We start from the raw sequence: 288,358 nt of genomic DNA, 5'->3' as shown, positions 1-288,358 counted from the left end.
TCACTGGAGTATATAAAGTAAGCTGTTAGGTGCTTCAAAAAAAAAGTTGGCAGTTCTGAGGCCAAGCCTAAATCAGGACTCACTGGAAACAATCCAAGGACAATCAAGAAGATACAAACCAGGAGATGTCAGGAGTCATGGTTTGGGGATGCCAAAGACTGGTTAAACATCATGTTAGGAAATAAGATTGTGCCAGGAGTTCAGTCCAAGGATGATACAGGACAAGAATCAACCCCACTGGGGACTAGAGGAACATATCCAGACAGCAGCCAGGTAGTTGTATGGAAATCATAGTGGAACTCATCTTCAGGCACTAGTGCCCTAGAGAAGGATGGGGAAACCCATAAGATAATTGAAGAACAGTGTAGAGCTTAGGGTGAGAGATGGAAGGCAGGTAATTATGTAGCTCACCTGCATTCAAGCATAAGCCAACCATGTCTGGTCTACAGCGAAGTTTCTTGGCTTCAGGAGAGGGGTACAGACTGTAAATATTGTGTGTACATCCAGAACAGCTGGGACAGGCATTGGAGCATGGTGACGGGAAATAGTAAAACTGCCCAAGTGAAGAAGAGAGCCATCATAGCTACACATGCAAGCATAAAGATGTTGCTGTGCATAGAGAACATAGAATAGGCATTGGAGTTTGAAAATGTGTTGTCTGGCAGCTGTATACCTTTGATCACTAGAGCTGTAATAATGTGTTCTGGCATAGCTTATATGAAATACTCTATAGGACCACGCTGTATCCTTTAATTTGATTTTGAGCTGGCCAAGCAAACCTCAAGGATTCTCAGTGCCAAAAAACTCCTTCATTAAGCACCTATTTCATGCTATTCATTTATTCAACATTTGTTGAACACCTCCATCTGTCACTAACATTGCTAAGTTATGAGGATACAGATATAAATTAGACATGCTCCCTGGCTTCTAGATGTTCAGAGGCATATATGAGCATGCAAGTTCGAATTTCTATCTATGTTTAAGGGGAAGAACTAATTGCAAATAATTACAGTATAACATGAAAAGCATTATTATATGGGTCTGTTTAAATCTTTGGTAGAATGACGTAGAAGTAGCAATTCCATGTATGAGAACTCATAAGATATCATAGAAGAGGTTAGCATTTTAGCCAAATCTTGACATACGAATAGGAGTTTTCCAAGTGGAGAAAAAGTAAAGGGAACTGCAGGAAGATAAAACAGCATAAGAAAAGCACAGAGGGGGTATAAATGTCTAATCACTATGTTGTTTTGTACACCTGAAACTAATAATAAAATTAAGTTAAATTTTAAAAAAAGAAAAGCATAGAGGCCTAAAAGTGCCTGGTGTGTTTAAACAATAGCAAGATGTTATGTGTAACTACAGTGCACAAAAGCTGGGAAACAAATAAGAAGGGAAATGTGAGTTGAAAAGTAGATTAATGATAAATAATTTATGTAATTCTAAGGACTTTGGATTTTGTTATAAAGGCAATGGGGACTAACTTAAGAATTTTAAGTATACAAGTAACAGGAAAAATATCTGTGTTTTAGGACAATAAGAGTGTGGGGACAGAGCCCCAGAGAGCAGTTTCCAGGCTCTTGGCCTCACGTGGAAAGGTGCTGGTTCAGGTAGTAGATGGCCGTCAGCTGTGGCTAGTTGGCCGTCAGCTGTAACCATTGAGCCATTGGCCAATAATACAACTGCCGCAGCTACGTTGGGGAGTCGAGTCGAGTGGAGACCAGGAAGAGTCGAGTCCGTCGGTTGGCAGAAAAGCAGACGGCAGGTCGCACATCGTGTGAATCCAGCCTCCAGTGAGACTATAGTGGTATGACTCCCCTACCTATGGTTCCGTGGGTGTTCTTTTTTGGCCTCACCATATCCTGTGTTCTTGTGTGGGGAGCAGGAGCTGAGACCCCACAGGCCGCCCCACACACGACAAAAAGAAAGCAGGTGACACAATGTTTATGAACATGGACACTGGAGTCAGGCTGGTTTTGAGTCAAAAATATACCACCTATTAGTGATATTTTGGAAAATAACTTCTCTGAGCCTGTTTCTTAATCTGAAAAACGGGATAACAAAAGCATCCAACTCCTAAGATTTTTGTGAGGACTAAATAAGATAATAAATAAGATAATGCATAAAATGCTATTAGCTCAGTGCCGAGTTCATAGTAAGAACCCAATCAATGGTGGTTATTATTATGATTGTGGATTCATTGTGGAATGTTGGCCAGAGCGAGGGTACTAAACATAGCTAAGTGCAGAAGAGAAACAATGCAGAATTATACCCAGGCCTGAGCTATAATCAATGTTGATAATTGGGAGACGTCATCAAAATGGCGGCGTAAGGTGAGCCTCTGTAAAGCTCCCCTGGAATTTACAACTAATCGAACAACTACAACTCCACAAAGGACTCCCTGCACAGCAGACAGGCAAGACGAAGAGGCCCACTAATGAATTCACCGAAAAGTGGGCGAATCGCGCGAGGGGGAGAAAGAGGAGGGAAAGGAGAAGTGCGGAGACGGAGCCCTGCAGGTGCAGGACACACACCTAGCTCAGTGCTCCGACCTTGCTGCATCCCAGACTACTGCAGCTGCGGGAGAGGGAAGAACTCAGACTGCTAGGGCTCTGTTTATGGCCCATTGGGCTGAGGGGACAGCATATAATACAGCTGAACCCAATGCACACGGCAGAGATCTCAGAGCAAAGACTGAAGGAAGAAGGCTGAAAACGGTGGTTTAAGCCCTCACTGCCAAGCAGAGAACGGAAGCCTTAGGTACTGAGACTAGCCGCCCCCTCCTTACCCTCCCAGAGCTCGAACAGCCCGCACCTGCCTGGTGCTAGAAGCAGAACAGTAGCAGTGTCAGATCAAAAGAACAGAATATTTGCTGTTCTGAGAACTGTGGTCCGCAGACACAGATTTGCAGCCCAACTAGTTCCAGCAGGGAGGAGGGAGCTGTGGAAGCAGGATCGGCTGTGGTGGTGGTCACCGCCATTGCTCTGGGCCACCTCCCACAACTCACCCCGCCCCTGGCCCCACCTATCAGGGAGGATCCCTGCAGGAGTAAACAAACTACTGAAAGACACAGGCTCTGAATCTGGTGCAGGAAGAGCTTTGGAACTTCAAAAGCTCTCCGCATACCCACACAGACACTGCGCCCTGTGATCCAGGCGAACTATTAACAAAGAAGAAACCCATCTCCCGGGGAATGCCCCCAATGTGTGAGAAGCTGGAATAGAACAGAGAAAATATAGCACTACGGTGTGAGAGAGAAAAAATGGCTGCAATCGGAGAGAAAATAAAACATTCTACCAACAAGTACTGGAAAACAAAAGAAAGACCTGTTCCTATCAACCTGTTGCAGAAGCCACTCCTGTAGATATCTAGGAAGAGAAATAATAAATCAGTAATTGCCATGAATAACCAAGGCAACAAGACAGCTCAGAAAGAAAATGAAAAGTCTCCAGAAAAGGAACTTAAAGATATGGAAATATGTGACTTAAATGACAGAGAATTCAAGATGGCAGTTCTGAAAAAACTCAACGAGATGCAAGAAAACACAGAAAGGCAGTTTAATGAACTCAGAGATACAATCAAAGAACAACATGAGCATTTTACGAAAGAGATTGAAATTTTAAATAAGAACCAAATAGAATTTCTGGAGATTAAGAAATCAATAGAAGAAATTAAGAATGAAATAGCCAGCTTAGGTAGTAAAGTTGACCAGATGGAGGAAAGAATCAGTGACATTCAAGACAGAAACCTGGAAATGACACAGATGGAAGGAAAAAGAGACTTGAGACTTAAAAGAAATGAAAGAACTCTACAAGAACTTTCTGACTCCATCAGAAAGAGCAATATAAGAATAATGGGCATACCAGAAGGACAAGAAAGAGAGAAGGGAATAGAGAATATATTCAAACAAATTGTCGATGAGAACATCCCAAACTTGTGGACAGAACTGGATCCTCGATGCCAAGAAGCAAATAGAACACCTAATTACCTCAATCCCAACAGGCCTTCTTCAAGGCACATTGTATTGAAGCTGTCTAAAATCAACGACAAAGAAAGAATCCTCAAGGCAGCCAGTGAAAAGAAGACAGTATCCTACAAAGGTAAGCCCATTAGATTATCATGAGATTTCTCAGCAGAACCTCTACAAGCCAGGAGGGAGTGGAACCAAATATTCAAACTATTGAAAGAGACAAATTATGGGCCAAGAATAATATACTCAGCAAAGATATCCTTTAGATATGAAGGAGGAATAAAGACCTTTCCAGACATACAGAAGCTGAGGGAATTTTCTTATACACGACCTCTACTACAAGAAATACTAAAGAAGGCAATTCGACCACCATCAACAGGGAAAATTTGTGGCAACCAAAACATAAAATGGGGGAGAGTAAAGGCCTGAACCTGAATATGGGAATGGAGAAAGTAAGCGTGCTGAAGAAAATGGAATACTCTAAATATTAAACTTTCTTTTACATAAACTTAAGGGTAACCACTCAAAAAAATTCCAGAATGGAAATATATACTGTAATAAAAGAAGAAACAGAGGGAAACATCATAGAATACCACCACACAGAAATAATAGGCAATAACAAAAAGGCAAAGAAACAATGGAGACACAGGCTTACCAGAAAACTAAAGATAGAATAACAGGAAATCCTCACATATCAATAATCACCCTTAATGTAAATGCACTGAACTCACCAATAAAAAGGCACAGAGTAGCAGATTGGCTCAAATAACTAAACCCAACCACATGCTGCCTCCAAGAGACACATCTCAGCTACAAGGAGAAGCATAGACTCAAAGTGAAAAGGTGGAAATTGACACTCCAAGTAAATGGTATCCAGAGAAAATCACGTGTAGCCATACTGATATCAGATGAAACAGACTTCAGGGTGAAAAAGGTAACAAGAGACAAAGATGGACATTTCATAATGGTAAAGGGGACTATACAACAAGAAGACATAACAGTCATCAATATTTAAGCCCCCATCAGGGAGAACCAAAATATACCAAGCAACTAGTAACAGAACTAAAGGGAGAAATTGACCAAAACACAATTATACTAGGGGACTTAAACACATCATTGACAGCTATGGATAGATCATCCAAACAGAACATAAATAATGAAATAGCAGCCCTAAATGAAAAATTAGATGAAATGTACATAATTGACATATATAGAGCACTTCATCCTAAAACATCAGACTATACATTTTTTTCTAATGTACATGGAAGATTCTCAAGGATAGACCATATATGGGGACATAAAATCAGCCTCAGCAAATTTAAGAAGATTGAAAGCACCAACCATATTCTCTGATCACAAGGCTTTAAAATTGGATATCTACTGCAAAAAGAAAGCAGAAAAAAACACAAATACATGGAGATTAAACAACATACTTTTAAAGAATGACAGGGTCAAAGAAGAAATTAGATGAGTGATCAAAAGATACATAGACACAATGACAATGAAAATACATCAAACCAAAATTTTTGGGATGCAGTGAAATCTCTTCCAGTTTTAAGAAGGAAATTTATATCCTTACAGGCCTATCTCAAGAAACAAGAAAAATCCCAAATAAATAACCTCATGTTACACCTTAAAGAACTACAAAAGGAAGAACAAATGAAACCCAAGGTCAGCAGAAGAAAGGAAATAACAAAAATCAGAGCAGAGCTAAATGAAATAGAGAACAAAAAGACAATAGAAAATATTAATATTACAAAGAGCTAGTTCTTTGAACAGATTAACAAAATTGAGAACCCTTGGCTAGAGTCACTAGGATAAAAAGAGAGAAGACACTAATTAACAAAATCAGAAATGAAAAAGGGGAAGTTATCATGGATACCACAGAAATACAAAGGATCATCCAAGAATACTATGAAGGACTATATGCCACCAAATTCAATAACCTAGAGGAAATGGACAAGTTCTTAGAAACATATAGCCTTCTTAGGCTGAATGATGAAGAACTGGAAAATCTAAACAGACCGATCACCAGTAACAATATTGAATCAGTCATCCAAAACCTTCCCAAAAGGAAAAGTCCTGGACTAGATGGCTTCACTAGTGATTTCTACCAAACCTTCAAAGAGGATCTAATACCTCTCCTGCTCAAACTCTTCCAAAAAATTGGAGACAGTACTCCCTAACTCATTTTATGAGGCCAACATTACCCTGATACTAGAACCTGGTAAGGACCACACACAAAAAGAAAACTACAGACCAATATCTACGATGAATATAGATGCAAAAATCCTAAACAAAATTCTAGCAAATCGAACACAAGAATGCATTAAAAAGATTATTCATCACGACAAAGTGGGGTTCATCCCCGGGGTGCAAGGATGGTTCAACGTCCACAAATCCATCAATGTGATACATCACATAAACAAAATAAAGGACAAAAATCGTATGATTATATCAATTGATGCAGAAAGAGTATTTGACAAGATACAACATCCATTTATGATTAAAACACTTAACAAAATAGGTATAGAAGGAAAATACCTGAACATAATAAAGGCCGTATATGACAAGCCCTCAGCTAATCTCATAATCAATGGTAAAAAACTGAAGCCCTTTGTTCTACATTCAGGAACACGACAGGGCTGTCCCTTATCACCTCTGCTTTTCAACATAGTGTTGGAAGTCCTAGCCAGAGCAATTAGGCAAAAGAAAGAAATAAAAGGCATCCAAATTGGGAATGAAGAAGTTAAATTGTCACTCTTTGCAGATGACATGATGCTATCTATAGAAAACCCTAAAGACTCCACCAAAAAGCTATTAGAAACAATGAACGAAGACAGTAAATTTGCCGGCTACAAAATCAACGTACAAAAGTACATTGCATTCCTACATACTAACAATGAAATCTCAGAAAAATACAAAAAACAATTCCTTTTGCAATTGTAGCAAAAAGAATAAAATACCTAGGAATAAACTTAACCAAGGATGTGAAAGATCTATATGCTGAAAACTATAAGACATTGTTAAAAAGAAATTGAAGAAGACACAAAGAAATGGACACAAAGAAATGGAAAGACATTCCGTGCTCATGGATTGGAATAATCAACATCGTTAAATTGCCATATTACCCAAAGCAATGTACAGATTTAATGAAATCCCCATCAAAATCCCAATGACATTTTTTAAAAGAAATAGAACAAAAAATCATCAGATTTGTTTGGAACCACAAAAGTTCCCGAATAGCCAAAGCAATCTTAAGAAAAAAAAAGAACAATACAGGAGGTACCATGCTCCCTGACTTTAGCTTGTACTACAGGGCTACATTAATCAAAACAGCATGGTTTTGGCAGAAAAACAGACATATAGACCAATGGAATAGAATTGAGAACCCAGAAATAAAACCACATAAATATGGACAGATAATTTTTGACAAAGAAGCAAAAAACATACAATGGATAAAAGTCAGCCTCCTCAATAAATGGTGCTGGGAGAATTGGAAAGCCACGTGCAAAAGAATGAAACGGGACTGCTATCTGTCACTATGTACCAAAATTAATTCAAAATGGATCAAAGATTTAAGCATAAGACCTGACACAATAAACTGCATAGAAGTAAACATAGGTACTAAACTTATGGACCTTGGGTTCCAAGAGCAGTTTATAAATTTGACTCCAAAGGCAATGGAAGTAAAAGCTAAAATAAACAAATGTGACTATATGAAACTTAAAAGCTTCTGCACAGCAAAAGAAACGATTGACAAAATAAAGAGGCAACCAACTGAATGGGAAAGATTTTTGCAAACAGTGCCTCCGATGAGGTTCTAATATCCAAAATATACAAGGAACTCATGAAACTCAATAACAAAGAAACAAGCAACCCAATTGAAAAATGGGCAGAGGACCTAAAGGGACATTTCTCCAAAGAGGATATACAAATGGCAAAGAGACATATGAAAAAATGCTCAACATCACTAATCATCAGAGAAAATGCAAATAAAAACCACAATGAGATATCACCTCACCCCAGTCAGAATGGCTATCATCAACAAGACAAACAGCAACAAGTGTTGGAGAGGCTGTGGAGAAAAAGGAACCCTCATACACTGTTGGTGTGAAAGCAGACTGGTGAAGCTGTTTCGGAAGGCAGTGTGGAGCTTCCTCAAAAAATTATGAATAGAATTAAGCATATGACCAAGAAATCCCTCTCCTGGGTATCTACCCAAAAAATCTGAAAACATTTATACATAAAGACAGGTGTCCTTCAATGTTCATTGCAGCTTTGTGTACGGTGGCCAAGACATGGAAACAACCGAAATGTCCTTCGATAGACGAATGGATAAAGAAGTTGTGGTATATGTCCACAGTGGAATATTATTCGGCAGTAAGAAAAGATGATATATGAACATTTGTGACAACATGGATGGATCTTGAGAGTATAATGCTAAGCGAAATAAGTCAGATAGAAAAAGTAGAGAACCATATGATTTCACTGATATGTGGTATATAAACAAAAAACAACAAAAGAACAAGACAAACAAATGAGAATGAAAAAGTCATAGACATAGACAATAGTTTAGTGGTTACCAGATGGTAAGGGGGAAGGGGGTGGGAGATGAGGTTAAGGGGGATGAAATATATGGTGATGGAAGGAGAACTGACTCTGGGTGGTGAACACACAATGGGATTTATACATGATGTAATACAAAATTGTACACCTGAAAAAAAAAATTTTGATAACTGTCCCAAAGCAAATCACAGGTTAAGGACACATGGATAATGTTGGTCTAGGTCAGTGGTTCTCAAACTTGAACATGCGTTAAAATCAACAGGAAGGGGCAGACACTACACTTGATCTTAGCAAAGGCAGAATTTCTTATTGTTCTTCAATATGATCAAAGTTAAAGTCCCACCAGCAGTTTATAAGAGTTCCTGTTACTCCACAAATTTGCAAACACTGAGCACTAAAACAAATTAATATGTCAATATTTTAAATGTGAAGTGGTACTTCAGTGGGGCTTTAATTTGCATATCTCTGAAAACTACTTAAGTTTAACATTTTTTCTCTTTTTAAAATTAAAGTTTATTGGGGTGACAATTGTTAGTAAAGTTACATAGATTTCAGGTGTACAGTTCTGTAATACATCATCTATATATCACATTGTGTGTTCAGCACCCAGAGTCAGTTCTCTTTCCATCACCATATATTTGATCACTTTTACCCTCATCTACCATCCTCCTTCCCCTTAACCTCTGGTAAAAAATAAACTATTGTCTGTGTCTATGAGTTTTTGTTTCTTCATTTGTCTTGTTTTTTTGTTGTTGTTCTTGTTTTCAGTTTTATATACCACATATCAGTGAAATCATGTGGTTCTCTACTTTTTCTGTCTGACATATTTCGCTTAGCATTATACTCTCAAGATCCATCCATGTTGTCGCTAATGGTACTGTTTCATCTTTTCTTACGGCAGAATACTATCCCATTGTGTATATATACCACGGCTTCTTTATCCATTCATCTACCGAAGGACACTTTGGTTGTTTCCATGTCTTAGCCACCGTAAATAAACCTGCAATCAACATTGGAGCACATATGTCTTTATGGATAAATGTTTTCATATTTTTGGGGTAGATACCTACGAGAAGGATTGGTGGGTCATATGGTAATTCTATTCTTAATTTTTTCAGGAACCTCTATACTGCTTTCCATAGCAGTTGCACCAATCTACATTCCCACCAACAGTGTATGAGGGTTCCTTTTTCTCCACAGTCTCTCCAACACTTGTTATTATTTGTATTGATGACAGCCATTCTAACTGGCTTGCGGTGATATCTCATTGTGGTTTTTATTGGAAATTCTCGTGTGATTAGTGATGCTGAGCATTTTTTCATATGTGTATTTGCCATCTGTATGTCCTCTGGAGAAATGTCTCTTCAGGTCCTCTGCCCATTTTTTACTTGGATTGTTTGTTTTGTTGTTGTTGAGTTGTATGAGTTCCTGATACATTTTGGAAATTAGCCCCCTTATCGGAGGCGTTGCTTGCAAAATTCTTCTCCCATTTGGTTGGTTGCCTCTTTATTTTGTCGATGGTTTCTGTTGCTGTGCAGAAGCTTTTTAGTTTGATATAGTCCCATTCATTTATTTTAGCTTTTAATTCCCTTGCCTTTGGAGTCAAATTCATAAAATGCTCTTTGAACCCAAGATCCATAAGTTTGCTGCCTATGTTTTCTTCTATGCAGTTTATTGTTTCAAGTATTATGTACAGGTGTTTGATCCATTTTTAGTTAATTTTTGTACATGGTGACAGATAGCAGTCTAATTTCATTCCATTGCACGTGGCTTTCCATTCTCCCAGCACCATTTATTGAAGAGGCTGTCTTTTCTCCATTGTATGATTTGGCTTCTTTGTCTAAAACTGTCTTTCATATTTATGTGGGTTTATTTCTGGGTTCTCAATTCTATTCCCTTGGTCTTTGTGTCTGTTTTTCTGCCAATACCATACTGTTTTGAATATTGTTGCCCTGTAATACAAGCTGAAGTCAGAGAGTGTGATATATCCAGCATTGTTCTTTTTTTCTTAGATTACTTTGGCTATTTGGGGTCTTTTGTGGTTCCATACAAATCTGATGATTTTTTCTTCTATTTCTTTAAAAAGTGCCATTGGCATTTAGATGGGGATTGTATTCAATCTGTATATTGCTTTGGGTGACATGGCCATTTTAAATATGTTGATTCTTCCAATCCATAAACCTGGAATGTCTTTCCATTTCTTTTTGTCTTCTTCAATTTCTTTAAAAAATGTCTTATAATTTTCAGTATATATATCTTCCACATCTTTGGTTAAGTTTATTCCTAGGTATTGTATTCTTTTTGTTGCAATGGGAAAAGGAATTGTTTCTTTTTTTAATTTCTTTTTCTGAGATTTCATTGTTAGTATATAGAAATGCAAGAAAGATTTGTACGTTGATTTTATAGCTGGGAACTTTACTGTATTCACATATTGTTTGTTATAGCGTTTTGATGGAGTCTTTAGGGTTTTCTATATATAGCATCATGTCATCTGCAAAAAGTGACAATTTAACTTCTTCATTCCCAATTTGGATGTCTTATTTCTTTCTCTTGCCTGATTGCTCTGGCTAGGACTTCCAATAATATGTTGAAAAGCAGAGGTGATAGGGGACAGCCCTGTCGTGTTCCTGAACATAGAGCAAAGGACTTCAGTTTTTCACCATTAATTATGAGATTAGCTGAGGGTCTGTCATATATGGCCTTTATTATGTTCAGGTATTTTCCTTCTATACCTATTTTATTAAGTGTTTTAATCATAAATGGATGCTGTATCTTGTCAAATGCTTTTTCTATAAAGTCATATGATTTTTGTCCTTTATTTTGTTTATGTGATGTATCACATTGATGGATTGGTTTATGTTGAACCATCCTTGTGCCCCTGGGATGAACTCCACTTGGTCATGATGTATAATCTTTTTAATGTATTGTTGCATTAGATGCTAGAATTTTGTTTAGGATTTTTGCATCTGTATTCATCAGAGATGTTGGTATATAGTTTTCTTTTTTTGTGTTATCCTACCATGTTTTGGTATCAGAGTAATGTTGGCCTCATAAAATGAGTAAGGGAATATTATCTCTTCTTAAATTTTTTGGAAGAGTTTGAGTAGGACCAGTATTAGATATTCTTTGAATGTTTGATAGAATTCACTAGTGAAGCCATCTAGTCCCGGACTTTTGCTTTTAGGAAGGTTTCAGATGATTGATTCAATTTCCTTACTGTTGATCAGTCTATTTAGATTTTCCAGTTCTTCATCATTCAGCCTAAGAAGGCTATATGTTTCTAAGAACTTGTCCATTTCTTCTAGGCTATTGAATTTGGTGGCATATAGTTCTTCATAGTGTTCTTGGAGAATCCTTTGTATTTCTGTGGCAGCCGTGATAACTTCCCCTTTTTCATTTCTGATTGTGTTTATTAGTGTCTTCTCTCTTTTTATCTTAGTGAGTTTAGCCAAGGGTTTGTCAATTTTGTTAATCTTTTCAAAGAACCAGCTCTTTGTCACATTAATTTTTTCTATTGTCTTTTTGCTCTCTGTTTCATTTAGTTCTGCTCTGATTTTTATTATTTTCTTCCTTCTGCTGACTTTGGGTTTCATTTGTTCTTCTTTTTTCTAGTTCTTTAAGGTGTAATGTGAGGTTATTTATCTGGGATTTTTATTCTTTGTTGAGATAGGCCTTCAATGATATAAATTTCACTTTAAAACTGCTTTCACTTCGCCCCAAAAATTTTGGTTTGATGTATTTTCATTCTCATTTGTTTCTAGGTATCTTTTGATCTCTCCTCTTATTTCTCCTTTGACCCAGTCGTTCCTTAATAGTATGTTGTTTAATCTCCACATGTTTGTGTTTTTTCCTGCTTTCTTTTTGCAGTTGATATCCAATTTCAAAGCCTTGTGATCAGAGAATATGCTTAGTATGATTTCGATCTTCTTAAATTTGCAGAGGTTAGTTTTATGTCCCATTATATGATTTATCCTTGAGAATGTTCCATGTACACTAGAAAAAAATATATAGTCTGATGTTCTAGAGTCTGAAGACTCTGTAAATGTCAATTATGTCCATTTCATCTAATGTGTCATTTAGGGCTGATATTTCTTTATTTATTTTCTGGTTGGACGATCTATCCATAGCTGTCAATGTTGTATTTAGATCCCTTACTATAATTGTATGTTGGTCAATTTCTCCCTTTAGTTCTGTTAGTAATTGCTTTGTATTAGGTTATGCAAAAGTAATTGCCATTTAAAATGTTAAAAATAATTGCAAAAACCGCAATTACTTTTGCATCAACTTAATATGTTTTGATGCTCCCTGATTGGGGGTGTAAATATTGATGACTGTTATGTCTTCTTGTTGTATAGTCCCCTTTACCATTATGAAATGTCCATCTTTGTCTCTTGTTATCTTTTTCACCCTGAAGTCTGTTTCATCTGATATCATTATGGCTACACCTGATTTTTTCTGGGTACCATTTGCTTGGCGTGTCAATTTCCACCCTTTCACTTTGAGTTTATATTTGTCCTTGTAGTTGAGATTTGTCTCTTGGAGGCAGCATATGGTTGAGTTTAGTTTTTTATTTTTAATCTAATCTGCCACTTGTTCCTTTTTATTGGTGACTTCAGTTTTTTTACCTTTAGAATGATTATTGATATATGAGGATTTTCTATCATTCTACCTTTCGTTGTCTGGTAGATCATTGTCTCCATTGTTTCTTTGCATTTTTGTTGCTGTCTATTATTTCAGTGTAGTATTCTATTCTTTTTCTCTGTTTTTTTTTTCTTTTTTTATGTTATACATTTCAGTTCTGCATATTTTTTTGAGTGGTTATCATTACATTCATATAAAAGAAAGTTTCATATTTAGAGTATTCCATTTTCTTCAGCATGCTTTCTTTCGCCATTCACTTTTGCTGGTCCAGACCAGGGCCCATAAGCTCCAAGGCGTTGTCCTTCAATCTAGTTGTGGACAGCTTAGCTCAGCTCCAAGTCCCATTGCCGTTTTTCACTCTTTAGTTGCAGGGGATGCATTCCACCATCCCATGTAGGAATTGAACCAGCATCTTTGTTGTTGAGAGCTCGGGCTCTAACCAACTGAGCCATTTGGCTGCCCCCCTCTTGTTTTATGTTTTTGTTTTCACAAATTATCCCTGTTTATGCTGTGAGTTGATTTTTGTGCTGCAGTAGCAAGTTGTCATTTTCCTGCTTTAAGTTTTTTTTTTCTTCTTTACCTTGTATGTTATGTTTAAGTGTATAGTGTCCTATTTGGTGTAAGGTTGCCATTTCCTGCTTCTGTCTGTCTGTTCATACTACTACTCATGGTTTGGTATTCTTTTGCATTTTTATTTCAGTTCGAATAGCCTCCTTCAGTATTTCTTGTAGTGCAAGGCATGTGTTAGAAAATTCCCTCAGTTCTGTATGTCTGGAAAGGTCTCTATTCCTTCTTCATATCTAACGATATCTTTGCTGGATACATTATTCTTGGATCATAATTTCTCTCTTTCAGTAATTTGAATATTTGATTCCACTCTCTCCTGGCTTGTAGAGTTTCTGCTGAAAAATCTGATGATTATCTAATGGGCTTTCCTTTGTAGGTTACTGTCTTCTTTTACCCGGGTGCTTTCAGGATTCTTTCTTTGTTGTTAACTTTTTTTTTAACTTTTATTTATTTTAAGTGTGTTTTTCCAGGATCTACCAAGTCCAAGTCAAGTAGTTGTTTCCAGTCTCCTTGTGGAGGTCACAGACTCACACTGGTCCAGCAAGTATCGAACTGGCAACCCTGGTGTTACAAGCATCATGCTCTAACCAGCTGAGCTACCTGGCTACCCCTCTTTGTAATTGATTTTTGACAGCTTCAATACAAAGTGCCTTGGAGAAGGCCTGTTGGGATTGAGGTAATTAGGTGTTGTACTTGCTTCTTGGATTCGAGGATCCAGTTCTTTCCACAAGTTTGGGAAGTTCTTGTCAACTGTTTGTTTGAATATACTCTCTGTTCCCTTCTCCCTTTCTTCTCCTTCTGTTATGCCCATTATTCTTATATTGCTGTTTCTGATGGAGTCAGAAAATTCTTGTAGAGTTCTTTTATTTCTTTTAACTCTCAATTCTCTCTCTTCTTCCATCTGTGTCATTTCCAGATTTCTATCTTTTATGTCACTGATTCTTTCCTCCATCTGGTCAACTCTACTACCTAAGCTGGCTATTTCATTCTTCATTTCTTTTATTGAGTTCTTAATCTGTAGAAATTCTATTTGGTTCTGTTTTGATATTTCAATCTTTTTGCTAAAATGTTCATTTTGTTCTTTGACTGTTTTTCTGAGTTCATTAAACTGCCTGTCTGTGTTTTTCTTGCATCTCATTGAACTTCTTCAGAACTGCAATCTTGAATTCTCTGGCATTTAAGTCACATACTCCATGTCTTTAAGTTCATTTTCTGGAGACTTTTCATTTTCTGTCGAGCTGACTTGTTACCTTAGTTATTCATGGTAATTAATGAATCATTATTTCTCTTCCTAGGCATCTACGGGAGTGGGTTCTGCAACAGGTTGACAGGAAGAGGTCTTGCTTTTGTTTTCCAGTAGGTGTTGGTACAATGTTTTATTTTCTCTCTGACTGCAGCTGTTAACTCACTCTAGTGGTGTATTGTTATATTTTCTCTGCACTGTTCTGGCTTCTCACACAATGGGGGAGTTCCCTGGAAGGTGAGCTTCTCCTCTGTGAGCAGGTAGCCTGGATCTTAGGGCACTGCCTTCCTGGGGGGATGTGGAGAGTTTCTGAAGTTCCAAAGCTCTTCCTGCACCAGGTTCAGGACCTGTGTGTTTCAGCAGCTGCAGGGATCTGCCAAGATAAGTGGGAGCAGGGGTGGGTTGGTTGTGAGAGGTGGCACTAAACAATGGCAGCGACCACCAGCACAGCCAACCCTGCACCCAAGGGTCCCTCGCCTTCGCTGGAACTAGTTGGGTCACCAGTCCATGTCTGCGGGGCCACAGTTCTCAGAACTGCAAATATTCTGTTATTTTGATTGGACACTGCTAGCGTTCTGCTTCTAGCACTGGGAGAGTGGGGATGGGGCGAGCTCTGGGAGGGTGGGAGGGGTCAGCTAGACTCTGTGCCGAAGGCTTCCATCCTCTGCTTGGCAGTGAGGGCTTAAACCGTTGTTTTCACCCTTCTTCCCTCAGTCTTTGCTGTGAGGTCTCTGCCATGAGCATTGGGTTCAGCTGTGTTATATGCTGATCCCTCAGGGACTGTCAGCCATAGGCAGAGCACTAGACATCCAAATTCTTCCCTCTCCTGTGACTGCGGTAGCTCTGGAATGCAGGGAGCTTGGAGCTCTCAGCTCCAGTCTGTTCCTTCTCCTGTGTGACCTGCATCTCTGCACTTCCCAATTCCCTCCTCTCCCGCTTGCTCAATTTGTTCACCTTTAGATGATTTCAGTTGCGCACTTCTCAGTCTTGCCTGTCTGCTGTGCTGGGAGTCCTTTGTGGAATTACAGTTGTTCAATTTGTTTAAATTCCAGGGGAGATTTCAAGAGGCTCACCTCATGCCGCCATTTCTATGATGTCATTGTGACATTCTCTTTTTTTCTTGATGGGTCTTGTTAGATGTTTATCATTTTGATTATCTTGTCATAGAATCAGCTCTTTGTTTCATTGATTTTTGTGTTGTTTTATTAGACTCTATTTCATTTATTTCCAATCTGATTTTTATTATTTGTGTGCTTTTACTTACTTTGGGATTTGTTCCCTGCTCTTTTTGTAGTTCTGTTAGTTGTTAGTTTAGATTGTTTATTTGAGATTTTTCTTGTTTCTTAAGGTAGGCTCTGTTGTTCTGAATTTCCCTCTTCGGACTGCTTTCACGGTGTCCAATAGATTTTGCATTCTTGTATTTTCATTTTCATTTGTCTCAAAGTATCTTTCTTTTCTTCTCTCATCTCATTGTTAACCCGTTCATTACTTAGTAGCATGTTATTTGCCTCCATGTGTTTGTGTATTTTTTTTTGTAAACAATTTCTAGTTTCATACCATTGTGGACAGAGAAGATGCTTGATATAATTTCAATCTTCTTAAATTTATTGAGACTTGTTTTGTGGCCTAACATGTGGTCTATCCTGGAAAGTGTTCCATATGTGCTACAAAAGAATGTGTATTCTGCTGCTTTGGAGTGAAATGCTCTAAAAGTATTAATTAAATCCATCTGGTCTAATGTGTCATTTAAGGCCACTGTTTTCTTGCTGATTTTCTGTCTTGAAGATGTATCCATTGATATCAATGGGGCGTCAAAGTTGCCTACTATGACTATATTACTGTAGAGCTCTCCTTTTATGTCTGTCAATATTTGCTTTATATATTTAGGTGCTCCTACGTTGGGTGCGTAGAGGTTTACTAGGGTTATATCATTTTGTTGGATTGATCCCTTTACTATTATGAAATGGTCTTCTTTGTTTTTTATTATAGCCTTTTGAAAAAAAAGTTTATTTTATCTGATATAAGTATTGCTACTCTAGCTTTTTACTTTGTCTGTTTCCATTTGCATGAAATATGTTTTTCCATCCCTTTACTTTCAGTCTCTCTGTGTTTTTCAATCTGACATTGGACTCCTGTAGAAAGTATATGTATGGGTCTTGTTTTCTAATGCATTCAGCTATCTTATATCTCCTGATTGGACCATTTAATACCTTTGTGTCTGCCAATCTTTGTAAAATATTGGTTTTCCATGGTGGTATGCTCTGTTTCCACCTTTTGATGTTTCATGCATCTACTCTAGATTTTCACTTTGTGGTGTCCATACCTGAATTAAATCCTACATTGCTGGAATCAATGTTTTATGTCTAACTTCACAAGAGATATCAGTTTGCAATTTTATTTCTTTATAATATCTTTGGTTTTGGTATCACAGTTAAGAATGGCCTCATAAAATAAGTTGGGAAATATTCCCTCTTCTTCTATTTTCTGGAAGAGTTTGGGTGAAATTGTTCATTCTTCTTTAATCAGCTGGTAAACTTTGCCAGTGAAATAATCTGGGACTGGAGATTTCTAAATTTTTTTTGGAAAAATTTAAATTTCATATTCAATTCATGTACTGATTATGAGACTATATGTTATGAAATTCATCTTGGTTGAGTTTGGATAGTGGTTTCAGAGGAACTGTTCATTGTTTTCCTAAGTTGTCAAATATATGAGCATAAAGTTGTTTATGGTATTGGCCTACCATCCATTTAATGGCAGAAAGTTTGGTCAAGATGGTGCAGTAGATAAATGCTGTGCTTGTCTCCTTTCATGACTGCATTAAATTTACAACTAAATTATAGAACAATCAATAGGGAAAACCATCTGAAGACTAGCTGAAGAGAAGTCCCATAACTAAAGATATAAAGCCACAGCAAGACTGGTAGGAGGGTCAGAGATGCAAACCAGGCTGGACCCACACCCATGCGTGGTAGTAGAAAATAGGGAGAGATATCTCAGTGGTAGAGGTCCCCCCGAAGAGTGATGGTTCCCAGCCCCACACCAGGATACCCATCCCAGAGCACCAGTGAAGGGAAGAGGAGTCCTCAAAACATCTGGTTATGAAAATCAGCAAGGAATCCATCCATCTGGGTGAGACAGAGGGCCATTGGAAAGCCAGGTGTCCTCTTTTATTAGTATTATTATCATTATAATCATTACCATTATTGTTATTAGTTTCAGGTGTACAAAACAATGTAATAGTTAGACATTTACACCCCTCAAAAAATGGTAACCCCCTTCCCCAATCCACTACCCTTCTGACATCATATATAGCTGTTACAGTTCCACTAACTCTATTCCTTATGTTGTACTCCATATCCTGTATGTGTGTGTGTGTATATATATATATATATATATATATATATATATATATATATATATATATATATATATATTTGACATTCATTATTATTCCGTTTCAGCTTCAGGTGAAAACTGCAGTGGTCAGGCACCTACACTGTCCATGAAGTGGTCTCTCTAATAAGACAAGTGTCCATCAAATACCCTACAAAATCTTTACAACACTATTGATTATATTCCCCAAAATGTCTTTTGTATCCCCATGGCAATTTTGTAGTTACAGATTGTGCATTCCACTCCCTTCACCTTCTCCCTCAACCCCACCCCCTCCCATCTAGCAACACTGTTTTTTTCTCTATATCTCTGAGACTGTTTCTGATTAGTTTGTTCATTTATTCTATTCTATAGATTTTACATATAAGTAAGATCATATGGTATTTGTCTTTCTCTGACTTATTTCACTTAGCATAATGTTCTCTAGGTCCATCTATATCGTTGCAAATGGTAAAATTTCATTTTTCTTTGTATAAATGTACCACAGTTTCTTAATTCAGTCATCTACCAATGGGCATTTCAGTTGTTTCCATGTCTTGGTTGTTGTGAATAGCGCTACAATAAACATAAGGGTGCATACATTTTTTCAAATTACTGTTTTGGATTTCTCTGGATAGATACCTAAGAGTGGAATTGCTGGGTTATAATGTAGTTCCATTTCCAGTTTTTTGAGATACCTCCATACTGATTTCCATAGTGGCTGCACCAGTCTGCAATCCCACCAGCAGTGCATGAGGGATCCCTTTTCTCTACATCCTCACCAGAACTTGTTGTTTCTTGATTTATTGATGATAGCCATTCTGACTGGGGTGAAGTGGTATCTCACTGTGGTTTTTATTTGCATTTCTCTAATGATTAGTGAAGTTGAGCATTTTTTCATATGTCTGCCATCTGTATGTCCTCTTTAGAAATATGTCTCTTCATGTCCTCTGCCCATTTTTTAATTGGGTTTGGTTTTTTGGTGTTGAGTTGAATGAATTATTTTTAAAATTTTGGATATTAAACCCTTATCAGATGTATCATTGACAAATATCTTCTCCCATTCAATGGGATGGTTTCCTTTGCTGTGGAAAAAACTTTTTAGTATGATGTAATCTCATATGTTTATTTTTTTCTCTTACTTCCCTTGCTTGAGGGGATATATTAGTAAAATATTACTAAGAGTAATGTCTGCAAATTTTCTTCCTATGTGTTCTTGTAGGAGTTTTATTGTTTCAGATCTTACATTTAAGTCTTTAATCCATTTTGAATTAATCTTGTATATGGTGTAAGGAGGTGGTCCAACTTCACTTTATTACATGTGTTCTGTCCAGGTTTCCCAGCACCATTTATTGAATAGATTGTCTTTACCCCAATGTAAATTCTTGCTTCTATTGTCATAGATTAAATGACCATATAGGCATGGATTTATTTCTGGGCTCTCTGTTCTGTTCCACTGATCTATGTGTCTGTTTTTATGCCAGTACCATGCTGTTTTGATGACTATAGCCTTGTAGTATGATTTGATGTCAGGTATCGTGATACTTCCCACTTTGTTCTTATTTCTCAAGATTGCTGTGGCTATACAGGGTCTTTTATGGTTCCATAAAAACTATAGGATTATATGTTCTATTTCTGTGAAACATGTGCTTGGTACTTTGATAGGAATTGTGTTGAATCTGTATATTGCCTTAGGCAGTATGGACATTTTAACTATATTGATTCTTCCTATCCATGAGCATGGTATGTGTTTCCATTTATTTGTATCTTCTTTCATTTCTTTCTTCAGTGTCTTATAATTTTCTGAGTACAGGTCTTTTACTTCTTTGGTTAAATTTATTCCTAAGTATTTTATAGTCTTTGAAGTAACTGTACATGGGACTGTTTTCTTAATTTCTCCTTCTGATAGTTTATTATTTGTGTATAGAAATGCAACTGATTTCTGAATATTAATTTTGTATCTTGCTACTTTACTGAATTCATTTATCAGTTCTAATAGTTTTTTGGTGGAGTCTTTGGGTTTCTCTACATATAGTATCATTTCATCTGCATATAATGAAAATTTTGCTTCCTCCTTACCAATTTGGATGCTTTTTATTTCTTTTCCTTGTCTGATTGCTGTGGCTAGAACTTCCAGAGCTATGTGGAATAACAGTGCAGAAAGTGGGCAGCCTTGCCTTGTTCCTGATCTTAAGGGGAATGGTTTTAGCTTTTCCCCATTGAATATGATGTTAGCTGTGGGTTTATCATATATGGCCTTTATTATATTGAGACATGATCCCTCTATTCCACCTTCTTGAGAGTTGTTATCATAAACGGCTACTGGATTTTGTCAAATGCTTTTTCTGCATCTACTGATATGACCCTGTATTTTTTATTTTTCATTTTGTTAATATGGTGTATCACATTAATTGATTTGTGGATATTGAACCAACCGTGCATACCAGAAATGAATCCTACTTTACCGTGGTGTATGATCTTTTTAATGCATTGCTGAATTCTGCTTGCTAATATTTTGTTGATGATTTTTGCACTTATGTTCATTAGGGATATCAGCCTGTAGTTTTCTTTTTTTCTTTTAATGTCTTGTTTGATTTTGTGATCAGGGTGGTAGTGGCCTCATAAAAAGAGTTTGGGTGCCTTCCCTCCTACTGGGTTTTTGGAATAGTTTGAGAGTAGGTGATAATTCTTTCTTGAATGTTTTGTAAAATTCACCTGTAAAGCCATCTGGTCCATTGCTTTTGTTTGTTGGGATCCTGATGATTACTGATCCAATTTCATTGGTAGTAATCAGTCTATTCAGATTTTCTGTTTCTTCTTGAGTTAGCCTTGGAAGGTTATGTGCTTCTAGAAAATTATCCATTTCTTCCAAATTGTCTAATTTGTTGGTGTATAGTTGCTCATAGTATTTTCTTAGTTTTTTTTTTTTTTTTTTTTTTTTTTTGCATTTCTGTGGTGTCTGTTGTCACTTCTCCTCTTTCATTTCTGATTTTATTAATTTGGGTCCTCTCTCTCTCCCTTTTTTTTTTAAATGACTCTCACTAAAGAGTTGTCGATTTTGTTTATCTTCTCAAAAAACCAGCTCTTGGTTTCATTGATCTTTTGTATTGTTTTTTGGTATCTATTTCGTTTTTTTTTTTCTGCTCTGATCTTTCTTATTTCCTTCCTTGTACTCCCTTTGTGCTTATTTCGTGGTTCTTTTTCCAGTTTCCTTAGGTGTAAGCATAAACTGTTGATTTGAGATTTTTCTTCGTTCTTTAGGTAGGCCTGTATTGCTATAAATTTCCCTCTTAGGACTACTTTCACTTCATCCCAGAGATTTTGAGTCATTGTGTTTTCATTTTCATTTGTCTCAAGGTATCTTTTGATTTCTTCCTTAATCTCATTGTTGACCCATTTATTATTTAGTAATTCAGCCTCCATGTATTTGTCTGTCTTCCAGTTTTTTTCTTGTAATTGATTTCTAATTTCATAGCACTGTGGTCAGAGAAGATGCTTGATATGATTTCAATTTTCTTAAATTTATTGAGACTTCTTTTGTGGCCTAACATGTCATCTATCTTAGAAAATGTTCCATGTGTGCTCGAGAAGAAGGTACATTCTGCAACTTTGGGGTGAAATGCTCTAAAAATATTGATTAAATCCAACTGGTCCAATGCGTCATTTAAGGCCACTGTTTCCATAATGATTATCAGTCTCAATGATCTGTCCCCTTGTTTTCAGTGGAGTGTTGAAGTCCCCTAGTATGATAGTGTTACTCTTGATCTCTGTCTTTATGTCAGTCAATATCTGTTTTATATATTTAGGTACTCCTACGTTGGGTGTATATATATCTACTTTGGTTATGTCCTCTTGTTGGTTCAATCCCTTTATTATTATGTAGTGCCCTCGTTTGTCTTTTAATATATTCTTCATATTAAAGACTATTTTGTCAGATATAAATATTGCTACCCCAGATTTTTTCTCATTTCCGTTTGCATGAAATGTCTTATTCTGTCTCTTCACTTTCAGCCTGTGTGTGTTTTTGATCTGAGGTAAGTCTCTTGTATACAGCATATGCGAGGGTCTTGTTTTCTTATCCACTCAGCCACCCTATGTCTTTTGATTGGAGCATTTAATCCATTTATACTTAAAGTGATTATTGATAGGTACATAGTTATTGCCATTTTGTTATTTGTATTTCTGGTCTTCATTAGTTAGACTGTTTTCATCTTTCTTATGCTTAAAGAAGCCTTTTTAACATTTCCTGCAATGCTGGCTTGGTGGTAATGAATTCGTTTAGCTTATTCTTTTCTGGCAAGCTCTTTATCTCCCCTTCAATTTTAAATGATAGCCCTGCTGGATAAACAACCTAGGTTGTAGGTCTTTGTTTTTCATCACTTTGAATACCTCCTGCCACTCGCTCTGGCCTGCAAAGTTTTTGTACAAAAGTCAGCTGATAGTCTTATGGGAGCACCCTTGTAAGTAACTCGGTGTCTGTCTCTTGCTGCTTTTAAGATTCTCTCTTTGTCTTTAACCTTAGCCATCTTAACTATAATGTGTCATTTTTTAAATTAATTAATTAATTTTAATAACATTTTTTATTAGTTTCAGGTGCACAAAACAATGTAATAGTTAGACACTTATCATTTATATCCCTCACACAGTGACAACCCCCCTACCCCCATCCACTATCCCTCTGACATCACACACAGCCATTACATTTCCACTGTCTCTATTCCTAATGTTGTACTCCGCTTCTTGTAACCATATATATATATATATATATATATATATATATATATATATATATATATATATATATATAATTGTAGTTGACATTCACTATTGTTCAGCTTCTGCTTCAGGTATACAGTGCAGTGATCAGACATCTACATCATCCCTGAGGTGGTCTCCCTAATGAGAGAAGTGTCCATCGGATACCATACAAAATCTTTACAACATTACTGATTACATTCCCAAATTGACTTTCATAACCCTGTGGCAATCTTGTGGTTACTGACTGTGTTTTTTAATCCCCTTACCTTCCCCCTTATCCCTACCCTCCTCCCATCTAACAACCCTCAGGTTTTCCTCTATGTCTTTGAGACTGTTTCTGATTAGTTCATTCATTTATTCTTTTTTTTAGATTTTACATACAAGTGAGATCATACGGTATTTGTCTTTCTCTGTCTGACTTATTTCACTTAACATAAAGTTTTCTAGGTACATCCATGTTGTTGCAAATGGTAAGATTTCTTTCTTTATGGCTGCATAATACTCCACTGTATAAATGTACCAGTTTCTTAATCCAGTTGTCTACCAATGGGCATTTCGGTTGTTTCCACCTCTTGGCTGTTGCGTATAGTGCTGCAATAAACATAGGGGTGCATACATTTTTTGAATTAGAGTTTTGGATTTCTCCGGGTAGATACCTAGGAGTGGAATTGCTGGATCATAAGGTAGTTCCACTTTCAGATTTTTGAGATACTTCCATACTGTTTTCCATAGTGGCTGCACCAATTTGCAACCCACCAACAGCACACAAGGGTTCCCTTTTCTCCACATCCTCGCCAGCACTTGTTGTTTCTTGATTTATTGATGATAGCCATTTTGACTGGGGTGAGGTGGTATCTCACTGTGGTTTTTCTTTGCATTTCTCTGATGGTTAGTGAGGTTGAGCACTTTTTTCATATGTCTGTTTGCCATCTGTATGTCCTCTTTAGAAATATGTCTCTTCATGTCCTCTGTCCATTTTTTAATTGGGCTGTTTGTTGTTTTGGAGTTGAGTTGAGTGAGTGTTTCATAAATTTGTGATATTAATCCCTTATCGGATATATCATTGGCAAATATCTTCTCCCATTCAGTAGGATCCCTTTTTGTTTTATTGATGGTTTCTTTGCTGTGAAAAAGCTTTTTAGTTTGATGTAATCCCACTTGTTTATTTTTTCTCTTTCCTTGTGCAAGGGGATATAGCAGTAAAAATCTTACTCCAGGTAATGTCTGTAAAATTTCTTCCTATATTTTCTTCTAGGAATTTTATGGTTTCAGATCTTACATTTAAGTCTTTAATACATTTTGAATTTATTTTTGTATATGGTGTAAGGAGGTGGTCCAGCTTCATTTTTTTGCATGTGTCTGTCCAGGTTTCTCAGCACCATTTATGGAATAAACTGTCTTCACCCCACCATAAATTCTTGCTTCCATTGTCGTGGATTAAATGACCCTATAGGCATGGATTTATTTCTGGGCTCTCTGTTGGGTTCCATTGATCTATATGTCAGTTTTTATGACAGTACCATGCTGTTTTGATTACTGCAGCCTTGTAGTATAATTTGATATCAGGTATCCTTATACCTCCCACTTTGTTCTTATTTCTCAAGATTGCCAAGGCTATCCAGGGTCTTTTATGGTACCATATAAATTTTAGGATTATATGTTCTATTTCTGTGAAAAACGTCGTTGGTAGTTTGATAGGAATTGCGTTGAATATGTTTATTGCCTTAGGCAATATGGATATTTTAACTATGTTAATTCTTCCTATCCATGAGCATGGTACGTGTTTCCATCTATTTGTATCTTCTATAATTTCTCTCTTCAGTGTCTTATAATTTTCTGAGTACAGACCTTTTACTGCTTTGGTTAAATTTATTCCCAGGTATTTTATAATCTTTGGAGCAATTGAAAATGGGATTGTTTTTTTTAATTTCTCCTTCTGATGTTTTATTATTGGTATATACAAATGCAACTGATTTCTGAATATTAATTTTGTATCCTGCTACTTTACTAAATTCATTTATTAACTTTAATAGTTTCTTAGTGGAGTCTTTAGGGTTCTCTCCCTCTATATAGTATTATTTCATTTGCATACAATGAAAATTTTACTTTCTCCTTACCAATTTCGATGCATTTTTTCTTTTTCTTTTCTGATTGCTGTGGCTAGAACTTCCAGCACAATGTTGAACAGAAGTGGAGATAGTGGACAACCTTGCCTTGTTTCTGATCTTAAGGGAAATGGTTTTAGCTTTTCCCCACTGAGTATGATGTTAGCTGTGTGTTTGTCATACATGGCCTTTATTATGTTGAGATATGATCCCTCTATTCCCAGTTTCTTAAGGGTTTTTATCATAAATGGCTACTGGATTTTGTCAAATGCTTTTTCTGCATCTATTGATATGATCATATGATTTTTATTTTTCATTTTGTTAATGTGGTGTATCACATTAATTGATTTGCAGATGTTGAACCACCCTTGCATAGCAGGGATGAATCCCACTTGATCATGGTGTATGATCATTTAATATATTGCTGAATTCTGTTCGCTAATACTTTGGTGAGGTTTTTTGCATCTACGTTCATTAGAGAGATCGTCCTGTAGTTTTCTTTTTTTTGATTTGCGGATGTTGAACCACCCTTGCATACCAGGGATGAATCCCACTTGATCATGGTGTATGCTGAATTCTGTTCGCTAATACTTTGGTGAGGTTTTTTGCATCTACGTTCATTAGAGAGATCGGCCTGTAGTTTTCTTTTTTTTGATTTGCGGATGTTGAACCACCCTTGCATACCAGGGATGAATCCCACTTGATCATGGTGTATGATCAGTTAATGTATTGCTGAATTCTGTTCACTAATACTTTGGTGAGGTTTTTTGCATCTACGTTCATTAGAGAGATCGGCCTGTAGTTTTCTTTTTTTTGTAGTGTCTTTGTCTGATTTTGGGATTAGAGTGATAGTGCCTCATAAAAAGTGTTCGGGAGCATTCCATTCTTCTGGATTTTTTGGAAAGAATTTTTTTGAGAAGAATATGTGATAAGTCTTTTTTGAATGTTTTGTAAAATTCACCTGTAAAACCATCTGGTCCAGGGCTTTTGTTTTTTGGTAGCTTGTTGATTACTGATTCAATATTCCTGGGGTAATCAGTCTATTCAGGTTTTCCCTTTCTTGTTGAGTTAGCTTTGGAAGGTTGTATCCTTCTAGAAAATTGTCCATTTCTTCCAGATTGTCTAATTTGTTGGCATATAGTTGCTCATAGTAATTTCTTAAATTTTTTTTATTTCTGTGTTGTCTGCTGTCACTTCTCTTTAATTTCTGATTTTATTAATTTAGGTCCTCTCTGTTTTTTTTAAAATTTTTTTGATGAGTCTGGCTAAAGCTTTGTCGATTTTGTTTATCTTCTCTGAAAAGCAACTCTTGGATTCATTGATCTTTTGTATTGTTTTTCTGGTTTCTATTTCATTTATTTCCACTCTGGTCTTTATTATCTCCTTCCTTGTATACCCTTTGTGCTTATTTTGCTGTTCTTTTTCCAGATCCCTTAAGTGTGAAGATGAACTGTTGATTAGTGATTTTTCTTGTTTCTTTAGGTAGGCCTGCAATGCTATGAATTTCCCTCTTAGGACTGCTTTCGTGGCATCCCATAGATTTTGGGTCGTCGTGTTTTCGTTTTCATTTCTTTTGAGATATCTTTTGATTTCTTCCTTGAACTCACGGATGACCCATTCATTACTTAGTAACATGTTACTCAGCCTCCATGAATTTGTGTATCTTCCTGTAGTTCCTGTAGTTATTCCTGTAGTTATTTTCCTGTAGTTCATTTCTAATTTCATAGCACTGTGGTCAGAGAAGACAATTGGTGTGACTTCAATTTTAAAAAAATTTATTAAGACTTATTTTATGACCCAACATATGGTATATCTTGGAAAATGTTCCATGTGCGCTTGAGAAGAACGTGTATTGTGCAGCTTTGGGGTGAAATGCTCTAAAAATATTGATTAAATCGAAGAAGTCCAATGTGTCTTTTAAGTCCATTGTTTCCATATTGATTTTCTGTCTGGAAGACCTGTCCCTTGTTGTCAGAGGTATGTTGAAGTCCCCTAGTATGCTAGTGTTACTCTTGATCTCTGTCTTTATGTCAGTCAATATCTGTTTTATATATTTAGGTGCTCTTATGTTGAATGCACAGATGTTTACCACGGTTATGTCCTCTTGTCAGATCCATCCCTTTATTATTATGTAGTGCTCTTGTTTGTCTTTTAATATATTCTTCATTTAAAATCTATTTTTTCAGATATAAGTATTGCAATTCCAGCTTTTTTCTCATTTGCATTTGGATGAAATATCTTACTCCAACACTTCACTTTCAGACTGTGTGTGTCTTTTGATCTGAGGTGAGTCTCTTGTATACAGCATACACAAGGATCTTGCTTTCTTATCCACTCAGCTACCCTATGTCTTTTGATTGGAGCATTTAATCCATTTATGTTTAAAGTGATTATTGATAGGTACACAGTTATTGCCATTTTTTAAATTTGTAGTTAGACTGTTTTCATCTTTCTTCTGTTTACAGCAGCCTCTTTTAACATTTCCTGCAATACTGGCTTGGTGGTAATAAATTCCTTTAGCTTATTCTTTTCTGGGAAGCTCTTTATCTTTCCTTTAGTTTTACATGATAGCCTTGCTGGATAAGCAATCTAGGTTTTAGGCCTTTGTTTTCTATTGCTTTGAGTACCTCCTGCCACTCCCTCCTGGCCTACAATGTTTCTGTAGAAAAGTCATTTGATAGTCTTATAGGAGTTACTTTTATGTAACCCACTGTCTTTCTCTTGCTGCTTTTAGGATTCTCTCTTTGTCTTTAACCTTTGCCATTTTAACTATAACACGTCTTGGTGTGAACCTGTTTGGGTTTATCCTGGTTGGAACTCTCTGCACTTCCTGGGCTTGTATGTCGGTTTCCTTCACCAGGTTAGGGAAGTTTTCGGACATTATTACTTCAAATATGTTCTCGATCCCTTGCTCCCTCTCTTCACCTCCTGGTATTCGTGTGATGTGCATGTTGTTGCGCTTGATGTTATCCCTGAGGTCTCCTAAACCATCTTCATTGTTTTTTATTCTTTTTTCGTTTTGTTGTTCTGTTTGGGTGATCTCTGCTAACTTGTCTTCTAAATCACTGATTCAATCCTCTGCTTCACCTAACCTGCTGGTAATTCCTTCAAGTGAGTTCTTTATTTCAGTCATTGTATTCTTTAGTTCGAACTGGTTGTTCATTATGATTTCTCTATCCTTCTTTATGTCGTCACTAAGCTCCTTAAACAATCTGACCATCATCTTCTGAACTCTGTCTTTGATAGATTGGTTACCTCTATTTCATTTGGTTCCAATCCTGGAAGTTTCTTCTGTTCTTTTATTTGGGACATGTTTCTTTGTTTCCCCATTCTGGCTGACTCTCTGTGTTTGCTTGGATGTATTAGGTAGATCCCCTAGGGTTCTTGGTTTTTGCTGGGTTATCTTATGTAGTATGTGTCCTTTAAATTTGACTTGCATCACTTCCTTCTTTTCCTGTGCATGTGCTCCAAAGGTGACTCTTGTGTTGTGTATATTGCCTTTTAAAGTTGATCTTCAATTGCTTTTGGCTTGTCAGTAGATGGGATTGATTCCTAGGCTCTCCAGTTGTGAGACTTGGCTCTGCTCACAATGGATGTTCTGTTGCCTGAGGGTTGACCGCTTAAATGAGGCTTGGTCCCTATAGGCTCTTGTGCCTGTAGAGTATTCCCTCTGGGTGTGTCACTTGTAGGTCAAACCCGGTAATACTCTGGTTTGGTCTGGAGTTGGCCTCTGGGTGTGTTGAATCTTGTACCTCTTGGACTGGTCCCTGGTGTAGGGCAATTTCAGAACAAAGCAAATCACCAAGCCCAACAACAACATCAACAACAAAGAGAAAACCAAATACACTTACATGTAAAAACAACCGATAACCCACACTCAACACAGACAAAAATATCAAAAATACAGAAACAAAACAAAACAGAAAAAGCAGCAGCAGTCTTGGCTTAAGCCCACCAAATAATCTTCAGGTTGTCCTCTGCTGTACCAAAGAGTCCTCTGCATATTGTGCAGGCAGAGCTGGTCACCTGGTGCCCAGAGTGACCCTGGTACTGCAGTTCTAGATGAGTGGGGCTATGGAGTCTGGATGGTAGTTTTTACAAAGTCAGTGCAGTTTCTGCTCTTGCCTGCACATGTGCATACTGAGAGTAACACAACTAGCCCTGTTCCCAGGTCTCCTGAGTCTTAGGGCACCTCTGTGTGTGTGTGTGTGTGTGTCTGTGTGTGTGTATGTGGAGGGAGGGAGATTTCTGAACTGCTGAAAGCCCAGAGCTGTGTCTGCCACCTACTGCTGACCCCTGGGAGTGTCTCTGAAGTTGTAATTGCCCTGCCCTAGACAGGCCAGAAAAGGTGGGGGTTGGGGATGGAGGAGTCTTCTCTCTCCCAGCCCAGGAGTATCACACTCTTCCCAGCCTCTTCCTGGGGTCAGAGCTGCAAGCCGGGTCTTCCCGGATCCTGAGCACTACAGCTCCTCTGTAATCTGACATTACTCCTCAGTTCAGGGGCCAGCTTGAGTCTCTGGAAGGGCAGGGATAGAATTGGGAGAGTTGGGGGAGGGGCCCAGGTATGGAGTTTATGTCCTTTGTCTGACCTAGAGCCCAGCTGGAGGTCTCAGCTGAGGTTACTCCCTTAAATGCTGAATATGCTGCTCTCTCGGCACAAGAGATCAGCTGTGGGACTCAGGGAAAGAGCCCATCTCCTCGCTTTTGTGGTCTCTGTTCTGTCCTGGGACCCCCTGCGTCTCCGCAGCTGTGGATGCAGCCACGTCTCCACTTTGCTCCCTTCCCTCTTCCCCTGCTTGCCCAATTTGCTCACCTTCAAGTAATCCTCCTATGAGTCTCTTAGCTGTTCTGTGTGATGAGCAGAGAGTCCTTTGATGGGTTATAGATGTTCAAGTTGTTGCAAGTTCTGGAGGAGAACTCAAGAAGACCTCCTCGCTTCCGCCATTCCTATTATGTCCTATAATGTGTCTTCATGTGGGCCTGTTTGGGTTCATCTTGGTTGGAACTCTCTGCACTTCCTGGGCTTGTATGTCTATTTCCTTCACCAGGTTAGGGAAGTTTTTAGTTATTATTACTTCAAATATGTTCTTGATTCCTTGCTCTCTCTCTTCTCCTTCTGGTATTCCTATGATGTGCATGTTGTTGCACGTGATGTTATCTCACAGGTCTCTTACTGTTTTCATTGTTTTTTATTCTTTTTTCTTTTTGTTGTTCTGCCTGGGTGATCTCTGCTAGCTTGCTTCTAAATCGCTGATTCGATCCTCTGCTGCATCTAACCTGCTGGTAATTCTTTTGAGTACGTTCTTTATTTCAATTATTGTGTTCTTTAGTTCTAACTGGTTGTTTTTTATGATTTCTCTACCCTTCTTTTATGTTCTCACTAAGTTCACTAAACATTCTTATCATCAGTGTTCTCAACTCTCTCTCTGATAAGTTGGTTATCTCTATTTTATTTAGTTCCAATTTTGCAGGTTTCTTCTGTTCTTTAATTTGGGACATGTTTCTTTGTTTCCTCATTCTGGCTGACTCTATGTGTTTGCTTAAGTGTATTAGGTAGATCTCTTAGGTCTCTCAGTCTTTCCAGGGTGGACTTATGTAGTATGTGTCCTTTGTATTTGAATTGCACAGTCTCCCTATTCTCCTGTGTGTGTGTTCCAGAGGTATCCCTTGTGTTGTGTATATTCTCCTGTTGAAGTTGAGCTTTACTTGGTTTTGGCTTGTCAGTAGGTGGGATAGACTCCCAGGCTGACTAGCTGTGAGAATTGTCTGTGCCCATAGTGTGTGAGCTGCTGTGTGAGGGTTGACCTCTCAGATGAAGCTTGGTCCCTACGGGCTCTTGTGCCAGTAGGGAATTCCCTTTGGGTGTGTCACTTGTAGGTAAAACCCAGTAGTGATCTGGTTTTGTCTGGGGTTGCCCTCTGGGTGTGTTGATTCTTGTTACTCTTGGGCTAGGCCCTGGTGCAGGAGGGATTTCAGCACAAAACAAATCAACAAGCACACCACCACCAACAACAACATAAAAACCAAATACACTCACAGGTAAAAACAACTGACAACCAACACTCAAAACAAACAAGAATATCAAAAATACAAAACAAATGAGACAAAACGAAAAACAGTAACATCCCCCCAAAAAAATCAATACAGAAAAATGGAAAGAAGGAGGAAAAGTAGAGGAAGAAAAAGAAAAAAGAAAAGATGAGAGAAAGAAAAAAAAAAAAATATATATATATATATCATGATATAATAATAATAATGTTAAAATTTAAAAAGCCACAACAACCCCTCCCAAAAAACAACAACAACGAAAAAAAAAACAGCGCCAGTCTTGGCTTAAGTCCACCAAGCTATCTCCAGGTCGTCCTCTGCTGTAGAAAAACTCTTCCGTATCTTGTGGAGGCAGAGCCGGCCACCTGGTGCCCAGAGTGACCCTGGCAATGCAGTTCTAGATAATCAGGGCTATCGAGTGTGATTGGTAGTTTTTACAGAGTCAGTGTAGTTTCTGCTCTCGCCTGCACAAACATGGGCTGAGAGCACCACAGCCAGCCACCGAGAGGTGGGTTCTTCCCTGTGCACAGGTCTCTTTGGTCTTAGGGCACATCTTCTGTCAGGGGGTGTGGTGTGTGTGAGATTTCTGAGCTGCTGAAAGCCCAGAGCTGCCTCTACCACCTGCTGCTGTCCCTGTGTGGATCTCAGCAGCTGTAATTGCTCTGCTGGGAGGCACACAGAAAAGGTGGGGGCTGGGTAGGCAGGTGTCTTAGTCTCCCTGCCCAGCCTCTTCCTTAGGTCACAGCTGCAAACTGGCTTTTTCCAGTTCTTGAAGGGCTGCAGCTCCACTGTGATGTGACACAACTCTGTTCAAGGACCAGCTTAAGACTCTGGAAGGGCGGGGGTAGAATTGCTGTGGGAGAGTGGGAGGAAGGGCCCATGTATGGAGTTTGCTTTCTGTCTGACCGATAGAGCCCAGCCACAGTTCTCAGCTGAGGTTTCTGCCTCAAATGCTGGGCACCGCAGTCCTCTATGCTGATCTCTCGGCAGGACTGTGGAGTGCAGGGTAATAGCCCATAGCCTGGCTGTTGGGATATCCTGTCTGCACTCTGGGGCTCCCATGTCTTTGCATCCATGGATGTGGGCCAGTCTCCACAACACTCCCTTCCCTCTTCCCCTGCTTGACCACCTTCAGGTAATCCTCATGCGAGCCTCTTAGCTGTTCTCCATGATGAGCAGAGAATCTTTTGATGAGTTATAAATGTTCAATTTTTGGTAACTTCCAGGGGGAACTCCAAAAGCCCACCTCACTGCCGCCATTTCTATGACCCCGGGTCTCTTTTAATGGGCCCATGCAAAGACTCTCTCACTCCCAGGCACTCACCTTGGGATCTGGAGGAGGGACTGTGGCACAGGTGGCACCAGAGACATATAAGGAGAGACTGAGTTGTGTGGCTTCAAGGCGAGGGCTAGAGGGACAGCTGCTGTTGTTTATGTGTTGAGCCCTTCTCCTGTGCAGCTGGCAGGCTGATGCCATCTTTCTTGTGTTGAGCCTTCCCACCTCTCGGTCAAATCTGAATCTGCATTGCCCTGATGAACTCCACTTGCTCCACCCTACTGACTCCCTGAAAACCCCTGCCCCAAACTTGCTTATCAGGTAAGGCTCTTTTGGTGGTGGGCAGCCAGCATTGGCCCACACTGCAATCTTTCTTTAACAACTCTTGGTGGTCCATGGACCCTAAGTGGGCAGTAGATGGCCTCGGTGTACTCTGTACCTTTTGCTGAGTGGCCCCAGGCTCAGCATAGACGCCAAATCTGAATCTGCATTAACCTGATGAACAGTACTCTCCTCAACCTGGTGGCTCTCTGAGACTCCATTTAATGGCTAGAGGATCTGTAGTATTATCTCCCATTTCATTCTGGATATTGGTAATTTGTGTTTTCCCTCTTTTAACTTGTATCAGTCATTATAGAGGCTTATCGATTTTATTTTGTTTTCAATGAAATAGCTTTTAAAGATTTCATTGATTTTGTCTATTTTCCTATTGCAATTTCATGATTTCCGCCCTGGTTGTCGTTATTTCCTTATCTCTGCTTCCTTTGGGTCCATTTTGTTCTTTTTTTACTCATATCTGAGGTGGAAACATTGATTTTTTTTTAATTTGAGACACTTTCTCATTTCTAATGTAAACATTTAATGCTGTAAAATTCTCATTCTGCCTGGAATGACATATTTCAATATGCTATATTATCATTTACTTAGTTACCTAAATTTTTTCATTTACTTTGAAACCACCTCTTTGATTCTCTGATTATAAAGATGTTTTGTTTAAATTTCATGTATCTATAGACGTCCTTGTTATATTTCAATCACTGATTTCTAGTTTGATTTTATTTTGGTCAGATACAACATTTTGTATGATATTAATTCTTTTAAATTTGTTGAAGTTTGTTTTATGGCCCAGCATATGGTATCTCTTGGTGATGTTTCTGTGGATAACTGAAGAAAATATGTATTTTGCTGTTGTTTGGAACGTTCTATATATCAATTAAATATCATCATGTTGGTTAATTATTATGTTCAGTACTAAATCCTTGCTGATATTCCATGTTATAGTTCTATCGGTTTCTGGAAGGGATATTGAAGTTCCTGAATAAAATTGTGGATTTCTCTATTTCTTCCTTCAATTCTATTAGTTTTGTTTCACAGATATAGATTTTTGAATTGAAGTAACATTGGTTTATATCATTATATAAGTTTCAGGTGTGCAAAATATTAACTCAACATCTGCATACACGATGTCATGCTCACACCAAAAATCTAGTTTCCATCTGTCACTGTAACATTGACCCCCTTTAATTGTTTTGTCCTCCCTTCATCTACCTTCTCCTCTGATAAGCACAAATCTGTTGTCTGCCTCGGTGAGGTTTTTTTCTATTTTGTGGTTCGTTCATTTGTTTTTTTTTGGTGTTTAAATTCTACATGAGTCAAGAGACGTCAACAAAATGGCGACTTGAGGTGAGCCTCTGTAAAGCTCCCCTGGAATTTACAACTAATCGAACAACAATAACTCCACAAAGGACTCCCTGCACAGCAGACAGGCAAGACGAAGAGGTCCACTACTGAATTCACCAAAGGTGGGCGAATAGTGTGAGTGGGGGAGGAGGGAAGGGAGAAGTGCGGAGATGGATCCGCACGGGCGGGCGCAGGTCGCAGACATAGCTCAGTGCTCCAAGCTCGCTGCATCCCGGAACTACAGCAGCTGCGGGAGAGGGAAGAACTCGGACTGCCAGGGCTCCGCTTATGGCCCACAGGGCTGAGGGGGCAGCATATAAGACGGTTGAACCCAACACTCACAGCAGAGACCTTGGAGCAAAGACGGAGGGAAGAAGGCTGAAAACGGTGGTTTAAACCCTCACTGCCGAGCAGAGAATGGAAACCTTAGGCACTGAGACTAGCCACCCCCTTCCTACCCTCCCAGGGCTCACCCTGTACCCACCTGGCAGGTGATAGAAGCGGAACAGTAGCAATGTCAGATCAAAAGAACAGAATATTTGCTGTGCTGAGAACTGTGGAACGTAGACACAGATTCGCAGCCCAACTAGTTCGGGCAGAGGGGAGGGAGCTGTGGAAGCAGGACCGGCTGTGGTGGTGGTCGCTGCCATTGCTCTGGGCCACCTCTCACAACTCACCCTGCCCCTGGCCCCACCTATCTGGACGGATCCCTGCAGGAGTAAACAGAACTGCTGAAACATACGGGCTCTGAATCTGGTGCAGGAAGAGCTTTGGAACTTAAAAAACTCTCTGCATACCCACACGGAAACTGCACCCTGTCACTCAAGCAAACTATTAATAGAGGAGAAGCCTGTCTCCCAGGGAATCCCCTCATTGTGTGAGAAGCTGGAATATTGCAGAGAAAACATAGCACTACCGTGTGAGAGAGAGAAAAAAAGGCTGCAGTCGGAGAGAAAATAAAACATTCTACCAACAAGTACTGGAAAACAAAAGAAAGACCTCTTCCTATCAACCTGTTGCAGAAGCCACTCCTGTAGATGTCTAGGAAGAGAAACAATTAATCAGTAATTGCCATGAATAACTAAGGCAACAAGACAGCTCAGAAAGAAAGTGAAAAGTCTCCAGAAAAGGAACTTAAAGATATGGAAATATGTGACGTAAATGACAGAGAATTCAGGATTGCAGTTCTGAAAAAACTCAACGAGATGCAAGAAAACAAAGAGAGGCAGTTTAATGAACTCAGAAAAACAATCAAAGAACAACGTGAGCATTTTACAAAAGAGATTGAAATTTTAAAAAAGAACCAAATAGAATTTCTGGAGATTAAGAACTCAATAGAAGAAATGAAGAATGAAATAAACAGCTTAGGTAGTACAGTTGACCACATGGAGGAAAGAATCAGTGACATCGAAGATAGAAACCTGGAAATGACACAGATGGAAGAAGAAAGACACTTGAGACTTAAAGGAAATGAAAGAACTCTACAAGAACTTTCTGACTCCATCAGAAGGAGCAATATAACAATAATGGGCATACCAGAAGGACAAGAAAGAGAGAAGGGAACAGAGAATATATTCAAACACATTGTCGATGAGAACTTCCCAAACTTGTGGACAGAACTGGATCCTCGATGCCAAGAAGCAAATAGAATACCTAATTACCTCAATCCCAAGAGGTCTTCTCCAAGGCACATTGTATTGAAGCTATCTAAAATCAACAACAAACAAAGGATCCTCAAGGCAGCCAGGGAAAAGACGACGGTACCCTACAAAGGAAAGCCCATTAGATTATCATCAGATTTTTCAGCAGAAACTCTACAAGTCAGGAGGCAGTGGAACCAAATATTCAAACTATTGAGAGAGAGAAATTATAAGCCAAGAATAATGTATCCAGCAAAGATATCCTTTACATATGAAGGAGGAATAAAGACCTTTCCAGACATACAGAAGCTGAGGGAATTTTCTAATACACGACCTGCACTACAAGAAATACTAAAGGAGGCTATTCGACCACCATCAACAGGGACAATTCTTGGCAACCAAAACATAAAAAGGGGGAGAGTAAAGGCCTGAACCGGAATATGGGAATGGAGAAAGTAAGCGTGCTGAAGAAAATGGAATACTCTAAATATCAAAATTTCTTTTACTACACTTAAGGGTAACCACTCAAGAAAAATTCAGAACTGAAATATATACTGTAATAAAAGAAGAAACAGAGGGAAACATCATGGAATACCACCATAGAGAAATAATAGACAACAACAAAAGGCAAAGAAACAATGGAGACACAGCCTCATTGGAAAACTAAAGATAGGATGACAGGAAATACTCACATATCAATAATTACCTTAAATGTAAATGGACTGAACTCACCAATAAAAAGGCACATAGTAGCAGACTGGATCAAAAAACTAAACCCAACCATATGCTGTCTCCAAGAGACACATGTCAGCTACAAGAACAAGCATAGACTCAAAGTGAAAGGGTGGAAATTGACACTCCAAGCAAATGGTACCCAGAGAAAATCAGGTGTAGCCATAATGATATCAGATGAAACAGACTCCAGGGTGAAAAAGATAACAAGAGACAAAGATGGACATTTCATAATGGTAAAGGGGACTATACAACAAGAAGACATAACAGTCGTCAATATGTATGCCCCCAATCAGGGAGCACCGAAATATACCAAGCAACTACTAACAGAACTAAAGGGAGAAATTGACCAAAACACAATTATACTAGGGGACCTAAATACATCATTGACAGCTATGGATAGATCATCCAAACAGAAAATAAACAACGAAATAGCAGCCCTAAATGACACATTCGAAGAAATGGACATAATTGACATATATAGAGCACTTCATCCTAAAACATCAGACTATACATTCTTTTCTAGTGTACATGGAACATTCTCAAGGATAAACCATATATGGGGACATAAAATCAGCCTCAGCAAATTTAAGAAGATTGAAAGCATACCAAGCATATTCTTTGATCAGAAGGCTTTGAAATTGGATATCTATTGCAAAAAGAAAGCAGGAAAAAACAACAATACATGGAGATTAAACAACATACTTTTGAAGAACGACTGGGTCAAGGAAGAAATTAGAGGAGAGATCAAAAGACACATGGAAACAAATGACAATGAAAATACATCCTACCAAATTTTTTGGGATGCAGCGAAAGCAGTTTTAAGAAGGAAATTTATGTCATTACAGGCCTATCTCAAGAAACAAGAAAAATCCCAAATAAATAACCTGATGTTACATCTTAAAGAACTAGAAAAAGAAGAACAAGTGAAACCCAAGGTCAGCAGAATAAAGGAAATAACAAAAATCAGAGCAGAACTAAATGAAATAGAGAATAGAAAGACAATAGAAAAAAATTAATGTGACAAAGAGCTGGTTCTTTGAAAAGGTTAACAAAATTGACAAACCCTTGGCTAGACTCACTAAGATAAAAAGAGAGAAGACACTAATTAACAAAATCAGAAATCAAAAAGGGGAAGTTATCACCGACACCACAGAAATACTAAGGATCATCCAAGAATACTATGAAGGACTATATGCCACCAAATTCAATAACCTAAAAGAAATGGACAAGTTCTTAGAAACGTATAGCCTTCCAAGGCTGAACCATGAAGAACTGGAAAATCTAAACAAACCGATCACCAGTCATGAAATTGAATCAGTCATCCAAAACCTTCCCAAAAGCAAAAGTCCGGGACCAGATGGCATCACTAGTGAATTCTACCAAACCTTCAAAGAGGATTTAACACCAATCCTGCTCAAACTCTTCCAAAAAATTGAAAAAGAGACAGTACTCCCTAACTCATTTTATGAGGCCAACATTACCCTGATACCAAAACCTGGTAAGGACCACACAAAAAAAGAAAACTACAGACCAATATCTCTGATGAATACAGATGCAAAAATCCTAAACAAAATTCTAATAAATCGAATACAACAATGCATTAAAAAGATTATTCATCACGACCAAGTGGGGTTCATCCCCGGGACACAAGGATGGTTCAACATCGGCAAATCCATCAATGTGATACATCACATAAAACAAAGGACAAAAATCATGTGATTATATCAATTGCTGCAGATTAAGCATTTGACAAGATACAGCATCCATCTGTGATTAAAACACTTAATAAAAGAGGTATAGTAGGAAAATACCTGATAACCATGTGATTTCACTGATATGTGGTTTATAAACCAAAAAACAACAAAAGAACAAGACAAACAAATGAGAATCAAAAAGTCATAGACATAGACAATAGTTTAGTGGTTACCAGAGGGTAATGGGGGTGGGGGGTGGGAGATGAGGGTAAGAGGGATCAAATATATGGTGATGGAAGGAGAACTGACTCTGAATGGTGAACACACAATGGGATTTATAGATAATGTAATACAGAAGTCTACACCTGAAATCTATGTAATTTTACTAACAATTGTCACCCCAATATATTTTTTTAAAAAAGTAGAGAACCATATGATTTCACTGATATGTAGTATATAAACCAAAAACAACAAAAGAACAAGACAACCAACTGAAAGAATAAAAACTCATAGATACAGACATTAGTTCATGGGTTACCAGAGGGTATGGGGAGTGGAGGGATTTGGGCTTTAGAAGAGGTTAAACAGGGTCTAATATATGGTGATGGAAAGAGAACTTACTCTGGGTGGTGAATACACAATGTGAGGTATAGATAATGTATTAAAGAATTGTACACCTGAAATTTATGTAACTTTACTGACAATTGTCACCCCATTAAACTTTAAAGAAAAAAAAGCAAGAAAATATTAGCAACTGAATTAAGCAATACTTTAAATATTTCATATACCACAATCAAGTGGGATTCATCCTGGTATGAAGATTGGTTCAATATCTGCAATTCAATTAACATGATACACTACATTAACAAAATGAAAAATAAAAATCATGTTGTTATATGAATAGATGCAGCAAAAGCATTTGACAAAATCCAGCATCCATTCATGATAAAAACTCTCAGCAAAGTGGGAATAATGGGAACATATCTCAACATGATAAAGGCCATATATGACAAACCAACAGCTAACATCATACTCAATGGGGAAAAGCTAAAAACATTCCTCTTTAGATTAGGAACAAGAAAAGTTTGCCCACTTTCACCACTTTTATTTAACACAGTACTGGAACTTGTAGCCACAGCATTCAGACAAGAAAAAATTAAAGGCTTCCAAATTGGAAAGGAGGAAGTAAAATTGTCATTATTTGCAGATAACATGATAATATATATAGAGAGAGAACCACAAAGACCCCTAAAACACTTTTGGAACTGATAAATGAATTTTAGTGAAGTAGCGGTACACAAAAATAATATTCAGAAATCAGTTACATTTGTATACACCCATAATGAACTATCAGAAAGAGAAATTAAGAAAACAATCCCATTTCCAATTGCATCAAAAAATAAAATACTTAGGAATAAATTTAACCAAGGAAGTAAAAGACCTGTACTCAGAAAATTATAAGACATTGAATAGAGAAATTAAAGAAGATACAAATGAATGGAAACACATACCATGCTCATGGATAGGAAGAATTAATAATAGTTAAAATGTCCATACTACCTAAAGCAGTATACAAATTCAAAACAATCCCTTTCAAAATACCAATGACACTTTTCACAGAACTAGGACAAATATTCCTAAAATGTATATGGAACCAGAAAAGACCCCGAATAGCCATGGCAATCTTGCAAAATAAGAACAAAGTGGGAGGTATCACACTAGCTGACATCAAGTCATGCTACTAGGCTATAGTCATCAAAACAGCATGGTACTGGCATAAAAACAGACAGATAGAACAGAATGGAGAGCTGAGAAATAAATCCTTGCCTATATGGTTATTTAATCTATGACAAAGGAAGCAAGAATTTACATTGCGGTAAAGACAGTCTATTTAATAGATGGTGCTGGGAAAACTGAACAGATACATACAAAAAAAATGGAACTGGACCACCTTCTTATGCCATATCCAAGAATAAACTCAAAATGGATTAAAGACTTAAATGCAAGACCTAAATCCATAAAACTCCTAGAAGAAAATGTGGGAAGTAAACTTGCAGATGTTAACCTTAGTAATTTTTTTTACTGATATATCCCCTCTGGCAAAGGAAGCAAAAGAAAACATAAACATGGGACTACATGAAACTAAAAAGTTTTTTTCACAGGAAAGGAAACCATTGACAAAACAAAAAAACATCCTACTGAATGGGAGAAGATATTTGCCAATGATACATCTGATAAGAGGTTAATATCCAAAATCTTTTTAAAAAAGCTCATACAGCTCAACACCAAAAAAACAAACAACCCAATTGAAAAATGGGCAGAGTACATGTAGAGACAGTTTCTAAAGAGGACATACAGATGGGCAACAGACATATGAAAAGATGCTCAATGTCACTAATCATTAGAGAAATGCAAATAAAAACCACAGTGAGATACCACCTCACTCCTATCAGAATGGCTATCATCAATAAATCAGCAAACAATAAGCGTTGGCGAGGATGTGGAGAAAAGGGAACCCTCGTGCACTCTTGGTGGGATTGCAAATTGGAGCAGCCACTAAGGAAATCATATGGCGGTTCCTCAAAAAATTAAAAATAGGACTACCTTATGACCTAGCAATTCCACTTTTGGGTATTTATCTAATGAAATCCAAAACACTAATTCAAAAAAATATATGCACCCCTATATTTACTACAGCACTATTCACAATAGCCAAGATATGGAAACAACTGAAATGCCCATTAATAGACGATTGGATAAAGAAGTAGTGGTACATTTATACAACGGCGTGTTACTCTGTTATAAAAAAGAATGAAATCTTACCATTTGCAACAACATGGATGGACCTAGAGAATATTATGCTAAGTGAAATAAGTCAGGCTGAGAGAGACAAATACCATATGATCTCACTTATATGTGGAATCTAAAGAACAGAATAAATGAGCAAAAAGAAATAGACTCAGAGATACAGAGAAAAAAACTGATCGTTGCTAGATGGGGGGATTAGGGGATGGAGGAAAAGGTGAAGGGATTAGAAAGTACAAATTGGTAGTCAGAAAATAGTCATGGGGATGTGAAATACAGTATGGGGAATATAATCAATAATGTTGTATAGATTATGTAGCGTGTCAGATGGATGCAGGACTTATCAGGGAGATCGCTTTATAGATTGGGTAGATGCCTGACCACTGTGCTGTACACCTGAAGCTCAAATAGAATAATATTGAATGTCAACTATTATATATATACTTATATACATACATGTATGTATATAAGTATATATATATAGTCATGGGATGTAAAGTACAGCATAGGGTATATAGTCAATTGTATTGTAACAGATATATACAATGTCAGAGCGGTAGTAGACTTGAGGGTTTATTCACTTTGTGACGGTGTAAATGTCTAATCATTATGTTGCTTTGCACATCTGAAATTAATATAATTTAAAATTTTTTTTTAATTCACTGTCATTTGAATTGGTATTCCTCTTTAGGCATGCATTCTTTCTCTCTGGCTTCTATTAAGGTATTTTCTATTGTCTTTAGTTTTCAGAAAATTTTATCATAATAATGTCTTGGCATGGAGTTCTTTGGGCTTTTCCTGTTTTAGTTCCACTTACCTTTTGAATGTATAGATTTGTATCTTTTGTTAAATGTGGGAAGTGTTCAGCCATTATTTCTTCAAATATTCTTTCTGCCCCATTTTTTTAAATATATTTTTAATTAGTTTCAGGTGCACAAAACAATGTAATAGATATTTATCATTTATATCCCTCACACAATGATAACCTCCCTCCCTCCATCCACTACCCCTCTGACATCGCACACAGCCATTACATTTCCACTGCCTCTATTCCTAATGCTGTACTCCGCTTCTTGTAACTATACGTATATATAAAATTGTAGTTGACATTCATTATTGTCCGCCTTCAGCTTCAGGTGTACAGTGCAATGATCAGGCATCTACATCTCCCCTGAGGTCCTCTCCCTAACGAGACAAATGACCATCGGATACCCTACAAAATCTTTACAACATTATCGATTACATTCCCCAAATTGAAATTCGTAACCCCGAGTACCACAATTTCTTAATCCAGTCGTCTACCCATGGGCATTTTGGTTGGTTCCATGTCTTGGCTATTGTGTATAGTGCTGCAATAAACATAGGGGTGCATACATTTTTTTGAATTAGAGTTTTGCATTTCTCTAGATAGATACCTAGGAGTGGAATTGCTGGGTAGTTCCATTTTCAGATTTTTGAGATACCTCCATACTGTTTTCCATAGTGGCTGCACCAATATGCAATCCCATCAACAATGTACAAGGGGTCCCTTTTCTCCACATCCTCGCCAGCACTTGTTGTTTGTTGATTTATTGATGATAGCCATTTGACTGGGGTGAGGTACACAGACACATGCAAAAAAGTGAAGCTGGACCACCTCCTTACACCATATACAAGAATAAATTCAAAATGGCTTAAAGACTTAAATGTAAGAATTGAAACCATAAAATTCCTAGAAGAAAATATAGGAAGAAACTTCACAGACATTACCCGGAGTAAGATTTTTACTGATATATCTTCTCAGGCAAGGAAAGTAAGAGAAAAAATAAACATGTGGGATTACATCAAACGAAAAAGTTTTTTCACAGCAAAGGAAACCATCAATAAAACAAAAAGGGATCCTACTGAATGGGAGAAGATATTTGCCAATGATATATCTGATAAGGGGTTAGTATCCCAAATTTGTGAAAAACTCACTCAATTCAACTCCAAAAAAACACAAACAACCCAATTAAAAAATGGACAGAGGACATGAAGAGATATTTTTCTAAAAAGGACACACAGATGGTGTGGGGACAGAGCCAGGAGTGTAGTTTCCAGGCTCTCGGCCTCACGTGGAAAGTGCTGGCTCAGGTAGTAAATGGCCATCAACTGTGATTGGATGGCCATCAGCTGTAGCTAGTTGGCCGTCAGCTGTAACCAGTGAGCCATTGGGCACTAATATAACTGCCGTGGCTACGCTAGCAGAAAATTGGGGCTGGCAAGAAGATGGTGGCTGAGCTAGCAAGCGTGGATTGCAGTTAGCAAGTGGGGTTGGTTGGTTGGCAGAGAAGTGGACAGAAGGTTGCAGATCGTGTAGCTCCTGCTTCCTTTGTCTCCAACCCAACTGCCAGCGAGACTATAGTGGTATGACTCCCCTATCTATGGCTCCGTGCGCGTTCCTTTTTGGCCTCACCATATCCTGCATTCTTATGTGGAGAGCGGGACTAGAGGCCCCGCATGACATCCCATGTGACAGATAGCAAACCGACATATGAAAAAATGCTCAACCTCACTAATCATTAGAGAAATGCAAATAAAAACCACAATGAGATGCCCCATTTTTTCTTCACTCTTTCTGGCATGCTAATGATACTAATGTTAGATTTTTGTTATTGTACCTCAGGTCCCTGAGGCTCTGTTCATGTTTTCTTTCCTCTATTTTCTCTCTCTTGTTCATATTGGGTAAAATCTATTGATTTGTCCTCAAGTTCACTGATTCTATCCTTTGCCACCTCCATTCTACTACTGAGACCATATAGCTTAGTATTTTAAAATATTTTCTGTTATTGGATTTGCCAGTTCTATAATTTCCATTTTTAATAACTTCTGTTTCTTTCCTGAGATTTTCTATTTTTCCTTAGTCTCAAGAGAATTTAAAATTGATTATTGAAGCATGTTTTAGTGGCTCCTTTAAAATCCTTGCAATATAATTCCAACAATTCAAAGTCACAGTGTTGGTATAAGTTGATTACTTTTTCTCATACAAGTTGTGATTTTTTTGGCTTTTGGCATGACAAGTAATTTTCTGTTATATCCTGAAATTTTGTCCATTAGGTTAATAGACTCTGGGTACTACTTAAATCTTTTATTTTAGAAGGTAGTTAGTCTGTTTAGGTTTAGCATACAGGTCTTGGCCTACTTTGGTTGGCTGAGGTTTTAATAAGTTTAATTTCACAGCCATTCTGGTTTTATTTTGATTGAATTGGTGTCATTAAGTCTTCTACTGGCCCCTGCTGGTGCTACCTGAAGTGGTGGGAAGGGTTTCCACAGGCCAGGCCTCTGGGTGTCTCTAGGTTCCCTGGAATCTTCAGGTGGAAAAGCGGAGTCTCCTGGACACAAAGTCAAATATGCTTCCTTGACAGGTACTTGTGGCAGGAACCAATTCCCTGCAATGGGTGATGGCGTGCATTTCCTGAGCCAGACACTTGTTGTGGTGGGACTTCTCTATTTGTGCTCCTGGGCTTTCCTGTGTCTCTGGGCAGGTAAGGGGGATTCTCAGGCCTCTTGGATTACGGAGGAGTCTGCTTGTCGGGTCTAATCTCAGGGTGAAGGTAGTCTGAGGACCAATGAGGGAAAAGAAGTCTCTCAGGTCAGGCTGCTCATAGTGGCTGAGTCTCGCTTGCTAGTTTGGTATGTCCACCTGGATATCTCTTAGCAATCTCAGGACCTGCAGGGAAGGAGAGTACTTCCCCTGGCCTCTTATACTTGTTGGGGCTCCCAATGGATTCCCCCTTGCTGGTGGTGTCAGAGAAATTCCCTTTGATCCACGGGAGTTATGTGCCTACTTGGAGTTTCTTTTGTTCCTAGGTTGAGGGTCAGGAAATGCTGGGTCTGGATCATCTTCTTTTGTTGTGTGTGTCTTGGGCAGCTGGACATAATATGGCCTGATGACATATTGTTCCTTTAGTCCTGAGGTCACAAACTAGTTCACCTTTTTCTTACTACCTTATTACCACAGAGTTCTCCTTTGATTGTCTCTTGTATTGTCTCAAGGGTTTATAGTTGTTTTTAGTGGGTTGGAGCAGGGAGAAATGGACCTACATTATTTTGTACAGACTGGAATTTCCCTAGTAATTTACTTTTAGCAGAATATACTTAGAGACTTCATGCTTTAAAATGAAGGACTGGCTTTCTAATAGTGAGAATTGCAGGTACTGGTGGCGCACTCAAACGTAGGCAGTACTAGAAAACCTGTTTGCCCATAGATGCAAGCCTCATTCCATCATATGGCAAAGACAACAGCAGTACTATGTTCCCTGTGAGCTCATTGGCTCTCTAGATGAAGGAGTGCATAAAGGGCAAATTATTGATTTTCATTCCCACAAATCTTCTATTGATGAAATTATAATAATAATTAGCATCATATTATAATATAATACCATTAATTATTATAGTTGAATATAATTTTTTGTAATACAAGTTTATTATTGAGAATAACTATTTTTTAAAATAGTGACATATAATTTATTCATGTTTGATTTATTTTTTCCAGTTTTATTGAGATATAAGTGACATACATTACCATATAAATTTAAGGTGTACAGCGTAATGGTTTGACTTACATATATTGTGAAATGATTACCACAATAAGTTAGCATCCATCATCTCATGTAGATACAATAAAAAGCAAAAAAAAAATAATTTTTTCCTTGTGATGAGAACTCTTAGGATTTACTCACTTAACAACACACACAGACACACACACACACACATACATATAATAGAGCAGTGTTAACTATAGTCATCATATTGTACATTACACCCTTAGTACTTATTTATCTTATAACTGGAAATTTGTTGCTTTTGATCACCTGCCTCCAAGAATTAAAAATTTAAGGTAACATTTCACTTAGCCTAGGTTCAAAGTTATTGTTCCCTATTATAAAAATTGATTCAAATGTATCTCAATGATTTGTTTTGAGTTTTTATGTATTTCATCTTTGAAAATATATTTTCATACAGATAGGTTCTGCCAAATATTGATATTAACCCATGTGAATGATTTTTTTAGTAACCATTTTAAAGAATACAACTAAGTACATTCACAATGTTGTGCCATCATCACCAATATACATTTCCAAAATTTTTATGTTATCTGAAACAGAAATTCTCTGCCTATTAAACAATACCTCCCTTTTCCTCCCTCCCCTCAACCCCTGGTAACTTTATGTCTCTATGAAATTGCCTTTTCTAGGTACGTCATATAAATGCAATTGTATAATATTTGTCATTTTGTGTCTGTTAAAGATTCATCCATGTTGTAGCACGCATCAGAATTTTATTTCTCCTTGAGGCAGAAAAATATTCCATTATATGTATATGCCATATTTTCTTTATCAATTCATCCATTGATGAACATTTGGGTTGTTTCCACCTTTTGACGATTGTGAATAATACTGCTATGAACATTAGTGTACAAGTATCTATTTGAGTCCCTGTCTTTGGTTCTTTTGAGTATATACCTAACAGTGAAATTGCTGGATCATATGGTAATTTTATGTTTAACTTTATGAGGAACAATCATTCTGTTTTCTGCAATGTCTATACCATTTTACATTCCCACCAGCAATACACAAGGTTTCCAATTTTTCTGCATCCTTGCCAATACTTATTTTCTGTTTCTTTTATATATATTGTAACAACCATGCCAATGGATGTGAAGTTGTATCTCATTGTGGTTTTGATTTGTATTTCCCTAATTATTGTGATGTTGAGCATATTTTCATATGCCGACTGTCCATTTGTATATCTTCTTTGGAGAAATGTCTATCCAAGTCTTTTGTACATTTTTATATTGAGTTGTCTTGTTGTGTTTGAGTTGTAGGAGTTCTTTATATATTCTGGATACTAATCTCTTATCAGATATATGATTTGTAAATACTTTCTCCCATTCAGTGTGTCTTCTTTTTACTCTCTTGAAAGAGTCCTTTGATGCAGAAAAGTTTTTTTTAATTTTGATGATATCCAATTTATCTATTTTCTTTTGTAATCTAAGCCTTTGGTGTTATATCCCAGTAATCATCACGAAATCCAATTTTATGAAGCTTTTCCACTATGTTTTCTTTTAATATTTTGATAGTTTTACCTCTTACATTTATGTCTTTAATCCACTTTGAGTTAATTTTTGTATATGGTATAAAGTAAGGGTCCAACCTCATTATTTTAATGTGGATATCTAGTTTCCCCAGAACCAATTATTGAATTTACTGTCTTTTCCAAAGTATTGACTTTTAATATTTGCTTTAAGGGAGTGATGTCAGCAAGAAGGTGAAAGAGGAGTTTTCCACTGTCATTTCCCCCACAGAACAATGATTTTGACAATCACCCACAGAGGAGAGTACCTTCGTGGGAATGTAGGAGCCCAGTGAAGAATTCCAGAGCATGGTTAGAGAAAAAAAAAATTCCACGAATAGATGCATTGAAGAGGGTAAGAGGAACAATTTAACTTTGCCCATGTCACCCCTCTCCCAAAGTGTCATGGCTCAGTGCTGAGAGACCCTCTCAGCATACAATTTTTCCCACAAGGGAAAGTGAGAAACATAGGTGAGTACCTCCTGGTTTTCCCAGATGTACAGGATGCTGCCCAAAAGGCTCAATTCTTTCTCTCCTCTCCTAGATAACTATGGTGATCTGCAAAGCTGAGGGATTAGGAGAGGCTGGGAATATGGCAGCCAGGGCTCAGAACTCATCAAAGGAATACTAATAACTGCTTCATAGTTCTTCCTATTAATCGATTCATGGAGACCATCAGGAATCCTTCCCACAAACCACTGTAGGTGCTTCACCTGCAGAACACCAGAAATAGACTATAGGTACCCCAAATACTCTGCCCACCTCATCCACACTCCCTGCACTCCTTCTATGGCCAGGTCCTGACATGTACTCCTACAGACAGTGAGTGCTAGACTTTGCAGATGGCTAGTAAGCAAGCACAGAAAGTAGGCTCAACTATGAGAGATTGGGAAAAGGCTCACACATATAAGAATTTCAGGGCATTGCCCTGTGGAAAACAATGGGAGGTTCTCAGAACCTGGCCTGGATTTTCAGGATCAAGAAAAGGCATACATACATAAAGCAGCAGAATACACATTCTTAGGAACATTCTCTAGATATATAATATATATATATATATATATATATATATATATATATATAATTCTCTAAATATTATATATATATAATTATATATAATTCTCTAGATATATAATGTTAGGTCACAAAACAAAATTTAAGTACATTTAAATCACATCAAATATCTTCTCTAACCACAAACAGTAGAAGTGATAGAAAATTCACAAATATGTGGAAATTAAACAACACATTCCAACGGAACAGGATAGAATGCACAGAAATAAATCCATGCATGTAAGGTCAACTAATCCTTGACATGGGAGCAAAGAACACACAATGGGAAAAGAATAGTCTCTTCAATAAATGTTATTGGGAACTGGATATTTGTGTGCAGAAGAATGAAATGGGACCTCTGTCTTATACCATTCACAAAAATTAATTCAAAATGAATTAGTCTTAAGGGTAAGATCTGACACCATGAAATTCCTAGAAGAAAACATAGGAAAAAAGCTCCATGACATTGGTCTTGTCAATGATTTCATGGCTATGACACCCAAAGCTCAAGCAACAAAAACAAAAATAAGCAAGTGGGACTACAACAAGCTAAACAGCTTCTCCTCAACAAAAGAAACAGTCAGTAAAATGAAAAGGCAACCTATGGAATGGGAGAAAATATTACAAGCCACATTTTTGATATAGGGTTAATATCCAAAATATACAGAGGGTGCCAAAAAAATGTATACACATTTTAAAAAAGGAAAAACTGTATTAATTGTAATACTCAATATATACCAATAACAAAAGATGAATACAAGTCACGTTTGACTTCTGCAATTCCCACAGGTGCTCAAAGAGGTTACCAGCGTCCAGACACTTCCGATTACAGTGAACTACTTCTTGAGCATAGATAACGTCTCTTAAAATGTGTATACATTTTTTGGCACCCCCAGTAAAAAGAACTCACACAATTCAATAGTAATAATAATAATAATAGTAGTAGTAGTAGTAGTAGTAGTAGTAGTAGTAGTAGTAGTAGTAATAGATTAAAAATGTGCTAAGGACCGGAATTTTTCCAAAGAATGCATATAAATGACTTTCAGGTACATGAAAAGATGATCAATGTCACTAATGTGAATCAAAACCATAATGAGTTATTATCTACACCTGTTGGAATGGCTATTATCAAAAAGTCAAGAGTTAACAGAGGTTGGTGAGGATGTGAAGAAGGGAATCCTTGTACACTGTTGGTGGAATGTTAATTGGTATACATTATGGAAAACAGTATGGAAGTTCCTCAAAAAATAAATATAAAACTACCATGTGATCCAGCAATCCCACTTCTGGGTATTTATCTGAAGGAAATAAAAACAATAACTCAAAAAATATATGCACCCCCATGTTCATTGCAGCATTATTCACAATAGCCAAGATATTGAAAGAACCTAAGTGTCTGTTGATAGATGAATGCATAAAGAAAAGAAATGTTACACAGATATAGGTATAGATATATCCATAAAAAGAAAATCCTGTCATTTGCAACAACATGGATGAAACTTGGAGGGTATTACACTAAGACAGACAGGGAAAGACAAATATTGTATAGTGTTACCTATATGTGGAATATGAAAAAATATAAGTCAAACTCATTGAGAAAGAGAGTAGAAGGGTGGTTGCCAGGGGGATTAGGATTGGGGGGGAAATGGAGAAATGGTCAAAGTGTACAAACTTTCAGTTATAAGATGAATAAGTTCTGAGGCTCCAATGTATAACGTAGTGACCCTAGATAATAATACTGTATCTTATACTTGAAATTTGTCAAGAAAGATCTTAAGCATTCTCATTACTAGGAGGAAAAAGGTATTTATATGAGGTGATGTATGTGCTAATTAACTTGATTGTGGCAATCATTTCACAATGTATACATATCATCACGGGTACACTTTAAACATATGTAGTTTTGTCAGTTATACCTCAGTAAAACTAGAAAAATAAAATTTGCTTTAAGATGACTCACTTTCTCCATGTTGATGGCTATTTTTCTTAAAATTTATAAGAACACTTTATATATTAAGGACATTAACCTTTTGCTGCATGTGTTCCAAATACTTTCACCCAATATGTCCTTTGCCTTTTAATCTTTTACTTTCTGGGGTTTCCACGAGTGTCATGTTTTAAAATAGCTTTCCCATTCAATTAAAATTTTTTTTCTTCAATTATAGTTGACATACAATATTATATTACTTTCAGGTGTATAGCATAGTAATTAGACATTTATATATACCTTATGAAGTGAGCACCCTGATAAGTCTAGTACTCATCTGATACTATACATAGTAATTACAATGTTATTGACTATATTCCCTATGCTGTACTTTATATCCCCGTGACTGTTTTTATAACTGGCAATATGTTCTCCTTAGTCCCTTCCCCTTTTTCACCCATCCCCCAAACCCCCTCCCATCTGGCAACCACCAATATTTTCTCTGTATCTATGAGTTTATTTCTGTTTTGTTTGTTTGTTAATTTTGTTTTTCTAGATTCCACATGCAAGTGAAATCATATAGTACTTGTCCTTCTCTGTCTTATTTCACTTATTCTCCTCTGTTCTTTACAATTTTTAAAAACATTGTTAATGGGCTTCAGTTATGTAGAATTGGATTAATGATAATCCTTGGCTCTTGACACAATATCATTATTGGCTCTTTTATGTCATTTATTTAATGTTCTAACAAATATCTGTGAACCCACCTCTCAAAGCAAAAGCTAGTGCATTACCAATAACTCATATCTACCTATGGGTATCTTCTCTTCCATTCTCTTTCTCCCTCTCAGAAATACCCTGAATATTGTATCTATCCTTCCCTTGCCTTAAAAATAGTTTTACCTCATATATATGTATGAATAGATAATAAATTGCTTAGTTCTACTTATTTTTGAACTTTATAAATTGATATTAAGCCATGTGCTGTCTTCTGGGCCTTGCTTTGTTCATTCAACTTTATGTTATTAAGATTTGTCCATTGTGTTGCATGAGAGTACAGTTAATTTTCACTTGAATAATTAATAGAAGCAAGCCGGGTAAATGATAATTAGAAGAGTACTTCAGGTGGAAGAATAGCATGTGTTAAGGCCCTGAGATGTGAAAAAGAATGCCAGTCTTGAGGGACTATGTAGAAAGGAAGTCCAGTGACTCTGGAGTACTGAGGCCTAGGGGAAGAATAATTGAAGATGAATTAGGAGCAGCAGCCAAGGGCCAGATTACATAGTGCCTTTGGATCGTGGTAAGGATCTGGGCTTTTACCCTAAGTGCAATGGAAAACATTAGGCAGGGAAATGACATGGTCTGGTTGGCCATTTAAAAAGGTTAATCTGGCTACTCACAAAGAATAGATTGAGAAGAAGAGGTAGAGTGAGGTGGGTACTATTATTGTCCCCATTTTACAAATTAGAAAACTCAGGCTCAGAGAGAATCCATATGCGGATCTAGAATTCAGAGAGGTTTGGTTTTGAGACATAGATTTAGGTATTCATCAGCTTAAATACAGAGCCATAGAACTGAATAAGATCACTTAGGGAGAGAATATAGATAGAAAAGAACAAAGGGTTAAGCAGAAGCTTTGAGGCACTCTAATATTTAGACTTAGAGGAGTAGAAAGAGACTAACATGGAGTAGTCAGTGAGGTAAGAGTAAAACCATAGAATTATTTTTACATAGAAGCCAAGAGGAAAACAAGAACTGCTTCAAGAAAACAGCAGTCCCACATATCAGTGAAATAATAATATAAAAATGAAAGGAACAAAGGAACAAGACAAACAAATGAAGAAACAAAACTCATAGACACAGACAATAGTGGTTATCAGCGGGTAAGGGGGAAAGGGGCGGTAGATGAAGGGAAAGAATCAAATATATGGTGATGGAAAGAGAACTGACTCTGGGTGGTGAACACACAATGTGTTGTATAGATGATGCATTACATAATTGTACACCTGAAATCTATGTAACTTTACTAACAAAATGTCACCCCAATAAACTTTAATTAAAAAAGAAAGAAAGAAAGCAGCAGTGGTCAACTATGCCAAATGTTGCTGAAAAGTAAGGTGAATTAAGGACTGAAAAATGGCCATTTGATTTACCAACATGGAGATGGTCAACCTCTACTTCCTTAGCCATCCTATGGCATGCACAGAAGAGCTTGAGAGAAATATTATCTCCTGTGTTTTTGTGTGAAGAAGCTAATGCTCAGAAGGGTTAGGTAACTTGCCTCAAGTAAAACAGCTAGGGAATGGCAAACTTGGAACTGGAAGTCTTATTCAAAACCCAGTCTTTTTTCCACTACACCACAGCTCTTTTCATATCTGGAAGGTATTTTTAGTTTGCTACATGACTGACTGAGTGTGTACTGCAGACCTGAATTCATTTCAGCATGCCTGGAGTATATATTATGTGCAAAGTTCTGTGGTAGTCACTGCAAAAGATTCAAAGATGAAAAAGACACAGACCATACTCTGAAGGAGTGTGTACAGTCTTGTAAGATAACATCTGTTTAACTATGTTCTAAGACAATGTGGAAGTAATGGAAGTATAGAAAAATGAGGATTTGTGTTAGGTCTGGACCAATGACTTGATGGAGAGCTTGTTCATCTTCCTATTTATTGCTATACACTCACTACGTGCCTAGCAAAAAGTTGGATTTAGTAAATACTTGTTATAACACATATTAAATACCAACTTTTTGACAGGTACATGGTGATTATATAGCAGTAAATAGGAAGTAGACTCTGGCTAGAATAAGCAATAAAAGTAAAAAAAAAACAACACATTAGGTTAATAGGGAACATTGAAAAGATAGTGAAGTATCTCAGAGGTAAGGGAAGAATTGACTCAGAAAGGGCAGGAATAAAGTCAGCTCTAGGTATAAAAGCAATATGAATTTACAGATCTTCTCTCCAGCTTTAATGTGACTTCCCCACCAGTAACCCCAGATTCTGTTTCAATTCAAAAGGTCATGTGCCCGGGAGAGAGAAACTGATTGTCCCAGTTGAGTCAGGGATCTTCCCCTGGAATGTTATTATGCCCAAAGGTTCACATATCACTGACATCAGACATGTCCATTACAGAACAACCTATGATTTCAAACCACTTACAAAGAAGGTAAATCCTTGCTAATTGAACATCCACTACATTCTATGTTATATCTACTAAAATCTGACATCAATAGGAATGTGTTCACTTTTTCCAGAAGATTGATATTCTAAGCCTTTTCCTGTCATAAGAACTTCCTGACATCAGTAAGTTGACCAAAGGGAATTGACAGGGAATTTCTGAGATAGAAGGAGTCTATGGTAACCATTATTAATTCAATCTCATTGTATAATGAGAAATATGAGGCCCTTGCATGCAGTCTTACATGTAGCCACACAGCAAATAAGTGGTAGAATTGGGTTATAGGAAAGTTCTGACCTTCAGTTCTGTGGGCCCTTTCTTTGCCTATGCTCCACAGTGCTTAGCACTGTGCTGAGAATATAACCATGGTATCTTTCAAACCCACCCATGGTATCATGCTCAGGTATAGGCAGCGACATAGCAAGAGGTATCTGTCATCCATGGCCACAAGTTTAGAGAATTGGGCCACGCTGAGTAGCTTCTATGAGAAGGCGGATAGCTGAGTTAGGACACACGATGGATAAGCAATCAAGGACATGTCAATGACAGCTTAAGACAGGCCTAAAGAAAGAATTTTTATCCTTCTCAGTTTTCTCTTCTTGAAGCTAATCAGCCCTAGGTCCTCCCATTGGAAAAGGGGAGTGATTGCCTCTTATGACTTGTACCAGGTCATAGCTTACAGAATTGCTTAAATCATCCTTCTTGCTTTTGGTAACAAATGTCCATAATTACAGCTGCTCCCCTTCATCTTTAACCAATTAAGATCCAGCAGCTGGGGTGTCTGCTCTTCCCAATATCATGACTGACTATAAGGCTAGTTTAGGAAATACAGTGTAGTAGGAAAATATGTGTATCTGGAGCCATATTACCGGTTCAAATCCCAGCTTCACCATTTCCTAAGGTGTAATTTTGGGCAAGTCACTCTAGCTCCCTGGGCTTTTGTTTTCTCACCTGTAAAATGAAGATAATTATACCTGCTTCATAGGGAGGTTGTGAGAATCAAATGAGTTAGTACATCCTTGGGAACATGAGAGAACATACAGAGGTATTCTGACTACAAAGTAAGAAACACATCTTGAGACAAAGATTCTATTAATTCAGATGACCAGGCCCTCAAGAACTATGCTTCCTAGAGCTGATTTGACAAAACCAAAGACACTTAAGTCAACCACCAGAAAGCAACTGCAAACCTTAAGAGCCAACATAAAAGTACACTGCCACTAGGTCACTGTTCCAATTACCATTTCTAACTCAGCCCAGAGGCAAGGTATCCAGATGGAAGTTCTAAGGGAGAATAGATAGGGCAAGTGGTTCATAACAGGTGCATCTCTTTTTGCTGCCTTCTTTTTTTATTTTCATTTGATTTTTGTTTAAAAACAGATAGCACCCAGATAGATCTCAGAGGATATATCCTTCAATCATTCTTTCATCAACTATTTAGTCCCTACTATATGGCAGCCACTGTTCAGTATGCTGAGGATAGTGCAGAGAACAAACAGATGAAGTCCCTGCTTTTACTGAGATTATACTCTAGAGGGAGAGACACTTTACCACAGAAGCAAATACTGATATAAGATTCTTTTAGATTGTCATCAGTGCTATGATAAAAACAAAATGGGATATAATCACAGAGAGTGCCCGGGCCATGTGGGTTACTTTAATCTGGGTGGTCAGGGAAAACCTCCCTGAGATCTGAAGGATATTGGAGACCACTATGGGTAGAATCAGATAAAAATAAAATGAAGTGCAAAGTCCCTGAGGTCAGACAGATTTTCGTATATTTGAATAAAAAGGAGATCAGTGTGGCATATGGAGAATGAGCAAGGTTTTTATAAATCAAGTCAAAGGTAGGCAGGAACTGGATATAACAATGGTGGCTGGGACCAGAGTGGTAGTAACAGAAATGGCGGCAAGTTGTCAGATTCTGGACATATTTTTAAGACAGAAACAACAGGATTTCTTGAAGAGTTGGATGTGAAGTGTGAGAGAAAAAGGAGTTAAGGATGACTCAAGCTTGCTGCCGTGCAACCAGGTGATGCCATTAACTGGAATGGAGAATTGCATTAAATATGATTTCTGATGATTCATTCTGGAGTTCCACTAATAATTGTGTATAGGACCTCAGGGCCCTTTTCTGACTTTAAACTGCCTAGTTATGGAGTCCAGTGGTGGTGGTGTGGGACTGTTGTTTTGGGTGAGTTATAGGCATGAAGCACATTTCTGGGAATCCCTGCCCTCTCTCCCCCAATTCTAGTCTGAAATCTCTAGACTTACACAGATGAGAGACAAAGAAGACTGAGCATACTGGGCCAGACCAAACGGAAAGGCCCCAGAGACAAGGGATCTGCCGTAGCCACTTTAGTCCATCAACTATACGGAAGTGGGCGGCGCCAGAGAGGGCGCTGCAGAAACTTTCTTGGCGCTTTGGCAACCTAGGGAACCACTTTTACTAGAAACAAAGTAAAGAGATGGGGTTGGGTATGGCCTGGCCTGGCCCGCCCGGAAGGAGTCTGGGTGGAGCCAACTATGAAAGCTTCGGAGCAGAGGGGGAGGGGAAGCCGCCACTAGCAACTAACCTCAGCTTCCCAAACTCAGCAGAAAGGTCGGAAGCATTTTTGGGAAGGCCAGGAGCCCCGTGATTCTGTCTGCCCGCCAAAGACAGACGAAAATCCAAGTTGTGCGATGCAGCTTTAAAGGGGCTGGTGATTGACAGAATGTGTAGCAGTGGATGGGGTGGAGCCGCTGGGTGGGGTCTGGGACCGGCAGCTGGGAGAAACCAAAAGGAAGAAAAAAGAAAACCATTGCCCCTGATATCGCTAATGCCGGGCGGGGGAAGCTAGCTAGAAAGGGAGGAAAAGAAGGGCTTTAGAGCTCACCTCCACTCCTACCCACGGTCAACTCTCTCAAACCCTTCTGTCTCCTTTTGAGATAATTAAAATCGAGTAGACACCGGCCCTAGTCGGTGCCCATTCCCTCTAACTCTTCCACTGAACTAGGTTTGTAGTACGAGGGAGTGAGGACCCCGAGTCCATCAGCTCAACCCCAGCCCCGCCCCGTCCGTTGGCCCTGGCCCCAGGCTGGATGAAGAGGATGCCTTCGGAGGCGCAGAATCCGAAAGTAAGTCCCTTTCATTTTGCTTACCCACCCCTCCCCTTCCTTTTGCCCCCCCTCACTGGGTTATCACAGGACAGCGAAGAGCCACCTTATAGAAGGAGACTCTTTCATGGAGGATCCAGAGGGTGGAGCAGGGTGGGGTAAGAAAAGGAGGGAAGGGGAGGAGGGGTGGTGCTTCAGAACCTAGGGGAGCTGCTACCCACGGGATAGGCGAGCTCAGTTTGATGTTTGTATGGTCAGAGCCTGGGTTTCCCCTCAAGTTATTAGAACCTCGACTTACCCCCTCCAGGCGTTCTTTCTTTTTGTCACACTCCAGCATCCTTATCAGGTTGCTTAAAGCCTCTAGCTGTGAGTTGGGAGGGCTCCATCTTGCCTGACTTCTTAAAGGGACAGTGCACTACTAGTTCAACTGAGGGAAATCTGTATTGGAAATTCAATTTCGAGAAGGATGGCAGTGACTCGCCTTACTATGCAACTACGAGTGTTGGGGGTATTTGTATGGAGAGGACAGCTTTTTCTCCCTCATACTAGCCTCCAAACTTGGTTCCAATATCCAGTTGATTGTCAGGATGTGCACCCTGAGCAATGTTGCCAAGTTACACATTAGTTAACAGCAGTCAATTGGCAGTTTTAGCTGACAGCTAAAATTTCTATTTCCTGAGACATGCCATGGCAGTGCAGGTGATTTGAAAAAGTTAATTCATTCTACAAATATTTATTGAATGCCAGATCCGTTGCCTGTGTCTGATCCCACTAAGTGGTGTCTATAATACGTCCAGACCTCATAGAGTGGTGTCACTGACTCCTTTCTTAACAGATTGGTGGCCAGGGTTTCTTCCTAGGATATAGAGATGAATGTGGAAGTTGATTTCCAACATTTACCTAGCATCTGTCATATGAAAGTTCCAGTGGTTCATGTTTATTGTCTTTCCTTTAGTACCAGTCATCCACATGCCCAAGCTCAAGTGACTGGGAGATCCAGCAGGAAGAGATAGGAACTCAAGTCAAAATGGCATGCAAAAAGAGAGGGGCAGGATGTTTTAATAGGGAAGCCAAGCATAGCTTGGCTCATCTGCCATTCTCATGTCCATATCCAGTCAGGAATATTGTGTTGGGGAGGAGGGCTTCACTATCTCTGTTCTGATGTTAAATGAAAGAACTGATGTGGTGGAGACTTGTTAGAAGTCTTCAGATGAACCAGTGACATCTCTTCCATGTTTGTCTCTCATGTTTCTGCTTGGGAGTGGGGTGGGAGGACTGGATGGAGCCTAATGATATCGCACAGGTTAAAGAGATAAAAATGTGTTGTTAGAGATTTTAGGGCTAGTATTTCACTCTGAAAGTTTTTGTTTGGTCAGTGGAATGATCCCAGTGCTCTGCAGTTTACCAATTCAGCTGTCTCTGATATTAAATGCAAGTCACAGAACCCCTCCCTTCTTTAATGTGTTGGGTTTCATTGCATCCCTAGTGCCAATTCGCATCAAGGGCATGTGTTAGTTCTAGGTTCCTAGGCAATATTTAGCTGAAGTAACTTCCTTCATTTCCTCTCTCCTCAATTGGTCTTCCAAACCTCAAAAGGACCTTATTCTTTTTTTATTTTTATTTTTTTCCCGTCAGGTTCTCTCTCTCTTTTTTTTTTTTTTAAAGTACCCTGTTTCCCCGAAAATAAGACTTAACCGGACAATCAGCTTGAATGTGTCTTTTGGAGTAAAAATTAATATAAGACCTGGTATTATATTATATTATATTACATTATATTATAAAGACCCAGTCTTATATTATAGTAAACTAAGACCGAGTCTTATATTATTTTTTGCTCCAAAAGATGCATTAGAGCTGATTGTCCAGCTAGATCTTATTTTTGGGGAAACATGGTAGTTTCAGGTGTACAAAACAATGTAATAGGCATTTACACCTCTCACAAAGCGATAACCCCCCTCCCTCAATTTACTACCCCTCTGACATTGTATATAGCTGTTACAGTTCCACTGACTCTGTTCCTTATGCTGTACTCCACATCCTGTGACTATATATATATATAAAATTATAGTTGACATTCATTGTTATTCAGCTTCAGGTGTACAGCACAGTGGTCAGGCATCTACACTGTCCATGAGGTGGTCTCCTTAATAAGACAAGTAAAAGGATCTTATTCTTAATGGCCATATCATTGAGTCCACTGGATTCAGATAAAGAAGAAAGCCTCACCTGGATTCAGATAAAGAAGAAAGCCTCACTTAGGGTTCTTTCTCCCTAAAGTCACTGGCCTATGGGCTCCTAAAAAGAAAGGATACATTAATTCAACTGGAACTCTCCTTGTTATTTTCATCACTGGGAGTACAGTCTTGTCCCAGAGCCAAAAATCAATTGTACATGTCACACCCACTGAACTCTGCTATCCACACGCTTGCATGGAGGGTGGGGAAGGAACTATGTGCTGGTTCCATAGCCAGCCTTCCGCATTTGGTATGCATGGAGTATGTTAGAGACTGCTGTGCTTCCATTTTAACATTTGATTGTCCCTTTGTATTCATGTTGGTTTATTTTTCTTTGGGAGAGTTTCTAGTTGCAGGATGCGGGAAACAGGCAGTTCATAGCTGTCATAAAATACCATTGCTGAAATATAGTTATTTTCTTCCTAGGACAATGAAAGGTTTGTGAACCCACTAACAAGTACCACAGGCAAGCAATATAAATCCTTCTCCAAGGTGTTGGAGTGGCTTCCCCAGAGCAATTTAAATTGTTTGGTGTCATTCATTCTGCTTCCTGGGATTGCAGAGAATTTCTGTTTACGTGCAGGCAAACAAGGGTTCATGGGGGATAATTGCAAAAAGGACATTTTGTTCTCTCTCTCTCTCTCTCTCCTCACCCCCGTCTCCCTCTCCCTCCTTCTCTCCCCTCCTCTCTATTTTACTAGTAGTTTTGACCCCCATTTCCCCTTCTAAAATGCCTATATCTGGTGGGCTAGGCTGTTCTTGCCTAGACTAGTACAGCTTGCCCATGCATTTACTTTGGTCTGAGTTCCTTCCTAGTTGCTGCTCAGCCTTCAAGGGTAGGGAGCTGTGATATACAAAGGTATCTACACAAAAGTACATTGTGTTATAATATTCATTAATTAATCCATTCAACAAACACTGAGAATCCACTCTGTGCCATCACTGCACAAGACTGGGACATTTTAGCAATTAACAAAACAAAGCCCCTGCTCCTTTGAAGATTATATTCTAATGAGGATGGGTTGATGGAGGGAAAAGCCAATAACAATAAAGCTGTTTGTTGGGCCATGATAAGGTGTGAGAAAAAAATAAGGCACTTGGGATTGAGGAGATCTATTTGATATAGTTAAGGAAAACTTCCCTGACATGGTGATATTTAAGAATATATCTGAATGACGTGAGAGAGCCAGGCATGAGAATACATGAGGGAAGGATGTTCTATACAGAGGAGATAGAATGTACAAAGGCTTGGTGTGTTCAAGGAATAGCAAGAAGGCCAGTATCATTGGAGTGGAGAAGTTGAGAGTGGTAGGACAGTGCAGTTAGAGAGACAGAGAGGGTCTGATCATATACTACCTTGTAAAGATTTTGGCTTTTATTCTGAGTAAGATATAAAGCCATTTTTAAAGAAAATAAATAATCAACAATTATTTTACTTAAAATTCTACTCTAGTAAGGAGGATGAATCTTCAATTGTTCACCTTAACATAATCAACATGATTTATATTTTTATGCTTTGGGTACAATATTCCTTTGAAGAAAAACTTGGTTATCTTATTGCTGAATTCATGTCAACTAATATAATTTAATTTCTTATTAACCATTGTTTTATAGCATAATTATTTTAAAAACGTTTCAAACGCATTTGAAACTACTTAAATTAAAAAGTCTTTTCAACATACTTTAATAAAAAAATCACACTAAATTTATTAGCACTAGAAGAATGTTTAACCTTTTTAAGAAAACATCATGAGATTTTGTAGCACTGTTTTACTCTGTCATGAAATTGTGAAAATTATTCACTCGGAAATTTTATTAACTTTCAGTCTGGCTGGCACACATTATTTCTTCTAAGCTATTCACTATCCTTTTCCCCAAGTCCTTCCCAGTGGGGAAGTGTTTTCATGTATTGTTTCATTTAATCCTTATAATAACCTTGTAAGGTAGGTACTATTATCATCACCATTTTATAGACAAAAAAACTGAGGCACAAAAAAGTAAAGCAACTTACCCAAGGTCACATGCTAGTAAGTGGAAGAGGATCCATTCTCTCCCACACCTTCTAAGAAGTTGTTCCATCAGCTTCCTTCTCTCCTCTCTTCAATTTCTTTTTCTTCTTTGGTTCTCCCACCTGTCCATCTGTCCCTACCTAATATATCTAAAATTTATTGAAGACCTACTCTGTGCCAAGCCCTGTATTGAATACTTTACCAGTATAAATTCATATAATGCTCACAACAATCCTATGCAGTAAATCCTATTATTTTCTACATTAAATTGGGGCACAGAAAAGTCAAGCAAACTTGCCCAAGTTTGCACAGCTAGTAAGTGGAAGAGCTGAGATTTGAACCCGAGTCTGCAAATTCTATACTTTGAATGATATGCTATACTGCCTAATGTTCAGCATGCAAACACATTAGTTCCCTGATCTAAATCAATCTTTCTTTAACAATACTCACTCAAATCACCACCCCATTTTTTTTTTTTGCAGTTTCCATCTAAATCATTAATGAAACTGGTTTTGCAAAGTTACTTAAAGATCTCCTAAATATCATGTCCAGTACTCTCTCTTTAGGTTTTCAACATACTTAACGACTGCATTTGAGGTTGTTGTACATTCCTTCCTTCTTTAAAACCTTCCCTTCCTTGTCTTACATGACAGTACTCTATCTTGGATTACCACCAACCTCTCTGACTGCTCTTTTCATTCTCTTCTCTTGCCACTCTATAATCCTTATTTGGGCTATCTCATCCACTTAAGAGTTTCAACTTCCATTTAAATGCCTGTATGACAAATCTGCATCTCCAAGCTGAATGTTTTTCCTGAGCCTGGAGCCACCCATTCATTCATCTGTTAACTGAACATCTTAACTTGACACATGACATTTAATATGTCTAAAACTGAATTTATCATCAAACCCTCCACTGACATTTCTATCCCTGACCAACAATCAGATAACCAATCAAACAATAAAGCCTAGAGTCATCTATGACTCTTCCTTCTTCCATTCCAGATTTTACTTCTTGAATCTTTGTATCCTCTCCATCCCTACTTGTAGTCTTTGCTTAATTTTTCGTCATGTCTGACCTGCCCTATTAAAATAGCTCCTTTACTGTTTTGTCTGCCTCCAATCTCTATGACCTTTGTTATGGGTTGAATAATGCCCCTCATAATGTGTTGGAGTCATAATTCCTACTACCACAGAATATGACTGTATGTGGAGACACAGTATTTATGGAGGTAATCAAGTTTAAATGAAGTTGTTAGGACAGGATTAAGATCCAGTATGACTGGTATCCTTATAAAAAGGGGAAATTTGGACACAAAGACAGACTCACACAGAGGGAAAAATGATATGAAGAGACATAGGGAGAAGACAGCTGTCTGCAAACCAAGGAGAGAGGCCTAGAACAGATCCTTCCCTTATAGCCCTCAGAAGGAGCCAACCCTGCTGATCCCTTGATTTTAGACTTTGAACCTCCAGATCTGTGAGACAAATTTGTGAGATAACAAATTTCTGTTGTTTAGGCCACCCAGTTTTTAGTACTTTGTTATGGCAGCCTGAGCAGACTAATAGAGATTCCAAACTGGTCTACATATTAGGATATTTCTAAAATACATGTTTTTATCTTGCCAGTCCTATGATCAGAATCCTTCAAAGACTCTACATCACTTACAATTTAGGATTAAAATCCTGCATTTTAGTAAGACACTTCACAGTCTGTCCTCAACCTACCTTTCCTGTTTATTGCCTGTGACTTTTCCTCATCACAGGAGCTACATTAAACTAACTGCTACTACTTGAACATGCCGTGGTCTTTCATAAATACCATGTCTTTGTTCATGCTATCAGCACTTCCAGAAATGTTCTACTTCTTACAATATGTATTACCCCACCTCCACCTTTCCTTCTACCCCATCCTTCTCTGTTTGGTAAGCTCCTATGCATATCATGATAACCAATTCAAGTGTTATTTTCTCTGTGAAGCCTAGCTGCACCTTGAAGTATAGGTAGGATTTGGATAGCCAGAGTGGAGCGGAAAGGATATTCTAAGTAGGAAAAACCACATAAACAAAGGCAGTTAATGAGCATCAACATAATATGGGCTAAAGGAGAATGGAGTAGGGTTAGGGAGGGTAGGAGGTTAGAGAACTCTTTGCTTTTGGTGATAATATAGGTGGGGCCAAAGCAGCTGCTAGAGAGAGCAGCAAGGTCAGTATTCTCCCTCCATAGTGTCTCAGGGAAACAGCTAGTTCTCTAAGAATGTTATTATCTAGCTAATGTCACCTGATGTGAGATGGTTTGTATTTTGTTCCTTGGAAAGTTGTCTTTCTAATAGCTCCCTGAGCGGGGGGCACTTTTGCTGGTCATTGATGGCATTGTAGTAGAGCAGTGTATAAAAGGTGGAATATTTCATGAAAATATAGGTTTGCACCTTTCTTGAAAAACTTGAAATGTATTGCATCACTAGGCCTATACTATTGCATAATGGCAGTCACCAGACTGAGCAGCAGCTGCTCCGTTAGACATTTTATTTATTCATTTCTATTATTTGGTTGCAAAAGGCAGACATTAGCTGGAGCTAGTTGAAGTATAAGAGGAATGTGACTGAATCTTGGGAATGAACTGGGTTTTGAAAATGGGAAGTTATTGGGAATCCAAGTTGATTTTCTTTCTATGTTTCTTATCTGCTTAACCCTGCATATCTGCTTATTTTTTCTCTCTTAGCAGATTAGAGCACAGAGTGGGTAACAGATAGCTCCTTTATCTGCTGTATCATATGCTACAGTTCAGTCACACAGAAAGGTACTGGCTGGCTGTTTTAGTTCCAATTACCAAGTAATGGAATGGGCACTGATGGACCTGGCTTTAGTCAGTTGCCTACCCCTAGATAAGCGATCTCTGGCCAGGAGGCTAGGGTCATATAATATAAACTAGGGGCACACATTTGTAAATCAGAGAGGAGTTGTAAAGAGATCATTATGTGTGGATCAGACTTCGAAATGTGTCCCCTGTACCAAGCATTATTTTGGTCCACTTTGTAGCAGCTTATGTTCTCTTGGAGGTCTTTCAACCTACTGCAGACTTAGCCTATACGATCTGCTTGTGAGGTTAAGTCCTGTTATTTTGGGAAGTGTGTAGGGTTCAATGTACCCCCACTGGACTGGTCCTTTCTTGTGATGAATCTGTTCCTATTACTGTACAGAGCAATTTGTTTTGGCCAAAGTTGCCAGAAGACCTTTCCCTGGCTTTCTTTTAGCACTTTGAATCCCACAGGGCTTCCTTCTTCCAGTAGCTTAAAATCACCTTATCAATCATTATAATAACCTAAAGACCAGTGAATAGGTCCTGGTGAGTGCATTCTTAAGGAGTTAACAGCCCTGGATAACAAGGGGTGATAGTCTAAATGAGAGCAGCTAATGGTGATATGCCCAGGAATGAAGAAATAGCAAAAGTTTCATTCATAAGTGTAATGCCTGGGCTGTAGAATTATGCAGGATGACAGGGATTTACTGTGTTTTTCCTTCTTGGATACCCTTGACTCACAGGAGCTTTCCAAGTTTTGTGGTTTCCAGCTAAGGCTTTGAAACACTTCTTGTTTCAATGATATGTTTTCTTTCAATTTTTTTTATTACCAAGCATTATTTGGTAATAGTGTCAGGTATACAAAGCAACGTAATAGTTAGACATTTACACCCCTCAAAAAGTGATAACCCCCCTCCCCCAAGCTACTACCCCTCTGACATCTTATATAGCTGTTACAATGCCTATCTTGACTATCTTCCCAATGCTATACTCCACCTCATATATATATATATATATATGTAAAATTATAGTTGACATTTAACATTATTCTACTTCAGCTTCAGGTGTACAACACCACATTGGTCAGGCATCTACACAATCTATGAAGTGATCACCCTAATGCGTCCAGTGCCCATCTGATACCTTACATAACCTTTAAAACATTTTTGATTATATTCCCTGTACTTTATTTCATATGCCCATGACTATATTGTGTCTACTAATTTGCACTTTCTAATCCCTTCACATTCTCCCCCTCTCCGCACCCCTCCTATCTAACATCCAACAGGTTTTTTTCTCTGTCTGAGTCTATTTCTGTTTTGTTTGCTCATTTACATTGTTCTTTATATTCCACATATAAGTGAGATCATATGGTATTTGTCTTTCTCAGTCTGACTTATTTCACTTACCATAATATTCTCAAGGTCAATCCATGTTATTGCAAATAGTAATATTTCAGTATTTTTTTATCGCGGAGTAATACTCCATTGTATAAATGTACTACAGTCTCTTTATCCAGTCGTCTATTGATGGGCATTTCAGTTGTTTCCATATCTTGGCTATTGTGAATAGCGATGCAATAAACATAGGGGTGCATATATTTTTTTCGAATTAGTGTTTTAGATTTCTTTGGATAGATACCCAGGAGTGGAATTGCTGGGTCATAAGGTTTTCAATTCTCAATTTTTTAAGGTACTTCCATACTGTTTTCCATAGTGGGGGAATGAATCTGCAATCCAACCAAGAGTACATGAGGATTTTCTTTTCTCCACATCCTCGCCAACACTTGTTGTTTGTTGATTTGTTGATGATTGCCATTCTGATAGCAGTGAGGTGGTATATCATTGTGGTTTTTATTTGTATTTCTCTAATTAATGAGGATAAGCATTTTTTCATATGTCTGTGGGCCATCTGTATGTCCTCTTTAGAGAAATGTCTTTTCATGTCCTTGGCCCATTTTTTAAATTTTATTTTATTTTATTTACTTATTTTTAATTAAAGTTTATTGGGGGTAACAATTGTAAAGTTAGATAGATTTCAGGTGTACAATTATGTATTACATCATCTATAAATCACATTGTGTGTGTTCACCACCCAGAGTCAGTTCTCCTTCCATAACCATATATTTGATCCCCTTTACCCTCATCTATCACCCTTCTCCCCCCTTACCCTCTGGTAACCACTAAACTATTGCCTGTGTCTATGAGTTTTTGTTTCTCATTTGTTTGTCTTGTTCTTTTGTTGTTTTTGGTTTATATACCACATATCAGTGAAATCATATGGTTCTCTGCTTTTTCTGTCTGACTTATTTCACTTAGCATTATAATCTCAAGATCCATCCGTGTTGTCACAAATGGTCCTATTTCATCTTTTCTTACCGCTGAATAGTATTCCATTGAGTATATTACCACAACTTCTTTATCCATTCATCTATCGAAGGACATTTTGGTTGTTTCCATGTCTTGGCCACCGTAAATAAAGCTGCAGTGAACATTGGAGCACACATGTCTTTATGTATAAATGTTTTCAGATTTTTTTGGTAGATACCCAGGAGAGGGATTGCTGGGTCGTACGGTAATTCTATTCGTAATTTTTTGAGGAACCTCCACACTGCCTTCCATAGCGGCTGCACCAAGTCTTCATTCCCACCAAGAGTGTGTGAGGGTTCCTTTTTCTCCACAGCCTCTCCAACACTTGTTTCTATTTGTCTCGTTGATGATAGCCATTCTAACTGAGGTGAGGTGATAATCTCATTGTGGTTTTTATTTGCATTTCTCTGATGATTAGTGATGTCAAGCATTTTTTCATATGTCTATTTGCCATTTGTATGTCCTCTTTGGAGAAATGTCTCTTCAGGTCCTCTGCCCATTTTTCAATTGGGTTGTTTGTTTTTTTTGTTGTTGGGTTTCATGAGTTCCTTGTATATTTTGGATACTAGCCCCTTATTGGAGGCACCGTTTGCAAAAATCTTCTCCCATTCAGTTGGTTGCCTCTTTATTTTGTCAATGGTTTCTTTTGCTGTGCAGAAGCTTTTAAGTTTGTTATAGTCCCATTCATTTATTTTAGCTTTTACTTCCCTTGCCTTTGGAGTCAAATTCATAAAATGCTCTTTGAACCCAAGGTCCATAAGTTTAGTACCTATGTTCTCTTCTATGCAGTTTATTGTTTCAGGTCTTATGCTTAAGTCTTTGATCCATTTTGAATTAATTTTGGTACATGGTGACAGATAACAGTCCAGTTTCATTTCTTTGCAGGTGGCTTTCCAATTCTCGCAGTAACATTTATTGAAGAGGTTGTCTTTTATCCATTGTATGTTTTTTGCTTCTTTGTCAAAAATAATCTGTCCATATTTAGGTGGTTTTATTTCGGAGTTCTCAATTCTATTCCATTGATCTACGTGTCTGTTTTTCTGTCAATACTATGTTGTTTTGATTATTGTTGCCCTGTAGTACAAGCTAAAGTCAGGGAGTGTGATACTGCCTGCATTGTTCTTTTTTCTTAAGATTGCTTTGGCTATTCAGGGTCACTTGTGGTTCCAAATAAATCTGATGATTTTTGTTCTATTTCTGTAAAAAATGCCATTGGGATTTTGATGGGGATCGCATTAAATCTGTATATTGCTTTGGGTAATATGGCCATTTTAACTATGTTGATTCTTCCAATCCATGAGCACGGAATGTCTTTCCATTTCTTTGTGTCTTCTTCACTTTCTTTTAAAAATGTCTTGTAGTTTTCAGCATATAGGTCTTTTACATCCTTGGTTAAGTTTATTTCTAGGTATTTTATTGTTTTTACTGCAATTGCAAAAGGAATGTGTTTTTAAATTTCTTTTTCTGAGATTTCATTGCTACTATATAGTAATGCAATGGACTTTTGTACATTGATTTTGTAGTCGGCAACTTTACTGTATTTGTTGATTGTTTCTAATAGCTTTTTGGTGGAGTCTGTAGGGTTTTCTATATATAGCATCATGTCATCTGCAAAGAGTGACAATTTAACTTCTTCATTCCCAATTTGGATGCCTTTTATTTCTTTCTCTTGCCTGATTGCTCTGGCAAGGACTTCCAACACTATGTTGAAAAGCAGAGGTGATAGGGGACAGCCCTGTCGTGTTCCTGAACGTAGAGCAAAGGGCTCCAGTTTTTCACCATTAATTATGAGATTAGCTGAGGGCTTGTCATATATGGCCTTTATTATGTTAAGGTATTTTCCTTCTATACCTAAGTTATTAAGTGTTTTAATCATAAATGGATGTTGCGTCTTGTCAAATGCTTTTTCTGCATCAATTGAAATAATCATATGATTTTTGTCCTTTATTTTGTTTATGTGATGTATCACATTGATGGATTTGCGGATGTTGAACCATCCTTGTGCCCTGGGGATGATCCCCACTTGGTCGTGATGAATAATCTTTTTAATGCATTGTTGTATTCAATTTGCTAGAATTTTGTTTAGGATTTTTGCATCTGTATTCATCAGAGATATTGGTCTGTAGTTTTCTTTTTTTGTGTTGTCCTTACCAGGTTTTGGTATCAGGGTATGTTGGCCTCATAAAATGAGTTAGGGAGTACTGTCTCTTCTTCAATTTTTTGGAAGAGTTTGAGCAGGATTGGTATTAGATCCTCTTTGAAGGTTTGGTAGAATTCACTAGTGAAGTCATCTGGTCCCAGAGTTTTGCTTTTGGGAAGGTTTTGGATGACTGAATCAATTTCGTTACTGGTGATCGGTCTATTTAGATTTTCCAGTTCTTCATGGTTCAGCCTAGGAAGGCTGTATGTTCCTACGAACTTTTCCATTTCTTATACGTTATTGAATTTGGTGGCATATAGTCCTTCATAGTATTCTTGGATGATCCTTTGTATTTCTGTGGCGTCCGTGGTAACTTCCCCTTTTTCATTTCTGATTTTGTTAATTAGTGTCTTCTCTCTTTTTATCTTAGTGAGTCTAGCCAAGGGTTTGTCAATTTTGTGAATCATTTTAAAGAACCAGCTCTTTGTCACATTACTTTTTTCTATTGTCTTTTTGTTCTCTATTTCATTTAGTTCTGCTCTGATATTTGTTATTTCCTTTCTTTTGCTGACCTTGGGTTTCATTTATTCTTCTTTTTCTAGTTCTTTAAGGTGTAACATGAGGTTATTTATTTGGGATTTTTCTTGTTTCTTGAGATAGGCCTGTAATGATATAAATTTGCCTGTAAAAACTGCTTTCTCTGCATCCCAAAAATTTTGCTAGGATGTATTTTCATTGTCATTTGTTTCCATGTGTTTTTTGATCTCTCCTCTAATTTCTTCTTTGACCTGGTCATTCTTAAAACTATGTTGTTTAATCTCCATGTATTTGTGTTTTTCCCTGCTTTCGTTTTGCAGTTGATATCCAATATCAAAGCCTTGTGATCAGAGAATATGCTTCGTAGGATTTCAATCTTCTTAAATATGCTGACACTGATTTTATGTCTCAGTATATGGTCTATCCTTGAGATTGTTCCATGTACACTAGAAAAAAATGTATAGTCTTATATTTTAGGATGAAATGCTCTATATATGTGAATCATGTCCATTTCATCTAATGTGTCATTTAGGGGTGCTATTTCGTTGGTTATTTTCTGTTTGGATGATCTATCCATAGCTGTCAGTGATGTATTTAGGTCCCCTAGTATAATTGTGTTTTGGTCAATGTCTCCCTTTAGTTCTGTTAGTAGTTGCTTGGTATATTTCGGCGCTCTCTGATTGGAGGCATAATTATTGATGACTGTTATGTCTTCTTGTTGTATAGTCCCCTTTACCATTATGAAATGTCCCTCTTTGTCTCTTGTTATCTTTTTCACCCTGAAGTCTGTTTCATCTGATATCATTATGGCTACACTTGATTTTCTCTGTGTACCATTTGCTTGGAGTGCCAATTTCCACTCTTTCACTTTGAGTTTCTGCTTGTCCTTGTAGATGAGATGTGTCTCTTGGAGACAGCATATGGTTGGGTTTAGTTTTTTGATCCAGTCTGGTACTCTGTGCCTTTTTATTGGTGAGTTCAGTCCATTTACATCTAAGGTGATTATTGGTATGTGAGGATTTCCTGTCATTCTATCTTTAGTTTTCTGGTAAGGCTGTGTCTCCATTGTTTCTTTGCCTTTTTGTTGTTGTCTATTATTTCTCTATGGTGGTATTCTGTGATGTTTCCCTCTGTTTCTTCTTTTATTACAGTATATATTTCAGTTCTGAATTTTTTTTGCGTGGTTACCCTTAAGTTTATGTAAAAGAAAGTTTGATATTTAGAGTATTCCATTTTCTTCAGCATGCTTACTTTCTCCATTCCCATATTCCGGTTCAGGCCTTTACTCTCCCCCTTTTTATATTTTGATTGCCACAAATTGTCCCTGGTGATGGTTGTCGAATAGCCTCCTTTATTATTTCTTGTAGTGCAGGTCGTGTATTAGAAAATTCCCTCAGCTTCTGTGTGTCTGGAAATGTCTTTATTCCTCCTTCATATCTAAAGGATATCTTTGCTGGATACATTATTCTTGGCTCATAATTTCTCTCTCTTTCAATAGTTTGAATATTTGGTTCCACTCCCTCCTGGCTTGTAGAGTTTCTGCTGAAAAATCTGATGACATTCTAATGGGCTTTCCCTTGTGGGTTATCGACTTCTTTTCCCTGGCTGCCTTGAGGATCCTTTCTTTGTTGTTGATTTTAGACAGCTTCAGTACAATGTGCCTTGGAGAAGGCCTGTTGGGATTGAGGTAATTAGGTGTTCTATTTGCTTCTTGGATTCGAGGATCCAGTTCTTTCCACAAGTTTGGGAAGCTCTCATCGACTGTTTGTTTGAATATACTCTGTTCCCTTCTCTCTTTCTTCTTCTTGTGGGATGCCCATTATTCTTATATTGCTCTTTCTGATGGAGTCAGAAAGTTCTTGTAGAGTTCTTTCATTTCTTTTAAGTCTCAAGTCTCTTTCTTCTTCCATCCATGTCATTTCCAGGTTTCTATCTTCTATATCACTGATTCTTTCCTCCATCTGGTCAACTCTACTACCTAAGCTGGGTATCTCATTCTTCATTTCTCCTATTGAGTTCTTAATCTGCAGAAATTCTATTTGGTTCTTTTTTTAAATTTCAATCTCTTTCGTAAAATGTTCGTGTTGTTCTTTGATTGTGTTTCTGAATTCATTATACTGACTGTGTTTTTTGCATCTCGTTGAGTTTTTTCAGAACTGCAATCTTGAATTCTCTGTCCTTTAAGTCACATATTTCCATATCTTTAAGTTCATTTTATGGAGACTTTTCACTTTATTTCTGATCAGTCTTCTTGCCTTGGTTATTCGTGGCAATTAATGATTTATTATTTCTCTTCCTAGACATCTACAGGAGTGGCTTCTGCAACAGGTTGATAGGAAGATGTCTTTCTTTTGTTTTCCAGTATATGTTGGTAGAATGTTTTATTGTCTCTCTGACTGCAGCCATTTTTTTTCTCTCTCACACTATAGTGTTATGTTTTCTCTGCACTTTTCCAGTTTCTCACACAATGGGGAGATTCCCTGGAAGGCGGGCTTCTCCTCTGTTAACAATTCGCCTGGCTCATAGGGTGCCGCATTCGTGGTGTGGTGTGGAGAGCTTTTGAAATTCCAAAGCTCTTCCTGCACTGGATTCAGAGCCCGTGTGTTTCAGCAGTTCTGTTCACTCCTGCAGAGATCTGCCCAGATGGGTACGGGGTGGGCTAGGTTGTGAGAGGTGGTCCAGAGCAATGGTGGTGACCACCACCACAGCCAATCCGGCTCCCATAGCTCCCTTCCCATTGTCGGAACTAGTTGGGCTGTGAATCTGTGTCTGCGGACCACTTTCTCAGAACTGCAAATATTCTGCTCTTTTGATCTGACACTGCTACTGTTTGGCTTCTAGCACTGGGTCAGTGGGGGCAGAGCGAGGTTTCTGAGGGCAATGAGGGGGCGGCTAGTCTCAGTGCGTAAGGCTTCAGTTCTCTACTCAGTGGTGAGGGCTTAAACCACCCTTTTCAGCCTTCTTCCCTCAGTCTTTGCTCCAAGGTCTCTGCCATGATCATTGGGTTCATCCGTGTGATATGCTGTCCCTTCAGCCCTGTGGGCCATAAGTGGAGCTCTAGCAGTCCGAGTTCTTCCCTCTCCAGCAGGTGGAGTAGTTTCGGGGTGCAGCAATCTTTGAGCACTTAGCTTGGTGTACGTCCTTCATCTCCGCGGCTCCATCTCTACAGTTCTCCCTTCTTTCCTCCCCCACTTGCGCATTTTGCCCACCTTTAGGTTATTTCTGTAGTGTGTCTCTTAATCTTGCCTGTCTGTTGTGCAGGGAGTTCTTTGTGGAGTTATAGTTGTTCAATTTGTTGTAAATTCTAGGGAAGATTTACAGAGGCTCACCTCACGCCACCATATTTATGACGTCTGCAAAAGCATTTCTTCTGTCCATTGTTTCTTTCCCTTTTTGTTAGTGTCTATTATTTCAGTGTTGTGGTATTCTATGATTTTTTTCCCTCTGTTTCTTTTTTTATTATGCTATATATTTCAGTTCTGGATTTTTTTTGAGTAGTTACCATTAGGTTTATGTAAAATAAAGTTTTATATTTAGAGTATTCCATTTTCTTTAGCATGCTTACTTTTTGCAGTCCCTTATGCCAGTTCAGTCCGTTACTTTCCCCACCTTTTATATTTTTGTTGTCACAGTAGCCATATTTAGGCTATGAGTTGATTCCTGCACTGCAGTAGCAAGTTGTGTTTTCCCTCTTTTTCTTTTAGTACTCTTTTTTTTTTCTTCTTTACTGTGTATGTTATGTTTAAGTGTATAGTGTCTTATTTGGTGTAGTGGTTGTCATTTCCTGCTTCTGTCTGTCTGTTTGTAACACTACTCATGGTTTTGTGTTCTTTTGCTTTCTTGTTTCAGGTTGAATAGCCTCTTTCAGTATTTCTCATAGTGCAGGTCGTGTGTTAGAAAATTCCCTCAGCTTCCGTATGTCTGGAAAGGCCTTTATTCCTCCTTCATTTCTAAAGGATATCTTTGCTGCATATATTATTCCTGGCTCACAATTTATCTCTTTCAATAGTTTGAATATTTGAATCTTCCCTCCTGGCTTATGGAGTTTCTGGTGAAAAATCTGATGATAACTTAATGGGCTTTCCTTTGTAGGTTACTGTCTTCTTTTTCCTGGCTGCCTTGAGGATTCTTTCTTTGTCATTAATTTTTGGCAGCTTCAATACTATGTGCTTTGGAGAAGGCCTGTTGGGGTTGAGGTAATTAGGTGTTCTGTTTTTTCTTGGATTTGTAGATGTAGTTTTTTCCACAAGTTTGGGAAGTTCTCGTCAACTATTTGTTCGAATATACCGTCTGTTCCATTTTCTCTTTCTTCTCATGCTGGGATGCCCATTATTCTTATATTGCTCTTTCTGATAGAGTCAGAAATTTCTCGTAGAGTTCTTTCATTTCTTTAACTCTCAATTCTCTCTCTTCCATCTGTGTCATTTCCAGATTTCTATCTTCAATGTTACTGATTCTTTTTTTTTTGTTACCTATGTATTACTTTTTTTTTATTTATTTTTAATTTATTGGGGTGACAATTGTTAGTAAAATTACATAGATTTCAGGTGTGCAATTCTGTATCACATCATCCATAAATCACACTGTGTGTTCACCACCCAGAGTCAGCTCCCCTTCCATCACCATACATTTGATCCCCCTCACCCTTTATTTCTTTTATTGAGTCCTTAATCTCCAGAATTTTTTGTTTGTTTCTTTTAAAAATTTCAATCTCTTTGGTAAAATGTTCATTTAGTTTTTTTATTGTGTTTCTGAGTTCAAAAAACTGCCTGTCTGTGTTTTCTTGCATCTCGTTGAGTATTTTCAGAACTGCAATCTTGAATTCTCTGTCATTTAAGTCACATATTTCCATGTCTTTAAGTTTATTTTCCGGAGACTTTTCATTTTCTTTCTGAGCTGTCTTTTTACCTTGGTTATTCATGGCAATTAGTGAATTATTGTTTCTCTTCCTAGGCAATACATGAGTGGTTTCTGCAACTGGTTGGTAGGAAGAGGTCTTTCTTTTGCTTTCCAGTAGGTGTTGGTAGAATGCTTTAGTTTCTTTTCAACTACAGCCTTTAATTCTCTCTCATGCCATAGTGTTTTATTTTCTCTGTACTGTTCTGGCTTCTCACACAATGAGGGGTTCCCTTGTGGGCTTCTCCTCTTGAGCAGGTTGCCTGGGTCTCAGGGCACCTTCTCTATCGGGGTATGTGGAAAGCTTCTGAAGTTCTGAAGCTCTTCCTGCACCAAATTCAGGGTATGTGTTTCAGTGGCTCTGTTTACTCCTGCAGGGACCTGCCCAGATAAGTGGAGGTGGGGCAGAGTGGGTTGTGAGAGGTGGCTGTGTGCAATGGCGGCAACCACCAGCACAGGACCACCACCACAGGCTCCCTCCCCTTCACCGAAACTAGTTGAGTTGAGGGTCTCTGGCTGTCTCTCAAACTAGTTGAGTTGAGAACTCTGACAGTTCTCAGAACTGCAAATATTCTGTTATTTTGATTTGATACTTCTATCATTCTTTCCCGTTTTAGTACTGGTGTAGGGCAAGCTCTGGGAGGGTGGGAAGAGTTGGCTAGACTCTGTGCCTAAGCCTTCCCTCTGCTTGGCAGTGATGGATTAAACCGCTGTTTTCACCCTTTTTGCCTCAGTCTTTGCTCTAAGGTCTCTGCTGTGAGCATTGGGTTCAGCCGTATTATATGCTGATCCCTCAGGCGGGACTGTGGGCCATAAGCAGAGCACTAGCAGTCTGAATTCTTCCCTCTCCTGTGGCTATGGTACCTCCAGATTTCCGAGCTCCATCTGTGCTCTGTGGCCCACGCCTCCCTCGCTGGCCAGATTTGCTCATCTTTAACTGATTTCAGTTGCGTATCTCTTAGTCTTGCCTGTCTGATGTGCAGGGAGTCCTTTGTGGAATTATATTTGTTTAATTTGTTGTAAATTCCAGGGGAAATTTCAAGAGGATCACCTCACACCACCATTTCTAGGACGTGATTCGGTTAAAATTCTTAATTGATCCGTATGAGTTTTTTATAAATTTTGGATATTAACTCCTTATCAGATGTATCATCGGCAAATATCTTCTCCCTCTTGGTAGGATGCATTCTTGTTTCATTGTTGGTTTCCTTTGCTGCGAAAAAGCTTTTTAGTTTGATGTAGTTTCCCATGTTTATATTTTCTTTTGCTTCCCTTTCCTGAGGGGTTATATCAGCAAAAATATTACTAAGGGTAATGTCTGCGAATTTACTTCCTATATTTCTTCTAGGAGTTTTATGATTTTGGGTCTTGCATTTAAGTCTTTAATCCATTTTGAGTTTATTCTTGTATATGGTGTAAGGAGGTTGTCCAGCTTCACTTCATTACATGTGTGTCTGTCCAGGTTTCCCAGCACCATTTATTGAATAGATCGTCTTTACCCCAATGTAAATTCCTGCTTACATTGTCATAGATTAAATAACCATATAGGCATGGATTTATTTCTGAGCTCTCTATTCTGTTCCATTGATCCAAGTATCTGTTTTTATGCCAATACCATACTGTTTTGATGAGTATAGATTTGTAGTAAGATTTGATGTTATGTAGTGTGATACCTCCCACTTTATTCTTGTTTCTCAGGATTGCCGTGGCTATTCGGAGTCTTTATGATTCCATATAAATTTTAAGATTATTTGTTCTAGTTCTGTGAAAAATGTCATTGGTAATTTGATAGGGATTGCATTGAATTTATATATTACCTTAGGTAGTATGGACATTTTAACTATATTAGTTCTTTCTATCCATGAGCATGGTATATGTTTCCATTTATTTTTTCTTCTTTAATCTGTCTTTAGTGTCTTATAATTTTGTAAGTGCAGGTGTTTTACTTCGTTATTTAAATTTATTCTTAAGTATTTTATTGTTTTTGGTGCAATTGTAAATGGGATTGATTTTTGTTTTCTAATTTCTTCTTCTGATAATTTGTTTTTGGTGTATACAAATGTAATTGATTTCTGAATATTTATTTTGTATCCTGCTACTTTACTAAATTCATTTATCAGTTCTAGTAGGTTTTTTTGGTTGAATCTTTGGGGTTATCTCTCTCCATATATAGTATCATGTCATCTGCATATAATGACAATTTTACTTCCTCCTTTCCAATTTGTATGCCTTTTATTTCTTTTTGTTGCCCGATTGCTATGGCTAGAACTTCCAGTACTATGTTGAATAAATGTGGTGACTTTCAGTCTGTGTGTCTTTTGATCAGGGATAAGTCTTTTGTGAACGGGATATGCATGGTTCTTGTTTTCTTATCCATTCAACCACCCTATTTGTTTTGATTGGAACATTTAATCCATTTACATTTAAAGTGATTACTGATAAGTACGTAGTTATTACCATTTTATTACTTGTATTTCTGGTCTTCACTCGTTTGTTTTCTCTTCTGTTATGCTTAATGAAGTTCTTTTTAACATTTTCTGCAGTGTTGGCGTGGTGGTAATGAATTCCTTCAGCTTATTCCTTTCTGCGAAACTCTTTATCTCTCCTTCAATTTTAAATGTTAGCCTTGCTGGGCAGAGCAATCTTGATTGTAGGCCTTTGTTTTTCATCACTTTGAACATTTCCTACCACTCCCTTCTGGTCTGCTAAGTTTCTGTAGAAAAGTCGGCTGATAGTCTTATGGGAGCTCCCTGGTAAGTAACTAGCTGTCTTTCTCTTGCTGCTTTTAGGATTCTCTCTTTGTCTTTAACCTTTTTCATTTTAACTATGATATGTCTTGGTGTGGGCCTGTTTGGATTTGTGTTTAACTTTTTTCATTTTAACTATGATGTGTCTTTGTGTGGGCCTGTTTGGATTCATCTTGTTTGGGATTCTTTGTGCTTCCTGAGTTTGTATGTCATTTTCCTTCACCATGTTAGGGAGGTTTTCAGTCATTATTTCTTCAAATAGGTGCTCAATCCCCTCTCTTCTTCTGGTGCTCCCTCTCTTCTTCTGGTATTTCAATGATGTGAATGTTGTTGTGCTTGAAGTTATCCCAGAGTTCTCTTAAACAATTTTCTTTTTTTTTTCTTTCATCTTCTTGTTGTTCCAGTTGGGTGAATTCTGCTATCTTGTCTTCTAAATCACTGATTCGATCCTGTGCTTCATCTAATCTGCTAATGATTTCTTTTAGTGTGTTCTTCATTTCAGTTACTGTATTTTTCATTTCTCACTGGCTATTTTTTATGATTTCTGTATGCTTCTTTATGCTGGCTATCTCTTTGTTGAAATTCTCACTAAGTTCCTTAAACATTGTTATAATCAGTGTCCTAAACTCTATCTCTGATAACTTGGTTGCCTCTGTTTCATTTAGTTCCATTTCTGGAGGTTTCTTCTGTTCTTTTATTTTGCACATATTTCTTTGTTTCCTCATTCTGTCTATCACTCTGTGTTTGCTTCTATGTATTAGGTAGATCACCTACGTCTGTCAGTTTTTGCTTGGTGGCCTTATGTAGTATGTGTGATTTATATTCGAAGTGCACAGTCTCCTTATTCTTCTGTGCGTGTGTCCCCAAGGTGTCTCTTGTGTTGTGTGTATTCTCCAGTTGAAGTTGAACCTTAATTGCTTTTGGCTTGTCAGTAGGTGGGATTGACTCCCAGGCTGACTAGCTATGAGCATTTGGTATGCCCACAGTGTGTGAGCTGCTGTGTGAGGGTTGACCCCTCAGAGGGGCTTTTGCCCCTGCAGGCTCTTGTACCTGTTGAGAATTTCCTTTGGGTGTGCTCCTTGTAGGTCAAACCAGGTAGTGCTTTGTTTGGGTCTAAAGCTGGCCTCTAGGTGTATTGTTTCTGGTGTCCCTTGGGTAGGGCTCCCATGCAGGGCACTTTCAGCCCTGTCTGTTACCGGCCCATGGCTACCTGTTAGGTGCCTCACAGCTGTGTGTAGTTGGCTGCTGCCCGTGCCAACTACCTGGAGGCATGTGGAGGCCTCTCTGAACTTAGGCTGGCTGGCACCAATATTGGGTCTGAGGCAGCTTAGCAAAAGGCCCAGGGCCCCATGTCAGTTGCCTATAAATCCCAAATGTTGAAAGAGGCTCCTTGGGAGCATGTGTCTACCTGGTTGACCCGGTGTTGAGGGTGCCCTCGGCAATGTGGCACTAGCTGGGCAGTATAGAGTTCAAGTGAGTCACGAATTGAGACTAGTGGTTTTTGCAAGATTAATGCAGATTCAGATCTTAGACCAGTACCTGGCCTGTGACCCCCTTATACAGTGCCCTGAGGGCATAGCAGCCAGCTTCCACCTTAGATTCGCAAATTCCCGAGAGCTGCTCATGAGTGGCTTCGGTGCAGGTTTTGGGTCACTGTTCAGCACCAAAATCTTCCCAGGGTGTTACAGACCATCTGCTGCTGTAAAATACCTTCTTTGCTGTTTGTGGGGGTGGGGCCAGTCACCTGGGTGCCCAGAGTGCCCCCAGCAATGCAGTTGTAGGTGGGTGGGGTGGTGTTATAGGGGCCTAAAGGGTGTGGTCAGTGGTTTCGACAAATTCAGTAGAGTCTGGGCTCCTGGACCAGTGCTGGGCCCACAACCACCTTGCTAAACAAAACAACAACAACAAAACACACACACACACACACACACACACACACACAAACCAACAGACAACAAGCACACAAGACAAACAAAAATACAAAAAAATAAAATCAACAGAACAAAACAAAACAAAAAATAAACAAAACAATAGCAAAACAAACAAGAGAAACAACAACAAAAAGAAAACAGAAAAAAGAAGAAAGTAGAAAAAATATAAGAACAAGTAAAAGAAAGAGAAAAAGAAAGTAAAAAATGCTCTCTGCCCACTTTAGTCTGCAGGCAGCCTGTAGGGCAGAACCAGCTACCCAACAGTTAAGAGTCTTTGGGTGACTCAGCACCAGCTGTGCGGAGGGTAGGGACCCAGCATGTCACAAAAACTGCGCGCTGGTTCCACCATCCAATGAGGTCTCAGACCTGGCCCTTTGGGTGAGGGCTTAACCCTGAATAGATGGCGCCCTCCTGTAATCCACATGTGTACAGGCTCCTCACAGGGGTAACAATGGCCCCAGTCCCTCCAGGTCCCGCACCAAAGGCACTCAGTTCAGTCCTTTCTCGCAGGCTCCTAGGACCCCTGAGCTGGTACTCCCTCTGCCAGAGACTAAATGAGTGCTTGCCAGCGAGTCAGTCTGTGTGCTGGCTCCACAAGAGGGCATTTGGGCCTCCAGCTGCCCTCTGCTTCACAGTCACGGGCAGAGTCCTTGCTGGTTTCCACTACCAGTGATTGTGGAACTCCCCTTCCTGGCACAGGACCCCCTGAGCTGGGGAGCCAAGCTTGGGTCCATGGCCGCCCTCCCTCTTCAGGGAGTACCTCTGCCACTGAGGTGTCCCTCCTGTCATTCAGCCCCTCTCTGTGGGCCTGTAATCAGTCTGCCTCGAGTCTCTTCCCTTCCTGTTAGTCTCAACGTGGCCTCTTTTTTAAGTCCTTAGTTTTAGTGGTTCTGTTCAGCTAGTGTTCAGATGAATTCCAAGATTGATTGTTGTATGATTTATTTGTAATTTTGGTGTGATCCTGGGAGGCTGTAGGTACAGTGCCCACCCAATTCACCATCTTGGACTGCCTATTGTTTCAGTGATTTTTGTCCATAACTTAAAAGTTCCCTTCCTGATACTCCTTATCAAAGTAGCAGTTGATATTGAAGGATTACAGTCTCAGCCCAGGGCTTTTGGGTGCAGGGATTGCTAGACCTAGAGGGTGTTGAGGGAAGCTTCCCCCACTCCTCAACTTACTAAAGTAACCTACCCTGGCTGAAACTGTCTCCTCTGAAGATTCTGGGATGGATTCCTTCCAAAGGAATCCAATCTCTACCCAAGTCCTGCTGCCTTTTCTGTCATTTGCTTTGCCTTTTATAAATAAAATAGAATTGTCCTGACTTCCTCAATCTAAGAGTTGCTTATTGCCAGGGTAAGAGGCTACAGTCTTCAATGCAAAGTGGGAAAAACCCAGAGCCAAAGCCAGGAAATTTCCTAGAGAGAGAAATTTCACTTAGAGCATTTGAAATCTGAGCAAACATTGGTTTGCTTTTGCTTTTCTCTTTGTTGAAGTTAAAGTTGCAATAAAGTGAATATGGGTTTGTTACTTTGAATCTTCTTTCTCCTTCCTCTAGCTCCTTTAGTTGGCAGGTTAAGACAGTATTTATTGCAAATGAAAATAAAAGTTAACATTTATTGAGCAATTACTATATGCAACACACTGTTGGAAATTCTTGACAGGACCTATCTGGCAAAGTTGTTATGATGATTGTATAACACATAAAAGTAGCTATCATATAATTTGTTCAGTCAGTAAATGGTAATATTCATATATTCGCTATCTTTTTCTCTCATATTCCTTCTCCCCTAAAAAATACTTGGATGGTCTCACTGTAAGCATTTGCTTTCTAATCTTAGAGGGGAAATCCTTGCTACTCCAGCATCCTTTCATCCAACCTCACAGTAATAGTTTCAAGACTTTTCTGTATCTATCAAGCCCCCATTCATACCTATCCCCAACTTTGGCCTCCAATTTGCTCATGAGACTATACAAATTCTCTCATTTCTCCTTTACTTTGCTTAAGTCAGTACTGCTCAAACTTCAATGTATATAAATCACCTGCAGATCTGCTTACAATGCAGATTTTGAGTCAGAAGGTCTGGAGTGGGATCTGAGGAGAGTCTATATTTCTAACAAGTTTCTGGGTGATGCAGATACTGCTAGGTGGATAATGTTTTGTGTAACAAGGATCTAAAGCAAATCAAAGTTCATTAATCTGATTTTTTTTTTTTACAGATGAAGAGATTCAGACTTAAAAATGTTAAGTGATTTTCTCCAGCTTATACAGCTAGTAAGTTGTAGAGTGTAGACTTGAACCCAGCTTCTGAGTCTCATGTGGTACTTATACCCTACACTTCTGTAATTGTTTCTTGAAGCAATTCCTTGATGTTGACTTAATTTTTCTACCTCATCTCAGCCTATGGGCATCTCCTTGGAGGTTTATTTCTAATATGAATAGAGCTTTGCTTTGCTGAATTATTACTGTGTTTATTTTAATGTTTTCTTGCAAATAGTTTTAAGTTATTTTGACTGGAAATGTCTCATAACTAGTGCATGCAAGCTTTAAAGAAATCTGAGACAAGAGATTTCAACATTCATAGTTTTTATTAGTCCATAAGGGAGGACTAAGGGTGATGCAGATATTTGGGGTAATGTTCAGAGTTGGTGGGGAATGAGAGATAAAGAATGTCAAAATATGCTCCTACTTCTGGCCATGAAGCATACCAGCTATTTCTGAAGAGGGTTGAGGTCCTACATCTCCAATGTGGGGAGGGCAGAATGTCAACTTACTAGCTCGATGAAGTAGGGAATTCAAGGCTTTTCACAGAGAAATCATTCAAACGATGTCATGCCAGACCCTAGAAATTAGTGTGCCTGCAGGTTGATGAGGTTACTTGATATAATTTGATAGCCACAAACCCTATGACAGTTGAGAACTTGAAGGAAAAGACTCTTAAGAATTATTGGAATCTACCCAGTTGAGGTCTTTCTTCTCAGCTGTCCTGTGGATGTCATCGTAGCTGTAAACAGTTCAGAATTAGTAATGCCTAATGGCATCTTAAACTTTCTTCAAAGCTTCCTCTGGCTATATTGTGTTTAAAGGTATATTTGGAAATTTGTTCTCTTTTTTTTTTTAATTTATTGGGGTGACAATTGTTAGTAAAATTACATAGATTTCAGGTGTACAATTCTGTATCACATCATCTATAAATTACATTGTGTGTTCACCACCCAGACTCAGTTCTCCTTCCATCACCGTATATTTGATCCCCCTTACCCTCATCTCCCACCCCCCAACCCCCTTACCCTCTGGTAACCACTAAATTATGTTCTCTTTTGACTCAAAAATAAAGTCAGGAAATGTCATCCTCATGAACTGGATAGGCTTGAACAGACCTTGGTAATCTCAAATTTGTACTTCAAATTCTATGACTCAGGCACCCTTTTGCCAGTCAGAAACAATACACCCTTATTGTTTTACTCAAGTAAAACAGCCACTTCTTGCATATTCAAGGGACATAAGGGAGCTGGCTTCTGAGTGCCTGTCACTGTGTTAGTCTAGTATAAATATTATTTTGCTGAATCTTCTTAATAATGCTCTATGAAATATTTTTCCCCACCTTTTCTTACAAATGAAGAAATTTAGAATCAGAGAAGTTAACTAAATAACTTACAGTCACACAGACAGCATTTGCTATCTGGAATTTGAACTCAGATCTAACAAAAGAGTTCTTGCCCTTAAGTAACATATCATGCTGCTTTCATATACCTAAATTATGAAAGTGACAAATTCAAATGCCACAGCCCTCTTTTATAAATATTTTTCTGTTATGTACTTATCCACCTTCTCATTGTCTTAACTTGAATGTAATAAGATCATGAAAGTAACAAGAATCCTGGAATGGAAGTAAATAGATAATGGAGGTTGTTTCTACCTGTGGGCTTTCACAGCACTAGACTCATCAATCTAAGAGTGACATAATCATGTCTTCCCCTAGTGCCTAGCACACAGAAAAAGCCCAGAAAACATTTGTTGAATGAATGAGTGAATAAATGAGACTGCAGGGAATTATCTACCTATTTTGAGACTCCCTGAAAGATTACACATCCTTTCACATGTTCCTGGTCAACTATATGTCGATTATGTATATAGGTACCCATACACAGTTACACATACTCTTTTAGAAATTGCCAACAAGTAACAAGTGTTAGCAAGGGTATGGAAAAAAGGGAACTCTTGTGCACCATTGGTGGGTTGTAAATAGGTGCATCCACTATGGAAAACAGTGTGGAGATTCCTTAAAAACTTAAAACAGAACTACCATATATGACCCAGCAATTCCACTTCTGGGTATTATCCAAAGAAAATGATTCAAAAAGATATATGTACCCCTATGTTTATTGCAGCCTTATTTACAATAACTGTAGTATGGAAGCAACCAAGGTGTCCATCAATAGATAAATGTATAAAGAAAATGTGCTATCTATATGTGTGTGTATCTATCTATCTATCTATCTATCTATCTATCTATCTATCTATCTATCATCTATCTATCTAGATATAGATATACATGTGTATATAGATACACACACACACACACACACACACACACACACAAGGTTGGACAATTAAATTCGTGAACTTTCCACCATGTAAGTGCACGGTAGAAAGTTTGTGAACTTAATGTCTGACCTTCGTAGAGGATGTCAAAAAAATGTGTACACATTTTAAGAAAGGAAAACTGTATTAAAATTGTAATACTCAATATATACCAATAACAAAAGATGAATGTAGGTCATGTTTAACTTCTTTTCTTTTTTTAAATTAGTTTCAGGTGTACAAAGCAATGTAATAGTTAGATATTTACAACCCTTACAAAATGATAACTCCCTCCCCCAAGCTACTACCCCTTTGATATCTTATGTAGCTGTTACAATAACATTGACTGTTTTCCTTATGCTATACTCCACCTCCCATGATTATGTATAATATATATATATATTTTCTTATAGTTGACATACAATATTATTCTACTTCAGCTTCAGTTGTACAGAGCATTGGCCATACATATACACAGTCTATGAAGTGATCCCCTTGATAAGTCCAGTGCCCATCTGGCACCTTATATAATATTTACAACATTGTTGATTATATCCCCCATTCTGTATGTCATATCCCCATGACTATATTGTGCCTACTACGTTTGACTTCTGCAATTATAAGAGGTGCTCGAAGTGGTTACCATCAGCATCCAGACACTTCTGATTATGGCAAACTACTGCTTGAGCAACGATGACCAAAGTGTCCACTTGTACATATTTTTTGGCACCCCAGGTGTATATATACATACATATATATATATATATATATATATATATATATATATATATATATGAGGCCGGACAATTAAGTTCATGAACTCATCCTAGAAAAAGTGCTGCGTACCTCAGTGCTGAATATCACTACGGTCACCTTCAGAGTACTCCCCTTGGGAAGCTCCGCACCACCCTTCAAAGCTAGTGCCTAGTCCACCCTTCAAAGCAGTTTTGGAACTCTTTTTCTGGAATGCACATCAGAGCTGTTGTCGTATTACTCTTGATGTTCTGAATGTCATCAAAATATCTTCCTTTCAGTATTTCCTTTATCTTTGGGTAAAGAGAGAAGTCATTGGGGGCCAGATCAGGTGTGTAGGGAGGGTGTTCCAATACAGTTATTTGTTTACTGGCTAAAAACTCCCTCACAGACAGTGCTTTATGAGCTGGTGCACTATTGTGATGCAAGAGCCATGAATTGTTGGTGAAAAGTTCAGGTCATTTAACTTTCTCATGCAGCCTTTGCAGCACTTCCAAGTAGTAAACTTAGTTAACTGTTTGTCCAGTTGACACAAATACATAATGAATAAGCCCTCTCATATCAAAAAAGGTTAGCAAGATCGTTGAAACAAGTTTGTGAACTTAATTGTCAGACCTTGTGTGTTTGTATGTGTGTGTGTGTGTGTGTGTGTGTGTGTGTGTATACACACATATATATACAGAAGGTGCCAAAAAATGTATACACATTTTAAGGAAGAAAAAAACCGTAGTAAGTTTATGCTGATGGTAATCACTTTGAACACCTCTGTAATTACAGAAGTTAAATATGACTTGTATTCATCTTTTGTTATCGGTATATATTATTACAATTTTAATAAAGTTTTTTCTTTATACATATACCGTGTTTCCCCCAAAATGAGACCTAACTGGAAAATAAGCCCTACCATGATTTTTCAGGATGAAATATATATATAAAAGCTCTAATCTGCAATTTGATGGTGTTTGAGATGGGGCCTTTGTGAGGTAATTAGTACTCTTATGAGACACCAAAGAGCGCTCTCTCTCTCTTTCCCTCCCTTCCTCTCCCTCTCCCTCTCCTTCTGCCTTCTTCCCTCTCACCCTCTCTCATTCCCTCCCTCTCTCCCTTCCCCTCACCCCCACCATGTGTGAGTTCAGCACAGAGGCAGTTGGGTGCAAACCAGGAAGGGTAACTCGCATTGTGGAGATGAATTAGTTGGCATCTTAAGCTTCCTACCCTCCAGAACTGTGAGATATAAATTCCTGTTGTTTGAGCTTCCCAGTCTAGAGTATTTTGTTATGGTAGACCAAGCTGACTAATACAAACATAAACTTATTAGCAATAGGAGAAGACTGGGAAGAGGCAGAACAATATTGTACCCTGAAGAAGACATTCTTTTTTTTTCTTTCTCCGTTTAGTCAGGTGAAAAGCATGTGAACTCTGTTTGAGGGTAGCACAACTTTTGGATTTGTTGGAGGCTTTTGGACCTGGGCTGTATTTCTTGCTTTGTTATTTGATGGGACTGGGTAGTGGGAATGGAACAGGAAGCACCAGAATGGAATCCAGAGGACAGAAAGTAAGAGGTAACTCATTTGAAAATTAGGGAAATTAAAGAAAAAGGTAAAGAGACATGTTCTTCAATATAGGTCATTTAGCTTAGCTTACCAGGGAAGGAAAGGAGGCAGGGATTCAGGATAGACACTGTCCAGGAATAAAGACTGTTTATTTGTCTGGTGTTTCCCTCAATGTGATATATTAAAAGCAAAGTAAGTATAAAGCAGGGTACAAATACCTAACATTGGTGTTTTGTGATATATTTGTGAAGCACCAGTTTGTGGCAGTTCTGATTTCTCACTTCTACAACCAACATCTAATCAAGTCCTATTAAATCTACCTTCTTAATGTCACAGACCATGTAGCTTTCTATGGTCAGGTTGTATCATAGCTTCTCTTAAGATTATCTTAATAGTTCTCAGATCTTTCCCATCTTCTCTATCCCCATGTCCTTTGTCCTAGGTCAGCCTGCCTTTTTTTTTTCTTTTTAATTCCTGAGATATTGTGTCTTTCTAACTGACATTTCTGCCCCTGGCCTTATTCCTTCTAATCCACACTCTACGTTGCCCACCAGATTGATCTTTCTGAAATGGAGACAGTAAAACTATTAAAATGGTTAAAATCAGGGGCTCTGGGATCAGACTGCCAGCGTTTGTATACTAGCTAAACCATTTACCTTGAATAAGTTACCTGATCTACCTCTGTCCTTCAGCCACTACATCTGTACAATGAGAGTAGCAGTAGTGTCTCCCTCACAGGGTTAAGTGAAAATTAAAAAGTAATTAATTTCAAGTACTTAAAATAATGTCTTATACATTGTAAGTGTTCACTATATAAAAGCTGTTATTTTTTAATCTGACTTTGTCACTTTCCTTATTCCCTATCAGGGGTCACAAATTCCAATGCTCACTTATATTCATTTATATGACGAAAATGAGTAAAGTAGGCAAGCAAATACATTAATCTAAAAGGGACAACTTATTCTTGTCACATAGGGATGAAGTTGCCAGATGTTATTTTTCAAGTTAATCTGGAATTCTATATTGTTGTGTATAAATAACTCCAAATATGGATACTCATTATTATTTTTTTAATCTATCAGCAAAAAAGAAAAAAACAACCTAAAATTACAAAACTACTTTCTGGCTAAAGGGCCTGCAGCTTGCAACCTCTGACTAAATGAAATCTAAATTTCTTAAAGTTGAATTCATACCTTATTTTTCTTAATTTATTGGGGTGACAATTGTTAGTAAAATTACATAGATTTCAGGTGTACAATTCTGTATTACATCATCTATATATCACGTTGTGTGTTCATCACCCAGAGTCAGTTCTCCTTCCATCACCATATATTTGATTCCCCTTACCCTCATCTCCCACCCTCCACCCCCCTTACCCTCTGAGATACCTTATTTTTTTAGAAAACATTGTTTCCTTCTCTCATATTGGTATTCATCAGTCTTCTTGGTTGCAGGCCATTGAAACCAGCTCTGTCGGACTTTAGCAGGTGAAGAATTTCTAGAAGGGCTATTGAGTATCTGGTATAATTACCAGGAAGCCTGGGGAATCAGATTCAGAAAACAGGCTAAAACCAAGCATCAGGGAGATAATTGCACTGTAGGAGCTATCTGACATGGACGCTGCTGTTGCCACCACTGATACTGGAATGTCTCAGCTGGCACTGATGCTGTCTCTGTCAATGGCCCTTGCTGTTGGGATCATCACAACTGCTACCCCTAGAAACCATATGTTGTTGCTGCTGTTGCTTGTAAAATGTACACTTTTCTCTTTTTGTTTCTTTGTATCATTTACTCCAGAATCAAATACATGGACAGGAGAAAACATGTGATAAGCTGGGGTCAGGTTATGTGCCCACCCACCATGGTTCAGCAGCCTGAGGTTGGGTAAAAGTGAATATCTGCATCCGTATCCATCCTTTCTTCATTCCCTCTTGTTATGATGGAGGAAGAGGTTCTCCTTTATATGACCAATCATCTATTTGTCAATTAGATCCCACTTACTCCTGCCTTCTTGGAAACCTTACTATTTCTCTCTTTTATATCTTCCACCTTTCTGTCTCTATAGAAGCTTCTCTATCAAAAAATAAATAGGTCTGTTTCATCTTAACAAATAAATTAAAATTACCTCACTTTCCCACTAACAAGCAAGTAAATCCATACATTGTCCTCAGCCAGATTTCCTAAAAGAATTGTATACATTCATGGGGTATTGCCTCAGCTCTCATTCACTTAACCTACCAGTCTTGCTTCAGCTTCCAACACCAACAAGATTGTCATCAGTGACTTCTTTTTCACCCAGTGGACATGTTTGTGCTTACTGTCTATTTCTAGATGGAATTTGATGGGGTTCATCATTGCTTCCTTCTCAAAACATTAACTGGTGTCCTTACTATCTTCCTCAATTGCATTCTTGCAACCTATTCTCCTCACAGTACTCAATGTGATATTTTCAAATTAGATATCAGATCATCTCAACCCTGCACCAGAATCCTTCTTCAAGGGGGAGAGATGTGGTAGATGAGGGTAAACGGTATCAAATATATGGTGATGGAAGAACTGACTGGATGGTGAACACTCAATGTAGTATACAGATGGTTTATTACAGAATTGTACACCTGAAATCTATGTAACTTTACTAATAATTGCCACTCCAGTAAACTTTAATTAAAAAAAAAAATCCTTCTTCAAAAGCTTCCCATTACTCTTGGAATGAAATTCAGAATTCTTACGAAGACCTGTCTGAAAAAGCCGTGCCTGGGCTGGCCCGGTGGCTCCCGTGGTTAGAGCTCCATGCTCCTAACTCCGAAGGCTGCCGGTTCGATTCCCACATGGGCCAGTGGGCTCACAACCACAAGGTTGCTGGTTCGACTCCCACAAGGGATGGTGGGCTGCGCCCCCTGCAACTAACAACGGCAACTGGACCTGGAGCTGAGCTGCGCCCGCCACAACTAAGACTGAAAGAACAACTTGAAGCTGAATGGCACCCTCCACAACTAAGACTGAAAGGACAACTTGACTTGGGGGAAAAAAAAAGTCCTGGAAGTACACACTGTTCCCCAAAAAAGTCCTGTTCCCCTTCCCCAATTAAAAAAAAAAAATGTTTAAAAAGGCCGTGCCTGATCAGGGACATGAAGGAAGGAAGGAGAGAGGAAGTGATTTTGGAAACCTATAAACAAATAATGGTTTCTCTTTTAATTTTCCCTACCCCTCCAACATCATCTTGTATCACTCTTTCCTTTATTCACAGTATTTCAGCCACAATGCTCCTCTCATAATAGCTTGGAGTTCTATGTTCCTTTTCACGTCAAAGCCTTTGTACTTACTGTTCTCTTTGCCTGGTATGCTCTCTATCTACTTCTCTACTCCATTCTTTTTCTCAATTCCTACTCTTTTTTTTTTAAATTTATTGGGGTGACAATTGTTAGTAAAATTACATAGATTTCAGGTGTACAATTCTGTATTGCATTATCTATACATCCCATTGTGTGTTCACCACCCAGAGTCAGTTCTCCTTCCGTCACCATATATTTGATCCCCCATATCCTCATCTCCCACCCCCCACACCCCTTACCCCATAGTAACCACTAAACTACTGTCTGTGTCTATGAGTTTTTGTTTCTCATTTGTTTGTCTTGTTCTTTTGTTGTTTTTGGTTTATATATCACATATCAGTGGAATCATATGCTTCTCTGCTTTCTCTGTCTGACTTATTTCGCTTAGCATTATACACTCAAGATCCATCCATGTTGTCACAAATGGTCCTATTTCATCTTTTCTTACTGCCGAATAGTATTCCATTGTGTATATATACCACAACTTTATCCATTCATCTATCGAAGGACATTTTGGTTGTTTCCATGTCTTGGCCACCAGAAACAAAGCTGCAATGAACATTGGAGCACACGTGTCTTTATGTATAAATGTTTTCAGATTTTTTGGGTAGATACCCAGGAGAGGGATTGCTGGGTCATACGGTAATTGTATTCGTAATTTTTTGAGGAACCTCCACACTGCCTTCCATAAGGGCTGCACCAAGTCTTCATTCTCACCAACAGTGTATGAGGGTTCCTTTTTCTCCACAGCCTCTCCAACACTTGTTACTATTTGTCTTGTTGATGATAGCCATTCTGACTGGGGTGAGGTGATATCTCATTGTGGTTTTTATTTGCATTTCTCTGATGATTAGTGATGTTGAGCATTTTTTCATATGTCTGTTTGCCATGTGTATGTCCTCTTTGGAGAAATGTCTCTACAGGTCGTCTGCCCATATTTCACTTGGATTCTTTGTTTTTCTGTTGTTGGGTTTCATGAGTTCCTTGTATATTTTGGATATTAGCCCCTCATCGGAGGCACTGTTGGCAAAAATCTTCTCCCATTCAGTTGGTTGCCTCTTTATTTTGTCGATGGTTTCCTTTGCTGTGCAGAAGCTTTTAAGTTTCATATAGTGTCATTCGTTTATTTTAGCTTTTACTTCCCTTGCCTTTGGAGTCAAATTCATAAAATGCTCTTTGAACCCAAGGTCCATAAGTTTAGTACCTATGTTTTCTTCTATGCAGTTTATTGCGTCAGGTCTTATGCCTAAGTCTTTGATCCATTTTGAATTAATTTTGGTACATGGTGACAGATAGCAGTCCAGTTTCATTCTTTTCCACGTGGCTAACCAATTCTGCCAATACCATTTATTGAAGAGGCTTTCTTTTATCCATTGTATGTTTTTTGCTTCTTTGTCAAAAATTATCTGTCCATATTTATGTGGTTTTATTTCTGGGTTCTCAATTCTATTCCATTGGTCTATGTGTCTGTTTTTCTGCCAATACCATGCTGTTTTGATTATTGTAGCCCTGTAGTACAAGCTAAAGTCAGGGAGTGTGATACCTCCAGTATTGTTCTTTTTTCTTAAGATTGTTTTGGCTATTCGGGGTCTTTTGTGGTTCCAAACAAATCTGATGATTTTTTATTCTATTTCTTTTAAAAATGCCATTGGGATTTTGATGGGGATTGCATTAAATCTGTATACTGCTTTGGGTAATATGGCCATTTTAACCATGTTGATTCTTCCAATCCATGAGCACAGAATGCCTTTCTATTTCTTTGTGTCTTCTTCAGTTTCTTTTAAAAATGTCTTATAGGTTACAGCATATAGGTCTTTCACATCCTTGGTTAAGTTTATTCCTAAGTATTTTGTTCTTTTTGCTGCAATTGAAAAAGGAATTGTTTTTTTCTATTTCTTTTTCTGAGATTTCATTGTTAGTATATAGGAATGCAATGAAGTTTTGTACCTTGATTTTGTAGTGGGCAACTTTGCTGTATTCGTTGATTGTTTCTAATAGCTTTTTGGTGGAGTCTTTAGGGTTTTCTATAGATAGCATCATGTCATCTGCAAAGAGTGACAGTTTACCTTCTTCATCCCCAATTTGGATGCCTCTTATTTTTTCTCTTGCCTGATTCCTCTAGCAAGAACTTCCAACACTATGTTGAAAAGCAGAGGTGATAAGGGATAGCTTTGCTGTGTTCCTGAACGTAGAGCAAAGGGCTTCAGTTTTTCACCATTAATTGTGAGATTAGCTGAGGGTTTGTCATATATGGCCTTTATTATGTTAAGGTATTTTCCTTCTACACCTATTTTATTAAGTGTTTTAATGATAAATGGATGTTGTATCTGGTCAGATGCTTTTTCTGCATCAATTGATATAATCACATGATTTTTGTCCTTTATTTTGTTTATATGATGTATCACATTGATGGATTTGCAGATGTTGAACCATCCTTGTGCCTTGGGGATGAACCCCACTTGGTCGTGATGAATAATCTTTTTAATACATTGTTGTATTCGATTTGCTAGAATTTTTAAAGGATTTTTGCATGTGTGTGCATCAGAGATATTGGTCTGTAGTTTTCCTTTTTTGTGTTGTCCTTACTAAGTTTTGGTATCAGGGTAATGTTGGCCTCATAAAATGAATTAGGGAATACTGTCTCTTCTTTAATTTTTTTTGGGAGAGTTTGAGGGGGATTGGTATTAGATCCTCTCTGAAGGTTTGGTACAATTCGCTAGTGAAGCCATCTGGTCCCGGACTTTTGCTTTTGGGAAGGATTTGCATGACTGATTCAATTTCCTTACTGGTGATCAATCTGTTTAGATTTTCCAGTTCTTCGTCGTTCAGCCTAAGAAGGCTATATGTTTCTACGAACTTGTACATTTCTACTAGGTTATTGAATTTGGTGAAATATAGTCCTTAGTAGTATTCTTGGATGATCCTTTGTATTTCTGTGGTGTCCGTGATAACGTTCCCATTTTTGTTTCTGATTTTGTTAGTGTGTTCTCTCTTTTTAGCATAGTGAGTCTAGCCAAGGGTTTGTCAATTTTGTTAATCTTTTCAGAGACCCAGCTGTTTGTCAATTAATTTTTTCTATTGTCTTTTTGTTCTCTATTTCATTTAGTTCTGCTCTGATATTTGTTATTTCCTTTCTTCTGCTGACCTTGGGTTTCATTTGTTCTTCTTTTTCTAGTTCTTTTCGGTGTAACATGAGGTTATTTATTTGGGATTTTTCTTGTTTCTTGAGATACGCCTATAATGATATAGATTTCCCTCTTAAAACTGCTTTCGCGGCTTTTCCTGTCCTGGATGCAACGGCACCTCGCCCTGGCGGCGGCAGCTGATTATATCCTACGCCTGCTTCGGCACTTCCAGAAGCGGCCTCCTGGGACGCGCCCCCTTCCTCAAAAGCCAGAGCCTTAGCTCCGAAGGCCCCTTCTCTAAAGCCCTGGGCCAAGCAGCAGCGCTCCGTCCTCCACAGAGAGTGACGTCATAGGAATGGCGGCAGCAGGGCACACTTTCTGAGTTCTACTCCGGATCTTGTTGTAAACGGGTCCTATAACCCATCAAAGAACTTTTCGCTCATCAAACAGAATAGCGGGGAGATTCGTGGATTACTTGAAGCTAAGAAGTACTTGAAGGTGCGCTAATTGGGCGAGCAGGGGAAGGAAAAAGAGGAGCGGAGTGAAAACGCCCGGCCGGCAGCGGTGGGAGATCCCAGCCCACAACGGAGCCTCAGCTGGCGGGGGCGAAAACCGAAAACCGCTGTGCCGGGCACGCACGGGATCCCAGGGCGGAGCGGAGAGCGCGGGGACCAGGAGGTGGGCACTTTCCCTGCGTCCCACTGCTGATTTCTCACGCCGGGAGGGAGGCCAGAAGGCCCTAGTGCAAAGAACATAGCCTCCATACCTGGGTCCCTCCCCCGCCCCGCTCTTCCAATCCTACTCTGCCGGTCCAGAGACTTAAACCGGCCCCTGAACTAAGGAGTGTTGTCAGATTCCAGAGGAGCCGTAATGCTCAGGCTCTGGGAATCCTGACGGGCAGCCCTGACCCAGGGAGACTGGGAAGTGTGTGTGATTTTGGCTGCGCTAGGAGAGAAGAGACTCCTCCACCCCCAGCCACCACCTTTTCTGGCCTGCGGGAAGAGGGCGACGCGCGGCTGGGCTGGAAGATTGAAGACCCCTCCATCCCCAGCCCCCACCCTTCCTGGCTTGCCTAGGGCGGGGTGGGTGCAGCTGCAGAGACACACCCGGAGATCAGCAGTGAGGCAGGCGCAGCTCTGGGCTTTCAGCAGATCAGAAATCTCCCACTCGCACTCACACACACACACTGAAGAAGTGCCTTAAGTCTCAAGAGTACTGGACACGGATCTGGTGGTGCCACTCTCAGTGTGCATATGTGCAGGCAAGGGCAGAAACTGCTCTGACATTGTAAAAACTATCATCCAGACCCCTCAGGCCCACGCATTTAAGTCTGCAGTCCCAAAGTCTCTCTGGGCACCAGGTGACCGGCTCTGCCTGCGCAATAAGCAGGGTGCTCTTTGGTACAGCAGAGAACAACCTGGACATTGCTTGGTGGGCTTAGGCCGAGACTGTCGCTGCTTTTTGTATTGCTTTGTTTTGTTTTGTTTTGCTTTGTCTTTATATGTTTGATATATTTGCCTCTGTCGAGTGGGGGTTATCAGGTGGTTTTGCATGTGAACGTATTTGATATTTTTCTTTGTTGTTGTTGTTGCTGTTGTGCTTGGTGATTTGCTTTGTTCTGAAACTGCTCTGCCGGGGCCCAGCTTGTGAGGCACGGTCAGCAGATCAGAAATCTCCCACCCACACCCATACACACACACTGAAGAAGTGCCCTAGGACTCTGGAATTCTGGACAAGGGGCTGGTGGTGCTACTCTCAGTGTGCATACGTGCAGACAAGGGCAGAAACTGCACTGACTTTGTAAAAACTATCATCCAGACCCCTCAGGCCCACGAATTTAAGTCTGCAGTCCCAAAGTCTCTCTGGGCGCCAGGTGACCGGCTCTGCCTGCGCAATAAGCAGGGGGCTCTTTGGTACAGCAGAGGACAACCTGGTCATTGCTTGGTGGGCTCAGGCCGAGACGTTCGCTGCTTTTTGTTTTGCTTTGATTTGCTTTGCTTTGCTTTGTTTTGCTTTGTCTTTATATCTTTGATATCTTTGCCTGTGTCGAGCGGGGGTTATCGGCTGTTTTTTTTTTTTTTGCATGTGAATGTACTTGATTTTTTTCTTTGCTGTTGTCGTTGCTGTTGTGCTTGGTGATTTGCTTTGTTCTGAAACTGCCCTGCCGGGGCCCAGCTTGAGAGGCACGGGACTTAGCATATCCAGGGGCCAACTCCAGACCAAATCGGAGTGCAGCCGGTTTTGACCTGCAGGTCACACACCTAGAGGGGGTTCTCTGCAGGCACTGGAGCCCATAGAGGCCAAATCACATTAGGGTGGTCAACCCTCACGCAGCAGAGGGCCCTGTGGGGGGCGGAGCCAAGTCTCACAACGGGTCAGCCCAGGAGTTAACCCCACCTACTCACTAGCAAAAAGCAATTAAAGATCTTCTTAAACGGGACAGTGTACACAACACAAGACTAACCTTTGGAGCACACGCAGAGGAGGACGACGTCGTGCGAGTCAAATATAAACGACACATACTACATAAGATAACCTAGCAAGTACTAAGAATTCTAGGGGTTCTACCTAATAAATCAAAATAAACACAGTCAGCCAGAATGGGGAAACAAAGATACACGTCCCAAATAAAAGAACAGAAGAAGCCTCCACAACCGGAACCAAATGAAGCAGACGTAACCAACCTCTCAGAGACAGAGTTCAGAACACTGGTGATAAGAATGTTTAAGGAGCTTAGAGAAGACATAAAGAAGGATGTAGAAATCATAACGAATGAGCTTAGAGAAAACATAAAGAAGGATGTAGAAATCATAACGAAAAACCAGTTAGAACTAAAGAACACAATTACCGAAATTAAGAACTCACTTGAAGGAATTACCAGCAGGCTAGATGAAGCAGAGGATCGAATCAGCGACTTAGAAGACAAGGTAGCAGAGATCACCCAAACGGAACAACAAAAAGAAAAAAGAATAAAAAACAATGAAGATGGCCTAAGAGACCTCTGGGATAACATCAAGCGCAACAACATGCGCATCATAGGAATACCAGAAGGTGAAGAGAGCAAGCAAGGGATTGAGAACATATTTGAAGTAATAATGTCTGAAAACTTCCCCAACCTGATGAAGGAAACCAACATACAAGTCCAGGAAGTGCAGAGAGTTCCAACCAGGATTAACCCAAACAGGTCCACACCAAGACACATTATAGTTAAAATGGCAAAGCTTAAAGACAAAGAGAGAATCCTAAAAGCAGCAAGAGAAAGACGGAGGGTTACATACAAGGGAACTCCCATAAGACTATCAAATGATTTTTCTACAGAAACATTGAAGGCCAGGAGGGAGTGGCAGGAGATACTCAAAGTGATGGAAAACAAAGGCCTACAACCTAGATTGCTTTATCCAGCAAGGCTATCATTTAAAGTTGATGGAGAGATAAAGAGCTTTCCAGAAAACAATAAGCTAAAGGAATTTATTACCACCAAGCCAGCATTGCAAGAAATACTAAAAGGACTTCTGTAAATAGAAGAAAGATCAAAACAACCTAACTACAAATTTAAAAATGGCAATAACTATGTATCTATCAATAATCACTTTAAATGTAAATGGATTAAATGCTCCAATCAAGAGACATAGGGTGGCTGACTGGATAAGAAAGCAAGACCCTTGTATATGCTGTATACAAGAGACTCACCTCAGAACAAAAGACACACACAGGCTGAAAGTGAAGGGTTGGAGTAAGATATTTCATGCAAATGGAAACGAGATAAAAGCTGGAGTTGCAATACTTATATCTGACAAAATAGACTTTAAAATGAAGAACATACTAAAAGATAAAGATGGGCACTATATAATAATAAAGGGATCGATCCGACAAGAGGACATAAACCTAGTAAACATCTATGCACCCAACATAGGAGCACGTAAATATATAAAACAGGTACTGACTGACATAAAGGCAGAGATCAACAGTAACACTATTATAGTAGGGGACTTCAACACACCTCTGACAACAAGGGACAGGTCTTCCAGACAGAAAATCAATATGGAAACAACAGCCTTAAATGATACATTGGACCACTTGGATTTAATCGATATTTTCAGAACATTTCACCCCAATGCTGCAAAATACACCTTTTTCTCAAGCGCACATGGAACATTTTCCAAGATAGATCATATGTTAGGCCACAAAACAAGTCTTGATAAATTTAAGAAAATTGAAATCATACCAATTGTCTTCTCTGATCACAATGCTATGAAATTAGAAATGAACTACAGGAAAAAAACTGGAAGAAACACCAATTCATGGAGGCTGAATAACTTATTACTAAATAATGAATGGGTCAAGCAGGAGATCAAGGAAGAAATCAAAAGATATCTCGAGATCAACGAAAATGAAAACATGACCACCCAAAATCTATGGGATGCCGCGAAAGCAGTCCTAAGAGGGAAATTCATAGCTTTGCAGGCCTACCTAAAGAAACAAGAAACATCACTAATCAACAGTTTATCTTCACATTTAAGGGATTTGGAAAAAGAACAGCAAAATAAGCCCAAAGGGAACACAAGGAAGGAGATAATAAAGATCAGAGCAGAAATAAATGAAATAGAAACCAGAAAAACAATACAAAAGATCAATGAATCCAAGAGTTGGTTCTTAGAGAAGAGAAACAAAATCGACAAACCTTTAGCCAGACTCATTAAAAAAAAAAGAGAGAGAGGACCCAAATTAATAAAATCAGAAATGAAAGAGGAGAAGTGACAACGGACACTGCAGAAATACAAAGAGTTTTAAGAAGTTACTATGAGCAACTATATGCCAACAAATTTGACAATTTGGAAGAAATGGACAATTCTCTAGAGGCGTACAACCTTCCAAGGCTAACTCAAGAAGAAACAGAAAACCTGAATAGACTGATTACCACCACGGAAATTGAATCAGTAATCAAAAGTCTCCCAACAAACAAAAGCCCTGGACCAGATGGCTTTACAGGTGAATTTTACAAAGCGTTCAAAAAAGAATTATCACCTATTCTCCTCAAGCTCTTCCAAAAAATCGAGAAGGAGGGAAGACTCCCAAACACTTTTTACGAAGCCACTATCACCCTGATCCCAAAATCAGACAAAAACACCACAAAAAAAGAAAACTACAGGCCGATATCTCTAATGAACATAGATGCAAAAATCCTCAACAAAATATTAGCGAACAGAATTCAGCAATACATTAAAAAGATCATTCACCATGATCAAGTGGGATTCATCCCTGGTATGCAAGGGTGGTTCAACATCCGCAAATCTATTAATGTGATACACCACATTAACAAAATGAAAAATAAAAATCACATGATCATATCAATAGATGCAGAAAAAGCATTTGATAAAATCCAACAGCCATTTATGATAAAAACCCTTAAGAAAGTGGGAATAGAGGGATCTTATCTCAACATAATAAAGGCCATATATGACAAACACACAGCTAACATCATACTCAATGGGGAAAAGCTAAAACCATTCCCCCGAAGATCAGGAACTAGGCAAGGTTGCCCACTATCTCCGCTTCTATTCAACATAGTGCTGGAAGTTCTTGCCACAGCAATCAGACAAGAAAAAGAAATAAAAGGCATCCATATTGGTAAGGAGGAAGTAAAGTTATCATTGTATGCAGATGATATGATACTATATATAGAGAACCCTAAAGACTCCACCAAGAAGCTATTAGAGCTGATAGATGAATTTAGTAAAGTAGCAGGATACAAAATTAATATTCAGAAATCAGTTGCATTTGTATATACCAATAATAAAACATCAGAAGGAGAAATTAAAAAAACAATCCTATTTACAATCGCTCCAAAGACTATAAAATACCTGGGAATAAATTTAACCAAAGAAGTAAAAGATCTGTACTCAGAAAAGTTTAAGACACTGAAGAAAGGAATGAAGGAAGATATAAATAGATGGAAACACATATCATGTTCATGGATAGGAAGAATTAATATAGTTAAAATGTCCATACTGCATAAGGCAATATACATATTCAATGCAATTCCTATCAAACTGCCAACGTCGTTTTTCACAGAAATAGAACATATAATCCTAAAATTTATATGGGACCATAAAAGACCCTGAATAGCAAAGGCAATCTTGAGAAATAAGAACAAAGTGGGAGGTATAACAATACCTGACTTCAAATTATACTACAAGGCTACAGTAATCAAAACAGCATGGTACTGGCATAAAAAGAGACTCATAGATCAATGGAACAGAATAGAGAGTCCAGAAATAAATCCACGCCTATATGGCCATTTAATCTACGACAATGGAAGCAAGAATGTACGATGGAGTAATGACAGTCTATTCAATAAATAGTGCTGGGAAACCTGGACAGACACATGCAAAAAAATGAAGTTGGACCACCTCCTTACACCATATACAAAAATAAATTCAAAATGGCTTAAAGACTTAAATGTAAGATCTGAAAGCATAAAATACCTAGAAGAAAATATAGGAAGAAACTTCTCAGACATTACCCGGAGTAAGATTTTTACTGATATATACCCTCGCTCGAGGGAACTAAGAGAAAAAGTAAACATGTGGGATTATATCAAACTAAAAAGTTTTTTCACAGCAAAGGAAACCATCAATAAACCAAGAAGGGATCCTACTGAATGGGAAAAGATATTTGCCAATGATATATCTGATAAGGGATTAATATCACAAATCTATGAAAAACTCACTCAACTCAACTCCAAAAAAACAAACGATCCAATTAAAAAATGGGCAGAGGACTTGAAGAGACATTTTTCTAAAAAGGACATACAGATGGCAAACAGACATATGAAGAAATGCTCAACCTCACTAACCATCAGAGAAATGCAAATAAAAACCACAATGAGATACCACCTCACCCCAGTCAAAATGGCTATCATCAATAAATCAACAAACAACAAGTGCTGGTCCGGATGTGGAGAAAAGGGAACGCTTGTGCACTGTTGGTGGGATTGCAGATTGGTGCAGGCACTATGGAAAACAGTATGGAGGTATCTCAAAAATCTGAAAATGGAACTATCCTATGATACAGTAATTCCACCCCTAGGTATCTATCCGGAGAAATCCAAAACTTCAATTCAAAAATCTTTATGCACCCCTATGTTTATTGCAGCACTATACACAATAGCTAAGACATGGAAACAACCAAAATGCCCATCGGTAGATGACTGGATTAAGAAACTGTGGTACATTTATACAATGGAGTATTATACAGCCATAAAGAAGAAAGAAATCTTACCATTTGCAACAACATGGATGAATCTAGAGAACATTATGTTAAGTGAAATAAGTCAGACAGAGAAAGATAAGTACCATATGATCTCACTTATTTGCGGATTCTAAAGAAAAGAATAAGTGAATGAACTAATCAGAAACAGGTTTGGAGACAATGAGGAAAAACTGAGGGTTGCTAGATGGGCGGGAGGGGTGGGGGGTGGGGGGAGGGTGAGGGGATTGGAGGGCAGTCGGTGACCACAGGATGGCCACGGGTTTGAAAATTAATCTGGGGAACGTAGTTTGGTGGTTACCAGAAGGTAAAGGGGTTGGGGGGTGGGGGATGAGGGTGAGGGGGATCAAATGTATGGTGATGGAAGGGGAGCTGACTCTGGGTGGTGAACACACAGTGTGATTTATGGATGATGTGATACAGAATTGCACACCTGAAATCTATGTAATTTTACTAACAATTGTCACCCCAATAAATAAAAAAATAAAAAAAGAAATAAATAAAAAAAAACTGCTTTCGCTGCATCCCAAAAATTTTGGTAGGATGTATTTTCATTATTATTTGTTTCTATGTATCTTTTGATCTCTCCTCTAATTTCTTCTTTGACCTGGTCGTTCTTTAAAATATCTTGTTTAATCTCCATGTATTTGTGTTTTTTCCTGCTTTCTTTTTGCAGTATTATCCAATTTCAAAGCCTTGTGATCGGAGAATATGCTTCATAGGATTTCAATCTTCTTAAATTTGCTGAGGCTGATTTTATGTCCCAGTATATGGTCTATCCTTGAGAATGTTCCAGGTACACTAGAAAAAAATGTGTAGTCTGATGTTTTAGGACGAAGTGCTCAATATATTTCAATTAATGTCCATTTCATCTAATGTGTCATTTAGGGCTGCCATTTCGTTATTCATTTTATGTTTGGATGATCTATCTATAGCTGTCAATGATGTATTTCAGTCCCCTAGTATAATTGTGTTTTTGTCAATTTCTCCCTTTAGTTCTGTTAGTAGTTGCTAGGTATATTTCGGTGCTCCCTGGTTGGGGCATAAATATTGATGCCTGTTATGTTGTCTTGTTGTATATTCCCCTGTACCGTTATGAAATGTTCATCTTTGTCTCTTGTTAACTTTTTCACTCTGAAGTCTCTTTCATCTGATATCAGTATGGATACACCTCATTTTCTCTGGATACCTTTGCTTGGAGTGTCAATTTCCACCCTTTCACTTTGAGTCTATGCTTGTCCTTGTAGCTGAGATGTGTCTCTTGGAGATAGCATATGGTTGGGTTTTGTTTTTTGATCCGATCTGCTACTCTGTGCCTTTTTATTGGTGAGTTCAGTCCATTTACATTTAGGGTGATTATTGATCTGTGAGTATTTCCTGTCATTCTATCTTTCATTTTCTGGTAAGGCTGTGTCTCCATTATTTCTTTGCCTTTTTGTTGTTGTCTATTATTTCTGTGTGGTGGTATTTTATGATGTTTCTCTCTGTTCTTTTATTACAGTACATGTTTGGGGTCTGGATTTTTTTTGAGTGGTTACCCTTAAGTTTATGTAAAAGAAAGTCTAATATTTAGAGTATTCCATTTTCTTCAGCATGCTTACTCTCTCTCTTCCCATATTCCGTTTCAGGCCTTTACTCTCCCCCTTTTTATGTATTGGTTGCCACAAATTGTCCCTGTTGATGGTGGTCGAATAGCCTCCTTTAGTATTTCTTGTAGTGCAGGTCGTGTATTAGAAAATTCCCTTAGCTTCCGTATGTCTGCAAAGGTCTTTATTCCTCCTTCATATGTAAAGGATATCTTTGCTGGATATGTTATTCTTGGCTCATAGTTTCTCTCTTTCAGTAATTTGAATATTTGGTTCCACTCCTTCCTGGCTTGGAGAGTTTCTGCTGAAAAATCTGATGATAATCTAATGGGCTTTCCTTTGTAGGTTACCGTCGTCTTTTCCCTGGCTGCTTTGAGGATTCTTTCTTTGTCATTGATTTTATTTTATTTTATTTTATTTTTTTGTTTAATCAGATTTATTTTTATTGTGATTTTTTTGTAACAACAATACAAAATATGGTTTACTCTCTCTAGCTTGGTTTTAGAACATTTATTTTAAAGAAAATGGAACTACAAAACTTAGATGAAAATAAGACTCGAATAAGAAGAAAAGGTCTATGCCTACTTTCCTCAATGATATATTGGGAAATGATGATTCAAAACTGATAATAAAATAAATAAAATTAATTCAAAATCACAACTCAAATTCACCATTTAAAATAGAAAATGGTACTTATTTTTTAATTTTTATTTTTAAAAGCTCATTATTTTTACATTTTTTTTATTTTTTAAATTTATTGGGGTGACAATTGTGAGTAAAATTACATAGATTTCAGGTGTGCAATTCTGTATCACATCATCTATAAATTACATTGTGTGTTCACCACCCAGAGTCAGTTCTCCTTCCATCACCATATATTTGATCCCCCTTATCCTCATCTCCCACCCCCCAACCCCCTTACCCTCTGGTAACCACTAAATTACGTTCCCCAGATTAATTTTCAAACCCCGTGGCCATCCTGTGGTCACCGACTGCCCTCTAATCCCCTCACCCTCCCCCCCCACCCCCTCCGCCCATCTAGCAGCCCTCAGTTTTTCCTCTTTGTCTCCAAAACTGTTTCTGATTAGTTCATTCACTTATTCTTTTCTTTAGATTCCGCATATAAGTGAGATCATATGGTACTTATCTTTCTCTGTCTGTCTTTGTCATTGATTTTAGACAGCTTCAATACAATGTGCCTTGGAGAAGGCTTGTTGGGATTGAGGTAATTAGGTGTTCTATTTGCTTCTTGGATTCGAGGATCCAGTTCTCTTCACAAGTTTGGGAAGTTCTCATCGACAATTTGTTTGAATATGTTCTTGGTTCCCTTCTCTCTTTCTTCTCCTTTTGGTATGCCCATTATTCTTATGTTGCTCTTTCTGATGGAGTCAGAAAGTTCTTGTAGAGTTCTTTCATTTCTTTCAAGTCTCAAGTCTCTTTTTTCTTCCGTCCGTGTCATTTCCAGATTTCTATCTTCGATGTCACTGATTCTTTCCTCCATCTGGTCAACTCTACTACCCAAGTTGTCTATTTCATTCTTAATTTCTTCTATTGAGTTCTTAATCTCCAGAAAGTCCATTTGGTTCTTTTTCTAAATTTCAGTCTCTTTTGTGAAATGCTCATGTTGTTCTTTGATTGTGTTTCTGAGTTCATTAAATTGCCTTTCTGTGTTTTCTTGCATCTCGTTGAGTTTTTTCAGAACTGCAATCTTGAATTCTCTGTCATTTAAGTCACATATTTATATATCTTTAAGTTCCTTTTCTGGAGACTTTTCACTTTCTTTCTGAGCTGTCTTGTTGCCTTGGTTATTCATGGCAATTACTGATGTATTATTTCTCTTCCTAGACATCTACATGAGTGGCCACTGCAACAGGTTGATAGGAAGAGGTCTTTCTTTTGTTTTCCAGTACTTGTTGGTAGAATGTTTTATTTTCTCTTAGACTGCAGTCTTTTTTTCTCTCTCACACGGTAGTGTTATGTTTTCTCTGCCCTATTCCTGCTTCTCATACAATGGGGGGATTCCCTGGAAGGTAGGCTTCTCCTCTGTTAATAGTTCGCCTGGGTCACAGGGCGCAGTGTACGTGTGGATATCCGGAGTGCTTTTGAAGTTCAAAGCTCTTCCTGCACCAGAGTCAGAGCCCATATGTTTCAGCAGTTCTGTTTACTCCTGCAGGCATCCGCCCAAATCGGTGGGGCCAGTAGCGCTGTGAGTTGTGAGAGGCGTCCCAGAGCAATGGCGGCGACCACCACCACAGCCGGTCCTGTTTCCACAGCTCCCTCCCCCTTGCTGGAACTAGTTGGGCTGGGAATCTGTGTCTGCGATCCACAGTTCTCATAATACCAAACATTCTGTTCTTTTGATCTGACACTGCTACTGTTTGGCTTCTAGCACTGGGCAGGTGGGGGCGGGGCGAGCCTGGGAGGGTAGAAAGGGGGCGGCTAGTCTAAGTGCCTAAGGCTTCCATTGTCTGCTCTACAGTGAGGGCTTAAACCACCGTTTTCAGCCTTGTTCCCTCAGTCTTTGCTCCGAGGTCTCTTCCGTGAGCGTTGGGTTCAGACGTGTCATATGCTGTCCCCTCAGCCCTGTGGGCCATAAATGGAGCCCTAGCAGTCTGAGTTCTTCTCTCTCCCGCAGCTGCGGTAGTTCCAGGATGCAGCGAGCTCAGAGCACTGAGCTAGGTCTGTGTCCTGTGCCCGCCCGCGCGGCTCTGTCTCCACACTTCTACCATCCCTCCTTCCCCGCTCACGCGATTCAACCACCTTTCGGTGAATTCAGTAGTGGGCCACTTCGTCTTGCCTGTCTGCTGTGCAGGGAGTCCTTTGTGGAGTTATTGTTGTTCGATTATTTGTAAATTGAATGCGAGATTTAATGAGGCTCACCTCATGCCGCCATTTTGATGACATCTCCCCAATTCCTACTCTTTTTTATTAAACCCAAAGGTCATGTTTACAGTGAAACTGTCTCTAACCCCTGGGCTTGGTCAGATCGCCCTACGGTTCACTCTCATTGCACTTTGTACTTCTCATTTTTAGCACATATAGAGTTTTAGTTATATCTTTACAGAAAAATGTTTTCAAAATTTTGGATCAATACCCAGGAGTGGGATTATTGTGTCATATGTTAATTCTATCCTTAATTTTTTTGAGGAACCTCCATATTGCCTTCCATTGAGCTTTATTTATAGTGGCCAAGACATGGAAACAACCAAAGTGTACTTTGATAGATGATTGGATAAAGAAGATGTGGTGTATATACACAAGTGAATATTATTCTGCAATAAGAAAAGATGAAATACTGCCATTTGTGACAACATGGATGGATCTTGAGATTATTATGCTAAGAGAAATAAATCACACAGAAGAAGTCAAGAACCATATGATTTCACTGATATGTGGGATATAAAACTGAAAGCAACAAAGGAACAAGATAAACAAAGAAACGAAAACTCATGGACACAGACAATACTTTAGTAGTTACCAGAGTGTAAAGGGAGAGGGAGGTGGTAGATGAGGGTAAATGGGGACAAATGTGTGGTGATGGAAGGAGAAGTGTCTCTGGGTAGTAAACACACAAAGTGATATATAGATGATGTATTACAGAATTGTACACTTGAAACCTATGTAACTTTGCTAACCATTGTCACCATAATAAACTAATTAAAAATTTTAAATTAATTAGTGTTCATTTTTAGTGTGTACCATCCCCACTGAACTTGTCCTCCCTGAGAGCAAAGACCATTTTTGTTTTATTCATCAAAGTACTTAAAATGGTTTTCCACATGGTTGACACAATATTGGTTGAATCAATTAATAGGTATCCTAAAGCATTTGAGTTTTTGGTGCAGGATAGGTACTCAATAAATATCTCAAGAAAAGACGAAATAGTAGCATTTGTGACAACATGGATGGATCTTGAGATTATTATGCTACGCGAAATAAGTCAGATAGAAAAAATAGAGAACCATATGATTTAATTGATATGTGGTATACAAATCTGAAAACAGCAGAAGAACAAGATAAACAAATGAAGGAACAAAAACTCATAGACATAGACAATAGTTTAGTGGTTACCAGAAGGTAAAGGGGGAGGTGGGCTTTAGAAGAGAGTAAACGGGGTCTAATATATGGTGATGGAAATAGAACTGCCTCTGGGTGGTGAACACACAATGTGAGATATAGATAATGTATTACAGGATAGTACACCTGAAATACATGTAACTTTACTAACAGTTGTCACCCCAATAAACTTTAATTTAAAATAAATAAATAAATGTCTGTTGAATGAATGAATGAGTGAATGCATAAATGAAGGCTACAGGTATGTTGTTCTAAGTTGTCATGCTATTCCTATAAACTACGCCTTAGCCCAATAACTAACCTCAATCCAATTTACTCCCATGACTTTGAAGGATCCATTAAGGCTATCAGTCTAATTCAGAATGGCTTTCTTTTCAGATATCTAATTTGTGCTTAGACCAATATGATTCAAGAGAAAGAGAATGGTCTTCTCTGTTCATTGGGAGAATATGAACACATACGAAACAAAAAGAACAATCCAAAACTGTATATGGTAAACAATATAATTGCATGGCAGTGTGGAATCATTGAAAAAGTACTGGACAAGATGATCAAAGACCTCATATCTAATTAGACATTGTTGATTTACATCTCTGACCTATCTTCTCATACTTGATTTATTCATTCCTCTTTCTGGTGGCTGATTTTTAACAACCTTATAAAACAGATTTATGTTTTGCTTATTGTGGGCTGTTGCTGCCTCTCCTTTGAACAATCTGTGTTTTAACCTTTTTTCTCATTACTTTGTAGCCTGAAAATTATTCTTCATGACAGAAGGACAACAACAACAAAAAAGAAGAAAATGGAAGGTGAGGAACAACTTCCATATGATATTTATCAAATTTATACTACTGACCTTGTGCAAGTTTCTACCTATTCCTTACTCATTTCGCTCTGAACATAACCAAAGGATGGCCTTTCTGTTACTCTTACTATTATTTTTGCAACTATGGAGGGAAATCAGTTCCAATTTCTTTTCAGAGTAAATGGGAGAGGAAGCTATCTGGAACAGAGATTAAGAAACCAGAGATAAAATGATTTGTAGAAAAGAAAATAATACTTATAGAGTAGTTGTAAAGGTTTGAATGCACCAGTAAATGTTAGGTGTTTGGAATAAAGCCTAGCACACAATAAATACTTAATAATGTTGGCTATTACTATTTGGATGGTGACTATGATGGTAGTTGGATCAGTAAGGGTTCCAGCAGAAAAATAGATGCCACACTCATATCGAGTAATTTGAGGATAGTTTAATACTAGAACTATTTACAAAGGTGTGAGCAAGGGATAAGGAAACCAAAAGAGTAATGTAATACCCTGGGAGTAATAACAGTAGGTGCTATTAGTACTCTTATGCCTGAAGGGGTGCAAGTAGGGAGTGATTCCTGTAACTCTGAATGAGTAGCTACAGCTATTCTCCTAGAAGCTGGGAGAATAAATGCCTCAACCACACTCTCTTCTCTCCTTCCAAATCCTGCTGGTATCTCTAATTGGCCAAACCTCAACCAAAAACAAGAGAAGAGTGGAGCCTGTGGATGGAGTACTTATAAGCTAGCCTCCAGAGACACAAAGCAGGGTGGACAAGGTCGAGGTGTGGATCTGGAGAACAAAACAGGAACTATCACCACAGTCATGATATAGGTATAGAAGGTATGGTCTTCTAGCTGTAGAAGATAAGTTGTAAGGAATTTATGGTATGACCAACAACTCACCTATGGAAACATCTGGAGATTTCTGTGAGAAGATATGTATGTTAGTATACAAATAAAAGTCACCCACTTTGTCCCAAGGTTTAATTAATGACTAACCCAGAATGCTGCTGCCCTGACGGAAGCTTGTCTATACTCTATAAAGGTTAAACTTATATTTCTTTAGACTTTTCTTAGTCAAATTACCTTAGACCACTCTTGAAATCCTTTGTACCATTTTAAAGGAGTAGCTGTGTTGCTGGTGTTTAAGCAATGACTGAGGAAAGAGGTATGTAAAAGCGAGAAGAAGGTTGTTTCACCAGCTGGTACTAAAAAACGACTGCAGGCTTAAATAGTCAACATTGTACACTTGTCTTCCTCCACCACTACCTTTCCTGATACTCCATTCTTTTATTATCAAGGAATGATATGGCTACATACAATTAAGAGGTAAATTATGCCTGAAGACTTCAGAGAACGCTTGAGTTGTTAGAAATCAGGGACAGTTTTATGAGAAGTATGACTTTGAGCTAGGCTTTGGGTAATAGATAAAGGCTTTTAAAAAATATAAAGCCAGTACTTTTGTTTTATCCTCTTATTTCCTATATGATTTAAAAGATAAATTCATAAATAATAATTATATATCTATGTTAATGGGAGCACAAAGGGTAAAAATGTGTTTTTCTACATATATAAAGATATCCTTTGTTGCTGTTGTTTTTTTTAATAGTACAACGTATGTATTTCAAGAGGACACAAAGTTGGTAGTATTTACAGTCTTTTAAGATAAACTGCTTTTGAATGAGAGCTTGGTTTCTGGTACTTTGAGGTTCAGAAGACATAGCTAGAAAATTTACTACTGTGAAAAATGAAGACTGCTAAAGTCAAATGGGAGGGGGGACTCTGTGTGTGTGTGTGTGTGTGTGTGTGTGTGTGTGTGTGTGTGGTGTTTGTGTGCATATGTTTTGATTGCCATTTGTCCTTCAGGCATCAGAAGGAATTTCATATTTTGTTTAGATATCATTAGGCACAAAAGATATTGCAGTACAACTTTGATGCTATATGCATTCTGTCATTTTGCAAGCACTGATATGGTTCTCAGGTCGACTATTCTATTAGCTCTATTAATCTATTTATGTTATTTTTTGTTGTAACTTTCACAAAGTGAAGTGCTTCTTATCATGAATGTGCTTCAGGTCTACTTTCTATTTTTAAGACTTTGTGTTTAGTTTTCATAAATTTTCCAAGATTGTGGTGGCTACAATCTTGTATTGGTCATAGCTCCTTTTTTTTTTTTTTTTGAGGTAAGAACACAACATGAGATCTACCCTCATGTTAATTATGACATTATAATGTCCTCAGTGTTCACCCACGTTGTCATATATGGCTGGATTTCCTTATATTTTAAGGCTGAATAATATTCCATGGTGTATGTATGTATGTGTGTGCGTGTATACATATATATGTATATGTGTGTGTGTGTGTATATATACACACACACACACATGTGGTGCCAAAAATGTATACACATCTTAAGAAAGGAAAAAAAACTATTAAAATTGTAATACTCAATATATACTAATAACAATGGATGAATACACGTCACATTTGACTTTTGCAATTACAAGAGGTGCTCAAAGTGGTTACTATCAGCATAATTTTAATACAGTTTTTTCCTGTCTTAAAATGCATATACGCTTTTTGGCTTCCTCTGTGTGTGTGTGTGTGTGTGTGTGTGTGTGTGTGTGTATAAATATATATTGTAGAAACTTCTTTATCCATTCACGCACATGGACATTTTGGAGGAACATTTAGGTTGTTTCCACATCTTGGCTATTGTGACTATTACTGCAGTGAACATGGGAGCACACATATCTGTCATCCTAATTTTGATTCTTTTGGATAAATAACTGTAGATGCCATTGCTGTATCATATAGTAGTTCTATATTTAATTTTTTGAGGAACCTTCATACTGTTTTCTATAGTGGCTACACATATTACATTCCCACCTTAGGTAATGAGGGTTCCAGTTTCTCCATATCTTCACCAAAAGTTGTCTCTCCTTTTTTAAATTTTTATTGAGGAATATTGGAGAACAGTGTATTTTTCCAGGACCCATCAGCTCTAAGTCAGGTCGTTGTCCTTCAATCTAGTTGTAGAGGCCACAGCTCAGCTCCAAGTCCAGTCACCGTTTTCAATCTAGTTGCAGGGGGCACAGCCCAGCATCCCACGTGGGAATTGAACCAGCACCCTTGTTGTTAAGAGCTTGTGCTCTAACCAACTGAGCCATCTGGCCACCCCAAGTTGTCTCTTTTTAAAAAATAATAGCCATTCTAACAGGTGTGAGGTGATATCTCATTGTGGTTTTAATTTACATTTCCCTGATGATTAGTTATGTTGAACATTGAGCACATTTTCATATACCTGTTTGCCATTTGTATGCCTTCTTTGAAGAAGTGTCCATTCAAGTACTTTGCCCATTTTTAAAATTCTTTTCTTTTTGCCAATGAATGGAAACAATTTCTTAAATATTTTGTATATTAACCCCTTATCAGATAATATGGTTTACACATATCTATCCCATTCTGTAGATTGCCTCTTCACTCTGTTGTTTTCCTTGCTGAACAGAAGCTTTTTTCAGTTTGATGTAGTCCCACTTGTCTAAATTTGCTTTCGTTTCCTTTGCTCTTGGTATCACATCCAAGAAATTATTGCCAAGATCGGTGTCATAAAGTTTTTCCCCTAAGTTTTCTTCTAGGCATATTACAGTTTCAAATCTTACATGTAAGTCTTTAATTAATTTTGAGTTGATTTTTGTTTATGGTGTAAGATAAGGATTCAATTTCATTATTTTGTGTGTGGATATCCAGTTTTCCCAATATCATATGTTGAAGAGACTATCTTTTACTCATGGTGAATTTTGGGAGTCCTTGCTGAAGATTAGTTGATTGTGTATGTGTGGATTTATTTCTGTGCTCTCTATTCTGTTCCATTGTTATATATGACTGTTGTTATCTCAGTACAATACTGTTTTAATTATTGTAGATTTGTAATATATTTTGTAATCAGAAAGTGTGTTGTCTCCAGGTTTGTTTTTCTTACTCAAAATTACTTTAGCTATTCAGGTCTTTTCTTATTCCATGTGAATTTTTAGAATTGTTTTTTCTACTTATGTAAAAAATGTAATTGGGATTTTTGATAGGGATTGCATTGAATCTATAAATTAGTTTGTGTACTATGGACATTTTAACAATGTTAACTCTTCCAATTCATGAACATTGGATAGTTTCCATTTATGCTATTTATTTATTTATTTTTTAAACATTAATTTTTTTAAAAAAATTTTATTGGAGAATATTGGGGAACAGTGTGTTTCCCCAGGGCCCATCAGCTCCAAGTCCTTGTCCTTCAATCTAGTTATGGAGGGCACAGCTCACTGGCCCATGTGGGAATTGAACCAGTAACCCTGTGTCATGCAGGGGATCCTGGGGTGTCAGGCGGGGTCTCTGGTCCCATTCCCCACATAAGAACGCAGGACATGGCTAGGCCAAAAAGGCACACCCATGGAGCCATAGGTAGGGGAGTCATACCACTATACTCTCACTGGCGGCTGGGTTGGAGACACAGGAACCAGGAGCAACACAATTCTCAACCCTCACTGTGCTGCTTGCAGACTCAGCCACCATCTTCTTGCTAGCTCCCCCTTTTCTGCTATCCTAGCCACGGCAGTTATATTAGTGCCCAATGGCTCACTGGTTACAGCTGACGGCCAACTAGCCACAGCTGATGGCCATTTGATCACAGTCGATGGCTATTTACTACCTGAGCCAGCACCTTTCTATGTGAGGCCGAGAGCCTGGAAACTGCTTTTTGGGGCTCTGTCCCACACTCCACCCCTACAGGGTCTCGCCTCACAATCTACGTGACAGTCGTCTTCCGCGAGGGGCCCTGTGCGAGGAGCCTGGAGGTGAATGCTATTTCCTGGACACAGCCAAGCTCTCTGGTCACAGCCAGGGTTTCTCAGGGCACCACCAGTACTTCTGGGCACAGCCAGACTTCCTGGACTTCTTAGGGTACCACTAGTCTCCCCGGGCACAGCCAGGGTTTCTCAGGGCACCACCAGTACTTCTGGGCACAGCCAGACTTCCTGGACTTCTTAGGGTACCACTAGTCTCCCCGGGCACACGAGGTCCTCTCAGGGCACTGCCACTCTCTCTGGGCTCAGCCAGACTTCCTGGACACAGCCAGGGCTCTTAGGGCACTGCCACTCTCTCTGGACACAGCCAGGGCTCTCAGGGCACTGCCACTCTCTCTGGACACAGCCAGACTTCCTGGACACAGCCAGGGCTCGCAGAGCACTGCCACTCTCTCTGGACACAGCCAGACTTCCTGGACACAGCCAGGGATCTTAGGGCACTGCCACTCTCTCTGGACACAGCCAGGGCTCTCAGGGCACTGCCACTCTCTCTGGACACAGCCAGACTTCCTGGACACAGCCAGGGCTCTCAGGGCACTGCCACTCTCTCTGGACACAGCCAGACTTCCTGGACACAGCCAGGGCTCTCAGGGCACTGCCACTCTCTCTGGGCTCAGCCAGACTTCCTGGACACAGCCAGGGCTCTCAGGGCACTGCCACTCTCTCTGGGCCTCTCAGGGTACCGTGCTGGAAAAACAGCAGCTCACAGTCAAGGTGCTTACATATTCTCAATGGTGGCCGGTCAAGACACAAAAGCAAACATCCGCCAGTTCCACTACACGGTGGTATGTTCCAAACAGTCAAGTGGTCCATTAAATTAGGGATGGAAGGCAATTCCCCACAGTCCATAGTCATTTGCCAGGGCTGTCCTGGGGGTGAGGGATGACCTTGACCTCACCCTCAGATCCCACGGAGGACTCAGCAAGCCATTCCTCCTGGGACTACAAGTCCTGCATCCGGGCTGTCTCAGCAAGCACTTCCCAGCTCACAGGGCCGCAACAACCTTCGCTTTCTCCGGCCTCTGCTGGTTGGGGAACCGTCCATGTCTTCCCACCTCTCCACGGGGTCCAGCTCTCCTGCAGCTGCTCCTCCTGGTCTTCCTGAGACTGAGTGTTCATATACACAAACTGCTCCACCGCCCTTCGGAGGGCTTTGGCCGACACCATACCCTGCTCGCTGCGCCATTTGTCGTGCAGGGGATCCTGCTCGCTGCGCCATGTGTCGTGCGGGGCGGCCTGCGGGGGATCCTGCCGACTACGCCAAGTGTCACGCAGGATGGCCTGCAGGGTCTCTGGTCCCACTCCCCACATAAGAACTCAGGACATGGCTAGGCCAAAAAGGAACACCCACGGAGCCATAGGTAGGGGAGTCATACCACTATACTCTCACTGGCGGCTGGGTTGGAGACACAGGAACCAGGAGCAACACAATTCTCAACCCTCACTGTGCCGCTTGCAGACTCAGCCACCATCTTCTTGCTAGCTCCCCCTTTTCTGCTATCCTAGCCACGGCAGTTATATTAGTGCCCAATGGCTCACTGGTTACAGCTGACGGCCAACTAGCCACAGCTGATGGCCATTTGATCACAGTCGATGGCCATTTACTACCTGAGCCAGCACCTTTCTATGTGAGGCTGAGAGCCTGGAAACTGCTTTTTGGGGCTCTGTCTCCACACCCTGTTGTTCAGAGCTCATGCTCTAACCAACTGAGCCACCTGGCCGCCCTCCATTTATTTTTGTCTTCTTTAATTTCTTTCCTCAATGTTTTGTAGTTTTCACGTACAAGTTTTTCAGTTCTTAAATTTATTCCTAAATATTTTATTCTTTTGATACTATTATAAATGGGAATGTTTATTTTTTAATTTCCTTTTTGGATAGCTCATTGTTAGTGTATTGAAACACAATTGACTTGTATATTGATTTTGTATCCTGAAACTTTACTGAATAAATTTACTGGTTCCAGCAGGTTTTTTTTTTGTTTTTTTTTTTGAGTCTTTAAGATTTTCTATACATAAGAACTTGTCATTTACAGAGCTAATTTAACTTATTTCCCATTTGGATGCATTTTATTTCTTTTTCTTCCCTAACTGCTCTGGCTGGGACTTCTGGTACTACGTTGATTGAAGTGATGAAAGTGGGCATCCTTTCCATGTACCTGATCTTAGAAGAAAAGTTTTCAGGTTTTTTTTTAAATTATTTTTATTTTTTACTTTTTACCATTGAGTGTGATGTTAACTGTGGGATATTCATATATGACTTTTATTTTGTTGAGGTAATTTTCTTCTGTTCCTAGTTTGTTGAGAGTTGTTATCATGAAAGAATGTTGAATTTTGTCATATGCTTTTCTGCATCTGTTGAGGTAATATTGTAATTTTTATTCTTTGTTCTGTTAATATGGTATAATATTGATTCATTTTCATATGTTAAAACATCCTCGAACCCAAGGTTAAATGCAACTGAATGGGAGAAGATATTTGCAAACAACACCTCTAATAAGGGGCTAATATCAAAAATATATAAAGAACTCATACAACTGAACAACAACAAAAAACTCCAAACAATCCATTTAAAAAATGGGCAGACCACCTGAACAGACTTCTCCCAAGAAAACATGCTAATGGCCAACAGATATATGAAAAATGCTCAACTTCACTAGCTATTAGGGAAATGCAAATCAAAACAATGAGATACCACCTCACACTTGTTAGAATGGCTATTATCAACAAGACACGTAATAAGAAGTGTTGGAGAGGCTATGGAAAAAAAAGGAACTCTCATACACTGCTGGTGGGAATGTAAATTGGTACAGCCACTATGGAAAACAGTATGAAGTTTCCTCAAAAATTAAGAATATGGGTGCCAGGGGTGGCTGGATGGCTCGCTCAGTTGGTTAGAGCGCGAGCTCTGAACAACAGGGTTGCCGGTTCAATTCCCACATGGGCCAGTGAGCTGCGCCATCCACAACTAGATTGAAGACAACAAGCTGCCGCTGAACTTCCAGAGGGGCAGCTGGAAGGCTCAGTTGGTTAGAGCATGAGCTCTCAACAACAAGGTTGCCAGTTCAATTCCCGCATGGGATGGTGGGCTGTGCCCCCTGCAACTAAAGATTGAAAGTGGCAACTGAACTTGGAGTTGAACTAAGTCCTCCACAACTAGATTGAAGGACAATGACTTGGAGCTGATGGGCCCGAGAAACACACTGTTCCCCAATATTCCCCAATTAAAAAAAAAATTAAAAAATATGTTAAGGCTATAAAAATAAAAGAATATGGGTTCCAGTCAAGATGACAAAGTAGGTAAATGCTGTGCTTGCATCCACTTATGACCACATAAAATTGCTACTAAACTACAGAACAACCATCAATGAGAATCACCTGAAGTCTAGCTGAACCAAAGCCCTACAACTAAGGACATACAGAAGAAGACACCTCAAGACTGGTATGAGGGGTGAAGACATGGAACGGGATTGTCCCATACCCGTGTGTGACCATTAAAAATTGGGAGAGAGATCTCAGCTACAGAGGTACCCCCTGAAGAAGCAAGGGATTCCAGTCCCACACCAGACTCTTGAGCCTAAGGTTTTAGTGCCTGGGAGAGAAGTCCTCTAACTTCTGATTGTGAAAACCAGTGGAGATTGTGGCTGAGTGAGACTAGGAATGGCTGCATTTCCAGGTGATCTTCTTAAAGAGCCCACACTTGTATTTACTTGCTGATGCACTCATTTACTCTGAGCTCCAGCACTGGGGCAGCAGCTTGAAAGGTATCAGGGACATACTGGGAGGAACTGAATTGTCTGGCTTCAGGGCCAGGGCTGAAGGAGCAGCTTTCTCCCTGATGAAGGAGCTGGCAGAAGCCATTGTTTCTTTGTTGAGCCCTTCCCACTCCTGGCATGCACATGCAGACATCCACCATCTTTGAATCTTCATCAACTTGGCTAACACCATTTGTTTGCCCCACCCTGGTGATTCTCTGAGACCATGCATCACCCAACTTTGGATACAACTAAGCTACTTCCAGTGGCTTTTCCATACATATGGTCTCCATTGCCTCATGCTGCTGACTTTCCTAAAATCTCTCAAAGGTTCACAAAACCCAAACAAGCAGCATCTGGCTTCGGCATGCTCCATACATCTGGCTGAGCAGCCCTAAACCCAGACCTAGGGACACATGGCTTTGGTTTGTGGCTTGGCATCTCAAGGCTAGTGTGGGCAGTGGCCATCTATGGATTGCCTTATGGCTCATTTCAGGTGGTCCTAGGCAGAGCACAGGCTGCGTCTGAACTTGGCTTGAAGTGTCTCCTCTCCCAGGAAGCCTTCGGGCTAGTATGCCCATTGGCCAGGTTTGTACTGAGCCAGAGCATCACCCAGCCACCTTCAAGGACGACACACCCAAAAGGCAGACTGGGCAGGCACTAGAGCCATGCTAAAGTGAATCCTGTGCTTAGTGTCAGACCTTGCAGAACAGTTCCTCCTCTATAATCATAGCCAATCCTCATAAACAATCAGCCTGAGTGTTAATATCTCCCATTGAAATTACAACAAAATTAAGGCAACACTACAAGAGGAGGGCACACACCACCCACACAAGGGACACACCTGGAGCACCCGGCTTTGGTGACCAGGGAGACTGTGCTACTGGAACCCAAAGAACACCTACTACATAAGGCCACTCTACTAAGACCAGGAGACATAGCAGTCTATTTAACACATAGAAACAAACATAGGGAAGCAGCCAAAATGGGGAGACAAAGAAAAATGTCTCAAATAAAAGAACAGAAAAAAGCTCCAGAAAAAGAACTAAACAAAATGGAGACAAGCAATCTACCAGATGCAGAGTTCAAAACACTGGTTATAAGGATGCTCAGTGAACTCTGGGAGAACTTCAACAAAGAGTTAGGAAACATAAAATTGGGGATAGAAAACATAGAAAAGAACCAGTTAAAAATAAAGACTACAATAACTTAAATGAAGAGTACATTAGAGGGAATCAGTGGTAGATTAGATGAAGCAGAGGATCGAATCAGAGATTTGGAAGACAGGGTAGCAGAAAACACCCAATTAGAACAGCAAAAAGAAAAAAAGAATTCCCCGAAATGACGATAGTTTAGGGGGCCTCTTGAACAACATCAAGTGTACCAACATTTGCGTCATAGGGGTACCAGAAGGAGAAGAGAAAGCAAGGAATTGAAAACCAATTTGAAGAATTAATGATGGAAAACTTCCCTAACCTGGGGAAGGAAATAAATATACAAGCTCAGGGAGTGCAGAGAGTCCCAAACAAGATGAATGCAAACAGGCACACACCAAGACACATCATAATTAAAGTGACAAAGGTTAAAGACAAAGAAAGAATTATAAATGTAGCAAGAAAACAGCAGGTAGTTACCTACAAGGGAGTTTCAATAAGAATTTCAGCTGTTTTCTCAACAGCAGGCCAGAAGGGATTGACACAGAATATTGAAAATGATGAAAACCAAAGACCTACAAAAAAGATTACTCTACCCAGCAAAGCTATCATTTAGACTTGAAGGACAGTTGAAGAGCTTTCCAGACAAGAAAAAGCTAAAGGAGTGTATCATCACCAAACCAGCATTACAAGGAACATTAGAGACTTTTTTAAGATGAAAAAAATAAAAATAAAAAATATGAATAAAAAATGTAAAATGGCAACAACTACATATCTATCAACAATTACTTTCAATGTAAATGGATTGAATGCTCCATTCAAAAGACATAGGGTAGCTGAATGGATAAGAAAACAAGACCCTTACATATGCTGCCTACAAGTGACTCACTTCAGATTGAAAGACACACACAGACTGAAAGTAAAGGGATTGAAAAAGATATTTCATAAAAATGGAACCCCCTGCCCCCCCCATAAAAAAAAGCTAGGGTAGCAATACTTATACTAGACACAAATAGATTTTTAAACAAAGACTATAACAAGAGCCAAAGAAGGACCCAGTAATCCCACTTCTGGGTATTTATCCGAAGAAACCGAAAATGCTACATCGAGGGGATGTGTGCATCCATATGCTCATTACAGCATTATTTGCAATAGCCGAGATGTGAAGGCAACCTGGTGAACCTGAATAGATGAATAGATAGAAATTAGGTGATACATACATATATATATATATATATATATGACATACACACGCACACAATGGAACATTACTGAGCCATAAAACAGAATGAAATCTTGCCATCTGCAACAAAACGAATGGATCTAGAGCAGGGTGTCCAAACTGCACCCCGCGGGCCAACTGCAGCCCATGATCCATTGTTAATTGGCCCGCAGCAAATTCCAAAAATATATTTCTTTTACTTAAATAAACCAGGTGAGGCAATACGTACTTTACCTCGAGTGAGTGGCCCGGGCTGTTTGTGTATTTTACCGCATATGGCCCTTGGTGAAAAACGTTGAAAAAAGTTTGGACACCCCTGATCTAGAGGGTATTGTGCTCAGTGGAGTAAGTCAGAGAAAAACAAATGTCCTATGATTTCACTTATAAGTGGAATCTAAAGAACAAAATAAACAAACTAAGTAAACAGAAAGAAACTCATAGACTCAGAAAACATTTTGATAGTTGCCAGATGGGAAGGGGTTGGGGGTAGATGGAAAAGGGGAAGGCATTAAGAAATACAAATTGGTTGTTACACAATAGTCATGGATCTGTAGGGTATAGCATAAGGACTATAGCCAATAATATTATAATAACATAACAGCACACTGATTAAGCATTTATTACCATATGACCCAGCAATGGGTCAACCCAAATAATCTGAAATCATTATCTGTAATGGTATATGTACCTCTGTGTTCATTGCAGCATTATTCATGGTGGCCAAGACATGGAAACAACCCAAGTGTCCTCCGATAGATGATTAGATAAAGAAGATAGGGTACAGAACAAAATAATATTATAATAATGTATAGTGTCAGATGGGTACTAAATTCATCAGTGTTTATGGGAGGAGGTTGGGGGGCAGGGTGATAAAGGTGAAGGATTAGAAAGTAAAAATTGGCAGTCACAAAATAGTCACGGGGATGTGAAGTACAATATGTATAATCAATATATACAATACATATATACAATATCAGTATAATCAATAGTGTTGTAAAGACTGTGTGTAGGGTGTGAGATGGGTACTGGATTCATTGGGAGGATCACTTCATAGATTATATAAATGCTTAACCAGTGTGCTATATACCTGAAACTAATATAAAATAATATTGAATGTCAACTATAATTAAAATATAAATATTATATATATATATATATGCTCATGGGATGTAACGTACAGCATAGGGAACATTGTCAATGGTATTGTAATAGCTATATACACTGTCAAATATGTAGTAGACTTGGGGGTCATCACTTTGTGAGGGGTATAAATGTCATATGTGGGATATAAAGCTGAAAGTAATAAAGGAATAAGACAAAAACAAACAAGCAAAATCCCATAGACACAGACAACAGTTTAGTGGGTACCAGAGGGTAAAGGGGTGGTTGGGTGATAGAAGAGGGTAAAGGGGGTCAAATGTATGGTGATGGAAGAACTGAATCTGGGTGGTAAACACACAATGCAATGTATAGATGATCTAGTATAGAAGTGTACACTCGAAAACTATATAATTCTATTAGGTTGGTGCAAAAATAATTGTGATTTTTGCAATTATTTTTAATCTTTTAAACCACAATTACTTTTTAAATTTTGTTTATTTTTTATTTTTGTATTTTTGTATTAGTTTCGGGTGTACAAAATAATGTAATAATTAAACATTTATACCCCTCACAAAGTGATAACCCCCTCCCCCAATCTACTACCCCTCTGATATCATATATAGCTGTTACAGTTCCACTGACTCTATTCCTTATGCTGTACTAATTATATATAATTATAATTGACATTCATTATTATTCAGCTTCAGCTTCAGGTGTACACTGCAGTGGTCAGGCACCTACACCATCCATGAAGTGGTCTCCTAAACTGCAATTACTTTTGTACCAACCTAATACTAACCAGTGTCACCCCAATAAATTTAATTATGAAAACGGGCAAAGGACTTGAAAAAAAAGCAACAATGGTAAAAAGAAGCAGAGTAGCACATAATTAGACTTTTCATCCAGAACTCTATTCAGAGAACTGTAGTAGGTTAGACTGGATCTTGTGGTTAAGTTCCGAGTCCTATGGGGCCTTTTTCCTCTACTTAAACCCAATCCTGAATCTCAGGGCCTTACTTGACAGTTGGCTGCAGTGTGATAAAAGACCACACAGATGATCCTGATCAATAAAGGAGAATAGAGAACTGACCACAACCATATTCTGATGTATCCTGGCATCTAACCAGTCACACAAGTATTCATTTCTCTTAGAGAGGAGTTTAGAGGTGGATGGGAGGAGCAGCAAAGAGTGTCCAGGTATTATCTCTATCATCTAGAATTCAACATGCACTAAACATGAAGGAATTGTCATGTAGTATTTGAATGTAATGGAAATCAGTATGTAGTTAGTAGGGGGCGTTGTTTAAGACAGCCGCTTTGTTTAGAGAAAGCAAGAGCTCTGGGATCAAAAAGGTTGTGAAGGACAGTATAAGGCACGCTAAGGATTTTGGTGTTTAGAAACATGATGCTGCAGCAGTGTGGAGTATTCCTGGAAGAGAGGAGAGACTAGTGGCAGCAAGACTGTGCAGAGGCCTTTGTAATATTCCAAATGTAAGATAGTATAGGTCCTTAACTAAGGTAGTGGGCACTGGGCTGAAGAGAGGTAGGTATATTCTTAAAATTAAATAAGGTGAGGTGACGTCATCAAGATTTGGTTATTGATTTATTGTAGGAGAGGGGGAGATAAAGGTGGTGCCCATGTTTCTGATTTGGGCAGTAGAGTGGAGAATGGTACCAAGATAGCAAAGGAAGAGCAAGTTTTACTGTGTGGATGCAGTATCATACTGCAGATGTTTTGTTTCAGAGTGTCCATGTTGAGATGCTTCTGGAACGTTCAGACAGATGACTTATTTTAAATATACCGTGTTTCCCCGAAAATAAGACCTAGCCAGACAATCAGCTCTAATGAGTCTTTTGGAGCAAAAATTTATATAAGACCCGGTCTTATTTTACTATAAGACTGGGACAATACAATACAGTACAGTACAGTACAATACAAATAATGTAGTCCTGGGTCTTATGTTAATTTTTGCTCCAAAAGATGCATTAGAGCTGATTGTCTGGTTAGGTCTTATTTTCGGGGAAACACGGTATATACATGCAATAGTTTTGCATTTTATTAAGTTACTTTCACTCTATTCCAGAAATGAAAGGCTTGATCTACCTCTCCTCCCTTCCCTATAAGCATAGCTGTGTACCTGCTCCACTAAACCAATCACCATTCCAAGAATATAGCATGCTTCTTCACTTTTGTGTGTTGTTTCTTTTGCCTCAAGTGCCTCCTTTCGCTCTCTCTTAAAGCAGAATATGTATGTTAACATTCTGATTTGCTGACATTTTATTGTAGTATAGTATACATATAAGAGAATGCAGAAATGATACATGTACAGCTCAATGAATTTTCATAAACTTTACATATCTGTGAAACCAGCACCCAGCCAAAAGAAACAGAAAATTACCAGCCTTTTTAAAGCACACCTAGCTGCCCACTTCCAGTTACTACATCCCAAGGGAAATAATTAACCCTGACTACTAGCATCATAAATTAGTATTGCCTGTTTTTTGAATTTCATATGAATGGAAGGATATGGTCCGTATTCATTTGTATCTAGCCTATTTCACTCAACTTTAAGAGATTCACTGATACTATTGTATGCAGCAGTGGTTTGTTTTTTTCATTGCTCAGTCATATTCCATTGAATGAATATACCATAATTTATTTAATCTTTCTAAGGTCAATGGACATTTGGATTGTGTTCAGTTTTTTGCTGTTGTGAGTAACTCTGAGCAATTATGTATGTTTTTTGCTACATATATGCACTAATTTCTGTTGGGTATATATAAAGGAGTAAAATTGCTATGCTATAGGTTATGCATATGATTAGTTTTAGTCAATACTGTCAAACTGATTTCCAAAGTGCTTATATTGATCCATTCCCTTTTTATCCTAACTTCAAAAATACTGTTTCTTTCAATTAAGTCTTTGGCAATTGAATGACAGAGTTGTCAGAATTAGGGTAGCTGGTAGGAAATATGTATTTCAGAAATATGACCTAATAGGCAAATGAGTAGTGTGTAAGGTTGGTATCTTCTAATGAAAGTCCAGACTCCAAAGCCATATATGTACCTGAACATGTAATAGCCTCACCGTGGCATTGAGCTTGGCCAAGGGAATAGCTGTGTGCAAGTCCAAGATATTCCTCAGAAACATTTTGTAGCCTCATTCAGGACATGAGAATTGGGGAACTGAGGTCCCAACAATTTGTATAGAGGAGCATAGAGTAAAATAGTGCAGCCTGGAAAAAAATCAAAGCAGGTATTAATAATATTCAACCAAATCATTAAAAAAACAATAAACACAAAAAAATCCTCACATAAAATATTTGAATTTAATAATGTAGTATCTTTTGTGACATAAGCAAGAATGGTGGAACAAGGGCTGCCAGAATACCTCTCATCCATGAAAGCAATGAAAACTCTGGCCAAAATGGTCAGAATCAATGTTTTAAGAGCTCTGGAAATTAACCAAGCCTTGCAGAAGTCCACTGAACATTTATTAAAAACTTATAAATCTCAGTAACAGCAGTAAGTTTTGTAACATTTTAACTTGTTCTATTCTAAAGCCTCCTTCCCAACTTCACAGTAGTCTTGAAAACTAACAGCATGCAATCACAGTGAAAATCAGCAACCAGGAAGCCAGTAGAGGGAGCAGAATGGGGTTGGAGCTTCTTCAAACTCTCATTCCCAGAAAATTATTATTTGACCTGTCTGGCAGTTCCCTACAAGACCCCATATGCAGGGCTGTCTTTAACTGACCTAGAGCTCCCCCAGTGTCAGTAGCCAATTCCCTTGGGGCATTTGTCAAAAATAATCAGATAAGATTATTTAACATCATGACTGCCTAAGGTACTAGGTAAGAGTTCCTGAGCAAACAATAGGTAAGCCAAAAAAGCTTAAAAGTAAAATCTAGGGAATGAGATGTCCATAGGTGTTTTGATGGGCATACAATGTATAAAGATGTAATGTGTAGGAAAATTATAGCACAAAATATGGAGAAGGAAATTGAGCTTTATAGGAGGAAACTTTTTGTATATTATTAGAATTATTTAAAAATATAGTAAAAGAAACAGGGAATTAAGATGGTATGTTGCAAAATAGTTAATGGAAGAAGAAACAGTAATGGAGTAGTAGAGAAACAAAAAAGTAATAAAAAAATAAGATATAAATAGCAGAATGGCATATGTAAATCTGACTTTATCAGGAATTACATTAATTATAAGTAGATAAATTCTCCAACCAACAGGAAGAGATTGGAACAATGGATTTAAAAACATGACCCAACTATATGCTGTCTGCAAGAGATACACTTTAAATTCAGAGACACATATAGGTTAAAAGTAAAAGGATAAAAAACACATATCAGGCAAAACAAACTTTAAGAAAAAAATTGTTACTACATGCAAAGAATGACGTTTTATAATGATAGAAGGGTAAATGGACTAAGATAATATAATAATGGTAAATATATATTATATCTTCACCTAAAAACTGAACCCCAAATACATGAAACAAAAATGTACAGATTGAAGGGACAAATAGGCCAATCAACACTGAATAGTTGGAAACATCAATACCTAACTTTCAATAATGGATTGAACAAATAGGCAGGAGATCAACAAGTTAATAAGAGACTTGAATGTCATTATAAACCAACTAGAACTAGCAGACATCTATAGAAAACTCCAACAACTCTTTCTATGAGGCCAGCATTACCCTAATACTGAAACCAGATGAAGACATTACGAGAGAGGAAAGTACACACCGGTATCATATGCTTGTGAACATAGAGGAAAAAATCCTCAACATAATATTAACACATTGAATCTAAATATGTACAAAAAGAGTTATACACCACAACAAAGTGGGATTTATTCCAGGTATGCAAGACTTCCAATGTTCAAAAAATATATATTTTAGAATATGAATATATATATATATATATTTGGTATCAATAGATGCCAAAAAATATTTGATAAAATCCAACAAACATTCATGATAAAAACTTTCAGCAAACTAGGAATAGAGAACTCCCTCAATTTGATGAAGAATATCTACAAAAAGCCTACAGCTAACATCATACTTTCATACTTATTGGCTAGGAACTCAATGCTTTTCTGCTAAGATCAGGGACAAGGCAAGGATGTCTGCTCTCACCTCTTCTATTTCAACATCATATTGGATGTCCTACCTAATTCAGTAAAACAAGAGAAGGAAATAAAAGGTATACCTATTGGGAAGAAATAAATAAAACTGTTTTGTTGTTGTTGTTGTTGTTGTTCTTGCAGATGACATGAATGTTTATGTAAGAAATCCCAAAGAATCAAGAAAAAAAAAACACAACTCCTGGAACTAATAAGTGATTATATCATGGTTGGAAGATTCAAAATAAATAACAAAAGTCAATTGCCGAAGTTTATACTATTAATGAACAATTGGAATCTGAAATATAAAGCACTGTCATTTATATTAGCACCAAAAAAATGTAATATGTAGTTACAAATCTAATGACATAGGTACACACATGATCTATATGAGGAAAACTACATAACTCTGATGAAAGGAATCAAAGAATATGTAAATAAATGGAGCAATTTTCCTTGAACATGGATACAAAGACTCAATATTGTCAAGATGTCATTTCTTTCCAACTTGATATATAGATTCAACACAATCCCAATAAAAATCCCACGAAGATTCTTGTGGATATTGACATGCTGAGTGTAAAGTTGATACAGAAAGCTAAAAACAAAGAATGGGCAACACAACATTGAAAGAGAAGAACAAATTCTGAGGACTAACACTACCCCATTAAAGACTGTTTCATAAAAGCTACATTAGTTAAAATATAGTGGTATTGGTGAAAGAACAGGCAAATAGATCAGTGGAAGAGAACAGAAGGCACAGAAACAGGCCCATACAAATACAGTCAAACTGATCTTTAACAAAGGAGCAAAAGCCAGTCAATGAAAAAAGGATGGTCTTTCCGACAAATAGTTCTGGAACAACTGGACATCCCATGCAAAATCATGAGTCTAGACACAGACCTTACGTCTTTCACAAAAATTAATTCAAAATGGATCATACACTTAAAATGTAAAGACCAAAATTATAAAATGCTTAGAAGATAACATTGGAGAAAATTGTGATGACCTTGGGTTTGTAAGACTTCTTAGATACAACACCAAAAGCAAGATAAATGAAAAAACGATAAGTTAAGACTTCATTACAACTGTAAACTCCTGCTCTGCAAAACACTGTTGAGAAAATGAAAAGACAAACCACAAACTTCAAGAAAAATATTTGCAAAACACATATGTAATAAAAGACAGGTATACAAAATATAAAACATACTTAACACTCAACATTAAGAAAATGAACAACTGGATTGAAAAATGGGCAAAAGATTGCCAAAGAAGATATATAAATGGAAAATAAACCTATGCAAAGGTGCTCAACATCATATGCCATTAGGGAATTGCAAATTTAAAAACTATGAGATACCACTCACTACACACCTATTAGAATGATGAAAATCCAAAACACTGACAACACTAAGCAAGAAGAACTCTCATCCATTGCTAGTGAGAATGCAAAACGGTAGTGCCACTTTGGAACACAGACAGTTTTATTTTATTTTATTTTTATGTTTTGTTTTTCTACAAAACTAAACATACTTTTACTATACAATTCAGTAATTGCAGTCCTTGGTATTTATCCTAATGAATTGAAAACTTATGTCCACACAAAAACCTGAACATAAATGTTTATAGCAGCTTTATTCATAATTGCCAAAACTTGGAAACAACCAAGATGTCCTTTAATAGGTGAAAGAATAAACAAGCTCTGTTTCTATATTCCATACAATGGGATATTATTCAGCAATAAAAATAAGTGAGCTATCAAGCCACAAAGTAACATGGAGGGACCTTAAATGCATGTTCCTAATTTGAATTTGAAAAAGGTACATCTGTGTGATTTAAACTATATGATGTTTTGGAAAAGACAAAACTATGGAGACAGTAAAAATATCAGTAGTTGCTAGGCATTCAGAGAGAGGGTGGGAAAACCAGGTGGAGCATATTTTCATGACAGTGAAACCAGTCTATATGAAACTGTAATGGTGGATACATGCCATTATACATTTGTCCAAAACTATAGAATATATAACCCAAAAAGTGAATCTGAATGTAATCTATGGATTTTACTTAATAATAATGTACCAATTTGGCTTGTCAATTATAGCAAATGTACCTCACTAATGCAAAATAATAATAGGGCAACCAAGGGGTATGAGGTGGCTAATAAAGGAACTCTCTATACACTTAAATTTTTAAATCTAAAACTGTTTTTAAAATGAGGTCTATTGATTTCAAATTTTCTGTATGTATTTTATTTGGTTCAGATTCTGAATTCTTCATTGATCTATTAAAATTAGTAGCAGATTTATTTTATTATACCTTTAAAATGCATTTTTATATGTAATAATCCTGTCTCATCTGTCAGAAATATCTTGTCAATTCTTATACATTTGGTTTTCCAAATGAATTTTGTAATTGGCTTGCCTAGTAAAAAGAATCCCATAGAGTTTACAGTAAGATTACATTGAATTTATAGATGTTATGAGAACAACCTGTATCTTTAAAAAATTCAGTCTCCTTACACGAGAACAAAGTATCTCTTTATATTTATCTAAATTGTGTTCTATCTTCTGTAGTAATTTAAAATTAGTGTGTTTATATAGGTCATACACATGTATTTTTAGGTTCTTTCTTGAGTTCTTTTATTTATTACATTGCTAATATGAATGAGATCTTTCTTTTCATAGTATTTTCCATGTATTTTAAATGTAGATTTTGATTTATGTATATTAAGTTTATAACAAACTGTAATCAATTGTTTTGTACAGTAATTTAAGAGTAAACCTTTCTGAGTACATTCTTAGCATGTTATAATACGGTTATGCCATCTGATATAGGTCACTTGTCTTGATTTTCAACTTTTGGCTTGATCATTGATACCCAATGATGAATATACAAAATAAAAACAGATAGGATGGTGATAAGAGGGAATGCTTGCTGGTTTTAACTTACTCCAGTTTATTGTTTGGACAGTGAAAAGGTCATTCCTACCCACTTTGACTCAATGAATATGTTAAAGTATAAGTCCTACATAAGTATTTGTAATTAAGTATATATATATATAAGTATATATATATATATATATATATATATATATATATATATATAGTGTATATATGTGTATGTGTGTGTGTATATATATGTTTGTGTGTATATGTGTGTGTGTGTGTGTGTGTGTGTGTGTGTGTGTATATATATATATATATATATATATATATATATATATATAAAAATAAAGCCCATAAAGTTTCACTAATGATAAATTACTTCGCACAGAGTCAGAGTTGAAGAAAAGGCACCTCCAAACACCTTCCAAGGGTGGGGAGGGTAGAAGACTAAGAATAAAGGTTAATAAACTTAAGCCCATTTTATGAAGACTCTGAACCTGTGAGACTTAAAATTGTTAATGAAGGAACTCAAACATTTTAATTTGAAATAATAATGGCAGTTTTGTTGATTTATCAGATTATAAAAATAGTACATGCTAATTTTTATATCAACAAATACAGAAAAGTTACTATAAAAATTAAAAATATCTATCAAATAGAGGATTAACATTAAGATTTTGGTGTTGATATCAGTCATTGACTCTCTTGATTTGCCATGACATAAAACAAACCCTAATAAATTTAAAAAGTAAAAGTGGTCCATATTGACTCATGTAATCAAGCTGTGGTTTGTTCAAAGGAGGAGGTGGCCTCAGCAGGGAAATGAGATATTATCGTCTTTTTCTGTGTATTTATGTGTGTATCTCTCTGACTTTACCACTGTGTTACTCTTTGAATGTTTCTCTGCATTAGTAGTTTCCAAAATATTTGGGCCTTGGATGCCAAAAGACTTAGTTTACGTGGGTTGTGCTATTAAATTCACTGTAATAGAAATTAAAATTGAGAATTTTTAAAAGAAAAATGTCAAAGAAGAAAAAATTAAATTATTCACAATTCAATAAGCAGAAAAAAAAACACAAAAAAGGAACAAAAGAAAGATGGGGCAAATAGAAAACAAATAGCAAGATAGTAAATTTCACTTTTTACCATATCAGTAATCATATTAAATGTAGGTTGTATAAAAACTGCAGATCAAAGGCAGTGACTGTCCCACTGGTAGAAAAGCAAGACCCAACTTTCTACTATCTACAAGAAAAAAAAGAACACTTTAGAAATATGAGGACACAGATAGATTAAGAATAAAAAGATGTAAAAACATATACTATGCAAACACTAATCAAACGAAAGCTGAGAAGGCTATATTAATTTAAGGCAAAGAGTATTATCAGGGATAAAGAAGGTAATTTTATAATAAGAATATAAATTCATAAAGAAGACATAAATATGTTTATACAACTAATAGAGCTTCAAAATACTTGCAGCAAAAACTGAGAAAACTGAAAGGAGAAATGAACAAAATCACAATTATAGCCAGAGATTTCATCAATTACTTTTAATAATTGATTGAAAAATAGAATTAAAAATATATACAAGACTATAAGAACACTACACTATCAAACAACTTGACCTGATATGAATAGAACATTTTATCTAAAAAGAGCAGGAAACACATTCTTTTAAAGTGCTATTGGAACATTTACCAAGATAGTTTATATCTGAGGTGATAAAACAAGTCCCAATAAATTTAAAATGATTCAAATTCTACAAAGTATATTCTCTGATGATCAGAAATGATTATTTTAAAAAATTTAATAACAGAAACATACCTGGAAAATTCTCAAACATTTGGAAACTAAACAATACACTTTAAAGTAACCCAGTAGTCAAAGTAGAAATCAAAATAGAAATTCGAAAGTAATTGAATAAAAATAAAAACATGACATCAAAATTTTCCAGATGCAACTAAAGTAGTTTTTTTTTAATTAAATTTCTTGGGGTGACAGTGGTTAGTAAAATTACATAGGTCTCAAATGTGCAATTCTATAATACATCAGATATATATATCACATTTTGTACTCACCACCCAGAGTCAGTTTAGAGACAAATTTGTAACACTAAATGACTATATTAGTGAAGAAGAAAGGTTTCAAATTAGTGATGTCATCTTTTACATTATGAAACTTGGAAAAGAATAGCAAATTAATTCCAGAGTGAGCAGGATGAAGTATAATAAGCAGAAGAACAGAAACTAATGGAAGAGTAAACCAGAAAAGCAATGTAGAAAAGCAGTGGTTCCTAGAGAAGATAATAAAATTGATAAACATCTAACTTGCCTCAGGGGGGAAAAGAGAAAAGAGAAATTATTGGTATCCAGAGTGAAAAGGTGGATATCACTACTGATCCTATAGACATTAAAAGGATATGAAGGACTACTATATAGAATTTAATGCCAAGAAATTTGATAACTTTGATGAAATAAACAAATTCCTTCAAAGGCACAAATTATCAAAACCAACTCAAGAAGAACTAGATAACCCAAATTGCCCTATATTTTTAAAAGAAATTGTTTTTTATAAATTAAAACTTTCCTAGGAAGAAAACTCTATGTCCATATGTCTGGTGAATTACACCAAACATTTATAAAAGGAGTAATACCAATTCTACACAATTTTTTCCAGAAAATACAAAAGAGAACATTTCCCAATTCATTCTATGAGGCCCTGATACCAAAACCTGACACAAGCATTGTAATTAAAGAAAACTACACACCCATATCCCTCTTAATAAAATTTTAGCAAATCAAATTTAATAATATATTAAAGGACCTATATCATGATTGAATACGATTTAGCCCAGGAATTCAGGATTGGTTTGACATTTGAAAAATCAATCAGTGTATTTTTACCATATTAACAGATTAAAGACAAAAAACATATGATCATCTCAATTGATACAGAAAAAGTATTTGACAAAATTAAATATCTATTCATGTTGAAAATTTTCAGCAATCTTAGACTAAAAGGGAACTTCCTCAATCTGATGAATAGCTACAAAAATTCTGCTGTCATATTTACTAGTGGAAACTAAATTATTTTCCCCTAAGATAAGAAGTGATGCAAGGATGTCCACACTGCTTCTATTAAACATTTTACTCAAGATTCTAGCCACTATAATAAGACAAGAAAACTAAATAAGAGACAATCAAGCTGGAAAGAAAGAAGTAAAACTCTATAGATGACATGATTGTCTATTTGGAAAACCCCAAGGACTCTACAAAAAAATTAATATAACTAAGAAGTGAGTTTAGCAAGGTCACAGGATACTAATATTAATTGTATTTACCTAAAGCAGCAATGGACAATTTGAAATAAAAATTTAAAAAACACCAATTACAATAATATAATGTTATATAATTAGATATAAATTTGATGAAAGATATGCAATACCTGCATACTGAAAATCAAAACACATCACTAAGAGGAATTAATGAAGATCTAAATAAATGAAGAGATGTACTATGTTCATGGATTGGCACACTCAATATTAAGATGGCATATCTCCTGAAATTGATCAATAGATCCAAAGCAATTCCAATCAAAATCCTAGCAGGATTTTCTATAAAATTTGGCAAGCTTGTTCTAAAATTTATGTGGAAACATAGAGACCTTAAAATAGCCAAACTATTTAGAAAAAGAAATCATATTGGAGAATTTGCACTACCTGATTTCAAACTTAGTATAATGCTGCAGTAACCAGAACATTGTGATATTGGTGTAAATATCACTGTATAGATCAATGGAACAGAAAAGAGAATCCAGAAATAGATAAACATATATATGTTCAATTGATTTTCAACAAAGTAGTCAAGGTAATCCAAAGGAAAAAAATATATAACTTTCAAAAAAATGATACTGGAATAATTGGATTGTCATATGGAAAATAAATAAATAAATAAATAAATAAATAAATAACCTCATTCTTTACATCATACCACAAAAATTAACTCCTTAGAGATGTTAGATCTAAATGGAAGAACTAAATTAATAAAATTTCTAGAAGAAAATATAGAAAAAATTCTCATTGACATTGGGTGTGGCAAAAATTTCTCAAAGTTTCTTAAATGGAACAAAGAAAGCCATGTGAGTCCAAAAAAATGTAGACTTCATCAATATTTAAAACTTTGTACTTCAAAAGACCCTTCTAAAAATTACAAACTAGGGGAAATATTCGTAAAGCACATATTAAATAAAAGAACCGCATCTAGAATGTATTTAAAATTCTTACAACTCAATAATAAAAAAGATAAATGAACTAAATAAAAATTAGCAAAAGGTGTGAAGAGACAATTCACTAAGGAAGATATGTGGATGGCAAATAAGCACATGGAGAGACGGTCAACATCTTTAGTTATAGAAATGCAAATTAAAACTACAATCAGATGCCACTACGTACACTCAAGAATGGCCAAAATTTAAGCAATAACAATGACAACAACACACACATATGCACACTGATCATATCAAGTTTTGTCATGAATATGGGGAAAATAGAGCTCTCATTCACTGCTGGTGGGAATGTAAAATGTAGAAACACTTAGGAAATCTTTTTGGCAGTTTTTAATAAAGTTATACCATATGACCCAGCAATCACATTCCTACATATTTATCGAAGAGAAGTGAAAGCACACAAAGTTCTGTACATGAATATATACATGTATATTTCATCAGTTGTATTTGTGATAGCCAAAAACTATAAACAACTCAAATGTCCAACAAGAGGTGAATAGATACATTTGTGGAATATCCATAAAGTGAAGTAATACTGTAAACTGTTGGTAAAATGCAACAACAGAGATGCATCTCAGAATAATTATTCTGGAGACGTCATCAAAATGGTGGTGTGAAGTGAGCCTCTGTAAATCTCCCCTGGAATTTACAACAAATGGAACAACTAAAACTCCACAAAAGACTCCCTGCACAGCAGACAGGCAAGACGAAGAAGCCCACTACTGAATTCACCTAAAGGTGGGCGAATCGCAAGAGCCAGGGAGGATGGAAGGGAGAAGTGCGGAGACGGAGCCACGGCAGGTGCAGACACAGACCTAGCTCAGTACTCCGAGCTCGGTGCATCCTGGAACTACCGCAGCTGCGGGAGAGAGAAGAACTTGGACTACTAGGGCTCCGTTTATGGCCCACAGGGCCGAGGGGAAAGCATATAACACGGCTGAACCCAACGCTCACGGCAGAGACCTTGGAGCAAAGACTGCGGGAAGAAGGCTGAAAACGGTGGTTTAAGCCCTCACTGCCGAGCAGAGAACGGAAGCCTCAGGCATTGAGACTAGCCGCCACCTCCCTACGCTCCCAGAGCTCGCCCCGCCCTCACTTCCCCAGTGCTAGAAATGGAACAGTAGCAGTGTCAGATCAAAAGAACAGAATATTTGCTGTTCAGAGAACTGTGGACCGCAGAGACAGATTTGCAGCCCAACTAGTTCCGGCAAAGGGGAGGGAGCTGTGGAAGCAGGACCGGCTGTGGTGGTGGTTGCCGCCATTGCTCTGGGCCACCTCTCACAACTCACCCCGCCCCTGGCCCCACCTATCTGGGTGGATCCCTGCAGGAGTAAATAGAACTGCTGAAACATACGGGCTCTGAATCTGGTGCAGGAGGAGCTTTGGAACTTCAAAAACTCTCCGCATACCCACACGGACACTGTGCCCTGTGACCCAGGCAAACTATTAACAGAGGAGAGCTCGTCTCCCAGTGAATCCACCCATTGGGTGAGAGGCTGGAATAGTGCAGAGAAAACAAAGCATTACCATGTGAGAGAGAAACAAAGGCAGTCGGAGAGAAAATAAAATATTCTACCAACAAGTACTGGATAACGAAAGACCTCTTCCTATCAACCTGTTGCAGAAGCCACTCCTGTAGATGTCTAGGAAGAGAAATAATAAATGAGTAATTGCCAGGAATAACCAAGGCAACAAGACAGCTCAAAAGAAAGTGAAAAGTCTCCAGAAAAGGAACTTGAAGATATGGAAATATGTGACTTAAATGACAGAGAATTCAAGATTGCAGTTCTGAAAAAACTCAACGAGCTGCAAGAAAACACAGAGAGGCAGTTTAATCAACTCAGAAACACAATCAAAGAACAACATGAGCATTTTACGAAAGAGATTGAAATTTAAAAAAAAAGAACCAGATAAGATTTCTGGAGATTAAGAACTCAATAGAAGAAATTAAGAATGAAATAGCCAGCTTAGGTAGTAGAGTTGACCAGATGGAGGAAAGAATCAGTGACATCGAAGATAGAAACCTGGAAATTACACAGATAGAAGAAGAAAGAGACTTGAGGCTTAAAAGAAATGAAAGAACTCTCCAAGAACTTTCTGACTCCATCAGAGAGAGCAATATAAGAATAATGGGCATCCCACAAGAAGAAGAAAGAGAGAAGGGAACAGAGTATATTCAAACAAACAGTCGATGAGAGCTTCCCAAACTTGTGGAAAGAACTGGATCCTCGAATCCAAGAATCAAATAGAACACCTAATTACCTCAATCCCAACAAGCCTTCTCCAAGGCACATTGTGTTGAAGCTGTCTAAAATCAATGACAAAGAAAGAATCCTCAAGGCAGCCAGGGAAAAGAAGACGGTAACCTACAAAGGAAAGCCCATTAGATAATCATCAGATTTTTCAGCAGAAACTCGACAAGCCAGGAGGGAGTGGAACCAAATATTCAAACTATTGAAAGAGAGAAATTATGAGCCAAGAATAATGTATCCAGCAAAGATATCCTTTAGATATGAAGGAGGAATAAAGACCTTTCCAGACATACAGAAGCTGAGGGAATTTTCTAATACACGACGTGCACTACAAGAAATACTAAAGGAGGCTATTCGACCACCACCAACAGGGACAATTTGTGGCAACCAAAACATAAAAAGGGGGAGAGTAAAGGCCTGAACCGGAATATGGGAACGGAGCAAGTAAGCATGCTGAAGAAAATGGAATACCCTAAATATTAAACTTTCTTTTACATAAACTTAAGGGTAACCACTCAAAAAAAACCCAGAATTGAAATATGTACTGTAGTAAAAGAAGAAACAGAGGGAAACGTCATAGAATACTACCACACAGAAATAATAGACAACAGCAAAATGGCAAAGAAAAAAGGGAGACACAGTCTTACTAGAAAAGTAAAGATAGAATGACAGGAAATCCACACATATCAATAATCACCCTAAATGTAAATGGACTGAACTCACCACTAAGGCACAGAGTAGCGGATTGGATAAAAATATTAAACCCAAGCATATGCTGTCTCCAAGAGACACATCTCAGCTACAAGGACAAGCATAGATTCAAAGTGAAAGGGTAGAAATTGACACTCCAAGCAAATGGTATCCAGAGAAAATCAGGTGTATCCATACTGATATCAGATGAAAGAGACTTCAGGGTGAAAAAGGTAACAAGAGACAAAGATGAACATTTCACAATGGTAAAGGGGATGCCCCCAATCAGGGAGCATCGAAATATAGCAAGCAACTACTAACAGAACTAAAGGGAGAAATTGACCAAAACGTAGTTATACTATGGGAGTTAAATACATCATTGATAGCTATGGATAGATCATCCAAACAGAAAATAAATAATGAAATAACAGCCCTAAATGACACATTAGATGACATGGACATAATTGACATATATAGAGCACTTCATCCTAAAACATCAGACTATACATTTTTTTCTAGTGTACCTGAAACATTCTCAAGGATAGACCATATATTGGGGCATAAAATCAGCCTCAGCAAATTTAAGAAGATTGAAATCATACCAAGCATGTTCTCTGATCACAAGGCTTTGAAATTGGATATGAATTCAAAAAGAAAGCAGGAAAAAACACAAATACATGGAGAATAAACAACATACTTTTAAAGAACGACCGGGTGAAAGAAGAAATTAGAGGAGAGATCAAAAGATACGTAGAAACAAATGACAATGAAAATACATCCTACCAAAATTTTTAGGATGCAAAAATGCGGATGCAGAAGTGCGGAGACGGAGCCGCACGGGCGCAGGATGCAGACCTAGCTCAGTGCTCCGAGCTCGCTGCATCCCAGAGCTACCGCAGCTGTGGGAGAGGGAAGAACTCAGACTGCTAGGGCTCCATTTGTGGCTCACGGGGCTAAGCGGACAGAATATAACACGGCTGAACCCAAGGATCATGGCAGAGACCTCAGAGAAAAGACTGAGTGAAGAAGGATGAAAACAGTGGTTTACGCCCTTACAAATGGCAATGAAAATACATCCTACCAAAATTTATGGGATGCAGCGAAAGCAGTTTTCAGAGGGAAATTTATATCATTAGAGGCCTATCTCAAGAAACAAGAAAAATCCCAAATAAATAACCTCACGTTACTTCTTAAAGAACTAGAAAAAGAAGAAAAAATGAAACCCAGGGTCAACAGAAGAAAGGGTATAACAATAATAGAGCAGAACTAAATGAAATAGAGAACAAAAAGACAATAGAATAAGTTAATGTGACAAAGAGTGGTTCTTTGAAAAGATTAACAAAATTGACAAACCCTAGGCTAGACTCACTAAGATAAAAAGAGAGAAGACACTAATTAACAAAATCAGAAATGAAAAAGGGGAAGTTATCACGGACACCACAGAAATACAGAGGACCATCCAAAAAAACTATGAAAGACTATATGCCACCAAATTGAATAACCTAGAAGAAATGGACAAGTTCTTTGAAACATATAGCCTTCCTAGGTTGAACCATGAAGAACTGCAAAATCTAAACAGACAGATCACCCGTAACAAAATGAATCAGTAATCCAAAATCTTCCCAAAAGCAAAAGTCCAGGACCAGATGGCTTCACTGGTGAATTCTATCAAACCTTCAAAGAGGATCTAATACCAATTCTGCTCAAACTCTTCCAAAAAATTGAAGAAGAGACAGTACTCCCTAACTCATTTTATGAGGCCAACATTACCCTGATACCAAAACCCGGTAAGGACAACACAAAAAAAGAAAACTACAGACCAATATCTCTGATGAATACAGATGCAAAAATCCTAACCAAAATTCTAGTAAATCGAATACAACAATGCATTAAAAAGATTATTCATCACGGCCAATTGGGGTTCATCCCCGGGGCACAAGGATAGTTCAACATCCGCAAAAACATCAATGTGATACATCATATATAAAAAAAAAGGACAAAAATCATATGATTATATCAATTGATGCAGAAAAAGCATTTGACAAGATACATCCATTAATGATTAAAACACTTAATAAAATAAGTATAAAAGGAAAATACCTTAACGTAATAAAGGCCATATGTGACAAACCCTCAGCTAATCTCATAATTAATGGTGGAAAACTGAAGCCCTTTGCTCTACGTTCAGGAACACGACAGAGCTGTCCCCTATCATCTATGCTTTTCAGCATAGTGTTGGAAGTCCTTGCCAGAGCAATCAGGCAAGAGAAAGAAATAAAAGGCATTCAAATTGGGAATGAAGAAATTAAATTGTCACTCTTTGCAGATGACATGATGCTGTATAGAGAAAACCCTAAAGACTCCACCAAAAAGCTATTAGAAAGAAGAAACGAATACAGTAAAGTTGCTGGCTAGAAAACCAAAGTACAAAAGTCCATTGCTTTCTTACATACTAACAATGAAATCACAGAAAAAAGAAATTTAAAAATTCCTGTTGCAATTGCAGCAAAAAGAATAAAATATCTGGAAATAAACTTAACTAAGGATGTGAAAGACCTATATGCTGAAAACTACAAGACATTTTTTAAAAGAAATTGAAGAAGACACAAAGAAATGGAAAGACATTCCGTGCTCATTGATTGGAAGAATCAACATAGTTAAAATGGCCATATTACCTAAAGCAATATACAGATTTAATGCAATCCCCATCAAAATCCCAATAGCATTTTTTAAAGAAATAGAACAAGAAAATCATCAGATTTGTTTGGAACCACAGGAGACCCCGAATAGGCAAAGCAATCTTAAGAAAAAAGAACATTACGGGAGGTATCACACTCCCGGACTTGAGCTTGTACTACAGGGCTACAATAATCAAAAAAGCATGGTATTGGCAGAAAAACAGACACATAGACCAATGGAATAGAATTGAGGACCCAGAAATAAAACCACATAAATATGGGCAGATAATTTTTGACAAAGAAGCAAAAAACATGCAATGGATAAAAGACAGCCTCTTCAATAAATGGTACTGGCAGAATTGGTTAGCCACGTGGAAAAGAAGGAAACTGGACTGCTATCTGTCACCATGTACCAAAATTAATTCAAAATGGATAAAAAACCTAAGCATAAGACCTGACACAATAAACTGCATAGAAGAAAACATAGGTACTAAACTTATGGACCTTGGGTTACAAGAACATTTTATGAATTTGACTCCAAAGGCAAGGGAAGTAAAAGCTAAAATAAACGAATGGGACTATATCAAACTTTAAAGCTTCTGCACAGCAAAAGAAACCATGGAGAAAATAAAGAGGCAACTGACTGAATGGGAGAATATTTTTGCAAACTATGCCTCCGATAAGGGACTAATATCCAAAATATACAAGGAACTCATGGAACTCAACAACAAAAAAACAAACAACCGAATTGAAAAATGGGCAGAGGACTTGAAGATACATTTCTCCAAAGAGGACATACAAATGGCAAATAGACATATGAAAAAATGCTCAACATCACTAATCATCAGAGAAATGAAAATAAAAACCACAATGAGATAGCACCTCACCCCAGTCAGAATGGCTATCATCAACAAGACAAATAGTAACAAGTGTTGGAGAGGCTGTGGAGAATAAGGAACCCTCTTCCACTGTTGGTGGGAATGCAGACTGTTGCAGCCGTTATGGAAGGCAGTGTGGAGGTTCTTCAAAATTTATGAATAGAATTACCATATGACCCAGCAATCCCTCTCTTGGGTATCTACCCAAAAAATCTGAAAACATCTTCACATAAAGACACGTGGGCTCCAATGTTCATTGCAGCTTTGTTTACGGTGGCGAAGACATGGAAACAACCAGACTGCCCTTCGATAGATGAACGGATAAAGAAGTTGTGGTATATATACACAGTGGAATATTATTCGGTGGTAAGAAAAGATGATATAGGGATATTTGTGACAACTTGGATGGATCTTGAGAATATAATGCTAAGCAAAATAAGTCAGACAGAAAAAGTAGAGAACCATATGATTTCACTGATATGTGGTATATAAACCCAAAACAACGAAAGAACAAGACAAACAAATGAGAAACAAGAACCCATAGACATAGACAATAGTTTAGTGGTTACCAGAGAGTAAGGGGTTGGGGGGTGGGAGATGAGGGTAAGGGGTATCAAATATATGGTGATGGAAGGAGAACTGACTTCGGGTGGTGAACACACAATTGGATTTATAGATGATGTAATACAGAATTGTACACCTGAAATCTATGTAATTTTACTAACAATTGTCACTCCAATAAATTAAAAAATAAAAATAAAAAAAATAAGAAATAAAAAATAAAATAATATTGAATGTCAACTGTAGTTAAAAATTAAAAAAAACTCATCTCATCTCAAGTTGCCATTGATTTCAACCTTTTCCTCAAATTACAACTATTAATTAGAAATGGAGAGATAATTTATTTTACCTTCTTGTTAAACATGTCACTTGCAGGTAGCAATATTTCAGAAGTAAAAATTCCCAAAAGCAAGAAGTCTGCAAGATCTTAAGTTCTTGATTAACTGAGAGATTGGCTGTCTCCCTGTAGTGTTCAAATTCATTCATTTTTCAGTTTTTAAATCTAATTTATTTAATAATGTGGTATGTTAGGCTCTGACGTCGGACTACCTAAATTTAAATCGTAGCTTCTCTGTTTCTTAACTGTGTGACCTTAGACAAGTTACTTAACTACTCTGCGTACTCACTTTACCTATCCTATTGAGCTGTTGTAAGTTTCAAAAAGGGCCTAATACCTGCAAAACACCTGATACAGTGTCTGACATTTAGCACTTAATATAAGTTAGCTATTATTATCAATGTGTGCCATGAGAAGGGAACTGCTAAATTCTATTACCCCATGAATGACTTGGAAAATCAGATATACCTTAGTCTGAAATAGAAGTGATAAATACTTATGATTATTACCTTTTCTATTATTCTTAAAATATATTTTATTTGTTATCTTTTTTTAAGCCTCTCAATGTTATTTCCACTTGCTCACTATTACATCCCTATAGTATAGGTAGACTGGAGATTTTTTAAATTAAATTTGTCTAGGTAACATTGGTTAATAACATATAAATTTCAGGTCTACAACATTATAAGTCTATACCAGTATACTCTATTGCATATTCACCACCAAAAATCTAGTTTCCTTTCATTACCATATATTTGACCCGTTATACCCAATGGTAACCACCATTCTATTGTCTGTATCTATGAGTTTGTTTTTGTTTTGTTTTGTTAGTTTGTTTGTTACTTTTTGGTTTGATATCCCACATATGAGTGAAATTATCCAGCTTTTGTCCTTTTCTGTCTGACTTATTTCACTTAGGATGATACTCTCAAGATCCATCCATGTTGTCACACATGGCAATATTTCATCTTTTTTTATGGTTTAGAAGTGTTCCATTGTATTTCACATCTTCTTTGTCTTGTGGCATGTGTGTGTGTGTGTGTGTGTGTGTGTGTGTGTGTGTGTGTATCACATCTTTTTTATCCATTTATCAGTTGATGGACACTTAGGTTGTTTCCATGTCTTAGCTATTGTAAATAATGTTACAATGAACATAGGGGTACGTATGTCTTTACAGACTAGTGTTTATATATTCTTCAGTTAAATACCTAGAAAAGGGATTGCTGGATCATGGATCATATGGTAGTTCTATTCTTAGTTTTTTAATGAACCTCCATACTATTTTCTATAGTGGCTGCACTAATTTACAATCCCACCAGCATTGTACAAGGGCCTTTTCTTTGCTTTCTCTTTGACATTTGTTATTTCTTGTATTTTTGATAATAGCCATTCTAACTGGTGTGAGTTGATATCTTCTCCCATTTGGTTGGTTGCCTTTTTGTTTTGTTGATGGTTTCTTTTGCTGTTCATAAGCTTTTTAGTGTGATGTAGTCCTATTCATTTATTTTTTCTTTTTGTTTCACTGGCCTTTGCAGTCAAATTCACAAAAACACCATTGAGACCAACGTCCAGAAGCTTAGTGCTTATGTTTTCTTTTACGTATTTTATTGTTTCAGGTCTTACATTCAAGTCTTTAATCCATTTTGAGTTAATTTTTGTGTGTAATATAAGATAGTGGTCCACTTTTATCCTTTTGCATATGGCTGTCCAGTTTTCCCAACACCATTTATTAAAGAGACTTTCCTTTCACCATTGTGTGTTCTTGGCTACTTTGTCATAAGTTAATTGCCCATATATATGTGGGTTTATTTCTGGGCTTTTAATTATGTTCCATTGGTTTGTGTGTCTTTATTTCTGTCAAAACCATACTATTTTGATTATTATACCTTTGTAGTATAGTTTGAAATCAGGGAGTGTGATACCTCCAGCTTTGTTGTTTCTTCTCAGGATTGCTTTGGATATCCAGGGTCTTTTGTGGTCCCATGCAAATTTGAGGATTTTTTTGTTTTATTTCTGTAAGAATGGCATTGGGATTTTGATAGGGATTTCATTGAATCTGTAGTTTGCTTTAGGTAATACGGACATTTTAGCAGTGTTAATTCTTTCAATCCATGAACACAGGATATCTTTCCATTTCTTTATGTCTTTTTCAATTTCTTTCCACATGTCTTTTAGTTTTCAGCATACAAATCTTTTACCTCCTTTGTTAAGTTTATGTCTAGGTATTTTAATCTATTTGTTGTAGTTATAAATGGGATTGTTTTCCTCATTTCTCTTTCTGATATTTTATTGTTAGTATATAGAAACTCAACAGATATTTTTATATTGATTTTATATCCTGCAACTTTATTGTATCTACACGTATTTATTATTTCTAATAGTTTTTTCTTTCTTCGTGGAGATTTTGACCTGAGTTAACTGAGGTTTAAAAAGATTAGGTGATTTGCTTGGAGTCACATTAGAGAGCCCAGGTCTTCTAACTCCTAGTTTCAGATTCTTCCACCACACAACCTATTGTTCTCTGTTAGTTATCAATGCAAATGTTAATTGTCATTTTTATCATCAATAAACTATAATGGAAAAACTTGTATGGGGTGATTAAATTTTGCCAAAAGTATTTTTTTTCTTCTTCCTGGCTACATAATGCAAGCTTTTTAGAAGCAGTACACAATTATGCAGGTCTGGTTTCCCTTTTTACCACTGTTGACCTTCTTTGATAAAGGCTGAATATATATATCTGAGCTGAATCTGTGATACTGTGCCAGAAGTTTCTGATTTAGTTTGTTTTTGATAGTGTGTGTATATTTATTTGCTGTGTATGTATATCTCAGTCATGATCTCTATATATGTAACATAAACTCATAGGTTCACAGATGGGTGGGAGATCTGAAAGTCTGAAATAGGAGGGAATTCCTAGAAAAGGTGTGGCTATAGAGCAAGTTGGGTGTAATTTTCTTTTGCCAGACCCAGCCTGGCTTTTATTAAATCTGTGAGGGCTGCTATCATCTGAGCCCTAGAATCAAGAAGTATTTGACATAGTTTGAAGTGAGAAGGCCTGTGTGTGAAAGAGAGGGGAAAAATGAGAGACTGGTCTACTTCCCACAGAGTGTTCTTCCCTCCTACTGAGGTCCTCTTTGACAGGAGAGAGCTTTGATTTCCTTTTCTTTCCTTTTTTTTTTTTTATTAGTTTCAGGTGTACAAAGCAACACAAGAGAGAGCTTTGATTTTCTTTGCCAAGCCTGAGGAGGGGAAGGATAATGGCGGGCAAGTGAAAATACTGCCACCGTCTTTGCTGCCAGGGAGCATGATGGATGTTGTGAGGTGGCAGTTGAGGAGAGGCAAGATAGCTATAAAAAGGCAATCACATTGCCATACCAGGTTCCATTTATTTCCAATCATTTAAAAGCCTTTGGGTTTTGATTTTTGTTTTAGTGTAGCATAGTTTCTGGATGATGATTAGTTTCTCAGTTACCAAAGGAGATGGCTTCTCCAGTGTGCCTGCAAACAGAAGAGTGAGTTGTGAGCTTTTAGGTCTGAGGTTGCCTGAGGTAGGAGCCATGTTCTTTGTCTACCAGGAAACTGGGAAGACCACAGGTGGCCACCTCATAGGTGATAGCTACTCCATTTGGACATTTTTACCTAGTGGAAGGTGTTTAAAAAGGCACCCATAAAGAGTGTGTATGTGTATGTTTGTATATGTTTTCTTAAGTGTTGAAATCTATGTGTGTTTGTATTTCGTTAGCTTTAGTTCCTCAATGGCCCTTAACCACAATTTCTACTTGCATCATGGCTATTCCCATTCTTATCTTTCTGCCTATGATAGTTTGGCTACCTTAGAGGCCCTGGCTTCCCCACTCAGCATCTCACTCCAGCTCTATGTCCATGCCAAAGGGTGACTCCTCCATAAATTCCATCCATGTCCCCTAACCATTCCAAATAAAAACAATAAATTTTAAATGGCTAATTGACAGTCTCTCAAATCACTGTAAACAAAAGCATCCCTGAAAACTTTACTTTTAACTAATCTGTAATCTACAATCTAAGTAAAACAGTATTCTTACAATGTAAATGCAGTTTCAAGACAAGTCCTTTAGTCTCCCTACCTTCTCTCCAACCTAGCTTACTGCCCCTAAGCTTCTCTAAAGTGAGAATTCTAGATGCTACCACTGCCTTGCCTCCCTTTTCTCCTATTGTGCCATCCAATTCCATTTTTACTCCCAACCTGGATGCCAACAGTGCCCAGCTTTAGGTAGGATACCCAGGGAGGTTCAACTTCCAGCGATGATCCTCTTGGAGGCTTAGAATCTCATTTTTTAGCCTTGGTAATACACGAAGCTTTTGTTGAATCCTTTCTATTCTTAAACTAACACTATCGCTCATTGTTTAGCTGACCTTTGTGCAGTGGCTTATCTTAAGGAATAACCTATTCCAAGCAGCTGGCCAGATGTCCACCTAGTTTTGTGTGCTCCTCTACCTGCACAAAGGACTGAGGAGAGGGAAGAAAAGGAAAAATATTCTCCAGTTGCTCCCTTTATGCGAGCTGTGCAAAAATTTCCATCGTCCCCTAAGCCCTTGGATGATGGGGATTGCCAGTCCTAGCAAAATGCCTTTGCTTATCCCTTCCTGACTCCTCCCACTAGTCCATCAGGGTCTTTCCCCTCCTCCTTTTTATCAGAGTGGTAGAGTTAGAAAGTATAGCCCACATTCTTTCCTTTGAAGCCCTAGGGAGAATAAATGCTGGGTTCTGGAGGACATTTTTCCAAGGGAGGATGAGAGTTTCACCTTTCCCGTTTTTTCTCAGGGAATCCTGCTTCATGTTGAGCAGTGTGACTGCAGCATGCCCTGGACCTAAGTAAAACAATATATTCAAATCCTATACAATAAGGCTTCCTGTCCAAGACTGTGAAAGGGATATTCAAGAAAAAAAAGGATAAAAGGCATGGGAACGGGAGAGGATGGAGTGAGAGTCTAGAAAGGAAGAGGTTGGAGGAAGGGTAGGCTGAAGTAAGAAAAAAAACGGAGAAAAGTAAAGAAAGGGGTGAGAAAGGGAAAAGAAAAGGTCCCTGAGTGGGCAGGACTTACTTCCTTGTCTGTTTGAGCTATTTTTGCTTTTGGATGTCTGTCCAGAGTCCTTTGGTTTTCATCTGGCTGTAATTCTCTCAGCCTTCCCTGAAAGTTTATTTCTTCTGACCTACATATTTTTTTCACAGAGACAGAAAAACAGAACTGTGATTTATCCTGTCATGTTTCTGCCTTCTTTAACTTTTTCAAAGGCAGCCCAGTAGGGCGAAGAGCCATGTAGCTTACATTGGCTGAACTTTAGGTTCAGATAAAGACTTCTTGCCCCAACCAGTGCCTCATGGCTTTCATTAACACAACAGCACCTACCATGTTTCCTCGAAAATAAGACCTAGCAGGACAATCAGCTCTAATGTGTCTTTTGGAGCAAAAATTAATATAAGACCCAGTCTTATTTTACTGTAATATAAAATATTATATTATATAAGACCCGGTCCTATTTTACTATAACATAAGACCAGGTAATATAATATAATACCGGGTCTTATATTAATTTTTGCTCCAAAAGACTCATTAGAGGTGATTGTCCGGCTAGGTCTTATTTTCAGGGAAATAGGGTATGTAAGTTTGATGTGGTTTGTAGCATACTTCAGAAATCAGTTAATGGTGCTTAGTTAATATGGTCTTAAATGGAAGGGTTCTCAGTTCAGGGAAATACCTCCATTTAAATACCTTGAAAAATTACTTCCAAATATATTGGAGATAGGAGAGATATCTTGTTGAGTGTCTTTATTGTACAAGTCCTTGCATTTAGTAGATGCTCAGTAAGTTTATGGAACCAGTATCTGTGTCTGCAAAGAATATGTGGTAGGTTATTCTCTGGCTATGTTTTAAGTAAAATTTGATAATTTTTATTACCCTTAAAGTTCTGTTCCTTGTCAACCAAAATGTTGGTAAAGTCACCAAAGTTTATGGGCCACTCACTAGAACATTATTAAAGTTAGTCATATGCCATACCTTGTGCTAAAAGCTGTAGGACAGATGAGAAAGAAAACTTAATGACGGCTCATAGTCTATTTAAGGAGGTAAGACTCACATACAAAGAAGAGCAAAATTTGGACACCTTACATTTGGAAGTCTACATGCTAAAGCGTACAGGTTTGGGAGTCAGTCCAATCTGGATTACAAACTTTATCTCACTATTTCTCAGCTGAGTTCCTTTGGGCAAGTGACTTAACTTCTTTAAGCTTATGTTTTCTCATCTGTAAAAATGAGGGTTCCATACAAAAAGGAAATGAATGAGACAAAATATGTAAACACCTGGTACCTGGTAGGCACTTAATAATGATAGTATTAATAATGACTATTATTCTAATACTCTTGTACAAACCTGCTCTAAAGAAAGATGAAGGCATTTTAGCTCTAGGGTAGTGACAAATTTCTAGTGACTCCATATTTTATTATTTTAAATTAAAATATCAAGTACTTTAATATAAAGTGTGGGTGGGGAGAAGCTGAGCTTTAGTCTTCAAATGTCCATTAGAAATTCATGCTTTAAACCCTATTCACATGGCAAATGTCTGTGTATCTATATTTTCTTGTTCTCTTCCTTTTTTTCTTGTGATGCTAATCCCTGGAGTTGAACATGATTTTAAGACCTCTGATTTGCCTTGTCTCACTTAATTCCTTCCCTGCTCCCCTTCCTTTGATGGTTCTTATGTATTATTCTCCAAATCTTCCCCCTTTTCCAGCCATCCTGAAAGAAGCATACACACAATAAATGAGTGAAGTCTAGGAGGTCAAGGAAGTTGTATATAAGCATTCCTGCCTTCTTGGCATGTCTAGTGTCTTAGAAAATACAGCTTCTGGAATGAGGGCTCTCCTTTATGCTTTTTTTCAGCCTTTTCCTCTTTATGTTTCTTAAGTTTTTTCCCCAAGTTTATTTGACAGAGAGCTAGTGCAATCTGCTCACTTCACAAAAAGAGTTATCAATAATGATTAGCCATGAAGTCAAAACTTATAAAAGACTTGACCCTGGATACACACCTAAAACAGCCTCTGAACTCCTTAAGATTATAATTCCTCTAGCCATTGAATGAAAGTAGGGGACTTGGAAATATGGCACTAGTAAGACTATAAGGAAAAGGGAGTTATTGCTAAGGGGAAGAGTGATGAGATGTCACTCATTGAGAAAGGAAATAGATTTCATAGATAAGTTATAAGTGTAGTTTTGGGTTTCTATATTTATTCTTTATGTAATAAAGATCATTTACAAAAGTGGCACCCCATCAAGCTGGCTTCATCTCCTCAGTCATTCCTGAAATCTATCTAACTCTGGGTTGGGATGCTGTCACTATTTCCACAAAAGCAAAGATGAACTAAAGAAATATTTTTCTATGGGACTAATGTAATTTTGGTAGGCCAACAGTCTTTTTGGCCAAATGATATCATGGGCCAGCATTAACAATAGTTAAAATTAATGGAGTGTGTCCTATGTGCTAGGTACTGTTACAGCACTTCACTTTATGAATCACTTATACCCATTTTTCAAGTATGGAAACTGAGGCTAGAGTGGTTAAGTAACCCCCTTCCATCTAACCTTCTGATTTCCCTTATCTTCTTCTAGTTTTTTCTTTTCTTCCTAGCACTTTTCACCCTTGAACATAGTATAAAAATGTGTTACATTTATTGTGTATTATCTGTTTTACACCACTACAATGTACCTGTTTTGTTCATTGAGGTATCCAAAATTCCTAAAATAAATTAATAACCTCAGTTAATATTTGGTGAATGAATAACTTGCCCAAAGTTACACAACTTGTTAATAGCAGAGTGCAGATTTGAACACAGCCAATCTTCAGTACTCTCTTTATCTATCTACTCTACTATCTCTCTATCTGAAATATGTGAATTATTCATCAATATTTGATGCCATATAAAATATGATACTTTCCACCACTGCCCTTACAAACCATAGGCCATTTTGGCCTATATAAGGAGAGGTCTGTGGAGTCTTTTGCATCATTGTCAAGGGATTTTCCTGGGAGAACTCTCAGCCTGCATCAACCTCTGCAGGCTCAGTTTAGCCCAGCTTATGTACCTATGTTTATTCTGGATAAAGTGGGTTGATGTTATAAGGGCTTGTGCATTTTCTTTTGAGTCTTGGCTGTGACTGAACATAGAGAAAATGATTTTTGTTTGATACAGCTGTGATCTTTTGGTGTCCATTTCTTTCACATTCTCATTCCCCTTTCCTGAGCAACAAGAACTCTCTTAATGAAGATAAACAGTCAGAGGAAGTTCAACTGTGGATTTCATTCAGAAATGTAAATGCTCTACAAAATCCCTTCAGAAGTGTCTTTCTATGATGACTTGATTTTAGGCTAGCAGTCAAGTGGGCAGGCTTGATTGAGATGGCAGCTGAAAGAGCCCTTGTATCGGGTCAGCTCAGCATCTGAACCAGTTTTCCAGTTTATGCCTTCATAGGAACTACAGTATGATTAATGATGTTGTTTTCCACCTGCACTTTTAAGAAGCATAAAAGAATGGGTGATGGTGCTTTCAAATTAGAAAACCAGATGTACCTGACATTTTGATCTTTCACTCTCCCATCTTCATAATCTAGAAACATCAGATGAAAGTCTTCCTCATTTGCCTGACCCCTATAAACAATTTCCTAGTGTCTTCTCAGAAGAAGAGGTGCCTCTCAGGGGAGCAGAGAGACAGAGGTTCACATAACAATTTTCAAGGTCTTAAGGACTATGACGTACCCTATAGTAAAGATGGAATAGAATATTTTGACCTTATTTGAAGAAAGAAATTAGTCAAGATGATTCCATATGTTGGAGTCCACACTCACCAGGACATGAGTAATGCAGCTTGCTCCCTCCATTAGATTATGAGACTCTCAGTTCTCATTAACAATCTATATTATTGTCTGGCACCTTTTCTAGTGCTAGCAAATGTAGTTTTTCTTCTTTTTTGGGGGGGAGCAAATAATGTTTTCCCCAGTTTTATTGAAGTATAAATGGCATATAACATTGTGTAAGTTAAAGGTGCACAACATGATGATTTTATACACATATATATTGTGTAATGATTACCATAATAAAGTCAATTAACACATCCAACACCTCTCATAGATACAATTTTTTGTGTGTGTGTGGTAAGAACTTTTAAAATCTATTCTCTTAGCAACTTTCAAGTGTACAACACAGTATTGTTAACTATAGTCACCATGCTTTCCATTATATAACCAGAACTTCTTCATCTTACAACTGGAAGTATGTATCCATTGACTACCTTCACCCATTTTCTCCAACCCTCTGCCCCTGACAACCACCAGTCTATTTCTATAAGTTCAATTTTTAAGATTCCATACAGAAATGAGATGATACAGTATTTGCCTGTCTCTGTCTAATTTATTTCACTTAGTATAATATCCTCAAGACAAGATCTCCTCCTTTTAATGGCTGAATCATATTTCATTGTGTCTGTGTGTTTGTGTGTGTGTGTGCATGTGCACGCATGTGCACACATACATTATATCACAGTTTATTTACCCATTCATCTGTTGATGGAAACTTAGGTGGTTTTTATATCTTGTCTATTGTAAATCATGGTGCAATGAACATGGGGTTGCAGATATCTCTTCAAGATAGTGATTTTATTTCCTTTGGATATATAGTCAGAAATGGTGTTACTGGATTGTAACATAGTCCTATTTTCTTTTTTTTCTTTTTGTGAGGAACCTCCATGTTTTCCATAATGGCCATACCGATTTATATTCTCACCAACAGTGCACAGTGGTTCCCTTTTCTCTACATCCTCATCAACATTTGTTATCTGTTGTCTTTTTGATAGCCATTGTAACAGATGTGAAGTGATGTATCATTGTGGTTCTGATTTGCATTGCTCTGACAATTTGTGATACTTAGCATCTTCTCATGTACTTGTTGGCCATTTGGATGTCTTCTTTGGAAAAATGGTTATTCAGGTCTTCTGCTCATTTTTGTCTTTGTCTGTTGAAATGATCATGTGAATTTGTCCTTTATTCTTCTAATGCAATGTATCACATGTGTTGATTTGCTCATGTTGAACAATTTTTGCACCCATTGATGAATCCTATTTGATCATGATGTATGCTCTTTTAGTATGCTCTTGAATTAGGTTTGGTAATATTTTGTTGAGAATTCTTGCATCTATATTTATCAGGGGCATTGGTCTATAGTTTTCTTTTCTTGTAGTGTCCTTATCTGCCTTTCATATCAGGGTAATGCTGGCCTCACAAAATTAGTTTGAGAGGGTTTCTTCCTCCTCAATTTTATGGAAGAGTAGAGAAAGTTTGGGATTAATTCTTCTTTAAATATTTGGTAAAATTCACCTGTGAAAACATCTGGTTCTGGACTTTCCTTTTTTGGGAGGTTTTTAGATTAGTGTTTCAATTTCCTTACTTGTTATTTGTGTGTTTCTATTTTCTATTTCTTCATGATTGAGACTTGGTCAATTGTATGTTTCTAGGAATCTCTCCACTTCTAGGTTGTCCAGTTTGTTGGTGTATCATTTTTCATAGTAGTCTCTTATGATCCTTTGTATTTCTGTGGTACCAGTTGTAATGTCTCCTTTTTTTTAACTTTTAAATTTATTTATTTAAGTCCCATTTCTTATTATCTTCATTAGTGTAGCTAAAGATTTGTCAATTTTGTTTACATTTTCAAAGAACCAATTCTTAGTTTTCTTAATCTTCTCTATTGTGTTCTTATTCTCTATTTCCTTTATATTTGCTCTAATGTTTATTATGTATTTTCTACTCCTTTGGGCCTGCTTTGTTTTTCTTTTTATAGTTCCTTGAGGCACGATCGATGTTAGGTTGTTTCTTTGATATTTTTCTTCTTTCTTAGTATATATGTTTATGACTATATACTATACTATATATATATAAACCTTCCTCTTAAAACTGCCTTTGCTGTATTTTATGAGTTTTGGTATGTTGTGTTTCCATTTTCATTTGTCTCAAAATTTTTTTTTTATTTTGCTTTTGATTTATTCTTTGATCCATTGGTTGTTCAGGAGTGTGTTGTTTAATTTCTACATGTTTATGAATATTCTAGTTTCCTCCAATTGTTTATTTCTATCAGTAAGTGTTTTTTTTTAAAGAAGACACTGTTTCTCTAGACTATGGTATCTTTCTGTCTGAATCACTGCCAATAGTCGGACCTTACATAACTAACTACCTTTTCCCTTTCAAGATCTTCATTTCCCCAATTGTAAAACTGGACAAAATATACTATAAGTGGGATGGTTCAAATCCAGTTTATGGGCAATGGTGTAGAGTAGAAGCACATTATGATCTTGGAGTATGATAGACTCTCTGGCCTTGCACACAATGTTTAAGCTCTCTGAACCTCAACTCTATCATATGAAAAAAAGGCAAAAATAATTTGTGCATTCTAGTGTTTGGAGAACGATGAGATGAGATCATGCATACAAAGTTCCCACAGTGCCTGGTATTTGTTTTCTATTCAATAAATTATAGTGATTTTTATATTTTTGACAGATTTTGATTTTGTAGTTTTGTAGTGAATGATACCTCAGAAAACACCAAAGTCAGGTAGACTTAAAATGGCTTTGGGAAAGACATAAAAGCTGCTCATCTTCACCTATTCATCTTAACTTGTCCCGTTCTTAACCTAGCTAAAGCACAACTCAAAGTTCCCATGATTGTCACCAGCCTGCTCTCCCAGCTGCTCCTTTTTAGTAAATTGCGACTTCTTTCAGTAGATTAGGCAAAAATATTAGAGTCATCATTATATTCCATATGTAATAAGTACATTAGCAAATGATGTTAACTTTAACCTTATAAAACAGAATATCCTAAATCCAAGCACTTCTCACCACCTCCAACTACCACCCCAGGTCTGAGCTACCACAGTGTATCCCCTAGCATATTGTAATAGCCTCTTAACTAGTTCCTTCTATTCTATCGTTGCCCCTAAAAATGTATTCCTAATACATCACCTGGAGTGATACTATTATAACCCAAGTAAGATCAGGTCAGTACTCTGCCAAAAGCTCTCCAATGGCTTTCCATCTCACTCAAACTGAAAGCCCAAGTCCTTACCTTGGCATGTAAGAAACTTCATGATTTTGCTCCTGTTCTTTCTCTGACTCCATTTCCTACCCCCTCTTCCCATTCACTCACTCTAATCATGCTACAGGAACTTTGAACTTGTTATTCCTTCTGCTTGGAATCCTTTTCATTGCAATATCCAAATGTCTTATGTTTTCTTTCTTTCAGGCCTCTGTTTAAATATTACCTCCCTAGAGAGGCCAATGTAAAATAATAACACTCTCTCTAGCACTCTCCATCCCTACTACTCTGTCTTATTTTCTGTGACATACGAGGTCGTACAATTAAGTTTACAAACTCATCCTAGAGAAAGTGCTACATATCTCATTGCTGAATAGCACTATGGTCACCTTCGAAGTACTCCTCTTGGAAAGCTATGCACTGACACCAGTGCCTAGTCCACCCTTCAAAGCAATTTCGGAATTCTTTTACTGAAATGGCCATCAGAGTTGTCGTTGTATTACCCTTGATGTCCTGAATGTCATCAGAATGTCTTCCTTTCAATATTTCCTTTATCTTCGGGTAAAGAAAGAAGTCATTGGCAGCCAGATCAGGTGACTAGGGATGGTGTTCCAATACAGTTGTTTGTTTACTGGCTAAAAACTCCCTCACAGACAGTGCCCTGGGAGCTGGTGCATTGTCGTGATGCAAGAGCCATGAATTGTTGGTGAAAAGTTCAGGTCGTCTAACTTTTTCATGCAGCCTTTTCAGCACTTCCAAATAGTAAACTTGGTTAACTGTTTGTCCAGTTGATACAAATTCATAATGAATAATTCCTCTGATATCAAAAAAGGTTAGCAACATCGTTGCAACAAGTTCACAGACTTGTCAGACCTTGTATTCTGTATTATTTATTGTTCATTTCCCCTGACTAAAATTTAACTTCCATAAGAGACATTGTTATTTTTTTCACTATATCCCTGTGCTGAACAAATGAGTGAACAATTTACTGAGTGCCTACTATGCTAAAGACACTATGTATAACCAGGGCTACAGGTAACACATGAGCTCTACCTTTGAGTTCAAAAACTAAGGTAAGATGAAGGCCCTCAAAGAAATAATACAAACACACAATTCCTATTATAATGCTAAATGCTATAATAAACATCTTTAGCAGGTGCTGTGGTAGTTTAGAGGATGGAGCATAACTGCATGAAAGATGACAAGAAAGCCTTCATCAGGAAGACTACAATTTGAGCTGAATCTTAAAGGATGGATATTCTCCAAACAAATGAGGTGCTAAGGGTGGTGGTCAGAGCGGTGCATTGAGAAGGCATTTCAGATGGAAAGAAGAGCAAATACAATGACATAGAAATATAAAATAAAACAGCAGCAGCTGTACATAAAGAGAAAGATTTAAAGATAGGTTTGAGAAACACTTCAGGCTAGGGTATTGAGTGCACATGGTGGGGGAGGGGGATTGTTGCTCATTTTTCTCAAGGGACTTATCTTTCCTCAGCCCAATCAAAGGGTAAAGGGAATAAGAAGAGCATGTGAAATGTGTAGTTTCACTCACTGGGGTGGAGCTCTGATAGACTGGAGGAGCTACTGATGCTTTTGAGTTATTTGAATTCTGTCCTTCAGGCCCGGATTATGTTCCTCAGGTCAGCATATCTTCTACTTCAGGTAAGGAACAAAACAAAAGAAAACATGTTATTAGAGTTAAACCTTAGTACAACTCACCAGATTTGGATAAAATTGTGAAGATGTCCTTTCTCCAGGGCTTTGACAAGTAAATATATTACTTAATTACTCCAGAGTACCTTTGCTTGTCCACAAGACCTGTCACCCTAATCCCAACCCCAACAGATGAAAGATGAAAATGCAAATGTATTTCCATATTTGACATAATATAAAGAGCTTTCTCTTTAAATCAATGCCTTAGCATTTATCCGTTTGCCACTTTTAAGGACTTTGTACCCATCTACGAGTCAAACTGATACCCTCTGGTAATGTACTAAATGGGATAAAAATTAGGTTATTTGTCTGTGTATTTAGTCTTGGGTGTGAAGGTTTTATTACACTGATAAATTGGATTGATCAGAAATACAAAGCAAAACAAACCAAAACCCAAATACATGGTACAGTTGGTGTGGAAATAAATACAGCTAATAAGAGAATTGGATTTAGTGTCCTATTGTAAGGTGTTGTGAACTTCTCAAATATTCTTCATTGAACAGATGTGAATTCGATGACAGCTGTGTGCAAGGCAGTGTAATGAGGGAAAAGAGAAGTAAAATACTAGTTGCACATTTTTTAAAAAAAATCTTATGCAAGATTATATTTGGGGTAGGTTAAAAGGGGTTCCAGTGGTAAAGTTGGGCAGTGAAGGTGATTCATTTTTCTATGTCTCCTAAGTCTAATTAGTTGTAAAATCAAAATGTGTCTTTTCTAAATCTCTATTATATCCATCTTTTCCTAGTTCTCAAGGTCTTCATGCTTAAACCAATACAGTTGTCTCATAAATAGTTTCTGTGCCTCCAGTTTGACCTCATTCCACATATGCCTGAAGGGTCTCAAGTAATGTCATTTCCTTATGTTACGTCCATGTTTCCTGTGAATTATTATCATTAACTTGTGTCTGACTTCCATAAAAAGATCATTCCAATGGGAACTCTCCCTCTGGTCTGTCTGCTTTCTTCCCTCTCCCAGGAACAGAGTCTGCTCCTTTCTGTTCACACAACTTGTGCTAGCTAGAAACTTCACAATAATCCAGCAACACTAGTTCAGATCCATGGTGGAGAAGGATACAAGGAGGTAGAGATAATGAAATAAGAGATGAGGTGGTAGAGTAGAATACAAAATTGTAGACACATGTAGGATGTGTATCAGCATCCAGTCTTCCAGGGTTAGATTGCTCAGGTTTGACTTTTAGCGTACTTTCAGGCTCTGTGAACTTGGGAAAATTACCTATCTTCCCTGTGCCTCAATTACCTAGCATGTACAAGAAAATAATATGTGCCTATCTCAGAGATTTGTTATATTAAATGAGGTAACATAGGTAAAAATGCTTAGAACATTTCCTGGCTCTTAGAAATACTCAACAAGTGATGATGATGATGATGATGACAATAACGATAACGTGGACATGTTTGTTCTTCTATCTTTGGACACTTGTAAGCAGATTTCTAGACATTACATTTCTGGGTAAGAGGGTATTCACATTTTAAAATTTAATAAAAATACTGTACCAATTTACATAGTCACCAACTATGCATGAATTTGTCTGATTCTTCACACTCTTGCCAATACAGAGTATTATCAATTTTGTAAAAATCACCAATCTGAAAGGCTGAAAGCCTCTTATTATTGTTTAATTTACATTTGTTTGACAATTAATTATGATTAACCTTCAGGCCATCTATACTTTACTGTGAATTGCCTATTTGCATTATTTGCCCACTTTTTGTGGAGACAGAGAGTTCATTAAATTGTATTAGGTATAAGAATTTAACTGTTATTTCCAAACAAATAGCCAGTTGACTCAGTGCCATTTATTAAATAATCTATCTTTTTCCAGTGAATGTTTTTTAAACATTTGTGCCCTCTTTTTTTAAAAAAAAAAATTATTGGGGAATATTGGGGAACAGTGTGTTTCTCCAGGGCCAATCAGCCTAAGATGTTGTCCTTTAATCTAGTTGTGGAGGGTGCAGCTCAGCTCCAAGTTCAGTCGCTGTTTTCAATCTTTAGTTGCAGAGGGCACAGCTCACCATCCCATGTGGGAATTGAACCAGCAACCTTGTTGTTGAGAGTTCACGCTCTAAACTACTGAGCCCTCTGGCCACCCCTCCGGAAGCTCAGCTGCAGCTCATTGTCTTCAATCTAGTTGTGGAGGGCGCAGCTCACTGGCCCATGTGGGAATTGAACCAGGAACCCTGTTGTTCAGAGCTCACGCTCTAACCAACTGAGCCATCAGGCCGCCCCACTTTTTCTAATGAATTTTAAATGTCACCACATTTATCAAATACTAAACCCTCATATATACATGTGTCGATTTTTAACCCTGATATTTCTGTTTATCTAATTATATGCCATTATCACATTGTTTTAACTTCTGTAACTTTATGGTATCGTTTTTGACATCTGGTAAAATAAGACTGTTTAACATTTTTTGGAATTATATTACTTGTATACCTTAACTGGGGGGGAACATAAATGCCTATTTAGTATAGTTTGAGGACAGTATCAAGCTCAAATGTTGCTTAATAAATATTATGTTGTGATGCCTTCACTACCTGGTAATGGTGAAAGTGACCAAAGGTCTCATCTGAAATTCCTATCTCATACTGCAAATGTAAGCAAAAATTCCATGCCAAGTCTTCACCTCTCAAGAATCCTATAATTTCAGCTAAAATGGAATGCTTATTTTGCCTTGAACATCTTATGGAACTCAACACTTCTGTGCTCTTGTCACATACTATTTCTATGTGGACTATCCCTCCTCTTTTTTCCAGCAAACTTGTATTTATCCTTTAAAGCTGACTCCATTTTATCCTTTCTCTGTTATGCCTTCTCTAATAGGCACATAACTTTTGATGCAGCCTATAAACTAAACCATTAAACTATCTTTTTGTTTGTTATTTTTAACTCTAGGCTTTTCTCCCCCACCACTCCACTGAAAATGTTCTTGTCAAGTTCACCAATGACCTCCAAGTTACCAAATCCAATAGTAAATTCTCAGTTTTCATATTACTCAAATTACCTGCGGGAAATGATAGCTTTAATCACTCCTGCTGGAAAAACTTTTTTCATATGTCTTCTGTGTTTCTATGTTCTCTTGGTTTTCCTCCTAGCTCTCTGGCCTGTCATTTTAATCTCCTTTCCTGAATCTTCCTTATCTCCCCCACCTCTAAACTTTGGAGTTTTACTAGGCTCAGTCTTTAGAGCTCTTCTCTATATACACTCTCTTTTGAGATGCTGTCATCCAGTTCCGTGACTTCACATACCATCTGTATGCCAGTGATTCCTAATTCTAACCATCTACTTGATATCTTGTATGTCTGTTAGACATCTCAAACTTAATACATCCAAAACTTAACTCTTGTTTACCTCCCCTCATCACCAAACCTGCTAAACCTGCAGTCCTATATATTTCAGGTAATGACAATTCCATCCTTTCATTTGCAGAGACCCCAAACCTTGAAGTAAACTCCTGGAAGTCTCTAAAACTCTACATCCTGTCCACAGCAGATCATATAATTTCTGCCTTCAGATTCTAATTTTCTCAACACCTTTCACTGGTTCCTTGATCCAAGCCATCGTCATCTTTCACCTGGATTCATGCAATAAATGACTTAGTGGTCTTTTTGCTTGCCCCTGGTCTAAAGTGATCCTTTTAAAACATGGTTATCACTCCTCTCCTCAAAACCCTCCAGTGGTTTTCCATCTTAGGCAGGGTAAAAATCAAAATTTTTACCATGGCTCCTAAGACCTTGTACACTCTGGCCCTCTGCAAACTTTCTGATCTCATCTGTTGCCACTCTTCTCTTTGCTATTTGCACTTCAGCCACACTGGCCTCCTCACTGTTCCTAGAATGTGCCAGACATGCTGTCACTTCAGGGACCTTACATGGACTGTTACCTTGCTTAAAACATTTCCCCCCAGATCTTGCTATGTCTTGTTCCATTATTTCCCTCAGGTACCTGGTCAAATGTGACTTTTCTAAAAAGGCCTTCTTTTATTAAAGTAGCAACACTTGTCTACTCACTCTCTTTTAATTTGCTTGCACTTAGAACTGTCCAACCTTATATATCTGGAGGAGTTTTGTGTTTATTATCTATCTTCTCAACTTGAATGTAAATAACACAAGGGCATGGATTGATCTTTCTTATTCACTGATGTATCACACAGTGTCCGAATAATGTTTGGCATATATTAAATAAATAGCTGATGGATATATAAATGAATGAATAAGTTAGTGAATAGTGTGCATGAGATGCCGTAATTTCATCCCACTCCTCTGTCATATCCTTGAGCTTAATTCCATAACTAGGTTTCACCTCATCCCTTATCAATCTTCACTTCCTCACATTTCTGACCCAAGGGGTAAGTCCCAGTGATGGAATGAGAGTAACGGATGTGTGTTATATACATCACTTGAAAATAAAACAGGAAGAAATAAAGAAATTTTGAGAGATTCTTTTAGGACTTCTGGACAAGAGGGCAGAGTAGGCAAACTCTGTGATTGCCTTCTCCTATGATCACATCAAAATTACAATTGAATTGTAGAACAAACATCGCTGAGAACCACTGGAAAAACAGCTGAACAGAATTTTTATAAGTAAAGATATGCAAAAGAAGCCGCAGCCATGTGGAGACTGGTAGTAAGGACAGAGATGCTAAATGGGCAGATCACACACCCACCATGTGGTGATTAAGAATCAAGAGGGATCCTAGCTCCACACCAGGCTCCCCAGCTAGGGATACCAGTAATAGGAAGAGGAGTGCCAAAAACCTCTGGTTGTGAAAACCAGAGGGGATTGCATCTCAGAAAGACAAAGGGCCGCTGGAGACTGAGATGAGCTGCTCTTAAAGATCCAGCATACAAACTTGCTCACAAACTCACTTGCTCTAAGCTCCAGTGCAGGGGCAGCAGCTCAAAAGTGCCAGGGACATACAAGGAGAAACTAAATTGACTAACTTCAGAGTGAGGGCTGGAGGGGCAGAGGTCAGGGCAACTCTGGGATGGAAGCACTGGCAGATTCCATTGTTCCTTTGTGGAGCACTCCTCCCACCCAGTAGGTGGGCACCAAATGTGCTCTCCATTATCCTGGCTAACCTTGTTCTATGTTTCTCCAGCGGTCAGTCCCAGAACTAATAGGTAGAAATCTCAAAAAGGCATATTTCAGTTCAACGTAATAATAGCAAAAATTCATATACTGCTTACTCTGTGCCATGTACTGTTCTAAGCATGTTGCATGTACATGTATTAAGTTACATAATCCTCTCAATATCCTATGAGTAGGTAGTATTATTAATACTATTTTATAAATGAGGACACGGAGGCCCAGATACATTAAATAACTTATCCAAGATCACCCAGCTAGTAAGTGGTGAAGCTAATATTCACACCCAGATGTTGTGGCTCTAAATTATTCCATTCTATACAGTCAATAATGTTGCAACAACTATGAGTAGTTCCAGGTGGATACTAGAATAATCTGGGGGATCACTGCATAATTATATAAATATCTAACCACTATGCTGTATACCTGAAACCAGTATAAAATAATATTGAATGCGAACTATAACTGATAAAAATAAATTTAAAAATTATTCCATTCCACAAACTTTTATTGGGTACTCGTCATGTGACAAGTACTGTGCTCAGAGCCAAAAATGTAAAAATGATTGAACTACTGATGATTGAACTCCTGACTTCAAGGAACTGACAGTCAAATGGATGAGACTGCTGTGAAAAGATAGGTGTACTATAATGCAGTGAGCCCTATGAGAAAAATATGTCAGAGTGCTATAAAGGCTGAAAGAGGGCTCCCTAGCCCAAACTGAAGGTTCAAGGAAAAATTCCTGTAGAAGTATGTTCATAAAGAGTATAAAGCTTCATCTAGGCTTGGTGGAAAACTTTCATGATCTATTAGCAATTCTGCCATGAGCACTAAAGAGGAGGCAGGCTTGCTATATATTTATTGGTTTGGGAGTTAAACCCTCCTCTAAGCCAAGGTGTCTAATAAAGGAACGTCTGAATTGGAAGTAGAATTGGATTCAATAATTGTTTGCTAAAATTAAATTATTTATATTTCACCTTTATGATTTAGACCATATATGAGTATCAGCTGTACCATTATTTACTTAATATGCTTTCTTAAATAAACTGACTTATTTTACTAGAAATTTTTTTCATCAAAAATAGCACTACCATAAATGAAAAGCCACTTTTACTCTCCATAAATAGAATGCAACCATAAAAAATGCATACTATTAGAAACTATTTATGTATGTACCACCTAAGAATTCTTTATATCACTATTGGTGTGTGTATATATATATATATATATATATATATATATATATAATCTCACATGTTGAAAAACAGTGGATGAAATAATCTCTTTGGGTCCCTCTCACAGCAACATTCTTTGCTTAGGCGACTAACTCTTACCTCCAATGTGTGTCTCTAATGTTTTATTTTCAGCATATCTGTGTATATTATTTCTACCTGTTGTTCACATAGCTCTGATCATTTTAGCTGTGTGTTCATACCAGGTAAAGAGATGTAGTTTCTTGTATCTCCATGATGACATACTAATTAGACTCTCATCCCAAATCAAGTCATTTATCTCACTTTAGAAAGTGAATTACTATTGCTAATCTGCCTGCCTTACTCTTTTAGATTCACTACTAGCCTTACTTGAGAAGATAATGTCCTGTCATTGTGGCTTCATGGTAGGCTGCTCCAGTATTTGTTATTAACTTGAGGGTAGAGACTACCACAATACTGGTAGTTTGGGCAAACAAAGAGCAATAGAAGGAAAGAATAAAGGTGCAGTACTTCAATAGATGTGTTAAGAGAAAGATTTTAAGAAAGCACCAAAGACGTACTCCTCTCCTTCTTTCTTTTCTCCCTTTTATCGTGTTTCTCCCAAAATAAGACCTAGCAAGACAATCAGCTCTAATGAGTCTTTTGGGCCAAAAATTAATATAAGACCCGGTATTATGTTATATTATATTATATTATATTGTAAAGACCTGGTCTTATTTTACTATACGTAAATATTAAAGTATTTTATTATAAGTAAAATAAGACCGGATCTTATATTAATTTTTGCACCATAAAACGCATTAGAGCTGATTGTCCGGCTAGGTCTTATTTTCAGGGAAACACAGTACTTTCTGAGAGAAGTGATAAGACTCTAATGGGCAGAAGGATGAAGATAATCTCCAATTGGTTTGGGGGATGAAGGGAGATGAACACAATCCCTCCGTTAGGAAAGTGAGAGATACTTGTTGTAATACAAGGATGATAAGCATGAGCCTGCTTTGTAAGGCCTGCAGGGCCCTGACGTCTCTCTGGATTAACACAGTGATAAATAAATTTCTGTTCTATTTATACATTTCCTTAGACAATCTTGTATATTTATTTGTTTAATATGAAAGTAAGAATGCAAGTCTTTTTCTTGTACACTCATTAGAATCCTTCCCTGATTCAGGAATAAACATTTTAGGGACCAGTCTGATGATGTTATTTTTTTCCTGCAAATGAGGCTGAGGCTCCCAGTTTTCTGGTTTGGCTTGGTTGATGATTATAAAGCCTCTTACTTCTTCCAGTTTATGGGTGTGGTAGAATCTAGGGTCTAAACTGGTACAAAAAATCCATGCATGCCCAACTCCCTACCCCCAACACACAAGATAAACACACACACACACACACACACACACACACACACACACACACACACACACACAGATTCCCCTAGTGAAGTTCTTTGCTCATAAAGTTAGCAGCCTGAGGCACAACTAAACTTGTGGGAGTTAGCAGGCCTGCCAGAACTTGCCTGGGATGGTGCTCTTCAAGAAGAGTTTCAAACCCTGGTCAGCTGCTCCTGGCCCATTGGCCATTCCTAAACTGAACTTTGTCATGCCTCTGAATGTCTCAAGCAAGCAGTTTAGTTATAATTTTTATAAGTTGGTTTATTCATATATACAAGGATGGGAGTTATGGGAAAAACGGAGGCATGTTTCCAATATCTATGGCCAGAAAGAGACTCAATCTAAAGCTAGGGTCTAAACTGGGTCTAGTATATTTAAGAGCTGTCATTGCTAGGAATAATAGTTATCCTTTATTGAGTGCTTTCTTTGTGCCAAACACTATGTTTTGTAGGCTATAATCTCATAAGGGGCAGATCCTGGATGTGGAGAGCCTGAAATTGATACAATTTTGGGGACCCTTTTTAAGAAAAACACACCATTTGATCCCTTCCAGGGTCTTGGAAAGTGCCAATTCAAATGAAAGGCCCTGAAGCTCAAGCTTCATTAATTTCACTGTAAAGCCACCTCTGCATTTTATTAATCTTTTTGACAATTCCGAGAAATAATACTAGCTGTATACCTTTAGAGAAGTGAAGTCACTTACCCAAGGTTGTACAGCTTATAAACTAAGTCGTTTTTCTCCCAGTCTCCTTCCAAGCTTTCTCCTCTCAGCTAACTCGAGTTCCTTCTCCAAAATATCCTTATCCTTTTCGGACAGTAAGCTTAGCACTGACCTCTGGGATGTGTGAGGAACTTAACACTGCTTCAACATTAGCAGAGGGGCAAAAGGTCTAGAAAGAAGAATATGCCCTCTGGTAAGCTGCACAGCAAGAAGAAAGTGGGTGAGGAGGGAAATTTTATTCCTTGAGATAAGCTATGCACTGGTTTCAGCTCCACTTTTGTTGTTCCAGGAACAATTCCTTGAGAATGCAAGCTTTTCTGTTTATAAACTGCTTGACTTCCCTCCCCTCCCAAGACCAGCTCCACCCTGCAGGAGCCCCCAACTCCCTTTGCTCTCCCCACCCTTCCTCATTTCACCCTATTCTGCTCCACCTTCCTCTCAGCCCCAGCTCCCAAAGCCTTTTTGTTGTCCTTGTTGTAGTGGGAGCAGGGAGGGTGGAGTCTTCTTAATGAGGCTTTTCCTCCCCTCCTTACAGGCCTCACACTGTGCTGCACCCTAGTAGTTTGTCAGCTGGCTTTAGTGAAAAGGAGAATTCTGCAGGAGAATGAAGTGGAGGAGGGAAAGGGAAGAACAAGCATTTTGTGGGCCCTGACATATGGGGTGTCTGCATATTTCTTAGCTGTTCATTAGGTTCCATGCTTAATTTAACTCTTACTCCTCATCTGAATTTTTGGGTATATAGAGGAAAACACAGGCTACTACTTCAACCAGGGAGTCTCCCTAAGGCTTATGGTGGGATAGAAGGAGTTGAAGATATTGCGGATTGCTATTTGGTTTCTTAAGCCATCTAATACAAAGGAGAACCTGTGATACTTCCTAGAAAGAGAGGGAAACTTATCACAACTTCTAGTTCTCCATACCTGCTCCCCAACATCCTTTGACTTATACAACACCAGCCTCATGCTGATAAGTAATGTGTCTAGAAGCAAAGAATATAAATGTCCTGCCTTTGCCATTAACTGTGGTCATGGGGTACATAGTTCCATGTGAGCCATCTTTGAGTAGTAATCTGAGACAGAAGCCAGTTCTAAAAGACTAAAGGGAAATGTGAACTAATGTGCTGTGTATAGTGAACCAAGAGCCTCACTGGAGGCTCTCGGAGAAGATGGATGTTTTAATTTCTCCCCCTGACACCTAGCATGGTTCTTGATATAGCACAAGTGCTCAATACATTTAGTTGACTAAATAGATGGAAGAATGGACAGGAAAGAATTGGGGGTTTGTTTTTCCAAGTTTCAATAATTTATGTTTTTCAAAAACTGAATTTGCCATCTGAGGTCATGGTTTTCCCTAAAAATTAAAAGCAAACAAACAAAAGACATAGGACTTAAAATAAATTAGTGAAGAAAAACCTTTAATAAAAATATGAACTGTTTAGCTATCTGTAAATGACTAAATATTCTTGAGGAACTTTTCCAGACTGAACAAGGAACTCATTATAACCTTGAGGCACACCTAGCCTAGACAATAATTCTAGTGGTTACTCTTTTCAATTATTTGCTCATTTTTATCTGCACATCACAAAAATGCATTCATTATTGTCATAAACAGTTCAATGTCCATTAACGCACTTGAATATAAGAAAAAACTTTTCAGTGTTACTGAAAACAATGTTGGTTGAAGTGGTGAGAATTCCATGTTGAGTAGAACTCCCCAAATTTTATACATTGAACTACTAAAGTTCCATGGGATAAAGTGATTTATTTTCAAATGCGTAGAGAGTTGTACACTTGTCTATATGGCTTCATGTCAAAACATCTTATCTTGTTAGCTGGGCAGATGGTAGAAAAATGTGATATAGTAAGTTAGGGAGTTCTTTATTAAAACCCCTACTACAGGGATATTCTTTCATTCAACAAATACATACGCATGTTACTTAGTCTCTATCCCTTAGTTTTCTTATCTGTAAAATGGGGATAGTAATAATACCTACCCATAAGGTTGTCAGGATTCAATGACACACAGTGTACACACACACACACACACAAACACACACACACACTGTTGGACAATTAATTCATCCTTGAAAAGCTGGTACATACCTCATTGCTGAATATCACTATGGTCACCTTCGAAGTACTCCCATTGGGAAGCTATGCACTGACGCCAGCGCCTAGTCCACCCTTCAAAGCAGTTTTGGAACTCTTTTTCTAGAATGGCCATCAGAGCTGTCATTGTAGTACCCTTGATGTCCTGAATGTCATCAAAATGTATTCCTTTCAATATTTCCTTTATCTTCGGGTAAAGAAAGAAGTCATTGGGGGCCAGATTAGGTGAGTAGGGATGGTGTTCCAATACAGTTATTTGTTTACTGGCTAAAAGCTACCTCATAGACAGTGCCATGTGAGCTGGTGCATTGTCGTGATGCAAGAGCCATGAATTGTTGGTGAAAAGTTCATGTCGTCTAACTTCCAAATATTAAACTTGGTTAACTGTTTGTCCAGTAGGTACAAATTCATAAGGAATAATCCCTCTGATATCAAATAAAGGTTAGCAACATCGTTGGAACAAGTTCACGAACTTAATTGTCAGACCTCGTACACATATATGGCTTAGAACAGAGCTTGGCACATAGTTAATGCTCAATAACTATTACTATTTTTAATAATATTACCTGGCACCCATGTTACAGAAATGATGACACCTGGTGCCTAACCTTAGGGACTTTATAGTCTACTAGGGGAGAGCAATTATATCAATGAATACGTGCCCTGAGGTAGAGAAGTTCACAGAGGAAGCAATAGTCAGTTCTGCCAGAAGGAATTAAGTAAGGAGGGGAGTTGATCTTGAGTTAATCTTTTCAACAAGGTAGACAGATTGCTTAGGCCATTTCAAACAGAGAAACTGAGGTAAGTCAAAGCATGGAGGATGGAAACAACCTGGCATTCTCAGGAATTTGTAATACAGGTAAGGCCCAGCAAAGTATCAGAAGTTCTGCTGCTTGAGAGGTACACAGGATCCAGATAACAACAGGTTAGAGGATGAGTCCCAGGATTCTGCCTTGGATGTTGGCATGCATGCTGATGTTATTCAGGTAGTTGGTGAACTACAGGAGGAAGAACAGACAGACAGTTTGGGGCAGAGTAAGAGAAAGTGAGATGGTTAGAAGATAGGCAGAAATATAAAGCAAGTTAGCATATATGTGTTGGAAATACTGGGCTTTAAACGTCAGTTTTCTTATTTTAAAAAAGGGGCTTGAAGAGTACAATAGTACCTATTTCCCAGGGTTGTTATCAGGAATAAATAAGAAATGATGAATACACTTGGCCCAGTGACTTGTCCATATGTATTAGGTACTGAATACAAGGTAGCTATCATTATTTCTCTTGTCTGTGTTCCCTCCCTCTCTCTGCTTTGTTTCTTGTCTCTCTTATCTTTCTTCCCCTTTAAAAGAATTGTGGTAGAGAAGAGGCACTGAGAAGGGACTGTGGTTGCTTGAGACTTCCTGGCCTTCTATTAAAATGAGATAGAAAGGGATTTTCAGGCAAGGGCAAAGAAATCCTGGAAATGTGACTGTTATCCTATGGATTTAGCTCTACAGGACTCTTCCCCAATCCCTGGTTGAGAGGCAGTCTCAGGGCTTTGAGAATTCTATTCTTAGAGGACTGGTATCTGGGAGACTATAAAAGAGTCTTCTGTATTCACAATTCCTTCAACTCCCCCTTTTCCCATCCATTCTTTCACCCTTGCATCTTTCCTATCTCTTGCTAGACAATGCCCCCAGCTCCATTCTCCTTTGCTCTTAGTCTTCTCCCTGAGAAGATACTGTGACCAGGCTGTCCTTGCTGGTGTCTTATGGTTACCATGGAGAGCTAGGAGGGTGAATATGATTGTAGTTACCAGCTTTCTGGCTTTTCCCTTTCCCCATTCCTCTCTTCGTAGACAGCCCACGCCCCTAATCCTTGCATCCCTTTCACTCTCCCCTGATGAGTTAGCTTAACCCAAAAGGATAAGTGACCAAGCAGTGTGCTTGGAAGCCTCTTTCAGGGACGGAAAGAACTTAAATTGACTCGGGTTATACCTCCTGTGGTTGGAGACTGGGACAAGCGACCTCCAGGGGCAAGGCCAGAGCTCTCCGCCCAGCGCCCCGCCCCACCCCCTCCTTTCTTCCTCCTTTTCTTAGCCGCACCCTTCTCCTACCAATTTACACTCTCCTCTGGCAGCCGTCTGTCCCTTTTAAGGAACTCCACCCTCACGATAGTCACACCTCTTCTGGGTGTAGCCTGGCCAGAGACGGAGTCACCCCACTCACTAAGGTTGCCCCGCGAGCACTTTAGGTTCTGACCCGCAGGAGCCGGAGGTCCCCAGTGGGGCAGCTAGGTGTCTCCAAGAAACCACGCCCCAGAAGATCCGCAGAAGTTGTTGCCATTTTTCGCTGAAGCCCCTGCCCTGGCTGGGATGCCCGTTTCCACCAATTGTAGGCATTTGCCCCTCCCTGCTTTCTTTTTAGGAAGGCGCTGGCGTGTGAGGTGGCAACGGCAGCAGTATAGGTTCCTGTCTTGAAGGAGTCCTTGTCCTCCTGAACTTTGCATTCAAGAAGTGCTTTGGGGTTTGAGTTGGTTTTCTTGGCTCCAACCCCGGGCCTTCTCCTCAAGGGTGTGTGGAGTTTAGAAGATGGGTGGAGAGTGGGCTTGGCTGGAACTGAATTGGTGGAGGTGAAAGGGGAATGTAGGATTCTCAGCCTTGGCCACTTCGGCCCAGCGAACCCACTTTATTTTTAGCCGAGGAAAAGAACTGCATTGGCAGCAGGAAGAAGATTCTTTTTAGGAAGTCGGCTTTCCTGGCCCTCTGATTTGGGGTTGCATGCTTGAGAGTTTTGTTTCCCTTGTTTCCAGGGTGGCCCAGCTTGGTCTGAATCGGCTCCCTCTGCCTCGCCCTCCTCCCCATTTTCTAGCCAGGAGAAAAAGAGGAGGTGGGGGGCCAAGAAATAGAAGGAGAGAGAGAGAGAGAGAGAGAGAGAGAGAGAGAGAGAGTTGCAGGCGCTGTCCGGGGCGGGTGTGAGGGAAACAGCTGTTTTGCAATCAGCTGAGGAGTATGAGCCTCCTGGAGGACGGCAGGAGCTCCGGACACTGCAGGAGTTCCCAGCTAATGACATAGGCGGTAAGTGACTCCAGGATTAGAACCCACTCAATCTCAGCTCCTCAGCCTAGATTCTACACCCCCATCCCCACTTCTATTCTTTAGGTTTTAGCAGCGGGGCGGGGGATGGGTGGGTTGGGGAGCAAGGATACAAACTCTATGTGGAATCAAATTAAACTCGGGAAAATGCCTTTGCTGAAGAGCTGAGCAAAAGGGCTGGGAAGGGGAGGGGTACTTTGGGGAGCCTCCTGGGAGAAATGGAGGGGGCCAAGAATGGATGGATTTGTCTAATTTAGTCCACCCTGGCTCTGCACTCTTATTTCTCCTTAAGCAGTAAAGTTTGTCTTTGACTTAACCCAACCCAGCCAAACTTGCAGCCAGAGAAAACAGGATTCAGAAGATCAAAGTTCCCAGATAACCCTATTAAGCAGTAGCGGGTACCTAGAGATGCTTCTAAAAGGAAGGAGAAGCGGGCGTTGAGTTAAGGTTTGAGCCTAAGCTATTGGGGGCACAGAGCAGCGAGGCCCTGGAGGTAGCCGTGGGGGAGGAGCTGTTTTGGGTGTGCTGGCTCTTTAAGAAGGGGCTGGGCTTGGTTGGAGGAGGAAGCCTTGGCCCTATACTAGCTCTTTAAGACTTGGCCAAGACGGTTGGTTCGTAGGTTCCTGGGTTTGTGGAAGAATGGGCTGAATTGCTGGAGCTAATAGACTTGCAACGGTCACTTGGAAGAGCTGTCTTTATTTTTTTGACCTAAGAATTTGGGGAAAATTAAATCACAAAATAAATACAATTTATTCTTTGGAAAAATAAATTCAAGATGTTCAAAGGAACGCTCCCATATTTCCTTTGGTATTGTGTACATTGTAAAGGAAAGCGTTTATTAAGCACCTGTGTGATGTCACTCTGTGATAATTACTGGGTAAACAGACTAATCTCTAAGTTTGGATTTGAAACTAATGGAAACTATGATGGTTTGGAGTAGCAGACATAACTGCTTTGAAACTCATACCACCACTTGCTGCATTACCATGGGTATTGCTTTTCTTCTTTAGAGAATGTGGATTAATAATCTTATATAAAAAGATATTTTGGTAGATTAAATACCGTTGGGTATGTGACAGAGGCTGCCTGCCACTCCATGTATAACTTAGTTTCACTTCCTTTTCCTACTCAGTTTGAGTCTCTTCTTTCTGGAACACTGCTGATAGAATTAGTGCTTTGCTGTCTATAAAACCCCTTTCAGATGGGGTGAAAGGAGACCTCAGAAGATTGAATTAGATTGCCCAAAGGCTGAAGTTAGAACATGAGTTTTCTTTACTTCTGATTTAACATTGTTCCCACTGGACTTTAGCACCTCTGAGAGAAAGAGCCACTAGCCTACCTTTTCCCTCATTCTTTGGGCAGTTTACACAGGATGATACAACCAATTGGACGTTTGGACAACAGAAACCAGTGACTCACAAATGACCTAATCCTGTTCTTCAGAATTTTAGGGGAACCCTTATATATGAGGGTTGTTAATCTTGGGTGACTATTGGGGGGCACATGAAATGGGCTGGGAACAGTGTCTTCAGGTTAGCTTGGCAGGCAGACAGGCAGGAAACATAGGAAAGACAGAAATATAAATTTAGAAGTAAAAGTGACACATGCATCTAGTCCATCCTCAAAACCAAACTAGATAATGGCTCTACTTTCAGAGCTCTAGGGAGCTATAGGTCCTTCTTGTTTAAGCTTCCAGGGTACATTGCAAAGAAAATTGGGGGGAAATCATTAACTAGATCACCACCGCCACTCCTCTATCCCCCACCCCCTTCATTCTAGTATATGGATTTCTGAGATGAGGCCCTTGTTGGTGCAGCTAATTGAATTCCAATAATCAAGCCACCAAACCTAGTCTAGTCATCTTTCTCTAGGTTGTGTTTGCCTGGTGGTGAGGTAGAACAACCACTTATCCTTTCTCATTCTGGCTGGAGCATTATTATTTGACACATATATTCACCCTTGCCTTGAGTCAGTTATAGTTTATTATGTCACTTAAATTGACAAATAATGAGAAGATTGCCTTTGGATGTATAATTCATTTAGCAAATATCTATTGGCATACTGTGTGTCAGGCACTGAGAAAATTGTTTTCTCTTCTTTCCATCTTAGATATCTTCTTTTTGCTCCCCTCCATCTAACCCCCAATCTTCCTTCAAGTCCTATTTTAGTTGTTAGCCCCCACATCAAGCCTTCCTTATTTCCTCAGCTATTCCATAGAAATTGTACATCACTGTTTATTCTGCTCAGTTGATACTTATCATAAATGAACTGCCTTAGAATGTACTTATTTTCATGACTTTTCCTTAAAACAGTATTGATAGTATTACCTCCATTGTTAATCCTAAATTAAAAGCCATCTCTATGACAACTTTCTTGGTCTTTGCATATGGAAATAAACTCTTTTGAGATTCCATATAACTTTACCTGCATGATCTGGAACCTAAACTACACTCCTCCCTATATTATGGTCATTTGTGTACATATCTAAACCCCTACTCCTTTTTCAGACAGAAATGTGCTTGAGGGCATGTGCTGTGATTGTATCTTCAAAGTGTTTACCCAATTAAACACTGTAAACATATTTTATAGATGATCTTTTAAGATTTAGCTCCAAAATCACATGTTTTTGTCAGTGCAGGAAAACTTGATTGTGATGATTGACCTAGGTGATAATCTAGTACAATTGGCATCTCATTACTACGTAGAGTGTGTCTGGATAACATTGTTGTATAGGACTCATTAGTTTACCAAAGACGATGTGTGCCTTGTTTGATTTACTTTCTGATTCTCATGTAATAATGTTTCAATTTGGGTTTTATATCTGAAATTGGATTTCTGATGTATGTGTTATCCACAACTCTGCTTTACCATCTAGCCTCAGTTTACTCACCTCTAAAATGATGTGATAATTTGGGTGGGGATTGGAGGGATGAGTAGAAAAGGCGAAGGGATGAAGAATTGCAAATTGCCAGTTATAAAAACAGTCATGGGGATGTAAAGTACAGCATAAGGAATATAGTCAATAATATTGCAATAACTATGTATGCTGTCAAATTGGTATTAGGCTTATTGGGGTGATCACTTTGTAAGTTACATAAATGTCTAATCACTATGTTGTACATCTGAAGCTAATGTAATATTGTATGTCAACTGTAATTGAAAAATAAAATGATATGGTAATTTTTATTACAAATAATGTAGGTAAAACACATTGGACTCAGTGCCTGACTTCTAAATATTTCATAAGTGAAGGGTATCATCATTTTTGTTACTTTAAATAATTTATTTTATTTGAATGCTGCTTGTGTGTTTGGAGAAGAGGAAGGTTGGTTAGTTAGACAAGAAGCTGGATTTAAATGTCTGTAACATGCTAGGTGTTTTGTATTATAAACTTAAAGATATTATCTGTGAGCTTAGACAAGACAGATGTAATGTAGGCAAACCAAACTCTGTAGTTATTAAATACTTCAAATTAAGGAGCTATAACCTAACTCTAGAATCAAATTCAGGTATTTGATACATCAGATAACTAGCATTTTGCCATTTTGTTGTAATCTCCATCTCGTCATTTCGTAATAGAATTTGTCATTATCCTTAGACTCTTCCCCCACCCCTCATTCAAGACTTCCCTTTTTCAATTCCCTGGTTCTGCAACTTTCATCATCATAACCTTGGTGAAGTTATTTAAACTCTATACTTGAGTGTTCTCATCCATGAATTGAGAATAATAGTAGAAACTACCTCAAAGGGTTGTAGTAAGGAATGTGTTAATTTTGTAAAGCACTTAGAAGAATATATGACAATGTAGTAAGCAGTGGGGAAATATGGTTGTTGTGGTTCTTATGCTCCATACTAAAACATCTGGCATTAACTTTCCCCTCTTCCTCAGTTCCCTTATATATTTAGTTGCCAAGTGCTTTTTACCCCCTTTGTATCTGCCATCAGTTCCTTTCTTTTTTATTCTATCTGCCGTCACCTTAATTTAGTCTAGAGGTACAAATAGCCTACAGACCAAAAACAGTGCACACATGTGTTTTGTATTCCCTAAATTGTTAAAACTTTCATTAAAAAAATTATTTTAAATTGGTAATAAACTCCACATTGCTCAAAATTCAAAATATACAAAAGGATATACAATGAAGAGGTTCCCTCCTAGCCCTATCCCCTAGCCTCCTATTTTGCCTCATTGGAAGCAACTAAAGTTATCTGTTTATTAGGAATCCTTCCATGGACATTTTATGCATATCAAGTAAATGAGTATATATACATACACACACACACACACACACACACACACACACACACACACAGAGGGTGCCAAAAATGTATACACATTTTAAGAAAGGAAAAAACTGTATTAAATTTGTAATAATATACGAGGTCAGAAAATTAAGTTTGTGAGCTCACCCTAGAAAAAGTCCTACATACCTCATTGCTGAATATCACTATGGTCACCTTCGAAGTACTCCCCTTGGGAAGCTATGCACCGATGCCAGCGCCTAGTCCACCCTTCAAAGCAGTTTTGGAACTCTTTTTCTGGAATGGCCATCAGAGTTGTCATCATATTACCCCTGATGTCCTGAATGTCATCCAAATGTCTTCCTTTCAATATTTCCTTTATCTTCGGGTAAAGAAAGAAGTCATTGGGGGCCAGATCAGGTGAGTATGGACGGTGTTCTAATACAGTTATCTGTTTACTGGCTAAAAACTCCCTCACAGTGCCCTGGGGGCTGGTGCATTGTCGTGATGCAAGAGCCATGAATTGTTGGTGAAAAGTTCAGGTCATCTAACTTTTTCACACAGCCTTTTCAGCACTTCCAAATAGTAAACTTGATTATCTGTTTGTTCAGTTGGTACAAATGCATAATGAATAATCCCTCTGATATCAAAAAAGGTTAGCAACATGGTTGCAACAAGTTCGCGAACTTAATTGTCAGAACTCGTTTACTGATAACAAAAGATGAACAGAAGTCATGTTTGACTTCTGTAATTACAAGAGGTGCTCAAAGTGGTTACCATCAGTGTCCAGACACTTCTGATTACTGCAAACTACTGCTTGAGTAATGCTGAACAAAGTGTCCACTTACATACTTTTTTTTGGCACCCCCTCTATTTTCCTCCCTGTTCCCTTTTATACACAGATAGTAACATACTCTCCATATTTTGACACCTTGCTTTCTTTGTCTACTTAAAAATATACTTTGGAGAATTTTTCATATATGTAAAGACATACCTCATTCTTTTGTGTGACTGCATAGTGTTTCACTACCTATACGGATTAGTCAGTCTCCTATTGAATGACATTTAAGGTATTTCCAAACTTTTGCAGTGTTGTTTGTGATAGCAGTAAAACAACCTTGCATGTATGTATAGTCTTCTAGGGCTGTCATAACAAAATACCATAGACTGGGTGGCTTAAACAACAGAAATTTATTTTCTCACAGTTTTGGAGGCTGAAAGTCTGAGATCAGGGTGCCAGCATGGTCGGGTTCTGGTGATTTTTCTCTTCCTAACTTGCAAATAACTATCTTCTCCCTGTGTGCTCACATGACATCTTCTTTGTGCTCCTGGAAAAAGTGAGTGAGCTCTCTGATGTCCCTTCTTATAAGGGCACTAATCATATTGAATGAGAACACTACACCTATGACCTCATTTTAACTTATGCTTCCATAAAGGCCCTGTCTCTAAATACAGTTATATTGGGGGTTAGGGCTTCAACATATAATTTGGGAGGGACATAGTTCAGTCTATAGCAGTATATCAATTTGCCCAGAGTTACACTTTAAAAAAATGGTTGATTGACATCATGTTTCATTTAAAACTCTAGAATTCCATCTTCCCTTGAATAATGAGAACAAACTGGACCAATGTCCCATTTTGTTAACAATTGCCTAGAATTCATGAACTGCTCTCTTCCTCCCCTTTTAGACAGGACATGTGTTCTCCTGTCACCATATTCCTCATCTGGCCTAGGTGGCCTTAAACTTCCTGGCCTCTATAGGTATTGAGTTTGTGACACCTGTGTAAGCTCTTACCATGACACATATGAAATATCCCAATAGCTTATCATTCTACCTTGATCCTTTCTGCCTTCTCTATTTTATAGACTATTGCTAGGATATCTTCCTTAAACACTTTTTTTTTTTTTATTATGCCACTCTCCCTTCACTCCACAATCATTTACTGGGTGCCTATAAAGTTTCAGGCATCATGCTTAAAATCTGGGGTTAGGGTGGTTCACAATTTAAATTGGAACCTTGCCTTCATAGAGTATGTAGTCTACTCTTCCTCTTATCTAGATTTCCTTTCTGTCTCTTGACTGATCCTAGTTCCTTAAGGCCAGTCTCACCAAAACCATTTCTTTGGAATTTTTTTCTGACAATTTCACTTTCAGTTACCTTCTTTTTAAATTAGTCCTCAACCTCAAATCATAATTCAGCACTGCAGCATTTATTATCTTGTAATGTTTGGTTGCTATTGTTTTATGCGTAGTTTTATCTCGCCACATAGATGTGGGATCTCAGTGAAGTATGTCCTATATAAAGGGGGCAGCCATTGATCAGCTCCAACAAATTTTTCTCTTGTGCCAATGTAGATTCCATGTTGTAAGATCTTTTTAAGAAAAGCGAGAAATAGAATATTTTTTAAAAAGAAACCTGTTTTTGAAAAGTTATAAGTTAATTTGATTTTAAGTTTTAACATCACTGTGAGAACCAGGCCAGCATCTGCAGTGGGCTGTGAATTTTCTCTGTCTGACCAATACTGCAAATTTTCAGGTGAAAACCTGGTAATATTTGCTCTCACACATACATACACACAGTGTCTACTACAGTGTTGCCTATTTAGTAGGTTCTCTATAAAGAGTTGATTATCATCAGTAAGTTCTTTAAGTTGGCTATAATTTCCAGCAATAATATATCAGTTCTGCTTTCTCCAAATACCTAACATGTGCTTTTGAAAACAATTATCAGGACAGGCTTCTTTTTCCCTGCTTCCTTTTTTCTAACTGTAACCATCCAAATTTCTTGACCTAGCTCCATTTTTTTTCAATTGATCCTTTATCTCTCTAGAGTTTCTTTCATTTTTTTTCTGCTTTTCTCTTCTACATTTCTATTAAAATACCAAGTAACAAAAAGAAACAATATCATCAAAAAGCTCTTCACAATGCTGAGCATGTACTTAACTTTTGATTATTTGGGAACTGATTATTCCAGCTCTTTTTGTTTCTTTCTGTGCTGTGAATGATCTTTGTGTAGTTGTTTCATCTTCAATTAGAATGGGAATATGTGATGTGAATCTATTCATTGTCTTGATTTTTAAACTAGTTCTGATAAATATACACAATATACCTCTTCCAGTTTTTTGTAACTACATCCTAGAATCAACATGTAGCCTTGAAAATAAAATTATTATTGTTAATTATTGGTTCCTTCATTCACCTGACATCCTGGGGTCCTACAAATTAAGAAGTGTAAGGACTCTTCTAGGACTACTTGAATTGGTGTTCTTGAGCCAGGTAGCCCAGACAGTGAGTAGAAAGGCCTTTTAAGAGATAAAGTCTCTGCTCTTAAGTCCCTAAGCATAGACAAGGACTACTATATTGTTGTACATTCTTTTTGGTTGCTGCAATAGCACCATGTTTCAGTTGTTGGAGGAGACTGTTACATGAATTAATGGTATAAAGTAATGAAGTGGATTGCATGAAATTTTACATTATGTTATAGAGCAATGAGAGTGTACTCTTGTGGCTCTTTGTTGTTTTTCTAAACTGATGCTTCAGGGCCATGCTGGAGCTCTGTATTCCTAGAGATTTTGTCTGAAGATTAACATTGCAATTGGTGGAAATACTTTAATACTCTTTGCAAATATTCAGTAATAGAGCTGACTGCTAAGGTATAAGAATACCTCCATTATTATTATTTTCAACATCTTCAAACTATTCCAAAGTGCAGGATAGTAGCAATTACTTTAAGGGAGAAAAAGAGCTTTGGTATCAGATATCATCCCTAGATTCAAATCTCAGTAATTTACCAGCTACGTGACCTTGGAATTACTTAATCTCTCTGAGCAGAGGCTCATGTATATAATAGAATCAATAGTAGTGCCTATGTCCCAGGGATGGTGAAGACTAAATATGTCCCATTGGAAATGCCATAGGAATGAAATGACATAATATCTTGGATTTTCCTAAAAATACCCAATGAAGTTGGGGGGGGGGTGAGTGGGTTAGGGGTACAGATGAAACAAGATTTTTCATGAGCTGAAACTGTTGAAGCTTGTATTAGGCACATGGACATTCATCTTTACTTTGGGGTACATTTAAAATTATACATAATAAAAAGTTGTGTTTTTTAATACTGTGGGAGTGAGGCTCAAGTTTACCTGATGGTTTGTGGAGAACATAATTGTACTTAACATCAGCCTCACAGACTGAGCAGAAACTTGGAAAGGCATTACAGATCTTCCATCTAGGTATTATAGAATGTTATAACTGGAAGAGACCTAAAAAGGGCTAAGTAGTTTACTCAAAATGACACTGCTAGATAACAGTGGAGCCTGTACTAGAATCCAGATTTTCCAGCTCCTAGTTAAAGATTTTCCCATTGTTTCACACTACCTTCTTTAACTGTAGCACTTTTAATATAAATTCTATCAGTTTATTGTGTGTAAGATTAATTATTGTTTAAAAATAAATTTACCTACTTTCATTCTTTTGCATCTAATCTCCCAGCCCCATTTATTGAAGAGGCTGTCTTTTCTCCATTGTATGTTTTTGACTCCTTTGTTGAAAATTATTTGCCCGTATATATGTGGGTTTATTTTTGGTCTCTCAGTTCTATTTCATTAGTCTGTGTGTCTGTTTTTCTGCCAAAACCATGCTGTTTTTGACTAGACTGTTATTAGTCACCTTACAAAAAATTAACTCAGAATGGATCAAAGACCTAAACATAAGATCTGAAACAATTAAATACATGAAAAAAAAATACAAGTACCAAACTTATGGACCTTGGTCTTAGAGAGGATTTTATGAATCTGATCTCAAAGGCAAGGGAAGTAAAAGCTAAAATAAATGAATGGGACTATATCAAACTAAAAAGCTTCTGTATAGCAAAAGAAACCATCAACAAAACAGAAAGGCAACCAAGTGAATTGGAGAAGATATTTGCAAACAGCACTTTCGATAAAGGGCGAATATCCAAAATGTATAAAGAACTCATATAACTCAATAAGAAAAAACACAAACCAATTAAAAAATTGGCAGAGGACCTGAACAGACATTTCTCCTAAGAAGACATACAAATGGCCAACAGATATATGAAAAGATGCTCAACTTCAGTAGCTATTAGGGAAATGCAAATCAAACCACAATGAGATATCACCTCACACTTGTTATAATGGCTATTATCAACAAGACAAGTAATAACAAGTGTTAGAGAGATTGTGGGGAAAAGTGAACTCTCATACACTGCTGGTGGGAATGTAAATTGTACAGCTACTATGGAAAACAGTATGGAGGTTCCTCAAAAAATTAAGAATAGAATTACCATTCAACCCAGCAATTTCTCTTCTGGGTATCTACCTGAAAAATGTGAAAATATTTATTCATAAAGACATGTACCCCTATGTTCATTGTAGCATTGTTCACACTGGCCAGACATGGAAACCATATGATCTTTCGATAGATGATTGGATAAAGAAGGTGTGGTACATATATGCAATGGAATAGTACTCAGCCATAAGAAAAGATGAAATACTGCTATTTGTGACAACATGGATGGATCTTGAGCATATCATGCTAAATGAAAAAAGTCAGATGGAAAAGATCAAGAACCATATGATTTCACTCATATGTGGAATCTGAAAGCAACAAACGAACAGGACACACACACGAACAAAAAACTCAGACACAGACAACAGTATGGTGGTTAACAGAGGGAAAGGGGGGGCAGAAAGAAGGTAGAAAAAGGTACAGGGGGTCAACTATATGGTGACAGAAGATTTGACTTTGGGTGGTGAACACAATGCAATATACAGATGATGTATTATATTAACAGTATGTACACTTGAAACCTATATAATTTTATTAACCAATGTCACCCCAATAAGTTTAATAAAATTTTAGAAAAGAAAAAAAAAATTTACATGTTTGATTGAGGTACAGTACAAGGGAACTTGTTCTAGAAATCTGAGGTTATATTTATATAATACTTTTAAATATGTTCTTTCAATAGATCCTCAAAATGATCCTGTGAAATAAGCTAGCAGAAGTTATTTCCACTTTCTGCATTAAGTGATAGGAATTGTCCAAAGTTATTCAACAATTTGATGATTAGATTAGAGCTAAAACTCAGGGCTAGAATTCACTGAACCTCAAATCCAGTTATATTATTGGTTTTAGACTTTTATAATAATTCCCCTTAACTTTCATCTTTTCCAGAATGAAGAATATTAATCTTTAGCACATTTCAAGGGATTTTTCTTTCGTATTCATTTTCTTTTTATGGAAAAGAAAATGGGGCTTAGCATCAGCATCTGAGAAGGAAGAAAAGTGGCTGGAAGCACTGGTGGCTATGCAGGTGATTTTGTAGAACATGAACTCACGGGAGAATGGAGATAAATATATAAAAATTATAAGAGAGTTGTTATTACAAATGTTTTGGATCTTAAAATGTGACTGCATGTACTTTTATGTACTTTATTTTTGGATTTTCTGACAAAAGTAATCCTAAAAACTTATATAGAGATTTTACATTTACATCTCATAAAAAATTTTTTACATGTGTCATTATGATGGTTTTCATGACAACCTTCTGAGGGGACAGGGCTAGGCTGATATATTTCCATTTTGCAGATGAGAAAACTGAGGCATAGAAAAGTTAAATGGCTTGCCCAAAGTTATACTGCTCTCTTCTGGTGTTTCTTATCACTTTATCATTTTATCACATCACACTATTTCACTACTTCAAGCTTAGTAATAATGCAATGTTCAATTTCATTCTTTCTTTCACTATCATTCACACATGATATGCCTTGTCTGTCTTCACTTACTTTTGTGGTAATACAATTCGTATGTTCTCTCCTCTTAAATTCACGTTCTTTTCAGCATTCAGTTTGGCCCCTACCTCTTTTAATCTCATTCCATGAAAGCTGAGGAGGCAAGCTGCAAATCTTTCCTGTCTTGAATCCACTTCTGAGTACCTGCTGTAGTGGTGGGTCTTATAATTTGGACTAAGTAACTCAGACACCCTCCAGATTTTGTGTATTTTGAGACCCTTGAATAGGAAAGTCATAGTGAGCTACCTGCTGAGATGCTGCAAATGGGGTGTTTTAGAGTTTGGATTTTCCAATGGTTCCTGTAGAGATAGGTATGACCTTGTTTAGAGGAAATGAGAGAAATCTGAGGATTTTTCATTAGGTAGTTTGTTTCTAGCAACCATGTACCCTCCATCATGTGAGCTGCTTCAAGCAGAAGCTGGGGAATCCCCCTGGCACCCAGGTCAAGGAGCACTGTAGCTTCATTATAGCTCTAAACTGCTGAGGTTCAGGTGATATTCTGCCATTTACTCGCTGGGTGATTTGGGGATAAACTTCTTCATCTCCCTATAAGTATTTCTTTTGGCGGCCAGTTGGCTCAGTTGTTTAGAGTGCGGTGCTCCTACACACCAAGATTGCGGATTCGATCCCCACTGTGAGCTGTGCCCTCCACAACTAGATTGAAACAACTACTTGACTTGGCGCTGATGAGGCCTGGAAAAATAAATAAATAAATAGATACCAAAGGTATGTTTCTAATTCTGAAATGTACCAATTAAAAAAAATAATAAGTATTTCTTTTAACAGGACAGTCCCTGGCACATAGTAAGTACTCAGTGAGTATTGACAATTATTGTTCTTTCATCACCATTCTATTGTTTTTTTTGTTTTGTTTTTTTTAAGATTTTATTGGGGAAGGTGAACAGGACTTTATTGAGGAACAGTGTGAACTTCCAGGATTTTTTCCAAGTCAAGTTGTTGTCCTTTTTTTTTTTTTTAACAGGAATTTTTTTATTGGGGAAGAGTGTGTACTTTTAGGACTTTTTTCCAACTCAAGTTGTTGTCCTTTCAGTCTTAGTTATGGAGGGCGCAGCTCAGCTCCAGGTCCAGTTGCCGTTGCTAGTTGCAGGGGGTGCAGCCCACCATCCCTTGCGGGATTCCAGGAATTGAATCAGCAACCTTGTGGTTGAGAGCCCACTGGCCCATGTGGGAATCGAACCAGCAGCCTTCGGTGTTAGGAGCACGGAGCTCCAACTGCCTGAGCCACCGGGCCAGCCAAGTTGTTGTCCTTTTGATTGTAGTTGTGGAGGGCGAAGTTCAGCTCCAGGTCCAATTGCCGTTGTTAGTTGCAGGGGGTGCAGCCCAACATTCCTCGCCGGAGTAGAACCGGCAACCTTGTGGTTGAGAGGACACCACTCCAACCAACTGAGCCATCCAGGAGCTCAGCAGCAGCTCAGCTCAAGGTTCCATGTTCAATCTTAGTTGCAGGGGGCGGAACCCACCATCCTTTGTGGGAGTCCAGGAGTCGAACCGGCAACCTTGTGGTTGAGAGCCCACTGGCCCATGTGGGAATCGAACTGGCAGCATTCGGAGTTAGGAGCACGGAGCTCCAACCGCCTGAGCCACCAGGCCGGTCCATCACCATTCTGTTGTTAATGTCATACTGCAGAGTAGCCTCAATTCTGAAGATTTTTCCAGAGGCCCATCCCAAAACTACTCTCCATCCCCCTGGAAGATATACAATTAAACTATCTGAAAATATATGTGTACTCTAGTTGTTCTTTATCTTTTTCTGATATTAAAAATAGATAATAATTTTTAAAAACTACCTATAATCTCAAAACCCTAAAACAGTGATTTTCATTTTTCAATAGTTCCAGCATTTCTTATGGGTCAGTTGCTGAAAGTGAATGATATCTGCTCAAGATCTTTCAAAATGACTAGTTTGTTGTCCTTAAACTTGTTTTTCTTTTAGTAGACAGGTTTGTTTGTTTGTTTAGAAAGAAGGTGCTCACCAGATTTGGGATATTAGAAAGTAGTGAGGGAACACTGTAATTTGAGTAAGAGGATAAGAGTTCTAGTTCTGATTCCATCACTTCTAAACTATGTGACCTTGAGCCTCCAAATTCATTATCTGTGAAATGGGAATGGTATGTGAAAGCTGTTGATTTCTCTACGGTAAAGTTATGTAGGTGCACATGAGGGATTATTATTTGTGTTGTCTAAATGCTCTATCTTGTTAAGATACTAAGTACCTTCTTAGGTCTGTGTCAGGGTTCCAAATGCTTGTCTTTCTTTTGAAGTTGTAGGCCTAGTGACTCTGCTTTGCTTCCTTCCTTAAAGGTTTAACTTAGCACTTCATTACTAGACATTTTTTCCCTCTCAGAGCTGGCCAAAGGGTGAGATTAGCCAGCCAACTGCTCCTTAGGAGGCACTGTTCACATTCATAAAACAAGCAGATTGTTATGGAAAATGCCAGTTGTGTAACAAAATAAACTTGGGAGCATAATATAATCTTATCAAATTTCTGTGGTCATGGTCCCTGGATGTCTCTCCTGCCTGTGTGATTCACATCTCAATAGCCCAAGACATACCCTAACCCCTTTGGGTATTTCCTCCCCACTTCACTGACGGATTCTATGCAGCTGTCCGTTCCAAGCACCTCCAACTCTAGAGAGAAGGAAAAGGCTTATAAAATCCTCTTAAAAAAATAACTGAGCTTTCTTTAAGACCATTCTTATAGGCCCTAATTTCCTTCAGTTTTAAATTTGGCTGACTAAATATTAAAGAAACATTTTTTTAAAGAGAAGGTTATAAACCTTCCTGATAGCTTTTTTAAAATATTCACTTCTACCAACATTTAGTATGTCATCTAGGGTTAACTAATGGCTATTCCAATTGACTGTCCTTTGGGTGAGAAAGCACTAATCAAAAATGGATGAGACATTCCTACTTGTCGGCTATCCCCTTATGCCATTTAACTAAAATATTTGTGATATGGATGGGACAAGAAGTATTTTTCATACTCCTTGATTATTGCTATTAAATTTTTTAATATTATAATATAACATTATTTCTATTCAATAACCTTCCTTATTCCAAAGATCATTCATTCATTGGACATTAGCATATTGTATGGATAAGATACTCTGCCAAAATATAGGGTTACAGAGAAGAACAAGACTAGGTAACTATCGAGGGATTCACCTGATGGTGGGGAAACAGATAATGCCTCTTTGTGCAAGACACTGTTATAAACACATGAACACATATTAACTTGGTAAACTCTCACAACAACCTGGCACTATAATTCCCATTTTACAGATGGGGAAACACAGGGAGGTAGAAAAACTTGCCCAAAGATTATAAAGTTGCTAAGCCAGCATATGACCCTAAAGCACAGACTTCAGATCTCACATGTTTTTACCACACTTGGGTAGCAATGTGGAGTATAGACTAGAAAGGGAAGTGACTGAGAGATGATGAAGGGCTATTTAAGAGATATTTCTGCAATAGAATTTATTGCAGCTGATAACCAATTGGCTGGAGATGGAGAGAGGAGTGAAAGGTGACTGACCCTCTGGTTTTTAGATGGAGACTTGGTTGATGGTGGTGTTAAAAATTTAGATTGTAAATATAAGAGGTGGAGAAGGTTTGAGCCCATTGAGTTTATAAAGGACCTGTTTGATGACTAGGAGATATCCTTCTGTGCCAGAACTAAAGATACTGGCCATCAACAATAATAATGGTGGTGATGATAATAACTAATTATATTGAGAACTTTTCATATGCCAAGAACTGTTTTAAGTACATTTATGTGTATTAATTCATGGAACCCTCACATCAACCCTATTAAATCTACCATTACCCCTCCTCTTAACAAGCTATTGATAAGCTAATAGCTTGTTAAGAGGAGGGGTAATGGTAGATTTAATAGCTAATATTGATAAGCTATTTCATAGGGGCTAAATAGCTTATCAAAGTCACTGTGGTTCCTCAACCCTGCTATCTTGCAATCCATATGAATTGATGACCAGATGGGAGACGGCTCTTGTAAGTTGTCCCAGCTAGAAATAATGAAGTGTAATTGAAGGATATGTGAATGGAGAAGAACCGAATTCTCTCCACTCTCCTACAGATTTTTCTGGCAGCAACCAAGCAAGCTCTTTTGGCTTCGTGGTGCCTTGCTCTGGACTATGTGAGAGTCATCTGACCTAACATTCTTTTTCTACTATTGTACCTCCTTTTTCACTCCTCCTTGAAATCAGACAATGCTGCCTTCTCTGGCACCTCATACTTCATACTTAATTACACCTCAAACATCTCTCATAATAATCTCTCTAATTTTCTTTTATTCTTTTACATTCCTGTCCAATTCCTATACTTAAGACAACACATTTCCTTATTCTACTTTTCTGTCTCTCAAAGACCTTCAGAAATGTATTGAACACCTACCATGTGCCAAGCACTATTCTAAGCCCTTGAAGTACATCACTGGGAAAAAACATCAAAGATGAAAATGTCTGCCTGCAAAGAGCCTACAGTCTAATGGAAATCAGAGTTTTCTGCTTCTGACTTCTGTGCTTATTTCTTACTATATTTGTTCCTCCAACATCTACTCCCCCACATCTACTCCCAAGAGGCTTCATAGAAGCCTTAGGCCTTTGCAGAGAACAGTTTGAAATCTTTTAATTCTGGATGAAATTGAGGCTTAGAAAGAAAGAGGCTTTGACAAAGCTTATGGGATGTGATTCCTGGGCATCTAACTCCCAGATCAGTGCTATCTGCTACATTTGTTGACTCTCCATGTCTGGTTGACGCATATCTAAAACTGATAACAACATGCCTAGTATAACCTTTGACATATAGTAATTATAGTAATATATTTCGTGAATTATGGGTGTATATGTGAGCATTTCTACTCAAATAATTGGATCAAAGAAAAGAAAATCTATGCACTTTGAGATAAAATTGGATATCTTAGTGTCAAAATTCTCCAAACTCTTTGATAGTGGCCCACAAGTTTTCTCATAATCCCAATAGATGATACTTTTTGTGTTGTTGCCATTCAAGTAGAACAGGTTTCCATAATTCCTGACTTTCAATAAATAAAGGAATTGATTTTAGGTTTATCTTTTACGTTTTTTATGGCTATGTTATAATATTATATTCTTGCTAATTGTGCATTTGTTATATGTTAACTGCATTAGGTTTCTCTTAGAATATGCAACTATTTAAATTTTTTAAAGATTTTTATTAAAATATAGCTAATATACAATATTACATTAGTTTCAGGTGTTTCATGAACTATTAAACATTTATATGCCTAAAGAATTGATCACCATGATAAGTCCAGTAACCATCTGCTGCCGTACCACACTATTGCAGTATTATTGACTATATTCCCTATGTTGTACATTACATCCCCATGACTTATTTGTTTTATGCTTAGATATTTGACCTCTTATTCCTGTACACCTTTTCTCCCATTTTAAGTTTTTAATTACAGTTGACATTCAGTATTATTTTATCTTTATTTGAAATGTACAACATTGTGGTTAGACATTTATATAATTTAAGAAGTGATCCCCCTTAGTCTAGTACACACCTGGAACAATACATAGTTATTACCATATTATTGATTATATTCTTTATGCTTTACTTTACATCCCCATGACTATATTGCAATAACCAACTGTAATTTTTTCTTTTCTTTTAAAAATTAGTTTCAGGTGTACAAAACAACATAAGAATTAGACATTTTCACCACTCACAAAGTGATAACCTCACCAAGTCTACTACCATCTGACTTCGTACATTACTATTACAATATCGTTGACTATAGTCCCTATGATGTACTTCACATAGGGTGACACGCACATATATATATGTATATATATATATATATATATGTATCCGAAGAAAGTGTACACATTTTAAGAAAGGAAAAAAAGTATTAAAATTGTAATACTCAATATATAGCAATAACAAAAGATGAACACAAGTCATGTTTGACTTCTATAATTACAAGAGATGCTCAAAGTAGTTACCATCAGTATAATTTTTTTTTCAATTTATTGGGGTGACAATTGTTAGTGAAATTACATAGATTTCAGGTGTACAATTCTGTCTTACATCATCTATAAATCCCATTGTGTGTTCACTACCCAGAGTCAATTCTCCTTCCATCACCATATATTTGATCCCCCTTACCCTCATCTCCCACCCCCCACCCCCCTTACCCTCTGGTAAACACGAAACTGTTGTCTCTGTCTACGAGTTTTTGTTTCTCATTTGTTTGTCTTGTTCTTTTGTTTTTGGTTTATATACCACATATCATTAAAATCATGTGGTTCTCTGCTTTTTCTGTCTGACTTATTTCGCTTAGCATTATACTCTCAAGATCCATCCATGTTGTCACAAATGTTCCTATATCATCTTTTCTTACCGCCGAACAGTATTCCATTGTGTATATATACCACAACTTCTTTATCCATTCATCTATCGAAGGACATTTTGGTTGTTTCCATGTCTTGGCCACCGGAAACAAACCTGCAATGAACATTGCAGCACACGTTTCTTTATGTATAAATGTTTGCAGATTTTTTGGATAGATACCCAGGAGAGAGATTGCTGGGTCATATGGTAATTCTGTTCGTAATTTTTTGAGGAACCTCCACACTGCCTTCCATAACGGCTGCACCAGTCTGCATTCCCACCTACAGTGTATGAGGGTTCCTTTTTCTCCACAACCTCTCCAACACTTGTTACTATTTGTCTTGTTGATGATAGCCATTCTGACTGGGGTGAGGTGATATCTCATTGTGGTTTTTATTTGCATTTCTCTGATGATTAGTGATATTGAGCCTTTTTTCATATGTCTATTTGCCATTTGTATGTCCTCTTTGGAGAAATGTCTCTTCAGGTCCTCTGCCCATTTTTCAATTGGGTTGTTTGTTTTTTTGTTGTTGAGTTTCATGAGTTCCTTGTATATTTTGGATATTAGCCCCTTATCGGAGGCACTGTTTGCAAAAATCTTCTCCCATTCAGTTGGTTGCCTCTTTATTTTGTCGATGGTTTCTTTTGCTGTGCAGAAGCTTTTAAGTTTCATATAGTGTCATTTGTTTATTTTAGCTTTTGCATCCATTGCCTTTGGAGTCAAAGTCATAAAACACTCTTTGAACCCAACGTCCATAAGTTTAGTACCTATGTTTTCTTCTATGAAGTTTATTGTGTCAGGTCTTATGCTTAAGTCTTTGATCCATTTTGAATTAATTTTGGTACATGGAGACAGATAGCACTCCAGTTTCATTCTTTTGCACGTGGCTATCCAATTCTCCCAGCACCATTTGTTGAAGAGGCTGTCTTTCCTCGTTTGTATGTTTTTAGCTTCTTTGTCAAAAATTATCTGTCCATATTTATGTGGTTTTATTTCTGGGTTCTCAATTCTATTCCATTGGTCTATGTGTCTGTTTTTCTGCCAATACCATGCTGTTTTGATTAATGTAGCCCTGTTAGTACAACCTAAGGACAGGGATTGTGATACCTCCAGTATTGTTCTTTTTTCTTAAGATTGCTTTGGCTATTCGGGGTCCTTGGTGGTTCCAAACAAATCTGATGATTTTTTTGTTCTATTTCTTTAAAAAAATGCCATTGGGATTTTGATGGAGATTGCATTTAATCTGTTTATTGCTTTGGGTAATATGGCCATTTTAACTGTGTTGATTCTTCCAATCCAAGAGCATGGAATGTCTTTCCATTTCTTTGTGTCTTCTTCAATTTCTTTCAAAAATGTCTTATAGTTTTCAGCATATAGGTCCTTCACATTCTTGGTTAAGTTTATTCCTAGGTATTTTATTCTTTTTGCTGCAATTGAAAAAAGAATTGTTTTTTGTATTTCTTTTTCTGTGATTTCATTAATATGTAGGAATGCAATGCACTTTTGTATGTTGATTTTGTAGCCAGCAACTTTACTGTATTCGTTGATTGTGTCTAATAGCTTTTTGGTGGCATCTTCAGGGTTTTCTATATGTAGCATCATGTCATCTGCTAAGAGTGATAATTTAACTTCTTCTTTCCCAATTTGGATGCCTTTTTTTTTCTTTCTCTTGCCTGATTGCTCTGGCAAGGACTTCCAACACTATGTTGAAAAGCAGAGGTGATAGGGGACAGCCCTGTCGTGTTCCTGAACATAGAGCAAAGGGCTTCAGTTTTTCACCATTAATTATGAGATTAGCTGAGGGCTTGTCATATGTGGCCTTTATTATTTTAAGGTATTTTCCTTCTATACCGATTTTATTAAGTATTTTAATCATAAATGGATGTTGTATCTTGTCAAATGCTTTTTCTGCATCAATTGATATAGTCATATGAATTTTGTCCTTTATTTTGTTTACGTGATGTATCACATTGATGGATTTGCGGATGTTGAACCATCCTTTTGCCCCGGGGATGAACCCCACTTGGTCGTGATGAATAATCTTTTTAATGCATTGTTGTATTCGATTTATTAGAATTTTGTTTAGGATTTTTGCATCTGTATTCATCAGAGATATTGGTCTGTAGTTTTCTTTTTTTGTGTGGTCCTTACCAGGTTTTGGTATCAGGGTAATGTTGGCCTCATAAAATGAGTTAGGGAGTACTGTCTCTTCTTCAATTTTTTGGAAGAGTTTGAGCAGGTTTGGTATTAGATCCTCTTTGAAGGTTTGTTGGAATTCACTAGTGAATCCATGTTGTCCCGGACATTTGCTTTTGGGAAGGTTTTAGATAACTGATTCAATTTCATTACTGGTGATCGGTCTGTTTAGATTTTCCAGTTCCTCATGGTTCAGCCTTGGAAGGCTATATGTTTCTAAGAACTTGTCCATTTCTTCTAGGTTATTGAATTTGGTGGCATACAGTCCTTCATAGTATTCTTGGATGATCCTTTGTATTTCTGTGGTGTCCGTGATAACTTCCCCTTTTTCATTTCTGATTTTGTTAATTAGTGTCTTCTCTCTTTTTATCTTAGTGAGTCTAGCCAAGGGTTTGTCAATTTCGTTAATCTTTTCAAAGAACCAGCTCTTTGTCTCATTAATTTTTTCTATTGTCTTTTTGTTCTCTATTTCATTTAGTTCTGCTCTGATATTTGTTATTTCCTATCTTCTGCTGACCTTCGGTTTACCTTGTTCTTCTTTTTCTAGTTCTTCAAGGTGTAACGTGAGGTTATTTATTTGGGATTTTTCCTGTTTCTTGAGATAGGCCTGTAATGATATAAGTTTCCCTCTTAAAACTGCTTTCGCTGCATCCCAAAAATTTTGGTAGGATGTATTTTCATTGTCATTTGTTTCTATGTATCTTTTGATCTCTCCACTAATTTCTTCTTTGATCCAGTCGCTCTTTAAAAGTATGTTGTTTAATCTCCATGTATTTGTGGTTTTTTCCTGCTTTTTTTATGCAGTTGATATCCAATTTCAAAGCCTTGTGATCAGAGAATATGCTTGGTATAGTTTCAATCTTCTTAAATTTCCTGAGGCTGATTTTATGTCCCAATATATGGTCTGTCCTTGAGAATGTTCCATGTACACTAGAAAAGAATGTGTAGTCCGATGTTTTAGGATGAAGTGCTCTATGTGTCAATTATGTCCATTTCATCTAATGTGTCATTTAGGGCTGCTATTTCGTTATTTATTTTCTGTTTGGATGATCTATCCATAGCTCTCAATGATGTATTTAGGTCCCCTAGCATAATTGTGTTTTGGTCAATTTCTCCGTTTATTTCTGTTAGTAGTTGCTTCGTATATTTTGGTGCTCCTTGATTGGGGGCATAAATATTGATGACTGTTATGTCTTCTTGTTGTATACTCCTCTTTACCATTATGAAATGTCCCTCTTTGTCTCTTGTTATCTTTTTCATCCTGAAGTCTGTTTCATCTGATATCATTATGGCTACACCTGATTTTCTCTGGGTACCATTTGCTGGGAGTGTCAATTACCACCATTTCACTTTGAGTCTCTGCTTGTCCTTGTAGCTGAGATGTGTCTCTTGGAGACAGCATATGGTTGGGTTTAGTTTTTTGATCCAGTCTGCTACCCTGTGCCATTTTATTGGTGAGTTCAGTCCGTTTACATTTTTTTAAATTAGTTTCAGATGCACAAGACAAAGTAATACTTAGACGTTTATCATTTATATCCCTCACACTGTGTGAACCCCCCTCCCCCCATCCACTATCCCTCTGAGGTCGCACACAGCCATTACATTTCCACTGTCTCTATTCCAAATGCTGTACTCCGCTTCTTGTAAGTACACACACACACACACACACACACACACACACACACACATATATGATTATAGTTGGCATTCACTATTGTTCAGCTTCAGGTGTACAGTGCAGTGATTAGGCATCTACATCACCCCATAGATGGTCTCCTAAATGGCACACGTGTCCATCGCATACTCTAGAAAATCTTTACAACATTACTGATTACGTTCCCCAAATTAATTTTCAAAACCCCGTGGCCATCTTGTGGTTACCGACTGTTTTCTAATCCCCTCATCTTCCCCCTTATCCCCACCCCCAGCCCATTTAGCAACCCTGTTTTTCCTCTATGTCTCCAAAACTGTTTCTCATTATTTCATTCACTTATTCTTTTCTTTAGATTCCGCATGTAAGTGAGATCATATGGTATTTGTCTTTCTCTGTCTGAATTATTTCACTTAACATAATGTTCTGTATTGTCCATGCATGTTGTTGCAAATGGAAAGGTTTCTTTCTGCTTTATGGCTGTGTAATACCCCATTGTATACATGTACCACAGTTTCTTAATCCAGTCATCCACCGATGGGCATTTCAGTTGTTTTTATGTCTTGGCTATTGTGTATAGTGCTGCAATAAACATAGGAGTGCATAAAGATTTTTGAATTAGAGTTTTGGATTTCTCCAGATAGATACCTAGGAGTGGAATTCCTGGATCATAGGGTAGTTACATTTTCAGATTTTTGAGATACTTCCATACTGTTTTCCATAGTGGCTGCACCAATCTGCAATCCCACCAACAGTGCACAAGCGTTCTCTTTTCTCCACATCCTTGCCAGCACTTGTTGTTTGTTGATTTATTGATGATAGCCATTTTGACTGGGGTGAGGTGGTATCTCATTGTGGTTTTTATTTGCATTTTTCTGATGGTTATTAAGGTTGAGAATTTATTCATATGTCTGTTTGCCATCTGTTTGTATGTCCTTTTTAGAAAAATGTCTCTTCATGTCCTCTGCCCATGTTTTAATTGGGTTGTTTGTTTTTTTGGAGTTGACTTGAGTGAGTTTTTTATAAATTTGTGATATTAACCCCATATCAGATATATCATTGGCAAATATCTTTTCCCATTCAATAGGATCCCTTTTTGTTTTATTGATGGTTTCCTTTTCTGTGAAAAGCTTTTTAGTTTGATGTAATCCTACATGTTTATTTTTTTCTCTTACTTCCCTCACGCGAGGGGATATATCAGTAAAAATCTTACTCCGGGTAATGTCTGTGAAGTTTCTTCCTATATTTTCTTCTAGGTATTTTATGGTTTCAGATCTTACATTTAAGTCTTTAAGCCATTTTGAATTTATTTTTGTATATGGTGTAAGGAGGTGGTCCAACTTCATTTTTTTGCATGTGTCTGTCCAGGTTTCCCAGCACCATTTATTGAATAGACTGTCTTTACCCCATCGTACATTCTTGCTTCCATTGTCGTAGATTAAATGGCCATGTAGGCGTGGATTTATTTCTGGACTCTCTATTCTGTTCCATTGATCTATGTGTCTGTTTTTATGCCAGTACCATGCTGTTTTGATTACTGTAGCCTTGTAGTATAATTTGAAGTCAGGTATTGTTATACCTCCCACTTTGTTCTTATTTCTCAAGATTGCCTTGGCTATTTGGGGTCTTTTATGGTCCCATATAAATTTTAGGATTATATGTTCTATTTCTGTGAAAAACGTCGTTGGTAGTTTGATAGGAATTGCGTTGAATATGTATATTGCCTTAGGCAGTATGGACATTTTAACTATATTAATTCTTCCTATCCATGAACATGGCATGTGTTTCCATCTATTTGTATCTTCTTTCATTTCTTTTTTCAGTGTCTTATAATTTTATGAGTACAGATTTTTGCTTCTTTGGTTAAATTTATTCCCAGGTATTTTATAGTCTTTGGAGCAATTGTAAATCGGATTGCTTTTTTAGTTTCTCCTTCTTATGTTTTTTTATTGGTATGTACAAATGCCACTGATTTCTGAATATTAATTTTGTATCCTGCTACTTTACTAAATTCATCTACCAGCTCTAATGGTTTCTTCGTGGAGTCTTTAGGGTTCTCTCTATATAGTATCATATCATCTGCATATAAGGACAGTTTTACTTCCTCCTTACCAATTTGGGTGGCTTTTGTTTCTTTTTCTTGTCTGATTGCTGTGGCTAGAACTTCCAGCACTATGTTGAATAGAAGTGGAGAAAGTGGGCAACCTTGCCTTGTTCCTGATCTTAAGGGGAATGGTTTTAGCTTTTCCCCATTGAGTATGATGTTCGCTGTGGGTTTATCATATATGGCCTTTATTATTTTGAGATTTGATCCCTCTATTCCCAGTTTCTTAAGGGTTTTTTATAATAAATGGCTGCTGGATTTTATCAAATGCTTTTTGTCCATCTATTGATATGATCATGTGATTTTTATTATTCATTTGGTTGATGTGTTTTGTCACATGAATTGATTTGTGGATGTTGAACCACCCTTGCATACCATGGATGAATCCCATTTGATCATGGTATATGATCTTTTTAATATGTTGCTGAATTCTCTTCACTAATATTTTGTTGAGGATTTTTGCATGTATGTTCACTAGAGATATCGGCCTGTAGTTTTCTTTTTTTGTGGTGTCTTTGTCTGATTTTGGGATCAGGGTGATAGTGGCTTCGTAAAAAGTGTTTGGGAGTCTTCCCTCCTTCTGGATGTTTTGGAAGAGGTTGAGGAGAATAGGTGATAATTCTTTTTTGAACGTTTTGTAAAATTCACCTGTAAAGCCATCTGGTCCAGGGCTTTTGTTTGTTGGGAGATTGTTGATTACTGATTCAATTTCCGTGGTGGTAATCAGTCTTTTCAGGTTTTCTATTTCTTCTTGAGTTAGCCTTGGAAGGTTGTACGCCTCTAGAAAATTGTCCATTTCTTCCAGATTGTCAAATTTTTTGGCATATAGCTGCTCATAGTAATTTCTTAAAATATTTTGTATTTCTGCGGTGTCTGTTGTCACTTCTCCTCTTTCATTTCTCATTTTATTAATTTGGGTCCTCTCTCTCTTTTTTTTAATGAGTCTGGCTAAAGGTTTGTCAATTTTGTTTATCTTCCTTAAGAACCAACTCTTGGATTCATTGATCTTTTGTATTGTTTTACTGGTTTTTATTTCATTTATTTCCACTCTGATCTTTATTATCTCCTTCCTTGTGCTACCTTTGGGCTTATTTTGCTGTTCTTTTTCCAGATCCCTTAAGTGTGAAGATAAACCTTTGATTAGTGATGTTTCTTGTTTCGTTAGGTAGGCCTGCAAAGCTATGAATTTCCCCCTTAGGACTGCTTTCGCGGCATCCCATAGATGTTGTGTCGTCGTGTTTTCATTTTTGTTTATCTCGAGATATCTTTTGATTTCTTCCTTGATCTCCTGCTTAACCCATTCATTATTTAGTAATAAGTTATTCAGCCTCCATGAATTGGTGTGTCTTCCAGTTTTTTACCTGTAGTTCATTTCTAATTTCAAGGTCATTGTTTCCATATTGATTTTCTGTCTGGAAGACCTGTCCCTTGTTGTCAGAGGTGTGTTGAAGTCCCCTAGTATGATAGTGTTACTGTTGATCTCTGCCTTTATGTCAGTCAACATCTGTTTTATATATTTAGGTGCTGCTACGTTAGGTGCATAGATGTTTACTAGGGTTATGTCCTCTTGTTGGATCTATCCCTTTATTATTATATAGTGCCCATCTTTGTCTTTTAATATGTTCTTACTCCAACCCTTCACTTTCAGCCTTTGTGTGTCTTTTGATCTGAGGTGAGTCTCTTGTATACAGCATATACAAGGGTCTTGCTTTCTTATCCAGTCAGCCACCCTATGTCTCTTGATTGGAGCATTTAATCCAGTTACGTTTAAAGTGATTATTAATAGATAGATAGTTATTGCCGTTTTTAAATTTCTAGTTAGATTGTTTTCATCTTTCTTTTATTTACAGAAGTCCTTTTAATATTTCTTGCAATGCTGGCTTGGTGGTAATAAATTCCTTTAGCCTATTTTTTTTTCTGGGAAGCTCTTTATCTCTCCATCAACTTTAAATGATAGCCTTGCTAGATATAGCAATCTAGGTTGTAGGCCTTTCTTTTCCATCACTGTGAGTATCTTCTGCCACTCCGTATTGGCCTTCAACGTTTCTGTAGAAAAGTCATTTGATAGTCTTATGGGAGTTCCCTTGTATGTAACCCTCTGTCTTTCTCTTGCTGCTTTTAGGATTCTCTCTTTGTGTTTAACCTTTGCCATTTTAACTATAACATGTCTTGGTTTGGACCTTTTGGGTTTATCCTGGTTGGAACTCCCTGCACTTCCTGGGGTTATATGTTGGTTTCCTTCATCCGGTTAGGGAAGTTTTCGGACATTATTACTTCAAATATGTTCTCAGTCCCTTGCTTCCTCTCTTCACCTTCTGGTATTCCTATGATGCACATGTTGTTGCGCTTGATGTTATCCCAGAGGTCTGTTAAACCATCTTCATTGTTTTTTATTCGTTTTTCTTTCTGTTGTTCTGTTTGGGTGATCTCTGCTAACTTGTTTTCTAAGTCGCTGATTCAATCCTCTGCTTCATCTAATCTGCTGGTAATTCCTTCAAGTGAGTTCTTTATTTCAGTAATTGTGTTCTTTAGTTCTAACTGGTTGTTCGTTATGATTTCTGCATCCTTCTTTATGTCTTCTCTAAGCTCCTTAAACATTCTTATTATCAGTGTTCTGAACTCTGACTCTGATGGGTTGGTTACCTCTGTTTCATTTGGTTCCACTTCTGGGGGTTTCTTCTGTTCTTTTATTTGGTATATGTTTCTTTGTTTCTCCATTCTGGCTGATTGTCTGTGTTTCATTCAATGTATTAGGTAGATCCCCTAGAGTTCTTAGTTCTTGCTGGGTTGTCTTATGTAGTATGTGTCCTTTATATTTGACTTGCACTACTTCGTTCTTCTCCTCTGCGTGTGCTCCAAAGGTGACTGTTGTGTTGTGTATATTGTCCTGTTCAAGAAGATCTTTAATTGCTTTTTGCTTGTGAGTAGGTGGGGTTAACTCCTAGGCTGACCTGTTGTGAGACTTGGCTTTGCCCACCGCGGGGTGTTCTGCTGTGAGAGGGTTGACTGCTTAAATTTTTTTTGGCCTCTATGGGCTGTTGTGCCTGTAGAGAATTCCCTCTGGGTGTGTGACTTGTAGGTGAAACCTGGTTGTACTCTGGTTTGGTCTGGAGTTGGCCTCTGGGTATGTTGAATCTTGTGCCTCTTAAGCTGGGCCCTGGTAGGGCAATTTCAGAACAGAGGAAATCACCAAGCACAACAACAACAACAACAACAAAGAAAAATTCAAATACATTCACATGTAAAAACAACCGACAACCCCTACTCAACACAGGCAAAGGTATCAAAGATATAAAGACAAAACAAAACAAAACAAAACAAAACAAAAAGCAGTGTCAATCTTGGCTTAAGCCCACCAAGTATTCTCCAGGTTGTCCTCTGCTGTACCAAAGAGTCCCCTGCGTATTGTGCAGGCAGAGCCGGTCACCTGGTGCCCAGAGTTACATTGGGACTGCAGATTTAGATGCGTGGGGCTGTGGGATCTGGATGGTAGTTTTTACAAAGTCAGTGCAGTTTCTGCCCTTGCCTGCACATATGCACACTGAGAGTAGCACCACCAGTCCTGTGTCCCATTCTACTGAGTCTTAGGGCACTTCTGTGTGTGTGTGTGTGTGTGTGTGTGTGTGTGTGTGTGGCGGGCGGGAGATTTCTGAGCTGCTGAAAACCGGGAGCTGCGTCTGCCGGTTACTGCTGATCCCTGGAAGTGCCTCCCCAGTTGTAATTGCCCCACACTAGGCCGGCCAGAAAGGGTGGGGGCTGGCGGTAGAGGAGTCTCTTCTCTCCTAGCCCAGCAAAAATCACAGTCTTCCAGGCTCTTCCCTGGGTCAGAGCTGCCTGCCAGTCTTCCCAGAGCCTGAGCACTAAGGCTCCTCTGTAATCTGACACTACTCCTCAGTTCAGGGGCCAGTTTAAGTCTCTGGATGGGCGGGGGTAGGATTGGAAGAGCGGGGGAGGGAGGATAGGGGGTAAGGTATGGAGTTTGTGTCCTTTGTCCGGCCTAGGGCCCAACTAGAGGTCCCAGCTGAGGTTATTGCCTCAAATGCTGGATATGCTGCCCACTCAGCCTGAGAGATCAGCTGTTGGATGCAGGGAAAGAGTCCATCTCCTGGCTTTTGTGTTCTTTGTTCTGTTCTAGTATCCCCTGGGTCTCTGCAGCTGCAGATGCTGGCTGCATTTCCACAGTCTCAAATGCGGGCCGCATTAACACAGCCGCAGATGCGGGCCACATTAACAAAGCCGCAGATGTGGGCCGAGTCTCCACAGCCGAAGGTGCGGGCCGCGACCCCACCGCCTCAGATGCGGACCGCGTCCCCAAAGCCACAGATGCGGGCTGCGTCTCCACTCTGCTCCCTTCCGTCGTCCCCTGCTCGCCCAATTTGCCCACCTGCAAGTAATCCTTGACCCAAGTCACTTAGCTGTTCTGGGTGATGAACAGAAAGTCCTTTGATGGGTTATATGTCCCATTTGTGATAAAATCTGGAGGAGAACTCAAAAAGTGCGCCCCGCTGCAGCCGTTCCTATGATGTCACTCCTCCATTTACATTTAGGGTAGTTATTGATATGTGAGGATTTCCTGTCATTCTATCTTTAGTTTTCTGGTAAGGCTGTGTCTCCATTATTTCTTTGCTTTTTTTTTTGTTGTCTATTATTTCTGTGTGGTGGTATTCTATGATGTTTCCCTCTGTTTCTTCTTTTATTACAGTATATATTTCAGTTCTGGATTTTTTTTGAGTGGTTACCCTTAAGTTTATGTAAAAGAAAGCTTGATATTTAGACTTTTCCATTTTCTTCAGTATGCTTACATTCTCCATTCCCATATTCCGGTTCAGGCCTTTACTCTCCCCCTTTTTATGTTTCGGTTGCCACAAATTGTCCCTGTTTATGGTGGTTGAATAGCCACCTTTAGTATTTCTTGTAGTGCAGGTCATATATTAGAAAATTCCTTCAGCTTCTGTATGTCTGGAAAGGTCTTTATTCCTCCTTCATATCTAAAGGATATCTTTGCTGTATATATTATTCTTGGCTCACAATTTCTCTCTTTCAATAGTTTAAATATTTGCTTCCATCTCCTCCTGGCTTGTAGAGATTCTGCTGAAAAATCTGATGGTAATCTAATGGGCTTTCCTTTGTAGGTTACCATCTTCTTTTCCCTGGCTGCCATGACGATTCTTTTTTTGTCGTTGATTTTAGACAGCTTCAACACAATGTGCCTTGGAGAAGGCCTGTTGGGATTGAGGTAATTAGGTGTTCTATTTGCTTCTTGGATTTGAGGATCCGGTTTTGTCCACAAGTTTGGGAAGTTCTCATCAACAATTTGGTTGAATATGTTCTCTGTTCCCTTCTCTCTTTCTTGTCCTTCTGGTATGCCCATTATTCTTATATTGCTCTTTCTGATGGAGTCAGAAAGTTCTTGTAGAGTTCTTTCATTTCTTTTAAGTCTCAAGTGTCTTTCTTCTTCCATCTGTGTCATTTCCAGGTTTCTGTCTTTGATGTCACGGATTCTTTCCTCGATCTGGTTAACTCTACTACCCAAGTTAGTTATTTCGTTCTTAATTTGTTCTATTGAGTTCTTAATCTCCAGAAACTTTATTTGGTTCTTTTTTAAAATATCAATCTCTTTCATAAAATGCTCATGTTGTTCTTTGATTGTGTTTCTGAGTTCATTAAACTGCCTTTCTTTGTTTTCTTGCATCTCGTTGAGTTTTTTCAGAACTGCAATCTTGAATTCTCTGTCATTTAACTCACATATCTCCATATCTTTAAGTTCCTTTTCTGGAGACTTTTCACTTTCTTTCTGAGCTGTCCTGTTGCCTTGGTTATTCATGGCAATTACTGATTTATTATTTCTCTTCCTAGACATCTACAGGAGTGCCTTCTGCAACAGGTTGATAGGAAGAGGTCTTTCTTTTGTTTTCCAGTACTTGTTGGTAGAATGTTTTATATTCTTTCCGACTGCAGCCTTTTTTTTTCTCTCTCACGTGGTAGTGCTATGCTTTCTCTGCAGTATTCCAGCTTCTCACACAATGGGGCGATTCCCTGGGAGACGGGCTTCTCCTCTGTGAATAGTTCGCCTGGGTCACAGGGCTCAGTGTCCATGTGGGTATGTGGAGAGCTTTTGAAGTTCCAAAGCTCTTCCTGCACCAGATCAGAGCCCGTATGTTTCAGCAGTTCTGTTTACTCCTGCAGGGATCCGCCCAGATAGGTGGGGCCAGGGGCGGGGCGAGTTGTGAGATGTGGCCCAGAGCAATGGCGGCGCCCACCACCACAGCCAGTCCTGCTTCCACAGTTTCCTCCCCTTTGCCAGAACTAGTTGGGCTGCGAATCTGTGTGTGCGGTTCACAGTTCTCAGAACAGCAAATATTCTGTTCTTTTGATCTGACACTGCTACTGTTCCACTTCTAGCACAGGGCAGGTGGGGGCAGGACGAGCTCTGGGAGGGTAGGGAGGGGGCGGCTAGTCTCATTGCCTAAGGCTTCCGTTCTCTGCTCGGCTGTGAGGGCTTAAACCACCGTTTTCAGCCTTCTTCCCTCAGTCTTTTCTCCGAGGTCTCTGCCATGAGCATTGGGTTCAGCCGTGTTATATGCTGCCCCCTAGCCCTGTGGGCCATAAGCGGAGCTGTAGCAGTCCGAGTTCTTCACTCTCTCGGAACTGCGGTAATTCCGGGATGCAGCGAGCTTGGATCACTGAGCTAGGTCTCCGTCCTGCGGCTCCTCTCCTTTCCCTCCTCCCCTGCTCGCGCGATTCAGTATTGGGCCTCTTCGTCTTGCCTGTCTGCTGTGCAGGGAGTCCTTCGTGGAGTTATTGTTCTTTGATTCGTTGTAAATTCCAGGGGAGATTTACAGAGGCACACCGCCATTTTGATGAAGTCTCATCCCTGTAATTTTAATACAGTTTTTTCCTTTCTTAAAATGTGTATACATTTTTTGGCACCGTGTGTGTGTGTGTGTGTGTGTGTGTGTGTGTGTATAAAATAGTTGACATTCAATATTATTTTATATTAGTTTCAGGTGTACAACACAGTGGTTAGGCATTTATATAATCTCTGAAGTGATCCCCGCAACAAATCCAGTACCCATCTGACAGCCTACATAATCTTCACAACATTACTGATTATTATATTCCCCATACTGTATTTGACATCCTTGTGACTGTTTTGTCACTACCCAATTTGTACTTCCTAATCCCTTCACCTTTCTCACCCATCCCCCAAACCACCTCGAATCTAGGAACCATTAGTTTCTTCTCTGTATCTATTAGTTTATTTCTATTTTGTTTGCTCATTTATTTTGTTCTTCAGATTCACATATAAGTGAGATATTATGGTATTTGTCTTTCTCGGTCTGACCTAGTTCACTTTGCATAATCTCCTCTAGGTGCATCCATGTTGTAAATGGTAGGATTTCATTCTTTTTTATGGCAGAGTAATACTCCATTGTATAAATTTACCATAGTTTCTTTATCCAATCATCTATTGATGGGGATTTTGGTTGTTTCCATATCTTGGCTATTGTGAATAGTGCTACAGGAAACATAGGGGTGCATACATTTTTTCCAATTAATGTTTTGGGTTTCTTTGTATAAATACCTGGGAGTGGAATTGCTGCGTCATAACGAAGTTCTGTTTTTAATTTTTTGTAGAACCTCCATTCTGGTTTCCATAGTGGTGACAGCAATTTGCAATCCCACCCAGTGCATGAGGATTCCCTTTTCTCCACATCCTCACCAGTACTTGTTGTTTGTTGATTTACTGATGATAGCCACTCTGACAGATGTGAGGTGGTGTTTCATTATGGTTTTTATTTGCATTTCTCTGATCATTAGTGAAATTGAGCATCTTTTCGTATGTCTATTGGCTATCTGCATATCTTCTCTGGAGAAATGTCTATTCAGATCCTTTGCCCATTTTGTTAATTGCATTGTTTGTTTTTCGGTGTTTAGTTGTATGAGATTTTTATAAGTTTTGGATATTAACCCCTTATCAGATGTATCATTGGCATATATCTTCTCCCATTTAGTAGGATGTATTTTTTGTTGTTGTTGATGGTTTCTTTTCCTGTGAAAATTTTCAGTTTGATGTAGTCCCATTTGTTTATTTTTTCTTTTGTTTCCCTTAGCCAAGGAAATACCTGTTTTCCTGAAAATAAGACCTAGCGGTCAATCAGCTCTAATGTATCTTTTGGAGCAAAAATTAATATAAGACCTGTTCTTATTTTACTATAATATAAGACCTGGTATAATATAATATAATATAATATAATATAATATAATATAATATAATATAATATAATACCGGGTATAATATAATATAATAGAATACTGGATCTTACATTAATTTTTGCTCCAAAAGGTGCATTAAAGCTGATTGTCACAGCTAGGTCTTATTTTCGGGGAAACACGGTATATCAGTCAAAATATTACTAAGGGTAATGTCTGAGAGTTTAAGTCTTATATTTTCTTCCAGGAGTTATGGTTCCAGATCTTGCATTTAAGTCTTTAATCCATTTGGAATTTATTCTTCCTATGGCATGAAAACATGGCCCTGTTTCATTTTTTTGCACGTATCTGTCCAGTTTTCCCAGCACCATTTACTAAACAGACTGTTTTCACTCCAGTGCAAATTCTTCCTTCCTTTGTCATAGACTAAATGACTATATAGGCATGGATTTATTTCTGGGCTCTCTATTCTGTTCGATTGGTCTATGTGTCTGTTGTTATGCCAATACCATGCTGTTTTGATTACTATAGCTTTGTAATATAATTTGATATCAAGTTGCATGATACCTCCAGCTTTGTTCTTATTTCTCAGGATTTCTGTGGCTATTTGGGGTCTTTTATGGTTCTATATAAATGTTAGGATTATTTGCTCTAGTTTTTTGAAAAATGTCATTGGTATTTCGATAGGGATTGCGTTGAAGCTATATATTGTTTAGAATGGACACTTTAACTATATGAGGTCTGACAATTAAGTTCGCAAACTTGTTGCAATGATGTTGCTAACCTTTTTTGATATCAGAGGGATTATTCATTAGGAATTTGTGCCAACTGAACAGTTAAACACGTTAAGTACTTGGAAGTGCTGAAAAGGCTGCATGAAAAAGTTAGATGACCTCAACTTTTCGCCTACAATTCATGGCTCTTGCATCAGGACAATGCACCAGCTCACGTGGCACTGTCTGTAGAGGGAGTTTTTAGCCAGTGAACGAATAACTGTATTAGAACATCATCCCTACTCAGCTGATCTGGCTTCCTTTTTGAAAATTATCTGTCCAAGTTTTGTGGGTTTATTTCTCAGTCCTCAATTCTATTTCATTGGTCTGTGTGTCTGTTTTTCTGCCAATACAATACTGTTTTGATTATTGTTGCCCTGTAATACAAGCAGAAGTCAGGGAGTGTGATACTTCCAGCATTGTTCTTTTTTCGTAGGATTGTTTTGGCTATTGGTGTCTTTTGTGATTCCATACAAATCTGATGATTTTTTTGTTCTATTTCTTTTAAAAATGCCATTGGGATTTTGGCGAGGATTGCACTAAATCTGCATATTGCTTTGGGTAATATGGCCATTTTAATTATGTTGAATCTTCCAATCCATGAACACGGAATGCCTTTCCATTTCTTTGTGTCTTCTGCAATTTTTTTAAAAACTATCTTATAGTTTTCAGTGTATAGGTCTTTCACATCCTTGATAAGTTTATTCCTCGGTATCTTATTCTTTTTCTTGCAATTGCAAAAGAAACTGAGTTTTTTAATTTCTTTTTCTGAGATTTCATTGTTGGTATATAGGAATGGAATAGACTTTGTATGTTGATTTTGTAGCAGGCAATTTTACTGCATTTGTTTATTGCTTCTAATACCTTTTTGGTGGAGTCTTTATGGCTTTTTATGTATAGCATCATGTCATCTGCAAAAAGTGACAATTTAACTTCTCTGTTCCAAATTTGGATGTGTTTTATTTCTTTCTTTTCCCTGATGGGTCTGGCTAGGTCTTCCAATACTATGTTAAAAAGCAGAGATGATAGGGGACAGACTTGTCGTGTACCTGAACATAGAGCAAAGGCCTTCAGAGACTTTTACCATTAATCGTGATTTTCGCTGAGGGTTTGTCATACATAGCCTGTATTATGTTAAGATATTTTCCTTCTATACCTATTTTATTAAGTGTTTTAATCATAAATGGATGTTGTATCTTGTCAAACGCTGTTTCTGCATCTATTGATGTAGTCATATGATTTTTGTCCTATATTTTGTTTATGTGATGTATCACATCGATAAATTTGCGTATGTTGAACCATCCTTGTGCCCCTGAGGTGAACCCCATTTGGTCATGATGTATAATTTTTTTAATGCATTGTTGCATTTGATTTGCTAGAATTTTGTTTAGAATTTTTGTATCTGTATTAGTCAGAGATGTTGGTCTGTAATTTTCTTTTTTGTGTGTTATCCTTACCACGTTTTGGTATGCAGTTAATATTGTCCTCAAAAAATGAGTTAGGGAGTATTGTCTCTTTTTCAATTTTTTGGAAGAGTTTGAGTAGGACAGGTATTAGATCCTCTTTGAATGTTTGGTAGAATTCACTAGTGAAGCCATCTGGTCCCGGACTTTTGCTCTTGGGAAAATTTTGGACAACTGATTCAATTTTCTTAGTTGATCGGTCTATTTAGATTTTCCAGTTCTTCATGATTCAGCCTAAGAAGACTATATGTTTCTAAGACCATATCCATTTCTTCTAGTTATTGAATTTTGTGGCATGTAATCCTTCATAATATTTTTTGATAATCCTTTGTATTTCTGTGGCATCCATGGTGATTTCCCCTCTTTCATTTCTGATTTTGTTTATTTGTGTCTTTTTTCTTTTTGTCTTAGTGAGTCCAGCCAAGGGTTTGTCAATTTTATTAAGCTTTTCAAAGAACCAGCTCTTTGTTGCATTAATTTTTTTCTATTGTCTTTTTTATCTCTATTTCATTTAGTTCTTCTCTAATTTTTATTATTTCCTTCCTACTGCTTATTTTGGGTTTCATTTGTTCTTCTTTTTCTTGTTCTTTAAGGTGTAATGTGAGGTTATTTATCTGGGATTTTTCTTCTTTCTTGAGATAGGCCTGTAATGATATAAATTTCCCTCTTAAAACTGCTTTCACTGCATCCCCAAAATTTTGGTAAGATGTGTTTTTCTTCTCATTTGTTTCTATGTATCTTTTGATCTCTCCTCTTATTTCTTCTTTGACCTAGTTATTCTTTAAAAGTATGTTGTTTAATCTCCACATATTTGTGTTTTTTCCTGCTTTCTTTTTTCAGTTGCTATCTATCAAGTTTCAAAGCCTGTGATTAGAGAATATGCTTGGTATGAGTACAATCTTCTTAAGTTTGCTGAGGCTACTTTTTTGTCCCAATATATGTTTTATCCTTGAGAATTTTTCATGTACACCTTAAAAGAATGCATAGTCTGATGTTCTAGGATGACGTGCTCCATGAACGTCCATTATGTTAATTTCATCTGTGTCATTTAGGGCTGATATTTCTTTATGTATTTTCTGTTTCGATGATATACCCATAGCTGTCAATGATGTATTTAGGTACCCTACTTTAATTGTATTTTGGTCAATTTCTCCCTTTAGTTCTGTTAGTAGTTGCTTAGTATATTTTGGTGGTCCCTGATTGGGGGCATAAATATTGATGACTCTTATGTCTTCTTGTTCTATAGTCCCCTGTATCATTATAAAATGTCCATTCTTTTTTCTTGTTACGTTTTTTTATCCTGAAGTCTGTTTAATCTGATATCAGTATAGCTACACCTGTTTTTCTCTGAATACCATTTGCTTGGAGTGTCAATTTCCACCCTCTCACTTTAAGTCTATATTTGTCCTTGTAGCTGAGTTGTGTCTCTTGGATGCAGCATATTGTTGGGTGTAGATTTTTGATGCAATCTGCTACTCTATGCCTTTTTATTGGTGAGTTCAGTCCATTTACATTTAGGGTGATTATTGATATATGAGGATTTCTTATCATACTATTGCTGGTTTTCTGATAGGATGGTGTCTCCATTGTTTCTTTCCTTTTTTGTTGATGTCTGTTGTTTCAGTGTGGCGGTATTCTGTGATTTTTCCCCTCTCTTTCCTCTTTTTTTTTAAATGTTACATATTTCAGTTCTGGATTCTTTTTTTTTTTTTTTTTGAGTGGTTTACCATTAAGTTTATGGAAAGTTTCATATTTAGAGTAATCTATTTTCTTCAGCCTGCTTACTTTCTTCATTCCCCTGTGCCAATTCATACCTTTACTCTCTCTCCTTTTATGTTTTTGTTGACACAAATTATCCCTATTTATGGTGTGAGTTGGTTTCTCTGCTGCAGTAGTAAGTTGTCTTTTTCCTGTTTTTTAAAGTGTTTTTTTTTTTCTATTTTACCCTTTATGTTATGTTTAAGTGTATAGTGTCCTATTTGGTGTAGGGGTTGTCATTTCCTGCTTCTGTCTGTCTCTTCATAATACTACTCATGGTTTTCTATTCTTTTCCTGTTTGTTTCAGGTCGAATAGCATCCTTCAGTATTTCTTGTAGTGCAGGTCATGTGCTGGAAAATTCTCTCAGCTTCTGTACATCTAGAAATGTCTTTATTCCTCCTTCATATATAAAGGATATCTTTGCTGGATATATTACTCTTGGCTCATAATTTCTCTTTCAGTAGTTTGAATGTTTGATTTCAGTCTCTTTTGGCTTGGTGAGTTTCTGCTGAAAAATCTGCTATTCTAATGGGCTTTCCTTTGTAGGTTACTGTCTTTTTTCCCCTGGATGCCTTGAGGATTCGTTCTTTGTAATTAGTTTTGACAACTTCAATTTAGTGTGCCTTGGAGAAGGCCTATGGGAACTGAGGTAATTAGGTTTTCTATTTGCTCCTTGGATTTGAGGATCCAGTTCTTTACACAAGTTTGGGAAGTTCTCATCGACTATTTGTTTGAATATACTCTCTATTCCCTTCTTCCTTTGTTCTTCTGGTATGCCCATTATTCTTATATTCCTTTCCCTGATGTAGTCAGAAAATTCCTGTATATTTGTTTCATTTCTTTTAACTCACAAGTCTCTCTCTTCTTCCATCCATGTCATTTCCAGATTTCTATCTTCAATGTCACTGATTCTTTTCTCCATCTGGTCAGCTCTAATACCTAAGCTGGTATTTCATTCTTTTCTTTTATTGAGCTCTTCATCTCCAGAAATGCTTTTTTTTTTCTTTTTAATTTCAGTCTCTTTGGTAAGTTGTTTATTTTGTTCTTTGATCGTGTTTCTGAGTTCATTAACCTGCCTGTCTTTGTTTTCTTGCATCTCATTCACTTTTTTAAGAACTGCAACCTTGAATTCTCTGTCATTTAATTTTCATATTTTCATGTCTTTAAGTTCATTTTCTGGAGTCATTTAGTTTTCTTTCTGTGCTGCATTGTTCCCTTAGTTATTCATGGCAATTTGATGAATTATTATTTCTCTTCCTTGGCATCTACACCAGTGGATTCTCTAACAGGTTGATAGGAAGAGGTCTTTCTTTTGCTTTCCAGTAGGTGCTGGTAGAATGTTTCATTTTCTGTCCGACTGCAGCTTTTTATTCTCCCTCTCTCTTTAGTGTTATATTTTCCCTGTACTGTTTTGGTTTCTCACTCAGTGCGGGTATTCCCTGGAAGGTGGGCTTCTCCTCTGTGAACAGGTCACCTGGGTCTCAGTGCACCACCTCCATGGGGGGATTTTGAGAGCTTCTGAATTTCCAAAGCTCTTCCTGCACAAGTTTCAGGGATTGTTTGTTTCAGTGGCTCTATTTACCCCTGCAGGGATCCACCCAGACAGATGGGGGCAGGGGTGGGTTGTGTTGTGAGAGGTGGCTGTGAGCATTGGCAGCAACCACCAGTACAGCCAATCCTGCAAACAAGGCTCCCTCCCCTTCACCAGAACTAGTTGGGCCATGAGTCCCTTGTTGTGGGGCCCCAGTTCTGAGAACTGCAAATGTTCTGTTCTTTAGATCTGACACTGCTAGTTTTCCACTTCTGGCACTATGAACATGGGGGTGGGGCGAGCTTTGGGAGAGTAGGGAGGGGTCGGATAGGCTCCATGCCTATGCCTTCTGTCCTCTGCTTGGAATTGAGGGCTTAAACCATAGTTGTCACCCTTCTTCCCTCAGTCTTTGCTCCAAGGTCTCCTCTGTGAGCTTTGGGTTCACCAGTGTTATATGCTGATTCCTCAGGCGGGACTGTGGGTTATAAGGGGAGTGGTAGTAGTCCGAATTCTTCCCTCTTCCCTGATTGCTGTACCTACGGAGTGCCAGAAGCTAGGAGGTCTGGTTTGCATCCTTCTGCCTGCACAGCCTGAGTCTCCACACTTCCCCCTTTCCTCCTCCCCTGCTTGCCCAGTTTGCCCACCTTTAGATGATTTCAGTTGCACATCTGTTAGTCTTGCTTGTCTGCTGCATAGGGAGTCCTTTGTGCAGTTGTAGCTGTTCAATTTGTTGTAAATTCCAGGGCTGAATTCAAGAGTCTCACCTCACGCAGCCATTTCTATGACATAATCGACCATATGATTTTTATTTTTCATTTTGTTTATGTGGCGTATCACATTAATTGATTTGCACATGTTGAGTCTACCTTGCATACCAGGAATGAGTCCCAGTTGATCGTGCTGTACGATCTTTTTAATGTATTGCTGAATTCGGATTGCTAATATTTTGTTGAGGATTTTTGCATTTGTGCTCATTAGGGATATCGGCCTATACCATGTTTCCCTGAAAATAAGACCTAGCTGGACCATCAGCTCTAATGTGTCTTTTGCAGCGAAAATTAACATAAGACCCGGTTTTATTTTAATATAAGACTGGGTATAATATAATAATATAATATAATATAATATAATATAATATAATATAATATAATATAATATAATATAATACAGTGTCTAATATAATGTAATGCGGGTCTCATGTAATATAATATAAGAGCGGGTCTTATATAAATTTTTGCTCCAAAAGATGCATTAGAGCTGATGGTCCGGCTAGGTCTTATTTTTGGGGTATCACGGTCGTTTTGTAATATCTTTGTGTGGTTTTGGAATCAGGGTAATGGTGCTCTCATAGAATAAGCTGGTGGCCTTCCCTCCTCTGGGATTTTTGGGAATAGTTTGAGAATAGGTGTTAATTGTTTTTTGAATATTTGGTAAATAAAATACACCTATGAAGCCATCTGGTCCAGGACTTTTGTTTGTTTAAAGCTTGTTGATTCCTGGTTCAATTTCATTGGTAGTAATTGGTCTATTAAGATTTTGTGTTTCTTCTTGATTCAGTCTTGGAAGATTGTACGCTTCTGCTAATTTATCCATTTCTTTCAGATTGTCCAATTTGTTGGTGTATAGTTGCTCATAGTATTTTCTTATTTTTTAAATGTTGTTTTGTAGTGTCAGTTGTCACTCTTCCTCTTTCATTTCTGATTTTATTTATTTCGGTCCTCCTTCCTTTTTTCTTGATGTGTCTGGTTACAGGTTTGTCAATTTTGTTTATCTTTTCAAAAAACCAGCTCTTGGTTTCATTGATCTTTTGTGTTGTTATTTTGTCTCTATTTCATTTGTTTCTGCTTTGATCTTTATTATTTCCTTCCTTGTACTCATAGGGCTTTGTTTGCTGTTTTTATTCCTGTTCCTTTAGGTGTACAGTTAGCCTGTTGATAGTTTAATTTTTTCTTCTTTCTTTAGGTAGCTCTGCATTGCTATACATTTCCGTCTTAGGACTCTTTTCGCTGTGTCCCATAGATTTTGGGTTGTTGTGTTTTCATTTTCATTTGTCTCAAGGTATCTTTTGATTTCTTTCTTGATCTCATTGTTGACCCATTCATTATTTAGTAGCATGTTATTTGGTTTCAATGCATTTGTGTGTTTTTCAGGTTTTTTTCTTTTAATTGACTTTTACTTTCAAACCACTGTGGTCAGAGGAAACACTAGATATAATTTCAACCTTCCTAAATTTATTGAGACTTTTTTTGTGGCCTAACATGTGGTGTATCTTGGAAAATATTCCATAAGCACTTGAAAAGACTGTATATTCTGCTGTTTTGAGGTTACATGCTCTAAAAATATCAATTGAATCCATCTGGTCTAGTGTGTCGTTTAAGGCCACTGTTTCCTTGTTGATTTTCTTTCTGGAAGATCTGTCCATTGTTATGAGTAGGGTGTTAAAGTCTCCCACTATGATTGTGTTTCTGTCGATCTCTGCCTTTATGTCGGTCAATAGTTGCTTTATATATTTTGTTGCTCCTCTGTTGGGTGCAGAAATATTTACTAGGGTGATGTCCTTTTGTTGTATTGATCCCTTTATTACAATGTAATGTCCTTTCTTTGTCTCTTGTTATAGTCTTCATTTTAAAGTCTATTTTGTCTAAGTATTGCTACCCCAGCTTGTTTTTCATTTCGATTAGTGTGAAATATCTTTTTCCATCCCTTTAATTTCAGTCTGTGTGAGTCTTTCTATCTGTGGTGGGTCTCCTGTAGACAGCATATGCGTGTGTCTTGTTTTCTTTTCCATTTAGTTACCCTAATGTCTTTTGGTTGGAACATTTAATCCGTTTATATTTAACTGATTATTGATAGGTACATAGTTATTGCCATTTTATTGTTCATATTTTTATGTTTTTTGTTTGTTTGTTTGTTTTCTCCTTTATTCTGCTTAAAGAAGTCCTTTTAACATTTTCTTTGTAATACTGGCTTGGTGGTAATGACTTCCTATAGCTTTTTCTCGTCTGGGAAGTTCTTTATCTCTCCAATTTTAAATGATAGCCTTTCTGGTTAGAGAAGTCTTGCTTAGGCCTTTGTTTTTCATCACTTTAAATATATCCTGCCATTCCCTTCTGGCCTGCAAAGTTATTGTTGAGAAATCATCTTACAGTCTTTTGGGAACTCCTTTGTAAGTAACTAGTTGTCTTACTCTTGCTGCTTTTAGGATTCTCTCTTTGTCTTTAACCTTTGACATTTTCATTATGTGTCTTGGTGTGAGCTTGTTTGGGTTCATCTTATTTGGGATTCTCTGTGCTTCATGGGCTTGTATGTATATTTCCTTCACCAGGTTAGGGAAGTTTTCAGTCATTATTTCTTCAACTAGTTTCTCAATCCCATGCTCCCTCTCTTCTCCTTCTGGTACTCCTTTGATGCAACTTTTGTTATGCTTGATTTTGTCCCACAGGTTCTTTAAATTACCATCATTTTTTTTCTTTTTGTTGTTCTCATTGGGTGTTTTCTGCTACCTTGTCTTCTAAATCACTGATTCAATCTTCTGCTTCATCTAATCTGCTATTGATTCTTTCTAGTGTATTTTTCATTTCAGTTATTCTATTTTCTAATTCTTAGTGGTTCTTTTTTATGGTTTCTATGTCCTTCTTTATGCTTGCTATCTCTTTGTTGAAATTCTCACTAAATTCCTTAAGCATTCTTACAACTAGTGTTTTAAACTCTGTCTCTGGTAAGTTGGTTGCCTCCATTTCATTTAGTTCTATTTCTCTATTGCTTTATTTTATTTGGGACATGTATCTTCATTTCCTCATTCTGGCTGCCTCTCTGCATTTGCTTTTATGTATTAGGTTGATCTCCTATGTCTCTGTCTTTTCTGGGTGTCCTTATGTAGTATGTGTTTTGTGTGGTCCAGTGGGTAGTCTCCCTGATCTCCTATGCGTGTGTTCCAAGAGTGTCCCTTGAATGTGTTGTGTCTGTTCTCCTGTTATAGTTGAGCCTGGATTGCTTTTCATGTGTCAGTCAATGGGATGGACTCCCAGGTTGACAGACTGTGAGGAGTGGCTACACTCACAATGTGTAGCCTGCTGTGTTGGAGTGACTCCTCAGATGATAATTCACCCCTTCGGGCTCTTGTGCCTGTTGAGACTGCCCTTTCGTTGTGCTGTTTGTGGGGCTAACCAGGTAGTGCCCTGGTGTGATCTGAAGCTGGTACCTAGGAATGATGTTTCTGGTGTCTCTTGGGAGCAGCTCCCATGTAGTCTCATTTCAGCTTTGCCTGTTACCAGCCCACAGCTACATGGTAGGTGTCCCAAACCTATATGTGGTTGGCTGCTGCTTTGCTGGACCTGGAGGCATGTGCGGGTGGTCTCGCTGTGAACCGAGGCTAGCTGCCACCAGTAGTGGACCTGAGACAGCTTAGCAAAAGGCCCAGGGCCCCCTAGGCCTATTGCTACCCACTGTGTGCCCATAAGGCTAAGCCTTTGAAAGATCCTCCTTAGGAGTACAGGCCAGGCTGGTTGACCCAGTATCGAGAGTGCCCTCAGCACTGGAGCCGTAGCTGGGCAGGGTGGAGTCCAAGGGAGTCACAACACGTGACCAGTGGCTTTTACAAAGTTAATGTAGATTCAGTTCTTATGCCAGTGCCCAGCCTGTGACCACATTGCACAGTGCCCTGAGAACACTGCAGCCTACCAGTGCTTGCCTTGGGGCAGTGCCTGGCCTGTGTCCACTTTGCAAAATGCCCGTAGAAAACCACAGCTAGCCACCACTTGCCTCAGGTTCACAAATTCCGAGAGCTGCCCAAGAGGGACTGAGATGCAGGTTTTGGGTCACTGTCCACCACCAAAATCTCCTCAGGTCGTTGTGGGCTGTCTGCTATTAAAGGCCTCCATTGCTTGTGAAGCAGGGCCAGCCACCCAGGTGCCCAGAGTGCCCCTGGCAATGCAGCTCTAAATGGGTGTGGTGGTGTTCCAGGGAGCTAAGAGATGTAGTCGGTGATTTCTACCAAATTAGTGTAGTATTAGTTTCTGCACCAGTGCTGGGCCTGTAACCACCCCCCCAAAAAAAATACCCTGAAAACACCATAGACAGCCACTGCCCATCTCTGGCCTGCATGTTCCCGAGAGCTGCTCAAGAGATGCTGCAGGACAGGTCTTGTGTTACCACCCACCAGCAAACGTTTCCCAGACACCTAGGGCCTGCAGCCCCAGCAAAAAGGCTTCTGCAGCCTGTGGGGTAGGATCAGCAGCCTGGCAGTCAGGAGTATCCCAGGCATTGTACCACAGCTGTGTGTGGGGTAGGGACCCAGGGCATCACCAAGGTGGTGCACATGCATGGATTCCACCAGACCAGTGTGGTCCGAGACTTGGCCCTTTGGGGGCAGGTTTAACACTGAAAAGGTGGTGCCCTCCTGTAGGCCACACATGTGTCAGGCTCCACACAAGGATAACAATGGCTCCTGTCCCTCCAGCTCCCATCCCGAAGCCACACAACTCATTCCTTCCCTACATGTCCCTGGGCCTCCTAAGATGCCGCCCCTCCACAAGAGACCTGGTGATTGTTTGCAAGTCAATGAGTCTATGTGCAGGCTCTATAAGAGGGTGTCTGGGTTTCCAGCCACCCTCCACCCCACCTGGATGGGCAGAGTCCTTATTGGTTTTTCACTCCTAGATACTGTGGGAAATCATGTCCCCAGCACAGGGGACCTGTGCTGGGGAGCCTGGCATGGGACTGGGACCCCTCCCTCTTCAGGGGCTGCCTCTGCCACAGAGGTTTCCATCCCGGTATTTAACCACCATCCATGGGTTTGGGGTCAGCTTGCTTCATGTCTACCCCCTTTCTACCAGTCTCGATGTGGCTACTTCTTTATATCCTTAGTTATAGGGTTTCTGTTCAGCTAGTATTCAGATGATTCTTGAGGTAGATTGTTCTAAAATTTATTTGTAATTTTTGTGTGATCCTGGGATGCAGCAGGCTTAAAATTTACCTAATCCACCATCTTGGACCATAAACCCAATTTGTACTTCTTAATGCCTTTACCTTTTTCACCCTGCCACTCAATCGCCCTCTGATCTCTTACCCTAATAAATCTAGTAACTATTTTACACCATACATACTTATTACAATATTATTGACTGTGTTCCTTCTGTTATACCCTACATCCTTATGACTACTTTGTAACAACCACTTTGTACTTTTTTTTTTTTTTTTTTTTTTTTTTTTTTTAGCTATATTACTTTCTGGTTCCTTTCTTTTTTTATTGGGGAATATTGGGGACCAGTGCCTTTTCCCAGGGCTCATCAGCTCCAAGTCGTTGTCCTTCAATCTAGTCGTGGAGGGTGCAGCTCAGCTCCAAGTCCAGTCGCCATTTTCCTTTCTTTTTTTTTTTTAATTAAAGTTTATTGGGTTTACAATTGTTAGTAAAATTATATAGATTTCAGGTGTACAGTTATGTAATACATTCTCTATATGCTACTTTGTGTGTTCACCACCCAGAGTTAGTTCTCTTTCCATCACCATATTTTAGACCCCGTTTATCCTCTTCTATAACCCCCCTGCCCTCTTACCCTCTGGTAACCCCTAAAGTATTGTCTGTGTTTATGAGTTTTTGTTCCTTCATTTGTTTATCTTGTTATTTTGTTGTTTTCAGGTTTATATACCGCATGTCAGTGAAATCATATAGCTTTCTACTTTTTCTGTGTGACTTATTTTGCTTAGAATTATAATCTCAAGATCCATCCATGTTTTCAAAATGGTGCTATTTCACCTTTTCTTACTGCCAAATATTATTCCATTGTGTATATATACCAAAAATTCTTCATCCATTCATCTATCTAAGGACATCTTGGTTATTTCCATGTCTTGGCCACTGTAAATAAAGCTGCAATGAACATTGGAGCTCACATGTATTTATTGATAAATGTTTTCAGATTTTTGGGGTAGATACCCAAGAGAGGAATTGCTCGGTCATGTGGTAATTCTATTCCTAATTTTTTGAGGAACCTCCACACTGCCTTCCATAGTGGCTGCACCAATCTGCAATCCCAGCAACAGTATATGAGGGTTCCTTTTTCTCCACAGCCTCTCCAACACTCGGTACTATTTGCCTTGTTGACAGTAGCCGTTCTAACTGGGGTGAAGTGATATTTCATTGTGGTTTTTATTTGCATTTCTCTGATGATTAGTAATGTTGAGCATTTTTTCATATGTCTATTTGCCATTTGTATTTCTTCTTTGGAGAAATGTCTCTTCAGGTCCTCTGCCCATTTTTCAATTGGGCTGTTTGGCTTTTTTTGTTGTTGTTATTGTTGAGTTATATGAGTTCCTTGTATATTTTGGATATTAGCCCCTTATCAGAGGTGCTGTTTGGAAAAATCTTCTCCCATTCAGTTGGTTGCCTCTTTATTTTGTTGATGGTTTCTTTTCCTGTGCAGAAGTTTTTAAGTTTGATATACTCCCATTCATTTATTTTAGCTTTTACTTCCATTGCCTTTGGAGTCAAATTCATAAAATGCTCTTTGAACCCAAGGTCCATAAGTGTAGTACCTATGTTTTCTTCTATGCAGTTTATTGTGTCAGGTCTTATGCTTAGGTCTTTGATCGATTTTGATTAATTTGGTACATGGTGACAGATAGCAGTCCATTTTCATTCTTCTGCACGTGGCTTTCCAGTTCTCCCAGCACCATTTATTGAAGAGTCTGTCTTTTCTCCATTGTATGTTTTAGCTACTTTGTCAAAAATTGTCTGCCCATATTTATGTAGGTTTATTTCTGGGCTCTCTATTCTATTCCATAGGTCTGCGTGTTGTTTTTTTGCCAGTACCGTGCTGTTTTGATTATTGCTGCCCTGTAGTACAAGCTAAAGTCAGGGAGTGTGATACCTCCAGCATTGTTCTTTTTTCTTAGGATTCCTTTGGCTATTTGGGGTCTTTTGTGGTTCCATACAAATCTGATGATTTTTTGTTCTATTTCTTTAAAAAATGCCATTGGGATTTTGATGGGGATTGCAGTAAATCTGTATATTGCTTTGTGTAATATGGCCATTTTAACTATGTTGATTCTTCCGATCCGGGAGCTTGGAATGATTTTCCATTTTTTTGTGTCTTCTTCAACTTCTTTTAAAAATGTCTTGTAGTTTTCAGCATATAGGTCTTTCATATCCTTGGTTAAGATTATTCGTAGCTATTTTATTCTTTTCGCTGCAATTGCAAAAGGAATTGTTGTTTTTTTTAATTTCTTTTCCTGAGATTTAATTGTTAGTATATATGAATGCAATGGACTTTTGTACATTGATTGTTTAGTCAGCAACTTTACTGTATTGGTTTATTGTTTCCAGTAGCTTTTGGGTGGAGTCTTTAGGGTTTTTGGTATATAGTATCATGTCATCTGCAAAAAGTGACAATTTAACTTCTTCATTCCCAGTTTGGATGTCTTTTATGTATTTCTCTTGCCTGATTTCTCTGGCGAGGACTTCCAAAACTATGTTGAAAATCAGAGGTGATAGGGGACAACCCTGTCGTGTTCCTGAATATAGAGCAAAGGGCTTTCATTTTTCACCATTAATTAGGATATTAGCTGTGGTTTTGTCATATATGGTCTTAATTATGTTAAGGTATTTTCCTTCTATATGTATTTAATTAAGTGTTTTAATCATAAATGGTTGTTTTCTCTTGTCAGATGCTTTTGCTGAATGAATTGATATAATCATATGATTTTTGCCCTTTATTGTTTTTTATGTGACGTATCATGTTGATGGATTTGCGTATGTTGTACCATCCTTGTGCACCTGGGATGAACGCCACTCGGTGGTGATGAAGAATCTTTTTAATATATTGTTGCATTCGATTTGCTCGAATTTTGTTTAGGATTTTTGCATCTGTATTCATCAGAGATATTGGTCTGTAGTTTTCTGTTTTGTGTGTTATCCTTACTAGGTTTTGGAATTAGGGCAATGTTGGCCTCATAAAATGAGTTAGGGAGTACTGCCTGTTCAGTTTTTTGGAAGAGTTTGAGCAGGACACATATTAGTTCTTCTGAAGGTTTGGTAGAATTCACAAGTGAAGCCATCTGGTCCAGGACTTTTTCTTTTGGGAAGGTTTCCAATGACTGATTCAATTTCCTTACTAGTGATTGGTTTATTTAGATTTTCTAATTCTTCATGATTTAGTGTAGGAACGGTATGTGTTTCTAAGAACTTGTCCATTTCTTCCAGGTTATTGAATTTGGTGTCATATAGTTCTTCATAGTGTTCTTGGATGATCCTTAATATTTATGTGGTATCTGTGATAACTTCTCCGCTTTCATTTCTGATTTTGTTTATTAGTGTCTTTTATCATTTTATCTTAGTGAATCTAGCAAAGGGTTTGTCGGTTTTGTTAATCTTTTCAAAGAACTAGCTCTTTGTCACACTAATTTTTTCTACTGTCTTTTTGTTCTCTATGTCATTTAGTTCTGCTCTGATTTTTATTATTTCCTTTCTTCTGCTGACCTTGGGTTTCATTTGTTCTTCTTTTTCTAATTCTTTAAGATTTTGTGAGTTATTTGAAATGAAAGGTTTTTAAAACTTCATTAGTTTTTGGTTTGTTTGTTTGTTTTGTTTTGTTATTAAGATTTCATTGGGGAAGGGGAACAGGACTTTATTGGGGAACAGTGTGTACTTCTAGGCCTTTTTCCAAGTCAAGTTGTTGTCCTTTCAATCTTACTTGTGGAGGGCGCAGCTCAGCTCCAGGTCCAGTTGCCATTGTTAGTTGCAGGGGGCGGAGCCCACCATCCCTTGGTGGACTCGAGGCGTTGAACCGGCAACCTTGTGGTTGAGAGCCCACTGGCCCATGTGGGAATCGAACCGCAGCCTTCAGTGATAGGAACACGGAGCTCCATCCGCCTGAGCCATCCACCAGGCTGGCCCTGTGAGGTTTTTTATTTGGGATTTTTTTTGTTTCTCTAGATAGTCCTGTAATGATATAAATTTCCCTCTTAAAACTGCTTTCGCTGCATCTCAAAAATTTTGGTACAATGTATTTTCATTGTCATTTGTTTCTATGTATCTTTTGATCTCTACTCTTATTTCTTCTTTGACCCAGTCGTTCTTTAAAAGTATGTTGTTTAATCGTCACGTATTTGTGTCTTTTCCTGCCTTGTTTTTTTTTTGTTGTTTTTTTTATTTGCCTTTGATATCCACTTTCAAAGCCTTGTGATCAGAGAACGTGATTGGTATGATTTCAATCTTTTTAAGTTTGCTGAGGCTAGTTTTATGTCCCAATATTTGGTCTATCCTTGAGAATGTTCCATGTACACTAGAAAAAAATGTATAGTCTGATGTCAATTATGATGTCAATTATAAATGTCAATTATGTCCATTTCATCTAATGTGTCATTTAGGGCTGCTATTTCTTTATTTTCTGTTTGGATGATCTACCCATAGCTGTCAATGATGTATTTAGGTCCCCTACTATAATTGTGTTTTGGTCAATTTCTCCCTTTACTTCTGTTAGTAGTTGCTTGCTATATTTCAGAGCTCCCTGACTGGTGGCATAAATTTTGATGATGTTATGTCTTCTTGTGGTATATTCCCCTTTACCGTTATGAAATGTCCAGCTTTGTCTCTTGTTATCATTTTTACCCTTAAATCTGTTCCTTCTGATATCAGCATGGATACACCTGATTTTCTCTGGATACCATTTGCTTAGAGTGTCAATTTCCACTCTTTTACTTTGAGTCTATGCTTGTCCTTGTAGCTGAGATGTGTTTCTTGTAGACAGCCTATCGTTGGGTTTAGTTTTTTAATCCAATCTGCTGTGCTGTGCCTTTTTATTGTTTAGTTCAGTCCATTTACATTTAGGGTGATTATTGATCTATGAGGATTTCCTATCATTCTATCTTTAGTTTTCTGGTAAGACTCTATCTCCATTGTTTCTTTGCCTTTTTGTTGTTGTCTATTATTTCTGTGTGGTGTTATTCTATGATTTTTCTTGTTTCTTATGATATATTATTTCAGTCATGGATTTTTTTTTTTTGAGTGGTTACCATTAAGTTTATATAAAAGAAAGTTTGATATTTAGAGTATTCCATTTTCTTTAGCATGCTTACTTTCTCCATTCCCATATTCTGGTTCAGGCCTTTACTCTACCCCCATTTATGTTATGGTTGCCACAAATTGTCCCTATTGATCCTGGTCGAATAGCCCCCTTTAGTATTTCTTGTAGTGCTGGTCGTGTGTTAGAAAATTCCCTCAGTTTCTGTACGTCTGGAAAGGTCTTTATTCCTCCTGTATATCTAAAGGTTATATTTGCATGGTATGTTATTCTTGGCTCATAATTTCTCTCTTTCAATAGTTTGAATATCAGTTCCAGTCCCTCATGGCTTGTAGAGTTTATGCTGAAAAATCTGATGATATTCTAATGGGCTTTCCTTTGTAGGTTGCCATCTCCTTTTCCCTGGCTGCCTTGAGGATTCTTTCTTTTTCGTTAATTTTTGACAGCTTCAATGTAATGTGCCTTGGAGAAGCCCTGTTGGGGTTAAGGTAATTAGGTGTTCTGTTTGCTTCTTGGATTTGAGGAGCCAGTTCTTTCCACAAGTTTTGGAAGTTCTCATCCACTATTTCTTTGAATATACTGTCTGTTCCCTTCTCTCTTTCTTCTCCTTCTGGTATGCCCATTTTTCTTATATTGCTCTTTCTGATGGAGTCAGAAAGTGCTTGTATAGTTCTTTCATTTCTTTTAAGTCTCAAATCTCTTTCTTTCATCCGTGTCATTTTCAGATTTCTGTCTTCGATGTCACTGATTCTTTTCTCTATCTGGTCAACTCTACTACATAAGCTGGCTATTTTATTCTTTTTTCTCTATCTGGTCAACTCTACTACATAAGCTGGCTATTTTATTCTTCATTTCTTTTATTGAGTTCTTAATCTCCAGAAATTCTATTTGGTTCTTTTTTTAAAAAATTTCAATCTCTTTGGTAAAATGTTCATTTTGTTCTTTGATTCTGTTTCTGACTTCATTTAACTGCCTTTCTGTGTTTTCTTGCATTTCGTTGAGTTTTTTACTAATGCAATCTTGAATTCTCTGTTATTCCAGTCACATATTTGTATATCTTTAAGTTCATTTTCTGGAGTCTTTTCATTTTCTTTCTGAGCTGGTCTTGTTGCCTTGGTTATTCATGGCCATTAATGATTTATGATTTCTCTTCCTAGACAGCTACAGGAGTGGCTTCTTCAACAGTTGATAGAAAGAGGTCTTTCTTTTGTTTTCTAGTAGGTGTTGGTAGAATGTGTTAATTTCTCTCCAAATGCAGCATTTTATTCTCTCTCACAATGTAGTGTTATGTTTCTCTGCACTATTCCAGCTTCTCACACAATGGAGGGATTCCCTGAAAGGCGAGCTTCTCCTCTGTGAACAGTTGGCTTTGGTCATACAGTGCCACCTCCATGGGGTGATGTGGAGAGCTTCTGAGGTTCCAAAGCTCTTCCTGCCCCAGATTCAGAGCCTGGTGCTTCAGCAGCTCTGTTTACTCCTGCAGGGATCCGCCCAGATTGGTGGGGACAGGGTTGGGGTGGGTTGTGAGAGCTGGCCAGAGCAATGGCGGTGACCACACCACAGCCAGTCCTTCTTTCACTACTCCCTCCTCTTTGCTGGAACTAGTTGGGCTGCGAGTCCATGTCTGTGGACCACATTTCTCAGAACTGCAAATATTCTGTTCTTTTCATCTGAATCTTCCACTGTACCGCTTCTAGCACTCGGCAGTTAGGGGTGGGGTGAGCTCTGGGAGGGTAGGGAGGTGGCGGCTAGTCTCAGTGCCTAAGGCTTCCATTCTCTGCTCGGCTGTGAGTGCTGAAACCACCGTTTTCAGCCTTTTTCTCTCATTTTTTGCTCCGAGATCTCTGCCTTGAGCATTGGGTTCAGCCGTGTTATATGCCGTCCCCTCACCCCTGTGGGCTCTAAACGGGGCCCTAGCAGTCTTAACTATTCCCTCTCCCGCAGCTGCGGTAGTTCCAAGATGCAGCGAGCTTGGAGCACAGAGCTAGGTCTGCGTCCTGCACCCATGCAGACCCATCTCCGCTCTTCTCCCTTCCCACCTCCCCTGCTTGCACAATATACCCACTTTTAGGTGATTTCAGTAGTGAGACTTTTCGTCTTGCCTGTCTGCTCTGCATGGAGTCCTTTGTGGAGTTATCGTTGTTCAATTTGTTGTAAATTCTAGGTGAGATTTCCAGAGGCTTGCCTCATGCCACCATTTTTATGATGTCACCAAGTTTTTTTGTTTTTGTTTTTTTAATGCATTGTTGCATTCTATTTGCTAGAATTTCATTTATGTTTTTTTGCATCTGTATTCATTAGAGAAATTGGACTGTAGTTTTCTTTTTTTCTGTTATCCTTACCAGGTTTGTTATCAGGGTATTGTTGTCCTCACAAAATGAGATAGGGAGTATTGTCTCTTCTTCAATTTTTTGGAAGAGTTTGAGTAGCACAGGTGTTAGATCCTCTTTGAAGGATGGTAGAATTCACTAATGAAGCCATCTGTCATGGACTTTTGCTTTTGGGAAGGTTTTGAGTGACTGATTCAATTTCCTTACTGGTGATCAGTCTATTTAGATTTTCCAGTTCTTTGTGATGCAGCCTAGAAAGGCTATATGTTTCTAAGAACTTGTCCATTTCTTTTGGGTAATTCAATTTGGTGTCATATAGTCCTTCATAGTATTGTTGAATGATCCTTTGTATTTCTGTGGCATCCGTGATAACTTCCCCTCTTTCATTTGTGATTTTATTAGTGTCTTTTCTCTTTTTATCTTATTGAAGCTTGCCAAGGGTTTGTCAATTTTATTAGTCTTTGAAAGAACCAGCTCTTTGTCACATTAATTTTTTCTATTGTCTTTTTGTTCTGTATTTCATTTAGTTTAGTTGCCCTTTTTCAATCTTAGTTGCTGGGGGTGCAGCCCACCATCCCATACAGGAATTGAACCACAACCTTGTTGTTAAGCGCTGTGCTTTAATCAACTGAGCCAATCAGTCGACCCTCCAGCAGCTCAGAAGAAGTTCATTTTCTGCCATCTAGTTGTGAAGGGCACAGCACACTAGCCCATGTGGGAATCGAACTGTCAACCCTGTGGTTCAGAGCTCGCGGTCTAACCAGCTGAGCCATCCAGTCGCCCCAATTTGTACTTTTTAATCCCTTTCCCTTTTTTACTCATCCCCTAACTCTCCTCCCATGTGGCAACTATCAAAATGTTTTCTGTATTTATGACTTTGTTCCTGTTTTTTCTGTTTGCTTAGTTTGTTCTTTAGACTAGTCATATAAGCAATATCACAATAAATCTGTCTTTCTTTGTCTGATATACCCCACTTAGCACAATACCCTCCAGGTGCATCCGTTCTGCAGCAGATGGCAAGAATCTATTGCCTTCCATGGCCGAGCAGTATTCCATTGTATATGTGTATATGTACCATCCTCACTTTGTTCATTCATCCATGAATTGAAACCCAGCCTGCCTCCACATTTTGGCCATTGTAAACAATACTGCAATGAACATTGGATGCACACATCCCCTCAAAGCAGGGTTGTGGATTTATTTGCATAAGTACCCAGAAGTGTGACTCCTGGGCCCTTCTTGTCTCTTGTTATACCCTTTGTTTTAAAGTCTATTTTGTGTGGTATAAATATTGGTTCCCCAGCTTTTTGTTTTTGTTTCCATTTTCATGAAATATCTTTCTCTACGGCACATATCTTATCCAGACAGACTTTTAGTCTGTTTGGGTCTTTGGATCTGAAGTGAGTCTCGTGTAGACATCATATATTAGGGTCTAGTTTTCAAATCCATTCAGCCACCTTATCTTTTGATTAGAGCATTTAATCCATTTACATTGAAAGTACTTGTTGATAGATATGTAGTTATTGCCATTATACTATTTATACTTTTGATCTGTTTTGTTTGTTTGTTTGTTTGTTTGTTTAATGTTAAAGGAGGCCTTTTAAATTTCCTTGTAATACTTTTTTGGTGGTGATGAATCCTTTAGCTTTTTCTTGTCTGGGAGGCTCTTTATCTTCCTTCAATTCTAAATGATTGCTTTGCTGGGTAGAGTAATCTTGGTTGTAGAGCCTTCCTTTATATCACTTTGAATATTTCCTGCCAATCCATTCTGACTGAAAAGTTTTTGTTGAGAAATCAACTGATAGTCTTATGGGAGCCCCCTTGTAGGTAACTTACTGCTTTTCTTTTGCTGCTTTCAAGATTCTTTTTGTCTTTAACCTTTGGTATTTTAATTATGATGTGTTGTAGTGTGGACTTCTTTGCATTCACCTTGCTTGGGACTCTTTGCTTTCTGGACTTTTATGTCTATTTCCTTTGCCAAGTTAGGGAAGTTTTCTGTCATTATTTGTTCAAATATATTTTCAATTCCTTGTTCTCTCTCTTCTCCTTCTGGTACCCCTACGAAGTGAATGTTGGGATGCTTGATGTTGTCCCAGAGGCATCTTAAACTATCCTCATTTTCAATGTATTCTTTGTTCCTTATGCTGTTCTCATTGGGACATTTCTTCTACTGTAGCTTCTAAATCACTGATTAAATCCTCTGCTTTATGCAATCTACTGTTGAGTTACTCCAATGTATTGTTCATTTCATTATTGTAGTTTTTATTTCTGGCTTTTTCAGTGTTTTATATCTCTATTTTTATGTTTCTTATCCCTTTGTTGATGTTCTCCCTGAGAGCACTAAGCACCTTTATAACCAGTGTTTTGAACTTTGCATCTGATAAATTGCTTGTCTCCATTTTGTTTAATTCTTTTTTCTGGAGCTTTGTTCTGTTCCTTTATTTGGGATATGTTTCCTTGTCTCCTCATTGCGGCTGTCTCCCTGTGTTTTTTCTATGTATTATGTAAGGCTGCTATGCCTTCCAGCGTTAATAGGGTGGTCTTATGTATGTAATACGTACCCTGTGTGGCCCAGTGGTGCAGGCTTCCTGCTCTCCAGAGAAAGGCACTCCAGGTGTATCCTTTGTGTCAGTTGTGTGTGCCCTCCTGTTATAGTTGAGCCTTGGTTGCTGTTTGCATATGAAAGCCAGTGTTTGAACCTCAAGCTGATTGTTGTAAAGACTGGCCATGACTACAATGAAAGAACTGTTGTGCAGTGGTGACCCTGCAAAGCAGGAGTTACTGTAGCAGGGCTCTGGTTCTTCCCTGTTTTGCCCTTTGGTTGTGTCATCTGCAGAGGTGGCTCTGTTGTGGTTTGGCAAGGTCTCAAGGGAGACATAAGGCTGAAGGCAGCTAATAGGTATGTTGGCACTCCAGCCTGCTGGGAGGGTCTCTACTACAGGCCATGTTCAGCTGCAGCCTATGCCCTGCCCAGGACTTGAACGTGAGCCACAAAGCAACCTGCAGTTGGCCACCCTCACCCGTGATGGGCTTGGAGGGTTTTGTGAGAGCCTAAGCTGTGAACCAAGGGTAGCTGCTGCTAGTGCCAGGCTTGGGGCTGTTCAGCAAGAGGTGCGGGACATGCCACAGCTAGATGCTGCTTGTTTGGGGTTTGTGAACCTTTAAAAGATTTTAGGAAAGTCTGCAGTATAAGCCAAGACCTTCCATTTGTATGGAAAAGCCACTGGAAGAGGCTTAGGTGTGCCTGAAAGTTGGATAGGGTGATGACTCAGGGAATTACCAGGATGGGTCAGATGAATAGTGTTAGCTAGGTTCATGATGAATCAGATATGATGGCCGCATGTGTCCGCATGCCTGGAGTTGGGAGGGCTCAAAAAATGGGGGGGGGGCGAATCTGCCAGCACTTCTATCTCTGGAGAAAGCTATCTTTGCAGCCCGCACTGAGAAGCCAGATAATTCAGTTCCTCCCTGTGTGTGCCTGGTGCCATTCAAGCTTCTGCTCCTGCTCTGGAGCTCAGAGCAAGTGAGTGAATCACTGAGTAAGTCCACGTGTGAACACTTTAAGAAGAACACCTGTGATTCCAGCTGCACTTTGTCTCACTCAGCCACACCTCTGCTGGTTTTCACAGCCAGTAGATATGGGGACTTCTCTTTCTGGCACTGGAACCCTGGGCTGGGGAGCCTGGTTTGGGGATGGGACCCCTTGCACCTCCGGGGATGGGGGAACCTCTGCAACTGAGATAATCACTCCAGATTTTTAATGGTCACACATGGATGTGGGACCAGTCTGTTCCAAGTCTCTGCCCTTTCTATCAGTCTCAAGGTGGCTTCTTCTGTATGTCCTTAGTTGTAGGACTTCTGTTCAGCTAGATTTCAGATGATTCTCAATAATGGGTGTTCTGTAGTTTAGTTTGGTTTTGATGTGGTCATGAGAGGAGGAAACACAGTATTTACCTACTCCACCATCTTGACCAAAGAATCCTGCATTAGGTCTTAAATGGCTAATTGAAGTGACTTGTAAAATGAACATTTCAATGGGTAAATGTATTTGACATTTAAAGCAATCGATTTATGGATTACCTTTTAAAATGCATCCAAGTCACAAATGAGAAAACTAATTGTAAGTAACATGGGGGCACTTAGTGTAATCTGACCAGTTAAACCATACGCAAAATGTGGACTTATCTTCCTTGCCCTCTGTTTTCCTCTTTAGAACATTAGAGTGTAGATAGTCTAAAGGAAATCTGGTGAAAAAGAGCTGGTATGTGCTTTTGGTGGGAATGATTATGATGGTGCAGGGTAGCTGAATGAGCCAACCTAGTCTCTTTTTTCATAGGGGTAAAGTTACCTAAGAAGGAAATAGAAGACTGTTATATTAATGCCACCTGACTTGTATGTTTAAGAGATGTAGGCACAAGAAAGCATCTTTAATAAATGGTGCTGGGAAAATTGGAAAAACGTGCAAAAGAATGAAGCTAGACTTCTTTCTGTCACCATATACCAAAATTCACTAAAAATGGATGAAAGACCTAAACATAAGAACTGAAACAATAAACTGAATAGAGGAAAGCATAGGTACTAAACTTACGGATTTTGGGCTCAGAGAAGATTTTATGATCTCAAAGGCAAGCGAAAGAAAAGCAAATATAAATGAATGGAATATAAAAAGATTCTGCACAGGAAAAGAAACCATTAATAAAACAAAGAGGCAACTAACCAAATGGGAGAAGATATTTGCAAACAACACATCCGATAAGGGGTTAATATCCAAAATATATAAATAACTCATACAACTCAACAATAAAAAAACAAACAATCCAATTAAAAAATGGGCAGAGGACCTGAACAGATACTTTTGCCCAGAAGACACACAAATGGCCAGCAGATATATGAAAAGAAATGGTCAACTTCCCTAGCTATTAGGGAAATGCAAATCAAAACCTCAATGAGATATCACCTCACACCTGTTACAACGGCTCTCATTAACAAGACAAATAATAACAAGTGTTGGAGAGGCTGGGGAAGAAAAGGAACTCTTATACACTCCTGGTGGGAATGTAAATTGGTACAGCCACTATGGAAAACAGTATGGAGATCCCTCATAAAATTAAGAATAGAATTTCCATATGACCCAGCAATCCCTCTTCTGGGTATCTACCCAAAAAATCTGAAAACATTTATCCATAAAGATATGCGAAGTCTGACAATTAAGTTCGTGAACTTGTTGCAGTGATGTTGCTAACATTTTTTGTTATCAGAGGGATTATTTATCATGAGTTTATACCAACTGGACAAACAGTTAACCAAGTTTACTATTTGGAAGTGCTAAAAAGGCTGTGTGAAAAAGTCAGACGACCTGAACTTTTCGCCAACAATTCACGGCTCTTGCATCACGACAATGCACCAGCTCACATGGCACTGTCTGTGAGGGAGTTTTTAGCCAGTAAACAAATAATTGTATTGGAACACCGTCCCTACTCACCTGATCTGGCCCCCAATGACTTCTTTCCTTACCCATAGATAAAGGAAATATTGAAAGGAAGACATTTGGATGACATTCGGGACATCAAAGGTAATATGCCGACAGCTCTGATGGCCATTCCAGAAAAAGAGTTCCAAAATTGCTTTGAAGGGAGGACTAGGCTATGACATCAGTGTATAGCTTCCCAAGGGGAGTACTTTGTAGGTGACCATACTGATATTCAACAGTGATGTATGTAGCACTTTTTCCAGGATGAGTTCGTGAATTAATTGTCTGACCTTATGTGCCCCTATGTTCATTGCAACAGTATTCACAGTCGCCAAGACATGGGAACAAGCAAAGTGTCCTTTGGTAGATGACTGGATAAAGAAGATGTGGTACATATATATAATGTGGTACATATATACAGAGGGCGCCAAAAAATGTATACACATTTTAAGAAAGGAAAAAATTATATTAAAATTGTAATACTCAATATACACCGATAACAAAAGATGAATACAGATGACATTTGACTTATGCAATTGCAAGAGGTGTTTCCAGTGGTGACCATCAGCATCCAGACCCTTCTGATTACGGTGAACTACTGCTTGAGCAATGTTGACCAAAGTGTCCACTTGTATACATTTTTTTGGCACCCCAGTACAATGGAATATTACTCAGCCATAACAAGATATGAAACACTGCTTTTGCAGCAACATGGATGGATCTTCTGATCATTCTAAGTGAAATAAGCTAGACAGAAAAAGTTGAGAACTATACGACTTCACTCATTCTCGTATGCGGGATATAAAACTGAAAGCAACAAACGAATAAGACAAACAAACAAAGAAACAAACACTGATAGACAGAGACAGCAGTTTTGTGATTACCATAGGGTAAGGGGGAAGTGGGTTGGTAGAGGGGGAGAAGCATGTCAAATATATGATGATGGTGATGAAAGGAGAACTGATTCTGGGTTGTGAACACAGAATGCAATATATACATTATGTATTATAGAAATGTACACTTGAAACCTATGTAATTTTACTAACCAATATCACCCCAATAAATTTAATTTAAAAAAAAGATGTAGAGAGATAAAACACTACTTTAGAGAGAATTGTCGCTGATGTGTAAACAAGTTCGTTAGGGTAAATATTCATATAGGAGCATGGAACACTTTAGAATGAGAACTAGGCCAGGAAGGGGCAAATTCTGGAAACGATACAGCTATGCTCGTATTCCTATGGATGTTTGGTGGATTGGAGAATTTGGAAGAAACAGATTCACATACATACAGATTTTGAGGGAAGGGGACAGCTTATACCTTTGAGGAAAAGTCAGGGCCATCTTGATTAATAGAATATATAAATTAGAATGTTGTCCAAATAGTGACTTCTCAGTATCTAGTAAGTCCTGAAAAATAATGTTCATAGAACACAAACAAGTGTAACCAAGGGTAAATGGCATACAGTATGCACTGGGTTAGATAATATTTTAAAATTGTCTTTGTCTTGTCTCTTTTCCAGATATGGATCAATTTATAAACAACTTGCAGGTCCAACTTAATTCAGAAAGTGGCTCGATGCCTGTATTGAAACAGGTCAGTTGTCGAGAAAATAAGATACTAATATTCTGCCATAATAGTGCTGAGTACCTCATAATGATTATAGAGCTGAAGGTCATTTTTCTAACATCATGATGGTTGCCTGATGGAAAGGGTTGGTTGGGAGGGTGGGTGAAATAGGTGAAGGGTTTCAGATATACAAATTGATAGTTATAAAATAGTCATGGGAATGTAAAATATAGCATAGAGACTATAGTCTAACCACTGTGCTGTACATCTGAAACTAATATAAAATACTACTGAATGTAAATTGTAACTGAGAAAAATAAATAAATAATTCTTAAAAAGAACTACAAATTGGTTGTTACAAAATAATCATGGGGATGTAGGGTATATCGTAAAGAATATAATCAACAATATTGTAATAGCTATGTATAGTTTCAGATGGGCACTAAATTTATTTGGGTGATAGATGGGAGGGGGGTTCGGGAGCGGGATAAAAACGTGAAAGGATTAAGAAATACAAATTGGTAGCTACAAAATAGCCATGGGGTTGTAAAGTAAAGCATAGGGAATATAGTCAATAATATGGTAATAACTATGCGTAGTTCCAGGTGGGTACTGTACTAGTCAGGGGGATCACTTCTTAAATTATATAAATGGCTGGGGACGGCAGACGGCTCAATTGGTTAGAGCGTGAGCTCTTAATAACAAGCTTGCCAGTTCAATTCCCACATAGGTTGGTGGGCTGTGCTCCCTGAAACTAAGATTGAAAACAGTGACTGGGCTTGGAGCTAAGCTGCGCCCTCTACAACTAGATTGAAGGACAATGACTTGGAGCTGATGGGCCCTAGAGAAATACACTGTTCCCCAATATTCGCCAATAAAAAAGTATTATATAAATGTGTAACCACTGTTCTGTTATGCTGTACACCTCAAATTAAGATAATAGTGAATGTCAAAAAATAAAATAAAAAGAGGAAAATTCTTATTCCTACAGGCCTACTTCTAGGACAAGAAAAATCTCTAATAAACAATTTAACCTTACATCTAAAGAAACTAGAAAAAGAAGAACAAACAAAGCCAAAAGTGGGTAGAAGGAAGGAAATAATAAAGATCAGAGTGGAAATTAACAAAATAAACATTAAAAAACAAAAGGAATAGAAACGATCAATGAAACAAAGGGCTGGTTCTTCTAAAGGATAAACAGAATTGATGAGCCTTTAGCCAAACTAATCAAGAAAAAAAAAATGAGCAAATAAATAAAAACAAATGAAAGAGGAGAATTTACGATGGACACCACAGAAATACAATCGATTATAATAAAATACTATGAACAACAAGTTACATGCCAATAAATTGGACAACCTGGAAGAAATGGATAAACTCCTAGAAATATACTATGTACCAAGACTAAATCTGGAAGAAACATGAAATCTGAACAGATCAATAACTAGTAACAAAATCAATCAGTAATCAAAAAACTCCCCAAAAAACAAAAGTCCTGGACCAGATTGCATTACAGGTGAATTCTCTCAAACATTCAAAGAAGAAATAATACCTATGTTTCTCTAACTTTTCAAAAAAAAAAAAAAAAAAAGCAAAGTGGAGGGAAAGTTCCCAAGCTCATTTTTTTGTAGCCAGCATTACTCAAAACCAGACCAAAACACTGCAAAAAAAACCCTACAGGCCAATATCCTTGATGAACATAAATGAAAAAAATGTTCAATAAAATATCAGAAAACCTAATTCAGCAATACATTAAAAACTTCATACACCATGATCAAGTGAGATTTATTCCTGTGATGTGAGGTTGGTTCAATATCCACAAATCAATTAACTTGATACACCAAATAAACAAATGAAGGGCAACATCATATGATCTTATCAATAGATTCAGAAAAAGAATTTGACAAAAATCCAACATTCGTTTATCATAAATTCTCTGAGCAAAGTGGGGATAGAGGCAACATACTCCAGCATAATAAAGGGCATGTGTGACAGACCCACAGCTAACATCATACTCAATGGTGAAAAGCTAAAAGCTTTTTCTTTCCAATCAGGAACACGACAGTGATGTCCACTTTCATAGCTTTTATTCAACACAATACTGGAAATCCTAGACACAGCAATCAGACAAGAAAAAGAAATAAAACCCATCCAAATTGGAAAGGAAGAAGTAAAACTGTCATTTTTTGCAGATGACATAATACCACATGTAGAGAACCATCAAAATTCCCCCAAAAAAGTATTAGAACTAATAAATGAATTTGATAAAGTAGCAGGATACAAAATTAATATTCATAAATCAGTTGCATTTTTCAATATTATTTTATATTAATTTTAGGTGTACAGGATAGTGATTAGATATTTGTATAATTTAAGAAATGATACCCCTGACTAGTCTAGTACTCAACTGGCACTATACATAGTTATTACCCTATTATTGGCTATATTCCCTGTGCTTTACTTTACATTCCAATGACTGTTTTGTAACTAACAGTTGGTACCTCTTAATCCTTCACCTTTTCCACCCTGCCTCCCAAACCTCTCCCATCTGTCACCCCAACACATATATTAATAGTTCTAATATGACACCATACATAGTTATTACAATATTGACTATGTTCCTTTTGCTATACCATATATCCCCATGATTAATGTGTAACAACCAATTTGTACTTCTTAATCCTTTCCCCTTTCTTATTCACCCCTAATCCCCCTCACATCTGGCAACCATCAGTATGGTCTCTGTATCTATGAGTTTGTTTCTGTTTTGTTTGTTTATTTTGTTCTTTAGATTCCACATATAAGCGAACTCACATTGCATCTGTCTTTCTTTGTGTGACATACTCCACTCAGCACAATACCCTACAGGTACATCCATGCCACCACAAATGGCAAGAACCCATTCCCTTCCATGGGCAAGCAATATTCCAATATTCCATTGTATGTATGTGCCACCTCTTCTTAATACATTCTTTCATCGACAGACACCCAGGCTGCCTCCACATCTTGGACATTGTAAACAATGCTGCAATGAACATGTGATGCACATGTCCCGTCAAAGTAGAATTTGGGTTTCTTCAGATAAATACCTTGAAGTGGGACTACTGGGTCCTTCTTTGTCTCTTGTTATAAGTCACTTTGTCTTGTCTAAGTATTGCTAACCAGCATTTTTTGTTTTTGTTTTTGGTTATTTTGTTTTTATTTTCATGAAATATCTTTTTCCATTCCTTTACTTTCAGTCTGTGTGTGTCGTTCAATCTGGAGTCTCCTGTAGGCAGTATATATAAGGGTTTTGTTTTCTTATCCATTCACCCCACCTATGTCTTCTGAGTGGAGCATTTAGTCCATTTACATTGAAAGTAATTGTTAATAGATATGCAGCTTTTTTCATTTTATTATTCATAATTTTGATCTTTTTTTTTTCCATTTTAAAGAAGCCTCTCTGACATTCCTTGTAATACTTCTTTGGTGATGATGAAATCCCTTAGCTTTTTCTTATCTTGGAAGCTCTTTATCTGTCCTTCGATTCTAAATGATAGCTTTGTTGGCTATAGTAATGTTGGTTTTAGGTCCTCGCTTTTCATTATGTTGAATATGTTGTGCCAATCCCTTCTGGCCTGCAAAGTCTCTGTTGAGAAATCATCTGACAATTTATGGGAGCTCCCTTATAAGTTATTGTTGCCTTTCTCTTGCTGCTTTTAAGATTCTCTCTTTGTCTTTAACCTTTGCCATTCTGATTATAATGTGTCTTTGTGTGGGCCTGTTTGGGTTCATCTTGTTTGGGATTCTCTGCATTTCCTGGGCTGGTATATCTATTTCTGTTGCCAGGTTAGGAAAGTTTTTTGTAATTATTCAAATAGGTTCTCAATCCCTTGCTTTACTGCTTCTTCTGGTACCCCTATAATGCGGATGTTGTTATGCTTGATATTGTCCCTGAGTTCTCTTAAACTTTCCTCATTTTTTGGATTCTTTTTTTCTTTTTGCTGTTCTGATTGGGTTTTTTCTGCTCCTTTGTCTTCCAAATCGCTGATTTGATCCTTTGCTTCATCTGGTCTGCTGGTGACTTTTTCAAGAGCATTCTTCATTTCAGTTACTGTATTCTTCACTGCTGACAGGTTTTTTTGCATGGTTTCTATATCTTTTTTATGCTTGCTCTCTCTCTGTTGAAGTTCTCACTAACTTCCTTGAAAATCATTGTTTTGGATTTGGTAGCTGGTACTTCTTTTTCTGGAGTCTTCTCCTATTTCATTTGGGAAGTATTTCTTTGTTTCCTCATTTTGGCTGCATTTCTGTTTCTATGTATTAAGTAGATCTGATATGGCTCATAGTCTTGGCCAGGTGTCCTTATGTAGTAGCTGCCCTGGCACTGTCTCCCTGGTCTCCTGTTCTGGGTGCTCCAGGAGTATCCCTTTTGTGGGTTGTGAGTGCCCTCCTGTTATAGATGAGCCTTGATTGCTATTGGCACGTCTGTGGGTGAGAATGACCCTCAGGCTGATTGGCTATTGAGTTTGGCCACACCCACAGCTCACAGGCTGCTCTGCAGCCACCTTACCCAATCAAGTGGGATTTACCCGATCAGACTCTGGTGTCTGTTTAGACTGCCTTTGTGTGTGCTGGTTGTGGGGCTAAATGGGCAGTGCTCTGCTGTGGTCTGAAGCCAATCTCCAAGTATGTTAGTTCTGAGGCCTCTTGGAATGGGCTTTGATGCAAGCCCAGTCACCCACTGCCTGTGACAAGGTGGGGACTACATAGTAGGAACTCCAAAGCAATTTGTGGTTGTTTACTGCACGTCCTAAAGTTCTAGGCACATGGGAGAGGCCACACTGTGAACCGAGGATGGCTGCCACCATACCAGACCTGGGGTAGCTCCACAATAAGCCAGGACACTCCAAGGATGGCTGCCACCTGCTGGCACCCTTAAAGTTCAGCGACTGATAAAGCCTCACGTGTTAAAGAGTTGAATGAGGCATGGTTTCAGGGATTCACTTGAGTAGGAAGAGTTGTGGTCACCAGATTAATGCAGACTCTGGTTTGGTGCCAGTACTGAGCCTGGAGCTACTCACTAAAAGTCTCAGAGCACATTGAGGCCAGTTGGCACCTGCCTGGTGCCTGTGGACACCAATAGTTTTCCAGTAAATAGTGCAATGTGTGCAGGGTTGGCTGCTCGTGGAGAAAGTGCCTTTGGTGTTGGGTGAATTGGGTAGGGTGGGGTCTCAGGGTGTTAGCAGGGTGAAGCAGCAGAGCTCACCAAGCCAATCAGATTCAGTTTTGGCCTGTGAGGGAGAGCTCAACACAGGAAAAATGGTGCCTGACTGCCAGCTCTTCGGGAGGAAGACTCCACACAGATAAAATGGTGGCTGACCTGTAGCCCTCATTCCAAAGCTACAAACCTCACTGTGCTCCCTGTATGACACCTTCCAAGTTACTGTCTCTCCCCCAGAGCACAAAGTGAGAGGCTAAAAGTGAGAGAGTCTGTGCACAAGCTGTTTCAGAGGACGTCTGGGTTTCCTGCAGCCTTCTGTTTCAGCTGGATGGTTGGAATCCCCACTAGTTTCCACAGCCAGATGTTCTGGGGGCTCCTCTTTCTGGCCCCAGTACTCTGGTCTAGGGAGGTTGATGTGGGGTTGGGTCCCTCGCTCCTTTGGGGGTAACCACCTGAGATACTCCTTCTGATTCTCAACTGCCACTCAGGTTTGGGGTCAGCCTGTTTTTCATCTCCACACCTCTTTCCAGTCTTGATGTGGCTTCTTCTTTATATCCTTAGTTATAAAACTTCTGTTCAGCCAGACTTCAGATAGTTCTCCAGGTTGATAGTTCTATAATTTAGTTGTTATTTTAATGTGTTCATGAAAGTAGTCATACACACTGTTTATGTACTCCATCACCTTGGATCTCTTTCAGTTGAATTTTTATACGCCAACGTTGAACTATCAAAAGAAGAAATTAAGAAAACAACCCCATTTATAATTGCATCAAAAAGAATAGAGGTGGCCAGTTAGCTCAGTTGGTTATAGTGTGGTGCTAATAACACCAGGGTTGTTGGTTCAATCCCTGTATGGGCCACTGTGAGCTACACCCTCCTTAAAAATACTACTGCTGCTGCTACTACTACTACTACTACTACTACTAATAATAATAATAATAATAATAAAGATAAAATACGCCACGATAAATTTCACCAAGGAAATGAAGGACCTGTACTTGGAAAACTGTAAGAAAAAAATTGAAGAAGACACAAATAAATGAAAGGGTATACCATGCATTTGAATAGGAAAAAATATCATTGTTAAAATGTCCATGCTATCCAAAACAATCTACAGATTCAATGCAATGCATATGTAAATAATAATAGAATTTCTCACAGAAATAGAACAAATAATGCTAAAATTTTTATGGAATGACAAAAGATTTTCAAAAGCCACAGCAATCTTGAGGGAACAAAGTTTGACATATCACACCACCTGATATCAAAACATACTACAAGACTACAGTAATCAAAACAGCATGATACTGTCATAACAACTCACATAGATCAGTGTAACAGAGTAGAGAGCTCAGAAATAAACTGACACCTATATGGTCAATTAATGTACGACAAAGAAAACAGGAATGACAATGGGAGATGACATCATAAAAATGGTGGCATGAGGCGAGCCTCTTGAAATCTCCACTGGAATTTACAACAAATTGAAGAATTATAAATCCACAAAAGACTTCATGAGCAGCAGACAGGCAAGACTAAGAGGTGCACTACTGAAATCATCTAAAGGTGGGCAAATTGCGCGAGCGGAGGAGGAGGAAGGGAGAAGTGTGGAGATGGGGATCCGCGGGTGCAGGACGCAGACGTAGCTCTGTGCTCCAAGCTTGCTGCATTCCAGAACTACCACATCTGCAGGAGAGTGAAGAACTTGGACTGCTAAGGCTCTGCTTATGGCCCACAGGGTGAGGGGACAGCTTATAACACAGCTGAATCGAAACCTCACAGCGGAGACCTCGGAGCAAAGACTGAGGGAAGAAGGCAGAAAATGGTAGTTTAAGACCTCACAGCTGAGCAGAGAACAGAAGCCTTAGGCACAGAGCCTAGCCGCCCTCTCCCTACCCTTCCAGAGCTCAGCCCGCCCCCACCTGCCCAGTGCTAGAGCGGAACTGCAGCGGTTTCAGATCAAAAGAACAGAATATTTGCAGTTCTGAGAACTGTGGTCTGCAGACATGGACTTGCAGCCCAACTACTTCTGGCAAAGGGGAGGGAGCTGTGGAAGCAGGACTGGCTGTGGTGGTGGTCGCCGCCATTGCGCTGGGCCACCTCTCACAACTCGCCCTGCCCCTGTCCCCACCTATCTGGGTGGATCCCTGCAGGAGTAAACAAAGCTGCTGAAACACACGGGTTCCGAATTTGGAGCACAAAAAGCTTTGGAACTTCAGAATCCCCCACAGAGGCGACACCCTATGATCCAGACGAACTATTCACAGAGGAGAAGCCTGCCTTCCAGGGAATCCCCGCATTGTGTGAGAAGCCGGAATAGTGCAGAGAAAATATAACACTATAGTGTGAGAGAATAAAAGATTGCAGTCGGAGAGAAAATAAAACATTCTACCAACACCTACTGGAAAACAAAAGAAAGACCTCTTCCTATCAACCTGTTGCAGAAGGCACTCCTGTAGATGTCTAGGAAGAGAAATAATAATCATTACTAGCCACGAATAATGAAGGTAACAAGATAGCTCAAAAAGGAAATGAAAAATATCCAGAAAATGAACTTACAGACATAGAAATATGTGACTTAAATGACAGAGAATTCAATTGCAGTTCTTAAAAAAACTCAACGAGGTGCAAGAAAACACAGACAGTCAGTTTAATGAATTCCGAAACAGAATCAAAGAACAAAATGAACATTTTACCAAAGAGATTGAAAATTTTAAAAAGAACCAAATAAAATTTCTGGAGATTAAGTATTCAATAAAAGCAATAAAGAATGAAATCACCAGCTTAGATAGTAGAGTCTACCAGATGAAATGAAGAATCAGTGACATCAAAGTTAGAAATCTGGAAATGACACACATGGAAGAAGATAGAGACTTCAGACTTGAAAGAAATGAAAGAACTCTACAAGAACTTTCTGACTCCATCAGAAAGAACAATATAAGAATAATGGGCACACCAGAAGGAGAAGGGAGAAGGGAACAGAGAGTATATTCAAACAAATAGTCAATGAGAACTTCCCAAACTTGTGGAAAGAACTGGATCCTCGAATCCAAGAAGCAAAGAGAACACATAATTACCTCAATCCCAAGAGGCATTTTCCGAGACACATTATATTGCAGCTGTCAAAAATTAACAGCAAAGGAAGAATCCCTAAGGCAGTCAGGGAAAAGAAAATGGTAACCTACAAAGTAAAGCCCATTAGATTATCATAAGATTTTTCACCATAAACTCTGCAAGACAGGAGGGAGAGGAATCAAATATTCAAACTATTGAAGAGAGAAAAATGAGGCAAGAATAACATATCCAGCAAAGATATCCTTTAGATATGAAGGAGGAATAAAGACCTTTCCAGACATACAGAAGCTGAGGGAATTTTCTAACACACGACCTGCATTACAAGAAATCCTGAAGAAAGCTATTTGACTAGTATAAATAGGGATAATTTGTGACAACAAAAACATGAAAGGGGGGAGAGTAAAGGCCTGAATCAGAATATGGGAATGGAGAAAGTAAGCATGCTGAAGAAAATGGAAGGCTCTAAATATGAAACTTTCTTTTATGTAAACTTAATGGTAATCACTCAAAAAAATAGAGAACTGAAATATATAACGTAATAAAAAAAGAAACAGAGGGAAAAATCATGGAATACCACCACACAAAAATAATAGACAACAACGAAAAGGCAAAGAAACAATGGAGACACAGTCTTACCAGAAAACCAAATATAGAATGCTAGGAAATTCTCACATATCAATCACCCTATGTGTAAATGAACCGAACTCACCAACAAAAAGGCAGGCACAGAGTAGCAGATTTGATCAAAAAACTACACCCAACTATATGCTGCCTTCAAGAGACACATCTCAGCTGCAAGGACAAACATAGACTCAAAGTGAAAGGGTGGAAATTGACACTCCATGCAAATGATATCAGAGAAAATCAAGTGTAGCCTTACTGATACCAGATGAAACAGATTTCAGGATAAAAATATAACAAGAGACAAAGATGGACATTTCATAATGATAAAGGGGTCTACAGAACAAGAAGACATAACAGTTATCAATGTTTATGCCCCCAATCAGGGAGCACTGAAATATACCAAGCAACTACTAAGAGAACTAAAGGCAGAAATTGACCAAAACACAGTTATAATAGGGGACCTAAATACATCATTGAAAGCTATGGGTAGATCATCGAAACAGAAAATAAGGAAATAAATACCAGCACTAAATGCACAGTAAATGAAATGGAAATAATTGACATTTATAGAGCACTTCATCCTAGAACATCAGACTGTATGTTGTTTTCTAGTATACACAGAACGTTCTCAAGGATAGATTATATATGGGGACATAAAACTAGTCTCAGCAAATTTAAGAAGATTGAAATCATACCAAGAACATTCTCTGATCACATGGCTTTGAAATTGGATATTAACTGCAAAAAGAAAGCAGGAAAAACCACAAATATGTGGAGATTAAACAACATATTTTTAAAGAACGACTGGGTCAAAGAAGAAATAAGAGGAGAGATCAAAAGACACATAGAAACAAATGAGAATAAAATTACATCCTACCAAAATTTTTGGGATGCATCGAAAGCAGTTTTAAGAGGGAAATTTATATCTTTACAGGCCTATCTCAAGAAAGAAGAAAAATCCCAGATAAATAACCTCACGTTACACCTTAAAATCTAGAAAAAGAAGAACAAATGAAACCCAGGGTCAGCAGAAGAAAGGAAATAATGAAAATCAGAGCAGACTAAATAAATTAGAGAACAAAAATACAATAGGAATATGAATGTGACAAAGAGCTGATTCTTTGTAAAGATTAATAAAATTGATAAAGCCTTGGCTAGACTCACTAAGAAAAAAAAGAAAAAAGACACTAATAAACAAAATCAGAAATGAAATAGAAGTTATCACAGATGCCACAGAAATACAAAGGATCATCCACGAATACTATGAAGGACTTTATGCCACCAAATTCAATAACCTAGAAGAAATGGAGAAGTTCTTAGAAACACATAGCCTTCCTAGGTGAATCATGAAGAATTGGAAAATCTAAATACAGTGGTACCACAGTTTTTGGACGTCTCCATTGAGGAAGATTTCGGCTTACGAACGCCGTAAATATTATGGATCTATGGTATCATTAGATAGTAAAATTCATGTGACACTTGCAGTTAGTTCTAGGGGTTGATTTTTAAGGTCTGGAATGGATTAATCCATTTTTCGTGACTTTCTATGGGGAAATTGTGCCTTGTTTGTCGCACGTTTCAGAACTCGAACAGTCTTCTAGAATGGATTATGTTTGAAAAGTGAGGTACCACTGTACACCGATCACCAGTAAGGAAATTTAATCAGTCATATGAAACCTTCCCAAAAGCAAAAGTCTGGGACCAGATGGCTTCACTGGAGAATACTACCAAACCTTCAAAGAGGATCTAATACCTGTCCTACTCAAACTCTTTCAAAAAATTGAAGAAGAGACAGTACTCCCTAACTCACTTTATGAGGACATTACCTGGGTATCAAAACGTTGTAAGGATAACACACAAAAAGGAAAATTACAGACCAATAGGTCTGATGAATAGAGATGCAAAAATCCTAAGCAAAATTCTCGCAAATCTAATGCAACAGTACATTCAAAAGATTCTTCATCATGACCAAGTGGGGTTTATCCCAGGGGCAGAATGATGCTTCAACATATGCAAATCCATCAATGTTATACATCGCTGAAACAAAATAAAGGGAAAAAATCATGATTATATCAATTCATGCAGAAAAAGCGTTTGACAATATACAACATCCACTTATGATTAAAACACTTAATAAAATAGGTATAGAAGGAAAATACCTTAACATAATACAGGCCATATATGACAAACCCTCAGCTAATCTAATAATTAACAGTGAAAAACTGAAGCCCTTTGTTCTACGTTCATGAATACAACAGGGCTTACCCGCATCACTTCTGCTTTTCAACATAGTGTTGGAAGTCCTAACGAGCAATCAGGGAAGAGAAAGAAATGAAAGGCCTCCAAATTCAGAATGAAGAATTTAAATTGTCACTTTTTGCAGATGACATGATGCTATATATAGAAAGCTCTAAAGACTCCACCAAAAAGCTATTAGAAACAACAAACAAATATAGTAAAGTTGCCGGCTACAAAAGCAACGTATAAAGGTCCATTGCCTTCCTATATACTAACAAGGAGTTCTCAGGAAAAGAAATAAAAAAACACAATTCCTGAAAAAAAAAAAAACACAAAACAATTCCTTTTGCAATTGCAACAAAAACAATAAAATACCTAGGAATAAACTTAACCAAGGGTGTGAAAGACCTATATGCTGAACACTATGAGACATTTTTAAAATAAATTGGAGAAGACACGAAGAAATGGAAAGATATTCCATGCTCATGGATTAGAATAATCAGCATAGTTAAAATGGCTGTATTACCCAAAGCAATTTACAGATTTAATGCAATCCCCATCAAAATCCCAATGGCAATTTTTAAAGAAATAGAACAAAAAATCATCAGATTTGTATGGAACCACAAAAGACTCCAAATAGCCAAAGCAATCCTAAGAAAAAAGAACAATGCTGGAGGTATCACACTCCCTGACTTTAGCTTGTACTACAGGGCAACAATAATCAAAACAGCTTGGTACTGGCAGAAAAGTAGACACGCAGACCAGTGGAATGGAATTGAGAAGCCAGAAGTAAACCCACATAAATATGGACAAAAATTTTTGACAAGGTAGCAAAAAGCATACAATGGAGAAAAGACCGCCTCTTCAATAAATGGTACTGGGATAATTGGAGGGCCACGTGCAAAAGAATGAAACTGGACTGCTATCTGTTATCATGTACCATATTAATCAAAATCAATCAAAGACCTAAACTTAAGACCTGAAACAATAAACTGCATAGAAGAAAACAGGTACTAAACATATGGACCTTGGGTTCAAAGAACATTTTATGAATTTGACTCCAAAGGCAAGGGAAGTAAAAGGTAAAATAAATGAATGGGACTATATCAAACTTAAAAGCTTGGGCATGGCAAAAGAAATCATCGACAAAATAAAGAGGCAACCAAGTGAATGGGAGAAGATTTTTGCAAACAGCTCCCCCGATCAGGTATTAATAACCAAAATATACAAGGAACTCATTTAACTCAACAACAACAACAAACAACCCAACTGAAAAATAGGCAGAGGACCTGAAGAGCCATTTCTCCAAAGGACACATACAAATGGCAAATAGACATATGAAAAAATGCTCAATATCACTAATCATCAGATAAATGCAAATAAAAACCACAATGAGATATCACCTCACCCTAATTAGAATGGCTATCATCAACAAGACAAATAGTAACAAGTGTTGGAGAGGCTGTGGAGAAAAAGGAACCCTCATCCACTGTTGGTGGGAATGCAGATTTATTCAGCCACTATGGAAGGCAGTGTGGAGGTTCCTCAAAAAATTACGAATAGAATTACCGTATGACTCAGCAATCCCTTTCCTGGGTATCTACGCAAAAAATCTGAAAACATTTATCCATAAAGACACGTGTGCTCCAATGTTCATTGCAGCTTTATTTACGGTGGCCAAGACATGGAAACAACCAAAATGTCCTTCGATAGATGAATGAATAAAGAAGTTGTGGTATATATACACAATGGAATACTATTTGGCAGTAAGAAAGATGAAATAGTACCTTTTGTGACGACATAGATTTATCTTTAGATTATAATGCTAAGTGAAATAAGTCAGACAGAAAAAATAGAGAAGCATATGATTTAACTGATATGTGGTATATAAAACTGAAAACAACAAAAGAACAAGGCAATAAAATGAAGGAACAAAAACTGATAGACATAGACAATAGTTTAGAGGTTACCAGAGGGTAAGGGGTAGGTGAGTTCTAGAACAGGGTAAACGGGGTCTAATTTATGGTGATGGAAAGAGAGTTGACTCTAGGGTGAACACACAATGAGAGCTATAGATAATATATTACAGAGTTGTACACCTGAAATCTATGTAACTTTAGTAACAGTTGTCACCCCAATAAACTTAATTTTAAAAAATGTACAATGTGATAAAGACAGTCATTTCAATAAATAGTGTTGGGAAAACTGAACTCACACACACACACACACACATGCACACAGCAAGGAAATGAGACCATTTGCTTATACCATATACAAAAGTAAACTCAGAATGGATTAAAGTCTTAAGACCATAAAACTCCTAGAAGAAAAAGTAGCCAATAAACTCTTTGATATTGGTTTTAGCAGTAGTTTTTGGATATGTGTCCTAGGGCTAAGACAACCAAACCAAAAATGAGCAAATGAGACTATATAAAACGAACAATGTTTTGCACCTCAAAGTAAACAATCAACAAAACTAAAAGGCAACCTCCAGAATGGGAGAAGACATTTGCAAATGGTATGTCCTATATAGGATTAATATCTAAAATACATAAAGAACCTATACTGCTCAAAAAAAATGTAATTAAAAATTGATAGAAGACATACGTATGCGAGACATTTCTCCAAAGAGGACATATAGAGGGCCAACAGACACATGAAAAGATGCTGAACATCACTAATTATCAGGGAATGAAAATTAAAACCGGAGTCAGATATCAGCACATGTCAGAATGGCTATTATCAATAAATCAACAAATGACAGGTGTTGATGAGGATATGGAGAATGGGAAGTCTTATGCACTGTTGGTGGGTTTGTAAATTGGTTCAGCCACTATGGAAAACCGTATGGAGGTTCCTCAGTAAATTAAAAATAGAACTACCATATGACCCAATACTTCCACTTCTGTGTATTTATTTAAAGTCATCCAAAGCACTATTTCAAAAGGATATATGCATCTTGATGTTCATTGTAGCATTATTTACAATAACCAAGATATGGAAGCAACCTAACTATCCATTGATAGAGAAGTGGATAAAGAAGATGTGGAACATGTATTAGATAGACTATTACTCAGCCATGAAAAGAACAAATCTTGCCATTTCTGACAACATGGATGGACCTAGTTAGTATTATGCTAAGTGGAAGATGTCAGACTGGTAAGACAAATCCCATATAATTTCATTTATATTTGGCATCTATAAAACAAAATAAACATATAAACGAAACAGAAACAAACTTATAGATACAGAGAACATTTTGAAGGTTGCCAAAAAGGAAGGGGTTTGGCGGGATGGGTGAAATAGGTAAGGGATATATTTGTACAAATTGCCAATTATAAAAACAGTCATGGGGATGTAAAGTACAGCATAGGGAATATAATCAATAAAATTATAATAGCTATGTACAGTGTCAGATGTGTACTATTGGGGTGATCACTTCACAAGGTATATAAATGTCTAATCACCATGTTGTACATCTGAAACTAATAGAATATTGTATGTCAAGTATAATTGAAAAATAAATTAATAAAAAGCTACTATTAATTAATTCCAAACAACTGGCCTTGCAATATTTCTTTCAAAGTTTTGTGATGATGTCAGAAGAGGAGTAATGATTAAAGCCCTATTGCTTGATAGCATTTTTATGAAGAATTTGTAGAGCACAAGGTACGTTTAGTCTACAGAAGGACAACTCATGATGGTTTGCTGAAGTAGAGGCTTGTAACATCTTATCAAGTCAATAAAAATAGATTATTCTTCAATTTCTGTACTTTCATCATTCAGTTTCCATTTTGGATTTTCCTGAATAATATGTTTTTCAATAAAATGAATAACTATGGATCAAGTACCAGCTAAGCAAAAGACTGTGAACTAATAGCATTATCTGGGCAACATTCCTGGTGTTTGAGATGACACGTGTTTAACAAAGGACAGTAAGTTTGCTAAAGTAATCTCCATTTCTTATTTAGAATTCAAAACTTTAGCTCCCTTATGTTTGTGGACCTAATGCATAGATTCCAAAAATCCCTAAATATTTAACTAGATTCTTTTTAATGAATATTGGCAGACTTAGTGTTTATTTCTACAACTGCATGCACAATCAATATTCTTTTAGAAAATACTACACTTCACCTCTCCTTATGCTTTCTGTTGTAACTTTATTTCTCCATGTTGCTGACATCCTTGATAAAGAGCCTAGAGAAATACTTCTTCCTATTCTTTAGAGATTCTTAGGATTCTGCCTCTTTAATCTGGGAAGAAGACTAGTCAGATGAAGAGATACATAGGAAATGTGGGGAAAATAGGAGCTTAAGCTGATTTAGGAAATTCAGAGGGCAAGGAATTTTTGAGTTCAGCAGAGCCATCCTTGACAACTTCCTCTCCCTATCCTCCCCCTCCCAATCACCAACAGAATTTTAGTGACCCTTTACCTGGGTGGAGCATATCCACCCATGAGGGATTACATTAGAAGTATGTGAAACAGTGGGACAAATTACAGGAGTAATGTCTTAGAGGAGCAGATTGAAGCAATATTTGGACGACAGACAAGGCCTGAGTTGTGGTGGGAGGTGGTAAATTAAAAAACGAAAAAACAAGAGTGTCATAGCATAGTAGAGGTAGAAAGCAGATGTCAGTCTGGCTAAATTCTGTAGAAGAAGCATAGATGCTTCTTTACTCACTCCCAGCATACTCTAATGGTTTTTTAAATGAAGTCAGAATAAGAGGTCACTGCCTCTCCTTGACCCTCATTCTCTGAGTTCAGGCCCTTTTTATCTCTTACCCAAATTTTTAAAAATCATAACTATTATATATTGTCTAATCTTTAAATATCAACAATAATTTCTTAATATCATCCAATATCCAGTCAATATTCAAATGTCTCCAATTGTCTCAAAAATGTGTCACCAAAATTTTCCTCTTGCTTCCTCTTTGGTCTCTTTGATTCTAGTCTTATTTCTCCTTTAATCTATCCTTTATTGAGGAGCTAGTTAAATCTCACAGAAATAGCTCTGCTCATGTCAATCCCCTTCTCAAAACAATTATATTTTATCAGCCAGCCATTCCTTTAACTCCACGTTCCCTTGTATTCCAAATATACAAAATAAAAGATAGTTGGATTTTGTGTAAAAGATGCATTCTTGGACATCTCTCATAATTCAGAACTCCCATAACTTAAATATAATCCTGATAGAGAATGGAGCCTTGTTTTTTTACTGGCTAAAGTAGCACCACCATCTCCAAGGCCATCTTCAAAGTCCAGAGTGTTGCTCTGCAATGACATATGCAGTTCACAGTACTCTTGACCTTTGAATTCATGGACTTCTTAGAAAGTTTTTAATTAGGTTGAGGTTTTATGTTATTTTATAACATATGAAGTTCTCATTTAATTTGTATTTTTTAAATTTAAAAGTTGGATAGTTTGATTTTGCATATAACACAACTGACTGTGCTGCATCGTTATTTCCTATGCATATTGTCTGTTATATCTCTACAGACAAGAGTATCTTTCTTACCACTTCTCTGACTAGACAATTCATTAATTCTCTTAGACCTGTCTAAAATTCAGTTCCTCTTTGAAGCCTTCCCTGATCCTGTCTAGATAGAATAAATCATTCCATTTTCTTTTTCTAAAACACCTCCTGTATGTCTGCTGCATCACTTATTATGGTATGACTTTTAAGCTACTCACATAATTCTAGCATTATAATTAGTATATTAGTATGCACTTTGTGGCTACACCTTATTCATGTGTGTGCTCACTGGCTTAGCACCTATAGTGGATATGGAGAAAGTGTTGACTTTAATTAATCTTTCAGAATTATTGTAAAGTTAAAGAAAACAATCTGTATCAATTGCCTGATACATTGCATAGTACTGGTGCTCAGTGAAGTTTCCCTTTCTTTTTCGTCTTTAGTGTACTCCTGCTTCATTTCTTTCAACTCTTTATATATTCTGTCCATGAAAAGATAATGAAAAGTTCTTCTTTCATTGCTCACAGATCTCTTCTTCAGGGCACTAACACTGACTGTTTTGCATCTCTCATTTGTTTATTTATTTATTTTATAGGTCACTGGCTCTGTTCAGATCAGAGATACCCCAAAGACAGCAGACAAAGGTAATGTGACATCTCCACCACTCCTGGATGCTAGCCCCATGGAGAACTCATCACTTTTTAATGACATCAAGATTGAGCCACCAGAAGAACTTCTGGCTAATGATTTCAACCTGCCCCAGGTGGAACCTGTTGACCTCTCCTTTCATAAGCCCAAGGCTCCTCTCCAGCCTGCCAGCATGCTGCAAGCTCCAATACGTCCTCCCAACCCACAACCTGCTCCCCAGACTCCTGTAGTGTCCACGTCAACATCTGACATAGGCACTTTAGCAAGCATCCCTACCGTGCTGACTCCAGGCTCTATCCTGGCCTCCTCTCAGGGCACCAGTGGCCAGCAGATCTTACATGTGATTCACACTATCCCCTCAGTCAGTCTGCCAAATAAGATTGGTGGCTTGAAGACCATTCCAGTAGTGGTGCAGTCACTGCCCATGGTGTATACTACTTTGCCTGCCGATGGGAACCCTGCAGCCATTACAGTCCCACTCATTGGAGGAGATGGCAAAAATGCTGGATCAGGTGAGCATCAATGTACCCCTTTCCTGGACCTCACCTTCATCCATCTATTCTCTCTTTGAGTTGTTCTATCACCTGTCTGTCTCCTTTCACCCCCTCCAATTATCCTTGCACAGCTTCAAGAGCAATCTTTCATAAATGCTGTTTTATTCCATGTGTCTTCAATACTTAAGAATGTACAGTGACTCTTTTTTGTTTACCCCATGCTTCTCAAACTGGGGTATGCATATTCTTGAATGAAATACTATGTATCTTCCTGGAACCTATATATGATTTGATAGTAAATAATTCTAAAACATTTTATATTTTAAAAATGATTTTGTTAAAGAAAAAAATGTAAAATTTGAATAACCTTTTAAGATAAAACACAAACTTCAAAACTAGTTTTAAGCTTACTAAGGCACCCACATTGGGATTTCGCAGAAGACTGTGTTTACTTTTCTGTGCCATTAGGAATGCTTTGGTGGACAAGTTGAGAATGTTTCTAGCCCAACATACTTACGGTGTTTCCCCAAAAATACGACCGGGTCTTATATTAATTTTTGCTCCAAAAGACGCATTAGGACTTACATTCAGGGGATGTCATCCTGAAAAATAACGCTAGGGCTTATTTTTTGGTTAGGTCTTATTTTCAGGGAAACACGGTAGCCAGCCTTAGCTTCTGCATATCCCAACACTGTACGTTTTCTCTTCCCTGTAGATAAAGTAGTCTTTGAAATAGTGCCATCTTCCCTGTGTTCCTCCTCATTTAGCATCTATTACTGTCCATTTTTCTTTTTTTTTTTTTAATTGGGGAAGGGGAACAGGACTCCACTGGGGAACAGTGTGCGCTTCCAGGACCTTTTTCCAAGTCAAGTTGCTGTCCCCCCAATCCCAGCCCTGGAGGGTGCCATTCAGCTTCAAGTAGCCGTCCTTTCAGTCTTAGCTGTGGAGGGCACAGCCCAGCTCCAGGTCCAGTCCCCGTTGCCAGTTTCAGTGGGCCCAGCCCACCATCCCTTGAGGGAGTCAAACCGGGAGCCCTGTGGTTGAGAGGACACGCTCCAACCAACTGAGCAATCTGGGAGCTCAGTGGCAGCTCAGCTCAAGGTGCCATGTTCAATCTTTAGTTGCAGGGGGCTCTGCCCACCATCCCTTGCGGGACTTGAGGAATCGAAATGTCAACCTTGTGGTTGAGAGCCCACTGGCCCATGTGAGAATGGAACCAGCAGCCTTTGGAGTTAGGAGCATGGAACTCTTACCACCTGAGCCACCGGGCTGGCCCCATTTTAATTTTTTACTTGCCTATATTGCAAATATATGGGCATTCTTCCCAACTGAATCAGTAAATTCCTCAAGGACAAAACTGCATCTTATTTCTCTTTGTGTGTCTCCAGAGAACCTAACACAGTGGTAATAGTTGTCTTGCAACAAATAATTTGATGAAAAAACTGGAAAATGTGCCCTGGAGAGAGATCATATGCTGTAATGTTTCCTTTTTTCTTAATTTTAACAATAAGTTCAGAATCGAGAAAGGTATAAATTAAGTCTCCCTTCTACCTCAATCTCCCAGTCACCCAGTTCCCCTCCTGGAAGCATATCTACTTTAGTTTGTAATCGGGAATGATCAAATAAAATTATATGGCTTCTTGAAGTGGTTCAAGATATTTAGCTTCACCACGTCTGCGGAATTCCAATCAGTTTTAAATGTTGTGCCTTAGGAAGGATATTGGGAAATTGGAGTATAATTGGAGGAGAGAAATTAGGATGGTGAGAGGATTCAAATCCATGCCAACTGAGGAACTGGTAAATGTTTAGCGTGAATTAAAAAGACCAAAGGGGAGATATGTGAGGGGAAAGGATAGGAATCAGAATATATTATATGTATACACACACATATTTACTAAAAGTTTTCTACCTTTGAAATTCAGTGTCTTATGATCATTCCATCACTGAATGTAGAAGACTGAAAAGCAACGTCCTAAGCATCAAGTTGCTGATACTTTGCAGTATTCTTTTGAATAAAAATGCCATCATTGGCTAGTGGTTAGTTTTGGTAATGATAAGTGCTCATAATCATCTTGTTTTGGGGATCCCCTGAGGGGGTTAATCAAAATATGGTTATCAGTTCTCAAATAGGGAGGGAAAGCCAAACGAAAAAGGAAATGGGAAAATAAAATTCTCTGTTTGAGTAGGTGCTGATATGAAGACAGTGATAGCACCAAGGGATTGTTTGACAGGGCTTTGAGTTCCCCCCATAATACCATCAGTCCACCAGAGCCACTCTAAATAAACAGAATAAATTTTACAAGTGTTTAATGTAGTTTCGAGCTAAGTTAAGACCATTATTATTAGCCCAGTGGTCTCCCAAATACCTTGGGTGGGGGAGGTGCACAAAACAGAGCACAAGAAATTATCAAAATGTACATTTGCATTTTCTCACCCCTTACATGTTATTTTTGCTTATTTTTGATAATATACACAAAATTTTAATATACTAATACATTTATATCACACACACACACATGCAGACACACATACATATTGAGATACATGCTTAACACTTTTTAGTGAATGATACACAATCAATGTATGGAGACAACTGCACTAGCCAAGTCCTCCCCTGTTCAATCTTATTGCCACCCTTACGTTTCTTCTATATAGAAGTTTTGAAGCTTTAACTAGATCTAGGAGACTGTTGACCATCTGATTGAGTTTTGTTAGGGGTCAGAAACATCAGTAATTGATAATAAGAAATATTCGAGGGCTTCTCCCAACATAGGTGGAAGGTAAGGATGTAACATATATCAAGCACCTGCTAGGTACCAGGTATGTGTTTCATCTCATTGACTTGTTTCCATTTAGGAGCACAAAAGCCAAAGGATGTTCTCACCACTGGGGTGAGCCTAGATATTGATCTTAGGATAGTCATAGAACTATTCAGAGAGTTCGGTTCAATAAACATGTATTAAACCTGACTTTTCAGCAGACCCTGTCCTGGGGGCTGGAGATAGAGTTGAATCATAATTAGACTCTATCCTTGAGAAAGCTATCCTATCTCACTCACTATACTAGAGAAGCTTATTCTAGTGGTACAAGAGTGTTCCTTACTATACTTCCCTCAAAGGAATTTCTGTTCCCTGCTACGCTAAAAATTTTAGATGTTCTTCTCTTGCTTCTATATAATTACATTTCTTCTATCTTTGCTTTTTCATTATTTCTCTTTCTTGCTGCTACTTCTCATTGTGGGTCAAACTGGGAATCCTGGAAATGATGAAAGAGGCATATATATTTTGTAGCCCACACTGCTCTTTTTCTTTGCTTTTAGTGAAAGTTGACCCCACCTCCATGTCTTCACTGGAAATCCCAAGTGACAGTGAGGAGAGTGCAAATGAGAGTGGATCCTTGGCCTTACAGGGTATTCAGGGACTACAGCAAGAGTGAGTACTTTTGTCTTTATTTCAGGTCTGTCTCTAGGTATATATGTGCGTGTCTGTGGTAGAAGTGGAACAATTCTCAAACACAATAGTAAGAATTTGAGGGCAATAAAATATAGGAAAACTGCCTTCCCAGCAGTGGTTTGAGTTTGTGTGCACACATGTGCATAGACGTGCATGTTATGGCAGAGTTATGTTCTAATTGTAGATCATCAGTTTTACCCTTGAAAAATCTGCAATTTCCTACAAAGTACAGTTGCATACTATTTTTCTAAGTTTAAAGCAGCCTTTTCTTCTAGTGTTGGAACTAATGAAGTAGTTGGCTTGGGTTTTAGCAAAACATGTTGTATGAAAAATACCTTTCTTGAAACATAAGAACGAGACTTAGAGTGAAATGCTCACACTGTTTGGGAACAGAACTACCCAAGGAAACATTGCCACTTCCTAGAACCTGCACTTACTGAGCAGAATGGCCTAGTTGAGGGAATTGCTTGAACTATTTCAATTATTTCTTTTGGGGGCCTAATGTTAAATTTGCACAAATTAAATGCATGTATGAGGTGGTCCCATTGTATATAAGTCTATTTATTTAGCCTCCACTTTGAAATTATTCTTTGGCCCTATTTCTCTCTTTTCTTTTTTTCTTTCTTTTTTCTTTTTCTTTTGCTCAGACCAGCAACAATGACCCAAATGCAGGGAGAAGAGTCCCTTGACTTGAAGAGAAGACGGATTCACCAATGTGACTTTGCAGGATGCAGCAAAGTGTACACCAAAAGCTCTCACCTGAAAGCCCACCGCAGAATCCATACAGGTCTGCCCACCTCCACCCCACCCCCAACACACACACACAAACACACACACACACACACACACACACACACACACACACACACACAGCCTGTGAGAGATAGGAAGAGAAGAAAGCTTCAAACAGACTGATCCATTTATACTCATGTGCACAGGCTCCATTCATGGCTTTTACTCTTATGTCTTGTTCCTACTCTAAGGTAATTTTTATAAAGCCTGCCTATGAATACACTAAGTCTGGTGTCTTCTGAATAGTCATCATTCCCATTGAGTATCTTTCTAATTGAGAAGTCACCTGGGTGTCTTTTTAATTGAGAAGTCATAACGCTTATGCAAAGATTAAGGCAGCTGAGACATTACTCCCTCCCTTGCTACCAGAGCCCCACAGGTTTTATGAGTATTGAAAAGCTCAAAGGTAGTTTAAACTAAGTGAAATTATAACAAACTTTTGGAGCTCAGCACCAACCTATAATATACCTTTGTTCACATTAAGAAAAATGGTGCACATTAGAAAAAATAAGTAAAGCAGACCAGCTGGGGATTGTGTCAAACTGGGGGGCACCTTCCCCATCTGAAGGAGAACTGTCAATCAACTCCAACTACATATTACCAAACTTCTCAAATTTTAAAGAAAAGCAGCAAATAAAGGCTTTTATGTCAAATATCCTAGGTTTTGAATGTTAGCATCTAACTAAAAATTTTGTATAACACCATGAATTCAAAGAAACCTGCCTACATACCAGATATAGCTTGTCAGTCATCAATTTATACTCTCTGCCTGGGAGACTCCTCCTCCCAAATCATCTCCAGCTAAGAATTGAGACTTGGACACCCTGGACAAGGAAGGGACCCTCCTGTCTTAGAAACATTTGCTGTGTTAGGATTTGTATATAAGGACCCAGAGTCCTAGTTGCTATGCCCAGAGGCTATGATCAGGTGACTGGTCTCCAGGTTGCATTGCCCCAATATTCCCATGGCAATCATCCTATTAATTGATGTTTTGTTTGCTTCTCCTCCATGTTGAATTGTTGGATGGAGTCTTATTCCACTAACTACAGAGGGTGCCAACAAATTGTATACACATTTTAAGAAAGGAAAAAACTGTATTAAAATTGTCATGCTCAAGATATACCAATAACAAAAGATAAATACAAGTCACCTGCAATTATAAGAGGTGCTCAAAGTGGTTACCATCAGCATAATTTTAATACATTTTTTTCCTTCTTAAAATGTGTATACAATTTTTGGCACCCTCATATATATGTATATGTGTATATATAGTCGAAGCTGTGAGATGAGAATAAGCTTGCCTTGCTCTAATAACTGACAGAAGTCTAGCATAGGTAGGACATATTTAGTGCAGTGACTGGTGGTGGAAGCCTTGAGGTGCAAGAGTGAAAGGGGGAAGACTACTTAAGAGGCTACTGTAATGATCCAGGCCATAAATGAATGAATGAATGAATAAGTAAATAAATAGAAATACATTTATAAACCTGAATTTTTAACACGTAAAAGTAGAATAGTTTACTGGACTCTAATGTACCCCTGACCCAGCTCAACAACTGTATCAGTATATGGCCAATTTTGTTTCTTCTATACCCCTACCAACTCCCCCATCCACACTATATTATTGTGAACCAAATTCCACACATCCTATTACCTTAGTCATAAGTACTTCATAATATATCTTTAAAAGACAAAGATTTAAAAATAAACACAATAGCAGTGCATAAAAATTTCTTAATATCAAATTGCCCCAGTTGTCTAATAAATGTTTTTTTTTGAAAGTTTGTTCAAATCAGTATCTAAACAAGGCTGTTACATTGAATAACATAGTTAGTATGAGAAGGAACCTACTGTGCAAAAAGTGTGAGAAAAGAGTGTTGTTCTTAGCTAGGTAGAGTACAAAAGTGGTGAGATGGGAATAAGCTTGCCTTGTTCTAATAACAGAAACCCAACATTGATAGGGCATATAAGTGCAGTGGTTGCTGGCAGAAGCCTTGAGGTGCAAGAATGGAAGCGGGAAGACCATTTAAAAGGTCACTGTAGTGATTCACGCAAAAAATGATGAGAGCCTTGCTAGGATGTTGGGAATGGATGTGGAGAGAAGGAAGTATATTGATGATTGAGAGGACATTGATGACTCTCAGATTTCTGTTTTGGGTGACTGAGGTGGATATAGGTGCTATTTACAGAGATAGTTGCCAATGATAACACAGTAAGTGGTAAAAAGCTACCTGGAATTACACCTTGGCATGCAACCTAGGTACACTTTTCTCTGTTGCTGGTACTCCACAGGTTCTTTAGAACTGAGGAAGTTGCAGAAACGCCTGATTCATTCCAAAGATTAAAATTCATTTCAGGGGGTCCCAGAGAGTGATATATCTGTCTCTGGTAGATATTCTCTCAGCAGAGAGCCGTGAGGCTCTTCGTCATCTGGATACTGCCTCTCGCATGCAATGAAGCCATTCATCTCTGAGTTGACAGTCATGCAAAGCAGAAAATACAGATACAACAATTGCCATTAATTATACTGTCAAGCCCCAGTTTTTAATAATGGCATCACCCATTCGCCTAGATTCAAAATTTATCATTGATTATCATTCTCTTATGCCCTCAATTATGTGTTTCTAAAGTTGTATCATTTATTTCTTCAAATAGCTCTTTTATTGAGGATGTAGACGTAATTTCCAAGAGCATATATTGTAAAACTACACTGTATGGAGTTGACATTCCAGTCGACCATTCAGCTGAAAGTTACTTCACATCTTTTTGCCTCAGTTTCCTTATGTGGGAATATTAATAGTGTAAAAACACTTAGTGGAATATCTGGCATATAGTAAACACTCAGTAAATGTTAGCTGTTATTTATGTTCTTTCAATTCCAGATTCACTGTCACCTGTTAAGCTTTTTGTCTTAATTTTTCTTCCCCCCCAATTTTATTGAGTTATATTTCACCATTAAAATGTTTATATTAAAGATGTACAATTTGGTGATTTGATATACATATACATTGTGAAATATTAACTGCAATCAAGCTAATTAACATATCCATCACCTCACATAGTTACAGTGGTTAGAATGCCTAAGTTCCACCCTTGTAGCAAATTCAAGTATAGGGTACAATATTTGTTAACTGTACTCACATTGTTGTACATTAGATCCCTGGGACTTATTTATCTTGCAAAACTGAAACTTTGTATTTCTTTACCAACATCTCCCCCTACCCCACTCCTAGCCCCTGGTAACCACCTTTCTATATTCTGTTTCAATGAGTTTGACATTTTTATATTCCACATATTGCATGAGATCATACAGTATTTGTCTTTCTCAATCTAGCTTATTTTACTTAGCATAATGTCCTCTAGGTTCATCCATGTTGTTACAAACAGCAGGATTTCTTTCTTTTAAAGGCTGAATAATACTCCATTATGTGTGATCAAACAATATGGTGAATGTTTAAATAAAAACAAAATATATTACAATAAAAGACACATTGCCATTAATCCCCCTTAAAATACTCCCCCTCGCTTTGAATACACTTATACCATCACTGTTGCCACTTTCTGAAGCAGTTCTGGAAGTCCTCTTTTGTGAGTGTCTTTAGTTGTGCTGTCGTGGCTGCCTCAATGTCCTGAATCATCTTGACTTTGGGGAAGAGCCAGAAGTCGCACGGTGCCAGATCCAGTGAATAAGATGGGTGAGGACACACTGTAATGTTTTCATTTGACAGAAATTGCTGTATACCAGAAACAATGTGTGACATGGAGCATTGTCATGATGGAGGATGATTTATGGCACACTTTAAAACACAGCTTCTCTCAACCACAGCTCACACCCAACTGACAGCACCGAACAAGTTGAAGCTTGTTACTACACACACTGTTACTAAGGTTTGACATTCTGCTTCCCATATTGAAGATCCTTGCCTTTCTGTTGGATGGCACTCGGCAGGAGCATTCACCATATATTGTGATCACAATGGAAAGGCTCTGTGTCACACATCGCTTCTGGTATGGCAATGTCTATCAAATAAAAATGTTATCACTTTGTGAGGGGTGAAATGTCTAAGTATTACATTGTTTTGTACACCTGAAACTAATAATTAAAAAAAAAGAAAACATTACGGTGTGTCCTCAATCACCTATTCACAGGAGCTAGCACCATGCGACTCTAGCTCTTCCCCAAAGTCAAAGTGACCATGACAGGTAAACATTTTGAATTGACTGAGAACATCGAGGTAGCCACGACAGTGCAACTAAAGACACTCACAAATGAAGACTTTGAGAACAGCTTCAGAAAGTGGCAAGAGTGATGGGATAAGTGCATTTGAAACGAGGGGGAGTATTTTAAGGGATATTAATCGCAACGTGTCTTTTACTGCAATAATTTTTTATTTAAACATTCACTGTATGTTTTGATATATATATATACACATATACATATAGAAGAAAACATATATGTTTTCTTCTATGCAGTTTATTGTTTCAGATCTTCTGTTTCAGTCTTTGATCAATTTTGAGTTACTTTTGGTACACGGTGACAGATAGCAGTTGTTTCATTCTTTTGCACCTGTCTTTCCAATTCTCTCAGCACCTTTTATTCAAGAGGCATTGTTTTATCCATTATATGGTTTTGGTCCTTTGTCGAAAATTACCTGTCCATATTTATGTGGGTTTATTTCTGGGTTTTCAGTTTGATTCCATTGTTTTGTGTGTTTGTTACACACACACACACACACACACACACACACACACACACACAGAGTGCCAAAAGAAGTATACACATTTTAAGAAAGGAAAAACCTGTATTAAAATTGTAATACTCAATATATACTGATAGCAAAAGATGAGTACAAGTCACATTTGACTTCTGCAATTACAAGAGGTGCTGAAAGTGGTTACCATAAGCATCCAGACACTTCTGATTGTGGCAAACTATTGCTTGAGTAATGTTAACCAAAGTGTCCAATTGTATATATTTTTGGGCATCCCTGGTATATATGCAAAAGGTGCCAAAAAATGTATACACATTTTAAGAGGTGCTATTTATGTAGCAGTAGATTGCCACAGTCAGAAGTGTCTGGACACTGATGGTAACCACTTTCAGCACCTCTTGTAATTGCAGAAGTCAAACTTGACTATATATTGAGTATTACAAGGTTGATACAGTTTTCTCCTTTCTGAAAATGTGTATACACTTTTTGGCATCCTCTGTATGTGTGTGTACACACACACACACACACACACACACACACACACACACACACACACGAGGTTGGACAATTAAGTTAACAAACTCATCCTAGAAAAAGTGCTACATACCTCATTGCTGAATATCACTACGGTTACCTTCAAAGTACATGCACTGATGCCAGTACCTGGTCCACCCTTGAAAGCAATTTTGGAATTTTCTGGAATGGCCATCAGCTGTCACTGTATTACCCTTGATGTCCTGAATATCATCAAAATGTCTTCCTTTTTATATTTCCTTTACCTTCGGGTAAAGAAAGAAGTCATTGGGGGCCAGATCAGGTGATTTGGGAGGGTGTTCCAACACAGTTATTTGTTTACTGGCTAAAATCTCTCTCACAGACAGTGATGTTTGAGCTGGTGCATTGTCATGATGCAAGAGCCATGAATTGTTGGTGAAAAGTTCAGGTTGTCTTTTTCACGCAGACTTTTCAGCACTTCCAAATAGTAAACTTGATTAACGGTCTGTCCAGTTGGTACAAATTCATAATGAATATTCCGTCTGATATCAAAAAAGGTTAGCAACATCATTGCAATAAGTTCGCGAACTTAATTGTCAGACCGTGCGCGCGCGCGTGTGTGTGTGTGTGTGTGTGTGTGTGTGTGTGTGTATCATCCATCTACAGGCACTTAATATCGTTTCCATATCTTGGCTTTGTGAATAATGCTGTAATGAACATGGGAGTGCAGCTATATCTTTGAGGTACTGATTTTATTTCCTATAGCTATATACCCAGATATGGGATTCCTGGATCATCTGGTACTTCTATGCTTAATTTTGTGAGGAAACTTAATACTGTTTTTCATAGTGGCTGTACCAATTTGCATTCCCATCAACACTGTACAAGGATTCCCTTTTCTCTACATCTTCTCCAGCATGTGTCATCTTTTGTCTTTCTAATAATAGGTATTCTAACACATGTAAGGTGATATTGCATAGTGGCTTGAATTCGCATTTCCCTGATGATTAGTGAAGCTGAGCATATATCTGTTGGCTTTTTTATATGCCTATTGACCATTTGCCTGTCTTCTTTTGAGAAAACTTTATTCATATTCTTTGTCAATTTTTAAATTGGGTTATTTGTGTTTTATGCTATTGAGCTGTATGAGGGTTTTTTTTGGAGTTTTTTAAACATTAATTTATTGGGGTTACAATGGTTAGTAAAATTACATAGGTTTCAAGTGTACATTTCTATAGTACACCATCTATGTACCACATTGTGTGCTCACCACCCAGAGTCAGTTCTCTTTTCAGCACCATATATTTGACCCACTTTACCCTCTTCTACCACCCCCCTCCCCGTTTACCCTCTGGTAACCACTAAACTGTTATCTGTATCTTGAGTTTTTGTTTATTTGTTTGTCTTGTTCCTTTGTTGTTTTCAGTTTTATATCCCACCTATGAGTGAAGTCACATGGTTCTGAACTTTTTCTGTCTTATTTTGCTTGGTAGTATGATCTCAAGATCCATCCATGTTGTCTCAAATGGCACTATTTCATCTTTCCTTGTGGCAGAGTAATAATATTCCATTGTGTATATATACCTCATCTTCTTTATCCAATCATTTATCGAAGGATACTTTGGTTGTTTATATGTCTTGGCCACTGTAAATAATGCTGCAATGAACATTGTAATACATATATCTTTGTGGATAAATGTTTTCAGATTTTTGGGGTAGATACCAAGAAGAGAGATTGCTGGGTCATATGGTAATTCTATTCTTAATTTTTGAGGAACCTCCATACTGTTTTCCATAGTGGCTGTACCAATTTACATTCCCACCATCAGTGTATGAAGGTTCCTTTTTCTCCACAGCCTCTCCAACACTTGTTATTATTTGTCTTGTTGATGACAGCCATTCTAAATGGGGTGAGGTGATATCTCATTGTGGTTTTTATTTGCATTTCTCTGATGATTAGTGATGTTGAGCATTTTTTCATAGGTCTATTTGACATTTGTATGTCCTCTTTGGAGAAATGTCTCTTCAGGTCCTCTGCCCATTTTTCAATTGGGTTGTTTGTTTTTTTGTTGTTGAGTTTTATGAGTTCCTTGCATATTTTGGGTGTTAGCCCCTTACCGGACGCACTGTTTGCAAAAATCTTCTCCCATTCAGTTGGTTGCCTCTTTATTTTGTCAATGGTTTCTTTTGCTGTGTAGAAGCTTTTAAGTTTCATATAGTCCCATTCGTTTATTTTAGCTTTTACTTCCATTGCCTTTGGAGTCAAATTCATAAAATGCTCTTTGAACCCAATGTCCATTAGTTTAGTACCTATGTTTTCTTCTATGTAGTTTATTGTGTCAGGTCATATGTTTAAGTCTTTGATCCATTTTGAATTAATTTTGGTACATGGTGACAGATAGCAGTCCAGTTTCATTCTTCTGCACGTGGCTTTCCAATTCTCCCAGCACCATTTATTGAAGAGGCTCTCTTTCCACCATTGTATGTTTTTAGATTCTTTGTCAAAAATTATCTGTCCATATTTATGTGGTTTTATTTCTGGGTTCTATTCCATTGGTCTATGTTTCTGTTTTTCTGCCAGTACCATGCTGTTTTGATTATTGTAGCCCTGTAGTACAAGCTAAAGTCAGGGAGTGTGATACCTCCAGTATTGTTCTTTTTCTTAAAATTGCTTTGGCTATTCGGGGTCTTTTGTGGTTCCAAACAAATCTGATGATTTTTTGTTCTATTTCTTTAATAAATGCCATTGGGATTTTGATGGGGATTGCATTAAATCTGTATATGGCTTTGGATAATATGGCCATTTTAACTATGTTGATTCTTCCAATCCATGAGCACGGAATGTCTTTCCATTGTTTTGTGTCTTCTTCAGTTTCTTTCAAAAATGTCTTATAGTTTTCAGCATAAAGGTCCTTCACATCCTTGTTTAAGTTTATTCCTAGGTATTTTATTCTTTTTGCTGCAATTGCAAAAGGAATTGTGTTTTGTATTTCTTTTTCTGAGATTTCATTGTTAGTATATAGGAATGCAATGGACTTTTGTACGTTGATTTTGTAGCCAGCAACTTTACTGTATTCGTTGATTGATTCTAATAGCTTTTTGTTGGAGTCTTTAGGGTTTTCTATATGTAGCATCATGTCATCTGCAAAGAGTGATAATTTAACTTCTTCATTCCCAATGTGGATGCCTTTTATTTCTTTCTCCTGCCTGATTGCTCTGGCAAGGACTTCCAACACTATGTTGAAAAGCAGAGGTGATAGGGGACAGCCCTGTCGTGTTCCTGAACGTAGAGCAAAGGCCTTCAGTTTTTCACCATTAATTATGAGATTAGCTGAGGGCTTGTCATATGTGGCCTTTCTTATGTTAAGGTATTTTCCTTCTACACCTATTTCATTAAGTGTTTTAATCATAAGTGGATGTGGTATCTTGTCAAATGCTTTTTCTGCATCAATTGATATAATCATATGATTTTTGTCCTTTATTTTCTTTATGTGATGTATATCATTGATGGATTTGCAGATGTTGAACCGTCCTTGTTCCCCAGGGATGAACCCCACTTGGTCATGATGAATAATCTTTTTAATGCATTGTTGTATTCGATTTGCTAGAATTTTGTTTAGGTTTTTTGCATCTGTATTCATCAGAGATATTGGTCTGTAGTTTTCTTTTTTTGTGTTGTCCTTACCAGGTTTTGGTATCAGGGTAGTGTTGGCCTCATAAAATGAATTAGGGAGTACTGTCTCTAGTTCAATTTTTTGGAAGAGTTTGAGCAGGATTGGTATTAGATCCTCTTTGAATGTTTGGTAGAATTCACTGGTGAAGCCTCTGGTCCGGGACTTTTGCTTTTGGGAAGGTTTTCGATGACTGATTCAATTTCATGACTGGTAATCGGTCTGTTTAGATTTTCCAGTTCTTCATGGTTCAGCCTTGGAAGGCTATATGTTTCTAAGAACTTGTCCATTTTCTAGGTTATTGAATTTGGTGGCATATAGTCCTTCATAGTATTCTTGGATGATCCTTTGTATTTCTGTGGTGTCCGTGATAACTTCCCCTTTTTTGTTTCCGTTTTTGTTAATTAGTGTCTTCTCTCTTTTTATCTTAGTGAGTCTAGCCAAGGGTTTGTCAATTTTGTTAATCTTTTCAAAGAACCAGCTCTTTGTCACATTAATTTTTTCTATTGTCTTTTTGTTCTCTATTTCATTTAGTTCTGCTCTGATTTTTGTTATTTCCTATCTTCTGCTGACCTTGGGTTTCCCTTGTTCTTCTTTTTCTAGTTCTTAAAGGTGTAACATGAGGTTATTTATTTGGGATTTTTCCTGTTTCTTGAGATAGGCCTGTAATGATATAAATTTCCCTCTTGAAACTGCTTTCGCTGCATCCCAATAATTTTGGTAGGATGTATTTTCATTCTCATTTGTTTCCAGGTATCTTTTGGTCTCTCCTCTTCTTTTCCCTTTGACCCAGTCGTTCTTTAATAGTATGTTGTTTAATCTCCACATATTTATGGTTTTTCCTGCTTTCTTTTTGCAGTGGATATCCAATTTCAAAGCCTTGTGATCGGAGTATATGCTTGGTATGATTTCAGTCTTCTTAAATTTCCTGAGGCTGTTTGATGTCCCAATATATGATCTATCCTTGAGAATGTTCCATGTACACTAGAAAAGAATGTATAGTCTGATGTTCTTGGATGAAGTGCTCTGTAAATGTCAATTATGTCTATTTTATCTGATGTGTCATTTAGGGCTGTTATTTCATTATTTATTTTCTGTTTGGACGATCTATTCATAGCTGTCAATGATGTATTTATGTCCCCTACTATAATTGTGTTTTGGTCAATTTCTCCGTTTAGTTCTGTTAGTAGTTGGTTAGTATATTTTGGTGGTCCCTGATTGGGGGCATAAATATTGGTGACTGCTATGTCTTCTTGTTGTATAGTCCCCTTTATCATTATGAAATATCCATCTTTGTCTCTTGTTAGCTTTTTTATGCTTAAATCTGTTTCATCTGGAACAGCTATGGCTACACCTGATTTTCTCCTAATACCATTTGCTTGGCATGTCAGTTTCCACCCTATCACTTTGAATCTGTATTTTTCCTTGTAGCTGAGATGTATTTCTTGGACACAGTATATGGTTGGATTAATTTTTTGATAGAATCTGCTACTCTGTGCCTTTTTATTGGTGAGTTCAGTCCATTTACATTTAGGGTGATAATTGATGTATGAGAATTTCCTATCATTCTGTCTCTCGTGTTCTGGTCCTCTGGTGTTTCCATTGTTTCTTTGCCATTTTGTTGCTGTCCATTATGTCGGTGTGGTGGTATTCTATGATTTTCCCCTCTATTTTTTCTTTTTTTATGTTGTATATTTCAGTTCTGGATTTTTTTTGAGTGGCTACCATTAAGTTTATGTAAAAGAAAGTCTGAGATTAAGAGTATTCCTTGTTTTTTCAGCATTCTTACTTTCTCTATTCACTTATGCCGATTCAGACAGTTACTCTCTGCCCTTTTATGTTTTTCTTGTCACAATTTATCCCTATTTATGCTGTAAGTTGATTTCTGCGCTGCAGTAGCAAGTTGTCTTTCCCGCCTTTTTTTAAGTGTTTTTTCCCCCTACTTTTCCCTGTATGTTATGTTTTCGTGTATAATGTCCTATTTGGTGTAGGGGTTGCTATTTCCTGCTTCTGTCTGTTTGTAATACTACTCATGGTTTTGTATTCTTTTGCTTTTTGTTTCAGGTCAAATAGCCTCCTTCAGTATTTATCGTAGTGCAGGTCATGTGTTAGAAAATTCTTTCACCTTCTGTATGTCTGCAAAGATCTTTATTCATCCTTCATATCTAAAGGATATCTTTGCTGGATATATTATTCTTGGCTCATAATTTCTGTCTTTCAGTAATTTAAATATATGATTCCACTCCCTCCTGGCTTGTAGATTTTCTGCTGAAAAACTGATGATAATCTAATGGGCTTTTCTTTGTAGGTTACTGTCTTCTTTTACCTGGGTGCCTTGAGGATTCTTTCTTTGTTGTTAACTTTTTTTTAACTTTTATTTATTTTAAGTGTGTTTTTCCAGGACCTACCAACTCCAAGTCAACTAGTTGTTTCCAGTCTTGCTGTGGAGGGCACAGACTCACACTGGTCTAGCAGGTATTGAACTGGCAACCGTGGTGTTACGAACATCGTGCTCTACCAAACTGAGCTACTTGGCTGCCCCTCTTTGTCATTGATTTTTGACAGCTTCAATATGAAGTGCCTTGGAGAAGGCTTGTTGGGATTGAGGTAATTAGGTTTTGTACTTGCTTCTTGGATTTGAGGATCCAGTTCTTTCCACAAATTTGGGAAGTTCTCTTCAACTAATTTTTGAATACACTCTCTGTTCTCTTCTACTTTTCTTCTCCTTTTGGTATGCCCGGTATTCTTATATTGCTCTTTCTGATGGAGTCAGAAATTTTTTGTAGAGTTCTTTATTTTTTTCCAACTCTCAAGTCCCTCTCTTCTTCCATCTGTGTCATTTCCAGATTTCTATCTTCAATGTCACTGATTCTCTCCTCCATCTGGTCAACTCTATTAACTAAGCTGGCTATTTCATTCTTCATTTCTTTTATTGAATTCTTTTTTTTTAAGATTTTTATTAGGGAATATGAACAGGACTTTATTGGGGAGCAGTGTGTACTTCCAGGACTTTTTATTGGGGAACAGCAGTGTTTTCATTACTACTGTTCAAGACTCATCAGCTCCATCCAAGTCAAGTTGTTGTTCTTTCAATCTTAGTTGTGGAGGGCGTAGCTCAGCTCCAGGTCCAGTCGCCGTTGTTAGTTGCAGTGGGCGCAGCCCACTATCCCTTGTGGGAGTCGAACCATCAACCTCATGATTGAGAGTCCGCACTCCAACCAACTGAGCCATCTGGCCACCCAGGAGCCCAGCTGCAGCTCATTGACTTCATTCTAGTTGCGGAGGGTGCAGCTCACTGGCCCATGTGGGAATCGAACCGGCAGCTCTGTTGTCCAGAGCTGGCGCTCTAACCAACTGAGCCACCTGTTCTCCCTAATTGAATTTTTAATCTCCAGAAATTCTACTTGGTTCTTTTTTAAAATTTCAATCTCTTTGGTAAAATGTTAATTTTGTTCTTTGATTGTGTTTTTGAGTTCATTAAACTGCCTGTCTGTGCTTTTTTACATCTCGTTGAGTTTTTTAAAATCTCCAATCTTGAATTCTTTGTCATTTAAGTCATATATTTCTGTGTCTTTAAGTTCATTTTATGGAGACGTTTCATTTTCTTTCTGAGCTGCCTCGTTTCCTTGGTTATTCATGGCAATTAATGAATTATGATTTCTCTTCCTAGGCATCTAAAGGAGTGGGTTCTGCAACAGGTTCATAGGAAAAGGTCTTTCTTTTGTTTTCCAGTTGGTGTTGGTAGAATGTTTTATTTTCTCTCTGACTGCAGCTTTTTATTCTCTCTCATGCTGTAGTGTTACATTTTTTCTGCATTGTTCAGGCTTCTCACACATTGAGGGAATTCCTTGGAAGGTGGGCTTCTCCTCTGTGAACAGGTCACCTGGGTCACAAGGTGATGCCTCCGTGAGGGTATGTGGAGAGCTTCTAAAGTTCCAAAGCTCTTCCTGCAACAGTTTCAAAGCCTGTGTGTTTCAGCAGATCTGTTTACTCCTGTAGGTATTTGCCCAGATTGGTGGGGACAGGGGCAGGGTGGATTGTGAGAGGTGGCCCAAAACAATGGTGGCCACCACCAGCAAGGCCAATCCTGCACCAAAGTTCTCTCCCCTTTGCTGGGGCTAGTTGGGACGCCAGTCCATGTCTGCGGGGCCGCAGTTCTCAGAACTACCAATATTCTATTCTTTTTATCTGACACTGCTACTCTTCTGCTTCTAGCACTGGGAGGGTCATAATGGGGTGAGCTCGGTGAGGGTAGGAAGGAATCCGCTAGGCTCTGCACCTATGCCTTCCATACTCTGCTTGGCAGTGAGGGCTTAAACCTCCGTTTTCACCCTTCTTCCCTCAGTGTTTGCTCCAAGGTCTCTGCCATGAGCATTGAGTTCAGCCGTTTTATATGTTGGTTCCTCAGGCGGTACTGTGGGCCAAAAGCAGAGCACTAGCAGCCTGATTTTTCCCTATCCTGTGACTGATAGCTTTTGAATGTGGGGAGCTCGGATCTCCGAGCTCCATCTGCACTCTCTGGCTTGCACTGCAGCCCATGTGTCCGCACTCTCCACTCCCCTCCTTACCTGCTCATCAAATTTGCGCATCTTTACATCGTTTCTTTTTCTTTTTTTAAATTATAGTGTGTTGGCATGAGAATTGTTAGTAAAGTTTCATAGAGTTCCGATCATTTCAATTTCATGTCTCTTAGTCTTTCGTGTCTACTGCGCAGGGAGTCTTTTGTGGAATTATAGCTGTTCAATTTGTTGTAAATTTCATGGGAGATTTCAAGAGGCTCACCTCATGCCACCGTTTTTATAATATATTCTTTATTTCTATTTTTTCAGTGTTTTTTATTGATTTGGTTCTTTATGTTCCACATGTAAGGGAAGTCATATTGCATCTGTCTTCCTCTGTCTGATAAACTCCACTCTGCATAATAACATCCAGGTTCATCCATTTGGCGGCAGATGGCAAGAATGCGTTCCCTTCCATGGCTAAGCAATATTCCATTGTATATATCTACCATCTCCTGTGTATCCATTTATCCATTGATGGACATGCAGACCACCTCCACATCTTGGCCATTGTAAACAATGCTGCAATGACTATATGGATGCACACATCCCTTGAAGTAGCATTTTGGACTTATTTGTATAAATACCCAGAATTGGGATGACTGGGTCTTTCTCTGTCTCTTGTTATAGCCTTTTTTTAAAAGTCTATTTTGTCTGGTATAAGTATTGCTATTCCAGACTTTGTTTGTTTCCATTTTCGTGAAATATCTTTTCCTATCCCTTTACTTTCAGTCTCTGTGTGTCTTTCTATCTAAAGTGAGTCTGTTGTAGGCATCATATGTAAGGGTTTTGTTTTCTTATCCATTCAGCCACCCTATGTCTTTTGATTGGAGCACTTAATCCAGTTACATTGATAGATACGTAGTTATTGCCACTTTATTGTTCATATTTTTTAAGTGGTGGAACTAAGATGTTTAATTCCCATATTCTTTAGTAACTGAAAAAATATATAAACAACCCAAGATACTATAACAGTGTTTCTTAAATATAAGAAATGTGTGAACCCCTTTTAAAGGAATAAAAAAGTTGTCACAGATTTCATCATCACCACATCCAGGGTCAATTTTTAAAAGAGGTGACAGAGTAGACCTTGCAAGCTCAGGGGCCTACATGGCATGCCTGACAAGCTCAGTGACTGAAAGTATCCACACAAGATGGTCTGATCATAAATTCCTAATGGGCAGGGCATGCTGGGTAGTCATATCCAAGGCCAAGAGCTCCCTTAACAAAGGTCAATCTTTACCTTAAGTTGGCCTGTTCGTTGCAGCCTTTATGCATCTCGGATAACTTATCTTGCAAATGTCAAAGTAATTTTCTTTTCCAGACCCCTTGGATGCACAGCTGCTGGCACCAAGGCACAAGACCACAGAACTCCTCATTGTTATCTTGTAGATTTTTTTTCTATACACTTTTTTAAAAAAATTAATTTCAGCTGTACAAAATAATGTAATAGTCGACATTTATACCCCTCACAAAGTGATAACCCCACTCTCCCAATCTACTACACCTCGGACATCATATATAACTGTTACAATTCCACTGACTCTATTCCCTATATGGTACTCCACACCCTGTGAATATATATAAAATTATAGTTGACATTCGTTATTATTCAGCTTCATATTTTTTATCTTTTTTCTTTTTCTTCTTAAAGAGTTGCTTAAACATTTCTTGTAATACTAGTTTGGTGGTGATGACTTTTTTAGCTTTTTCTTGTCGTGGGAGCTATTCATCTCTTCAATTCTAAATGATAGCTTTGCTGGGTAGAGTAATCTTGGTTGTAGGCCCTTTGTTTTCATCACTTTGACTATTTTGTGCCAATCCCTTCTGGCCTGCAAAGGTTCTGTTGAAAAATCAGCTGACAATCCTATGGGAAGTCCCTTGTAAGTAACTAGTTGCATTTCTCTTGCTGCTTTTAGGATTCTCTCTTTGTCTTAACCTTTGCCATTTTAATTGTGATGTGTCTTGGTGTGAGCCTATTTGCGTTCATCTTGTGTGGGACTCTCTGCACTTCCTGGTTTTGTATCTGATTCCTTCAGCAGGTTAGGAAAGTTTTCAGTTGTTATTTTTCAGATAGGTTCTCAATTCCATGCTTTCTCTCTTCTCCTTCTGGTACCCCTATAATGCTAATGTTGGTATGCTTGATGTTGTCTGAGGAGTCTCTTAAACTATCCTCATTTTTTTTTTTGATTCTCTTTTCTTTTTGCTGTTCCAATTGGGTGTTTTCTGCTACCCTGTCTTCCAAATTGCTGATTCAGTTCTCTGCTTCATCTAATCTGCTGGTGATTTTTTCTAGTTCATTCTTCATTTCAGTTATTTTATTCTTCACTTTTGACTGGTTCTTTTTTAAGGTTGCTATGTCTTTTTTTAATGCTTGCTCTCTTCTTGTTGTAGGTCTCACTAAGTTCCTTGAGCATCCTTATAACCAGTGTTTTGAACTACGTCTCTGGTAGGATGCTTCCCTCTGTTTCCTTTAGTTCTTTTTCTGGAGTTTTCTCCTGTTATTTCATTTGAGATGTATTTCTTTGTTTTCTCATTTTGGCTGTCTCTCTGTTTTTGTTTCTATGTATTAGGTAGATCTGCTATATGTCCCAGTCTTGGACCCCACAGGGCAACCTTATGTTGTAGGTGCCCTGTGGAGCCCAGTGGCATAGTCTCTGTGGTCATCTGTGCTGGGTGTTCCAGGGGTGTCTCTTGTGTGGGTTGTGCATTCTCTCCTGTTATAGTTGAGGCTTGATTGTTATGGCACATCAGTGGGTGGGATTGATACTCAGGTTGACTGGCTCTGGGTTTTGGCTGCTTCCACAGTTTACGGGATGTTATGTGGGGGCTTACCCCAAGGAACACAATTTGCCCCAGTGGGCTCTGGTGCCCGTTGAGACCGTTCTTTAGGCATGTCATTTGTGAGGCTAGTTGGGTGGTGCTCTGCTGTAGACCAAAGCCAACTTCCAAGTATGTTGGTTCCTGGGCCACTTGGGAGGGGCTCCAATGCCGGCCCAGGTCATCCACTGCCTATGACTGGCCAAGGACTACCTGGTAGGAGCTAACAAGCAATCCCGGATGGTCACTCCCTGTGTATAACTTGTAGGCATGTGGGAGATGCTGCGCTGCAAACTGAGGATGGGTGCCACCAGTACCAAGCCTGGGGTAGCCCCACAAAAAGCCAGAACACCTGAGGTCTGCTGCCACCTGCCAACTCCCATAAGGTTCAGGGGTTGATAATGCCTCTTGTGGTACATGAGTTGAGTGAGGCAGGGTCTCAGGGAGTCACCAGGGTGGGACAAATTTTGTTCACCAACTTAATGTAGATTCTGATTTGGTGCCAGTGCTTAGCATAGACCTTCACAGCTAAACTCTCAGAGCACACTTTGAGGCCAGCTACCACCTACCTGGAGCCCATGAACACCCAAAAGTTGTCCAAGAAAGAGTGCAATGGGCTGGATGCTCACCAATAAAATGCCTCCAGCATTGAGCAAGCTATGTGGTGCAAGGTCTCAAGGAGTCACCATGGTGGAGAGAGCGGAGCTCACTAGACCAATTCAAAATCAGATTTGGCCATGGGCATGGAGGGAAGGCTCATCACAGGAAAGATGGTCCCCACCTGCATGGGAGGAGGACCCAACAGAGTGAGAAAAGTGATTATCTCTCCATTCCTTGCCCCGAAGCCACACAACTCAGTCTCTCCCCATATGTCCCTAATGCCCCCAAGTCACTGTTCCCCAGTTCTCACTGAGTTCATCTACTCCTCCCCTAAGTTCATTAAGCATCCTCATAATCAGTGTTTTGAACTCTGTGACTAGCAGATTTCTTGTCTCCATTTTGTTTAGTTCTTTTTCTCGAGCTTTGTTCTGTACTTTCATTTGGCACATGTTTCTTTATCTCCACATTTTGGCTGCCTCCCCGTGTTTGTTTCTATGTATTCAGTAGGACTGCTAATTCTCCTCATCTTAGTAGAGTGGCCTTATGTAGTAGGTGTTCTGTGAGGCCCAGTGGCAGTCTCCCTGGTCGCCTGCACCAGGTGCTCCAGGTGTGTCCCTTGTGTGGGTTGTGTGTGTCCTCCTGTTGTGGTTGAGCCTTGGTTGCTGTTTGTATGTCACTGGGAGGGACTGACCCTAGGGCTGATTGATTGTGAAGACAGGCCATGCTTACAGTGGAGTTGCTGTTGGGCAGGGGCTATTCCTACAGAGCAGGATTTGCTTTAGCAGGGAACTGGTGCCTGCCCAGTTTGCCAATTGGGTCTGTCATCCTTGGAAGCAGCTGGGGCTGTGTCTGAAGCTGACCACTGAGTGTGCCAGCCCCAGGGCCTCCTCAAGAGCACCCAGTGTAGGCCATGTTCAACGGCAGCATGTGCCCTGCCAGGTCCACCTGGCATGAGCCATAAAGCAATTTGTAGCTGTCTGCTGCCTTTGCTAGGCTTAGAGGTGCCTCAAGAGGCCAAGTTGGAACCTAGGCTGGCTGCATTACTGCCGGGCTTCAGGCTGCTCAGCAAGTGATACAGAACATGCCAAAGACAGATGCTGCTCCTTTGGGGTTTCTGAATCTTTGAGAGATTTTAGGAAATTTCACAAAATGAGCCAAGACAGGTCATTTGTATAGAAAATCCACTGGAACCAACTTGGGTGGGCCTGCAAGTTGGGTGGTACCCGGTCTCAGGGAATCACCAGGATGAGATGGATGAACAGTGTTAGCTAGGTTGATGAAGTCTCAGATATGGCGGCCACCTGCTTCTGCACACCTAGATGGGGGAGGGCTCAACAAAGAAACAATGGATTCTGCCAGCACTTTTGTCTGGGATAAAGTTGACCCTCCAGCCTTCAGTCTGAAGCCAGATGACTCAGTTAATCCCTGTATGTCCCTGGCACCTTTCAAGTTGTTCCCCAGTGCTAGAGCTCAGAGTGAGTGAGTCCATCAGCAAGTAAGTCCATGTGTGGTACCTTTAAGGGGACCACCTGGGACTCTAGCCATCCTTCATCTCACCCAGCCACAATCTTTGCTGGTTTTTACAGCCAGAAGTTGTGGAGACTTGTCTTCTTGGCACTGGAACCCTGGGCTGGGGAGCTCTGTATGGGACTTGCACCCTTTGCTCCTCTGGGGGGGTCCTCTTCAGCTGATATCCCTCCGAATATTTAACTGCCACACACAGGTGTGGGACTAGCTCATTCTTCATCTCCATCTCTTGATGGAGTTTCGAGGTGGCTTCTTCTGTATGTCCTCAGTTGTAGAACTGTGGTTCAGCTAGACTTCAGGAAATGATAGGTTTTCCATAGTTTAGTTGTAATTTTGATGTATTCATGAAAGGAGGTAAGCACAGCTTTTACCTACTCCACCATCTTGACTGGAAACCTCCCAAGTCTCTCTTGAGTTCAAAATTTTTCAGTGTTACCTACTCCCCCCACCATTGACTGCAGGCATTTGTGAACCAAGAGGGAGAGGGTTGTGGGAGCTCTCTGTCATGGGAGGAAAGAGGATTTTATCATTGACATTGTTAATAATAAGAACATGATTTTAGCAAAGAGCAAACTAACTTTTAGTCTATTTTATTGTTTTTAATTTCTTTTTATATTAAGTGCATCCCCATTTGCCTATACCTGATGCAGACTACTCTAACTGCTTCCCTCTTTGTTATGTCACTGGCTTTTATGCAAAAATCCAAATTCTTAGTCTGACCTTTATAATGGGTTATCTCACAGCACTTCTGTAAAGGTATTTAATGCTTCAGAGTATGTATTGTTCACTATATTGCCTCACCAGCTCATGCCCCCAAACTAACTTGGTTGCTTTTTGTCTTCTGTTCTACCCATCTAAAACTTATCCATACCTCCAGTACAATGCTTTCACATTACCTCACAAATTATTAGCTAGCCTTGGAACTTATGTCACTCTTATATTTATAGTTTATATTTTGAATTAGTTTCCCTGTGTGTGTTTTGTTCTTCAATTTAGATGATATGTTGAGGTAAGTCATAAACTGTATTTGATAAAGTGCATTGGCACACACTGGAGCTTGTTCAATGATAATAAAAGGTAACTGCTTTTGAAATAGGAGTATTGGTCTCCATGCTGAATTCGTGTACAGCGCAATGAACTTTGATCGCCACAGGATGTCACTGCTTTGTAAGTCAAATTTTCTTCATTTGAGTGTAGAGAATATAGGAATTCTCAGGAGAAAATTTTGAGAGATTGCAACACAATTTATGGAAATGCAACAGTTGGGAGGTGTGGAAATCGATAGAATTATATACACCAAAAAGTGAAAATACCATTTACACACTCTTAACACCATCTACAGTTTCATTCTTCTTCCCACTATTAATAATTTGTAGTGTAGTCTTTTAGACCCATTTTCCTTTGTCTGGTGTGTGTGTGTGTGTGTGTGTGTGTGTGTGTGTGTGTAGCCATTTAGGAGCTTTCTCTTTACATTTGATAATATTTCACTGGCTATCTTTTGGTCTTAATATATACAACTTTATCTTATTCTTTTAGCAGGTAATGCAGCAATTTATGAATATTGAAATGATCAGTAATTGACATCATTAGTCCTCAAAATGATTGCCTGAGTATGGTCCAAAACTAAATAAGAGTGAATTCCATTCTGTTGCCGATTTTTTGGAACTGTACAGTTAATTACTAAACACTTGGGAGGATTGGTAGGTGATGAGCAATAAGTTGAAAAGCAGTATGTGCAAACAAGATTTCTACTAGAATTTAGAACAGCATAAAATTAAATGCCCTGGAGAATTTATACAAAGGAAGGAGAGAAAGAGCCACAGGTAGAAAGACCATTAGAATACCAATGCATTTTTAGTCTGCATTATTGCTTGTTCATGATTATAAAATAATACATGTTCATTCTACAAGACAGGGAATATAGAAACGCATTAAGAAGAAAACAAACATCTGGGTGGTAAAGACACAATGTGATATATAGATGATGTATCACAGAATTGTACACCTGAAATCTATGTAACTTTACTAACAATTGTTACCCTAATAAACTAATAAAAAAAATTTTTTAAAGAAGTAAACAAACAGATGATTACTAGACTTAGCATGGTGATCACATTGTAAGGTATATAAATGTTGAAGCACTGTGTTGTATATCTGAAACTAATATAACATTGTTGTATGCCAACTATACTTAAATAAAAAAAGAAAGCAAACATTACCCTAATTCTACGACCTAGGCATAACCACAGTTTATTTTTGCTCATACAGTTTCTTACCTTTTTATTTAAAAAATTTGACGGGATTGTAAACTAGTGCAGCCACTATGGAAAATAGTATGGAGGTTCCTCAAAAAATTTAAAATAGAACTACCGTATGACCCAGCAATCCCACCTTTGGGTATTTATCCAAAGAAATTGAAAACACTAATTCAAAAAGATAGTTGCACCCCATGTTCATTGCATCATTATTTACAATAGCCAAGATGTGAAAATAACTTAGTCATCCATCAATAGATGAATGGAGATATATATCACATCTTTTTATCCGGGCATTATACTCCATAGAATCCGAATGCAACTGCGGATACTGAGTATGGAACTATTTCAAAAAATTTGACTTGATGTTTCTCCTCACCCCATTCCATGTCCTTGAATTTCTGACCTTACACAGAAGCCCTGTAGCCTGAGCTGAGGGCTAATTCTAGTGAATCATAGATTCTTCCTGTGTGTATGGCTCTATTTTACATTATTTGGTGGTATGTGTTAGAAGAGAGGATATAGTTAATACAATGGTACAGTAGAAAATGTCAAAGATCTCGGTTTGGATCCCAGTTTTATCATTTGCTACCTGTATTCATAAAAGAAAATGGGTCAAACAACCCTGGATATATTTTTATCCCCCTTTGGAGATGATAAAATGGAGACCCAGCCAGGGAGAAGTGACTTAATTAACGTCACACAGCTAGTATGTAGTAGAGCCAGGATTCAAGCAAAAGCCTGTTTGAGCCAGCACCTATGTGCCTTCCACTCTACCATGTCAGCTTCTCTTTAGGACTTCTGTGAAGGTGAAAGAAAGTATGTCTTCAAAGTGATTGCCTCACCTTTTTGACCAAAGCCTTGATAAAAGGTTATGTACTCTGTTACCTCTTCAGTATCCAAACATCTCTTCTCTGACTCCTCTTGTTTTTTTTTGTTTGTTTTGTTTTGTTTGTTTGTTTTCGCATATTCTCTTTTTTAGGAGAGAAGCCTTATAAATGCACCTGGGATGGCTGCTCCTGGAAATTTGCTCGCTCAGATGAGCTCACCCGCCATTTCCGCAAGCATACGGGCATCAAGCCCTTCAGGTGCACAGACTGCAACCGTAGCTTCTCTCGTTCTGACCACCTGTCCCTGCACCGCCGTCGCCATGACACCATGTGAGCAGCACAGTCCACACTAGAAGAGTTGCTCTGGTCTCATTCCTGTATATGAGCTGAGGTCATGACCATCTTTTCCTCTTTCATTTCAGCTTGCCTCTAAGATGGGGTTAGAGCAGCTCACTGAGCCAGGTTGATGAGACTAGAGGAAAAGATATCTGGCTTCCCATGGGGGCTTCTTATATTCCATCTTCACCTCTTCACTATCCAGTCCCCAGTTTTCTCAACCTCTACATGGGTTGAATAAAAGTGCAGCACCCATGATCTGCGATAGAACATTTTTCCTACAATAACAAAACAGGAATCAAACTCAAGGCTGTGAACAAACATACGCTGCTTTTTTTCCTGTTTTTTCTCTCTTGTTTTCTAGAATTCTTATCCATATACATATATATATGTACACATACATATATGTGTATGCATATATATATGTATACATATACATATATATATGTATATGTATACATATATATATACATACATATATACATATACATATACATATATATATATATATATATATATATATATATATATATATATATATAGTTTTTGGATCAGTGCTTAAAAGTGGTTGGTAATGTTTTAAAATGACTTTGTCTAAGTTCCTAGATGGAAGAAGGCATAACACTGTAGTTGGTTGGTAGCATTTACATGGATTTGGGTCCTGAGTATAAGACACATGCTCAGTGAATAAGCTGAGTCCCACACAAAACTCAAAGGTTTTGTAAATTCAATCCTATTTGTTCTTACAGTTTGGTTTTCAGATAGTGCTGGTGCTTCTGCTCCTTAAGTCCATGGAAGGGAATGAAGGGATCTTCTTGTCTTTCTCCTTCTTCCTTTCCTTCCTCCTTCAGAATTAAAGATTTTACAGCACAATCACATTCTTTGTTAGGTAAAATTTTGACAAGTAGTCAAAGCACACATCAACATGCCAGTAGGATGAAAAGTGTTCCAGAAGAGTATGTTGGGCAGTGACAGGAACAAGCAGAATCAGGATGATCCTGAAAACAAATAGAGTGGGGCTTTCATTTGGATAGTATACTAAATGTGCTGTGATCACAAACCTCATTCAAATGGCAGCCTGTTCAGACAGTGTCTTGAGGGGCTGCACCTGTACTGTTTATCTTTTGTTTACATTAAGTAACTGTTATGAGCATATTGCATGTTGAGAAATCACACACTGGGGCCATTTTATAGAAAGGTGAGGGGATGTAAGAAAAATATTTGTTTATTCTGTGGCATTATTAGCATGCATTCCTGTGTTTCAAATGGAATATAAGAGGCTTTTAGTAAAAACTGAAGTACAAAAAGCAATTTGATGTTTTGCAACTGCTATGAGCACTTAAGCCATTTCTTTTAGCCATTATTGCACATTGCATAATATACACATTTGATTACCCATTCCGACTGTTTCATAATAGTCTCTGGGACATAAAACACTGTGTTCCAGGCCATGGACATCAGATCTACCTCCACATGGCATATTTCCTCTCTCCAGGAGGAGGGGGAGGTTTGCATCACTTAACTTTGGACTCAGCCTTTCTCCTAAAGGTTGTCTTCATATCGAACCCCTTTTCCCTGGCAGATACTCAACCAGTCCCTGCTTGTACACTTTAGATTACTACCTCCAAAGGCCATCCATTCTGATTAAATCATAGAATTCTAGCACCAATAAGGGTTCCTATTTACCATTTAGTAATACCTATCATTCATATTTTACAGATGAGATAAATACAGATCATATTCTTTCCCCAGATGTTTCCTTGAGGACTTAATAGACCTGCACACCCATTCTCCTGGGAATCATGTTATTAAAACAAATTAAAGAAAACTTTACATGATTGGTTGTAGTATTTGTCCAATTTTATATGTTATGCTTCAGAAAACTTTAGACCAGTCACAAAATCATTTATGGTTGATTAAATAGTAAGTAAAATATTCTTGTGGTCATTGACATATGACATTAGGTGCACAATTTTTTTCTTCTAACACTTTCTATAATATCTCAGATTTTATTTACCTCATTTCAACATACAATGTCTTTCCAGACCATAAACCCTCATTAATTCAAGGACTGCCTGTATTTTTCACAATGACACATGGATTTTTACTATTATTGTTATTTTGATATAGACTTTTCCCTGACTTTTGGTGTGCAAGTTCCACACTGTAGACTAATTATTGAAGCACTAGAACATACCTAGGGCCAGTCCGTTACAGTGAACTTCTATGTAGCTCTAAGACAGATTTCTAAATGTGAATTACCATCATACATTGGTTTAAGCTTATAATTGAGTAATTGACATGGTGTTTCACAGTAGAGTTCAAGGACTTACCCATTTTCTCTAGACTTTGAATCCTGAGACTCCCTTTTCCAGAGTTCATAACTATCCTGAGACCTTAGACCTCAGGATCTTTTGCATTGGATCGTATAATCTATTAATAAATAAAAGCTATCAAACATACTAAGATGATCAAATTAAAATTCCAAATATTGGTATCCCTGACATCACTAAGCTTTTATTCAAAACTTTTCCTGCAATGAAGGACTTTGTTAATTTTTTTATTAATTATCTACAGTCAGGAAACAATTCTAATTCTATTCTTATTTCCCTCTCCCCTCCAAATAATGATAAAATTATTCCAATCATTTACATATTCCTTAAGAAATATGTCAAAATTTATTAGGAGTATTTCGTAGAGTAGAGGGATTCAAATACAGTACAATATAGTACTGCACTAAAAGCACATAGAATTTTGCTAATAGTGAGATTAAAAGGAACTGACTCTCTTAGATAGCATTTAGGATTAATTGAATACGCTGTGCTCACACCAGCAAAGCACCATTGTGTGGACAGTTGCCTGGGGCATGGAAAATGGCCCTGTTTGATTGGGTTGTATAATATCCTGGGATTTGTTGCAGTGGACTTCCACCATCAGTAGATGATTGGCAGTTGAGCATAACTATCGATAATTATGACTGGAAAATTTAGGAAAAACTGAGGAATGTGAACTGGTTTGGTAGAATAAGTGGAGTGAATTGTGGGCAAGACAGAAAGGTTTTTGAGACTAACTTCTTTTTAAATAAAATTTTCATTTTAGAACAGTTTTAGATTTACAGAAAAATTGTGAATATTGTACAGAGAGTTTCCCTTTGTCCCACATCCAGTTTTCCCTATTATTAACATCTTTCATTAATATGGCACATTTGTTATAATTAGTGAAGTAATATTGATACATTATTATTAAGCAAAGTCTAAACTTTATTCAGATTTCCTTAATTTTTACCTAATAATCCTTTTTCTGTTCCAGCATCCAATTCAAAATATTACATTACATTAAATAGTCATATATCCTTAGGCTTCTCTTGGTTTTGACAGTTTCTCAGATTTTCCTTGTTTCCTATGACATTGAGAGTTTTGAGGAGTATGTCCCTCAATTGAGATTTGTCTGATGTTTTTATCATGATTAAACTGAAGTTATTGGTTTTTGGGAGAAAGACCATAGAGGTAAACTGCTATTTTCATCACATCATATTAACATGACTTATATAACATCACATCATATTAGCATATACTTATTTTCTTGATGTTAAACTTGATCACCTGGCTGATATAGTGTTTGTCAGCTTTCTCCTCTGTACTCTCCATACCCCTCCATGCTGTACTCTTTGGAATGAAGTCACTATGTGCAACCCACACTTAAGGAGTTGTGAGTTATGTACCACATCCTTGAGTGTGAATATCTACAAAAAATTATTTGAAATTATCTATGGGAGATTTGTTTCTTCTTCCTCATTTGTTTATTTATGCAGTAATTTACTTGTATTAGTATGGATTCATGGATATTTATTTTATACTTTGAGCTATAATCCAGTAAAACTATTTTGTTTGCTCAAATTGTTCCAGCACTGGCCATTGGACACTTTTTTGGATTGACTCACAAGTCATTTTGTCATATCCTCATCATTTTTTTTTAGCATATACTTATTTTCTGGCACTACAAAATGCTCCAGGTTCATCTTGTATATTTTTTGGCCCATTCCTATAATCAGCCATTTCTTTAAGTGTCCTGGTTCCTTTTAATGGAGAATTGTATTAGAAACCAAGATCTGGGCATTAGGTATACTTGTTGCTACTGGGGTGTTGTTGTTTCTAGGCCATCTCAGCTGACAGAACAAGGAAATATATGTGTGTACACTAACTCATGTGTGTATGTATGTGTATATATATATATATATATATATATATATATATATATATATGAATATTTCTATATGTAATCATCCATATCTTTATTAAGCTATGAATTCATACTGATGTCACCAACTCCAATCCATTACCAAATGGATCATTCTAGCCTTTTCCATTTGCTTATCTGTAACTTCCCACTCAAACAGTGAGAAACCTGGCTGCCACACTCTGACTTTTATTTACTTAATTGTTCAATTCCAGTATACATGTGTAGTGGTATCTGAATGGTTAACCTGTGGATAATAACTAGAACACAGTGCTCATGTATATGATAGTAACATTTTTAGAACTTCAACAGCTCTTTGAAACAAAATGATTTGCAAAATTCAGGAATAGGGATTTCTATGATCTGAGTTCCAGGAACTTGGGGGTCTATCCTGCCCCCAAAACATTATCTCAAGAACCAAACCATTGGGAATTAACCTAACCTTAAATAGACCAAGGGAAATTATTGATGCTCCACAATGCTAATACCTATATAGAGATGTGGACACAGAAGAAAATGGGAGTGCCCAATTTAAAGATACACTTAGCACTATCCTCACTGAGAAATATGGCTGTCTGACAATAAGAGTGCTACCCTAAGTTACCTCTCTTCTCTATTTTCCCATCTCTCACTTGGCTGACTCTAGGCAAGTCACATCACCTCTCTGTGCCTCAGTTAACCCATCTATAAGATGTGGGTCTAAATATCTACCTCACAGGAATGTTGTGAGGATTCTTATTAATGTATGTTGGCAAAAATGATGGCAGATCCTTAAATGAATAACAAAGTCTTATGATCATTACTATGATGATAATTATAGTACCCTATATTTACCTTAGAAAAGGGAGAGGATTAGGAATTATGGGTGATAAAGAGCTAAATTTGAATCAGTAACAAGAATAATTGAAGAATGGTCACTGGAAGCAATATTATTTCTTCTCTTACTTTCCTTACATTCTCTTCATTACTAACTATAGGATTCTCATATGTTTGCAGATTCGAAACATATTAGGGCCTAAAGGGATAAGTAGGCAAAATATGTTGCTTCAAAAACTGTTTTCTTCCCCTTTCCTCACTCTGCCTGGACCACCTTGCACGTCACCTTGTCAGAAGCACAAAGGCAATTTCCCAGAGCCCTTCAGAAATTGGCCAGTTCAACTTCACCAGTTACATTTTATCTTTCCTGACTTATTGTCCTCTGAACAGCATAGGCAGGAGGTAAGTGGGGTGGGGTGGTTGGAGTGGGAGTGGGATGGAAAAGGATATAGTTTATACCAGTGGCAGATATTTCTTTGATTCTTAAACACTGATTTCACCTTCCATTTCATTTTCTGGTGGTGGGGCAGGGGCAGGGGGAGAGAGGCTATTTTGTTAACTGTTAAGAAACTGCACTTCCCAGTAGGTATTTCCCAGGGTCAGTACAAGTAGTTGTGGTGCACATTACTTTTGAACTATGTTGTATGCAGTGCTGTTTTCATCATATTTCTGAATAAAAAGAGGAAGAGAATACCTAGTGTTGTCCATCCCTGTTTTTTGGCAGGAAACCCCAGCAGGAGAGCAGTCCCAGAAAGTGACTTCTATTTTGTGTAGGGGAAAGAAGCCTGCAGTGAAGAGATTGATTTAATGTTTTTCCATTGTTACTTTGTTTAAAGAAATTACAGAACAGTATATAAGCTTTAGTCTCTATCTATAACTCTTAAGTTTGTGCCTCGTTATTTCAGTGCTTTAGAGCACCACCCCATTTTTTCTCTATTTTATACTAGTTCTTGCTCCAGAAACATGGCTTTGAAGCTAGGATCATGAACTATCTGTTATGCAGCTGGAGGTAATCAAGAATTGCCTCAGATAGCATGGTCACTTAGAGGTTACTCTGTTCTAACTTAATGGGACTCTCCCTTTGTGGCATCCAGGCAGGGTGTGTGCTTGGGTACTAAGTAAACTTGTTATGTTTGATTATTGTACTTTTTTATTAATAAAATAACTAAACTTCAGAAACCATAGATATTATTTTGACTTTGTCTCCATTTTATGTTTCCTCAACATGGCATGACATGAGTAGATCATTTTTTCCTCCTTAGCTGGGTGAAGTTTTGATGAAACAACTGTATATCAGCATGGGACAAGAAAGGAAGCTGATCTGTTTTAAATACAATAATTTCTCTGTTGAAACACATGAGGCCCTCCCCATTCTTGGGAATCTGGTCAGCAATGTCCCTGAATGGGGCTTCATGAAGACTGTTTGCTCTTTTTGTACATTTCCTACAAAGACTCCCACAAGAGTTCGTAAGATACAGACTCAGTTGGCTAGCTTTCCCTGACCATCACTGCTCGCCTCACCATTTTGTTTGTTTTTTCCTAAGAAGGAATGTGGGAGAGGAGGGTATTGGGATAGCTTTAAACTCAAAAGCTACCTCAGTATAAATACCACCCCTGGGTGGGGACGTGGGAAGCTGCCTTGTTCTAAGACTGCTTTGGGAAGCTTTGTCTTTCAGAGAGACATTGGGTGGTGAGGGAGTAAAAAGAGGGAAATCCTGTGAGAAAGATTGAGAACAAGATCTAGAAAAACAGATCGAAGAGTGACTGTTCCTGGAACTGCCAGAAAGGGATTTTTAATACAAATGATATCAAGTAAGAATTCTCAGAGCTTGTAGGTTTCCCAGTAATATTTCTTTAATCATTCCTTTATTCTAAGTGTCATTGTCATTCCTTTGGGTTAAAAGCATCATCAACTTGATGCTACGAATATTGACTAAAAAGCTTCAAACAATCCAGATTTTTTTGCCGGTTGCTATGGAAATGGGTAAAACACAGCTACTCTCAAGAAATTTACTTCCTAATGGGGGATACAAGAATGAAAACAAACACAGTAGTGTTTTAAGTGTCATAGTAGATATATGTTCAGTATTTGTGATATATGTTCAATATTAAATATTAATTATATGTTCAATATTAAAGATTAATTAAATATATGTTCAATATTTGTGATATATGTTCAATATTAAAAATGTGTGAACAACAAAAGGTACCATAAAAACTTAAAAGACAGCCACATACATAACACATGATTTATGTCCAGCATATATAAAGAAATCATACAAATAATAAGAAAAACACAATATAAAACATGAATTAAATTAACAAGTAATCACAGATAGATTATATGAGTATATATAGTCAATAAATATAAAAAAGATGTTCAACCTCACTACTAATCATGTAAATAAAATTAAAATGAGAACTATTTTCAACTCACTTGAATGGCAAATATTTATGAGTTTCATAAGACCAAGTGTTGTCCAAATATATGGAAATGGGCAATTATAATACATTACTGGTTAGAGATAAAAAATGGAATTCATATTGGAGGGAAATTTTTCTGTATTTGTTACGACCAAAGAGACCATCTACCCTGTATCTCAGAAATTCTATTTTTTGGATGTCTACAATAGAGAAATTCTCATATATGTAGATGTTGGTGTATACACAATAAAGATGTTCATTTCAGCATTCATAATAATCATGAAAAGTTATAAACAACCTAAATGTCTATCAATATGGGAATGACAATGGACTATGGTATAAACTTTGCTGTGGAATGTAATGCAGCAGTTAATAGGAATGAGGAAGAGCTATATTAACCCACATGGAATGATCTTCAAATCATGTTCTTTTAAAAGAATCCACACCAACTAGATTACTGTGTTGTTGTATTGAGAGAAATGAAAGATTTAGGTTTGATGGTTTAAAATAAGTCTGTGAGAATGCAGAAGGGAAACAACTTATAGGGCTGGCAAAGAATATGGTCAAGAGAACAATGAATACAAATGCACCTCTTTTCTGAATTATTTTATTACAAAAAACAATAGGAGTTACTTGGGAGAGTTAATACAAAAATTTGTGTTTGAGCACTCACGAGTACATTATTCTAATTTATTGGGTTAGGTACAGTCACTGTGCAGAGAATGAATGGGGATAGGTAAGAATGGGACCAGGTACCTTTTGAAAATAATTAAAGTACATCAGCGAGAGGAAGGTGCATGTCCTCATGAAACAAAAGCAAAGAAATCATTGCATCTTGGCCAAAGGATTATAAGAAGCCAGAAGAACTGGGAGTGAACGGCCTAGAATACAGACTTTTCACCCTTCTCACAAGGTGAGGGGTGAAAGGAGGACTGACCTGATGGCTTGGTTCCTCATGGTGGATATGTGGATCTGTTATTTTAATTCCATTAGTAGCCTGGATATTTTCCTTCAGCACTTTCTCCAAATTATATTTATATATATATATATATATATATATATATATATATATATATATATATATATATGTATATATATACATACATATATGTATATATATATATATACATATATATATATATACATATATATATTTAAGGTTTTTATTAAAATATAGTTAACATACAATATTATTTTTCAAGTATACACCACAGTTATTCAACAGTACCCACCTACCACTATACATAGTTATTACCATATTATTGATTGTATTTTCTATGCTAAAGAAGTGATCACAATGATAAGTCCAGCAATCATGACACTGTACCATGCTATCACAATATTATTGACTATATTTTCTAAGCTGTATATTACATCCCCAAGACTTATTTATTTTATACCTAGAACTTTGAACTTCTTATTCTTTGTCTTCCCACCTTTTTTGAATTTTTCAGAGTTGACATTCAATATTATTTTATATTAGTTTAAGGTGTACAGCATAGTGGTTAGACATTTATATAAGAAGTGATCCCCCTGACTAGTACCCACCTGGCACTGTACATAGCTATTACCATATTATTCATTATATTTCCTATGCTGTACTTTACATCCCCATGACTACTCTGAAGCTACCAATTTGTATTTCTTAATCCCTTCATCTTTTTCACCATGCCCCCAATCCACCTCCCATCTATGACCTCGATAAATATCTGATGTCATACATAGTTATTACAATATTATTGACTATATTCCTTTTGCTATACCCTACATCCCCACTACTACTGTTACACTACTGTGTAACAACAAATATGTATTTCTTAATAACTTCCCCTTTTTTAACCACCTCCAAACCCCCTCCCATCTGGCAACCATTCAAAATGTTCTCTGTATCTATGACTTTGTTTCTGTTTCATTTGTTTATTTTGTTCTTTAAATTCTACTTATAAATGAAATCATATGTCATTTGTCTTTCACTGTCTGACTTACTACACTCAGCACAGTACCATCTAGGTCCATCCATGTTGTCACCAATGGCAAGATTTTGTTCTTTTTTACAGCCGAGTAATATTCCATTGTATATATGTGCCACCTTTTCTTTGTCTATTCATCCATGCAGAGACACCCAGGTTGCCTTCATATCTTAGCAACTGTAAATAATACTGCAATGAACATGTGGAAGAACACGTCCCCTCGAAGTAGCATTTTGGATTTTGGATAAATACCCAGAAGTGGGATTACTGGGTCCTTCTTTGTTTCTGGTTATAGTCTTTGTTTGAAAGTCTATTTTGTCTGGTATAAGTATTGTGACCCCAGCTTTTTGTTTGTTTGCTTGCTTCCATTTTCATGAAATATATTTTCCATCTCTTTACTTTCAGCCTGTGTGTCTTTTGATCTGCAGTGAATCTCTTGTAGGCAGCACATGTAAGGGTCTTCTTTTCTTATCCATTAAGCACCCCCCCATCTTTTTATTGGAGCATTTACATTGAAAGTAATTATTGATAGGTATGTAGTTATTGCCATTTTATTATTCATATTTTTAATTTATTTTTTCATCTTAAAGAAGTCTTTCTAAGGTTCCTTGTAATACTCGTTTGATGGTGATGAACTCCTTTAGCTTTTTTATCGTCTGGGAAGTGCTTTATCTGTTCTTCTATTCTAAATGATATCTTTGGTGGATACAGTGATCTGGGTTGTAGGTCCTTGCTTTCCATCACTTTGGATCTTTCCTGCCAGTCCCTTCTGGCCTGCAAAGTATCTATTGAGAAATCACCTGATAGTCTTATGGGAGCTTCCTTGTAGGTAACTGCTTTTCTCTTGCTGCTTTGAAGATTCTCTCTTTGTCTTTTTTTTTTTTTAATGGTATTTACAGTGAAATTACATTTCTTATTTTATTTTATTTTATTGGGGACTATTGGAGAACAGTGTTTCTCCAGGGCCCATCAGCTCCATGTCATTGTCCTTTCAATCTAGTTGTGAAGGGCGCAGATCAGCCCAAGTCCAGTTGCCATTCCAGTTGCTGTTTTCAATCTTTAGTTGCAGGAGGTGTAGCCCACCATCCCATGCTGGAATTGAACCAGCAACCTTGTTGTTGAGAGCTTGCACTCTAACCAACTGAGCCATCCAGCCGCCCCTCCATAAGCTCAGTGGCAGCTCATTGTCTTCAATCTAATTGTGGAGGGCGCAGCTCCCTGGCCCATGTGGGAATCGAACCAGCAGCCCTGTTGTTCAGAGCTCGCGCTCTAACCAACTGAGACATCTAGCCACCCCCTCTCTTTGTCTTTAACCTTTGCCATTTTAATTATGATGTGTCTTGGTGTGGGCCTTTTTGGGTTCATCTTGCTTGGGACTCTCTGCACTTCCTGGGCTTGTATATCTATTTACTTGGCCAGGTTAGGGAGGTTTTCTGTCATTACTTCTTCAAATAGATTTTCAATTTCTTGCTGTCTCTCTTCTCCTTCTCGTACCCCTATAATGTGAATGTTGGTTCCTTTGATGTTGTCCCAAAGATCCCTTAAACTCTCATTTTGGGGGTTATTTTTTTTCTTTTTGCTGTTCTGATTGGGTGTTTTCTGCTACCTTATTTTCTAAACCACTGATTTGATCCTCTGCTTCATCTACTCTATTTTTGATTCCCTGTAATGTATTCCTCATTCCTATTATTTTATTCTTTATTTCTGACTGATTCTTTTTTATGCTTTCTATCTCAATTTTTATATTCCCTATGTCTTTGTTGATGTTCTCCCTGATATCATTGAGCATCCTTATAACCAGTGTTGGGAACTCTGGGTCTGGTAGATTACTTGTCTCCATTTTGTTCAGTTCTTTTTTTTTTGGAGCTTTTTTCCATTCTTTTACTTGGGATATGTTTCTTTGTCTTCCCATTTTGGCTGCCTCCCTGCATTTGTTTCTATGTATTAGGTAGGGCTGCTACGGCTCCCGGTCTTAGCAGAGTGGTCTTATGTAGTAGGTGTTCTGTGGCTCTCAGTGGGTGCAGTGTACCTGGTTACTTGAACTGCACACTCCAGGTGTGTCCCTTGTGTGGGTTGTGTGTACACTCCTTTTGTAGTTGAGCATTGTTTGCTATTTGCACATCAATGGAAGGGATTAGCCTTCAGGCTCTTTAGTTGTGAGGACTGGCTGTGACTACAGTGGAGGAGTTGTGGTGCAAGGGTTGACCCTACATAGCAGAATCTTCCTCAGCAGGGCTCTGGTGCCTACCTAATCCACTCCTTGAGTGCATTGTCCTTGGAGGCAGCTGAGTGATGCTCCAGCTCATTTCAAATCTGATCACTGGGTGCACCAGCCCCATGGTCACCTGGAAGGGAACCCATATCAGGTCAGGTTCAGGCACAGCTCTAGCCCCACCTGGAGCCAGCCGGCAGGAGCCACAAAACAATCTGAAAATTGCTGCTGCCTGTGATGTGCTTGGAAGTGCCTCGAATGGCCAAGCCATGAACCAAAGCTGGCTGCCTCTAGTGCCAGGCTTAAGTCTGCTCATCCAGAGGTATGGGACACACTGAAGTCAGATGCTGCTCCTCTGGGTTCTGAGAATCTTTGAGAGACTCTAGGAAAGTCTGCAGCATGAGCCAAGGCAGGCAGTTTGTACAAAAAAGCCACTGGAAGCAGTTTGGGTATGTCTGAACATTGGGTGGGGTGGAGTCTTGAATCATCAGGCCATGGTGAACAAACAGCATTAGCCAGCTTGATGGAAACTCAGATGTGGTGACCACCTGTGTCTGCATGCTGGGAAGGGTAAGGGCTCAACAATGAAACAATGCCCTCCACCAGTTCCTCTGCCCAGGAGAAAGCTGCCCCTCCAGTCCCCATCCTGAAGCCTGACAACTCAGGTCCTCAGCATATGTCCCCGCCATCTCTCCAGCGGCTGCTCCAGTGCTGGAACTCAGAGCCAGTTAGTCAATAGGTGAGTAAGTCCGTGTGTGTTCCCTTTAAGAGGATTGCCTGGAAGTGCAACTGCCTTCCACTCAGCCAAAATCTCTGCTGGTTTTCACAACCAGAAATTATGGGGACTTCTCTCCCTGGCACTGAAACCCTGGGCTCGGCAGGGGCTGGAACCCCTCACTCCACTGGGAGGAACCTCTGCAGCCAAGATGTCCTTCTTGAGTTTTGATGGTCACATGCGAGTGTAGGACCAGCCCTTTCCACATCTCTGCCCCTCTTCACAGTCTCGAGGTGACTTCTTCTGCATGTCCTTAGTTGTAAGACTTCAGTTCACCAAGATTTCAAGTGATTTGCAATGATGGTTGTTGTGTAGTTTAATTGTAATTTTGATGTGGCCCTGAGAGAAAGTAAGCCATCTTGACTGGAACTCCTAAATTAGTTTTTTCTTTTCTTTTTTTTTTTTTTTTTGTATATTGTTAAAAACAGTTTTGCATTAAAATTTTTTTCACACATTTTTTTTCATTTGTGCCATCATATACTTACAGTAACTTCCTAGCAGTGGGATTGTTAGAGCAACAATATATTTATTTTACAGTCTGATGCATTTTGCCCAATGGCCCTCCAGAAGAACACTGATTTACAGTCTTAGCAGAAGTTTATGAACATTCCTGTTTCTCACTATTAGCATTAGTTAATCAAGTTGTGACTTTACTATTCTTGTTATTATGGGTGATTTTTTATTGTATGATGGACACTTTTGCTATTATTTTGAGGAAATCTCGATATTATTAATTTTTTAAAAAATTTAACAGGCAGCCCCCTTGTTTAGGGATGGCATACAGGTCCTGGCCTAATTTTGTGTGGTGTGTGTCTGATAACAGTTAATTTTAAGAGCCTATGTAGTGCTATTTGGTCTGCTTCATTTTATCTCATTCAACTGAAGTTCTCCTTGGTCCCTACTGGTGCTGTTTGAGGAGGGCAGAAAGAGCTTCCCCAAGGTAGGCCAATGGTTTTTCTAGGTACAGCTAGGGCTTCCCAGGCCTGGGACAGGATTTGGTGAGTGAGAGGACAAAGAGGACTTCCTGGACCTGGCACTTGTTATGGCAGGGGGTCACTTCTGCCCATGGAGTATGGAGACCATTTCCAGGGCTTAGTGGTTAAATAGCATAATTCCCTAGCCATGTGGTTGTCACTAAATATGGGGAGAGCTTTGCTTATATTTTTATACTAATTTTAATTTTTAAAAATTTTCTTCACTCTTTGGGTATCGGTAAATTTACCTTTCTTTTCTATCATATGTGTAACAAGTATTCTTCCCAGTTCATTTTTCAGCTTTATTTTTGATATCATTTTGTTAAGTTTATTTTTCCTAACGATTAAGAAGCTGGACTAAGTTGAGTTCACCACATTATAATTCATATCACAGGGTTTCTGCCATGCAATATCTAAAGTACAGATAGTTTTATTGGCATCTCCTTCCAAGATGACATGTCAGACATAAAGCCCTTAGAACTAGATCATCTTGAGTTTTTTTCATTTTTTTTATTTAGTCATACCTTCTGACAATTCACCATAACAGTGATTCTTAACTGGTGATGTTTGAACTTCAGTGGGTTTTTTAATCCTCTGAAACTGCCTACAAAATATTTTTTGTGTGTATACATATAAGGATATGTACATTTTTTTCTCTCCCCCCTCCCTGGAGTATCTCATTTTATTGTCACATTATCATCTTACATAAATAATATCCCCATTATTAATTTGAAGAAACAGAAGCACAGAGACATTAAGTGAATAGTCCAAGACTATGGAGCCAGTATATGAATATGTTTAAATTGCAGGCTGACTGGGATTTGTGTGTTTTATTGCTATGTTCTACTGCTAATTGACTGACTATATCTAAGTTGTCCTGCTATTTTGGTGGGCCCATATAATTCAGCCAAAAGAAGTTACCTGTGTGATTTTATTTATTTATGTTTATTGAAGTATAATTGACATACAACACTATATAAGTTTCAGGTGTACAGCATAATGACTTAATATTTGTATACATCATGAAATGATCACCACAATTAATCTAGTTACCATCCACCACTGTACATAGTTACGAATTTGATTTTTTTTTTCTTGTAATGAGGACATTTAGGATTTACTTTCTTCGCAACTTTCAAATATGCAATACAGTATTGGTGACTATGGTTAATAATATAGGTCAATGCTCCTGTTATTTGACTAGTGGTAGTTCTAATCAATAGCCATGTACAAATATAACCCCACTAATTTCATTGAAACATGGGCACACAGAGCCCAAGTCTGAGTCCATTCTGAGTCAGACTGACTAGGTTTGAATCCTAACTCTGCTGCTGTAATGTTTGGCAAGTAACTTAACACCTCCTTTTTCTCATTTATCAAATGGGAATAATGAGTACCTGTTTGTGAGAATGCAATAAACTAAATGCCATCCCTTAGCTAACGATCACCAAATCATCATACTTATTCTCATAATTATTCACATAACTTTCGTATTTCCATTAAAACAATTGCTCTCACCAGACATATCTTCAAGTCCCTGCATGAACCGACAGTCATGAATTTCTTCTAGGAAGTGATGCACAATGTTTCCAAAATCCTGGATGCACAGCTACAGGAAAATACTTAGATTTTGAAGCAATGTTGTCTGCACAATTGTTTCTTACACTAATTTCTAGAGAAAGTTTTAAATGGGATTCTTCCACAGGATGTATTCATATCCACAAATTTTTGGCCCTAAGGAGATTTTTTTTACTAAAGTATTCTTTTTCACATTCAATATTACTTTATATTAGTTTCAGGTGTACAGCATAGTGGTTAGACATTTACATAATTTACAAAGGGCTCTCCCCCATGAGTCTAGTACCCACCTGGCACGATACATAGTTATTATAATATTATTGACTATATTCCCTATGCTGTGGTTTATATCCTTGCGACTATTTTGTAACTACAAATTTGTACTTCTTAATCCTTTCACTTTTTTCACCCAGCCCCCCTAACCCCCTCTCATCTGGCAACCATCAGTTTCTTCTCTTTATCTATGAATCTGTTTCTGTTTTATGTGTTCATTTATTTTGTTCTTTAGATTCCACATATAAGTGAGGTCATATAGTATTTGTCTTTCTCTGTCTGACTTATTTCACTTAGTATAATACCCTCTAGGTTCATCCATGTTGTCACAAATGGTAAGATTTCATTTCTTATGGCCCAGCAATTCCAACTTCTGGGTATTTATCCAAAGAAATCCAAAACACTAATTCGAAAAGATATATGCACCCCTCTGTTCATTATTTACAATAGCCAAGATACGAAAGCAACCTAAGTCCCTATCAACAGAGAACTGGATAAAAAAGATGTGGTACATATATACAATGAAATATTACTCAGTCATACTCAAGTACTCTCTTGATCTACTACCAATATCATGCTTGTCCACATCACCGAGGACCTCCTGTCATTTTTCAGCCTCATCACTTTACTCTGATACATAATTGAAGTTTCCTCTCAAGAATAATTTGATTTTCCCCTGTGTTCAGATGAGTAACTTAATACCTGAATTAGCTTTCTTCTCCCATGGCTGCTTCATTTTCTAAGACATATTATTCAGAAAATTGATTTTGCCCAGTGTTCTACACATCAAAAATAACTCAGGTCTGTTTCCCTTTCTTATTTTTTTATCTCTTGAGCAAAACTGATAGAAAACTTTAAAAATCCAACAACAAACAAAAATTGAGCTGTTCTCTTTGCCTAATGACCAGTAGGAAGTACCCCCCCAACGTAGAACTTGTTAGAAAATTTTGTAATCTATTTGTGTTAAACCTGGGTTCTTGCATCAGAGAAAAACCCATTTCCTCTTCTCTCAGAATCTTAATGGTATCTCTCAGTCTAGAGTTTTTATTCTGGTTCATGTCATGCCTCAGGCTCTGTACTGTTTCTCTTTTGAAGATAATTTGAATCTCACGTAGAAACCCATTTAGAATGGAACTATACCATTCAGATATTCTTTGTCTCTTCTTCCATTTCATGACGTTTGGTATTCACTCCCCATCCCTTTCTGCCTATGTCATCATCTTCCAATATATCATATTTTGCCATGTATCATGCACACTTTTTTGCCCAAATTTGTGAGGGAAAAATAAGGATGCGCATTATACATGGGTAGTACTAACTCCATGTCTATATAAATGTTTTTAAATCTTTTATTTATGCTTTTGAGTTAAAAGTGTAATTCTAGAAATCAATAATGACATCCATGTGCAAAATAATACCCTGGGATACAATAATAGGTTTTATTGAACTTACAACGAACTTGCAACAATGAAGAGTTCTTGGCCTTCTATGATGTGTAAATATAGTAAATTTGTTACCGGTACATAAAATTTCTTATACCTTGTATCTGTTCTTGTGTTTTGTAATTATTTGTTACATAAAACTTTTTGTACCATGATATGTTGAAAAATAAATGCAGAAATTCCTTTATAATACAAAAAACAAGTACATAAATGTAAACAAATAAAAATTTGAATTAAAACTGAAGATTTTTCCCCCTGAAAGTTTGGGTCAAAAACATGAGTGTGTATTACACATGGCAAAATATGATACTTCTCTCCCTGGCTAATGTCCTGCAGTGCATTTCATTTCCTCCGGAGTGCATTTCCTCATGGAAGCTTACATTGCCATTCTTCTTTTTGGTCCTTTATAGGTTTTCGTCATCTAGCCAGATTTATTCCCTCTTCCATTTTCTTTCCAACTTCTGTGTTACAGTTTTTCTCTTTGATTACTTTTGTATATTTTGAGTGATTGTTGCACCATACACTAAATTCTCACCTACCTGTGGTGAACCGATGGATGTGACTATGTATTCCATCTGGCGACGCAATCTTATGAAATTTTTCTACAACAATGTGTTACTGATTTATTAATTTTAACTAGAAAAAACTTACCTACTTCATTGATGTTGAAGCAGGGTCCAATCGGCACCCCCACAGTAGAGGCCTTGTAAAGTCCCTGGCCTCACCTCTTCCTACCACAGAGCTTAACAGTTGATCAGCCCCCTCCCTGCAGTTTGAGCTTGAAATGTCCCCTGTCCCAGTTCCTGAGCTTAGGATGTCCCCTGTCCCAGTTCCCTGCTTTAGATAATTATCCTGAAACTTATGCTTGCCTACTGATCACAATCTTTATGTCCTAGCATTCTTTCCAGGTTACTGTGATCACTGCTCCTGGGTTGATGACCACATTGGAGAACCACATCGCCAGAGGGAAGGCTCCATGCAGACCTCCCAGAACCATCACGTAGCCTCTGGAGGAATGCCCAGATTTTCCTTTAAATACCCCATGCTGGACTGAGAATGTTAAGGCAGTTTTTGAAGGTGTTAACCTGCTGCTGCCTTCTCAGGTCACTGGTGCTCTGATAATAAACACTTATTCTATGATCCAACTCCTGTGTCGGTCTATTGGCTGAGCGGCGATGGCAGCACGAGCTCCTGGACTCGTTTGGCGTCCGGTTTCAATGTTGCTCTTCCTGAGCAGCATTGTCAGTACTAGAGACTAGAATGAGGTTCCTTTCCACTGCACCCTATCTAAAGATCTACCAAAGGAGAATGGTTTGATTGCCTTTTGACAATTAAATTGTAGAATCTGCACATCATTAATCAAAGAAAAGAGATGCAAAATGATCGGAGGAGACAGAACGACTCTCAGGCCCCTGAAGAATAACTACGTATACTATTACTTGATTAACTATATTAGCACCTTAAGAAAGAATGAGTGAGTCTGAAGGAGTTCAAGAGGTTGGTCAGCCACAAAAGCATAGGATGGTTTTGTCTCTCAAGTACATTGGTAGTACCCGATGTATAAAAGGTGCCTTAGCCATTAGAATCCCAGGATTTTTTATTCTTTAAAGTTTATTGGGACGACAATTGTTAGTAAAGTTACATAGATTTCAGGTGTACAGTTCTGTAATACATTATCTATATCTCACATTGTGTGTTCACCACCCAGAGTCAGTTCTCTTTCCATCACTATATATTAGACCCCGTTTACCCTCTTCTAGAGCCCCGCTCTCCCCTCCCTCCTTGCCCTCTGGTGATCCCTAAACTATTGTCTATGTCTATGAGTTTTTGTTCTTTCAGTTGTTTGTCTTGTTCTTTTGTTGTTTTTGGTTTATATACCACATATCAGTGAAATCATATGGTTCTCTAATTTTTCTGTCTGACTTATTTTGCTTAGCATTATAATCTTAAGGTCCATCCATGTTGTCACAAATGGTCCTATTTCATTTTTTCTTACCACCAAATAGTATTCCGTTATGTATATATACCACAACTTCTTTATCCATTCATCTATCGAAGGACATTTCGGTTGTTTCCATGTCTTGACCACCGTAAACAAAGCTGCAGTGAACATTGGAGCACACGTGTCTTTATGGATAAATGTTTTCAGATTTTTTGGGTAGATACCCAGGAAAGGGATTACTGGGTCATATGATAATTCTATTCGTAATTTTTTGAGGAACCTCCACATTGCCTTCCATAATGGCTGCACCAGTCTGCATTCCCACCAACAGTGTATGAGGGTTCCTTTTTCTCCACAGCCTCTCCAACACTTGTTACTATTTGTCTTGCTGATGATAGCCATTCTAACTGATTCCCAGTATTTTTTTTTTTTTTTGAAGATTTTATTGGGGAAGGGAAATAGGACTTTATTGGGGAACAGTGTCTACTTCTGGGATTTTTCCAAGTCCAGTTGTCATCCTTTCAATCTTAGTTGTGGATGGCACATCTCTACTCCAGGTCCAGTTGTGTTGTTAGTTGCAGGGGATGCAGCCCACCATCCCTTGCGGGAGTTGAACGGGCAACCTTGTGGTTGAGAGCCTGCACTCCAACTAACTGAGCCATCTGGCCACCCGGGAGCTTAGCGGCAGCTGATTGACTTCATTCTAGTTGTGGAGGGCTCAGCTTGCTGGCCTATGTGGGAATAGAACCGGCAGCCCCGTTGCCCAGAGCTTGCACCAACTGAGCCACACGTCTGCCCCTGATTCCCAGTATTTTTAATCCATGAGCAAGACTATCTCTGTTAGGAGATAGATATATAAGACTAGCATGAATATATGCCAATAAATTTTTGGTTTATGATCTTACGAATCACAGTTTACCTAACAACCATCTTACTACATCTCATCACATATCCTTTAGATGATTTTGCCTATGTCTGATCTGATTAATGATGTGCTAGGCTTACAATTTACAATGATCCCTCACTTTGTTGGTCAGATTTTTTTTTCGGTTTTTAATTTATCTTTGCAGAGGGAAAATGTGCTGAATGCACAAATTTGAGTACTTCCAGTAGGTGTGAAAGTGCTATTTTTCAGTGGAAATTAATAAATCAGTGTTTTGGAGTCTATCTCAATATCATCCTTTTTTTCATTTTTGTAAGTCAGTCTCAAAGAGCCTTAACCATTCAGGATTATGATAAGAATGAGTCTTTGGACTTTCAAAGCAGATAACCAAAGGCAGAAGGCAGCCCTTAAATCATCAATCTTCAAACTTTTTTGCTTATATAGTCCGATAACAGAATTTTGAACCATTGCATACACCTGACATATATTTAAGTTGACCTCTAAAGTTTGTCATCGTATATTTAATTAATGGCAAATATATAATTTCTGAATTATTATGAATATTGACATTTTGAAATAAACTCTCACTCTCTTAAACATATCCAACGAAATCTGAATACTACAGAAATTTGAGATTGACCATCATCTGTTTTTAAAATACATTAACAGACTTTTCTTTAACAATGGAATAATTTTTATTTTTTCCTCTGATGTATATTTCTATGTATTATAACCACAATAGTTTTGTCCTAATTATATATATTTTTATGTTAAGAAGCCTTTCATTAATTACACTATCATATATACTTCCCACTATAAAATTTCTATAAATTATAATTAATTTTAGGATTAAAACATTGTTCTGTATTTAGTTATTATAATTATTGTTCGTATACAATTGATCAAAATAATATAAATACATCACCAACTTTGATAAATGTTAAATATGAAAAGGGTAAAATTTCATTGGAAATTTATTTTAGGGCTTTTTTCCCTATTAGTTCATTTATACAAACATGAATATTACTTATTGCTAGCAAGTCTTTTATTTGTTTTCGTAAATATGAGCACTAAAATATATAATAAATAAATGAATATATGGGAATGGAAGGACTTTGTTATAGTAATTTCCTTTCATCTTTGAGTTCCTTCCTTATAATATGCCAAAAATCACATAATAATCCATCTTCAGCTGACAATTAAACTAGGTCCTCCTTCAATGTTGTCCAGGGCAAAAATTGGAAATTATGGACTTACAAAATGATTTATTATACCCTAGTCATTAGAGTCATTCGGTTTCTCAAAATGGACACCAATATATAATTTAAATTGTCCCTTCATTGACTCAAGGTTTTTACACCCAGAGGCAATGCAACACAGAAAAATCTTGGATGTGTGACAGAAGTATGCCTTTATTTTGTAAAGTGGGAAAAGGTCAATTGCAAAAGGGATATCTTGACCTCAGGCATATTTTCTGGAAGATCAATTTTAGGAAAGAAGACATATGGAAATCAAGTATCTGGAAATCAAATATCTTTAAGCTGTCTTAATTCTACTACTGTTTGAAGAGATTTTGTGTAGACAAACTAAAGTTTAAAGACTTTCCTGAGAGAATACTGCTGCAACTTCAATATGTTCTGTCACAACTGATAATTACCATCAGCAATGAACATTACTTTTGCAAGAGTTTGACCTTTTCTAACTAGTATCTTTGTTTTACCCTCCATCCTTTATAGACTACAAGACTTTTCCATTAATCATTGCATTATCCTTTGATTTATACTTGGGTATTTATTATTATTATTTTATTAAATTTATTGGGGTGACAACGATTAGTAAAATTATATAGGTTTCAAGTGTACAATTCTATAACACATCATCTACATATTGCATTGTGTATTCACCATCCAAAGTCAAATCTCCTTCCATCACCATATATTTGACCTCCTTTACCCTCTTCTATCTCCCCCCACTTTACTCTCTAGTAACAACTAAACTGCTTTCTGTTGTCTCTAAGTTTTTGCTTGTTTGTTTGTCTTGTTCCCTTGTTACTTTCAGTTTTATATCCCACATATGAGTGAAGTCATATGGTTCTCAACTGTTTGACTTGTTTTGCTTAGCATAATAATCTCAAGACCCATCCATGTTGTCATAAATGGCACTATTCATCTTCTCCAATGGCAGAGTAGTATTCCATTGTGTATATATACCACAACTTCTTTATCCAATCATCTATCGAAGGATACGTTGGTTATTTCCATGTATTGGCCACCGTAAATAACGCTGCAATGAACATCAGAGTACATATATCTTTATGGATAAATGTTTTCGGATTTTTGGGGTAAATACCCAGGAGAGGGATTGCTGGGTCTTATGGTAATTTTATTCTTAATTTTTTTGAGGAACGTCCATACAGTTTTTCACAGTGGCTGTACTAATTTAATTTCCCACCAACAGTGTCTGACGGTTCATTTTTCTCCACAGCCTCTGCCACACTTGTGATTATCTGTCTTGTTGATGATAGCCATTCTAAAAAGTGTGAGGTGATATCTTACTGTGTTTTTTATTTGTATTTCCCTAATAGCTGGTGAAGTTGAGCATTTTTTCATATATCTGTTGGCCATTTTTTCTGTCTTCTTGGGAGAAATGTCTGTTTATGTCCTCTGCCCATTTTTTAAATTGGATTGTTTGTTTTTTGTTAAGTTGTATGAGTTCTTTATATATTTTGGATATTAGTAGAGGCATTGTTTGCAAATATCTTCTTCCATTTGGTTGGTTGCCTCTTTGTTTTGCTGATGGTTTCTTTTGCTGTGCAGAAGCTTTTTGGTTTGATATAGTGTCATTCATTTATTTTAGCTTTTACTTCTCTTGCCTTTGAGGTCAAACTCGTAAAATCCCCAAGGTCCGTAAGTTTAGTACCTATGCTTTCTTCTATGCAGTTTATTGTTTCAGGTCTTATGTTTAGGTCTTTGATCCATTTTGGGTTAATTTTGGTATATGGTGAGAGATGACAGTGTGCTATATTTGGGTATTTTCAATGTCTGAT

At 38.0% G+C, this 288,358-nt stretch overlaps 1 protein-coding gene across 6 annotated transcripts; it reads left to right on the top strand.

Moving 5' to 3' along the window:
• Window positions 1-55,848: 55,848 nt before the first annotated feature.
• KLF8 (KLF transcription factor 8) lies at window positions 55,849-283,522 on the top strand. Of its 6 annotated transcripts, XM_033119535.1 has the most exons (10): window positions 55,849-55,964; window positions 56,359-56,479; window positions 105,149-105,207; window positions 221,939-222,012; window positions 239,195-239,759; window positions 243,061-243,172; window positions 243,841-243,980; window positions 265,604-265,781; window positions 271,134-271,241; window positions 271,564-272,009. In XM_033119535.1, the coding sequence occupies exons 3-10, from the start codon at window positions 105,201-105,203 to the stop codon at window positions 271,595-271,597; spliced, it is 1,218 nt and encodes a 405-aa protein (XP_032975426.1). In that variant the 5' UTR covers window positions 55,849-55,964; window positions 56,359-56,479; window positions 105,149-105,200; the 3' UTR covers window positions 271,598-272,009. The 6 variants fall into 6 exon arrangements, with proteins under 6 accessions (XP_032975426.1, XP_032975454.1, XP_032975445.1 ...); XM_033119554.1 differs by lacking the exons at window positions 55,849-55,964; window positions 271,564-272,009 and adding an exon at window positions 283,384-283,522 and having other exon boundaries at window positions 55,983-56,479; XM_033119526.1 differs by lacking the exon at window positions 55,849-55,964 and having other exon boundaries at window positions 55,983-56,479.
• Window positions 283,523-288,358: the final 4,836 nt, after the last annotated feature.

This window comes from Rhinolophus ferrumequinum, chromosome X (assembly GCF_004115265.2).
Source record: "Rhinolophus ferrumequinum isolate MPI-CBG mRhiFer1 chromosome X, mRhiFer1_v1.p, whole genome shotgun sequence".
NCBI lineage: Eukaryota > Metazoa > Chordata > Mammalia > Chiroptera > Rhinolophidae > Rhinolophus > Rhinolophus ferrumequinum.
The sequence above is the reverse complement of the archived record's forward strand: the minus strand, read 5'-3'. Positions and strand labels throughout refer to the sequence as shown.

What these genes read in the sequence shown, in the direction of transcription:
- KLF8 (XM_033119535.1), top strand. An exon ending in ATTCAGGGACTACAGCAAGA is followed by an intron (nt 243,173 to 243,840) that starts GTGAGTACTTTT and finishes TCTTTTGCTCAG; the next exon opens with ACCAGCAACAATGACCCAAA. An exon ending in CCACCGCAGAATCCATACAG is followed by an intron (nt 243,981 to 265,603) that starts GTCTGCCCACCT and finishes TCTCTTTTTTAG; the next exon opens with GAGAGAAGCCTTATAAATGC.